Here is a 227,504-nt window from a genome sequence, read left to right on the forward strand (position 1 = left end):
GTATTGAGGATCCTCTGTGTTAGCACTGAAGCTCTCTTTTAATGCAATTCGGGATTGAAATTCAGATGAATGATACAAAAAAGATAATTCAGTGATAAATTAAAATCAGCTATGGCTGTAATACCAGTTGTTTCTAAGTGAGATTGAGGTGTTTGTGTATATACAAGCAGTGTGTTGCCTATGAGTTGTAAAGACTAACAGTTCCTTATGCTTGGAGGGTGTTGGAGGGAATTTTTGATTTGAAATGTAGATCCTGTTTTTATATATGTATATGTCCCACATGGACTACCAGAAATCTGCAGGGAGAACAGTGAAATAATATTGACTTCCATTATGTCTGTTATAACTGCAGAAAGCAAATCTACAACGTGTCACACATCATCTGTGAAGGTGATCCAGTGGGTCTGCAGAAGTTTTGAAAAATACTAAATACACCAAAGCAAATATAAATTATAGATCCAATAATAATGTGTTTCCACATTCCTTTTTATTTTTGCAGTAGTACATAGAAAGGAGAGAAACAGCTGATAACCAATAGCTCTTAAAAATATTTTATGAAAAAAAAACCAATATTTATCTTAAGATAAAGTTAAATGAAGTCATGGGATGACACGTTCAGCAATGCACACTGAATCCATTTATTAACCCTGACGAAGGAAGCCGCTGCAGAAGGAAGTTAACACAACTCACACTGGAGGGCAGTGTTGGCTGCCAGAATTACCGTCAATTCCTGTTAACCCAGAAGGGTTTGTGCAGCCTGCATTTTGGAAAGGCTGGGTGTCCCATTAGGGGCTTCTCTGTTTTGGAAAGTTAAAGATACAGGCATCTGCCTCACATACTTAGACATCATATGTAAATTTTTTTTTTTTCCTTTCAGGAGGAACTTTGGTGTAAGTATTGTCTTTAGCCATGGCAGTATGTGAAAGATTTTTGTGAAATGTGGCATAAGCCACTATCTTGTAGCTTCAGTCATGGACTTCAACCTATGTTTAACACAGCTGATGTATGGAAAAAATAGCTGCCAGATGCAAATGATTTGAAGGAGCACTTTGATACAGGAGAAGAACAACACAGATCGTAACAACAGGACCCTGGTAAAATGGATAACCCTTATTTGTTCTAGCTGAAACAAGTTGTTCTGCTAAACATCACATGTCTGCAAAACAGCTGAAGGTAAGTATCTTGGTATATAACCTCATATTTAAAGGGCAATGTCAGTTTTTAGAAAAGGAAATAAAAATTCAATAATATAAATGTCTTTATTAGAGAAAAATGTGCAGCTAAGAAGCAAATTGGTTTATTAAGCAAACATTATTGTTACAAAAGTAGTAACTCTCCTACTTAATAAAAAAAAAAGAAACCAGTAACCAAAGAAACCAAAATGGGAGTAAACATCTTGTTCTGTGGCTTTATCAGCTGATGACTGATGGTTGATTTCCTCCTTCCTAGACATGTCACACATGATTTGTACTTCTCAGCCTGCAAGTCAGAGGCAGGTGAAATTCTCTGCTGAACATGTTGTACTTAGATATTTGTCAGAAGCTCTCTTGCCTACCTCTAGCAAAGAACAGAAATTGGCATTTCCAGGAAATGGGCCAGCAGAGTTTTGCAGTATTTTTATTACTTGTGTAAAGAGGTTGAGAAGGATATTCTCAGGAGCAATAACACTTTTTCCTTCAAACATTTTGCATCACGGTGATACAGGAATGCACACATTTACATATCAACCTGGCAGCCAGTGCTACTTACACCTTCCCACAGCTGTGATGTTGATGGTTCATTTTCACCCTTGGTAGCATTTTGTGAAGGTGTCAGTACCAATATCAATTTCCCTTAGCAGCAGGATCCTCTGTAAATAGAAGCAAGCAGAATCTGTCATAAATCAGGGGGGGTTTGGGGTTTTTTTAGAAACAATTTGTGAGATCATGACTTTTCTACCCTTTACCCAGTCAAGAGCACTTCAAGACCTATCAAATGAGCCATGGAAAAATACAGTGAAGGCTTTCTAAGTAGCACTTCATATTCTGTTAATACACAGGATTTTTGGCGGCAGTTATCATGATAAAGAGGCTTTTGAAATAGCTGTTTATATATATAACAGAGCTCAAGAGATTACCTTTCATGTTTCCATGTTCTTGTTGCTTTTGATGGGCGTTGTAGTGTAAGACCTTAAAGATCTGTGTCCATCAGGAATGGACAGAGTGCACTGGTAGGTTATTCACTGGTTTAGATGGAGATTCTCTCTTCCCTAAACTTAGAAGAGGTGGTCTCTGTCCTCCATGTATTAAACTGCACTTCAGGTGGCTGCTTATGCTCATTTGGAAGTCCTTTCTATCACCTTCACACAGACCTTGGTCCTAGCCTCAGACTGGATCTCTGATTTCTCTCTTCTCTGATCTTAATTCTTCAAATGCTTTTGCCATTGGAAAGCCCACTTTGAATTCTTTTCTTACCAAAAGAAACTTGTGCTCACAACAGGACCCCACATGTGAATCTCCTTACCAAGTTCATCCTTATCTCAGCTCTGACCAAGCTCTGCCCCCTCCCCTGGGGCAGAAGGGACAGGTTCTCTTGGTCTTGGTGTAACCCAACCCTGCTGACATCTTGCTGATCTCTTTCCCAAGGCCACTGACTTGGGAATAATACACCTTTGATCCTGGGGTCTGATCAGGAAATATAAGCTTCTCTCACTAAATTAGTCTCTCACAAAATAGGTCTGAATTGCTTTAAAACAGGTTAATCAACTGCCTTAAACTTGCTCTTGTTTCAGTCTTGGCTTTAGTTCATCTGAGCAGATACTCATCCATCAGAAACAGGACTCACCATTCCTAGTCTGCTACTCTCTCTTGGGTTCTTCCATGTGGGATCCAAATGCCCTTTTCTCAACAGTGGACATTCTGGGCTTAGCTGCTTGTATATCCTGCTGCTTTGTGTTGATGTGCCTTTGAAAACAACAAAATATAGTAAGGATTATTAGAAGACCTTTTAGGGGAATTCTCCATTTCTATACACTAAAACATTCACTTCAGATCCTAAGAGCATGTCATTCCAATGGAGTTAATTCAAATGGAGAACTAAGCTGAAAATATTTTCAATCTGTTTTACTCTGCTGTGTCTTAGTGCCCCATTTGGATAATTAGGTACAGCTTCCTGAAGGAAATCAGGTGCAGTCATTAGTGGCAATCTGGGTGTCTGCGGATTTCCAGAACAGGTGTAAAAGAGTAAGAATAAACTGAAGTTTTCAGTAAAGAGAGAACTTTGGTTTTAGATGAAATCAAGCTTTCTGGCTTGTACATACAGAAGTTTTTTTCCATATTGAAAAAGCTCTCCACTCCCTGTCCCTCTTGTATGAAACAATCTGTAGTTTGCTTTAATTACAGTGTAATTTATTCCTAAAGATAATACCTCCTTTATGGTCACTGCCTCTGCTACAAGTCAAAAAGAAGCCTTTACACTAAGCTCGTCCTCCAAAAATCTTTTTGATCCTTCTCAAGTCTAGCTGTAAACAATGAAAGAATCAAATATTCTCAGACTTCAAATGGTCTATGACAACCTTCCCTTCCTTCATTATCTGGAGACAAGGCTTTCATTTTGTAGCCAAATAAGCATCAAAGCATCACAAAACTTGGAAACAGCAAGTTATGGAGGATTATGTGGAATGATTGTAATGAACCCTTTTATTATTATTATGAGAGTCAGTGCAATACTCCTTTGGCAGCTCCCAGTTCAGCATTTGTAAGAGACACTGGTGAGTGAAACATTATGGGATTCATTAAGTGTAATTTTATAGGTTGTAACTAAAACCATTGACACTCAATAGAAATTTTTAATACAATGCCTTTTGTTGTACGTTATATTGAAAAATGTATGTATATCCAAGAGAGTTTGGTCATGGTTATGTTTCTGTTAACAATGATTAAGGGCAAAATAACATTTCTTTTACCACATAGTTCAACAAATTAACTGCACAGAGAGACTGAATTCTAATCCAAGAACTAATTCCACGTAAGCAAGGAACAATTGCTAAATGCTGCTGAGCCAGCCAACAGAGAAGGAGTGTGTGCCAGAAAAGCAACAAATGAAACCACTGCTGTATGAAGCATTGGGAACATCACGACTCTGGGTGTTCCTAATGGGGTGCCAGAAATCCTTCTTCTTTCCTGGTGGTCAGGGGAAGACGCAGAGCACTGCCGTGTTGGTCTGTACAACTGAATGAAAATGTAATTTTTGTCCTTTAGATAAACTGGAGAACACATGTTTTGCTGAGGCAAGAAGAGGAGGAAGAAAATCAGCCAGGGAGTAGACAGAATCTTGATTTATGTAGCTCCCTTTTGAAGAAGAGGAACCCTTTAGGTTCAGTCAGGGCCTTGAAGTAATTTCTTATGCAAACCAACCTGAGCTCAAAGCCAATAGAAAATATTTCTCTTAAAAAGCCCTCTAGCTTTTTTAGTAGGATCATGACATTTGCAGGAACAGGTGAGTTGATGTGAGAGAAATCAGCTCGGTATCAACTGCTTCGGGGCTTGTCTCTCCCAGTGCAACGTGGCTGAGAAGCTGGGAAAAGCATCCTGGCATCTGCAGGGAGAACATTTCATTCCTCTCTAGAAATTTGTGATATTTTAGCAAAGCACAGTGCAGAACTGAGGAACCTCTATACTGTGGTCTGAGACTATTAGTGAGGATAACCTGGATTAAAACTTTCCTTTCCCAGTTAAGCCAAGCAAAATCTAATCAGTTGCCCTACCACAGTGCTTCTTATCTGTAAGAGCTGGCATTTGTTGGACCTGAACTGAAATGGTTTGTCTGCTTAACAAGATGGCAATGTCTGTAGTTCCTAAGCTTTTAAAACCAATAATGATCACAGCGTCAAGTCCTGGTGAAATGCTCAAGACTGCATCTCAAAAAAGAGAAAGGAAAGATTAGCACTACACAGCAGAGCCTTTGCAGAAATACCATAAATAAACCCCTGATGGCACCTGGAGGATGAAACAAAGTCAGCCTGCCTGGGAGAGACAGTACTCCCCTCCTGACCATGAGCTATTGCTGATAATCCACCTACAGTGTACCCTGGTGAGCCAAGTTCTGTTTCACACACTTGGGCACAGATTAATCCAGAGATTCCCTACAGCCAAGGAAGGGGACACCTGGCAGTACAAGAAACTGTCCACACCTGCTCCTAAGCCTAGGTGAGCCAACAATACCTCCTCATCCATGGGGCTGGGGGTGGTATTTACTCAAATTCTGACCCCTAAGGTGCAGACCTCAGGAAAAGAGACATGGGAAACTCCAGCAGCTTCTCTTCCAAAGACTCTCCCCTGTTTTTTTTACAGTTCTGTATTTACCCAAACTGATTTCTGTATCCCTTTGTTGGACTTATTTGATTCCTCTTCTTTCTGCCTTTCTTCATCAAGCCCCAGGCAAACAACAGCTCTAATGGAACATGGAAGCTGCTTGGAAAAGTTAAACCTTAGGTACCCTCCTTTATGAGCTTCCCTTCCTTCCAATGCTGCTGTCACTAACATTGAAATTATTATGGGCAGAACTTGATGTCTTTGCACACATTTAATTATTTGAAGAGATACCTCAATGTACAGTCACAGAAAACATTGGATTATTAAAATTGAAAATTATAATAAATCAACAGCTTTGGCTTCACTTCTGCAATTTTGGTTTTTCCATCCTCCCCTGGATTCACTTGGCTGTGACAGCTCAGCTGTACGATCAGCTGAGTCTGGAGTCAGGAATTACCTCACTCAGGGTGAGCTCCCTGTCCCAGCAGCTCTCACCTCACACCCCTTGTGCAGACAAGGCTCCCCTCTGCTCAGCCTCTCCCAGCAGCTCTAGCCTTACCTGCCATTTCTCTGGAGGGAGGACTTCTTACTCTCAGCTTGCAGAGGCAGTGGTAAGAATTGGGATTTGAAGCTGTTCCTGTTGATCTACAAGGGAAGGAAGGGAGAGAAGACATCAGTGCCTGTCCTTTCCCTGCCTTTCAGACAAGCAGAGAATTACCTTGCACAGAGAGGCTTTCTGGCAAGGAATATCACCTAACCCCTGCTCCCTGCCTAGCAGCTGAGAAGGAGCCACTCAGGGAGCCCTCAGGTACCATGGCCAGAACGTGCAGCTGCTTTGTCCAAAGGCCCCAGCTCAGGCATTAAATGAAAAAAGGTAGCAAGAAATTCAATTCTGTGACTTGCGCATTTTGAGCGGTGATGGAAACTCAGGGAGGCTCTTTACCAGTCCAGACAGGAGAACTCCTGGAGCAGGGCCTCTGCAACAAGAATTTCACAGGTAAATTATTAGTTAATGGGATGAGAAAAGCAAATTGACATTGGAGCGCTGTAGCAGCCCAACTCATCTCTATGATTCACAGATTCTTTACATTTCCTTCCGAGTACAGCTGATTCCTGAAAGAATTCATGTAAGAAAAGGCTTCTGCCCATCAGATGGTGAATGAATGTGGTATGAAATCATCTCAGTCAAAGAGACACAACCTTAAAAAAAAAAATCAAAACAACACATCACTGACAAGGTACAAACCATCAATTTCAAGAATTCCTAATTTGATGAACAAATCAAGGAGATTATTTGTTCACCTCGATGGTGAAAAATAATCTCCAGATGATTTTTTCTCATGAGAGCAAATTCCTGCAGCACTGTTGCTCTGACTACCTGTCAGCTGCAAAATTTTCTTTCACATTTGATTGCTACACTGCAACTCTATGTCCTAAAATTTTCTGTGAAAAGAGGTAATCCCTTATTAGATTTCTGTTTAGCAGAATCTCAATCACAACAGTAACAGCACATTTTGCTGCCCACCCTAATCCAAAACACAAGAGCTGGGCAGCTTCCTTCCACCTAACCTAGTTTCCCAAACCTGAACTTCTACTATCACTGGAAATAAAACCAGAGGTTTAATTTCATTTCACATATTTTTAGTTTTATAATAGAATTTTCTACTTCCTCACCTTTAAACGTACTTTTGTGTTTTAAAGGATGTAAGCTCTTGTGTCCCATTTTCCCATGCTTACTGCTGGATTTATTAGGAGAATTAATTTTTAAAAAAATATTAAAAAAAAAACATTCCACATTTATTTCTTTACCAATATTCTTGCAAGCAAGTTTGCCATTTTCCAGTTGCCATCAGTCATTGCACTCTTGTGGTGTATGGTCTGTCCCACTCACACAGTGCCAAGGAGTCACTGGAGAGGAACAGGGATGCACCGAGACTGTGTCTGAACTGTGCTGTGCCAGCTACCAAATTGTAGTGTGGGATTTTCAGTTTTCCAGGGCAACTCTTGCCCTTACACAAAATAACAGCAGGGGGAAGTAATGCCTCTGTCTGGAGTGATTCTTCTCCTCCACTGGCTACAGAAATACAATCAACCTTTTGCCTCTTGTTTAATAATCATCACAGAAAACCCACTGGCTGTCAAGAGACAGGTTTAGGGTGCTAAAATAAATGCTGTGCCTGTGATCTGCAGATTTCTCTTCCCCTTCTACCTCAGCCAGACTGTTTATTCTAATCTACTACCCTCACTCAGCTTACTATTCCACTGAGCACTGAATATAATCAAAATAAAAGGCTCATTTCTCCCAGCTGTGTGGGACAAAAATCTTAGAAAATATTTTGTGCATTGACTGCAAGATTTACAGCCCTAATGCCCCCCAAGTTCTGACCTGCCTGCCATATCCTGGGCTGCAGCCCAGCTACCTTTTGCCCACAACCTCCCTGGTCCAAAAGATTCCAACTTCTCCCAAGACACTACATTGTCTAAGTAATTGCTCCTTTACCGTTGTTAAGATGACAGGATTTTCTGATTCTTTCAAATGAAAATTTAAACACAGACTTGAATTTACCACACCTTCCAAGTGAAAAGGTACAGCAGGCATCTGGGAAAACCCCACATGGAACAAGTGAAAAACAGATGCAAACTGAAAAAAAAATAAATCTGAACTCTTTTTTCCATTTACAAGTATTTCTTCATATGGAACTGGGAACTGGCCAGCAGTAAAATCAAGATTTCACTAAACAATCCACAAGTTTTGCAGATGCCTCTGACAGTGTAAAACATGACCTTAATGCTGCAACATGAAGGGCTAGACCCCAAAAAAAACCTCAACAATACTGAGCAGGAGAGGAGGAAAACCCAGCAGGAATTCTGGGAACCCCACACCTTGACTGAAGACATCACAAAGCAGCAGTGAGTGCACGCTGCTCCTGCAGCATGCACAAGTTTCAGGAACACAAAGGTTATGGAAACACATTCAGAAAGGTTGATGATAGCCAAGGAACAGAGTTGGTTTTTTGTGACAGGGGTTGCTGAAACTGCAATTAATGTAAAGAAAGCACAAGCTGCCAAGGGGCTATTTTAGTGTTTGGAGAGCAGCACAGGGCTGAGAAAGTGCAACTGACTTTAACTCAGGTGATTTGCCAAAAATGACATTTGTTTTTGAAAGGATAAGCCAAGCCAAAGGCAGAACACAAGTTCATCTATAATCAATAAAAAAAATCTCAAATCAAACAGGATTGCAAAATTAGGTTTGGGCAATAAATACTCGATAATTAAAGAAATGACAATGTATTTCTTTAGTATTATCGGAAAAATATTTTTGGCTGTGTTAGCCCGGGGGGGCCACTACCCTGGGCAGAAAGCCAAGCTGGGCAGCCAACACTTGCTACAGCCCCACATCCTGCCTGGCTTTTGAATGGCCCCCCTGCTGGCATGTTCAACCCCATCTCCATCCCACCCCCAAAATTAACGCTCCCTGCTTTGCCCCAGTCCTGCACCGACCACAATCCAAGAGTGCATTTCTATGCACAGCACCTGGACCAGCAGCATTCCCAGTGGGCATTGCCCAGGTGTCAGCATCCCTACAATCCACACAGTGCACGAGACCACATCCATTATTAGCAAACATCCTGGGTGCAATGCCTGCTGCAGAACAGAATCACAAATTGTATCCCAAAAGTGCACAGAGATGCCAAAACCATTCTTCCAAGGAACAACTTGGAAAACAAAAAGTGGGAAAAGCTTCCAATGAAAAGTACAAGGCCATGGAAGAGATCCCCTTGCACAACCAATGAGACACTGCTACCACAGGGCATTAAATCCTGTGGGATTCCCTGAGGGAAATCCTCCTCACAGCCTTTCAGAAACCAATCCATAAACTGAGCCCTTCAACACCTTTGTGGCAAACACAGAGCAGGACCCTCCAGCCACCACTTCTGTGCCTTGTCTCCTGGCTTTCTAATGTCCCTCGTTGGACTGGCTGAAACCAACCTGTGGCTGCTCCTGCCAGGAAGGGCTCAGAGCCAGGCTCTGCTGGCTGCAGCAGCTGGCCCAGCACAGCCTTCCCTGCATCGGATTTGGGAGGGTAGGAAGAACACTTCCCAAGTCATGATGCTCCTGCCACTCTGAGCATCTACATTTGCACCACTTTTGGTCATAAAGGAAAGGGCAAGGGGTGACAAACAGAGCAGCAAAGGGAACAAGAGACTTCTTGTACAGAAATTCATACCTAAATCTCATTCAGAAGGGAAACACTCGAGTCCTTTCAGAGAAAAGCTACACTAGAATTTCTCTGCAAGAAGCTGAGAACACAAGGACTCTTGAAACACCTCATAACAAACATTCATTTATTGTTTATTTCCCCCATATGAATCAATCATCTCAGAAATTCCATCACACACAGGGCAGAAAAAGGTTATATACAATAGGGACATACATCCCCAAAATAAGATGCACAGATTTATCGTGAAAACCAAGAGGGAGGGGAGAGGACAAAACCAAAAACAACGACATTGCAGTCAGACTTTGACTTTCAGTTACACAAGAGATCTCTATCTCCATGTAAGTGGGGTTTTCAACTATTAAATAAATGGCATCTTAAAAATAGAATATTTGACAATTTCAACGCATGTATTATTATTTCTTTTAAATAAATATTGCGTGGAAATGATGCTGCTTTGCCACCATAGCTGCCTCCATTCTTTCTGGGATTAAACAATCACCCCTGGTTTTCCTTGGATTAATGGTTTGCTTCTGAATGGCAAATGCTATTTCCTCCACTGCTACATTTTGATTTGTTTCTATTTAATTTCTGTTTGTTTTTTTTAAAGGCCTGAATAGGCCCAGGTGAAAATTATAAGCTTCCTTCCAAACCCTCTGCAGGCCTCTGACCTGGCTCAAGGTTGAAATATGATGGCTTTTTTTAAATTTTCCTATTATTTGAACAGTCTTTCTCTGTGTCCTGAAACAAAACCTAACTTCCTGCTGTGGAGCTTGGGAGTGATGCTCCCACAGACTGCTTTCCAACTGAGAGCCCCCAAAGAGTCCCCCCATGCCTGTGACACAAACTGCCTGTGATGTTCTTTCCCTCAAAGCCCAGGGGAGCTGGTCCTGGGAATGGGGGCAGCCCTCACACAACCACTTCTGCACAGCAGCAAGCAGCTCTCCTGGCAGCAGGGAGGGACATGGATGCACAGAGAAGGAAAGTACCAGGACACTCCTGCCTCTGGTGCCCCTTATGCTTTCCCCTCACACTCTGCTATGGTTCCTGCAGGCTCCCACAGTGGTTTCCAAGTTCAATAAAGCTTTCATCTTTCCTCCTCCTCCTCAGCTGATGATCCTAGAAATAGCTTTGTCTGAAGACAAAGTCCAAAGGTGGCATCGATCCACCAGCCTGGGATCAAGTTCCAAAGTGCACATCAGACTCCAGGCTGGCTGCCCATCCCCACGCTTCCTGAGAACAAAACAGTTAATGCTGAGCCCTTCTCTGACCCTGCTCCAGGGGAGAGGAGTGCAAGCAAAGCTTGATAGGTAAAATGGGGAGGAGGGCCATGGATCTTCCTTCCACTTGTCAGGACAGCTCATCCCTGAATTGCTCTGAGGTTTTAACAAAGTGAATGAAAAAGGCCAATCCCTTCAAGTTGCAAAAGGCGCAGCCATGATCCTGGTGTTCCTGTGCTGCCAGGAACACCAGGAAGGTGACAGGAGAGCTCCCCTGTGCTCGGGACCAGCACGCTCCCATCATCTCCTCCCAGAGTCAAGAAGAGCCCAGGCTTCCCCGTGGCAGGAGCCACTTCTACTTTTGGAAATGCAAAACTTTTGCTGGTATTTATTCACTGTCCATTTTCATGAGCCTCAAACCCATGATCAGGTATTCTACAAAGTGGGTACTTCTGCACATCTGCAGAACTGCTCCTCCCTAATTGTGAAATTATGTGGAAAAGGGAGCTAATTCTTTCTGCTAAACACAATTATTTTGGGATACCATCCTTCTCTTCTCCAGTCCCAGGGGTCTGTGATAGAGAGGCCGAGGGATGTGACAGGGGACCAGCGGGCTAAGGCACACTATTGCGTATGAGGATGGCAGGATGCTGCTGTCACACCACAAGGAATTTTTGGGTAGAGATGGGTGTCATCTCATTGAATACACAAATGCCATGGGTGCTGCCTTCACTGATACTGTGATGAGGAAAATAATGCTTAGAAACAGCTCATTATTCCCTTTCTTGTCCCCTTGACAGGTTTCTAAGTCACTGGGCCCATCCTATAGCACAGCTGAGAGAACAGAGGAGTTGTCTCCCAAATGAAGAAGATCCTACTTTCGTACAAATCCTGCTCTTAGATATTCACCAAGACCCTCAATGGTTTCAGGCAAATATCCAAATGCAAAATTTATCTTATGTTCCACATTCAGCCACTTAATTCCTCCTTTACCAGAAGCAATTTCCTCTCATGGAAGCTCTTAGAACAATGTCCAAGAAATCACAGTGAACCAGTGCAGCTTTCCACCCCCACCCACAAGAATGACAAAACATCAGCCCCACAAAGAATCCTGATGGTGACATCTCTCAGCAAGGAGGCAGAGCTATTTCAAACACACCACGTCGTTTTGCCACCCCAACTATGTTTGACTTTCAAGGCTAGAGCTGAGCCAGCCCTTCAGTAACACAGCTGGAGTGCCAGGGGCATGGATGTGCATGGCAGCACAGCAAGGAGGACCAAAGCAGTGACGACTTGAAAAGAAAACTTGCAGCACTGAAGGCAGTGGCTTCCTCAGTTTTGTCAGCTGGCTGACAAAAGCAGGAGGGTGAGGTTGGAAAGCAGGCAGAGCAGATCCTTTTGCTGCTTTTCCTGTAACATAACGCTGTTCGGTGCTTGATGAAGTTGCTACTTGCTCTCTGAGGAACAAAGACACCAATGATTGCATCTGTGCTTGCAGAAGCAGCTCCTCTAGCATGTTGTCTGGGCACACAACTGCTGCAGACTGTGGGATGTTGCATAACCACCTCTGGAGGCAGATTTCCTTCTTGTCAGCATCGTGTGCAATTATTGTCCTGCTGGTTATTTGTAAAAGAAATGTTTATAGACCATCAATACATCGGGCCATTCAGACAATTCATTGCACTTCATCATTTTAAAGGAAGGTGCCATCCTCTGTCTCTTCTTTTTCAAGGTAGCAAAGTGCTACCCTAGAAAAACACAGTTCAAGGGTTTTCCAGTGTAGCCAGATAACTTCCAACTTTATTTAAAATATTTTCCCTTGCAGGTGCTTTGTATTGAACAATTAAAACAAAAATTAAACTGTTTCTGAGGCTTCAAAAGTGCAAAAAAACTTCAAGGTATTTAACGACCTGGAGAACCAGTTAAGGCATATTTGCTTCCAGTCTCAGCCACTGTAATCCCTGTCTGATGTAGTGTACCAGGTCTGTCAGGCTACTGGTCAGTGCCAGAGCACTCGTCGCTCTGCTGAGCTCAGCAAAAAACTCTGGGGAAAAAAGGGAGAGAGAGAGAAAACATTTGGTTGGTTTCATACAGCAGGCACACCTGATAGGTGAGGAGTGACAGCAGCAGCACAGTCAGGTGGCCAGTCCTGTTAAGCAGTGCTACAGCTCAGCAGTGTCACAGGGCTGGGAAGGGTGACATGCACAGCATGCATTGCAGGCAACAGGAAAACATTTACACACACTGAGACATCTCCTCATGTCCTGACTTTAAAGGACACAGAGACTCTGTGGGAGGGCAGCAAAAGTTTGGGTGTTTGCACCACAGTCCCTGCTTCAAGTTTCTCCCAAGTTCTAAATGGGACAAATTTGAGTGTCTTCCTGAGCAGCACCCAGAAGCACACACAGCTATATCCCTTTCCTTCATCCATCCTCAAGCCTTGGAGATATCAGGATTTCTCTATTTGTGTAGCTTGCCGGGCTATATACAGCTCTGGTTTGGATTGCTTATAGCCGAACATGTCAGACAGATCTCACATTCCTCCCAACCCACCACCAGCTCCAGGCATCCCACTCCTCCTCCTGCACAGGAGGTGGCTCTTGCAGCACATCTGACCCTGCTGTGAGGGGCTGGCAGGCGCAAGCCCTGCTCTGTGCTGGCAATCATCTGCGCAGGTGACCATGAGCTGTGGGAAATTCTCACATCTGTTCCTTTGCAGTCACCTTTCCAAGGCATTCCTGCATGGCCTGCCTCCCACTGACACAGGCCCAATCTCTCACTCTTCAGCTCAAACATGTTGCTAAATACCTTTTCAGAAACTGGCCATTCTCAGCTCTCCTTTTTGATATCCAAAGATTGAAGCTAGAGGTGGAAAAATTCTGCTTGGCTGTGCAAGGAGCTCCTCAGAAGCAGAGTGCAGAACACTTCCTTTCTAATGCTTGCCTATGCAGAAGGAGAGAACACATTCCCTCCGACTTTCCTGCTTTTGTTTACAGAATCCATGCCCTCCATGGGGAATACAAGGAATTCAAAGGCCCTGTCTGAGCAAACAGAAGATGACCTGATCTGTCAGCACAGCATCATGTGAAAGGAGAGGGACTTCACGTCCATGCCTGCAGCCTGAGCCTGTCCTTGCAGGGGGGAGATCAGAGCACGAAGACAACCTGTTACAGCCTCGTGATCCACAGTGCTGCTCTGAATTCCAGTGAGGAGCTGGCACGTGTCAGGGGACCCTCCAGATGGCACTTCAGCTCTGCACCAGTGACTTGGACAGCAGTTACAGCTGACTGCTTTCCAATAGCTTAGGACTTCCCAGCTTATAAGATCTTGATAACTAAAGGCTGCTGCTCTTTCTTCCTCTTCTTATGCCCTATGAATTGCATAAAAGAATCAAGGATGTGGCCTTTTTTATTAATTTTGTGTTTTCATTCTCTGTACTTCTTTGTACATTACACTGATTATCAGTGAGTTCCAGGTCTGAAATGCTTCCAACTGTCCTGAACAGTGACACCACCACCAAGCCCTCATGAGTATTTAGGGGTCTCCTGCACAGATCCTCTCCCTACAGAGTATTTAGTACCCCAGTCATCATCTCCCTACGTCAGGACCAGCCAACAGAGCACATTTTGAATTTAGTCTTGACTGATGCAAGGCTGTACTCAGGCTGCCCTCCCACACATTTTCCTCCATGACTCACTCCTCTGGCTTATTAGCACCATCCACTGCTTCTATGTGACAGTCTTTTATCAGCCTTTTGAGGACAGAATCGAAAATGCCACACATGAACTACTGCTGCAGGCATGGATTTGCTCAGAGGACAGCCAACAACCAGTTTTTTATTCAAAGGTGACTTGGAAAGCCTTTTGATTTTCAGCAACTGCCTCATTAGTGTGAGGATTTTTACAGCCTTCCAACAATCCAGCCAGGCACACTGTGCTTATTTTCTTTTGCAAGTTTGCCAATAGGTCATGGCAATGCATCTCTTCACCCACACTGGCTCACAAATCTTTGTGTTGTATGGAAAATGACATTGCTGAGGCCATGTGGGATGACAAGGTCACAGGCTGGACTGCACCCACCCTGTGGCTTTTGTGTACTCACCACTGCTTGAACCAAAGGACAATACAACATTTTAAACAACAAAACTGTAAAATAAAAAAGTTGCAGCAATTCTATTAATTGCTGCTGGCAAATACTGGGCACATGCCCAGCAAGGACTCAAATTCAAGTGCTGCTCAGCTTCTCTGTTAGGCAGAAAAGCCAGATTCACCATTTTCAAGACAAAATGACCTGGAAATTTAACAAAAGCTAAAACACAAGGCTACAGGCCAAAATGATACTCTTAAACAAAATGAACCAACTCAGAAAAGCTCAGTGCCCCAAAGGGAGACACAGAAAAAACCCAAACCCTTTACATTTCTTGTGTTACCACGAAGCAAGTTGGCTGGTTTCCTGCACTCCACACCCTCACCCCTTAGCTCTTGGACATTTGAGGATGCCATGAAAACCTTTTAATGGGAACACTCATCAGTATATCACCATCAAGTATCTGTGCCAATGTGCCCTGGCAGAGACAGTCAACATATTTCACGCTTTGAAATTTAGGTATGGTGCTTGCTGCACTGAGTGTCGGGATTGAAGCAAATACACAAATAACCATGACACGAGACAGAAAAGACAAAGGGGAAAAACTTACCTTTATTCTTTCTGGCCAGTGCATCAGCCTTTTCCCAAATTTCATATGCATGGAGGATATAGGAGGTGATGTTGACATAGGAAGAGGTGACACTGGAGATATGGGAGGAGACAGTGACAGTAGAGCCAGTGCTGTTGCCAATGCTGCTGTGGCCAACGCCATTGCTATCATTTGATCCCAGCTGAGAACTCACAGATCCAGCAGGAGAGGGTATTGGAGAAAGAGGAGAAGGCAAGCCTGTGCTTCTGCAGAAGAAAAGAAACACCATCATGAACATTCAGCTTCAGAGCTAAACATCTTTCCACAAGGCTGCCTCATGCCAGGAACTATCCGGTGTCACCCGGGCCTGCAGCATGGAATGAACTGCAGAAAACTGAGATGTGCTTACCTACAGCACAAGCAGTTGTACTTTGAGGGCAAGACCAAGTTTTTGGAAGTGATTTAAAAGGACTCTACTCAACAAGAGAAAATGTGGGACCAGACACTGAAAAGGGCCACTCATCTGTCCTCCAAAATCTACACTACTTGTGAAAGTCTTCACCAGATTACCCAAGTGTTTTCCCTAATGCCTTCCAAATCAGGCACACTGAAGCTCCCCTCCTGAGGAGGCTGGAGCTTTTGGCAGCTCCTTAGAGCACCCAGGTCAGCCTACACACATTTATTTATAGCCCCAGGGCAGATAAATGTGGTCAGCCGGCTGCCTTCCAGACACAGCCTGGCTCATCACACCCCCACCACTTCAACCAACCTAATTTTAGTCACTGGTATGACAGGGCTTCCACCACTGCTCTCAAGAGGAGACTTACTTCTCAATGAACTACCCTGTGCAAGGTGGCCAAAAAAATGTAACTGGAATCAGCACCACTGTCTAAGTCCAAACAACCTTCTCTCGGCCACAGATTTTGAAAGACAAAAGAATCTTTCATTTCCTGTCTGCCACATGAAATGACCACAGAACAGCTCTTACTCATTGTCATTGAAACACAGACACATGACAAGAAATTTTTAAATCTTACCTTGCAACACCTGGAGAAGGTGCTCTGAAATTACTCTGCAGCAAGGAATAAAAGTCTAGTTAGTTTTGGATTGTTCAGCTGACATCAGTAACTACCACAGCCATCCAGCTGGCACCTTAGTGATACCTGTGCCCTACCTTGAAGTGGTCATTCAGGAGTCTGGAATACCTCATTGCAGTGTCCTTTTTGTAACCAAACATTGCCATGTGCAGAATGGACTGGCAGCGCATGCTGTGGACAGAAACACACCCGAATGTCAGTGTTTGTGCCCAGCCCCCATCAGCCTTGAGGGATGGAGGCAGGCACACTCAACTCTACTGGAAGGTCAGGAAAGCTCAAAACTTCTCCTCCTTCTGATCATGATAAAAAGAGACTTTGTGAAAAAAAAAATCACAAGGGAAAGAAACAAACAAGGAAGGACCTTCTCTGGTCTTTCATACAAACAGGTGCCCAGGCTCTCAGAAGTGCCAAAGGCTGAGTAAGTCCCCATCCAGAAGTGCCTCATCCATGTTCAGCTACAGTTTCACTTACACAGCTCAAACATGGGCAGTCAAATCACATTCTTTCACCTTAGGTGAAAGCCCTTATGTGCTCTCAAGTTACCAGATCAAATTTTAAAGCCTGTGCCTTCTACATGTGGTCCCTTGTGATCTCCCAGCTTATTTTAGAGATGTTTCAATTCATTCTGGTTTTTATATTGTGGTTTTTTTCTGTTCCTTTATATTGTTTTTTTTTTTTCCCTTGCATAACTGTAACTCCCATTTAGCTCATTCCTTCCCCCCTTGAAGCAATGAACCTTTCCCTCAGTTTCAAAGCAATGCACAAAGGAACAGAAGCACAGTTGCTCACCGTAACACAGCAAAGATTTTTCCGTGTGAAGAGACTGAGGAGTCTGCAAATGGTTTCAAAGTCATAATGAATCTAGGGAAACAAAATAAACAGGACCTTGTCAGCCACCAGAGCACTCTGAAGCCCCCAATTAATGAAATGCATGCCATTATCTTAAAAACAGCTGGAAAGTCAGGAAACCTGCCCCAAGTCCTTAGTCCTGGCACAAGGAACGTTGTAAGATCTTGAGCAGAGGACGGTGTGTCAAAATACCCTCCCCTCCAAACATGCCAAACTGTCACCCTCTGAATGTCACTTACTTGATGAGAACTATGGTGTCACTGAATATGCTGTAAGCTGATTTGGGTTCCGGCACATCTGATTCCAAGGCAATCCCGTATTCAATGAATAGAAGGGCAGCCTCCAGGTACTGAAAGGCCTTTCCAGTCTTGTCAGTCTATTAGGAAGAAAATTCTCACTTTTTAACTAAGATCAAACACACTTCTCTCAAGCATACTTGAATTCTCTTTTCTTCCTAGTTAAGCAGCATTTGAAGAAAGAAAAAGACTTCAGTCTGGCCTCTGGGTGAAACTCAAAGGGTTCTCAGCAGAACCCTTAATGTGATCCCAGTCTTCAGCTTTGTCTGCTCCATTTGTCTCTCTTTCCTCAATGGTGTCCTTGAGTAATTTATTATCTTCACTTATTTTTTTGATACTGTTGTCTGGTCTTGGAGGCTTGCCTCACAGGGGGATTTCCCACTGCAGCATTCCCTCACTTCATTTTCACAGGTAAACAGAAAGTAGCAAACGGACATGATCTGAGATAATTATCTGCCATAATTAGCAAACCAATATGTTCACTTGTGCACACTGTTAAACTGCACAGAGCAGAAAAAATCAGATCTGTCAAGGCCACTTCCAAGTCTTGGTCACCAGCAACTCAATAACTGCCAGGATCCTGACTTTTTAAACTGTTTTAAAACTAACTGTTCCATCTGTTTTCCAAGGATGCTTTCATAGCTCTTAGCAAAGCCCTTGACAATGCCAGTTCTGAATCCCATTTTCTAGATGTGTTTGCATCCAAGAGAAACATCTGAACATCTGGCAAATAAAGACAGCCTCCCAACACATGACTGAACACACTCCATGTATGGAGTATGGAAGCCATGGTAGCCAGTGAACCTCATTCCCACACACACAGGTACCAGGGCTGAGTGCAGGAGCTGGTCAGCATTCCCAGCACAAGGTCAAGACTTACCATTGCATCGGCTTTGTGCTTCAGCCTCTGGGCCTGTTCAATGTAGTATTCCTTTGAATGTTGCCTAAATTGGGGACATAGAGGAAAAACAGATGAAAAAGGGTAGGATAATTATGAGTTTTACTTTCTTATCTAGAGGATGCTACAGGTTGATTGATTTCTTAAAAAAACATATGTTGGAATAATATTGAAAATTTACATTTAGAAATAAAAAAACCACCAGAGGTTGCGCTTCTATGGGAACAAGTTAAATTCCTCATTTCCAAGGAAAGACAGTAGTTATGTCATCTATCATTCCTGAACTACAGATCCATAAATAAATGTTAATTGAAACAAAGTAAATTTGGCAGCAACCATACACTTATCTGAGACCAAAACTTGTATTCAAGTTACTTGCTTACAAGAGAGGTCCCTAGTTTCCAGTGTAGCTTCCCTCAAACCAAAACTGTCATAAAACTTTGCTTTCTTGTAAACCTTTACTTTGCAGTTGGTGGCATGAGAAGGCAGTACAGGGCAGATCTCACACATCTCTCCCCCCACTCTTTCCTCCCAAAGAAGTGCTCATGAAAAAGCAGAAGCCAGGGTGGCCTCATGGCCAGCCCTGCCTCATGCCTTCAGAAAGTAAAGATGAGGGGTGTCAAACAAAAACTTACTTTTCAAACTTGAGCAGAGGTCTCCTTGGCTTAGAGGTACCATTTGGCATAGAAGGCACTGGGAAAGGCTTTGTGACATCACCTGCAGATCCCTGAAAATGGGCAGAGATAAAGCTGGTTAGAGAAATATGCCTAAACCAATTCCAAAGCGAAAATGTTTATTTGCCCCAGGCATAGTCTATTCTCCAGGCTCTCTTCCCCAGCAACCCCTGCTTGCTTCTCACCTGACTGCTTGTCATGCCTAACACCACTCAAACGTCTCTCAAGCTCAGAGAAATTCAGCAGCAGAATTTCCTTGCACAATGACTAAGAGAGCAGTGAGGCTGCAAGCAGCACAGTTTTCATGTCCTCTAGCCAAGGCAGAATGATAAGATCTATTCACACTTATTTCCACCTTAACCACACAACAACTGCTGATTCCCCATTACTAACTACAGGGAAAAGGAAAAAGCAAGCAGTTAGAGCCAGCTAATAGAGTGTCCACAGTCTGGCTTAACACACACAGAGCAACATCCCTGACCACACGCCCGAGCCTCCAGTAAACAGCCACGTAATCAAATTTTGTAACCCAGAAATGCAAATAATCAGCTGCAAGAATCATGAACCATTTTGTAAACAAACTATAAAAGCTTACACCTGGGTTGTAGTCAACGTCACAGGTTGCTTGTTTTCTTATTTTTAAGCAATCCCCTCTTTCTTTTTGTAAGCACACTTATTTTAACACCAATACACCAGTATTGTATTAGCAGTTGCCTACAATCTGAAATGGTAATTAGCATAAACATGACTGTCATGCCTTTGGAGTTTACAGAGTATGTTTCTGAAGAGAACCACATAGCACCCATATTGGAGCAAACATCCCACCAGTTATCCTGGATACCTACTTTGATACCCTTTGACAGTTCCATATGATTTCCCTCCACTCTCCTGTGCTTGGCAAACAAAGGATCCTTGTGGTTGCTCTTGTTCTTGGCAGGGTTGTCCATGGCCTGCAGCTCATCAGTCTCATTTCTGGGTCTCTTTTGGGACATCTTGGCTGACTTTGGGGCAGGTTGTGCAGCAGACATGGATGGCAGTGGTGGGAGCACATCTTTCTTCTGGGTTTCAGATGAAGCTTTTGATGCTCTGGAGATGGGAAGCAAATTCATGAACATGGTGTACATGCATTGTGGGGATTTTTTACAAACTTAGTTACATCATGTGCCAATTCTGTTTAAACTCCCCTTTAAGTGTGAGATGACTTGTTAATACAAAGAATTCACCAAAAGTGAAAGGAAACTTCAGGAGCATTGTGATTTAGACAGCAAACCTTCACCTACTATCAACATACAAGTAAGCTGCTTTTCAAGTAGGAATAAGTCTCAGAACTTGTCCTTGGAGCAAACACTTGTAATCAGAACATCAGGACGTTGCAAAAAAAGCATGCATCCAGTACAACCCCTTTTCACTCAGTGAAGGAGGTGATTATAGCGATTAAAATCCCTGGGACAAATCACCCAACAAGGCAAATGAACTGCAGCATTGCCTGCCTCTCCCCCTTTTAGTAGATGGTATTTTTTGTGGTCAGAGATACTCATCCTGACCCTTGATCCTCTATGTGCTTTGATAGTATTAAGCTGAGCTCCTCCTTTAAGACTTGCTAGATCAACTAGACAACACTCACAAAGCTGAGAGAGACTTAAATGCTATGCTTTTAAATGGCAGAGATTATCACATTTACTAACATTAGATTTCTGGTCATTTGAAGTTAGGATGAGCAGCCCTAAGTAGCACCAAATAGTTCTAAACTTCGTTTCACCACTGCTCATTTACATATTTTTATTCAGTTTCTCAAAGTTTTCAAGAAAACACTGAGCAGGGAATCCCAGCTTGTGGACTGCAACATCAGAAGAGGAAGAAACAAAAGTTTAACCCAGTGAGGAGACTGAGGTGTGACGGTGCACATCCTGCCTCATTCTATTGTGCGTGGGACAATCCTCTCCCCTCTTCCACCACACACTTTTCCCATGGTTTGGTCCCCACTCACATCACACACATGCTCCCAAGCTTCTCCACCTTGGCACAGCTGATGTTTTTTTAGAGCACAGAACCATCACCTGACCCGCCTAAGTGCACTCTCTTCCCAAAAACGCATCCTATTCTTCCCAGTCCAAAAGCCAGAACATGACTAAAACAGGTGCCCATTTTCACTGAGAAAAAGGGAGGAATGAGCCCCAGAATTAAAGCTCTTCCATGACTACCACAGTTCAAATATCCCTTCACCCAACTAAATGGTAGTCCCAATTCCTCAGTGCTTCCAGAGTGTGTTAGTGTTTTCTCTCCAGAAAAGCAGTTTACCCCTATTGTCAGGACACAAACCTCAACACTACATACCAATCCAAGCCAGCACCTCAAATTCAAGCCACGAGCAAGCAGGAATTGAATGCAGTAGCCCATGACTGAGGCATGAGTCTCCCCTCTTGGGAACACTGCCCAGTTGGAAACATGCTCTTGGAAGCACTCACTGGAGCAAAGGGCTAGCCAGAATGCTGGCAGTGCTCTGGTATGTAAATTACAGGGGAAGCTCCAGCAGAGCTACCAGAGGCACTGCAAATGCTGCACTGGAAAAAGGAGGAATTCCTGGTCACAAAGACCACCTGAAATTCCAGACAGTCAGGACTCAAAAGGCACATTGGTTTTGTGTCCATTGGATCATTTATGAAAACAAGACAAAGACAACAGGATGACTTTAGTGGAGAAGGGAAATGCTCACTGCCCTAACCCACCCACACCTACAGAGGTGCTTTCTGGACTGGTTGCTTCCAGGATGTAAAGGCAAATCTGCTGTAGATTAGGTTTCAGAAGGAACATTATGTAAGAAGCAAACTCATGAGTATAAGGACAGAGACACAGTTCCTTGATCTTAGCTGTTTAGGAAAGACTTGGATTTATACATCCTTCTGCCATTCCACCACTGCGTACTCACTTCAATTTACTGGAGTCTTCTTTAGCTGAAGACTGCAATGATTTGGGTTTTTTTTCAGATTTCATTTTCTTCTTATCAGTCTCCTCCTTCTCTCCCCTCTAATAGGAAGACAAAAAAAAAAAAAAAAGGAAACATAAAATCACTGAGCTTTTCAAAGTTCACATAAAACACAGACCAACACAGCTAAGTTTGATTGAGTCTGGTTAAAAAAAGAAGAAAAGATACCTTATCAGAACCAACTAATTGCAAACCCACAGCACAGAAGATACAGACTGAAAGCTCATAGACCAGTAACCTAAAATGATATTTTATCTAATTTTGCTTGGATAGATTAATTGTTTTGCAGTGGCAGGGATGGAACTGTTAAGCCTGTTGCTACGAACAATAATCAAAAGCAAGGCACTTTCATGTGAGATACTCCACACAGGTACTCCAGATGTGCAGGGGGTTTGGTTTTTATCACCAACATGCTGATACAGGTGAAATTTTAAAGCACTGGTAACCTGGGGACCCCAGAGCTGATGCAGCACTGCAGGTGGGGCGTCACCGGAGAGGAGGAGAGGGGTACATTACCCTTCCTCAGCCTCCTGATCACACATCTTTGGATGCAGCCCAGGACATGTTTGGCTTTTGGGTTGCAAGCACACACTGCTGGGTCGTGTCCAGCCTCTCATCCAGCAGAACCTCCCGGTCCTTCTCTGCCGGCATGCTCCCAGTGAGTTCTTCTCCCAGCCTGGGAGAAGAGTTCTTCTCACGCCTGGGACACAGCCAGCTTTGTGCCACTCACAGGGGTGTGCTGTGACACAGAGACTGTCTCTGGCAGGGTGCTCAGAACAAGGCTCCAGCACTGAGATCACATCCTTACACTGTGTTCCAGGTTCCACACTGCCACCAAAGAATGTCTGACAGCTGTACCTGACCCAGCTGGCTGCCGTGAGACCTGAGCCCCCGATGCACTGACAGAACTGACTGTGAGGCTCTCAGGGGGGTTTCCCTGCAGTCAGGCACTGAGATTGCAAGAGAAGATATTTCTAACATCAAATAGCTCCTCTCCTGTGTCTCTTAGACTGACTGCCTGTCTCCCTTTGTCCCATTGCTCTGTAAGAGCAGGAATTTCTGAGGTCTCACACGTTTCTTCATGATTTTCCTGCTCTTCTCAATTCTCCCTCACAACTGTAGGAAATTCATAAAATTAAATGAAAACCAAGCCAAGGTTATTCACCCATCCATGCTGAGCCATCTGCTCTGTGAGGACCAAAAGGGGACCCAGGGACTGAAACATCCAGAGGGAATACTCATTCCCCACAAGGTCTGCAGCCAACTCTTTGTGCAGTTGACCCAGCTGGCTGGAGGTATATTCATAGTCTCCTTTGGGAGTCAACTTTTCAAAAAACACTTATGAGCAACAATCACCTCAGTTAAATAAAGGGCTGTCTTGTAATTCAAGGGAAAGCCACCTTTACAACTGGTTTTATTGTCTGAGAAAACCAGGATTTCAAGAAAACAGAGCAAAAATATATTCTAAAATACTAAAACACATTAGACAGCTTACAGGGCTTTTCATTTGCTCAGGAGGGGATTTGTGACCAACAAGAAACATCTGCAGACAGTTTTGATTCACATTCTCCTTGGCAATAGCTTTACAGAAGGATAACGGCTCTAATCCCAACCTATAAAATGGCAAGTCTACATAGGCTTTTCAAACATCACATTAGTCCGTGTACAAACCCACCTCCCACTCTACCTCTCACCTTCTTCTTTGCAAGGGAGTCCTCAGGAGTACCCGTGGCTTTCCTCTTCAAGTCTTGCTTCCTCACATCAGGAAGGTCCTTGGTCTCTGCTTTCCTCTGGTGCCCATTTTTCCTGGGGGGCTGAGGGACTTTTTCCAGGTGACAGAGATCTATTTTCACCACGAGGTGCTCACGGGTTGGGGGATCCCTCACTGGTGAGAGCAACTTCTCTCCGAGAGGCAAGGGCAATTTCTCCTTGTGCAAATCCTGAGGCCTGTGGCTGCTGGTCCTGATGGGAGCTGTGCCCTGGCCATCGCGTGCCTGGGCATCTCCCATGAGCCTGGGCTCCAAGAAAGGTTTGGCCTTGGCCTGGTAGGAGCCCTTGTCCTTTTTTTTCTCAGAGGGCTCTTGAAGTCCTGGTTTTGGGTCTTTTCTGTCATTGGATTTTGTCTTCACAGTTTTTTTGACTTTTGGCTTGTCCCTGAAAGACTGATCTGCGACCTCCAAAGGACCAGGCTCACTCTCCATCTTCAGGCCACTCCTGGGCCCCTCGTGCACCAGGGGCTTGCTGGGCCTTTTGATGCCCACAGTCTGCCTGGGCGAGGGCTGCTCAGCGTGCGCAGGAGCCCTCTGGAAGCTGCGTTTGGTCGGAGGAGCCTCCTGGGGAGCCCTGGCCACCTGGCTCTTGTGAGGAGGCTCCCTCAGCTCAGCGTGCTGCTGGGAGGAATTGCTGCTGATGCCCTGCTCCTGCTTCTTGACCTCCTCACATCCACCCCCTTGGGCAATGTCACTGGGGCTCTCTGTTGGCACTGCTGGTGGGTTCACCTTGGTCAGCCAGTTGTCCAGCTGCCACTTATTAGAAGTTGGTGGCTCGGGCTGCAGACAAAAAGAGAAAGGGAGGATTCAAACCTGATGCCTTTATGGGCTGTTTTCATCCTAGCACAGCTTACCAGAGCCCAGGGACTGTTGCCTAGAAGTCTCACAGCGTTAGCTTTTGCATGTGGAGAACTGATTATAAACAAACAGGTCATGTGCGCTAACTTACTCCAGAGCATCATGCATGAACAGTTGGCTGAATAAAAAAAAGGACAAAAAGGTCAATGTCAAGTAGCTAGGACTTCATTAGTATTTCCAGGATAAACCAGGCAGAATTTAGTAAAAGAGGAGATGTATAACATCTTCCTTCAAAGACACCACATTGCAGTGGGCACAGTTTGTAACTGAACTGCTGCAGGGCAAAAAGCATAAGAGTGAGATAGAAAGATAGGCTGTCTGAAAGCTTGTTTTTGGCTTCTCCCTGTTCATGCACTTCTAAGGTGAAAAGAAAGAGAGCCAGAGCTGAGGGTAGGAAAATTGAATTACAAGGGGCTTTGTAAGAGGACCTCAAACTGCCAGTGGATTGTTTTGCATCAGCTGTGGTCTGCAGACACAGCCATCTACTTCCCAGTGGCCTGAGAATGTTTTGCAAGCTGAAGAACTGTTTGAAAGCATGGGACATGAGCACTTCTGCAACAGATTTTTTTAAAAATGCACGGTCTCACAATTATGAAAGCTTAAGGCACCAAGTTCTGTTTGTCTGCTTTCTCCAATAAAAGCCTCAGAAATGCCAGTGCAGCATTATCCAAGCCAAATTCAACAGCAGAAAGACTAAGCATATTCCAGCCCTTCCTGCAGGTCTGATCCCTTCAGCTGCAACCTGGGAGAAGCTGAATCTGTCACTCAGACACAGGAGCTGCAGGGAGGCAGCTGCTCCTCTTAAATTATCAGGAAACTGGTCTCACCCTGACACTGCCCATAAAGGCACCCAGAAATCCTGCACAGGCAGAGGTGGGCACAACACAGCCCAGCTGTGCTTTCCCTCTGTGCCTTCTCTTGTCTCCCCAGTGAAGGCACAGCTTCCTCCAGGAGAGCTAGACAACTGTGCCAAAGGACATTGCAGAGCACTTCCAGGTTGGGTATCTGAAAGTCTAATTAGCCTGGTAGTAAGGGTAACTAAGGTTGACAAACTCCAGAATGGAAGCAAAGGGCAAGAAAAGTTGAATGATGCAGCAAAGCTGTCAAGGGGACACCTGATCAATGAGAGTGTTCCAGTCTCCTGCCCTGACGCATTGAGACAGCGGAGTGAGGCAAGGGGCTGTGTAAGCAGCCTCTGCCTTTCCTGTGCATTCACCTCAGGTGCTGGTGCTCTGGGAGGGTCGCTGGTGTCACTGTCACTCGAGTGGCTCTCTGTCTCCGAGTCTGAGGAGCTGTCTGAGTCACTGGTGCTCCCTGACTCTGAGCTGCTGGAATGTGCTGATGCCACGCTCTTGGGCTGGGACTGTAAGGAACTGCAAGGCCACCATGAGATAAAATTAGAAAGCAGCATGGTTGAAGGTTACTTACTTATTACATTGACAGTTTTATTCAAAAAAAAACCAAAACTGAAACCCCATTATTTTGGCACGGAGGTGAGAAGGCCAGAGAAATACATTGGCATACTCAAAAAATAATGCACCACAATACAAAATTGCTGGAAATAATAAAACCTTCAACTCCAACCCAGTCAAATATGTAGCAGGATGCCACTGCTACAATGTGGAGCTGCGTTTTGCAAACCAAAGTTTAAAAAGTACTGAAACTGCCCAGTACTTTTCTGAAAAACGGTGTTTTTCTTTTTGAAATAGGCTTACAAAATTAAAATGTAGATATTTTAATTTATTTTTTCTACTTTGATTTCCCACATCAGTATCAACACATTTGTATGAGTCGGAGGCAAGCTCCTTGCTGATCCAAGACCAGTATCATGAGAACACTCCTATTTTAAGAGTTTGCAGAGACACAGATCATGCCAAGTATTGGTGTGCTCCTCTGCAAGGCTGATTTTGTAGACCACTCTTCTGCTTGAAGAATATACATATCAAGCCAAAAAAATCTATGTCAGTGCTCTCATATACGAAAAATTTTGAGCTTTTCCATCTTTCTTCCTCAAATGCTGGCATATGGCTCTTCAGTCTACCTTGAATATTGCCTCTGACTAACAATACATGGCAGGAACTGCTTACAATCAGCTTCCTTATCAAGAGGAGCTGAAACAGCCTCAATGAGTCTTCCTAACCCTTTCCTGTTCTTAACCCACTTGGCTGTTCTGGGCTTCCTTCTGAGCTAAAACTGGACTCACATCTCACCCATGGCCACTACAGCTGAAAATCCCATTAGCTGCAGTGTGATCTACAGACACACTGGTGGAGGGGAGGAGGAGAAGAGAAAGAAGCAGTTGAGGAAATACAGCTCTGGTTCATGGGCAAGGTCCAGCATTTCTAAGTGGAGCTTTCCGGAAAACTCCACACAGCTAAAGCTGACTTTCAAGAGCAGCCAGAAACCAAAGTCTGTAGCTACAAGAGAAACCAGGAACCCTTACCCTCCTACCCCACATATAAAAATCAGCTTTGTTTTTCTCCTTATGTGGTCTAGCTAGTATTTGGGAACAAACCTGTACCTTGGAGGAGCAAGTGAAGAAGGTGACTTTTCAACAACCTGTTTTGTTCACAAAGACAAAGAGGAGAGGGGGAGGAAAGGTTAGCTCAGAACTCAGAACAATGCAACAAGTGGTGATGTTTAAAGGGAAGTCTGTGTGCCTAGTGTAAAAAACAGCTAAAACCGACTTGATCGTCACCACTCTCTTCACTATCACTGAGCTGCAGGTCGTCCTGGAGCATTCTGAAAGACAACCAGAAGATAAATATCAGCCAAGGCAGACACATTTTGAAGCAGCAGGCAGCGATAAAGATTTGGTTTGTATTTGCCAAAGCAAGACAACCTCCCAACCTCCCCCATCCTTTCTGAACATCTGGCATGCTCAATCTACTAAACCTATCATTACCTGAAATGAATGGTTAAAATGTTTTAGGGGTTTTTTTGGGTTTTGTTTTTGTTTTTTTTTTACTGGTACAGTAAGAGACTCTCATGCTGTCAGCCTGCATTAAGCTCCCCAAGGGACAGAAAGCATCAGGAGCACCAGGAGATGTGCATGTTCACAAACTCTGCTCTCAGAGGCTGCAAATATTTCTTCTGTCCAGGGGTTCTCATTTTGCTGCTCAAGTCTCCTATCACACATGTGTAAGTCAGTGCCAAGGTCAAGCCTATCTCCCTTCTCTACTCAAGGAACTCCATTCTCCTGCACATCTTCAGCAGTACTGTCAAGCAGTTCAGGTACCCAGAGCAGTTTACAAGTGGAGAGGCACAAGCTCTGTTTCACTATTGCTAGAGAAGAGAGCTGGCTGCCCACAAACATTTCCAAAAGCATCATTTATTCCTGTGGCTGCAGGTGGTAACTACTGCTTGCAATTTTTAATTCAAATGCTGGAAGGGAAGGAGTGGGACCCAAAGTTCTCCCAGATCGTTATCCCCCTCTCTGGCAATTGTGCAGGCATCCCAAAGGAGTTGAAAAAATAGGCAGATAAAACCTGGCTATTCAAAAGTACAGTTATTCAAATCTTGAACTAGCTGGCAACTGACTCCTCAACCCAGATGATTATTCAAGTGTCCTTCCAAAAATGGGATCAAAAGCTTGGGAGCTGAGACAGAGATTTTAATCAATCATGAAAAAAAAACTCTGCTTATTTCAAGCTCATTTCAAGCCAAGGGCTTTCTGTGAGAAATGTTTTTTGCAGCCAAAAAAGAAAAATAGGACTCTGACCCCTCATGACAACATGTTTTATAGCAAGAAAACAACTATAAACGATCCCCAGTGAACCACATCACCCTGGAAAAGGGGGAGAAATTAGGAAAAAGTCAGTGCTTTCTTTGTTCATTTTGACTGTCATTCCCCTGTGATCTACCTTCCACTGCCTCATTTCCTCACACAGCTTCTCGCTGGAAATCACCTCTTGCCTCTTCATTTAGAGTAAACACTGAAGGGAAGCACTATGAGACACCACCTTGGAAAAGGAGAGCTCCAAATTTCCTACGGAAGGCAAAGAGCCTGCAGCAATTCTACAAGAGCCAGCTCTGCCTGGGGGCCAGAGCCCAAGCTCACTGCCAGACAGATGCGGCACAGAAATGAAAAAAGAACAGTGACAGTACAGGCACTCTCCACACTTCTGGGCAGTCTGGCTAAGCATCTACTGGTATTTCAATGAATCCTTTTTATTTTCTTTTACAACTCCTAAGGGGAAGGAGTCCCCTCAAAGATGGTAGTGAAGAAACTTTCAGGGATGCTAAAACATGCTGAAAGGTTTTAAGTTTGGTTTTGGGGTGTTGTTTGGTTTTTTGGTTCGGTTTTGTTCTGCTTTAAGAATTGTGGACTAAAGACTTATTTCATTTGGAGGTAAGAGGATAATCACAGAATCACAGAATGGTTTGGGTTGGAAGAGACCTTAGAGATCATTTAGTTTCAAACCCCTGCTGTGGACAGGGACATGCAAAGACACTACCTAGATCTCTTTAAATCTGATTTAACTGTTTGTAATAAAAAGGACTACCTTTTCCACCTGAGCTGCTGGTAAATAAAATACATCAGCATAAAAGAACACTGCAACGACTTATATGGGTTCAAGGAAGACCACTAAAACTTCAAGTCATACTTCAGCAAGGGTAGACAAAGCCAGTTTCCCCAAAACAAGGTTTTGACAAATTGTTAAATAGCCTAGTTAAAGAAAATAAAATCTGCCTTAATAATTTTAATGCTCCAGTTAGCTCAGGAATAATAGATGCCAAGGTTTCATTTGCAGGACCTGTTCATTGGCAGCTTATGTACATACCATTAATCTCCCTAAAGCTATTTAAAAAGAGTTCTTTCAGTGAGAGGAGCAGCACTAAAATTATTATCACTTGCCAAACAACCTCACTGAAAGCACAGGCTGGTCCCTCTCTGCTAGCCAGGTTAAAGATGCATCACCAAGAATGAGCTGGCATGTCTTGTTTTCAAAGAAGGGCTGCTTCCATTCCAGCACTGCCAGGTGCAAACTTCAGGGCTGCATTCAAGAATGAAATCCATCTGGGAAATCCCTGCATGCTCTGAAAAGCTGAATGCTTAATTTGGGCACACAGATGCCCTGGGATTTCATCTTCTAATTAACCAGCACAATCACTGTTTGTTTTCAGCCAGCTACACTTTGCAACACAAGCTACTCCAGGCAGCTGAATTTTCAGACAGTCACGTGCGCTTTGAACAGCACAGAAAGGCAGGCCTGTTGTACCAGAGAAAACAAACACAGAAAAGAAGGGATGTGTCACTTCAAGGGAAAGATGTAGAACAAGTCCTCAGGCAAACTTCACTCAGACACAAACCCAGGCCACCCTGCTCCTCCTGCTTCCAATGCCTTTGCTGACCATGGGCTCACACATCCCTTGCAGATGAACAGTGGCTCTGAAGTGCCCAGCAAGGACACTGAGCAGAGAGGGGATCATACCTATGGACAGAGCTCCATACTGTGCCAAATTTACAATTCTAGCCTCGTGGGCTAAGGAAAGAGTCTCTTCCAATTCCTGTCTGCAGGAAAAGTCTCTTCTCTCTCTGCTGCCTTGAAAACTGACTAAAGGGCTAAAGGATTTTTACAAGCGCTGTGAACTGAAATAATGATGATGGTCATAGGGAGCTGGGGAGGAAGGCACAGCCTGGAGTAGTTGGAACTACTAGTTTCAGTAGTGCAATGAAAATTTTCAGATGTCATTAAGGAGGAACAAACTGGGGTGGTTGAAAGTGAAGCAAAATAAGGAAGAGATTAAGGGAGCAGTTGACTGCACAGCAAGACACTATTCCACACTCCCCGTGAGGGCTCCTCTGCATTATGCTGGAACAGCAGGAAAAGGGATGTTTAACAGACCCTACAGAGCCTGAGTGAAAAATTATACAACCTCAACCAAGATGGAGACGTGGTTTTGCTCTTACTTGTGACTAGCCCAGTTTTCTTTGGTTTTTAATTAAATGATTTGTGATAAGGAAAAGGCAAACAAGTGGAGTAAGCATTGTAGTCTGTACTTTGCAGCCTTCCATGGAAGAACATATCATGAAGTAACAAGATCTTTATGTATCAAATGAACTGACAGACATTTAAATTTAATGGTTCAGCAAGTGCCTTGCACATGGACCCCAGAACCTTCCAGACATGGAAAGATTTCTGTTTGTTACTGAGGGCTCAGAACCTAGCAATGCTGCATTTGGCCAATTAATCCTTAAAGATTAATGTCAGCCCACACAAAACTGCTTTCAAGCAACTTCTGTAATTAACCTAATTAACAGATAACCACTTTCACCTACAAGGACAGCACCAAGTTATTTTATCTACCTTTTTTTTTTTTTTTTTTTTTTTTTTTTTTTTTAAAATTTCCCCCCTTTTTTTTTTTTTTTTTTTTTTTCAGCCCTGTTTTTTATAGTTCTTGTAGGTGTAGCTTTACTAGCCCTCCCAGGCTTCAAAACAATATCCAGGATCAGTCACATTCAGTTTGGACCTTTTTTAATTTATGTCAGTTGGATGCAGGTTGAAGAGCACAAATCTGTGATGTTAAATAGCCACAGATGAAAAGAACAAAATACTTTTTATCTGGTGCATTAATAGTTGGGATTTTTCTTCAGTTTTGGTTTTAACACAGTCATTGTAATCATGACAAGTACACTTGGCATTGTCAGGTTAAGAGTTGGACTGGATGATCTTAAAAGTCTTTTCCAACCTAAATGATTCTATGGTTCCATCATGAAACAATAATGTTTCTGTTGGTGAAAATTCCCTGCATTGGAAGTTTTCTAAGAAAAATCAGACTGATAAAACCTTAATCTTCAGAACATCGAGTAACCCAACATTTAGTTCTTTCCTGGTTCTTTAATTAACTGCACAGTAGAGATGTGAACAGGGTCTGGTTACTTACGATGTTCTTGACTGAGAACCTGGCAACATTTCTGAAGGCGGTCCATAGTGCTCTGGAAATCAAAAATGAATAGGTTTGGTTTATTTGCTTCTTTTGTAGCCTATTATATCCTATGTTCTCTGAGCACCAGATTACACTTATCACTTTCTTCTAGAACATAATTGTCAGCAGATTATTCATCATTCCAAATGGGGTTTCCTCATGAAATACCATGATGAAATACTCTGATGAACAGCTGCCTTAATGTCTACGTAATGAACATACACCATCTCTTATGCCATTTCTAAATTCATCACTGTTCAACAAAGCACAGGAAATCACACCTCTTCATCAATGTCAATCAATTGACATGTCATGTATAACACACAACACACAAAACTATCTGTCAATAAACATATTGTGTGTGTTTCCTTTGGCTATCTACTTACTCTGATCCTTTGCTACAGATCCTTCAGGTTGCAATTCCTAGAAAAAAAGGACAAAGTGCAAATTGAGAATAAGATAAATGAGCTCTCTCTTAAGAACTGCGTACTGACAATTTGTTTTCCATGTGTCACTTTACTGTAATAAACATTTCAACTAGCTTGTCAAAGCGTCCAATAGTCCAAGCTGGCCAGACATAGCATGGACAGAAATGTGCTACTGTCACCAAGAACTGGTTGTTACCACATTAGGGGTATGTGCATTCTTGAAGAAATATTGTTTAAATTTAAGATCTGCCAAACATGTCTGTTTAACACAGTCAGCAAATATTTCTGTTGACAAAAAGATAAAACATACTTTGTGCTTCAGCAGAGATACTTAAAATGTCTAAGAAAAGTAGCTGTATTTGAAGACCACAATTACAACAAATGTTGATGAAGCCCTTTTTATTCACCACCATCGTGCTTTAATTTATCTGACTATTTCTAAAGGTAATACCCCCTAACAGCCCTTATTTATAGAAGGGGGACAAAATCAGACGGAAACACATACAAGACCAGAAAGCTGTCTTCTAGTTTATCAAAAGTCCTGGCAGAAAGAGGGCATCCTACCTTTGCTGGGAATGGAAATTTGGAAGGTTCTGCTTTAGTAGGTGTATTAAGAGCTGTCAGGGGAGGTGGCCAAGAGCGGGTCATTTCCTGGAAAGAGATTGAGAGAAGCAGCTATCAGGAGTTCTGCTGATAGGCACAGAGATTCATTTGGATCTACCTCTTCATGCATTTGGGCATGTTTCCCCATGTTTGCTACAAAATGCATGGTATGCTACAAATGCATAGTGATATGCATTACAGGCAAGAACACAGGATATGCCTGGTGAAACACAGAAAGATGCCAGACTTCTAGGAGGAATCCTTGTGCTGCAACCCCAACCAGCACAACCAGAGTACCCAGTGGGCACCTGTGTGTAGCTCTCCTCCAGCTAAAACACTGCCCCAAAAGCAGCTTCTGGAGAGCTATTGAGGCATCAGGATTTTGTAACCTCAAGCAACAGCAAGGGAAGTGAGTTGCAGAAACCAAACTGTTCCACCAGGACTTCAGCATCTCAGAATAGCATTTGACATCAAGGAACCCGCTCCTCAAGATCAGCACCACTGGCTTGGGAATCCCAGGGCATTTTCCACACTGTGCACAGGAAAGGGATAACAGGGACTCAGCCACAGCCACTTGGAGCCTGTGCTGCTCACAGAAGCAGTTCTGGCACAAGGTTACAGCATCAGACACGGCTTTGGTCTGCACGAGCAGCCTGGAATTACAGTGAGGGAGCAGCAGCCCAGCAGCAGTGCTGTGCACAGGCAGGTGGGAAGGACACAGGTGTCTTCCTGCTCAGGGCCACGCTGCTGGGGCTGGCAGCACAGACACGAGGCAGCTTGTCCAGAGCCTTTGGATGAAGGGCACATGGGAATGGCAAACCCCTGACTTGATGCAGAAGTAGTTCTGGCTGTCTTGGATGACTTGTCAGTCTTAAATTGCACCAGACTGTATTATACTTATGTTCTGATAGAAAGACTGATCTTACAACTCCAGCTGTATTTGAGGCTGACTCTTATCTTTACTTCTCCTCAGCACATCCCAAAACTAGTGACAGCTACATCTGCTGAGTGAACAGAAGCAGAGAGGTATTTTTCCCCCAACCATTACCTTAAGGCATGCAAAATCTAAGCAAAGACAGAGATCTACTATTTAAGAGTACCTACCCTCAAAATTTCTTCAATGGACTGCACATCAATGGGGTTGGTTTGCTGTAAAAAGAAAGAGAGAAGCAGCATGAGTTAGTTTGGGATTTTTTCCAACTGACATGAGAAAGGCATGCACTCAGTGAACATTTGCTTACCAACAGCTCAATAATTTTCATGGAAGCCCACTAGTAACAAAATGCTAGTAAGGATTAAAATTCCCATCAGAAGGGTAGTTAATAATGCACTTCGAAAATGCCTCTTTCTTTCAAGTCCTGGGCAGAGGTGACTGGAGATTCCACCAGGATGCTCTGCCTGGAATGGGGTAAAACTACTCAATGCCACCAGTGGCAAATGGTATTTGCAAAGCTACTGGTGATAAATGGAAAAGGGAGCATCGCCAGGCTTTTGGTGTTGAATAAAGCTGAAACCAGTCTGACTCATCAATCCCAAAGTTAAACATCCTGATAGTGAGATAAAGATGTGGTAGACCTGGTAAAGCACCTGATAAAGGAACAAACATTCTACTGATACTACCAATAACTTATCTAAAGCTGCTGAGATGACACAGCTGGCCTGAAGAGATCTGACAATCAATCACTTGATACTATAAAAGCCCAGTCCCAAATTTTAATGGCAAGGGTCTTCTAACGTCTTCCTTTTCAGAGTGTATGTGTGCATACACTGATGTGCCCCAGCCATGGGGAACACCACTTCTCTTCCACAAATCAGCTCCTCATCTACTAACAAGGCACATGCTTTAAAAGTATCTGTCATTTACATGTCCTTTCTTAAGTGATATCATTAAAGGAGGCTGAAACAGAAAGCAACCAAAGAACTGAGTAGTTGTAAAGAGCAAAATGGTCAGTTTCTTGTCTATAAACAAGAAATTCTATGGAAGTGTTCAGTCATCAGAATAATTGCTGAAAGGGAAAGGCCAGGAAGAATTTATTCACATTCACTAAGTGGACAGTGAGCTACAGTGCCCAACCAGAAGGATCTTCCCCAGAAAAAAGTAAAGTAAAGAGCAGTGCAAGCAAACACTTCAATAAAGTCCAAAACTGCATCCTTGGCCCTTTCACAGGAAGTCCACTCATCTGTTTTCCACATGCTGCACTATTTACATTGGAAGGAGAAGACGAGGAATGCCTTTCCCTTGCAACCTCATTTGTCTGAGTCTACATAAAGCTCTCATTGAAGCAGTGCTCATTTGACAAAGCCTTGAATTTCTTCAAAAAATCACACAGGGAGAGCTGCTTCTGACCTTACACACCCAAGCAAATGAAAGCTGAGGCATGGCCAGATTAGTCACACAAATGAAAGCAAGGCCTGCAGATGTGTCCCATAGCAGACAGGAGGAGGGGACAGGGACGGCAAACTGCAAGGAACTACCACATGGCAAGAGAATGGAATGCTTCATAACTCATGGTGCCAAAAAAGGCACCCCTCTTCCTCTTTTTATTCTCAGCAGCTTAACCTAGTATCTCAGCCTAATTTACTTCTTAATTCAGTAAGTGGTGAGCAGCAGACACATTCACTTGCATCCTCCTGTGCAAAATGCTTCAGAAACTCCTGACATATCCCATAATAACACCACAGAAATAAACTTCCCACGAAACTGGTAAGAAATTAAGATCCTGCCTGGACAAAGTATTTCAAAACTCTCTCTAGAATGGATTGAATGCAACCAACCAAAGTCAGTCTACTTCACCCATTTCAGAAACTTAAGTTTTATGAGGTGGTAAGTGATGACAAAAGTGGAATGCAATTAACCTGAAAATAAGAGAATATCTGTAACAGCCAGTCTGGACCTCTCCTATCCTTGCCAAACAACCCACATCCCCCTTCCTGGAGTTCTTTCAGATAAGCCTAAAAAGACTTTGACATTGATACAGGTTTACATTCACAAAGTATTTCTAGTTCAATTGTCAGGAGGATTTATCATAACCCCCAAGGGTTCAGTGACTGGTTCTTCACAGGTCCAGGGGCTCACCAGAAACTACTTTCTTCCTCATGGCACAAAATTTAAAGGAAAACAAACACACAACACTGAACAAGCACCACACAAATCTGCATCGGCAGCATAAGGACCTCTGTTTTTGCTGGGTTTTTTAGGACACCGTTATCAAATACATGGTGAAATGATTGCTCTAGAGATTACAATCACAGATTGTTTGGAACAAGCACAGGGTCCAAAACACACCAAAACTGTCAGAGTCAGCTGACTGCACAGGGGTTCTGCTCTCAGGTAGGACTGTGACTGTCCCTGTGCCCCAAACCACCTTTCCCTCCATCTCAGCTCCAGTGACTGAGGACATTTCATCTTTTACAAAGCCATCCAGTGCCTGAAGGAGCTGGGCTTTACTGCATCCTGAGTATTTTTGCCCCTTTTGTTTAGTTGTTTTTTTTTTTTTTCCTTCAAGTCACAGCTTGGCTGTGTTTCATCTTGTTAAACCACTAAACCACCATTAAACCACAACTACCACCCAGCAGCAAGGGATGTCCTTGTCAGCTTTAAGAGAAGAGTATAAGGGAAAGGAGAAATACAATGCTGCTGCAGGAAGAGCTACAAAGCTATAAAGCCAAAGAAATTCCTGAAAGGAGCTCAGCTCCACTGAGGACTGTGGGTGTGGGAGACCAAATATTCCACATTGCTGTCTATCCCTGCTAGCTCTTTTACAGCCTTTCCTGGGAACACTGTAACGTGCAGACAGACAACTCCAGTTAAGCCTGGTGCATATTTGCTTTCTGACACTGACATCTGTACAACCTCCAGCTTGGATTTCCTTATGCCACGTTCACACTCTTTCAGTTTGGGAATAACACAGGCCCCTCCAAACATCGCTTACAAAATGCGATGGTCATGGTCAAGCACAATCATGGGACATCCAGAAATTCTGGCTTGCTGGGTTTGGTATGGTGTTTTAGAGCCAGTGTTCCCATCCAAACTGATGCTGTGCTTCTCTAACAGCTAGTTCCCGCAGCAATAATACTAATTTAATTACTAATAATATTAATAAGAATACTGATTTAAAAGTAAAAAAAGGAAAACAGCCTCTGAAGGATTCATTACTACTTTGATCATGAACGGTAAAGGACTTCAGGCCAAAATAATGTCAAGCATCTACACAAACATAAGAAGCCATAGAAGTTACTTGAGGAATTAAGTCTGTCTTTACTACAACAGGCATGCAGAAATGCACAGGTGCACATACCCACAAAAGAAGAGAGGGAGCTCTTAATTTAGAAAACAATTTAAAATCTGTGCAGGCACTCAATTCACACTGCATAGCAAGTGTGTGAGGAAACTCTCAGAAATACTTCCATGTCCTCTCCTCATGAGCAATTCCAAAATCCACACACTGTCATGAACACATAGCTCTGCTCACACCCTGAGCCTCACACTGCTCCGTTAGGGAATGAATGGGGAAATCAGGATAATAAACTAAGAACCAAACCCAAACTAAGCTGCCTAAGGAACCACCAGGCACACAAAAGAAACACCCCACTGGCTGTGATCTATGTGGGCCATAGATACTACAAAGAATAAGCAGTGGTTGTTTTGAGGGGTTTTTTTTTCATAATGAAGATGGGGTTAGAGAGCTTCTAAGGTTGTTTCTTTTTTTAAAAGATATTCCATTAAAAATTACAGCACACATTTTCATCCCACTCTGTCACATGTGCCAAGTGGAGCTGAAGGACCGTATGGCTCTCATGTGTGCAAGAAGGGGGCTGGAGCTTTCTCCCTGGTCTTTAAATAGCTTGCCTCATCAGGAGGCTGTGCCAGAGTAGTTTCAAGCAAGATGTCAAAAAAATCGCCTCTCAGAGAGGGATTGCCATGCATTATTTCAGAAGCCACCGTGTGACACTGCTGAGATGTGTGGGCTCAGACAAGGCCAGGGGCAGTCAGAGCACACAGAGTGTGCACTCAGAGCACACAGAGTGTGCAAGGGCGAGGACCGGAGGTCTGGAGCAGGCATTAATTGGAACGGATACAGGCTGCCTCTCAGGCAAGCGTTAAGGTGTCACAGACCTTTCTGTTCCTTCTCATCTCAGTAATTTCCACCCCACTGCTTATCCTTGCTATTTGCAAGCCTCTGCTGTCACAGCCCATTTGGAGATGCCCCCTGACATCCTGCGCACAAACAAGGCCCTTGTTTCTCCATCTTAAGTGAAATTGGTGCTGCAGGTACCCAGGCAGTGTAGGAGAGGGACAGCTACAGCACGAGTGCATTGCCTGATATCTCCTCCTAATTAAAACTGAAATGTGCGTGTGTACAGCTCAAGCAAGCCAGCTATTGCTCTTTGCCTGATCTCAGACTGAGTTTTTAGCACCAACAAAACCCAAGCAAGTGGTGCAGCAACAACGAGAAAAGCCAATTATGAGTTCCATGCCCTTCATTCTCCTGTCAGGTTTTCTTTGTTTCCTAATGAGAGCTTTGCCCCTACACTATCAGCAGAGAAGGTTGCCAGCTCTCAAAACTCAAACAAACAAACCAATCACATTTTCAGCTGCTTCCCACTTAACACTATGCTTTAATATATTTGAATAGGAATATGTAGTTTTAAATTAATTTTCTCATGTCAACTGCACAGTCATTGCCACTTGAATGCAATGAAGACCACAAAACTGCATACTTCATTGCGTGAAGGCTTAATTTGAAACAACAGGCAGGACAAAAATCAGACTGCAATCTACCACCCTGTCCTCACTTCACCCATCTGTGCTCAGCCAGTCAGAGCAGGAGGAGATCTTGCATATTAGATGCCTTCTCCTTGCACACAAGTCACGCTAGCGATAGCAAGCCAATTTACTCTCCAAAGCAACTTCCCACCTGTATTTTTGTGCAGTTAAAAGTCCATCCTCTCTGTGCTACAGACAGATGCAAGATGGACACACACAGGGCACGTTTCCAAAATGACCCAGCCAACAAGAGACAAGGCATATTTTAACCAAGCCTCTACTAATCCTGATGATGGATGCAATAATGTTCTGCCATGTATTGAAAGAGGCTGCCAAAGCTTGAAGCTCAAACCATATTGTTGACTGACACAAATACATAAACATGAAAATTCATAAAGGCTTTCACACACTATCTTGAGGAACACCAGACACCAAGCAGATTCTCTGCCAAGGCTATTTAAGTGTTCCATATCACAGAACATAAGTCCTACAACTATTTTCATTTTACAAATCTGTAATGCCTCTTATATTGTACCCAATATTTGCTAGAAAATAACAGCTAAATAACCCATAACTAGAAAATAATAATTTATAAATCTTTATGAAGTGGGTATTTTAGATTATTTTAGAAAAAGACAAAGAAAACCTGTCATGCAATCAATGTATGCTTTGCTACCAGCAAATTTTCCATTCCCTAGAAAGCACACAAATCCATGTACAACGTGGTATTTTCCCATGTGCACTAACCTAGTCCATGGCCTTGTATTCCCTGAGCTATAAGTCAGGGATATTTTAATTGCTTGTAGCTAAATGGATTGGAAACAACAGAAAACAACTTGGTTTTGAGACACATCCTGGTGAAACTAATAACCACAACAGCTCCCTGAGGCATAAAACCACACTTTCATTTCCAGCCCAAAGATTCCATCAGCACACTACTCTTCTACCAAAACACAACTTTCTCAGTTCTGGCATCAACAGCCTCTTGGGTGGACCTGGGATGACATCACTGTTGCAGCTGCTGCAATCAAAAAAACCCTGCAAACCACTGGAGAAGAGACTACACAGGGGAAACAAGGATGAAAAGCTAACAAAATTATCAAAATTGTGTCAAGTAAAGAAGATGCAGGCAGGTAGTCAACATAAGATTTTTCTTCTGATTTCTTTCACGTTAAGAAATTGTAAGGATTTGGGGTTTTGCTCATTTCCTTTTTAAAGTTCATGCAAAAAGTATTAGTGATTTTAAAAGGGAAAAGGTGGAGTCTGAGCTAAAGCTTACAAGTGTAAGTCTTTGCACTGTTGCCTGTAAGCTTTGAATTAAATCAATAACAAATCAGGCTAAAGTGTGTGCAAACACTTCAAAGCAAACTGTATTTTAGGGATGAAACCATCCCTTCCTTGACTTCACATTTCTCTCACATGCAAGTGTGGGAATACTTGCATATATTTAGGTTTTCCTTAGTGCTATTTTTCTATTAAGCTCAAAAACATTTCAGAAATATACAACAAAAAGGGACTTACATAACTGTAATGAAACCTTTATAGACATAATTTGTATAAAATCTCAAATCCTATGGAGCTTAGTATGACTTAATGACTGACTTCATAAACTATAGCTGCAGATTTTAAAGGCCATTTTATTACAGGGAATATTGTCTGAGGTTTCATTACTACTGTAAAATAACATATTTGGCAGCAGAGTCCCTTTAACAGCAGCTTAAGCTGTTCCAGAAAATTCAGGAAGCTGCTGTCACAGAACAACAAATCTGTGAGAAGTGAAGGCAATTTTCTCAGCAGGTTGCCCAAGACTAGGATTAATTTTCACAGGAGAAATTACTGCAAGACACGTCATTTTTGGCACAGAAGAAGAAATCTTACTCCATTTCAACAGAAACATGACTACCACAACAACAACCCCCCCCCCCCCCCCCCCCCCAAACATAAGGTAGAATACAAAAGGACGAAAAGAGAAAATTAAACACAAATAAAACTGAAATAGCTGAAGTTTTATAAAAACCTTAGATTCTCTCTGTGGAAAGCAGTAACAAGGTAGCACACACAGCAGCAGCTGTAAGAAATACATCTTTGGAGATGCACTTGTTTGAGTTTTGTGCCAGCTTCAGGTAGCCAGATGGGTGGGTTAAGCTATGGAAAATGAGCAGCAACAAGCAACACATCCTGGGTCTCTCCCCTCTCACCAACCTAGTTCTTCAACCTAACGGAGTGAGACTGTAATAATTCCAGCAAATCAAAGCAAAGCTAGAGTAGATCTGCTTGATGTTGCTTCCAGTGTTAAGTCTCACTTCTGTAGTTTATGAAAAACAAAACCTATTTATGCTTTTTGCTGTATGCACACTAAAACAATGCTGAGGTATTACAGAAATGTACAGAAGGATTCTGTCTTATCCAGCCAGATAAAGTCTTTGAAATTACGCTATAAAAGCATTTGTTTTATCATTTGTGTTTATGCTGCTTGCTTGATGTCACAAGACTTCATTGTAGACTACAAATCCAATCTACCAGTCTCAGAGTCCACAGGAGCCTTCTATAATAATTTCTCTGGGTTCTATTTCAGGTCCTCTGCGGGCCCCAGGGTTTCACCAGCAGCTCGCCTGTAGCCAAGTTCCCTGTGGACAGTTCCACAAGCACACTTAACTCATTTGAGTCCACGCCTCTCTTTTCCAAGGCAACACCAAAGTTATTCCACTAAAAAAATGCCACACCACCTCTTCTGCTTCTGCCCACACCTCAACTCAGCAGCCCAGCTCCAAGTGAAGACAGCAGCTCCAGCCTGTCACTGCCTCCTCGCAGGTTTGAGAACAAATCAAACCATTCCCATGAGCTTTCTTAAGCTGACACTGAATGATCCTGGCAATTTAAGCATTTTACATCAAAATACTCAGCAAACAATGGTTGTACTGTCCTGCTCCTGCGTGGGTGCCTGCAGGAAATAAAACATTCTTTAAAGATTTTACACGCTTTTCTAACCCTGAGATGGATTATTTTGCTCAATCTAAAAATAAATACACGGGCCTTCTTGTGTTCAAACAGCGTAAGAAAAACAAATTGCTGTTTTGTCTTTCTTTGACTGAAGTAGCCAAGGGGGTTGTGTCCTGGGGGAACAGGCTGTTGATATGTTTTAATGAAGGATTCTTTACAAATCCTCAGCTGCTGACAAAAATTTGTGCATCTCTTGTTAGCCTCCATCTAATAATAATATAACTGAAAACCAAACAAAGTAAGCATGGAAGTTAAGTGCAGCATCACCTGTACACTGCCATGCAGACCAGGACTCCAGCCAAGGCTGATTATCTCTCTAGTAAATTGCTCTGCATAAAGAACCTCCACACAAGAGCACCTCTCCACTGCAATGACCATCTGTAGAGTAGCTCTCAAAAATCTAGCTCTGACCCCTTGATTCCAAAAAACTTTCTTACCTACTCTCCCCTTAAGGTCTCTCCAGTAAGTAATTTTTAATACTGCTTAATGTGAATCTGTAAGTATTGTGTCCATAAAAGGCTGAGGTGGTGTCCCCTTGCTCCCTGCAGAATGAATACACAATTTTCTTTCAATGTAAGCATTTGTGTGAGAGCAGCAAGCCACTGTTTCAGGTATTTTCTCATGTTCAGTACCACCTCATTGCAATTTATGCTCATAGATATAATTTACAGCATTTTAAGTAGCATGACTCTAGCCTACTCCAGAAAAAAAGCTGGTCACTGCAGCTGAAACAACAAAAGATAAGAAAATAATAACTGTGCTTGTTAAGACCATCAAGGAAACTGGAGCTTTTGGTGGCGAGAGGCATCCTGTGGCTCTGAGGATCACTTCAGATAATTAACTGCTCCTGTCTCTCAGAAATGCTTTCCATTTCCAAAGACCACTTTCCCCTTGGAAAACAAGCAGTGTTAGATTTATGATGGCAGTGGTGGCACTTGGTGCACCTCCCCTTAAAGACTCAGTAAACAAGACTTGGAGACCCAGGCTCTCCCAGCTGTTTGAAAACACCCTCAGCTCCTCCCTGCATTACCAACACTGCCAATAAAAGTTCGGGAAATAAAACAAATTGAAGAGGCAGGCTGGAGCCTGGAGCAACATCACCAGTCCCACACCAGCAGCCAGCACATTTCTGTGCTGCTGCTTGGGACAGACCACACAGCCTGGGGGAGCTAAAAGGCATCATTCACCAGGACCAGTGCATCAAAGCAGAAGGCAAGTGGGAGGAACATGAATAAAGGGATGCTTGTTAGTATATCTAAGGATGGCATTCCCAAAGGAAAAAAAAGAAGAAAACACATGTGTTGAAAGGATAGGAATTGTATCTCTCTCCCTAAGAAAATGAAGTTCGTAACTCAGAAAGAGCCTACATGCTATTTTTAAACTTTCATGGAAATGGAAGAAATATCTTTAAATGCTTCCAATCCGAGGAACTTAACTTGCAAGGGAAAAAATAGCAGGATATCCTTTTGCTTGCAAAGGCAACTATCACTATTGTTTTATAACTGAACTAAATGTAAAAAAATCTATTTCTAGATTTTATGTTTTGTGGTTGGAACATCAAGGTGCCTTGTTACTATCACTACTATCATGTCTACACAGATGAAAGTTATCCTCAAGACAAATATTGGACAAGTCTCTTGGAAGCTCCCTGTCTTGCTAAAGACAATGGGAAACCAGAGCAAGTCCTGTCCACCAAATACCTGGTCACTCTTCAATTTTGTATGCTCAACAGAGTGACCAGGTAACTAAAAGTAGTCACTTGAAAGCAACTTAACTTATACTTTCAGCTGTAAAAGCAGCATCCGAGGTTGACACTGTCTGCTCCCAGGAGATGTTTGTTATTACTCAGCTGAGCACGCACAGACACTTTCATCCTCTCCTAAGAAAACAGCTTTGTGCACTCAGCAAAAAACTCACAGCACCCAGAGCTTGTTTGCCAGGTGGGAACAGAGGCCAGGGCTGGACAGAGCCTTCTAGAACCTTCTTTGCTTAAGCTGTGCCTAGAACAACCAGTCCACAATATTTTAAATCTGTATATAGAACTCGCTTGCCTTTGTCATGATTCAAAATGCAAGGTTCCTTAAAAGACATTTTTATCATTCCCTAAACTCTGCACCGGCTGCAGATGGTGTTCCCCAAGTCCCAGAAATTCTTTATGGCCAGGTTTACACACTGCAGAGCTGTCACACACAATTTTTACCTGCAGCCAAGCGAAGCAGGAGGTGCTGAGCTAATGCACCTGGCTGGCATTTGAGAAGTGATCCTTGTCACTCAGGTGTAATAGGAAGGCTCCAGGCCATCAGTCTCCTAGGATCAAAAGGCTATCAGAAAACAAAGCAGTGCTGAGAGGATGGGAGAGGATCAGTTCACTGTTTCTCTCCTTGTTTGTACAATCTGGATGGAATAAATGGCTTTTTTGCTTATTTAACATACTGAATGGCTTGGAATTAAAATCCAAACAAGGAGAGATGGTTACAAGAAGTACCAAGACTCCAATGAACCTCTGCCTAAGGAAAAGCTTTCTCCATCTTTCCTGATGCATCCTAGGGACAGCAAACTGGAGAAGACTACAGACATTTCCAGATTTTCTGTATCACCTTTTCACTGCCCATAATTTCCTTCCTACATAATTGCTCAAATGATGCCAATGTTTGTGAAAAGTTCCCATGAACCAATGGCAAAATACTCAAATAATTTAAAATACCTCAGGGATGTGAGCAGGCAGGTTCATAATTTGTAGCCATGATGGATCGGGCTCACCACCTTTGTGTACTGTGACTTTTTAATGTCCTCTCAGGCAATGTCTCTACATTGTAATAGTTTCACATGCAATCCTTAGACTCCTGAAAGCTGGACAAGCATTTCCCTACATGTGCACCACAGAAGGCTCTGAGGAAATGTCTAAGAGAAGGGTAGGACATACCCAAGGGGTTACAGCTACCATAGCAAACAGAAAAATAAATACCACACTGCTTCTCCTCTTGCTTTCATTATGGAAAAAAGTGCAATATTATTGTGGTAACATCAATACTGTATTGGCAAAGAGGAGCAGGAATGGAGCTGACCTGCACCAAGGAGGCAAGGGATGTCCTTTGCACTGGTAACGCACAGATGACATTCCTTCAGCACACCCAGCCAATGATTAACAAAGCAAAAATGCAAAGAGACAAGCAACATGACAGCCCTAGGGCACCTTCAGTAAAACGCCTACTTCTAGTGAAAACATTCAGGCTGAATACACCACACCTTTCACCTTTAGAGAACAGATGGTGTCCAGCCAAGTCTGATTTACAACTTGGTCTGAACAGCAGTGAGCTGACAGGCTGATGAAAGAAACTAGAGTATTCCTTGTCTGAGTAGAAATAGGTTGAATCTAACATTACTTTGTCTCCTGTTGCATGAATTCACCCTGTATCTTCCCAAACCTCTAGCATTCTTCATAAGCCACTGCTATTCAAAACACAACACGCATAAATTGTGTTTAAAAAAACTAATATTCTTAAACCAAGTTAAAAAAAACATAAGCTTTAGAAGAAATAGATACCACAGAGTTAATAAGGAATCGTTCCACACACTGTTTATTTTACAACAAACTTGTAAAATGCTCACTCACTCTGACAGTGTGCTCATTCTACAGAAACATACTCGTAAACACATACAGCAGTTAACCTTAAAAAGCATGGGGAAGTGCTCACTCACTTCTCCCCTTGGAGGTGCTTTCAATTCAATAGTGTGTTAAAACAAATACTTGCATTTAGGCTCTAATTCAAGACAAATTCTCTTAAAACTATGCTAACACAGAAACTGAATTCTCTCATCTCCCAAGAAAAGGAAAAAAAATAAATATTGCTATGTTCTTTCTAACTTTGAGCAGTGAAAATGTTTAGAAAACTAAGGTTTTTTTTTTGGAGTTTTTTTAATGGTCAATTTTTTGTTTTCACTTAGTGAACTTAGATAACATTTCTGACTGTGGCATAACCTAAGCTACATGGCAATCTCTTGAATAGCAAAAGTTACTATTTGTCTTCAAAGGAAAGTGCACATTTGAACAAGTCACCTAAACTGAAGTTTCTGTAAGTAATGAGAGTTTAGGTCAAGTTTCGTAACCAGTTAAAAATTAGTCTACAAGCCAAGTACTATTGAGCTCTATTTCCTTAGCAGTCAAAGCAAACATCACCCTTGTTACTTCCTCCTTTGATTCCAGAAAAGCTCCATCTGAAGAATAGACAGAAAGGCCAAAGTAGCTGAAATCAGTCCTGGAAAAGAGGGACTCACAGAAGGCCACAGTGTCTTTTATTAGATGAAGAAGGCTGTGGGGAAAGGAGGGGACAGAGGACACTTTCCAGCATCCAGCCCTTGCTGGGTCTGAAATGAGCACAAAGTGATGTCAGCTGCAGTTTGTCTCCCTGTGGTTGGGTACATGCAAAGGAAGCTGGGCTGATGGCAGGGAATGCACCCAGACTTTTTGCCTGGAGTACAATGGACTGCCAAGATACCCCTGACTGCATGCAAAAAGAGCATCTCAATATCTAATGACATTTATGAACCATTTGATCAACAGAACAAATTGGCAAGAAAATGCAACACTGCTAAAGCAGTTTGGAGGAGAAATTGGTGTGTCGAAAAGCAGGAGATCAAAAAATTATCACCTTTTCCAACAGGGAATTAAAATATTCTGCTGACTTGAAAAAATACAGCACTATTTTGTTGTCTAAGTAATAAATGCTTATCATTATGAAGATAAAAACTGGCATCTAAAGCTTGGGAGGGAGAAGGATGTTAAAGATAATTCAGACAGCAACATTGTTAGACATCAGAGAAAATGAAAAACGAGACCTGAAACTTCAAAGCACAGAATAACAACACAAGGAAACAAATAAGAGAGGCATAACTCACATAAAAACAGACTGCACTGAGTAGTGTGCCAGGGCAGGAACACTACTACTTGCTGACTTCATTTCAAAAACTGCCATACTGCTGTAGTCAAGCTTTGGTGAGCTCTGTCAATCTCATGCCCTACCCAGAGCAATTGGGAAGCCCTTTTCCATGCAGGACTGCACCAGCTCGTACAAACAGCAGGGAAACTCCTCTGCCCTTGATGCTGGTGCACACTGAAAACCACAGAGCTGACCAATACCTCGGTGAGACACCTTCCTGCTGCAGCAGCCACTGGTGCAAGAGCACTGTGATCAGTGCCCAAGAAGTAAAAGCAGTACCACCAATTTGTCATCACTGTGCTGATCCATTATTCCTATGGAGCATCCTTAAGCTGCAAAATGCCACTTCCACTGAGGCTCACTGAGGTAGCTAGTAAAAAAAAGTCCTGCAAAGTAAGAAACACAACGCACATGCTAAACATCTTTCTATACTCAAACAAAGCAAAGAATCTGATCAAAGTCCAGTAGGTGCTCAAAGTAGCATTAGGAGAGTGCTAATGTGATGACCAATGTAGGAAGATAAACCTTGTGTTTCATTCCTGAAAACACATCTCTTGAACCAGGAGTCTACAGCCAAAATAATTCAGGGGCTTGAAACAGGCAGATTCATTCTCTGAGGAAACATCTCCAGTAGCATTTGTGACCACCAAAGACCTCCAGGCTGGCACTTACCTATGAAGTACTGCTTGGCGAGGGAGAAGCACAACCACACACAGCTGTTTTAAGACTTGCCCCGTTTATAAGCTTTTTCATCCTTCAGTAACTGGAGAAGTTAACTCCATTTACATGAGGCAACCTGGAATTATTACAAGACTCACTAAAAACACTCCCCTCTCCCTGCCAGCCCATCCTTCAGTGACCTGCTCCCAGTCAGATGTGAAAGGCAGACCCAGACACGACCTCCACAGGACTTCACAGGGCTGGGTGCCTGCCTGGGTTTCACCTGGTCCCGCTGAAGCCAACTGCTGACCCCACCCTGGCACCGGCTGGGTGCTGCACTTACCTCTCTGAACATGTCTTACTGCCTTCCCACATGGCAGGGCAGATTTCCTGTTTTCATACATTGCCTTGTCAGCCCTAATCAGTGTCAATAGGTTATGGTGTCTTTTGTGCTGGCAGGAAAGAACTTTTAATCTCTTCCCTCACACCGAGCGATGAGAAGCTGCAGGCACTCCCAGACATAACTCCCTTGGCTCCTCTCCGAAAAATTCTCTCAAGCACTCGGTTGCTTAGCAATATTTGCCTTCCCCCTGTACGGTTCAAATTGGCAACATCTGTCCCTTTGGCACTTTCCACTTGTGCAAGAAACAGTGTGGAGAGTTTCAGAAATCTACAGAGAGGTTGATGGAGCATGATTCGAGTGAGCCATCAGAGCTGCTTTGGCATTTTATTGCTGGTTTATTTCCAGCCTGGATAGAAAATGTGGCTTCTTCCAAAGGAGATGCACACAAGGGAAAATCCTCTTTTGCATCCGGTGGGACTGACCTATTAAATCAAATACAAGTAGCTTTTTCTGTTTACATAACTACACCCGCATGCTCTGGCTTGGTTTAGCTGAAAAACCCAAACAAAACACAGCACTGACATACAATTCTTTCCTGTCAACTGGGACTGACTGTGACTTCTCCTAAGATATTGCATGCTCATCAAGGGAGAGAAAAACAAGAGAAGCCAAAATGTGTTTATGCATTTAAAAATGCAAAAGCTGTGTGCGATCCTGACCTCATAACCACTAGTCAAACCCCTAAACTGCCTGTGGTCCATGCAACCATCCCAAGAGGCAGTGATCAAGGTCATTGCCTCTGGATGTACCTGCAACCCAGCGAATGAGGGGAACAAGAAATTAAAATAATTTAAGAGCATAAAAAGTACCAACTGCTTTCACTTCTGAGAGCCAAAAGGGAACATGGAGAAGACCCAAGTGAAAGGATTTGCCTTTGGGCACTTGGTATGACAAGGAGCAGCACAGAATCCCACAATAAACCTTCCTCTGGCTGCAATTCATTTCTGCTCACACCACAATGCCCAAGGGTTGTGAGAAAGGCCTTGGCTGGCACAGCTTTGGATATTTACATGGAAGTTGTTAGGGAAGCCTACCAAAATGACAGTTTCAGCTCTTATGGTGAGGTTGAGGTTAACTTTTTTTGCATTTAAAACTTTTCTTATCCAAAACAGTCAGAAAAAGTAACAATTCTCATTCATGTTTGATCTGCTTCTTTAGCAGTCACACACAGCAGCAACAAGACAAATTAATACAATGCCTGTGAGGAAGGTTGGAAACCCTCCAATCACCTAAGGCACTTCTGATTATAAAAAGGGCAGCAGGGGTAACACCTTGTTACCTGTCTTGGTGCAAAGCAAGGAAAAAAAATAGTCAAAAAAGGAATACAAGGAGCAAAGGGAAAAAAGCCCCAAACAAAACACAATCTCCCTTCTATTCAGTAAATGAGAAATACATAAAAGATTGGTAGAAAGATGACAGTAGCTTAATGCTGACTACTGTGTTTCATTACATAAGACCAACAGTGCTACGTACATCTTTAAAGATTTTCATTTTGAAAGGATGCAGAATTAAAACAATATATTGATTTCTACTTTACAGGGTTCACCTGTCTGACAGATTCTGCCAGTAGAAAAACTCAGGTGCCATGAAGAGAAGTCCAGTGAAAAATTATCTACCTAGAGCAGACTTTTTGTATATTTTCCATCCAAACATCTTAGTAGGTATTTAGTAATTCCTATTTACTATATAACAACCACATTTTAATTGGTGAACATTGATAAGTGTTTACTGAGGAAAACAAAGCTCAATGACAGCAACTTGAACACAAGGATAATACAGCATTACCAAAAAGACTTAACACATCTGGGCTGCTTCATTGTTGCTTAGGGGTTCTAAATTGACTGCTTTCCTATTTGCTTCTCACAGGCAGGAGAGTCTGGTGAGGCCCCATTACACAAGGTAGAAGAAACTATGCCCTCATACCCCCAAAATTTTTGAGAAAACAAAGCCAAACCTTCAATGAGCATCAAGGGCCATACATTCCTCCATACACTATGCCCTTAATAATGCTTGAGGATTTATAAACATTCTCCCTCAAAACAGCCTGAATGCTTCTTCCCCTGCTGTCAAACAGATTCCCTTTCACACATCATAGTCTGTGTCAATGGAGGCAATACAAGGGTCTTTGTTGGTGCTGCAGCCCTCCTAGAGACAGGGAGAGGGAGAATGGCTTTAAAAGCATCTTTGTTTAGGTGTTGAAGAAGAGGAAAAACCTGGCACATGAAGAGAAGGGACATGCTTCATGTGTGCTACGTTTTTAAGCCTTCTCACAACAAATTTGGGAAGATGCCTTAAAGGGACAGTGATGACATTTGAAAGTGAAGGCTTTGATTTGGGGAAAAGGGGGAAGAGCTGTTCAGTGTCTCTGTGAATGCAAAGTGAGTCACTGCGCTGTTATCCACTCTGCAGTCAAACTGTGTGCCTGTTTGGCCTGGAAGGCTGAACTTTTCAGTGTTCCCATGAGCAGGAGCTGTCAATAATGAATTCACAGCTGCAGGTGAAACACGCCTTAGAAATCAATTAACCAGAACACATGTTGAGGAAATGGCTTCCCTAAGTCATGTCAAGGGAGATTACAGGAAAAACTATATTTGGCATGTGGCTGTTCAGTAAACTGGGGCCAAACAGCTCAGGGAAGAGGAGGGAAGAACAGCAGAGTTTCTGCTAGTCTAGAACTATTCACTGTCAGGGTCGTTGCAGGGCAGGAACCTCCCCACAGTTCCTGTTTCACCAAGAAATAAAGAGGGGGACAAGCTTCCAGCCAACAGACCCTCAAGCAGCCTCCCTTGTACAGGACACCTAGCACACAGGCCATATATCCAGGGGTGCCACCTCACTGTTTCTCCCTCTTCTCCCTCCAGGCTTCAGCCCTGGAGGGTTCTATTATCAAATAGATGTTCATCACTGAGATCAAACAGAAGTAAGCAAATGTGACAATGACAAGACTGATAAAAACAGAAATCAAAATAATGTGTTTTTCACTAGAGCTTACAGAGCCATTATCCAAAATGCCTGTATTTCTCCGTGCCTATGCACAGAAAACAATCAGGGGACACAGCCTAAAGATCCCTCCTGCAAAGCAGGATAATTCAGCATATTTACAGAAAAGGTTCTTCTGTCAGCTTCAAAATGGACTAAGCATATAATTAAAACCAGGGTCCTGGCTTGTGCAAAACCATATTTTATTATCTTCAATTCCCTTTTTACTGTGTTCTTACTTTGCCACAGATCAAACAGGAGGAGCATGAGCAATGGTACTCCTGCACTGGCAGCTGTAGGATTTTCATGGGCATTTGGACTCAGACTCACATGTTCAACAGGAAGTGAGAAAAAGGTCTCATTCAGCACACAGCATCATATCTAATGCTGCCCTATCAAAATTCATATTAAACCAGAGTTACATGAGATGACAGAAGAAACATGGGAGTGGGAAAAGAGATAAGACAATAATGCAGATGAGACAACAAGATAATGTAGAAGGTGATGCCCTGCACTGCTGTCTTTCTCTCCCAGGAGTAAAATCTGGTTAAGCAAATAAGGTAATGTGGACCTCAGTGAACTTCCTGTTTTCAGGTGTGATGTGCAATGCCAAACCTACTTGGTAGCAAATAAAGTCTCTCAGCATGAAAGTATTTTCACAACTTCTCAGCAATGTCATTTTGACAGTTTCCTCTCATTTCCCACAAGATACTGCCTACAGCCATTTGCAGCTGATCCACACCCTTTTCCATGAAAAACAGACTGCACCCACTCTCTTCCTTTTCATTCCAGAGGCAGCAAAATACAATTTGAAACAATCTCCATGGCTCTCCTTGCCCAGCTGTCTTAGGACCATGGAATCCTACATCCCATAGGGCACAGCAATCACATCAGGACTGACGGATGAGCACAGTAATTCTCCAAAATGTACCAGGGGACCAAGTGCCTTTGAGCCCACAGGAGGCCAAGCCACGAGTCAGGCAGAGCCAGTGTGCAGGTCCCTTGGGACAGCTGAAACTGGGTTTCAAAGAGCACAGGAAAAGGAGCTGCATTTGCTGAACACCACACGTACAATGCTGCTGCTCCTCCTCCAGTGCTTTACCTGCTTTCTGCCTCCATCCCACATGACAAATCAGAGAGGTGGTCTTGGGTCAGCAAAAACAGATGGAGTACTGCAAGGAAACTTGCAATATCAAGTCATACTTTCCTGTGGGTCTACAGTGAGATTTTAGCACCTTACAGAGGAGAATCCTGTGCTGTTCACAGTCACAAAGCCCAGGTGACCACAAAATCCACTTTACTGCTGGCTGTCCATATTCAGTGAGGATTTCACCACCACTCAGAGTCCTGACACTCTGCATCAACACTTGATCTTCTCACCGTATCATTTCCCCCTTCTTTTCAACAAGTCTTAGTGGAAAACAAAAATTATGGGCACGAAGGCAGGTTCAAACTATAAAACCTGCTGCAGCCTCACTGAGAAAATAACAGAAAAATCACAGGAAGTGTCACATTTTCAGCATTCAAACAGGTATCTCGCACCCAGGTCAATCTCAAAATGCACCTTCCAAACACACAGTCATCACTGCTTCTGGAAGTCACTGCTGTTTGATGAGCTGTTCTCCCACAGCCAAACTTACCCTGATCCAACAGACATCCCAAAAATTGCACTCACCTCTATGGGCTCAGAAGGGGTTTCGAATTTGGACAGTTCTGCTTTGGCTTTTGCCTTCAAATCTGAGAGATCATCATCAGTCTCTTCCTTGGGCTCAGAAGGGGTTTCCAACTTGGACAGTTCAGCTTTAACTTTTGCCTTCAAATCCGAGACATCTTCATTGGGTCCTTCATGGTATTCCTCCAGGAGAGGTTTGAGCTCCAGGGATTCAAATGATGCCTGATCTTGGCCATCCATGGGTCTGACATAGGCAGTTGGTTTCTGCTGCATTGCACTGGCTTTTGATGTCAAAGAAGGGGGAAAAGTCTGAGAGGAAGGCTGAGTGGTGCTGGTCAAGGTAACGGCTGGGCTGTCCCGACTTTCCTTCTCCTGTGATCCTGTCACTAAGTCCTGTAATGATTTGGTTTGACTGTAGGTTGACCCATGACTTCTGCTGCTGTTCTGTGACCTGGAATTGACATGCTGGCTGGAATGTAGAGGTGACAGGGGTGCCACGGGAGAAGACAACAAACACGGCAGGAACGGGGAAAGTGCCAGAGGGGAGGCCTGCAGACCATGAGCACGACCTTCCCCGCTCCCAGGCTTGCCTTTGTGGCTGTGGGGAAAACCTGCCTGAGTGTCCCGGCCACCACGGCCGTGCTCCTGACCGTGGCTGCGAGCGCTGGGTAAGCTGCGGCCCTTGCTGTGCAAACCTGAAGCTGGTTCTGCTCCTGACTGTGCCTTTTGGTAATGACTGGAGTGGCTTGGAGGACGAGAGGGTACAAGCATGGGTCCCACGGGCGGACAGCGGGTCAGGTGCTGGAATGAAGATGGCAATGTACGGATGGCCTTCTCAGGGAAGTACGGGCGATCAGGCTGTCCGGGGGGAAACTGAGGGGCAACGCTCTTTGGAATCCCTATAAGGTTTTGACAAGATTTGTTGCTCATGAACTCCTTGACCTCCTCATAATTGCCCAACATGTTCTGAATTCGGCTTGACAACTCATCTCCTTTATTAGTCTGCAACAGAAGAACAAAGAGGTGGACATTTCAAAAGCTGCCCAAGAGATCCAGCTGAGGAAGAGACATTCTTCAGGATCTTAAGTTAATCACCACACATCACCATGAGTGAAGTTAGGCAAGCTCATCTTGATCCTGCAAATCTCTCCAAACCAGATGGGACTGCTTGAGCCACTATCAAGCCAAGCTTGGTGCACCTGCAGCCTCCAGGAGTGCTAACACCAGATTCATTTGTTACACCCATAGCTGCAGGCAGACAGGCAGCCAAGCTACTCCTGAGCACCCTCCCTCAAACTACAGGAGGCCAGCCCGAAGTCCATACTGCTCTTGCACAACCAACAGAGATTCAACCACATAACTCTGAGGAATTGAAATTAAAACAAATGGGAAGATGCTGTGTTTGTATTTATCATGCTCAAGTCTGCTACACCCTCGGCAAAGCACAGCTCTCCTCTTCCATCCCAACCCTCTTTGCTCCTCTCTTCCCCTCCCAACCCCCCGTAACATTACCTTGTAGGGTTCTGCAAAGAGGGGAGTTTTCTCAGAGAACTGTTTTTTGTCTTCCAGAACCTCCTGACTCCGTCTCTCTTTCTCTCGAATCCGCAGCAAGTTTCTGTCCTCATTGCACAAGCTTTAGGAAGGAGAGAAAGGAAGGATGATTAACATGGTACACCAGTGTTATCAACAAGTATCTACTCTGTACAGAAACCCTGGCTTCAGACAATGGCATACAACCAGAATGAAAGTAACTTTGAAATCCATGGGATAGTTACAGCTGACAAATCAGTTACATCAAGAATTTGCTGCATAACACAGTAATGTGGCACACAAGGTATATGCATCCTTCTCAGTGACTTCTACTCCTGACACCACCCTTCAGTAACAGTGGGAAGAAAAAGCTATCCATCCATTTCATTGTGAAACAAATTGAGGAGCAGTCAGTGGGGGTGACAAGCACACCAGCTGGCAAGTCCATTTGCAACAATAACTGTGAAAAACCAACATTCTTATTCCTCAGACTTCCACCCCAACTCTTCACCCAGGAGTAAAAGAGAATCCATTATGTTGAAGATATTGTCACTTTCAAAGAAGGAACTTTGCCTACTTGACAAAAAACAAGGCAATGCTACTTGGCAATAAACAGGCTTGAAAGCTGCTCACCAGGAAACCCATGCAGTTGCATTTAAAGCAATGCAAACATGTTTAGAAAGGTCTCAGAAACTCAGAAAACAGCAGGTCAAATCCCCTGTTCCTCCTCAATGACATCTGCATGCACTCAACTCCAGCAGCCCCACAACAAAGTACCAATAAACCTGCGTCACATGCACAGCAGAAAGATTTCATGGAAAGCCAGATCCTTTAAACTGCACCTTGCCTGTGAAATTCTACTGCAAAACAAGGGAATCTCTTGCTCTAATCTTTATAGACACTGGGGATGGAAAAGCATGCAGGCATTTCTCTCCTGCCCTATTTCTACTCTACTGCACAGTCTACTGTATACATACAATTCCTATATTGCTCTTCATACTTGCAAATTCTCAAGTGCCCACTTTGCAAGGGAAGAGCCTTGTCCTCCCTACCAGTGAAATCTTCCGAAATGTTACACCAATAGCCACCTACTGAAAGTTTAATCATCAACAGAGGAGAGGCAGAGGACTGGCTTTGCTGTAGCAGCTAACCAAGAGGTCTGACTGCTGCAGAGGGGGTTTCCTAATGCAATGGGAGCTCTGGAAAATGATGCTGACAGATGGCAAATTTCTATATACGGAACTGAAGTAAGGATGTACTTGTACCACTAAGGCAGAAAAACATATTCAGGGGTTACACTGTGCACGTTTAGCATAGTTTCCAACTTTGCTAGTGTCAAACTGTTTCCAAATATAGCAAAACAGAAGAGTCCAGTAATAGCTATGTACCCTACTCCTGCAAACAACTTTAAACGTTCATAAAAGAAAAAAGAAGAAAGCAGGAATCACTGACTCTGCTTCAGTAAATAGATACAATCCTTCTGTAATAAACTGTATAATGGAACATTTCCCCTGTACATATGATGTAATTTTTGCATGTCAGCAATTTCCTATCTATAAGCAGATAGTTGGGGAGTTGCACTGTGTGTGCCAGAAAAGCTTTGTGCAGTCAGGTGTGGGAAACACCAGCTGCAGAACACAAAAACTTAGGAAAAATTATAAGGTAAACTAGAAGCAATATTGGCTAGATTTACTATCTAAAATGGTATGCTTGCAAATGTGTTTTTTTTTTTTTAGTGAATGTGTTTTTTCACAAAAAGGCAGGCCATATATTATGACCCTGAAAATGACTTTTTACCAAAACACTGTGCTTGCATCCATGTGGACTATGGATGTCCTTCTATTTCTAGGCTGGCAAGCACCCAAACTCAGAGTAACCAAGTTGTTTTGCTCAGAGGTTCTGATCACATTCAAACAAAAGGAAAACCCTAAACCACTTGAGTCTCTCACAACAATAATATTTATGATGAGAAGTAGCTATGTTTCCTGTATGTACCCTGACATTGAATGTAAAACAACTTGCGTGCTGCTTGCTGCAAAGACAGCAGCTGTAATACCTCTGAAGGCCTTTTCTTTCCCTGAACCTTCCTTGACCCCAAGCTCTCTTCCCAGCAATAAATTCTTTCTAAAGAGTGTGCAGGGGGGAAGGGGGGCGGGGGTAGAGGGGAAGGGCAGGGACACTGCCTGTCTGCCATAGTGCCAGTTCCTGAAGGTTTAAGAGGAGACAAAGGTGCCTGCTCAGGAACCTCACAGCACACACGGGTGCTCACACACGTACGGGAGCACCGGGCACTGCTCAATCTTCAACACCCTCATGGGGTACAGTGGCTCGGGCTGCTGGCCGTGCACAGCCAACCGGCCCTGCAGCCAGGCCAGGGGTCACTCCCCTCCCCTTTGCCGCTCGGGATCACCATCCACCCTCTGCCTCCCGGTCTGAATCGGGTCAATGTAATTTTCATTCCGAGTTTTCCTCCAACTTCATTGAACAGAAGGAGCTACAGTTTCAAAAGCAGAAGTCTAAGGGGCAAAAACATTAAGTAGCTACTTATTTAACAAAGCAGTCGAGAGCAGCAGCCTTCCCTTCTCTAAGCTGCAGACACGACCTTTAACTGCCTGAAGACAAGAGCTAAAAACACTTCCAATTCTATTTTATCATATAGATGTCATGAAAACTTTCTGAAAACCTGGGCTATGCTGTAACTCACATGGCAGCTCCCTAAGGTCAAGTGTCAGGAAGCTAAGCAGAAAGCTCAGGCCCTGCGTGGCCCCGTGCCAAGAGGAGAGGAGGTCTCCATGTCCTGCCAGGCGCCAGCACGGAAACCCATGCGGAGACACCGTCTGCCAGGCTCCGGCAAGGCGGCCCTCGTGCACGCACAGCCCCAGCCCCGCTGCTGCCAAAGCTGCGGGGAGAACCCCAACTCCTGCTCTTCATGAACCTCTTCAGACTCCCGGCTTTGATACTCCGATTTTCCTAGAATGAGAACTCAAGAAAAAGCTCAAAACCACCCCAAGTTGTTCCTTACTGGTTTGCAGAAATGCTTTGGGAAATTGGACCTCGAGGCTTGGCACCAACGCACCAAGCACAGGGGAGGCTGGGACTTAGGGGATATATGCACAAATCACCCCCACCCCAAAAAAACCCAAATAGTGCTTTGATACAGACTGAAACAGTAGAATTCTGCTGGGCTCAAAGCAGCCCAAGGTGAAGGCACTACACTGGCTCCCATAATAAGGATTTGGTTCAGGAAGCTCAGCAAAGCACACACCCTGACTCACAACATCATCCAGACTTGGGTCTGTAACAGAAGCCATAAAATACCGACGTGCTCTGAGGCTGCTCTCAGTGACATGCCAGCCCTTACTACATAGGTTCAAATGCTGATATGTGACAATCCAGACCATGACAACATTTTCAAAAAATAGGCTGGAGCAGGAAGAAATTCTGCCTCTTCTGTCCCGTGTGTTCTCCAAGTGAAAATGAAATGAAAATAAAAATCTGCTTTAATTGTAATAAGATCTAGTACTGGCTCCCAAAAGGAATTATCCAGAAGCAAGGAAGGAAGGCAGAAAAACGTTAAAAAGCAAACACACAGAAAACACTCACTTCCCTCTTAACATGCAGAACCTCTTCCTCTGAAACACTGAGACACAACATTTCATTTTAGTACAACTGCAGGAAAACACAAATTTATTGAAGCTGTTTTGTCATTAACATTGATTCTTTTTTTAATGTGAGAAAATGCTGATCATGACTGAGAGATGTATTTTTGCTTAAGGTAAGACACATCATCCCCGAGAAAACAATTAAACAGAGATCACAAGGATGCATCACAACAGTCTTGCTGCAGCACCCCTGCTTGTTTCCTATTAAAATCTCCACAGAATAATTGCCACAATTTATAGAGCCAAGATCACATCTGCAAAGATTAAATATGCAGTTTCATTCATCAGGCCATCAGCCTGAAAAGAAACGTGGATAAAGTCATGGCATAGAAAGCTATTGAGCATCACAGCTGTGCTCAGCTCTCACACTGGTATCACCTACACAGCCTGACAGTAACTGCAAAACAAGCAGATGGAAGGACAACACTACAGCTAATACCAAACAGCACCAAAAACTCCCTGTCCCAACCTTTGCTTCCTTTCCTTTATGGAGATATTGACAAGTTGTAACTTGCTGAATCTTTTGTGTTCTGTTTCACATCAAACACTTTCTCAGAAAAATACACAGTTTGAACAAGAGAAAAACATAGGGTAGAAGTACAACAGATGGTACATTTAGTCAGTAATTTTCTGCACCATCATCATCAATCAGCTTTGGCACATGCTTCCCAAAAATACATATCTTCACACTGAAGTGACATGAATTGGAATTAGCTTTTCAAGACTTTGCTTCCTCTAGCTCCTTCAACTCATCACATCTATCCAGACCTGTTCACTGACTATATGACAGGAGCATCAGACCCACTGAGCAAGAGATCAAGGCCTCACAGCCCACCTGTTTATCTACAATGACTATAAGAAACCTCCTGTCAAATATTTTTGGACAAAAAAAGCATTCCAAGAAAATGCGGCACTGCTGCAACCCTTCCTTCAAAGCATATGGAAAAATGATTCTGAATACACCTCTTTTTATGTTTTAAACACAGAGTCCTCTAGGTTACAAAAAAAAAAAAAAAAAAATTGAAGCAGAGAAGGCTGGGATGTTGTGGCAGGCAGAAGGGAGCTGCCACTTTGCTTAAGTAGAAGCTAAGTTGGCCTTTGCCAGAAAAAAAAAAAAAAAAAAAAACCAAAAAAACAGTTCTACTTTTGTAACATTAATCATCTTCTCACTCAGCCTCTCCTATGGTAATCTTTGGGTTCAAATTCTTACTTATTTGTTTCCTCCCACTGTTGCCAAGTTAAAAATTATATTCATTACTCAGCCATTAAAAGCTTTTGCTTCCTTTCAGCATCAATAGGCCTTTGATCATCAAGCAGTTCCCAGGGGTAAGCCTGATCTTTTCCTAAGAACTGAGCCCCTGCAGCGCCCAGGACTTTTTCAGGAACTGGGAACTCTCAGATGTTCTTCAAACATGACAGATCCTTCATAGACTGAACTTAAACCCCAGTGCAAATGGCTATGCACTTAAAAACACACCAAGATTTCTCAACCTGTGGTCCACGATCCACTGAAGTCTCAAAAGAGAAAAAAGCAGATTTGTCAAAAGATGCAAATAACTGACAGTAACAACCTTTTTTTGTGCCTATTCAAGAAAGGTAAACAAGTAAAAAGTTTATGACTTGGACTTTCCCCCACACCCTGAAATGTTTAAAATCTATTATTTAGTCATAAACTGCCATGTACAACAGCAGCTTAGGAAATCTGAAAAACATGTGACAATTACACAGCACATAACTATGGTGCCATAGCCGAAGACCTGAACAAACCAAGAGGCAGCATCTGCACTTGTGATGCTGCAGAATATGCAGTCTCTAAAGTAACCCAGTCTTTCAGCCTCTCCCCATGTAGGTGACGTTAATAGAACAGTCAGAAAACGTGTTAATTATAAGTTAGACGGGGAACACGAAAGCTGTCATTCTCCATTTAAATGCAAATATATTAGAAGAGCTTTTTAAGAAGGTGTGATTGTGTGAAGTGTAATTACAAGGAAAGCAGACAAGGAGTTGATGAATTTAAGGCTTTGTTTGTTCTGGATGTGGCAGGCAAAGCAGGAAATGTGAAAAATTTAAATCACCGGGTATGTGCAATGAAAAATCCTGACCGCTTCGCCTCTGCAAGGCGTTCTGTACGCGGCAGGCTCAGGCACACATCGCAGGATTTCCTCAAGCCACGTGAGTGGTCCGACTGCCATTCAGCCCCGAAGGCATGCGTGTCTTTGTGGGTAGGTGAGTAAAGATCTGCAACTCCCGTGCTATTTCAGGGATCGGGTATGCAAGAAAGAATCCAAGCTGCTGGCGCCTTGGCTGCAGCTGATGGAGCAGCTCTGGAAGTGCAGCCTCGGATGGGACCTGAGTCCGGGACGAGTTCCCCAGATTTTAAGAGCCCTCTCATAGCTGCACACCAGGCAGCCTTGATTGCGGTGACCCAACCGTGACAAGACTGAACTTGAGCAGCATTTGCAGACAAGAGGAGCCCATCCATGTCTCTTCTCACCTCATCAGCAAGGATCAAAAAAGTTACCTTTGTCAGGATACAGATAAAACAGCTGCTCCAATGGGTTTATTTTGCAGAGGCGACAGTGAAAAGTAAGTTATTCTAAACTTTACTCTCTGTATCAAAAGGGGAAGCATCAATTTGCCTCTAACTCATCTACACTACTCTGTTGCACAGCTGAGCAAACATTTTCACCCAGCCCCAAGTGCCTCCTCGCAGAGAGGACCCAGGGCTGGTCAGGCTCAGCTGGTACGCCCAGATCCCTCTGACAGCGTGCTACATCCTGCCTTTGTCTGAGAATTCGCTTCCATGGAGAATCGGCATTCCCTGCTGAGCAGATCCTGCTCCAACCGAGAGGGGACTTTGACTCACCCACGATTTTCTCAGAAGTGACCTTTTCCCATTTTTATGGATTTAAAAGTCAACTGCAGTCACGGAGTCTCTCATCCACAAAATGCAAGCTGGCATTATTCCCGACTTGCCACAGGGCAAGCACAGGGATGCTGGCACAGCAGGGTCACCAGCCTGTGCCCCAGCCGCTGTTGCACAACTGCTCCAGCGGCACCTTCCCTGCCTCTGCAGCACCTGAGGCTTGCTGCCAGCTGGATTTTTCCCTTAATGAAAACAGAGCTAAAGCACTTGGCAACTGCCGTGAACTGAGCGTGTAGACTTGAACTCACACGTGGCCATGCCAGAGCAGCACAGTGGCAATTTGGGTTAAGTCAGTGTTCAGGTAGTAGGCAGGCAGCAAGAAAAATTAAGGTGAGTAGACCTATTAGAGACTCAGCTTGACACGCTCTGCTCTCCACCAGGATTAACAGCACCTGGAACACCTCTCACTACTTGGGAATGGACTGCCCTGCAGCATTACTCCCTCCCACAGTGCTTCTTCCTCTTGATTATCTTTATTACAATAAAAAACATCATGCATTTCTCCTGATTGTTTAAGGCAGCCTGACACAGGTAAACAAATTTAACTCACTGTCTTACAAACCCCAGCTCAGGAAAATTATGTGACTGAAGTAAAATCGGTGGAAGAGTGCCAAATCTCAAGTTCTATTAAGCCTGGCCAGATCCTCCAGCACTCTGCACTTCAGTGCCCGGCTTCAGCTGTTACCTCTAAGCCAAATCTTTCTGGCAGGGCTCTTTGAATCAGCTGCATGAGCACAGGAGCAGGGTGAGCAGCAATCCTTTCAGAGCATGAATATTTGTGCACAACTGCCCAGCACGGGGAGAAGGTGTTCCCCAGTGGAAACAGAGGCAGGATGGTGATATTTTATTAACTCACCCACCACTAGCAAAATATCAGTGTCTCTAACGCTGACAAGGCATACTTGAATATTCAGAAGTGGTTATCAGCTGCTGCCCGAGCAGTCTGAAGGCTTTCTTCAGTGAAGTGGTGCATGAAATCTCCCACTGTACCCATCTGCCTCTGAATTCCTCATCTCAATGGCAGAAATCCAACACCTGGGATGAACTTTTGTAGGCTTGCCTGGGAAAATGCATAGGGTACAACCTACATTCTACCTTATATAAAACCTATCCTACCTGTTCATTTGCTTTTGCCTTGAAATACACCTTTTGCTGTTCTTGCTGTTCAATAACATCAATACGTTTAAAGGCAGCAAGAGAACTGTGCGTTTGCAGTAGTAATGCACAAAAAGCAAAATGTAAAAATGAAATCAGGTTTCTATTTCTTTAAAGTATGCTCTAAAACAATGTTCTTTACTGGTAAACCATGAGAGATCAGGTAAAAAGGCTGTTGCAAACTAGTACTATCTGAAAAGGAACCAAATAATTAAGGGATCAAGAAAAAGCATTTTTACCTTACATATTAATTTCCCAGACCTATTTTAATTCATTTTTCCACACAATTGCAACATTTCCACCTTAGTGGTTATAGGAAATTAAGCCATGCTTGCTTAGACATACTGTTTCTTCCCACCCGATATCCAAATATTTTATTCCTCATGTAGCACAAAAGTCAAACAAAGCCCGATGGTTTCTCTCCAACCCACTTACAGTTTCTCCAGTGTCCTCATAAAAATGATAAAGCTTTGAAAGAACTCTCAGCTAAAAGGTCTTAAGATAAAAAGCAAGTTACAGCAATGTAAAAGAAGAAAAATAACAATCCAGGTGATATCAGCTGTTAAATTTCAGAAAACTAATGTTTAATTTTCTATGTGAAATAATTTTTCAAGTTAAATCAAAGATTCAAATCTTACAATCTATTTTACTACCTTAGTTCTTTGTGAGGCTACTGAAATGCTTACTGCATGTGCAGAAAGTTAAATGCAGTAAATTTTCTATTTTAGGACTACATTAAAATTATTCAAGTGGAATTGAATAATCCCTCTTTTGTTCATTGATTTTATAGAATTTCCTAAATGCCACTAAAAAACCCCAAACATTACTGTTTTCCACCACAGTAAAAAAGGAATTTCAACAAGATACACAGTTCATAGAAGAAAACCCGAAATGTTTAGTGACCAGCTGCTTGACGGGTGTGCATTTGAAACCCCTTCTCACACAACACTTCTTCTCACACAGCTACCATCCCTGCACATCTGGCCAAGTGAATATATCACTGGTTTTTCCCCAGGAGCCTGCTATCAGCTGACCTTGTCCCTGCTCTGACAAGCAGCTCCTATTCCATCAGTCACTCTGCCATGTGGTCCACAGGTGCCACAACGTACACGTACTGCCACATTCTCACTTCACACACAGCTCAGCTTAGCTTGGTTCCCTTCAGCCATCCCCAAACCCCCGTTTCTTAAAGACTTGACTTCATCCAGCTTGTAAATGCTGTCAGCTTGAGAGGGCTGGCAGTGAGACTTCTGCAGAGCCCAAGAGTCTTTCACCTCAGATTTCCTGCACAGTCCTCCTTTCCTCCCTCTGTGACCATCCCAGCTGAGGGCCAACACAGGCTCCTGGAGCTGACAGCTCAATGCAGCTCAAAGCCCAGCGTGTAAAATGTAACATCAGCCTGAGAATTGCTCCTTTCCCGACTGCAAACCTGAAGCTGTTCAAAGAATTAACCCCACATCAAATGCTATCAGTGGTTTAATTTGCTGTGAAGCATATCAAAAGCAAAACCTGCAAATATGAGCATTTGAAACTGCCTCAGAAATATAGATATGTGCAACTCTGCCACCTGAATCTTTAATTCCCTGCAACCTATTGAACACAAGAGCAACTTGGTAACATTTCTTGTGAAACATTCTTACTGTAAATCCATCCCAAACAACTGAGTGAATCAAATCTAACATGCTAAGAACAGGATAGTACTGTAACTAAATTGAGATTCAGAAAAGTTAAAAAACATGAAAGAGATTAATTCTTTCATACTTTCATAGGAATTAGCAGCAAACACATAATGCATGAAAGAAAGGTTTCCTATCCTTTTGAGTTTTTCACTTACATAACAGCATTTACTAAGAAACAGGTTGGACAAGTCTTATCTGCATAGCAAGGACTACGTAGAAGCATAGCAAGATTAGCAATGTTTGTTGAAAAGATCTGTTTATATGCTGAAAAGCCTATTTAAAAACCTTTCCTGCATTCTCTGCCAGATTCTAATTATTCCAGAAGTATTTTCTAGTTTTTTTCATCTATACACAGAAGGGCCTGCTAGCTTTCCTATGGTTTCTGTTTTTCCATTTTATTAAGAGGTGCACATGCTCTGTAGCCAACTACCTCTCTGTGCTGGAGTTTCAAACTGCAATCGAATCATCAGCCTGAACAAAGCAGCTCATTGTCATTCTGAAAGAACTTGGCAAGTGTTCAATCTAAGCAAGAGCAATAATCCATGACAGGGTGCATTAGGCAGGTACTGATGCATGCCTAATGCACACTGCAAAGCATATACTTCTCCAAAATACACTCTGAAGTATCTTATCTTTCATTTTTCCTGCTTTTAAAGAACGTTTACATAAGCTGTTGCTTTTAGCAACTGCAAAAAGCTATCCCTTTAAAGAATAATAATAAACTGGCTACAAATAATTTCCCATTTCAATTCTGTACACAATTATTCAACATACTTCTGTTTTTCCAATTCAAAACCAAAAATACAAACCAAAACAACAACAATTAAAAAACCCACACCAAAACAAACACAAGCCATGTTTTCACCACATCACCTGCACCTCTGTTTAAAAAGCACCTATTTTCCCTTGGTACTGGAAGCAGGCTGAGAAACCAGCAAGTGCTCAGCTCCACCATCATTAGCCACACTTGCGTGCAGGCAGTGGGAACTTCACCCTCTGGCTCGCACCAAACCAACAGCCAGCTCCCGTTCCCACGGGACAGCAGCACGGCTTTGGCACTGCCGAGGCCACTGCAAACACTGGCAATCTCGGAGCTGCCTGCTGCAAGCCTGGTGCTGGGTGTGCATCTGTGTGTGCCTGGCAGAGCCCAGCAGGCACCGGGCACGTCCCAGACGTGCCAGGAAAGGCTTGAGCGGCACAGGGGCTTCTGCAGGAAGGTGAAGTCAGGCATCCTTGCCTAAGGCAGCACCGGGAATCCAGGAACTACATCTTGGGAAAGGGGAGTGCTGCTGGGAGCCAGCAAGGCCAATTCCAAAACACTTACCTGGCCTCCCTGAGCAGTACCTGAGTGCTCCTGGAGAACGTGTTCCCTGCTTACCATGCCCTATTCTGGAAAGCACACAGCTGTACACCAAATCAACAGCCAGCTCAATACCCAGCTAACAGTTGTTCCACCTGCTGCTGCCTAACCCAGGTGAGATATTCGAAGGATGGACACAGTTTCTCTAAGGACTAATGTATCTTGAAAGGCATTATCATTGACATGATAACGTCAACGTGCCTCTGAGCACATCTCCTTGGCTGCCTGAAAACATGAGGTATTTTTTGTGAATCACGTAACACAGCAATCCCATGATTTTTACAGGGAGGCAGAGGGACAATGTATTTTCTAGCTGAAGTAGCAAACTACTACATACCAGGAGTTATCTGCCAATAATTGGGCAATGTGCTGATTAATACTTTTTCTGGGTTGCCTAAGGACACTGCATGCATGAGTATCTCGCCACTATTAATTAATCAGTCTTTGTGCTCTTATCCTGGTAGAATTTACATGTTGCACACAGTGAATCCCCTGAATGAGGCAATTTCTACCTCCAAAAGCACTTACTATTGTCAGTTTATTTGCCCTGCTTAGCCCAATGCTCAGATTGGCAATAAATCATCATTCTTAGCAGCTGAAGTGTTTAGTGTCTTTCATTCAATATTCTTTCCTCCTCGCTGTTCCCCCTGGAAGTACAGTAATCATGTGCTGAATAGTCATTTACAGCACTGCAATTAAGAGATTATTCCATTAGGCTTTGTATTTCTATCCGGTTTTATGTTTCCATTAAAAGCACTTTGTTAAACAATTGAGCAAACAACTTCATGCAACAGCAAGAGCCTTATGAGCTGATGCCTGTCAGTCAGAGCCCTGTGAAGCAGCCCAGGATGGGCAGAGGTGCTCATGGGTCCACAGAGACCCTCCTCTTAGGTAGTATCCCAAAACCAGGGACAGGACAGGCGGCACAACTGCAGATGGGCCAGTGTGGCGTAAGCAATTAGAGGAGTGACTCCTGCCAAGAGATCGGGTGGAACTGGGGAAGAGTACCTGGCAGGACACCTGGGAGTGGTGCATTCCTCTGTAAACACAGCATCATTTCTTGTGCCTCTAAGAGCAGAGCAAAAATTGTCAAGGCAGCTCTGCTTCCATAAAAACTGACCACCTCTTCAAGGAGCAAAACCTGACAGCCAAAGGAAGTCACATCTGCCCAGGCAATGACTGTGGCGATTTCACACCAAGCTTGTGACCAAGGCTGGAAAATCACACTTAAGCGTCTCAGAAATACACATAAGGAGTTTCACCAGGCACATCCAGCATTCTGTCCACTCAGGTGACTCAGGGCACCTTCCAGGGAATACACCACCTTCTCTGATAACGCTCTTCCAGGCCTCTGGCCTTACGAGTATTTTCATGGCAACAGCCAATGAGTTCCTGTCCTCAACACCATGGCAGCAACAGACTTGGGAGGAGAACGAATCAGCACTGCCTCTCCCCGGGGTTCCTCAACCCTTCCCTCCCACGCATGTTCCCAACAACAGTCACTCCCTGCCCTCAGGATGAGGCAGGAGGTGTGTGCTCTGCTCACCGAGGAACAGGGCGGATGCCCTACAGGAACCACTGCACCAAACCCCTGGAGAAGGTTTTACATTTTTACATGCAGGCTGCTGGACTTTTCCTCACCCCCTGACTGCCTGCCCAGAGCTACACTCAGTGCCAAGCACAGAAAGCCCCTTGAACAACCCGTATCCAAGCAGACAGCTTCCTGCATCGTCACAGGGATGCGCTGACTCAGGATTGCTTCATCTCTCTATACTCTCTTGCTGGCCCCGAAATTCACTGAATGAAACATCCACAAACAGAATGAATAACACCCCCAACAGCAGCTGGCACCTCACATAACCCAGGTAACATCCAGCCAAGCCATCTATAGAAAGCTAGGTATTTTCAAGAAAATGCCAGTTGATCATAGTAATTTGGAACCACGGGATAACATTCTCCACACACACTTTTTAACACATTCAGTAACTTTTCCATCTTGCCCAATTTCTTGATTACCACAGTGACTAAACACGGGCTGAAAAAAAGAAAAAAATTCTGCAAAGTAAAACTTGCCATAAATATTTCTGGAAGCCAGTTGAAAAAAGGGAGTAAGGAAAGAGTCTCACTATTTACACATTTTTCTATTCTTATTGAAACTTCCATTAATCCTCAGAACAGCTCTTAGTATCCTTCCCAACTAGCAAATTGTGCCTTAACTCCCCATTTTTTTCACTTAACAGCCCTGCTTAGAAATGTGGTTCTTGTAGTAATGCATACAACAGAGAAAGAACACAGGAAATTGTATGGTTAACATCCCTCCCTTTTCTACATCTCTTTTTCTGTCACTCCTCAGTTTCAAGCTGTGAATCAGGAATCCATTTTGAGCACTTGTTTATACACATGCAAAACCCATTCTCTGTGTAAAAGCTCCAGGTCGAGAATTCTTTTTGAGCACAAGCTCAAGCAGAGCTCTTTATCAGGAACATCCTTTTCAAGTGGACTTGAAAACTTAAAAGCCAAAAGAAACTAGAAAATTAGATACTAGCATAAATTCCTCTTTTCACTAAAGTACAACATTGCCTTATAATACACAGTTTAAGTGTCTCAAATGATATGGAAGGAGTAGACCAGCTGGAACCCAGTGTACAAGCTGAAGGCTACAATTTGGCCCCAAATGAGGACAGCACAGAAAAACCCAGAGGAACCAATAAAATTTGGAGCAGCAGCTGTAACAACACCTTGTGTGTTCACCCTGCTGAGCCCTGGCACATCAATTCTCACCACTGCCTCAGCTTTCAGCACACCCTTGGCCAGCTGAACTCACACAAACCATTTCAATTCTCCTCTGGTTTCCTACTTTCCATTGAGACTCTGCTGTGTGTAAGCTGGATCCTAGATCTGTATCTAGTAAGTGCCTGCACCTCCCTTGCACTCCCATCTTATTTGCACTCACCCACGTGAAACAGAAGAGGAAGGGGTGAAAGAATAGTTCAAGGGCCTTCTAAGAAAACTGCATGGCTTAATTAAAGACCTTTTAAATGCATCTTATTAACCTCAGCAACTGCTACTGGTTGTTCAGACCTCCCCCTCTCCAGGGGAAAGAAAGAAATATTGAACAAGTAAAATCAAACCATTATTCACTTGGCAGATTACTGTACACAAACAGCCTTTCAAGTTGTTACATTAAAGTAAACACAGCTTATATCAATATCATCTGTACTTTTCAGTAATTAGGCTGCGAGGGAGGAGATGGCCCATTTTCAAGGAAGCAATTTTTACAAAAGGAAACCATTAACTTGATGCTTAATCGATAAACAAAGGAACAGGGAAGTGAAGAAGAAATTGCCCAGCAGATGGGGTTGGGACACAGAAGAGAGCTTTCTTCATAATACCATCTTTTATATGGCATTTCTATCAGACTTTTTCATGGGGACAGGATTTCAAACAGGATTTCAATGTTTTCTCCTGCTATAGCTGAAAATAGGACATTTTCTCCTACTTTCTACTGTTTTGACTAGCACAAATGATGGCCAAATCAGAAAGATACAGGAATAAGCACTCTTAAGGGAGCTGAGTGGAAACAGTACTGAAAACAGGACCCTTGGCTGAGACACCGTGAGCTCCATACGTGTCTCTTTACAACTAAGTACAGCACAGACACCAAAGTCAGTTCTAGCTAAGAACTGAAACCATTGTATTTGGTCAATGTTCAGCCTAAACAGAATGTCAACTGAATGTTCATTAGATTTAAAAATTAACCCAGACTGCGTCGGGCTTTATAAGCATTACAGGATGGGGAGTTCTGTGTGTGTATGGTTACCATCTTTGATTTGGGGTGTTTTGGTAGGGTTTGTTTAATATGCACAGCTCCTCAGTTTTCACAATAAATTCTCTCAGAAGTTGTTCAAATTGCAAAACATCAACACACACCAATACAGTTGCCAAACCAGATCCCAGGAAGGTTTTGGTTGCAATTACCAGATTGTGCAATAATTACAAACTGCTTTCATTTATTCAAGAATTACAGAAAGGAGGTTCTGGCTGTGAAACACAGTGCTACACTACATCAGCTGTCTATACTGCAAGAGGAAGAAACAGCAATAGGTTGGTTCCCTGCACATAAATTCTCTCTGTCACTCCAAACATGCAGCAAGAAGGGATGTGTAATGCAAGAAACCTATTTACTGTTGGTCAGTTCATCCAGTTTACTTAACTGAGTTGAAAAGAAAACACCCTCTCCAAATCATTAAGAACCAGACCAATTCACATTTTTAAGTAATGGAAGAACCAGCTTGGGAGCCAAGTTTTAATGTTATCAATTTCTGCAGACTGGCAATTTCATCCATCTGTTTTTCTCCACTGTGGTCCTACACGTGCAGAGCTGCACTGTCAGTGCACCATGCCACCAAACAACAGCAATACTCATCAGTGACATGCTCAGGTAGGTACAGAAACTCCACTTGGGGGCTTGCTTACTTGGAACCAAAACCAAGGCTGAAGTCATCTCACCAGCCCACTAAGAGTTTGGAACTGGTTTGGAAGGAGGAGGGAACAACAGCAAATAGTTAAAGGCATCTTCAGAGGGAAATTCTACACGGAAGCTGCTAATGTTTTTTCTTCTCCCATCCTTGGCTAAACTCTTCATTTTTATTACAAGTAAATAGAGAGCAAGGGAAAGCTTTGTGCCACTTAATTCACTAAATGACCAAGCCTTTTTTCATATGTAAAACACTGAGTTACTGAATTTTCCCAGCCAATTTAGGAAGTTATTTAGGTCTATTGTTCTCAATTCCTCATCATACAAATCAACTTCTGCAATGGCAGAAGTACCCCAGGTCTCTGAATAATAGATCTCATTATTACAGTGCTTCTAAAAGCAGATTAGACCTTCTCAAAGAACAGCACATGATTTTACCTATTTTTCTCTCTCCCCAATATGGGTGGTTACAGAGAATTTTCCTATGCTCTAGGACTAGTAGGTTTTTTTACCCCTGTAGTGCATTACACAGAACTAGGCATTCCCTCTATGAAGGACCACAAACACAGCTAAGCAAAGAGAGCCTATTATTAGCTTGCTGAAGCCAGTCCATGTAAAATGGATAGGGGTTTGCAAACAGATAAAGATCACCTACGGTGTTCCAAAACCTCAGCAAAGTGATCACATTCCCTTTAAATATTAAGGCACTTGTTCATCTTGCTTCCAGAATGAAAGTTCCAGAATATCACGCATTAAATCAGAAACCCAAAATCAAGCCAATGACCAATTAAAAGTTAACTGCTGGATAAACCTGGCCACTCTGCTGCAAGGGAGCTGCAGATCTCAGCAAAGAAGGGAGACGCTGGCCCAAAAGAGCTCTTTGGCTAACACAGCTTGCACCCACCATCCCATAGCCATCCTCCCAGAAGCCATATGCCAGAAAAAGCAGCCTTCTTCACCAGTATCACAGAGCTCACACTTGGGCCAACACAGTTATCTCACCTCTGCAGTGCATTTGCTGCCTTTCAGCTGTGCCAGCACTTTCACAGTAAAGAAGGCCTGCAGTGACAGACAGACAGACACACATGGCAGCTTCCAGGTAGTGGCTAAGAATTCTAAGGGAGTCTTCTAAAAATCCAAGCAAAGCTCCCTGCTCTGCAGCACAGAGGGACAGGCCAGGCTCTTTTTCTGTTAGCATGTGTTATTTTAGTAAAGCTAAGAAGAAATAGGTCTCTAGACTGACAGCCTGTTCTCAGCAGAGCCACAGGTTTACTGACATCAAGAAAACAATTTTTCCTAGAACAGCTCGTTCTTTTGAGGGCTGTGGGGACAGGGAAAAGAGAAGCACGTCACCAAAGCATTTCCAAACTGCCAGAATATTCTCTGCCTTCAGATTAGGATGATTTTTCCAAAATAGCCTACAGGGGCAGGGGGGGAGAGGAGTATTGAGAAATAGCTGCATACCAGTTACGAGGGAGAGTTTCTGAGCTGTGCTTGAAAAGATTAATTATGCCAGTAATATCTTTTTAAGCAAAACCTTACAAACTGCAGAAGAACAAAAAACCAAAAGCAATTTCTTATCACGTCTCCAGTTCTCCAGAGAAGTAAATACCCCTTTACTGCTCCACATTTTAATAATTCCTTTCCATTTCAGATGCAAGCAGACACCTGCATTGCAAAATGCAGCGCCCACAGCTCAGCTCAGGGAGGAGGCACGTGCACTGGAGCTTCTCACACACCCCACATGCACACACCACCTGCTAAACACCGTGCCATGAAGGAGCTGATCACACACTGCTGAATACATCACTTGCTGCTTACAGCTTATACACTATCCTAAGAAGCAAAGATATATGGAATAAAAATACTAGCATATGCTCAAGAATTTCCTCTTTTGTTTCTTTTTAAAATACTTCTTACTCAGGTTTTGGTTGAACTAGAGGTGTTTTTGTTATTTGTTATTCTTTTATGTGTTTTGGGGGTTGGTTTTTGTTGCTTCTTTTTTTTTTTTTTATTTGCATGTACAAAATGAAACCCACAGTTCTTGCAGTTCTGAAAATTAGTTTTGCTGTTGTCTCTGAGGTTAACCATTAACAATTTGCTTGTTGAACTTTCTCTAAAAATTACAGCAGGGACATTATTTCTCTTAACCTGATGTAACATTGCAAAAACAACAGTAAAGGAAAACTTTAGTTTGCTAGTACAATAAACACTCAGAACAACTGAAAATGACAATTCTACAAACAATATCTAAGCCTAAACTAATCCAGAAGACAAACATATTCCTGAAGCATTTGTGACGAAGACTGCCTAATCAAGTGTGCCTAGATACCTCAGCTTGACAATTCTGAAGCATTAACAGGAACAGAGCACTTCTCAAATGCAGTTTTGTGCCCACACACCTGCTCTTTCTCCCCGCTTGCCACCTCCCCCTTCCTATACAAGGATAAGGCACCAAAAGAAATGCACTTTTTACAATGCCATGCAGTTCAATAAGGTGATCAACAACTTCTGCACCTCAGCAGCAGAAGAGCTGAGCTGGGGGCTGGCTCTGCACACAGCAGGCACCACAGCTAGAGGGAAGATGGGCTACAAGAATTCTACCTCTCACCACTTTCCACAGCTGCTTGATTCTGTACTGATAGAGAATTCAACTTCACTTCCCTGAATTGTCTATGAATAGGCAACTGTGGAAAATCTTCTCCTAGCACACGCAGCAGCTCCTGTCTGTTCCCCACAAAAGCATTCTGCTGGAGAGGCAGCTCTATCTTAATCTACTATGGGAACACCTCACTCGGGAGTGATAATTGCCCCAGCCAGTCCCACACTCTTCTCTTTTTTATCATGGACACAGATGAACTGCAGCAGCCAAAATTGCAAAACATAAAATAGCCAGTACATTTTCCACTATAACATACCACGGGGGAAAAAAAGCTCCAGGCTGCGTTCAAGACTGAACAGAAAAAGTACTTTATCTATTTTTTTTTTGAGGCTCATGCATCTCTACAGTAAGTCTTTTGTCATATCAGGTAAGCAAACTCTGCACTTCCAACCACTCAGCACCAAAGCCAGTCCCCAGGATGACACCCTGCACTCTGTGGAGAGCTCTTCCTCACTCCACTGCCCTCCACCTCATGGAAAACAATGTCATTGTAGCAATCCCACATAACTTTAAGGAGATACCTTTTCTATTATATTTTAAAGGCATTTAAAAGCTTCATGTATCATTCACTATGGTTCCTCTCAAAAGAAAAGTGCTGAGGAGAATTATGCACCTCATTAAAAGCTTGTTTCCTGCTCTTCATGCTGCATCTTGCAGTTATACTAGCAAATGATTTTCTCATAAAAAGCTGTGAGAAGAGGCCTCTCTTTGTAACACAGACTCAGACACAGGAAAATAACATGACCTAAGGAAACATTCCCTTGTATACCAGCTCAAGTATACCATGACAAATATATGTCAAAGTTTTCAATGGCCTATTGCAAATTGGAATACTCACTGCTGAAAAAACCAAACCAACCTGAAAAATCCACTTCCCTGTGAGCATCTCTGTCTTCTGTGTGGGAGCATTTCAGCTGCAGGTCTGCCTCAGAGCAACTCCACACTCAGAAAGTCCAGGCAATAAGGAACTGCAAACTGAAAATCCTCAGCAGCCCACAGAACATGCCATAGATCATCCAGACATCTGGTTCTGGAGAAAACAGGTCTGTATTTCTAGGCAGGGCTAGTAGCAAGCAAAACCAACAGGGTTTCATGGGATGTTTTAGCTTTCAATAGACTAGTAAACTCCAACAACATATTGTTTCAGCCCTTCTTGATCTCCATCCTTGACTGGACCCCAGAATAACCAACATTTGCCTGTATCAACAGGACCCATGAAACAAACAAGTTATGAAAAGTATCTTTACATCTGGCCTGGAAAGCTGTGAAATTACAAGGAATAAACTAAAGCTGCATCACTCAACATAGCTTCTCCTCAGGGAAAAGCCTCAGCACTACTCCCCTCAAAATGTACTGTGTTTTAAATATAGATAAAGCCACATTTTATTTCTGCAAAGGATCACCTTTTTTTTCTACCAGAATAGGCAGTACAGTCTTCTCTCAAGACTCTTCTGGGTTTAGCTGGTACAACTTGGCTTTAGGGGGTGGAAACAGAGGGTTTCCCAGGCTGCTGTCCATCATTACCCTTCCCTGCAGGGCTGGCTCAGGAGAAAGAGCAGTATAAGCCCAGCAGGGATGACAGCACAACACTCAGGTTTCATGTTGCTCTGACTGTGTACTGTATTCACCTATGTACAAAGATTTGGAAAATGCATTCATTCTGCACACCAGAAATGATGCTAACCATGACCACACTGAAAAACAAGTGTTTTTCAAACACTTAGCAAAACTCTTAGCATCCAAAACAACAAAGTATTTTGTTTATCCTCTTACTGTAAACAAGTGTGACTGACAGCTTCTACAGACAATTTAAAATGACCACAAGCAGCCTGAGAAAAGCAGCCTGCATCTTAAAAAAAAAAAAAAGGCAGATATTCATCTAAAGACCCTTAGCTTGCAATTGCTGCAGCACAGCAGATATTTTAATGAAGAAAGAAGCAGAAATGAGATGAGCTCTGTCAGTCTGTCCCACACTCCTCCCAAGAGCCCTGCCGTATTCCCAGAGCAGCTGAATGGCACATGATGAACATCACACCACAGTCGACAAGACACTAAATTTGTCCTTATTCAGATCAGTTCTGCTCCTGCTCGCAAGCTGCTGAACATATCATAAAAACCTGACACAAGCCCTGTTGCCTGGGGACACCACAGGCATCAGATCATCTGTGCACTCCAGAAGCGAGCACATAGAAAGCTACAACTGCAAACCAACGGCTCAGCGAGCAACTTAAAAAAACCCCATAACGGCACATTATACACAAAAAAAAAGCTAACTGGAGGATGGTTTCTCCACCAAATATATCCAGATGTAAGCTACTTGCAGCAGCTAGTGGGAGAAGCTGATCATTCTCAAAGAGCTGAAACCAAACCATGCCCAACTCGCCCGGCAAGCATTTCTTAAGATCAGGATTTTAAAGAATGCTGTGGCATCCATTAGCACATCAGTTCCTCAGTTATCACCACTACAGTTTTTAAAATGCTAAGGAGCAGCAACAGGTAGGTTTCATCCCCTCGTTTTCCCTACCTTTCCACCCTTCAAAACTGTGAAGCCCAAATGCCAGGTGAGCTGCTGAGAATCACAGCGCTGAAGGTGAAGAAAGGATGCTGAATTTTTTTGTTTCCAAACAAGCATCTTCCCCTATGTCACATCACTTTCACTAGCTAAAGCAAACAGCATGTGAGAAATAGAAAACGTGAGCAGATGGAGGAGCACCTGAAGGCCTCGTACAGAGTGATACACAAACCACTACTGAGCTCAATATCACAACACCTCATCAGTAATTTACTGAGCTTGCAAAAATTGCCTGTATTTTTTTTGCAAAGCACAAATAAACACAGAAAGCTCAGTCATTTCTTTTGTCAGCTACCTTGCAGAGTAAACCCTCTGATATGTTTTGGCAAAACGAATTCTGGAGACATGTGGCTTCTCAGTCCCATGCAGCAGAGTTCTAATTATTTACTGTGAATATCAACTTATCCTTTACTACTGAATAAAAGCTTCTACACACCCACAAAGCACATATTTTTAAAATGGGATGAATACCTCTGCAGATCTATGCTACTGAAAGGGAAACATGACAGGCCTTCTGGCAAATGCAACCTCTCCTACAGACTCATTTCCGCTGCTCATATGCACTCCTATTTTCTTTAAATGTCTTAAAACAAGTAATAATCAGAGATCTTAACACTGATCTTCAGGCGTACAGAGTAACCTCTGTACTCGCTGTGCTGAAATGCTCTGACACAGTTTTACAGCTTGAGCACCTCACAGTATCCTGACAAAAGCAAAAGCCAACACACAGGATGGAGAAGGAAGGAGGGTACAGAATGGCAGGTGCATGTCTTGTCCCCATGTCTGTCTCAAATAGCAGGTGTAGGGCACAGTCCCTCCACCTGCCCTGAAGAATTCAGCCCCACGGTCCCAGCCCTTGGACCATTTTCCTGCCTTCAGTCTGGGCCTCTCAGCCTGAAACACCTGATTCTGTGCGCCGTTCACCCTTCGGGTCAGGGATGTGGGCTCACTGGCCCCAGCACCACTCTGCCCTTTCTTGGCCGGCCGGCTGCAGCTGGGGGCTAGTGCTGGGACCCGGCTCCCACGTGGCCTCCTGCCACCCAGCAGAATGGCTGTGCGACCTCTGAGACACCAGGCATGTCCCTGGCCTTGGAGCCAAGCCAAGCTCCAGGGCCAGCCAGCATCCCTAGGATTTATGCTGCATCCAGCATGTGGTCCTATTACAGCAGCGCTGATAATGCAGGCCAGTAAATCATGCAAAGGGATGATACAAAGGGAGGAAAAAAAAGATGTTAGGAACTCAGTCTTTACCTTTTTGTTAAGTACTCTTTATGCAAAATGCTCCCAGTATTGGGAGAGTAGGCCATGGAAGCTGGAGAAGAGCTCAGCTGTTAACCAAGCAATCAATCTTCCCCTGCTTCCCCAAACCGCAGGGCTCTGTCCTTCTCCAGTTTGTAATTTAAAGCCAGCTCTTGGCTTCAAACCTGCAGAAAAGCACCACTGTGAAAATGCACCTTGAGTGCCAAACTTATGTGTAGGATACATCACCGTTTTTGGTTTTTTTTTCCTGCCTGCAGGAAAGGGGAGCAGGGTGGCTGTTTGGTGTGGGACTAAAGAGCAAAAGGGAATTTCTCTCTTTGGCATTTCTGAAATGCCCATTAAGGCATCGTAAACGCTAAAAGGCACTTAACAGGTACCTTAAATAGCACTGCTCCATCAAGTACTACTGCTTAAGAAAAGCTGCCACCCCCATGCTGAGTGTGAAATTAACTTCAGGCAGGACGCTCCCCAACTCCCCCGAGAGCGGGCAAAACGCTGCTTCTTTAAAACCACAGCTGAAAAGTATTTACCCAAGATCGGTGTTTTCGCTTGAATTTTGCTCACCGACAGCAACTAAGTAACTAATTTCCGTACTCTTCCCTGCTGTAACCATTTCCTATGCTCGCAGCTACCCAGCAGACACAACCTGCTGCCCCAGCCCTGCAGCCCGGCCGAGCAGAGCCCCTGCCCGCCTCTGGAAGCGGGGCTGTAAGCCGGGACACAGACCCGCTCACGCCCGGCTGGCACGGGCCAACGGAGACAAACAAACGCCACACAAGGCTGGAGGGGAGAAGAGAATCAAAGAGCTTTCAAACAGACAAGCCCACGGGGGAGAAAAAGGAAATCAGTTTCAAGGCGCTTTTAACTTGTTGGACTGGGAAAGATTTGACGGGGAGCAATTAAGACTTTGTTTTTCCTGCTGGAAGAAAGTTTACGCTGGGAAGAGGGAACGGGCACGGCGGTGAACAAAACGCAAGGACAAAACCCTCCGGGGGCTCGGGGTAAAACCCCACAGCCAACCGAGCCCGGGCAGGAGCCAGGGCATCACAAACCCAGCTCTAAGCGAGATGCACCGGGCGCGACCAAAGTTATTTAGTGCCGTACCTCGACTGGGCAGCCATCGCGGGGTTATCCTGCCAAACGTCCTCTATCCATGAGCTCCGTCCGCAGCTGTCCAGGCTCTACCCCGCTGCCAAAGCCCGCGGGCCCATGTGCCGGCCGCCTCCCCGCCGGAGCCCGGTGCCGCCGCGCTGCGGCTCCCCCCGCCCGGGCGGCCAGCGCAGGGCTGGGGCTCGCTCATTTTGATCGACATCCGGGCGCCCGGCCCTCCCCCGGCCGCCGGCAGGGAGGGGGGCCCGCCCCGCCCCGCCGCCTCCCCCTGCCCGGCCGAGCGCTCGTGGTACGGCCCGGCCTCTGCCCGGGCGGGCGGCGGGAGGGCCGGGCCCGGCCCGGACCCCTCGTGAGGCGCTGCCTGCGGCGAGCGGGGCGAAAGGGCAGGGGCCGGCTGAGGAGCAGCCCCGGCCCGGCCCGGCCCGGCCCGGCCCGGCCCGGCCCGTGCCCTCCGCCACCGCCCCACGGGTGCTCCTGCGGGTCTGCTTCAGTTACCTGCTGGTTTGTTTAGGGTTTATTTATTATTATTATTATTATTATAATTATCATTATTAGTATGGCGGGGTTTTGGTTTTAGAAGGACAGAATAAAACGACACGAATTTTTCAACATGTCGGGGGTTTCCAAATCTTCGAAAGGAGCGCACGGCCAGCTGCAGGCACGCATCCCAGGTGCCCGCGCGGATGCGGCAAGGGAAGTCCTGAGCGCGCTGCTGAAGCCAGAGCTGGAATTGCAGGCTAGGAAACCTTTGGGGAAAGGTTTGTTGTGCGCAGATGGAGCTGGTTATGCAGCTTCTGCTGGGCTCTGGTCCTGGCCGCGGTTTGCAGACGCGCTCGGAAAGCAGCAATACCTGTCCTTTGCTCTGGGTGTTTCTTGGCACAATTATAGACACAAACTACTCCTGCAGCTGCTCTTAACTAGGAATTAACTAAGCATTCAGCAGGCAAAAAACATTCATCCAAGATCCCTTCAACTTTTCTCCACAACTGTGTGTGGCTGAGGTTTCTACGGACACTGCAACAACATTACGTTCCTCCTACTTTTCTGGTTTAAAACACAACTTGTGTCAAAGTACTTGGCAGATACCAGAAGGAGGGTTTGTACTTGATTGTTTTCCTATTCCAGATAACCTTTATGGGACTCTCGAGTCTGAGCGATCTCCTCGAAGATTAAATAAAATTCATATCAGCTCTTTCAGGCAGAACAAAATAATTCAGGCAGAAAAAAAAAATTCTCTAGATTTTCCACAACAGCTGAGCTTTCTCCAGGAAGAAAAAATTGCTTGCTTTCACCCAAAGTTTCTAGCAGTCTTCTACCTGCCCTCCTTCAAAAGCACTTGTACTTCTGACAAATCAGCGTTTCTCCAAAGAAAGCTTTCTGTCACAGTATGTCCTGTCACCTGTTGACTCCTCCCTCATGTTTGTTTCCAAAATCACCTTTTCTCACCTGGTTCTATTCACTAATCAGGGATGCAAGTGTCCTCTTTTATTACATTGTCTTTGTAAGATGTATTGCAAATGAAGGAAAATGTCTCCCTTAAGTAAAATGCAAACAAAAAAAATCAATAAAATAAGCTCTTTGTGCTCTTCAGCTCATCATAAGCTCAGAATGCACCATTGAGCTGTCTGTCTTAAAAACCTATCCAGAAAGGCTTCCTACAGGTGATTATCATTCCACAGGGTATTTAAGCTGTATATAATATTTGAAGATCCATTCATGTCTACCTATGCTTTGGATGAGAATGGAGTTCTCCAGAGATGAAACTTGTGATTTAAACACTTCACAGAAATGCAAATCCAACAAAAAAAAAAAAAAAAAAAAAAAAAAAAAAAAAAAAAAAAAAAAAAAACAAAAAAAAAACAAAAAAAAAACCAAAAACAAACTAAGGCGTGCAGGCAGCCTGGATGCCATTGTTACTTAATTCTGAACTCCTGAAAAGGCCAGCTACCAGCCTCAGGCATCAGTGGTAAAGCACAGGCTGTGGGTACATTATGTTTCTTTTAAGTCCCCTCTCACCTGCTTATAGACCTACTTGTATCTGGACATGTCGACCAGAAGGATATTTCAACAGGAAAAAAAAAAAAAAAAAAAAAAAGGAAGGAAAAAAAAAAAAAAAAAAAAAAAGGAAGGAAAAAAAAAAAAAAAAAAAAAAAGAAAGGAAAAAAAAAGAAAAAAGAAAGAAAAAAAGACCCAGAAGTTTCAAGCATGAAGCAACATTATTTCTGGATAAGGTGCAGATACTGATACATTGCCACAAAAATTACCTACAGCATCTACAGCAGGGCCTGTAGAAGGAAGATGGGTATCTCTTTGATCACCACTAACAGTGCTGGCCGTACCTAGGTATTGGTTCAGGAAGGGAATGCGGCATCCCTTAACTCCAGAAAAAAACAGAACATGACATTATCCTAACAAAGGTATGATAATTCATTAAGTTTGTGGGACAAATGCCAAAAGCTCGTGGCATTGTGAAACAATTAATCAAGCATGGAGTACCAATGAAGAAGGAACACATGCCAAGCAATAGTAAAATCATTAGAATAAAGACATGGTCAGTGAGCTTTCCTGAAATACATTTGCTGTAGAGTAAAGCATGTTATTTGTTATACACAGAAATAGGTCAAATTCATGCCCTTACCACACTGTTCAAAACACCTCATAGCACTGCACTGCATCAGGTTTTTAAACAGACACACCCCTTTACCTTCGCTCTTCAAGAGTCGCTGCTGTCCTTAATTTACCATGTGCTCTCCCAGCTCTGCTGACAAGAAATCCATCTTACTGCTGCCATTTATTGCCACTGAGGGGGAGAAAAGGGTCCAGTGGATATTGTGTTTCCCAGCCCGAGGGAGCCGTGGGTGGCCTTTCATTTGCAAAGGACACTTCTGCGCCGGGTCGGGAGGCAAGGACTGTGTTCCACAAAGGCTCGGCTGCCCCAGCCGGGTAGAACAATCCCTGACCCCTGAGCCCCTCTGGCTGTCAGCGCCCTTCTGCCTTGCATCTCCCGGCTGCCTCCACAGAGAGCCAGAGGCTGCACACCTGCGGAGCTGCTCGTGTTCTGGCAATCCCAAACCCTACACAAACCTGCCAAGGGCTTGATTCTCTTGTGTCTTTCCCCAGCAGTAGGCAAGGAGCCAGCCACACCACAGATGTGTGTGTTGGTGCTGTAAAGCAAGGGCTACAACCCTAATGCACAGGGTTTCAAGAGTTCCACATATTTGGAGGAGTTTGTTAATCTCATCCTCAAGCTCCTGCCTCCAAAGCTGAGTTGGAAAGTGAGCAAAACTCAGAAACCCATCCAGGCAAGCACACACAAAAACCAGTTCAACAAGGTAAATGGAGCTGTGAGAAATTATGAGTCTGAAGAAGGCTGAGGCAGCAAAACTCTCTGTTAACCCTGATTCAGCAAAGCACTTCCCTCTAGACTTGTTTTATTGCACCTCCTTAACCTTAGCACTTTCCAGAACCAAATCTGACTGCCAGGAGCACATCCTTGCTGGGCAAATCCTGGAAAGCACTTGCATTTCACTGGGTCTGACCCACGCGGTACAGCTACACTGAGGTTTGAGGAGCTGCAGGGCAAAGGAAAGAAACACTGTACAACACTGAAAAAGGGGCAGGGAAGAACACAACCAAAAGGATATGTTGGCTTTAAGAAAGAAGACTAACTTGGGTACAGTCTGTTATGCAAGTAATTGCTCTACAGATGTTAGGAATCAAACTTTTCTTGGAAGAGAGGAAAATAAGCCTTCATCTTTCAATATCTAAATTGAAGAAAACAGATTTTAAAAATAAACCACCTTCTTGCAGGCACCAGACTGTATTAGAGGCTACGCCCTACTAGCTTTTGGCAGCCAACAGGAGCAATTTCCATCATCTTACTTGGCATTACTCACTTATCACTCAGAATGCCTTAAAATGTTCCATAACGCCTATGAACTTTGACAAGTTAAGGTTCATTCCCTGCAGATGTATTGCCAAAAAAAAAAAAAAAAAGATAGATGTACTTTGGAGAGATAGCAGGTGGTATAAGTGTAGAGCATGCTGGCAGCTGTTAAGATCTAAATGAGAAACAAATGGAAACTGCATAAAAAATTATCCTTGGGAGGGTTGGGTAGGGACAGAATAATAAATTTTGCAAGTTATATGTGTGTAAAACCCTCATTGTCCAAACTTCCAAAGAATTGTTCCTGCAAGCTCTGTACCCTAAGCACTACATCTGCATGAGGGTCCCACTGAGACCCAGTGTCCAGCACTGATAATTTCTCAACAGATTCAAGTTACAAACGGCATCATTGTTTGAAGGGGTGTTTTATTTTGTTTAAACAATCTCAACATTCGTCACAGCACCTGGGAAGCCAAGATTTCAACAAATTAATTCCTAGTTATTGCCACTGTTCTGCATGTCTGTAAATTCCATTACAAAGGCTCAATTTGGGTCAGCTTCTCTAGAAGAGGAAAAGCAGATATTCAACATCTCTTTTACAAAAGAGCAGCATTGTACACCATAGATGCCACCTAAGCTTTGCTTCAGCAGTCAGAAAGGCCAATGCAAAACGCTTTCTTGGAGTCAACAGTGGGAAAAAAACATAAGTCAAACAAGCAAACATGAAAAATCTTCAGTTTCCAAAGCAGCAAGTAATTCCAGTAATTGCTACAGTGAACAAAAAATTATATCCAAACATTTATTTCCTCCTTCAATGTGTCCCTGTGTGTGCACACTCTGCATTTAGGTTTGAGTGTGTTACACCTGAAATCTCCATTTAAAATTAACTCTCCAAAACAATTTTGTACTGCAAAATTAAAATACAGAATACTCGCCCCCAACACTCCCACAGAGATTTTCAGAGTTGTGTGAATCCCTAGATTCTCCCTAGCATTCTAAATCATCATGCAGGTATGATTATGTTTAGTGAAATACTACACAACAGGAAGGTTAGATGGAACCTAAAGAACAGATTGCTTACCTGAGGCAGCCTATAATTTGAATTTTTGATGTGTATTATGTTGACAGCTTTTTCCACACACAATTCCCAATACTGATAGGCTGAGGCACAACCTCTGCATCAAACACAGAGCTCCAGAAGCTGAGTTCAGGAAAAGCTTGCAAATGCTGGGAATTCTCCTGTAAACACTCCTTTTGGTGTCAGAGAGACCTCTTAGAGCCACACACACTCATCAGTAGATCATAATGAAGGTTTTTGCAGAAGGTTAATTGCCTTAACCGTCAAGAAACAACACAACAGATTTAGTAATCGCCTGTCTAGAACTGCAAGGCAGTGGAAGCTGCCATGTGATGTTGGCTCTTATGGCAGGTTTTTCAAAGGACCAGCAGCTGCAAAGCCAGCATCACTGCTGAGCTCTTCAGCATTCCCCACAGGGAACCCAACTGCAACTGGATGAGGGACACTGGCTCGAAATCTTCAGGGATATGCTCCACAGAGAGCCTGGAATGTCCACCTGGCAGTCACTGACACTGCTCCTAAACATACAAGACAAACATGTGGGTCTTATGTAGAAAAGAAAGAGATCCATTTTTCCCTTCTCCCAGCAGTGATACTGCATTTCAGGTCAGCTCCTAAAGAGAACTTCAGGCTTGGCCAAGAGCACGACAAACAAGGCTGCTGCTACTGGCTCCAGGATGTTTTGCTCAACTTTAAGAATAAATGTGCTGTTAGGGGCCCTCCCTTTAGACAACCAAATAGGCCTCCAATGAATGTCAACATTCATGAAAAGGGGAGAAGAGAAAAAACAAACATTAAAAAGACAGCTATGGATTAAAAGCACTGGATAAAAATTCAAAGCAATATTCAGGAAGCAAGGAGGAAAGAGAAGGGGAAGGATCTTGTGGCAGGTAAGCTACTCATGTCACTGTAGGGGCAGTTCCACCTTGTAGGGTCCTCAGACACAGCTAAATTTCAGCCACTACACAGTTGGCACCATTTTGGCTCATCACAGTAAATCTTAAAAAAAAAATTCCCCTTGCTTTGGTCCATGCAAAGGGGCTGAACTCACTCCTACAATGCTGTTCACTCCCAATGTCCACCACCTATTTCTCACCATCCTGTCTGCCCCAAACTTGTCTTTGGTTCACAGGAGAGAAGAACGGATGGCATTAACATAATTGTCACAAGGTCTGGCCTGGCCCATGGGTGTGCTGTGCAGCTGTGTTCTACAATGACTTTGGAAGAAGCGAATCCTGCCTGGAAACATGTTAAAGAAGCCTTGATTAATTAAGTGCAAGATCACCTCAGCAGAAGCAAAGTCTCCAACAAGAAGAAATAGGACAGAAAATGTTTACATTTCATTTTGTGACATTCATTTGCAGCATGCCATGCTCCTGATTGAGCAAAATTACTTCTGGCAGGGGTTCAGGCTACGGGAGCTTTATGTGAAGCCTTGTGAACCAACCCACTTAGAGCAACTGATATGAAACAGGAGCACAGGTGCTTTGGTGATTAGGTGAAGCAGCTGAGCTCCAGGTCATGGCTTTAACACCAGGTGAGGGACCATCAGACAACCATTCTGCAAGCCACAGAAGGAGGGGTTTCCTCAGCTGAAGCACAGACCTCACATTGTAACAACATGGGCAGATGGAAATGCACGCACACGTGACTGAACAGGGTGTGGGGAAAGCCTGCTCTGCTGCCAACTCATCTTAACACAGCTTGAAAGCATGTGAGCAGCCAGCAGTGAAATCTAGATTTCACTGAACAATCTACAAGTTTGGTAAATGCCTTTGACAGAGTCAAGCACACTGATGCCCCATGGATTTGTGGTTTTGTGGGCATTACCAACCTGACATATTTCTCCAAGTTACAAATGCTTTTACCACCAAGTTATGTTTCAGTTCCTGGGAGAGTTACTGAAGAAATCCTCTTGAGGCTACCACAAGAAAAGTTAAGCAGGTGATGGGGAAAAGCCAGGATGGATTCACCAAGGGGAAGTTGTGCTTGACAGAGCTGATCACCTTCTGTGGCAGAGGAACTGCTGGGTCCCAGTGGGGCAGGCAGTGGACATTGTTTACCTGGATTTCTGCAGGGATTTCCATATGGTTTCCCACAGCCTCCTCCTGGACAAACAGACACATTATGGTCTAGACAAGTGGTCCTTGCAGCGGGTGGGGAACTGGCTGGCAGGAATCACCCAGGAGGTGCTGGTAAACAGCTCCTCTTCAGGCTGGTGACCTGTCACATGTGGGGTCCAGCAGGGATTGATACTGGGCCCAAAACTGTTTAATATCCTCACAAGTGATCGGTGTGATGGGACCAAGTGCACCCTGGTGAGGTTTGCCAAATGGGGAAACAGGCACTTGAAACAGACTCACCCTGCAGGAAGACCTGGACAGGCTGGAAGAGTGGGTACTATGGTAACTTGGGCTAACATGAACCCTATGAAGTTCAACAAGGACAAGTGTAAGGTCACAGAACCTGCTGGAAAGACCAAGGTAAGAGCTAGACAGAGGATGTTTTTAAATAAACATTTCACTTTGACTAGACCTTCGTAAGGGCTTTGTTAGAATTATGATTGCTCGGCACAATTCGCTTTTGGATTCCTCTCCTGGATGAGCTGATTCATACACAGTGAGTGAGGCAACTTTATATTCCAGAGGAAGGGGAACATTTTGAAATGCCCTTTGTGGAAGTCACCTCTTTCCATTCACCTCTTTCAGCTATGCTGAGCTCCTTTGGACTCTAAGGTGAATTTTTAGAAAAACTAACTGGAATGTAGCATCATCTCCCTCTCCACATACATAATATGAACAATTTCTCATGTCAGGTACTGATTTATGTTCTTACCTAGGGCCAAGAACACTGGCAAGCCTCAAAAAATTAAGTGAATGAGACAACTGGACAACGTGACACAGTCAGACTGCACAATAAATTGTGTGAGAGAAGCCAGGAGGTCTTGAATGATACAGTACCTATGTGTTTTCCTTGGTTGCACTTGTTTTCTGCCCAGTTCCATAACCCTGGAGTGCAGAAGGTTATTGTATCTCTAGGAGCCTCTGATACCATGCCCAAATTCAGAAATCAAGTTCTGAAAACTGCATTATCCCTGTGTGCTATAAACCATCAAGTCACTGGTCACCCAAGAGACATATAAATAATGTCTCTCTCATAAGAGAGTAATAAAAAGAGAAAGAAAAAAGATAAAGTGATTTGGGGGTGAAGAAGGTAAGTGTTCTTGAGATGAATAAGGCAACCCTCCCTAGTAGTACATCCATGTGGTTGGACACACATATCCCACTTAGGCAAATATTTCTGTTGAATCCTGTGCTGAGTAAATGCTGATTTCTGAAGCATCCATCAACATGCCAGGGCTACACATCACTAGACAAGGAGTTTATGTCCAAAGTCCCAGACCAAAAGGCCCAAGACAAGGAGCCTGAGCTGCTGAGAACACAAAGCAGTCATGGTAAGGACTTATCACAGCAGACAGAATTGCTGAATGCTACAGCAATACAGGGATTTGAAACAAACAAAACAAAATTTAAGCTCTGCTGGGAAGAAAATGCAGCTGTGCATAAAAAAGCAGGTTACAAAAAGGGGATGAATGCAGAATAATTATCATATGAATGGACAACCTTGCAGGGCTCACATAACGCCTGCCTAAATCTAACCTTGTTTGCTAGGGCTTTATGATTCTCTGAGAAAAGCAGAGCAGGTAGCTGTGCTTCAGGGAATTATTTCCATTATGGGACTGGGTAGCATAAGTTGATGGGAAGACTGGCAGTGCTCTAGGAACACTAGCATTGAGGAAATGCCTCCTGATAACCTCTTTTCTGCAGCATCAGCACGATTACCTTTTCATAGAAGAACTGGGAATGTGGCCTTTGTGCCATTATACCAAAACCCAGCTTTAGGAGCCAGGCAGTGTCAGAGCATTCAGCACCTGTTGAACACATTGAGAGGATAAATGGACTTGACCTTACTTTATCATTTAATTTAGTGTAAATGAACATTTTTTTCCTGGGTGCATCAAGATGACCCAGACCAGTTATTTTAATTACCAGGTCAGAGATCACTGTTCCTTGAGACATTACTATTCCTTGTTAGAAGAACTAACTTTAAAAAAGCCTTGTCACATATTAGGACTGTACTGAACACTGCAGAATCTCAAGACAGATTTGAACACATGAAACCCACAACTGTGGGGACCATGCCTTCTGGGATGTCTTTATTTTCTATCCAGCAGGAAGCTACACACAGGAGATACAAGGGAATGCAAGGAAAGTTCTGCTGCATTACCCAGCACATTACCACTCAAGGCCAGGGTATTTTTAAACTCACAAATGTTTGACAAGTGAAAATTTATTTCCTTGACAAGTGCTAAAGGAGCTGTGGAGAAAGTGACCCCATTCTACAGTGCATGGCCAAGAACTCTCCAGCTTTATTTTCTAACCCTATCCAGCTTCCAAAAGGCTACTGCAGACTTGCTCAGCACATTAAATTTGGCTTACCCACCTCAAGGAGACAGAGAGTTGTTACACACCAAATGCTCAGCACACTCCAGTTTCAGTGGGCTTGGTCTGAAAGCCCAGCAATGTTAGAGGTGGAACCAAAATCAAGTTCCTTTACTGAAGCTTTGAGTTCTACCTCTGACAAGGCTTCAAGGAAAGGGGGTTTTAATGGGATATCCCAGTGTATCTGTTTTTGAGGACAGTGCAGGAATACCCAATCTGGCTTTAAAGAGAGCTGAGAAGGCAAAACAGACCATACAAAGCTCCTCATTACTGAATACCAGGCTACATCTGTGACCAAGTAAACTTGTTTAGAGATAATAATTTGTTTGGGAGTCTGGCTATTGTACTCAAGATACAATCAGAGTCCTACCAGAGAAAATTTTTGACTATGGAGGTCATCAAAGTACAAGGAAGATGAAATTCATTTCCTAGAACCCACTTGAGGAAATTAGCAATTAAATCTGCTCCCAGCCCAGTGATTTATCCTTCAAGTCACGTTCTCATAGCTGGCAAGAGCCAGCACTTCAATAAAACAAAACCAACCACCCTTTTCCTAACATCTCATTAAGAAGCAAAGTTCCCTGCAGAGCCCACTGGGCTGGCCAACACAAAACACTAGGCATTAAGCCCAAGAAGTGATGCTCAAACTGAGGTCTGAATGTCAGCCACAGGACATGGTGTTCTGCCCTTTTTTTTTTGCTTGTTTGTTTGTTTACCCAAAGCAGCAGTGGAAATTCAGTCATCATGTCCACAGCAATACACGATTTTCTTTCCACGATGGCTATTATCAATTTTATCAGAAGCTGACACGAACTGGATGGACCAAGAAGTGTATCTGCAAGAGATCTATATAGGCCAAAATTTCAGATACAAATGGTCATTTTCATCCTCACTCGCTCATGGGAGAGGCTGGTGTGAAATATCCCACTCCACAAATTATCCCATGCCCAGAAGATGTGATAGATTCACCACTGTCAAATAAAACACATTAATCAATCAGCATTCCACTGGACAGGTCACTAGAAATTGAATAGGAACTCCAGAAGGAATTTTCCAAAAGACAGAATCCAGAAATTTAGTTTATCTCCAATTCCAACCCCATGGCTGTGCTCCAGTTTGCAGCAAACACTACTCAGAACCACGTGCCATGGGAGCTTGTTTTCTCATCATGTATAAGTCTGCTCTTCATTGTCTTCTCAGTATATCCAACAAAGCATTTATTTGTATCAGCCACTTTTTGTCAGCATTTTCTTTCCCAGTGTTGAGTTGGCCTTTTCTTCTCTGCTGCATCGTTCATTCATTTATTTTGCCACTTTGCCCAGCCAGGAGAATGTCATTCTTTGAATGAATATTTGGTGAATGAACGCTCTCAATATTCAGAGCCCTTGCTACACGGCCCTCTCAAAGCTGCTTAAATGCTGAGTAACATTTCCCTGAGTTTACCCCTGAGATAACTGCACTGAGAAGGCAGCACAGGACAGGTTCTCCACTTCAGCTGTGCCAATATCCACAAGCCACTTGATGTTTGCCCCAGGTCATTGCCCCAATGACTTGTCTATCAGTGGATGTCACAAATTCAAACTTCCCCCCAGATGATGGTTCTTTTTTCCCCCCACACAAGTACATTTAGAAGGACTTCAGTTGTAGGGAAAGCAGCTGCTCAGAAGCATTCAAGTAACAACAGTAATGAACCCTCAAAACAGTTTCCAAGGAGCAACTGGAATCCCTCCTTTGTTGCCCTGCTCTTGCAGGTAAAGACCAGCAAGGAAAACTAAGATATGATAAATTACTAATGGCACAGGGCTGCTTATGTGGCAAAGCATTTGTGCTTCTGTCAGCTAATTCTGGCTGGAAAAACAAAAGGATCCTTTCTCTCTTGGGTTAACACACAGGGTCAATTCTTTAATTAGAACTATAATGGATTATATGTCGGTTTTTTCCCTAGTCTGGTACACTTCCTGCTAAAAATCAGATACCTATATAAAGGAAAATCCCTTCCAGCTGGAGCATGTCCTGGATGCTTACTCAGCAAGGCATCCCAATTCTAAATTAAAAAAAGCCTCTCAACATTTTTTGCCCCTGCAAATCATACAGTCAGCATAGTGAGAAAGCACACAGCAATTTTCCTTTCAAGGAACTAGGCTGGTTAATACTTTTACTTCTCATTTCTTCAAAGGGGGCATAAGGATTTTAAATAATCTAATCCTTTGAAGAATAAGATGAGCATATTTCCAACCAGATTTTCCACAGAAACCAAGTTTAAGCCATCCCACTGCATAGGCACAATCATTTTTTATAAGGAGTTTTGAGCTGTGGGGTCTGTTTCAACCAAAGTGAACATGTAAGTTGCCACAGAGGAGAAGTTCCACCTGCTTACCAGAAAATAGATAACCTTCCAGCGTCCTCAGCAAGTGTCAGACTAGAGAGCATTCAATCTTTATTCAATACTCTATTCCTCAGCATTGAGACAAAAACCCAAAGAAATTCAGAGCACTTCTCAAAAGAGGCCAATGCCACCTTTCACCATACATGCATGATTTTTCAGCAACACCTGAATGCTTTGTGTGTGCACGTGTTTCTTTTTCTTTTTTCCTTTTTCTGAGGAAGGGGAGGTTAGGTCAAGTTAGTTATCCTCTGTATTTTTGTGTGTCCACCATTAAAAGGAAACTGAGTATAACACACCATACCACAGATCACCATCGTATCTGTGAGGACAAGCAGCAAAATCTGGAGTTGTTTACTGATCTGTGTTTCCCATAAACTGTAATCTGATGCAAGCTCTACTAGCAGCACGCTATACAAAATCTGTTCCTGTTTCTACATTGTTTGGCATGTACCTGAAAACATTTGAAAGAAGAATTTAACTGCCTTAACCGTGCTGTCTGGTTACCATAACACTTTGTTTTGTTTCTAAAACCCAGACAAGCCCAAACCCTCTGAACTCACTATTTATGTTAAAGCAGCTGCAGTGTATTAACTAGGTGTGTTTACTTTGCCTGTATGCAACTGTTGTCTTGAAAAATCTTCTATCTTCAATCTACAGCTCCTTCACACAGGTATAGTGCCAACATGGCTAATCAATTTACCTCTGCTTCTATCTACACAGAACTGATTTTCCTTCCTCAAACTGTGGTGCTCTGTAAAATGCACAATTTTGCTGTTATGCTGGAGGGAATAAAATACACAGTATTACTGAAAAGTGAAAAAGGCTCTTTCCTTTTTTTAAAACATGCTCTTGCAAGGCAGCCACCTCAGTTTTGGGACACTGGAACACTGCAGACTACTATGTTGAAGAGTCAAAACCTTGAATAATAATAACCAATAACCAGCCTCTGAACTTACTTCCACCACTTCAATGCAGAATACTGTTAAATCAGCACTCTTACACCCTTCCTGACTGTGCAAAAGTTCTGTCAAGGATTGCTGGGACAGGAATATTGCCCAAGCCTTCAAATGACCACTCGAGGCTGATGGCATTTATTCACCATCCAAGGCTCCCACAGAGCTTAAAATTAAAATTTTCTATCACAACAGTTTTGACTGTTTACAGTATCACTAAACCACGGAGCTACTTAGAATCCAATATCATGCCTCCAACCTCAAGCCTGGTTGCCCTAAGCAGAGTAGGTTACATTGTTGTCAGAACACTGCTGTAGCAGTGCAAAGACACCCCTAAAAAAGTGATACGGTCTCAGTGCCCAGGTGTGCTGAAAAACAAGGAGGGAGGGAAAAGAAACTCTTCACCATAGTGTGGATACTCTCCAGAAAGGAGCCCACAGTCTGCCAGATTTTTCAAACAGATACTGAAGAACAGAAGGACACTGAAAACTTAAAATGTGCACAGCCTTTATGTCTGAGGGGCAGCAACCACAAGGAATGATGCCATGGAAGGCCAAGAAAAATCAGTCACGAGGACAAAAAACCACCCAGACCCAGTGATCAGTGTACATTAGGTATCTTTTTATTTACAGAGTAGAGATGCCTAATCAATTATAAGGTTAGACACCAAATAATTCAGCTTTTTTTTTTTTTTTTTGTGTAAAAGTATATAAATATATACATAAAATTCTATGAAGTAAACATTATTAACTTACAGTTAACATTCACTACTGTCCTTATGCTAACAGGCATCTCTTAAAGCTTAAATGCTGATTTCAAGATGCCCTCTATAAAATAGCTCTAATTGGACTAGAAGAGCAAAAATTCGGTGCCATGAACAAGCTTTCAAAAGAGACTAGTAAAAGGTCTTTGTAATAAAGTTTACAAGATAAAAATACTGCTTCATCCCTCCCACTTCCCCACCCTGAAAGAAACAAATACCCCAAAACAGTTGCAGAACTGCAGGAAGTAGTATAGGATTACTTTTTTTCTTCTTCTTTACTTTTCTTTTTAAATTAAAATATTTTTATTTCTGTGTTTTATGACATATTAAGGAAACTGCAAAAAAATGCAGCTTTATTAAATATTGTTATACAAAAATCTCACATGTGCATCCGTGGGGCTGAAGATAATAGTGGTATTGTATGAGCTATCCATTTCCCTTAAAACTATATACTTTATTTGGAATGATGGAGAGACTTCATAGAAAAGGCATTGGACAGCAACTGAAAAAAGGGATTAGAAAACTATTGGCAAGACAAATAAAATGTTCCAAAGTCTCTCAACCTCCTTGCTTCCTTTTTTTAAATGCACTTTTGCTTCAGTATTTTATTTGTCTCTATGTTTTTCTTCATCCTGGAGTTGGTTCAGGACATAAAGGACAACTTGATAGCAGAAAATGTACTGATCCTGTAAGGAAAAGGAAATTACAGAACATGGGAAAAATGCCTGCACACCTAAGTGCTCTCACTTGCACTTCACAGTTGTACAGCACTTTCAATACTAATTATATTATTAAATAAAACCACCATTACCAAATCCCAAAGAAAACAAAAGACCCCAAACAACAACAACAACAAAATCCCCAACAAACAAAAAGGCCACAGTGGAAAAATATGCAACCTCAACTTAAAGCAAATACAGACACTCTTCTGTCACTAAAGATAATATTTCATATGGGACATTTATCTTTCTTTCACACCAAAACCACCAAAAGGAGTCTAGGCACTTTATGTACGTAGAAATGAAGACAGCAAGTGAATTTCAAGGACTTGGATCAACGCCAACTAATACAGAACTCAGAGGACAGTGGAATTTCTTACCTTAATCTGAGTGATAGAGGTGTGGGGGCTGATAGATGGTTTGGGCTGTGAGGTGGGGATGGGGCTGACAGTTTACTTATTTGATTTCAGGGTTTTTTAAACTATGATTTCACAATTCCTTCCCATTCAAAGAAGAAGTGCAGATTTTAACTAGACCTTGTGATGACCATCTCTAATGTTAATTAGCATTAGATCCAGATTATTTCTAAAAGATTGAACTTCTGGATGAATATATTACCAAAAGAGATCTCAAGACATATCATTGATTCACAGCAGCTACAGTTAAGGCCTTCTCTTCAGTTTATAATGCAACTTTAAACCAAAAAAGCTTAGCTGACCTCCTCTATAAACACACACTTTTGAAGATGAAAACTCACATTTTTTTTTTTAAACACAGATCAAAACAATACAGCATGTTAAAAACAGCCTGTGTTTATAAATGTTAAATACATCCTGCTACTCATCTGATTTAATTATTGTGACACAAGTGTCACATTACAGTGCACAAAGACAGTTGCTGTATGCATCACGAAGCTCTCTGGTGCTTCAGATGGTTCAGTGAATGCCTGGGGAATCCAGACTCACCTCTGTCTGAACCATTCCGTGTCTCTGCAGACGCATGGTGCGCACCAGGTCCGAGATGTCGAACTGCCAAAACAAACAGCAAGTTAAACATGCAAACAAGACAGACATGCAGAACAAAGGAACATCCCCAGCATCAAACCAGGGAACAGAATTAGTTACATTAGTAATGAAACAAATAATTCACTACAGCCTATGTTTGGCTGGTAGGTAAACCAGCGTGTGCTGTCTCTGGGCAATCTGGCTGTGGTCCTACATCAGATACTCCCCCCTTTTCTTGTGTTCTTTCTGGACACTGGCTCTCTTGCTTACTGTAAGCTAAGCATGCAGAAAAGAGAGTTTCAGACATTCAGAAGGAGCTTAGAAACTCCACAGAGCGAAGCATGACATAGATCATCTTCCTTAGAAATCCACCACAGTTTTGCTACCCCAGGCCGCTGAAGGACATAAACATAAGGAAGCTAGCACCCTCCTGTGGATCACCCTGGAAAGCCATCCCTGGTCGGGCTGGAAAAGTCAATTCACGCACTCCTTCCGCCAACTGCCCAAGCCATCATGGCAACACCATTTTTCCCATGCCATGTGCCAGAAGTCCCCTACGGTAGAAGATGACCTTGCAACATACTTCAAGTGGTACCTGGCTGCTGAGGTTCCCTGAGTAACCCAAGAGCCACTGGATAGTAGAGCTCTCCCCATCTGGGATCACCAGCAAAGAAACATAGTACTGCCAACAGCACGGCACACTCTTTAAAAGATTGCATGGATGCAGTGGAACACACTTCCTTCAGATCAGGAGTACCCCTGGGCCATCCCCTGGGATACTCACATCGAGGTCTCTGCTGATCAGCCCCAGGACCACATCTATGCAGATGAGAGTGCCCGACCTCCCGATGCCTGCACTGCAGTGGGTGATGATGGGTCCCGCCCTGTGGACGTGCCTCATGTAGGAGATGAAGGTGAGCAGCTCATCCGGCTGCGAGGGGGTGTCGTGGTCAGGCCAGGCAATGAAGTTTAGGTGGGAAATGTGCCGCACTTCACCCGTCTGAGGTTCCAAAACAACACCACCATTTGGCATGTGGCAAAAATAAAAAGACAGAAATGGAGTTCCCAAAGAAAAGTCTCAGAACACAGGGATTTCCCCAGTGAAGGTGCTTTGTAATTCAAGACAACAAGAGATAAATTGGAATAACTAGTAAGTAATTTAAAAGTGTAAGGTTCACTGTGCAGACTGAGCTGATCACACAGAGGAGTAACCAGCCAGGATGAATTATTAGTGAATTCATATCCCTACATATGTTTCTGTGGCCAATGGGAGACAAAATTTAGAGTCTCATTAGTGTAATGAAATCATAGCCTGGCCCAAATGCTTTCTCCTATAAAGGTCACAAAGCAGCACAAGCTGCCACAAGGAATAGCTGCCCAGTAATGATCACTGGGCAAAGAGGAGAAGCCCTGGGTTGCCTCTTGATGTAGACAATGCAAGTGAAAGCAGGAAAGGCAGAAGTATAAGGATAAATATGGCAACACTCAGAAAAAACTCTAAGCATGCAGAATTAGATTCACTGACCTGAATCTCTTCGAGCTCCAGCACCCTGATGATGAAGCCCTTCAGCTGCTGAAGTCTCACAAGAGCAAGGCGTAGTCTGTCATTGATCATGGTGGTTTTATTGAGCACATCTGGCCAGTAGCGCTGACACTTTATCTTTTCTCCTTCCACCTCCTGAGTCATCATGGCAATCACAGTACAGTTTTGTTCCCAAACCATTTGCCAGAAATCTGCTACAGTAGTAGGAAGAGGTCCTTGGCACGCAATGTAAACGAACTCCTCGTTCCCCACGGGCATGCGAATGAAGCTGGCATTGATGTATCCCCCTTCGACCCCGAGAGGGACTCTGGTGGTGTCATCTGTCACCCCCACACAACAGAAAGGCCTCATGTTAGGTGTGCACATCATCAGACCTTCACACAATACAGGCGCTGAGCCTTACACACTCACACAGCACTTCTCTCCACTGATGCTTCCACAGCTTGCTTTAGAAGAGATAAATCACTTAAATAATTTAGGACACTAATCAGTACTTTCAATAAAGAAAAAGATGTCTGCAGGAGAAATATAAACCAGCAGATAGGAGGGACACGTGATTTGAACTGCAGCAACTCTGAAAAACAAGAGGTTGAGTTTTTCTCACATAGAACTAACCTCTGTCAGTTCTTACTTCTCAACACCTAACAAGCAGAATTTTGTGGCAGGAAATATACTGACAATAGTACACATGTCTGTTTTCCCAATTCTGCATGGGTAAAACTGAAAAAAACCTTGTCTGGTTTTTATATGTATACATCATTTAAGACATGGGATCTGCTAAAACAACTGAAAAATCTGTGAACATCCATCCCCACCTCCCACAGCATAGTAGTATATTGTTCACTGATCTTAAACTGCTTCATAAATGCTTGATTCATTTTCATCCATACTAGGATTAGGAATCAAACCATCCCACCTGTGATCCAATCCATCTGACCATACAGGTGGAGACAGAATGTCAACTGTGAATTTCAAATGAGTTAGGACTTACAAGGAAGTATGTTTTTATATCTGTTCTTTCTCCTGTTCTCCTTTGCTTGTCCAATCAAACACTGATCCAGAGGTTTTAACTCCTGAAGGGTCTGAAAATAAACAATTATGTGTGCATTAGGAAACACTGATTGGAAATAATAGCAAGAGTGGTTATGTTATCAAGTCATTAACAAACAGAATAATTAAAAATCAAATTCTAATGTGGATGTGCAAAATAATGCAGTCACAGGAAGGAATCTTTTACACAGCCAAGAAAATGAAATTAATAAAAAACCCCAAATCAAACCCTACACACTATCAGTAAATATTTTATCTCATTCTCTCAAAAAAGAGATCACGTAACTTGGCTGACTTAAGACTTTGAAAAAAGTGATTTCACATTCAGCAGCTGGACTTTACAGCCTTTGTCTATGCCTGTTTACATTAAATTCACTTGGTAATTACCCAGAAGCAAGCAAAAAGCACTTATGAACTGAATTCAAACTGATCTCATCTCTCAGCAGCTAGTGGGAGAAGGGAGAGAAGTCTCTGGTGTCAAGTCTTTTCATCTCTTTTGAGCTTCCAATTAAAGAGCTGTGGTACTAAAAGCAGTGATGATCCAGCCATTCTATTTTTGTTTCATACTGGGAAAAAGGACTTTAAAGGACAAATAGTTACTCACTTCAATCTCTTTAGAAGGGACTCCCTGTTCCAGCAATCCACGCAACATCCTGATCACTGACTTCAATTTGGCTCCCGAATATTTGCCTCCAGGGAGCACATTCACAGTAGGGAGTGCAGAGATCTCTTCATTTGTCACTAGGGGGAAATCTAGCAGAAGATATAAATATAAATAAATATCTAAATCCAGGGAAACATAAACAGTAGCTCACAGTTGGATTTGCATGTTGCTGTTCACTACTGCACTGTCTGTTTACTCCCGAACGCCCCCATACACACAGCTCTCCTCTTAGCTTGACAGGCAAAAGCAAATTAACTAGCAAAACCAATAAGACACAAAATCAGCTCTGATGAATCCAGTAAAGGGAGTATTTTCCTGTACTTCCAATAAATACATTGAAACAATTTTAAGTACATTTTAAATCTAAGTTCTTCACACAGTAACTTATAAAATGGATGGAGGCACATAGGGATAATTCAGAACTGTCCACATTACAGCCTGTGACATGTTTTTAGCACTAATACTCAACATGTAAATAGCACATCTTACAATTATCACTTGGAAGGACATTTTTTTTCCAATACAGCTTGCCTCCCATCAGGTCTTCAGTGCTTCTCTGAAGCACAACAAAATTCATAAACCAAGAATCTTTCTGGAAATTAGAAATGTCTTAAACCTACTGACTTAGTCTGAAGTATCCTTTTTTCTTTAAATGAATGCAAAGGACTGCTGTATATGAACTTCAGGAACTAACATTTCTAATGCTAGCTCAAAAAAAAACAAAGACTAATTTCTGCCAAACACATCAAGCTGCACAGAGTTCCACTCTGCCACATCAAGCAGCACTGGAAGAATGAAGATAAAAGACAAAAGTAGTGCCTAATCTGAGCATGGGGTAGCTGGTATGTGAAACACATGAGACATTAATCTAATCACAGTCAAACATGTATGTTTTGTTACAGCTTTTGTGAGACAGATACTGAGGAAGGATCTCAGCTGATCCCAGCTTTCTACAACTACAGACATGACGTTGCCAAAACTTGTTCCTATTAACTCTCACACACTTACTACACAAAAATGTAGAGATCCTCCCCAGTGCATTGCTGAGCTGTTAGAATCCCCCTTATGCCTGCCATGACACCCACAAAACATATCCAAGATGTCTCAAAATTCACTTCTGTTTATATAAGGTGACCCTGAAGTTTTCCACTGATGATGTAAGATGTCCTTGCCTTTATTCACAGGCTCCTGGCTGACTGATTCAATCGGCAGCTCATCGCTTCCCCACGTGATCTCCTCCTCACCTGCCTGGCTCAAGGAAGGCTGTGGAGGGGATCTATAAGAGGACAAGGTATGGAAGTAAGAAATAACACCTAGAACACACACATTTGCAACCTAGTCCAAAAAAACCAACCAAAACCAAACCCCACCAGAAAGTAATTTATAGCTACAATTATTTCTGGACTGGAATACTACACCAGTGATCTCAAAAACATAACTTTTTTGTCCCCACGCCCCCCCCCCCCCCCTTTTTTTTTTACATCTCCACAGGGGATCTGAAAAAGGTAACAGTGGAAAAGAGCCTGGAATATACAAATCTAGTAATAACTACCACTGCAATTATTTTTCAAAGACTAAGAAATTAAATAGCATCCAATAATAGATTTGTACCACTCACACAATTCACTACACTTTAGTGTCTATTTTCAATTGCAAGTTTTCTAGCTTTGTTGAAGATACTGATGAATGTATTAAGTATTAGAGGACACATTCTCAAGCTATGTCAGGGAAGGTATTGGTTGGATATTAGGAAAAAATTTTTCACCAAAAGAAAGATAAAGTACTGGAATGCTCTTCCCAGGGAGGTGGTAGAATCACCATCTCCGGATGTGTTTAAAAAAAGGCTGAACATGGCACTTGGTGCTATACTCTATTTGAGGTGTTAGGGCAGGGGTTGGACTTGATGATCTTAGAGGTCTCTTCCAACCTCATTATTCTGTCATTCTGTGAAGTATTTTAAGTAATAATGTCACCAAGTCTCAAGCCCAAACTTCCCACAAGCTTAGCAACCATATAAAACCATATACGTTTTCATTGAAATTTCACTTGGACTGAAGTTATTTCACTAAGAAAAACAACCTTGGGAATATTTAAAGTTCAAAGTGGCTCAAAGGGACAACTAGCTAGTAACTTGGTCAGTCATATGCTTCATGCTCCATGGAAAAAACAGAAAGCCCCAGGCATCTAAATGGGAGCTGATGGAGCAGAGGAACTCTACATTTGAGTTGCAGTGGTCTAAAACAAGAAGATGTAACACTAATAAAGGTTGAACTGAACTGAAGACAGCATTGATTGAATGTTTTCTTCACATCCAAGTATCCAGTTGTTAGCACAATGCAAATTATGTTATTATTTGGAGACATCTGAACACAGTCCAGTTACTTGCTACAACCACATATGAAAGGAACAAATAAAAGTAGGGTGTAGTAAACCACATAAAACTGACTAGTATTCAGGAAAATTATAACTTTTAAAGTAAGGAATAGACCAAAAGAACAACAAGACATTGCACAGATACTTTATTTGGTTTGTTTTAGGGGTGGTTTCTTGTTTTTTGTTGTTGTTGTTTTTCCTCTCATTCCAACATGTTACACTTCAGACTTCCAGACTTCATGGGTTTGCTTTCAAGCAACACTAGAAAAGAAATTTTACCTTTCTGGCACAGCTTTTACTTCACAATAGTCTTCACAACCATTTACATGTGTTGCCTAGAAGAAGTATTTCAAAACACATTAAAAGACATAGTTACAATATTCACATACTGCAAATTTTAAACAATTAACAATTACAGCGACTATTTCTGAAGGGTACTAAGTTCAATGCAGCACATAATGGAAGACTTTCCTCTTTTAGACATCTCATTAACCCAAAATAACAGAGGACAAGAACACTGAGCACTTGGAAAGATACTCTACTGTAACAAGGCCAAAAAGCTATATTAAAATCACTCCTGACTCACAGCAGCAGTAGAGTCATGTAAGTTTTCCCCAGCTGGCTTTTTTTGTTTCTAATACTTAGAAACCCTTTATGAGATCAGCTTGATAGTGAAAACTTCTGCCTTCTGAAGCCACAGTTCCTATACTGTGGGTATGGAACACACCTCCAAATGACACACACTCCTATTCACACCTTTCTCAGCAGAAAATGAAGACTTTGCAGCACAGAGGAAGGCATTTCCATCTTTCTTTCAAGAAAAACTCTACAAAATCATTTATACTTTTTAGGCCAGCTTGCTTTTCCACTGCCATACTGGGACAATTTTACTTGTGCCTCTCCCTAGAGCACATTGACACAGAGCCAGATTCCTGATTTGATTTTCAGCTCTACTAACTGGACAGAAAGCTGCAAGAGCCAGGATGTGCTGGAGAGACAGAGTTCTGCTGATTTGAAACAAGAGACAAACCCCAGGCTTCCAGTGACTGATGTAAACCAGGACATAAAATAACACAGAGTAAACCACATATAAAAGTTATTCAAGCTAACGAACTTATCCTAGCAAAAAGCAGCAGAAGAAGAAATTTTAAATCCACATTTTGGACAGTAAGGTCTACATGGCATTCATTTTTACTGTGACTGCTTCCCTTCTGTGAGCAGGAATCACTGAAATCTTTCAGATTAAAAAGCTGAAGTAGCATTAACAAAGTAGTTTTATTACCACTCTTTTTGAGAAAAAAAAAGCTCATGGACTTCACACGATAGTGTAAAATAACTTCAAGCTTTGTTCTCTTACATAAGTAATTTATGATAACCATATGCTATTTAAAAATACATGCTTACACACCATTTAAAGCTACTACCTACACTGATGTTCTCATTTAAAGGACATGTAATATTATTTCCACCAATTCTATGCCAATAAGGAAAAAAACTGAAAGAGCACTTGCCAGCTTCTTGCCATCCTACCTCTGAAAAATCTTCAGGTAAAGATGACCCATCACAGTCTGTGTCCTCAGACTTATCTTCTGTCACCCTTCCATTCACCTCTATTGAACAGGAAAATCAGGAGATACAGCATAAACACACCAGAAAATGCCCAGGAGCCACCCTCTCACAGATGTGAATCCTGTTCCACCTGCCTGGCACTAGACAGGGAATACAGGTGCCAGAATAACCAAGAAACACTTCTTGAGGCCCTTTGCTACCAGAGTGTTGGAAAAGAGTTCTTACTGTATAGGATAATCAGACTTTAGGTTTGTTTATTTTATAACTGGAGCAATTGCCATGTTATGTGAGGTTGCTTGCACAGAATATCTGTGTCACAGCATAACTGATGGACAGGCTGCAGCTCCTGACTTACCACATTCCCCCTGCCAGTGTTTTTTCTGCAATTCAGTTAGATTTAGACCAGCAGTAGGTCCAAACCAGGATTCTGCTCACTCTTTGCATTAACAAAATGTAATTAGGACATGCCAGATAAAATCTGACTTGTATCTGTCTGCTGTGGAAGCACCCTGCTGCCATATCCTATGGATTCAATTCATCTTCAGCCATAAAGGACAGCCTACAAGAAACTGGAAGTACTGGAGCTCCAACGATATTCCTCAGCTGAGATCCTGGCACAGCCAGAACCTCTGTGATCCCTGGCTTCTAATGCAATGACCTGTGACAATAACCCAATGACCTTGTAGTCATGACCTGAAATAATTACAATTTTGAAAGGTGTGTCTTGAGTTTTAGAAGGAATCTCTACAGAAGCAGCAAGCATCTTACTTGAATTTTTGGAGCATGCATACAGAGTCTGACACCACAAAGGAACTACAAATCCTACTCCTCACTACATTTGAGTTAGTAACAAGTAAAACTGAGGAGATGGAATGAAGCAAGAAAAAGGTGTAGAGTCAGAAGGAGGTACTGAAAAAGAGCCAATCTTTCTAAGAGAGACAAAGCAGGTTGAAATTCTTTGGTTTTGAGAGATCTCAACACATTTCCAAGTTGTGCAATCTGAAGTCAATGAAATGCTTAAATGCTTCAGCACACCAATGTGACTGCAGCTGCAGGACCAGGTAGCCAAACAATAGGAATTTCACTCAAGAGACAACTCTAGAATAGGAATAATTTTTCCAGATTACTTAATGCAAAATTCAGATTTTTCAAACCAGAACCTCACTTATTACATTGCATCTCAAATTCATGGTAATCGGCAACTATTTGTCTGTGTTCAACTTGGGAAACTTCCAGTTTAGATATCAAATCAACGTCAATCAACTCCCAGTTGAAAGTCAACTGCTTGCTTGGCACCTTGTTTCAGTGTTTCGCTGTCAGTAATGTTCTTTTTTAATGGCTCACATTACCTGGCAGGTTGTTTTCTGATGCAGCCTTCTTCAGATGTAGAAGACTCTGAGCCTCTGAAGTTGCATTATTCTGATTTAAGAGGTTCTGAGCTTCCTCATCTACAACGTCCAACAGATACTGGACAACTTCATTGTGGTCATCATCATCATAATACTCATCATCTGGAACCTCTGCTCCTGAAGACAAATAGTGAAAAATGACAAGTTTTCCCAGTACAGAATGGTTTGCAAGAACTAATTTAAAGGGGAAGACACAAGGCACTATTTCTAGCTGTTACCTTGGCCTTCCTTTATTTCTCTCTAACACAAAATCCAATTTCTATAAATCTACTTTCAACATCAACTAACTCCCAAAAAACAAAGCACAAGACTTGGAAACGATCTTCTAAAAGAGACCGCCAGCCTAACATTTGCTTATTTCAGCAAATTTGACCATGCAGCTACAATAAAGACAGAATGATGCAGTCCCCATCTCACCTCCTCTTACCTGATTTGTCAATGTGTTTAGGAAAATCTGACATCTGATTGGTAAATCCAAGTGAAGGTGCATCTTCTGCCACTGAGAGATTCATTAGTGCTTTTGTGTGATGGATATTGTTTTCTGTATTTCCCTGAGATGGTCCCAGGATACCATTGCCGTTGACCTGAGGAAACAAAGAACAGTACAAATTAACTCTTGAAGAGACTGGTAGTTTGTTGAAACAGCAAACAACGACTAAAAAGTTTTCCCCTCTCCTCAGCAACAAATAAAAACCTCTATTCATATCATCTGAGATATCTGGGTGATGAGTGGGAAGTTTTACATGACAAGAGCAAATAAAAAGAAATTAAAGCAACTGAGAAAAAAAAACCCACATGTTGATGAAGCAGCAGCTTCTACAAGAGAACACATGGTAGTATTTAACATTATTTTAATCCCTAGAAAATGTATGCAAGCTTCAGTACTTTTGGTCCCACAACACATCATTTCTAAGGAAGAACTAATGGAAAAAAAAAAAGAAAGAAAATCACCTAGCAAATATAATATGAAAGCATCTGCAGAAACTGTGGGCTGAATGGAGTATTCTGGATGATAGCCTTACATCCTTCTCATAAGACAATTTGTCTTTCTACAAAGCCATGCCAAGAGCAGATCAGTTTAAAGACTTGCATATTTATTATGATCACTGCTTATTCATGTCAATTGATAATAGTGGGTTTGTATACTTTGATCACCAGATTGTTTCATTAATTTATTTAGTTTTAAAAGTGTTTGAAGTAGATCCTTTTGTCTGGTTAATGGTAACAGGCACAAGAGAAAAGCTTTTACCTTGGGCCTGTAAGGATCAGTTGACTTCTCTGTTTTATCACAGGGATCACCACAGGAGCAACCTAAACAAAAATGGGTAAAAACCAACAACTTTTTCTCTGAAATTAAATTAGCCCCCCCTGATTGTTTTTATAAAAGAAGCAAGGTATTTAATACTATATTATGACATGAGTAGCATTTCTGCCTGGTTTCTGTGCATTGCCAAACTTCTGTCTGAATGACTACACCTCATATAATGGCTTTTTGAATGTTCTATTTAATGGAATCAGAAAGCACAAATTCTTATGCAAGTAACCAACTCCAAGCAAAGAGAAATGTTGATAAACAGTTTAACAACTTACAGTGGAAATGTGCACCTTTGACAATAGTGTTGATTCCCTTTTCCTCAAAATATACAAGATACAACCCCACAAACACCTGTCATTGACTACTTTTTTTTTTCTTTAATATTATCTGACACTTGGGTCCTTTTTCAAAGGAACCCTTCTGCTTTATATAAGAGAGAATTTCTAAACTACAGAAGAAATGATATAATAAAAACACTATTGGTGAATCTCTTTTCATGGAGCTTTTAGAGGAAAGATCAAGCAAACTTCTGTTGGAGCTGGTCACAATAAGCTGGACTAGGATAGTATCTTATGGTGCATATCAGTTCCTTTATTTTTATAAACAGGTGAATTTCACTTGCTACGAGTAAGTACACAAACCATACCATTAGCTTTCATTGGCCACGGACTTGAGTTCTCAGGGCTTTTGGATTTTGGGAACACTGCATGACCATCTCTGTGAAAAGAAATATTTACAGGAATATTTATTAAAAAAATAAGTAAATCACGGTAATCAACAGATATCAAAGTAAACAGTACTACTGGCAAAACTGCTAATCATTCCCAAACAACTTGGTGCCATTTGCAAACTGAGTGAGGACACATCCAATCCCCTCTTCCAAATCAGCAATAAAGAAATGAAACTGGACGGGCCCCAATACTGAGCCTTGGGAAAACCCCACTAGCACCATTCACCATCACTCTCTCACTCCAGCCAGTTTTCAACCCAGTGAAGAGCATCTCTCCAAGGCATGGGCTGCCAGCTTTTCCAGGAGAATGCTATGGGAGACAGTATCACAGATTTCACTCAATCCAGCAGACACATCCACAGGCTTTCCCATATCCACCTGATGGGGAACCCAGTCATGAAAGTAGATCAGGTGGGCCAGGCAGGACCTGGCTTTCCTGGACCCCTCCTGGTTGGGCCTGATCCCCTTGTCCTGCACATGCTGTGTGGTCACACTCGAGGTGATCTGTTCTGTAACCTTCCCTAGCACTGAGGTTAGGCCGACAGCTCCCTGCATCCTCCTTCCAGCCCTTCTTGCAGATGGGTGTCACACTAGCCAACCTGCAGTCACCTGGGACCTCCCTAGTGAGCCAAGTCTGATGACAAATGATGGAGAGTGGCTTTGTGAGCTCTCCTGCCAGCTCCTTGCATATCCTTGGATGAATCCCATCCATCCTCACAGACCTGTGAGTCCAAGTGCCACAGCAGGTCTCTGACTAATTCTTCCTGGATTGCAAGGACAATTTGAACACTTGTAGTTCATAGCTGGACACAGCCTTGTGTTCCGAAGAAGCACAAAGCACAGCAAGTACCATGTACCCTTGTGCTCCACTGCAGCACAAAAGCTGTGAATTTACAGACCCTTTCTGTAGAGTCAGTCCTCAGTAACATGTGGTGAATTTCCTGTCACACCAGGAACAGGTTTCACTCATATACTTATTGATACACTCATACAATCATGCCAGAGAAACAAAAAGTATAGGGAAGCATTTGCTTCCAGAACACACCTGGTTGCTTTGAGCACCACTGTTGGAAGGCATGTTTCCAGCACTCTTTTGGCTTCTTTCAGAGTCATTCCTTGTGTGCTTACTCCATTAATGTAATGGATAATATCTAGTACATGGAGACTCTCCTCTCTGGCAGCAACCGATTTGGGGAGAATGTCACTAATATACACAACTTGATAAAGGCTGTCATGGCCTCCTGATAACGACAGACCTTCACAGGGAAAGAAGGGGAAAACAATAAAAATCAAGGTTTCTTTGTAACTGAAGGGGAAGATGTTTCTTTAGGGCAAAAAGCAGATTGATTCCACGTTACCTAGCTCCTCCTTATGGCACATCAGTGTAATGTCAGGCAGCAAATGAGGCAACACTGGCATCTTTGGTAACTCCAGAACGCGCCCTAGCACTAATCTGACGGTCCTTGGGGCAGCTCGCAGAAAGTTGACTGCATCAGTATGGCTCATGTTAGTGACATCAATGTCATTCACCTGCAACAATAAAAGCAATACAGGTGTCCTTGTCAGGTCCCAAGTAAGACAGCATTACTGAGGAAGCACTTGTTGCTGTTCTCAAGTGCTATTGAATCATGCCTCTCAGAAGGTGCTTATCTTTGTCCTTTAATCAGATTTGACTTGGCCTACAACACAGCTCACTTTTTTTTTTTTTTTGACTCAAAGCTGTCCTTTTTGTGCAATCCCTGTATAAGAAACCATGAATTCTCTCACTTTTATGAGTCGGTCTCCAGGCCGTAGTCTCCCATCGCTTTTGGCAGGATCCTGAACAATGTCATGAACGTAGCAGCCCACACTATCGTTACCTTTGGTCACTGTGAAACCCAGACTGCCCTTTTCTGACTTTGTCAGGGTCACTCGGAGCTCCACTTCCTAGGGGGACAAACAGCACTTTACAAACAGGCAATCAGAAGTAATAAGAACATTTTACTGAATTTAGGACAACTGATTTACCTACTGATTTTAGTGCGACACAAGCCCGAAACAAGACATACTTCTTATCAGCCTCAGCTTAGTTGCTTCAAATAAGCATCACTAATGAGTTCTAGACAGAACCAAATAATGTTTTACATGGAAATAACATGGGGCCAAAAGTCTATGAATTTAATAAAATTTTGAAGGCACACATCAGAACCACCTTATTTACCCAAATCTAGCTGCCATATATAAGAATGGCTCTGTATTTTTAAATATCTGAACCATCCATAATTATTCAGAACAAAATAAGTGAGCATATTTTGCTACAGTACCATATACCACAGAAACACAATACCATAGAGCTTATCTGGAAACTGAACACATGCATGTGTTTTGCCCATTTTAATTTGCATTAATTTTGATTTGAAAGATATGGATCTGTCTCATCTGCATTAAAAAAATCACAGAGCACCACGAAGAACGAAGAAAAACTTCTGAAGAGGGGACTAAGAAAAATACAGTTTCTTGTCAAAATGGAGTATTGGCTACTTATAACATGGAAGACCCTCACAACTGGGACGTATCAAGAATCCATTTCAATTTTTTCCAATCTTTTAACAGATTATGTGAGGATATGGAAGTCCCTTCTGACACACAAGACATTTCTGTGGTGTCAAGAAGCTTTCTCAGAAGAACCTCAAAAATAGGCTCCATCTTGCAGCAGAACAGGAAGTCTTTGTTATTCATAGTTATAAATGCAGCAAAGAACAGGGTCTCTTGATGCCTCAGTTTATACTCTGACCTCTGAACAACCACCTAAAACTAAAAGAGCACAAGCAAGATATCTGCCATTTAAGCTTCCTCTGAGTACATGGGTGAGAGGTGGGTAAACATTTAAAGCCAAGGTTTCCAGGATTAAATGACCCATGAAATGGACATATACCCATCCACCTATGTACACATGGATGCCTCCACATCCACAGAGGGAACTGTATCAACTCTTCTAAAGCCCACACAGAAAATACCTGCAGACAGTGGTATGAGCAGCTGCCATTAATTACAAATGGCAATGTATGTGCCATTTACTAGGCACACACCCAGAGTAGTGCATGTATAACCTACAGCTATCCCATTTGTAAATTAATGTGCCTAATTTCTATCCACTCTCAAATCATAGCTAAAACAACCACAGCAGGACATTTATACTCCTGAAAGACAGAAATAGTGTATTACTGGCTCATATTCTTCAGCATTTTTTTCCAGCTGGGTGAGTAATGAATCTATTTCTCCCAGGTGTGAAGTCAGCTCAGAGACAGGAGTAGCATAACAGTCATTTATTAACATGGATGTGGTAACATCAGGTACGGTTCTACAGGTTGGGATCACTGGCAAATCCAAAGGCAGATCACTACAGATAAAGCAGAAAAAAAAAGAAAACCAGGAATAAGTGCAATGTGGCTCTCATTCATAAATTAATATATGAACCAAGGCTGACTTTATGCAGATCTAAAAAGCAAACCAAGAGAAGTATTTCCATGAATAGGTCCAATGAACTACTTCTATAAACATTTCTGCAGGATGATGAGGATCACTCTCAGCAGCATACCTGTCCTCCAGCTCTGCCCTGCCGGGAGCCTCCTGATCAGGATACAGGATGGTGCGAACAGCGTCCTGAGCAGGGTGTGCCTCGTACTGACTCTGTGCCTGTGCCTCAGCTTCACCTGAGCTCTGGTACAGCGCACAACTCCAGCCAGGGCCCACCTGGGCTGCTGACTCCATCACCTCCTCATCACCACTTCTGCTGCTGTCACTGTAGCTGTCTCTTCTGGAGGGAGATTTTAGCCTTTTCTTGCTCAGATCAGTAGTTTCATTTTCATCTGAGCTGTCACCTTGTTCTCTGTTTGATGGACCAGAAATGTCTCTGCTGACCTCTGGAAAAACTTGTTGGGGCGAATGGATGGGGGTCTACAAGAGCAAAAGCATTTAATTCATAATAATCCAGTTCTGATGATAAAAGAAAGTTTCAAAGACTGCACAAAATTACCAAAAACCAGGGAGTCAGTGGCTACTGACTGAACTGTTGAAATATATCATAGCACAGTTTCAATAAGTTCAATGCAACTTGGCCAAGACAAAGTGTGCAAAACTCTGAAACTTAGGCTGGTAAAAACCTTTAAATTCATTTAAGGAAAACAAAAATACTTTAGCTTCAGAAAGCCTACTGACAGATGCTTTTAAACTATCCCAGCAGTCTTCTATGCAAGTACCATGACATCCCTTCCAACCAGAAGCTGAGGCTCACAGAGCTACTGAAGTCAAACCAGTCTCACAGAGGAGGGAAACAGAGAAGCTGTCAGCCAAAAAGCAACAGTAACAGACTACAAAAACTAAGATAATTTATGCCAAATGGTGACTGTTAACCAAGTTATTAACAACCACCAGACTGAATAACAATTTTGCCAATTGTCACATATTCCCAAGAATTATGTCAGCCAGCAGACAGAAAAGATTTAAAAGCTTCATTTATGCTTTCATGGTCAGATTCTTGTCTACATGAACATACCAATCTGTGATAATGTCAAGAAAAATTTTGGTTTTCCTCTTCTTTTAATATGTGCACTGTTTTATTAAAGTTCCTGTTAAAGTTTGATCAAGTTCTATAAAAGTTCCTGTTATTCCACATCACAAACTGGTCTATTATAGGAGTAGTTATTTGTATTATTAGTTTGCTCCATTGCTTATCTCTCACTCCAATCCTAACTTCACTTAAATTTGTATTTGTCTATTTAAACTTCTCTCATTAGACTGGAATGATTTTATTGTTTGAAAATAATGTTAAAGTAACTCAGAATCACAGAGTATCCTGAGATGGAAGAGACCCACAAGGATCATCCAAGCCCAATTCCTGGCCCTGCACAGGACAGCCTCAGGAATCACACCTTGTGCCAGAGAGCCATGTCCAAATGCTTCTTGAACCCTGTCAGGCTTAGTGCTGTGATGAATTCCCTGGGGAGCTTAAATTGAAGACTTGTCTCCATTAGTTTTACACTTTTCTGTATTATGGAAAGTCTAATTTTCAGGCAATTTTTCCTCTACATTCTCTATTGCTGAAACACATTTCAATTCCACTTCTTCAAGTATCCTAAAATGGCCTTCTGTTCTTTCAATTTATTTACTGAAGCCTTTTGAAAATATTCTTTGGGATACCTCTAATTTCCAGGTGGTAAATATGACAACATTTTCCCTGTTTTTACAGACATCAACACCAAATTGGTGTTTTGCAGAATATCCTTCACAGAAATATCCAATTTCTATCTGATACCAACTTCAAAACATTGGGCTGCAAAGAAATCTCTGCTCCAGAAACATTGTATTAAACCAATTTCTCATGCCTTAGGTCAGAAAATGGAGGAAAAAAGCTTTTGAAGCTATCCATTTGTTTAACATCTACACAAAACAGTGCACTCCTAAGGGATTCCTTCCAAGAACCACATTTCTGTGAGCACTCTCCCCATCATTCCATCTGCATCTTGCATTTATTTAACCCACCCACCCACCAGATCAAACAAATGAGCCTTAAATAGCAAATAATGTTTAAAAAAATCCCATGTCAGACACCTTACCAGCAATGAAGGGTCGATGTCTGGTAGTATTCCAGATGGTGGCCGGCAAAGGAGAAGAGAGACCTCTGGAGATGTTCCCCTCAGAGCAGAGATGACTTCCTGTGGCCACAGAGGGATTCACTGTCAGATGCTCACTTGCAGGACTACCACAGTATCAGTTTCACTACTATGGGTACAAACCTGCTGGGACAAACCCTTCAGCGATGCCCCGTTCACTTTCAGGATGACGTCCCCGATCTCGATCTGCCCACTCTCTGCAGCTGGCTGCCCAGGGAAGAGCTTCTTCACCCTCACAATCGTTGATCCCAGCTGCTCTGGGGTCAGGTTATCCTCACGGCAGAAACTGAACCCGAGGCCTGAGCTGTTCTTCAGGAGTTTTACCTCAAATGTGTTCTCTGTAAAAGAAACATTAACTTATTATTTCCTATAGCACATGGCCATGGAAAGAGTGTCTGCTGCTCTTATTCCAGATGTGACAATGTGCACTTTCCCCCTCACATGGCTCTTTCACTGAATTGAATGGAAGGGTTACCCAAAAGATCCCTCCAGGTTAAAGAGGACAAAAAGCTGATCATGACTTCTCAGTCAGCTTGCTTGGCCTGACAACATCAATATGCAGGAAGGCAGAGTGTCTCCAAAGGACATTCCCTAGGAAGTCTGTTAAGGAACTTTTCAAAGCACAGAATTGTGGCCACATTTCTCTTCACAGAGAAAAGCAAGGCACAACTTCCCAAGGATATTTTCTGGGAATCGCAGTGAGGAACCTCAGAGAAAGAAAAAACAATTCTTATCTCATTTGCTGTGCCTGTGTTTGTGCCAAAGTAGAATGCAATATGGAGATTGTTTACCCAAAGTGATGATGTTTTGTTTCCTTGGCCTATCAGGGCCAAGTGTGTGTGTGTGTGTGTCGGGGCTGTCAGCTGAGAGACACGAGATGAGTGCAGTGGAGTGCAGTTGTGTGCAGAGCTGAGTGCTTGGTAAATTCAGTTTATATGTAATGTAATATAGTGTAATAGAATACAGAATTATGTAGTATAATAAACTAATTAATTAGCCTTCTGATATCAATGGAGTTCTCCTCATCATTCCTCTCCTTCAGGGGCAAAAATATCAACAATACAGAGTGACACAACCTTTCCAGCCACTGATCAGGCATTAGTGAGAGCAGGAACTGGAGCTCCTGGCAGACAGGACAGTGCCCACACAAGAAGACCCAAAGGTATCTGCAGGGGTTCTGGCATCTGGGTAGGCTTCCCTTCACTTGCACAAGCCATGAGCAAGAGAGGCTGAATTATGTCAGCCTCCAGTCAGGGGCACAAATCCTTCTCTCTTCATCTAGGTCTTGATGTCTTCTTTCTTTTAAGACAGGAGCTGCAGGACCCACAGAAGTACTTATTTATATATAAATATCTAAATTCCCCTTGGCACCCCTTAGCAGCACCAGATACAGCAGCACTCCCTTAACTTCAGCCTTGGCATCCAAGGCTGGTGAAACTGGGAAAGAACGTGAAGCAGTGTGAGAAAAAACCAGTTAACAGCAGTTAAACAAAGTAACCAAGATGTGAAAGGAAGTCCTAAAAAGAAACACAACAGCACAAAAAGAAAGAGAGTGCAAGGGCTTGGTATAGATTCTTACCCACTCCATTCCCATCCTAAGAATTGAAGAAAATGTTATGAAATTACAAGATGCTTTGACAGTTAAGACAATTGCTCTGTGGGACCTGACCTGCAGTGACAAAGCTGTAATCTTTGGCATTTGAAGAGTCTGTCACTGGCTTCTCTTGTGGCTCACACTGCCCCACCTGATTTGGGAGGGTGCACTGTGGTGTCACTGGAGCATGAGCCTTGGCCCCTGAAAGCTGACCTTTTTCCAACAGCAGGTGCACCACCTAAAGAGATGAAACATTCTCCAGTTAATTGGAAACAGAGATAGCACAGTCTAGAGTATGTGTTTTCTTCTAGCTTCTCAGGGTCCAAACTTCTACAGCAGCAAGTGTTATAGACACTTCCCTCCCCATATATATCTTCCAATGCTTCCTTGTTTTTTAAGGGCTGTTAAATTATAACCTCCAAAATACAGTAATGGACTTGCAAGACACTTGCCAATAGAGTAAGAAAGGGTTTTCTTACTATAAAGTTGTGAGGGTGTTAAGAGGTGTCAAAGACAGTGTCACTTGCACATTTGTACAGGGAATTCAGTTAAAAACATTTTATAAAGTGAACACAAATAGTAGTTCTCAGCAGTTCTGAATGTGTACACTCACTGGCTATTTTCAGGTGTGCCAGGAAGCCAAGGAGTCCTAGAAAGCAAATCTAAAGTAACCACGACAACACTGGGGAGAATTCCAGTCTTCAGGTTCCTTCACCTCTTTTCACTGATAGAGAACTGGTTTACCACAGACAGGAGTAGAACCAGCAGCCACTCACCTGGCCTGTGTTTCTCAGTGTTTCAACAGCTTGCTTATGGGTAGCTCCTTCCAAACTAATCCCATTGACAGAGAGCACGCGGTCACCTGCGTTAATAATTTAAGAAAAAGTAGGCAGAGCATCACCTATAAAATATCTATGATGCACAGAAACTTTCAAGTGTGAGCTAACAAGGACAGTTATTTAAGGAAATTGTCCCTCCCTTCCATGCTCTGAGTCAGTAAGAGAACTTTGCAAATAAACTATATGGTTCAAATCAAAGGTGCTTTCCAATCTAATGATTCTGGGGGATAATCCCATGTCAAAACCAGTGTTAACCATCAGAGTGACAGCCTGCCAGAAAGCTCAGACTCTTTATTCAAAACAAATCTTAGACCACAGTGGGAATGCTCACTTCAGTGAAGAATGTGGCCTGGCTTACTAACAAGAAGAGCCATAACAATTACAGCATTTTCTGTATTGAGTTGCCAGGCGTGCCAAGCAAGAAGGCCACAAATAACACAAAGCCCTCTCTCTCCGTGCCTGGAACAGAGAAGCATTCTCCATTAACATAGGCTGCTTTAGAGAACAAAAATCCCACAAGCTATCTCGTATTTTTCCCCTCCACAGCCTCAGCATTGCTGGTTCTGCAGTTGTTCTACATTAGTTTTTTTAATCTTCATCTGCAGAATTAGCTGTCAAGGCAATATTTAAAATGACAACTGCAACAGCTCTTCTTCCCAGTGAAAAAGGTGCAAGGACAGGAGGCAAACAGAGTGCTAGTTTCTAGGTCACAGGATATTTTCAAGTCCCCCATAGACAGTCCTCTGCCCTTTTTTCACATTAGGAGTCCCCACTGAAAGAATGGAAATCCTACCTTTTTCTATTCTGCCATCTGCTTCAGCTGCTCCCTTGGGAATAATTGCTTTCACATAAATACCACCATGCCTTATGCTAGTATTTACACCACCCTAAACAGAGAACAAAAATAGGATTGTTAGTCTTTTAGCAGTTAGAATACTTAGTAATTAAACACAGTGTCACACAAGGAAAACTGTTCTTAGGAAGCATTTGGGCTACTGGCATGTAGAAAAAACAGAGAAACTATCAAAACCAAAATATTACATCAAGCATGTTCTGTGCAGTCATGCAATTTGCTATGAATGAAGTTGGGGTGGGAAGATTGTAAAACCACAATGCATTGCAATGCAAATGAACAAAACACAAACAAATGTCCTTCAGCAGAAACATGTCTGCATTTTGTGGGACTTTCATGCTTGCATGCACACCAAAGCTCAGAGATGTGCAAGAGCACAGCATGCCAAAGCAGGAGATGCACAACCATGCAGTGTCCTACTCCAACACAACTTCTCTGATGTAACAGGAGATTAAGGAGCGCTGCTTTCTCTCAGCTCAGACAAGTTTGAAGGTCTAAGCTGCTCAAACTGAATTGACATTGTTTTTGGAGGGCCTTGGCCTTTCTGCTGATTGCAGAAGGGGTAGGACTAGATGGTCTTTAATTGTCCCTTCCATCCTAAATCACTGTGTGATTCTGGCTCACTGTGCTCCACAGACTTGGAGGGAAGAGGAGGACCAACAGCGTGGTAATGTTCACTCTCAAAACACCCAGATAACCCACAGGTAACTGCACACCTCTCCTCATCACCACTGCACAGCAAAATAATGAAAGGGCAGAATGGATACTGGAAAAGCAAAGGGCAGTGAAGACACCACCTGGTCACCCCTCAAGGGAAATCTCTGCATTGGCTGGCTCTTCTAACATCTCTGCAAAGCCAGTGCATGCACACAGCAGGTCTGTGCTACTCAGTAACCAACTCCTGCTCAAGCACTGTTCCTCCAACTCTCTCAAGCAATGGAACTTGACTTTGAATAGACTACGATGAAAATAACAGAGTTTCCTTCTGTTTTTCTTCAATCCTAGCCATATATATGGAAACAGCACTAGGCTTGCAAATCATTCCTCCACCGAAAATAGCTGAATATTAAAATACATTAAAATGTATGTTTTAATACAGGAACGGACAGCAAAATGTACGTAATTATTCTGTTCTTCCCTGAAGTGCCACTCTGCAGTATGACAGGCCCTAAACATAAAACTACCTTCAAAATATTATAGCCTGAAGAGAAATCAGTCTTAAAAAATATGGTTTTGCCTCATATCACAAGAAAGCAGTGTCAGCCAGGTCTCATTTGGGTTTATGTAGTTTTTTGCTTTCTGCCTTTTCTCCAGCAGAGGGAGAAGACTGAACATGGTCAATGTGACTGAGCGTGCACAGATACCCTTAAATAACACTACTGCTTCCACTGCCTGTAGTGCCAGTCTGGGAGGGTCTCCCTTCCTTCCTTGCGAATTTGCCACAAGATTAGGTAGCAAGGGACAAAGACCATCTTGCCTTTTGTACTCACAAAGCAGCATCTGTGGTAAGAGTCTATTTTAGGACTTTGGGGCTCCACCATAAAACAAAAAACAAGAATTACTTAAAGGGCAAATGACAAGAAAATTAATACATATTAATAGGATTACTTTTCAGCTTTGGTAAGATTAACCACACATAAATAAATCTATAAATTTAAGTGATTCCAGAAAATATTTTGCTTCCTTGTAATGTACAATTTAATGGGTTGCTGGGAGTAGAGAAAAAAGAGAAAACATCTAAAAACCTTGTCAAACAGTACCGTGACACTTATTCCCAAGCCGTTATCTTTTTTTGCTAGTCCAACCTCAAAGATATCTCCAGGTTTAAGAAGCGTTGTAGAAACCCTTTTAGAATTCACTTTGTTTGCTGAACTTGATGAGGAAGAATCCTTTATTTACAAAAAAAAAAAAAAAATAAAAAGAGAGAGAGAGAGAGAAAAAAGAAACAAACAAAACAAAAAGAGACAATTATTTGCCTTTTGCCTTTGGAACAGATGCTTACAGCTAAGACCCTAAAGGGTGGGGTTTTGAGTCACACACAGCCAGGAGTCCACCTGGCAAAGTACCAATTAGTACGACTCAAGGCTCATTGCTTCAACTCTTCCACTGCTGCCATTGAACAGGTTTAGCACAGAAATATGCTTGGCCTATAGCAGCCAAGTCTTTACTGTCCAGTGAGCTGGTTACAGAACACTGAAACTGCAGCACTTCAGCAGCATAGCAGCCTAGAGTCTGTTGGATTAATTAGCAGGAGCTGCTACAATTTAATTGAATAACTTCCATCAGATGAACAGAGGAATCACTGCAAGTTGGAAACAAATTTGAAGTACTTGTGAAGGTGCCCTTTTGGAAAGGTGAAGCAGCAAGCTCTGTCTGCTCAAGAGCATGACTCACTGCTGAATTTTAATGCACAAGAGCAGTTTTTCAAGGATTAGATCAATCCCAGAAGACAATGACTTCTGCTGCTACCCGCTCCAGATGTATCACTCCTACTCCTTGAGGAAAAACTTAATTTATCTGCCAAGTGAATAAACTTACCTCTAGGGGTGGTCACTAGGTTATGAACATATTGGACAAACACACAGAATTGAAAGGAGGTTTCCTACAGCCTCAGGAAGTGCACTGTAGGTTCATCCCAAAGCACAATCTGCCTCTAGTAAAACACATCTTGTGACATTGGAAAGCTGGAAAGTTGTTTCAAGTTACAGAAGTGATTTTCTCCATTTATTTTGAACAAAATCACCATGCTATTAAAAATCAGCTATATGGGATTTACATTCTCTGAACTTGGGAGAAGCAGAGAAAAGAATGATCAAAACAATTCTTATCTCATTTGCTATGCTTGCGCTGTGTTAAAGTAGAATGCAATATGGAGATTTTTTATCCAGAGTGATGGTGTTTTGTTTCCTTGGCCTATCAGGGCCAAGTGTGTGTGTGTGTCAGGACTGTCAGCTGACAGTCACAAGAAGTTGTACAGTTGAGTGCTTGTGCAAATTCAGTTTATATGTAATGTAATATAGATGTAATATAATATAGAATAATATAGGATAATAAAGTAATTAACTTTCTAATATTTATAGAGCTAGATGCATCCTTTCTCTTCCTCGTCGGGGACTGCTTTGATTATAATACAGCTACTAGCATCAGCTGCAGGCTGGGCCAGGCTGCTCTCCCCTCCCATCCTGGCACCCAGAGACAGCCTCTCAACACCACCATCACACTGATGGGAAATACTCATATGAAATCCACTATGCCTTTTTAGCTGGCTGCTGCTCCTGACTGCCGGAGTAAGTTGCTTCATCCATGTCGGAATCCCCTCGGTCAGAATATTCCACAGGCTCCACTACCCCAGGCCTTTTATTTTTCGCTCGAGTGCTGTCCGATGAGGATCTTCTCTTCTCGATGGCTTTCGAGGCCCCAGCCTGGGACTCGCTGTAATGCTGAGCATCCTGCTGGGCTCTGCCACTGGCACGTTTGCCCAGGAAGCCAGCTGGCTGGCCCTGCGACAGGCTGGCGCTCTCGGTCCTGGAATCCTGGGAGCTCACGCTTCCATCCCGCTTGCCTCCTGACAATCCGGAGCGGCTCCCCGAAACAGGCCTCTGGTGGCCACGGCACTGGCTGTGCTCTTCGGAAGAGGACTCTGCCTCGTTGTCCTGTACTGAGGAGGGCCTCCTCAAGTAACCCCTGGCTCCATTACTGATATGAGCAGTGTTAGACGATGCTGCAAAGCAGGAGACAAGACAGCCATCAGCAGCTGGCAACAGCTTATCTGCAGCACGACAGCCTTTTCTCAGCTTACAACCCAGGAAGGTTTCACCCGCCTGGAAATTCCACAGGAAGCTCTCCGCTCACACTGTACCCCCTCCAGTAGTTACCCTCACACTCCTCCTCTTCATCCCGTCTCTGAACACCATCCCAAGCTGGTTCACAGGGGAGACTGCAGATCCCTACCTTTGGACAGCTTGTCCTTGGGCTGGGAGATGACCAGTGTCACGTCCTCAGGAGCATTCTCCAGGATTTCCAAAGCTGCGTGCTGGCTGACGCCTTCCAAACTCGTGCTGTTTATGGATATGAGGCGGTGCCCTGCACAGAAGGGTCTGTTCAGACACAGTCTAACACACTTTTACCCATCAGTGACAGCATGGAGTACAGGTCTGACAACCTCTACACAAGGCACGGATTAAAAATTACTAAACTTCAAGTGATGTTGGAATAGGGAACTCTAATCATGAAAAAAGTCAAACCCCAAACCACACCACAAAAACTGGTTATATTTCCTCTTTTTAAACCTACCAAATCTTTACATATTCTGATTTCTACCTTCTCTTTTGTTGTAAAAGAAAAAAGAAAAAGCAGAAATCAGAAGTTAAATGAGCAATACGTAGCTCCGTTCAAGACACAGGCTAAGATGAGAAGGAAAAAAAATACATTTTTCTCCTTCCCCCCACTACAGTTACGGTTATAGTATATGGTTCCATTTAATTTTTAAAAAAATTGAAGTAGGGATATTGAGTTTTAAAAACTTTAAATGACAATTCAACTGCAAGACAGACAATGGAAAATAAAGTCCTTATCTTTATATATAATTTCAATTTTCTGCTACTTCAAGCTTTATTATTTTTACATTTATTTGTAAGATTGTTGTTTTTGTATAGTCTAAGAAAGAAGCATCACTAGTATTCAGAAATTGTCTGGAACGTAACTGAAGGTCACCATGGTAAGGAACCAGAGCCATAGATGGAATTTTATGCTATTCACCTGGTTTTAGAGTCCCTTCCAAATCAGCTGGCCCTCCGGGAATAACTGAATGAATAAAAATTCCCAGATCAAGTTTCCCTGTCTTCTCTCCACCGACTATTTGAAAGCCTACAAAGAAAAGGCCCAAAGAAGGCAAAAATATCAGTGAACACCGTGTCACCTAACACAAGTCCATCTTTTAGAACAAACAAAAACTTAGTCATTCTAATAAATGTAAAGTAAAAAAACCCCAGACACCTAAAACTTAAATCTGCATGGAAACAGACAGCAAAGCTTTTTGATTAAGCTTTATTGTATATTCTTGTTTTAAGCAACTGATTGAGACTTTGTCTGTTCAGAACACTCCAGCAAAGGCTACAGAAGAAAACTCTGGCAAGAGAAACAGACAAACAGGTGACATGAAATATACATTTGCTGAGCAGAAAAAATTTGTTTTCTACCACATAAAATGTTCTGGTTTTCTCCATTGTCTGATGTTTCACAGAGAAGTTTGACCCTGGTCTTAAAATCCGAGTTTTCAATGTCCCTGTTTTATTTTGAGGCTTCTAACTTACTTCTGTTCATTCTACCATGTAAACCTGGGACAAATGTTCCGGAGGGAAAAAAAAGAAAAAGTAGAAGATATCAGGTCTTCTGTATTCTAGCTTAAACAACAAACTAGCATAAATTGCTTGGGAAAGAAAGAGGAGAAATAGTACATTTCTTTGATTTTTTTTTTCCTTTTTGCTCAACTTGTACATTACTGTGCAGTGTAAACACTGAGTATTACTGTCTTGTAGGCTTTTTTCCCTCTCCAATTTACACCACAATCTGATTTTGAATGACAGAACAATGTCCTTAAGGACACTTTAGAGAGTCTTCCTAAAGCACAACACTGGTATCAAATTTTTCATTACTCATACAGGGAAAAATTATGTGGATTTATGAAAAAATCTCAGTGGCAGAGAAAGGAATGTAATGCTAATATCTCATCTCCCAGGCTCCTTAAACATCAAATCAGTGTTCCATCTGATATTACAGGAATAAGGAAAACACTCCACAATTAGCACATAATGCTTTTATTGTGTCTTTAAAAAAAAAAAAAAAAAAAAAAAGAAGAAAACAGCATTCATTTAAAGCATTTGTCACAGCGCTCAAAGCTGTGAGGTTCAACAGAGACAAAATGCAACACTGAGCATGGAGATCAACTTAAAAGGTCAGCTTCTAGGATGACTAGTTCACAATATTAATATTATCCTACATTTATAATATGGAAAAACTGAAAAACAGACTTGCTTAACATCACAGAAAGTGCATTTTAAATGCCTTCAAAATTCAGCTATTGCCTGCACTGCTTTGCTCAGTTCTACAATAAATGCTTAAATACAGACCAGAAAACTTTATTTTGCTTCTGGCTTCTATAAATACATGTCAACAGCAATTTTAAAGCCACTTACCTAAGCCAAACTTTTCATCCTTTTTCAAGTTCACCAAAGTGATCTCTCTCTCTGGTGTGGCAACTCTGTTTTGTGTTGTTTGAAGAGAGTCAACTGTAAAGCCAACATTTCATGATCAGACATCATCTCAACACTTCCATTCAGGTTTACTTTAAAGTTCTTTTCCATTAAAAAATATTACTTCTCTGATAACTTGAAAAGCTGTTTTGATCTAGTGGGTCCAACTTTCACCTTTTAAGTTATAGCCAAAGACAGAAAAAAACCCCCACAACCCTTCTAACCCGCTTCCATCTTCAGCAGTTAAAAATCTTTTACTCCTCCTAAGAAGAGAAGCTAGCACAGTCTCATGGAAGGACAACATAATTGACTCCTAGAATCTTCAGCTTCATTAGTCTCAAGTCAGGAAAATATCTAGATCTGTGTTTATGTGCTCTGCTCATAGGTAGGGAGAATGCAAACACATTGGTGAAGTAGAAATGCAGGGTCATTATATGGAATTACTCAAAGGTTACTCAATGAGTTCTCTTAATGGTGTCTCTTCATTAAAAAGCAACCAAAATTAGAAACATTTACTAAAACTTCTCTTGCTTCAATTTATTTCCTCATTTGCAACTCCACAAGCTGCTGATTCCACCTCTTCTAAAATTTGAGCATCCTCACAATACAACTCTGACTCCTGAGATTTCCCATTAGGCTGAAGTAGACCCAGGCATTTAAGAGACCCAAGGAGAATAATTTGTGAAGAAAAAAACTCCCACTAACAAACACCAACCAAAAAACCCCACCCCACTAGCAAACAAAACAAAATACAAACAAATAAACAAGCCCAATCTCCTGAAACTTCAGGAAACACCAACATACTGCAAGTCTGAACTCATGGTCTTGCTTCCTAGACAAGATATTCATTTGGTCCAGGAGTGCCTGGGATACTTTTGCCCTAAGTGGAAGAGGCAATCCACAGCTGCAGAAACTTAATGAGCTCCACACACTGGTACTACCACAGAACAACTGATGCAGTAGAGTGCAGCAGACTGTACATCACCCAGAAAAGGAGTTTTTTCTCCTTCAAAACCACATCAAGTCTAAAGAGTGAAGGAACTAAAAAGAAAACACAGAAGCAGTAACCTCCTAAGTAAGGGAAATGAGCTTTCAAGAGCATGATTCTGGCAGGTAAGAGCACCCTTCAAGTTCCAAACTAAACAGACACCATTCATATTTCAAAAATATTACACACAGGTGTCTAAACCTCCCCCAAGAAGCACTCCAAAATAAATACTAGGAAAGAAATACTAGGCAAAAGTCCTATCTTTATAACTGGCAGAGGCACTTAAGAATACCAAAGGCACAGGACAGGTGGAACAGTGAAGCATTTGCAAATGACAAACTGACTGAATTAATAACTTATCAACTTACCACTCTCTTTTAATGCTGCTGATGATAGATGATTTTCTGAAGTATTCATGCTAACACCTGTGACATGCATGGAAGTATTAGACACTGTTATCAATTTTTTTTTTTTAATACAAAAGCTACCAAGAATTACTTCAGTCTTTACACAGTTCACGAGCTCATTCACAATATCAAGCTACTTCTTTTAAAAATGAATAAACATAAATCTAGCTTGTATTAGCAAATCCAAATTACTCATATGCTCTAGCTGTAGTTTAAGGTTCAGATGGATGGTAGCTCATGCAAAGGCAATGAATTAAAGGAAGGACAGAGGTTTGGCCTTTATGACCTTGGTTAACTTCAGATAAAAGTAATGGATCTTGAGCAATGAAGTCAAAGACTAAATTGTCTAACAGTAATGGATATTGAATATGCTGAACCTTATAAACCAATACAACAGGTCTCTTGTAATATTTTGTAAAGGAACTAATAAGCTGCTGCAGTAACAAGCAATTTGAACTACTTCTATGTAAGTTCATTTGCATATAGAATCATATTTTCTTTGAAATTATCTCAGGCAAGCAAATGTGGCTCTACTTTCAAGAGGATAAAATAATAAATGTACCAATATATGAAAGTACATGAGGGAAGATAATGCTTAAGAAAGCAGCCCTGGCCTTCTCCAAACCTATGAACCCAAAAGTTTCATCTGATGTGTTTCACCATGCAAAGAACCTTGTCCCTCAGCACAGGCAGTGTGATTCAGCAGGACTTTGACATGTGCCTAAGACCCTCACCAGAACTGCTGCCCAGAAGATTATAGGCAAGCACATGATCATGTTAAACACAAAACTAAAGGCACAGAGTAAATGGCTGCAATCAGTCACTACAGAACCTGCACACCTCATCTCACTCCTCAGCATTTATGCTCTCAGCACTGAAAATGCATAATTCCCAAGTCAGTCCTGGCTCCAAGTGCACTGGAGGCAGATGTGGGATGTCACATGCTGCTTTGTTTACCTTTTTTCAGTTTGTTTATAATGACCCCATCCCCAGAAACTTAACCATCTTCCACTTTTTCTGATGTCCTCTAACTACAGGAAAGCCAACCAGCAGCTAAGGCTGCAAATAGTTCAGTTGTTGTAGTTTCTATTGTTATAATAGGGAACCTTCTAGAACCAGAAACTGGTAACACACAGATACCAAACATTCATGTTTAATAACCCAGTGTTAGTTTAAGTCTATTTAGCTGCTCCAAATGGCTTTTGTTTTTTTTTTTTTTTGTTTTTTTTTTTCTGTGAACTCTCTCTTTTAGTTAATTGTAAGACTACTTGTGCGCACTCCAATCCTTGCCAAGAAAATGGAGTAAGTGCATCTGGCTTACCTCACTAGAAAAGTGTTTTTGTAAAACACCCAGTATACTGCAAAAAAAATTTAACTAATTTATTACATCTGAAAAAACCCCCCAAAAACAGAAGAAAAAACTCCGAAGTGTGGAGCTACTACTCAGAGGCACTGGCCAATACCCAGCTGATGCCAAACAGTCATTTCCAAAAACCACTCCCTACATCCTTTCCACAGAAAACGCAAAAAAAAATTCAGCCTTCACAAACAGACTGTGAAGACTAGCAAATTATTAGAAGATCCATACAACCAAATTGCACCCTGAAGTGATAAACTTAAAGCTTATTTTCTGCTACAGCTTTTACTTTACACCCTGTGCACAGAATGGTGCTGACCAAAGGAGGATTTTTTTGGATTCACTGCAATAATGGCCTGGATTGCTTTAACATGTGATACTCTGCTCCCACTTTCAAATCAGAATATTACCATCAGTTAATAAATATACCAAAGCATTACACCCAAAGCAATGTTAGAAGTTTGTTAGTAAATACAGTAATATTATTTTTTGCATGCTGACCTACAACATAGGCTTGACCGGTATCTTCAATGGATGATGAGTCTGATTCATTTTTCTTTCTTTCAGGGCTTCTACTTAAACCTGCATGAGATTTTGAACTTAAAGGGGAGAAGGAGAGAAGGGGAACCAGACAGAGGGAAGAGGAAGTTGGGAGAGGGAAGGATCAATGTAATAAAATGGCATGAATAATAAATCAAAACTGATGCAAAATGTACATTGACTGTACACAAAGATACTGCAGGGTGGTCAGAGAGACTCTTACTTGTTCAGTTTTAATGCTCCCGTTGCTGATCCACTATCAAATTTTGGCATTTGCTGAAAGACCCTTCCCATTATATCTTCTATTTTTTGGGGGGAAGAGTCCAAAGCAGTGATAACATTTTTCCTCGGGGGGTAAACAGAGATGTGACTCTGACTCAGATCATGAAACGACTTGCTCATAACTCTGGGTCTTTCCTCCCATGGACTTTTCTCATTCTTGTCCCTAGCAGAGCCAGCAAGTGGCTGGAAGAGCGAGAGCTCAGAGCAGGACAGTCTCTTCAGGATCTCTGCTTGAACAGACAGGGGTCGGACAGCGAGTCTGTTCAGAGTGCTGCTGGCCAGGCTGCCAGTGCTGATGGCTCGGCCCATGTTGAAGCCTTTGACAGAGTCTGCATGAAGGTTCAAGCTCCTAAATGAAGCTCTTTCTGTGGAAATTAAAAAAACAACAAACCAACAAAACCCAAACAATTAAAGTTATTCAGTAGAGCTAGTGTGACCACCTTGTGTAAAGCATGCTTTTCAAACAACCAGCTCACAAAAAATGCATTTTCTCGAGATGCTTAGCAGAGATATACAAACATCCACCATGGGGTTTGCTCAGGAAGCAGTTTGGAGTTCATGACACTACACTAACCTGAAGTCCAAAACCACTGAATATTTATCCTCTTATTAGCATGAAGATTCATATTCCCTGTCAGGCTGCTGTGCCTTTTACAAAGACACATCATCTCCTTCTGCAAAACCAATAATATCCTCAAGCCAAGTGACCTGGAAGACTACACTTCCTTTAATCTGCTCATAAAATTCTTTTCCAGGATTTGAACAAATAGGGCTCCCCCATCTTCACACTATCAGATGCTACCAAATTTCCATCCATCCATTGCTCTGTTTTCTTTGCATGACCCCCTCCACATTTACAATAATGCTGCAAGGCCATGAGGGCTTGGAGGCATCTCTGCCCAGCTACAGAGCACCAGTGCACTCAGGGTCACTTAAGGACCTCCCCTGCCACAAACATCCTAGCACGAAACAGAAAGTGTTGACTGGGGTTTGCCAGACTTTTTGACTCATTAGCAAGGATTCCCTTAAGCAGTGAGAAACAGGTCTTGGTCTGTAATTAAATTACTGTCAGCTGAGTTGTGGGAACTGTCTGGGTGGATGTTCTTAGCTGAAAGCAAATTCATGATAATACATCTTAGCCTAAACTCCTCTTAATTCAGAGCAAAGCTGAGCAGGGCTCCTTTCTATTACCCTAACTGCCTCCTAAGACTAGCAGGCTGTGGCTTGGCTCTCACACAGGAACTTGGTAAGTTGTGATAACTTGTTAGCTGGTTAGAGACTTTAAAGGAAATCAGGCCACCTGGACCCTTCATAAACTTCACTGATGTCATGGAGTCAGTTCACAGGGAAGTCTCAGGAAAAGCAGTCCTCGACTGCCATATATATTTCTGATTTAGAGTTAACCAGTGGGGGGTTTTTAAACCTATATACATGGGGGAAACAACCTGCTTTAGGAAGCTGCACTGTTAAGTCAAAGGGAAAATTCCACTTTTTGGTACACATCACCCATTAGATTTAATGGTAAATACTGTGGCATTTAGAAAAGAGTGTATTTGACAAATGCAGCCTCAGTCCAGCCATTCCAAAAGACTTTACTGCCTCCAAAACCTCAGGCAGGAATTAACTGCCACAGTAACTCAAGATCCCTCTGTAACAGGCATAGAGATGGTGAAGATTTAGTTGTGGAAGGTATGTTTTTCTGTCCTTTCACCAGGTGAATTAGCATACAACTACCACTTCCTTACCCACACCAAACACTTCTTCGAGCCACAGCCACCAGACTAGAAAAGCTACAGATGAATAATTTTGCCCAATCAGAACAGAAACCCACAAATCCAAATTTCCTGACTCTGACAGACGGCATCAATGACAGCTGCACTTGCTGTGTTGCCATCATGGGAAGAGTACCCTAATACAATGTGCTGAGATCTCTCCTCTTGACATCTTATTTACCCTCTGAGAACACCAAACAGAATTTCTATGGACTTCAGATGAATACTTTCACACCATTAACTACATTATATAGGCATTAGGCTTTTCAAACCTTCTGCCAATCCCGTAACTGAAAATCTTCATGTGCTCAAAACTAATCATCTGTAAGGCTGACTTAAACCTCTTTTTTTTTTTTTTTGGGGGGGGGCGTTTGGGGTTTTTTTTTGTTTGTTTTTTGTTTTGTTTTGTTTTTTGTTTTTCCATGTGCCCTTTCTGGAATCCAGAATGTCCATTTCTTTACTGTTATATATGTCCTTTATTATTTTGCTGAGTGTTTCCAACTACCAGTTTTTACTGACATATTAAGGGTTCAATTTAGATTTAGTAAAGTTATAGCAACAGCAATTTTTTTGTTTTAATTGCTTTTATTTTTAATAATCAGTGTGCTGGAGTTAACCATAATGCTGATTTGTTTGCTTCTGATTTCAAGTGATTGGTGGAATCTGGGACCTCCGATTTCCAAGTAATCTGCATTGTACAGAAGCAAACAATTGTTTTCCAGACTCCCATTGCACAACACATACTTCATCTGTTAAGAGCAACCAAGTTAGCCTAGCCAAGAAAGCCCTTCCTGTATTGCTTTTCTCTGCAATTCAGGACAAGCAAACTCTAAATCAGAGAACGGTAAAAAGGCTTTAAGTCACTTAGTCTTATTTCTTTGCCTGAAGTTGGCTGAGCCCAACAGAACAGAAAAAAGGCTGGAGAGTTGCCACATGCCTTTTCCCACTCCCACCCCTCCTCTTTTCTCTTTATTTTGAATTAGAGATCACAATATCCACAGCAATGTGGTCAAACTTCATCCAGCTGCACTGGTGGAAGTCTGGATTAACAGCAACTGGAATGCAGACAGATAACAGGGAACAAAGAGTGTGAGCAGGCAGACTGACCAAAACAGCACTTCCAGACCACAGTGAAGGCCAGCCAGCCCAGTGAGCTCTGCTCCAAACAGTGAAGAAATTAATACAGAGGGTTTTTTTTCACTGATTACATTATCCAATTAATATTTTCTATCTAAAAAGAACGCCTTTACATTTTTCTGTTATGCACACAAGTTATGAAGGAAATGGGAATTATGAAGAAAATATTAGTATCCATGTTGTTCCTTACCAGGTCCACCCAACATTAAGCAAAATAAAGACAGCTGTACCCACAGCTTAGAGACAGAGCATCATGCAATGTCCCCTATTTTACTTGCACTCCCATGGATCACACCATTAATTCCACATTATCAAACCAATTCCTTTCGCATTAAGCAAAAGGTAAAAGTCCTGTTATTGAAATATCTTCAACATACTTCTGAAAGAAAAGGCAAAAGCCTTTAATTAAAGAGGGAAGTACTATTAGTGACCTGGTTTTAGATTCCTTTTAGTTTAGAGGAGCTGCTGTGTGCCAGCTTTTCTATCTTCTCCCAACTCCTTTCCCACCCCTCAAACAAAATCTAAACAAGCTTAGACAAAAAACAAAATCTAAACTAGTTTCTTCATAGTATAAACCCTCCAAATGTAGATCTACACATACACAGCACTCAGCACAATTACTGAAGCTCCAATTCAGTTTTCCTCCTTACAAAAATACATATAGATTGCTAATAAAAACTAACACAGCATCACAGTCCTTACCAATGTCCTGAGTGTCTTGGTTGCTCTGTCTGGTTCTCATCTGTAGCTGGAACTTATGCTGGGAAGAGCAGAGGTGCAACAGGTACTGGCAAGTCTTACTATTGTCAGTCTGAAAGGCATGCTTGATGCCATCTGATGTGTTCTGCAAAGTTATTTTCTTCTTCTACACAATGGAGAAAGAAAAAAAGTCTAAGACAAATTCTTTATTTTAGCTTACAAAGAATTCTGTGTTTGCTTGTGCACAGTTACAGCATTCAAACTTTCCTGAAGCAAAATGCACTGATGAGAGAGATTTCTATTAAAATAGGAGTCAAAGGTAATGTGAGATTTATAAAGTAGCTCTTTAAAGCTACTCCTGGGCTAGATGAGAAGGTGCTTTATTACTATTTAATCTGTCTCTGTTACTGTTAGTGCTGAGTAATGACAACCAGAACTATTACATTTTGCAAGATGGGGTTTCCAAACACCCCAAGGAAGTCACAAGGGTTGCTGCCATTTAAGAGAAAAATAACTAAATGCTGATCTAATTACCAAATCTCTCAGTTAATGTTCCAAGTCTTGAACTTATATTTTCAGTAATTTTTGAACTTGAATTTATCCATTCTAGTTAAAACCATCTCACGGATGAAATAGGCTGTAGCTTTTCAGTAGGGTATCAGACAGAATTAGAAGTGCTGTTTTCAATACCTATAAAAAGGTAAGCATTTGAAGCTCAATGCTTCATTAAAAACTGACACATGATCACCAGATTATGGTGTACCCACTCAAGTTGGCTGGTGTTGTCCAGATCAAGTGTCAGCCTGTTATCTTTTATCATTTAACTTAATTACTCTTGGAAATATAACTTGAAAGCAACAGAGGTGCATCTCCTAATTATACTGAGTACTGGCATTTGCCTGTACCCAGTCCTAATGCAGGATTCTCAGTCTGGTGCTCCTTCACTATGCTTGTCCATGCAAGCTAAGGAAAAAAAGAAAACCTTTAAAACATGAAAACTCCAATTTCAATCCCATAATATGACAGCCACACAAAACACACTCAGACAATGCTGTAAAGCAGAAGCTTAATCTGCAAAAATAAACAACAAAAAACTCACAGTAACTGGAGACACAAATATAGATGTGTACACACAGAGGAAAAGAGACCAACTCACACTAAAGGATATTTTCTTGGTCTCTCTCCATGGGAAGCGCAGCACAGGAGTACGAGCACCATTGTGAACTTCAAAAATGACAACTCCTTTGCAGCACACTCCCAGAAGGATTCCTGTTTGGGATCTCTTCTCAGGCAGCACGTGATGAAGGTGAATCCCATATTCTGTGAGCCTCTGACATAACTGCACAGATCAACACAATGAGACTTCTATGAGTATGAATTTATGGCCATTACAAGTTTCCATACCATTATATGAACATTATATATCTCCCTATAAATGTTTCCACATGTGCATATAAATGTACAGATCTTAGCAAAATAATCCTCTCTGCCTGGTGATTCCACTTACTTATAGTTTACAGCTATTACTACAGACACGCATCAGCTGGGGGTTTTAAGACTTGGTGGTACCTCTTGACCTGCCAGACTACAGCAAATGAATCCAATGTTTATTAAAATCAAACAGGGAAAGCACAAACAGAGAACACACGTGAGTAAATAAAACTTGCACAAAGCAGTTGCTAGCAAGGAACTGTAACTAGGCAGACGCACTTGTTCTTCACACATTTTTTAAAAGCAGAATTAACCTAACACTGCAATTCTGTGATCATATTAAGGTATCCTATGCAGTGTCACTCACTTTGCACTCCCAGTTATTCACCCCTGTTGTCTCTTCAGTACTAGTGGTAAGGGACTGACGGAATGAATCAAACAAGGGAAGCTAACTCCCCCCACCACACCCCCAGCCAGGCTAGGTCTTAGCTAGGATCATGTCCCCTACTTTGTTCTCTGTGGCTAAGTTACAAGAACATTTCTGTAAAATGAGCAACAGACTTGGAATGGACAAAGTCAGCTGAGTGCCTCTTCCATCACATACTCAGAGATGGTGGAACTGTAGTGGAATTACAGTGTAATGATTATTTGGTGTTTTAACAGCAATCCTTCACTCCCTGAACTCATTTTGATCAAGGGAGAACCTGATTATTATCCCACGAGCAAACACCATAATTAGATTTCTCAATGAGTCCTTTTAGAATAATCCAAATACATCTGTGGATAATGGCTTTCCTATAATTTTACATAGAACCTGCACAAAAAATTCTCCTTGGCAATACTTCTGGCTTGCTTCATACCAAGCATCACACAAAGTACTAGCTGTAACAAATCTTTTTGTAATTTATGAGATTTTTCCCCTCTACAGAAAGCACAAAAGACATGGGGAATACAGGGTGTGCTGTCTCATAAACTTCCTTTAGAGCTCCATGTGCCCCATGCTTCCTTTAGAGCAAACATAGGATCAGTAGTTGCTTTTAGCTGGCTTGAGCTAAGACTACTGATTGGAAAAAAGTGAGAGAACTTCCCACCTGTTACAATTTCTTTCAGCTTGTTATGTGTCCTTTGGACAAAATCTTTTCAGCTTTCTTCCTTTCAGTGTTATTCAGAGCCTAAGTTGTTTTACTGTGCTTTCACTTGAAGTCATGCACCCATATTCCAACAAGGGAATTTTTAAGCCACAGATGAAGGAAGCCAACTGCTGCCCACTTACCTTCAGAAATTCTAACTCTGTCTCTTTTTCAGAGGCACCCACGTAAGTGCTGTGCAGTTTTGGCAGCTCCTCCTTGATGTAGGATAGATCCAGTTTCTCCAACACTCTTGCTGGGACATAGTGTTCTAGTCTGAAATAGGACAAGCCATGCACCTGCAACACAAAACGTTGTGATGGCACCTCCATACACTGCCCTATGAGCACAACTGAAGCACAAACATTCATTTTTACAAACAACAATACATTGTGACTCAGAGAATCATAAGATTCTGAGTAAGGGGAGGGAACCACAATCTACATCTTGACCCTTGAAACAGCTTATTTCATATCAGTTTCTCCATATTCAAGCCTGGATCTACTTCCACTGAAAAAAAACAAAAAAAGGTTTTAACGCCCAGATCTTGAACTGAATTCTGCAAATAACTGTGTTAGACTTTAGGAACACCTGCTCACAGTAAAACCTGCCAAGAGCATATCAGCTGAGCTTCTAGTCTGGGGCAGAGCTGCAGAGCACGTGTGGCAGAGCACAGTCCAGTCTTTAATGAAGCAGCAAGATCACAGCTCAACAAGATCAAAGGTGAAATTGATGATGTACCTCTGCCTGGTAATCTCCATACTCAGCCTGGAGAGCTAGGGATGCTAATAATAAGGCTGTCTCATCATCACAGTGCATCCTGTCTTCTAGGATGTCCTTCCTCAACTGCAGGTAGTACTGGTGACATGTCAGCGTGTGCCTAGAACAGGAATATAAAACAAAACCATGAAAAAAACCCTCACACCACCTTTGGTACTCCAGTACAGATTAATGCTCAATTTCTGTCCATAAATTTAGGGTTTAAGGGACTATAAAAATTTCATACACTCACTGTATGAGACTGACATCATCCACAAAAAACTTTATGCGAAAAAACAGAGTGAAGTTGACAGGAGGCTTGTTCTTCTTCTTTGGTTCTTCTTTCCATCCTTCTGGAGCTACTTTACTTAGCTTTATGTCAGGATCCACGAAGAAAAACTCATTGTCTGCCACAAACATCAAAGAGAAGCACAAGGGTAAAAGCATGAAAACCAAGTATTTGCACCAGATGGAGGATAAAGACCAGATTTGTAAGTCTCAAACTGGGCATTGAACAGCAAAGACTTCCACTAACTAACAACGACTTAATAAGCATAATGTCTCTTAAAGGGAATACTGTATAAGGGCAGAAGAAATAATTTAGCAGTTATTCTTACCTCTTAAAGTAGCCAATCCAAAGAAGTGATGCTCCACCAAGCCAATATGTGCAACAACCATATCAAAGACATCTTTGCATATCGTTTTGGTATCACAGGTCAGCTCCAGCTTCTGCCCACTCAGAAGCATCACATTTACTTTTCTTCTGGTGTCATCACTCTTGCCTTTCTTAGTCTGCATTTTGTAAAATGAAATATCTCAACATCCACACTTGTGATAAAAACACATTTGTTGGTTTAACATGCTTCCCCTGTCACAGATGGTTCAGCAGCCCCTTTCTTACCAAAATAGACTTCGGTAGATCCAAGGAGATGAATGGCTCAATCGTCATTTTCACAAACTCTGGGCCAAAGAAATTCTGCAAATCACAAAAGAGTGTGAATGAACACTGTGCTGCTGGGACAACAGGCTGGGGCACAGTTAACTCTTGCTCTGCAAATGTAAAAGAGGGACCAAAGGCTAAAACCTGGCAACTACCTGCTACCTAGTCTGTATTATATGCAAAACATCTTCACAAAAACCTCTTAAGGCTTGGGGGACAGAGGGGAACAAACATGGTTAGTTAAAGCCTACATGAACTAACTCATCTTAATGTGATTGACTGGAGACAGATATAGGAATTATTAACCTGCACTAGGGCAACCAGTTCCTGAGTCTTGCTTCAAGTTTTCTCATCCTTACTTAAAAAAAAAAAATTAAAAATATCTAGTTCATGAAAAGCAGCAGCAGAGGGCATCAAGCCATCATCTATTCCACACATCAGACATTCTGTTTACCTCTGCAAAGATACCTATATACCTCTGTCTCTCTCTTTGTGTGTAATTCCCTATTTCATCCACAGCCAAGACAGCTGGGAAAGCAAAGGGGATTTGCACAGCGTGAACTTATGAGCCAAATGAATGCTCTCTCTCTTTACCTTCCCAACTTGTTAATTTAATAACCTCTGAGGCTGGCGGGGCACATCCACATTCCATGAAGAGAAATGCAAATGAAGTGGCTGAAAACACCACAGAACAGCAGAGAAAACCTATGCCTTGCCTTTGTTAGGATGCTATACTGTTTAATTGATGCAATTGTCGAACCTTGCTGCCTGTTTTAGCATCTCTTGATACCACTTTAGCCTCTGTAGCCACTAATGCCACAAAATCTCAGAAGTTTTACCCTGTGAAAGTAGGCCAACACCACACACCTGGTATTTCATCTCCTGATGACTGCTTATTACAGGACTCGGTTTATGAATCCCACATAGGAGAGTTTCAGTCAAGACACCGCTGTGTTTCAATGAAAACAAGAGTTCACCTGAGCTCAGGGCATTACCCTCAGTTTCCTTTGTGTCATGGCTGTTTCCAGGGCTATTTCCCTCAGTGGGTCTCTGGTGATGTCAAGCATTGAGGATCTAATTGCATCCCCTGGGTAGAGGTTGGGCCGGGACTGCCTCAGAGCCATCCTCGCTTGCAGCTGCATCATTTCTTCTTCCTGCCGCTTCAGCATCACCTCTTGACTGATTAGCTTGCCTCCAAATGGTGCTTCATGCTGCCTGTAGGACAGTCAGGGGGGATGACACATTAGCAGACATTCTGCTGCTTTAAGCACATCCCCAAGTGGAAACATGGAGCACAAACACCAGCCGTCAAATGCTACACGAAACACATTTATTCGGCAGCCAGGAGGTTACCTCTGTGCAGCAATCCATCACTGTGGAAAATAAGCAAACACAACGGGTTTCTGCAGCTGCCTGCAGAGCTGCCTCATTTATTCATATGAAAATAAAGGCTCAGCTGCAGTCTGAAGAAATACTCAACACTGCAAACCCAGTGAATCAGTGCAAAATTAGTAGATGTACAAGAAGAAGAGAAGTATTAATGCTTTGCAAATATCTTAATTTCTGTGTTCATGTGGGGACTGTGAAAAAGGCATGCTCAAAAACATGTCATTAAATAAAATACTGGCATAATAGTGTACTTTCTCCAAAATATTGCTTCAACACTTTCTTCTTGCATGGGCCTGATATTTATTCCCTGCTTTCTCCTGAGAAGTAGTACAGCTTGAAATATTTACATTACAATGTTTATGTAATAACATCCTATATACTAAAGTATTCTAAATATCATACACTAATGTTTCCATAATCTTAGTTTGCTGAAAATAGTTCCTTTTTTTTTAAATTCCCAAGAATGGCCTGGCTGATATACAGCTCCCCAATGACTAAATTAGAGTCTAAATTCATAATCTGAAGGAACAAATCCGAAGAAACAAACAAAAATTACATCAGTATTTCAAAAAAACACAGCAACATATCTGAAATTTCTTTTCTGCAACTATTGATCCCAAACATCCTATCAGTCTCATTCTTTACATAAGGAAAGAAATTCACATCTTGTTTGGGTAAACAAAAGCCATTTTTTATTTGAAAAATAAAATGGCTGGTTAGGAAATGTGAACAACTGAGAAATCAAAAAACAAACAAAAAAAAAACCCAACTTTCACTCCCCTTCTTTCTGTCCCACGCTTACAGGAAAACACCTTCAAACCCCAAACTAAACAAAAACCAATTGAGCCTTCTGTAGCAATCCTAAACCAAGAAAAAGCAACGTTCTCCCTTTGTTAACATAACTGTACAGAGGCAATTCTTAAACAAAAATGGACAGGAGAAACTAAGGTGGCTTTCATTAAAAAAAGCCCATTTTTTTGGAAATTCTAAACTGAGTGTTAATCATGCCACCCAAACTGAGTAATGAAAAACAGGAAAAAGCAAAGAAAATGTTTAGAAGACTGTGTATCATTGCAGTCACGTTTAGAAATAAACATAAACAGAGAGTAATCATGCACTGAGTGGCACAGGGCCCTTTGTAGTAAGGTGACATACAGACTTCTTAAAACTACATTACATTTATATGCCTACTTCCTAGGAGAACCTAAAGATATATCTGATGAGTGACAAATCTTGTTAATAAGCTAAGAGAAAAATGCACCTGTCCAAGACAGTACACTTGCCTACACTTGCTAAACTGGATGTGCTTTCAAATTTTATTTTTATCTTTTTACAACATTACTAGCTAATACCAATACTTTTTATACTAAAGTGTCATTGGTTAGCATACAAAACCAGCCTTAAAATAAGAAGAGTAAATATAAGAGAACAATGTTAACATTCCTCAAAGAGAATTTCAGGGAAGATACAGAGTAGTTATGGAACAAATGTATTAATGTAAGCCCGTTATCCTTTCCCCTGTGCAGGGCTTTCCACAGCATTTATTTCCCTTCTCCCTCCTCTGTTTTGTTTTTTTTTTTTTTTTTTCCCCTACAAAAGACTGAATAACATGCACCTAAAGGGACAAAGAAACGAGAAAAGGCCTCAGACCTGCCAGCACATGTGCACATGCTTAGCTTTTCACTGTGAGGAAACTTGTAAGGATGGACATATATGGGAATATTGACAAAACCCTAAGCTAAATACACCCACAAGCACCCTTCAGATCAAGGTCTAAGGATGGGCTCTGAAATAAAACAAAAACAAACACTTTCTGAACATAAATATCTATGAATTATCAAAGACATTTTAAAAAGACATGTTGCAACTGGCTCTATCTAAAAACTTGCTACTGTGAAAACATCTACTGCAGAAAAATATCTTGTCTTTTTAAAAACAGCAATGAGCAGTTTTTATCACTAGGTTGGTTTTACCATCTCTGTTGACATTAATTTCTTTGAATATTGGGTGGGTATGGGGTGTCCCTGGAGGAAGCTCAAAAACCTAAGGTTTTACAAATTTTCCTATCTTAGTACATAAGTACTACCACCAAACATAAATCTGCACGTTTCGGCATCCTGGGTCAGTAAAATGAACTCTGGCTTGGTCAGACTGCCAGTTTTCATGGGGAGGGAACAACATGATTCAGTCTTTAGGTTCCAAGACAAGGAATGCATCTCTCCTACAGAAAAGGAAATATGTTGAAATGAGGAGAGCTCATTCGTGAAGTTCTGAATATGCAAGTGTTATTACTAGAAGAAAGAAAAAAAAAAAGTCTACATTCCTAACAGATAGCATCACAGAAGTGTGTTTTGTGTGGTGCTTCATCAGACAAGTACTTGGCTGCTACTCTGTATTTTCATCAGTGTCTGACTGCAAACCAGAACCTCACAGCTGCTTATTAACCTGCAGATGGTAGGGGAGCACAAACCTGGAAGGCTGACACTCGAAAAAATAAGGGAAGTGAATTCCCTCTTCACCTGGTGTACTTACCAAGAAATTAGCAGGTATTGGATCAGAGAAGGAAGTTGGAAGAAGGGAAGCAGGTAGGCATTCCCTAATGATTAGTGCAGTGGGAAAGTCAGGAATAGACTGAGAAAGATGGATGTCTTTTGGTAAGGCAGGAAGGGTATGAAAATGTAATCTACTGGAAGGAAAAGGCAACAGAAGGAAGAGATCCATGTCAGCTGCTGCTCCTAGAGAGAAAAAGGAAGAAATAGTAAAGGAGGAAAAAGAAAACAGAAGTAAAAAAGGAAAAAAACCCAAGGAATATAAGAAGCAGAGAGGAAACAAGACACAAGCCATTGCCACAAGGAAAGCATTCCAAGAAGCTTAAAGGATAACAACAGTCACAGACCACAAGAAGGGTAATACTGAATGTCTATGGCTTCTGCTAATTTAACATCAGCACATGCCCACCCAAACAGCACAAGCTGCACCTTCTGATAACTCTGAACATCTCTGCTGCTTCTTTTAAAAGAAACCCCCCTCAAATCCAAATCCTCCTTTTTGATGTACAACCCAATTTTATCAGGATAATTCTGTGGATAATTAAGCACACTGTCTCCAAGACTATGCCACAGAAGCAGTAAAATTAATATGTACTGAGGTATTGATGGTGTCTCTTGAATGCAAGAGAGTGCTCCCAAGTGCACTGAATGAGCACTTGAATGCTCCCAAGTGCTAATGGAATTTAAGTGAAAGATTAAGTGGCATATGCTTCCCCAAACTGTGGAATCAAATGGCCAGCCAAAGCATGTAAACTCTGAGATCCTGCTCCTTGGAACTACTTGTTATCACCAGTTTTACTCTGAGACCTGAGGTTTCTGAATCTATAAAAGCCATGGTGTGTTGCAACACAGGACATCTTAAAGCAGCAACATGCAATGTCAAGTTATTTTCTTAGAAATCCCCCATTTAACTAACTACCATATTGGATGGAATTTCTTTTACACTTGTTAGCACTGGAGTATTTTAGGAGCTGCTGTAGTAAGAGAGAGAGCACACTGTTTTCTATTCAGCTCATATTAGTATTAGGTATAATATAAGTATTAGAACAGGACTGAATTCTGCTTATGGCTGCTGTCCTGTTTCTCAGTAGGTCTGCAAAAAAAAAAATCTGATAAAACTAGCTGGAAGTCTCATTTTTTTCATCTTGGATATACATACTCTCTGGTAGCTAGATTAAGAAAAAAACCCAAACTTGTTCACCTATAAAAATGGGTGAACAATTATGAAAATCAGTAAATAACTACCTGTGGTACTCTACCATAATATTTTTGTGCAAGTGCAGTGGTATCAGAGTGGAGGTCAAGGATACAGGAGATTAAAAAAGACTAAAAAATACTGTATAGTTACATAGAAGTAAAACTCATTCTGTTGCTAAGTACAACAGGTAAGTCTATGCTGTGCTTGCAAAATATATTTTACTTCTAGATTTCACACATATACAAATTACATCCATTAAAAGTACCAGTCTTAACAGAGTAATGTAAAATAATGCGAAACAAACCATGAGAAACTACGTGCTGCTTCACCTCAGCATTTTCACTTGCATAATAGGTCTGATTCATTTACAACAATGACTCACTTACAATGTGACTCATTTACATACCACATACTACTTTCTGTTTCTGAAATACTTTGTAAATAGAAACAAAAGTTCTCTAACAGCATCTGCAAATTACTGCTGGTTTAGTTGGAAGCATAACTACGGGTGCTGAATGGGCAATTTCCTGGGTTCCAGGCAAAGCAGAAGGAAGGTTGACTTAGCAGTTTTCACCAAAGTAAAAAAAAAAAAAAAAAGGCAAATTACTTAAGAGATCTATATATTGTTTCTGTACATACAGTGGCAATAATCTGATTTGCCTTTTTAGTGAGGTGCTAAAACAGCATGAAATGAAACACAATGTAAAAATATACAGTTCTTTATCAGGGTTACATGGAATATAAACCAGTAACCCTTAGAAGTCTGCCATAAAAGCACCTATATTATGTGAAGACAGGCTGGACTCCCGTGACTGCTTGGACACCATTAACACATACAGCATTACACAGATACCATGTTCCTGACAACAAAACTGTGTGGACTCAGTTAAGCTGCACTCAAATACTTCTTCCCTGCCAGAAATGCCAATATATAGGTTTTTAGATGACTCTGCATTTCTCAGGCAAAGTGCAGGTAGTAAGGAAACCCATTCATCAAACAAGGTAACCAAAAGCTGTACGACCTCCAAGGAGCTCTTCTCGTGCTCACCTCCCTGATACGCAGTTCATTTGAGACCCTGCCTTACCCAGATCCACTTCTGGCACACAATATAGTGCATGGAGCAGACACTCATTTTCATCTCCATGTTCAAAGCATGCCTCTAAGCCCTATTTACTCTTTGCTTTAAGTGAACATGGAGGACACATTCACCAGCAGTGCCACATCACCCGAGACAGGCCAAATCTTTACACGTTTCCAAGTTTTTTTAATAGGATAGAGCAAGATTCTCCTCCAACATATGCCAAAAACATATAAATGTCCCAGAATATTGAGTACAGCAGCAATATATTGCTCCTGTTCTACAGCATACAAAGTAAAAAGCTGCCAAAGGAAGGCTTTGTTGCTGTGATGTGATGAGGGAAGAGGGCAAGAAGATGTGCCTTTATTTTTTACCCCTTGCTACAAAAATTATCTGTATAATTTTGATAAAATATTCCAAGGTGACTAGGTATCTGGCAGAGACCAGAAGAAACTTTTAAATCCAAAAGGTCAATGTCATTAAAATTTTTCAAACCTTTAGAGTGGAACCATTCTCAAAACATAACCGATATTGCAAGATATATTTCTGCTGTATTAAAAAGATGCTGTATCAAAGGTGATGTTCAAAGCTTCGAAGAACCTACTCTTTAAAGCTGCATTGATGAATGGAATTTGGAAAAATGAAACTCACACAGGTGCTATATTTGAATACACTACACAGCAAAGTAATTTTCAAAAAGCATAAACTGTTACTGAATTGTCCTGCTTAATAAGTGCTGAGGTATTAAAAAAAAAAATCCAAACATAAAAACATGAACTAAAGATTTTGCCAAAACAACCAAACCAAATGTATGTCTTTTTACTTATTTCAAGGAAATAAGCATGCCTCCATTTCCTTATTAAATGGAAAAAAACCCCACAAATAAATATGTATTAATATCAGCAATTTCAAAAATTTTGATCTGAAAAAGTATGATTTAAAAAATAATTAAATAGTTCCAAGCAGAACATAGCCTCTGACCTTCTGACAGTTACAACAACCTGAGTTCAACCCAGACTCTATTAAACATGGGAACTGAATGTGGGCACCCAACTTACCTCTACATTACAGTGCATCATGAGACTTTTACTTCAAAATGCAATAAATAATTCCAAAATGCTATTTTCATTCAAGTATTACATGCTTTGTTTTTTTAGTCTTAACCAGAACTAAGGATGGGAGTGAAAAACTTCACCTGCAGATTTAGAATACATTCTTTGATAAAGAAAAAGCTATATTGTTTTCAAAGGGTTTACCTTGTTCTCTGAGAATTAGCTTGACTTGATGTAGAGATATCATCAGCACCTGATAACACACCACTGGCATCATCTCTCTTGAAAGCTTCATTTCTTCTCACTAGCAAAACAAAAGACAAATTAATACCTGGGCAACAAAGCACACAGAGTAATCCCATCTAAACCTCAAGGATTTATCAGTCACATGAGATTACTCAGAAGGAATCAAATTTATGTGTTCTGCACAATGGCACTACAGTATTAAACAAATTAACATTATGAAGTTGATTTCAGTTTTCAGAGCTATCTTACAGTTTTACCCCAACAAAAATAGCTGATAGTTCTTTGAAGAAGAATACTAAGAAAGGCTTAAAAGAAATCAAACTCCTCAAAATTTCATAGACCCATTCCCAAGGTAACATATCTTTTTTGTCAGCCATGAGTTGAGACAAACATGGCAGAGACATCACACAAAACTACTCCGGACCAGAAAGAGAGCAGCTAATTAACCATGCACCCAGTACACAAAATAATGAGTTAAGAAAGCAGTATCTGAACTTCTTACCACTATCCCTGGAATAGGACTCCTCATTATAATTTATAGGGGTTTTTTTCCCTTCTGGCAATATATTAACCTATGATTCTCTTTTTTTTTTATTACAGCTTTTGCTGGGAGATCTTCCTGTAGCAGCACCCAAGATGCTTCACTTCGAGCTTGATTTTGCACAGTATTTCACTTCCCCCTCTTACTGTACCCTCAGCAAACAGAGCTGGCAGGAGAGCTCTTGCAGAATACACTAAAACCACATTGATTTAGGGGGTTTTTACAGTCATTTCACTGAGCCCAGATACACTACTGCTTGAAGGCAGCAGAAGGCAGCTCTGTCTTGCCTGTACAAACTTGGGAGCTGTTGACTTTGGACTGGAACACATAAACAGCCTGTTCCAAATTGCAAGCAAGCAAAGGGAAATTACAGGAGCCTCAGTATTTGTTACTGCTCCTCAGGCTGCTGGCTCAGTAAGCACAAGGACAGACAATGACAAAGAAGGTTGAGAGAGCAGTGAGGACATGGAGGCTGGGCTGGAATTCTGTGCATACAGAATATATATATACTGCAGCTATACTCCAGCTTCCTAACTATTGTTTTCTTTCTTAATTTTCACCAAATGATTCGTCTCCATTTTTTATAATGATTCTGCAAAGATTATTCTTCCTGCCATACATCAGGAAACAATCTTTCATATCATCTCCTGCTTTTTCAAGAGATGGATTTAATAGAAACTACTTAAATTTATCTTATTAACACCCTGTACTATGTAGTACTTTAGCATTACACTGAAATCCTTGGCATATAAATTTTAAACCACTTAACCCTCCTAGTAAAACCCACCAATATAATTATACCATGGAGCTCCCATATAAAGCTTTTGTAATTCACTGTTATTGTGCACTAACAACAACTCCATCATTTTTCTGCAGCATTTCCTGTTATTTAAAAAAGAACACTTCTACAAAAAAGTTAACTATTTCCAGCTTTTCCTACCAAGTTCCCTCCCACAGTGCTAAATGTCAAATTCATTTCTGAACAGACTGCACATTACGCTGATCTGTACATGATGTTGTAATTTCATCATCTTAGAACTTTGTATCAGGACAATTATCAAGACTCCTACTAAAGGTTTTTATGGTCTGGTTTTCCTCTCAAACTTTTTTCTTTAGGCTTTTTTGTTTCTTTGGGTTTTTGGTTGATTTTTAAACATAGGTCTTACCTTGCCTGAAATCTGGTTCTGAAGAAATAACAGATGGACTTTCACTCGAAGTACTATAAACATCGCTGTGATAAGATTTGTACCTTCTCAAAGGCTCTGAAAGTTTAAACCAAGGTATCAGAAGTAGAAAGCAACAGTCATAATGTAAAAATCAAACACAAACATTTGAAAATTTAAAAAAAATATTTTCAAACCATTTTAAAATGCCTGTGGCTATGGAGTCTAAAAGCAAACACCCAGGGGATGCTGGGCAGTTCCATTCTGTTCCCATGGCCTGAGGTTCTGTGGTCAGCCTGGCCTCTCTTGACTATCCCAATGCAGCCACCTCCTCTGAACTTCCCTCAGCATCACTTCCAAGTTAAAACTGGTATTAAAAAAAACCCCACTGAGGCCCAAGACAAAAACAGAACCCTCCTGCAAACAAACCAGGTGCAAACTCTTGGTGTTCACCTCTTGCATGTAAAAAGCAATCACCAGAACTCAGTCCCTGACTCCTTTATGACATAAAAAGAAAAAAACATCCAGAGAGATAAAGCAAGCACTGGAAAATTATAATTCAGCTCATCTTTGACATCCACAAAATATGATTAACAATCAATTAGTAAGCCCCTAGAGGATATTTAATTAACCAGAACAGCTAAACTGATGTGATGAGAAATCAATACAGGAGTCTCAGTTCCTACTCTCAGGGGATTACATAAATAACATACTGGAGCAATGGACTCCACAGAAGGGGGTATGTACTTGACATTTGCTACCATCTCCCAGAACTTTCCTAAGCACAAGCCAACAACCACACACAGAATGTGCATAAAAGCAGAACACACACAAAAAAGTGTCTCTACATCTTGGGAATACCAATGCTTCTCTGTCAAAATGAGACAAAAAAACCTCAGGTGTCCTTATTTGCAGAAGGCTGTTTCTGGTCTGACTAGAGTTAATGTTTTTGAAAACAAAGCAGTGATATAGAAAAAACACATGTAACTGCTGTGAAAACAAGTGCCAGTCACTACAGCAAGGAATACGCAATGCAAGAATACAAAATGGGGAACAAATGAGCAGATGTTTCTGGAGGCTGCAACAAGGAAATCGGAAGTTCCAACTTTTCACACCCAGAAAACAAAACGTGGTGAAAAATTCTGAGGGACCAATAAACCTGCTGCAAAACTTCTGTCGGGTCAGATGACAGAATTCCTACTCATTCCTACTACTCATACAGAATTCCTACAGAAGTAGGGAAAATTCCAAATAGGAAAGAAGCATGAAAAGAAGTAAGATAATGCAGTACTCCAAGAACTAAAGACTAGTCCATGTTCACTTTGGACTATCCATTTCCAAAGCCTTCCTCTTTAAAAGCCAGTATTTCCCCCATTTTTACCCAGCTCACTTGGGCTGTGTAGGGAATCTTTAAGAAAACTGGGAAAGGTAAGCAAAGCTACAAATGAACTCATGAAACCAACAAGTCTCACCAGCCCACTGCAGTTGCACAGTTTAGCGGGACAAAACCCAATTTATCCAAAGAACATTTTACCTTTTAACCCTCAGAAAGGAATAGTATGGACCTACAGCAAGATGAAAAGAATCCACTGGGGCTGTGTGGGAGAAGTGAGGTTGCTTCAATCTTCCACAATGGCTACTTTCAACGTTGTGGACTTTACAACAAAGAAATCTGCCCCCAGTCTAGCAATTACTTGCCTACCATGGGAAATGAAAACCAAATTCAGTGGGCAGCTTTTGGAGACGTGTTTCCAAAATGCTCCTAGCCCTTAAGTGAGGCATCAATCCACATACAACACTGGAGCTACAGTACTGAAATGCTTAACTAAAACCAGAACTCTTGTTTCCCAGTAGTTTTATTAGCTGTAGGTTTTTCAAGTCTGCTGAAGTGACTTTAAAGCAAGATGATGGAGAGGGAACAATAAAAAATGATGTGAGATTTTAAACAGATGTATTTTTTTCCACTTAGTCAGCAGCCAGGGCTTCTCAAATTGCACACAAATTATGGCTCCACTCTGGTTCTTTGAGACATTAAATTTTGGAAAAAAACCAAACCCGTGGTAAAACAGAAATATGCAGTTAAACCACGAGACAAGTGTTTGTAGGGGGTGGCATGCAATGGGACTCTGCAGGGTGCTTGATTTCTCCTGACTCATCCTGTTAGCAGGAGCTGGTGCCATGCTGTAGGCCAAGAAGTCCAGGAACCAAGAAACAAAAAGCAAAATTTCCACACACTGTTTATCTCAGTGTTGCCACAGACCCCCACAGAAGGCCCAACAAGGCTCAGATCTATTCACAAGTAGAGCTGGAGACAGGACCACACTCCTGTCTTGTCACATCTTCTCCCTAATCAAGACCACACAACTTAACCCAAGAACACAAGCAAAGGTATTCTTCTCATCGGCCTGGAAGCATTCAACAACCTTTCCATGCTGGGCTACCAGGCAAAGTTTCAAGGCAATTAAGAAGCTACATCCTGAAATTTCATGTAAATCCTCTAGATTTATATCCATTTTGCTCAGTTTAGAGAAAACACATACAGATGTGGAACTGTTTGCTGCTGGGGCATCTTCCTTCCAGTTCTCTGCTGGCCTACACAACAAACATCTGTGTACACCCACTACACATCCCCTCAGCACTGCACCCCCTCTTAACCAAGTGCCTTCCTTCCAGGGCACAGACAGAATATGCACTGCAGACCTGCAAATACTCCATTAAAATGTAAATATTGAGAATATTCTATCTATAATGCTTGCACAGTCATCCAAATAATTTATGCTCTCTCGTCTCCTCCAGCAAGTTCTCCTCAATTCTAATGTATCATATTAGGATTTAACTTCAAAGAAGGCACTTGGATCATGTCCAAGCTAAGCTTCTAATTAAGAATTGGCTTCCAAAGGTCACAAAGTCCCAGTTCTGGGATCAAATTAAAGTTTAGCTTTTCATACAGAAGTTCCAAAAGTAAGGACAAACTTCTATACAAACTGGCTGGGAAGGAGCTGAAAAATGACAACAAAAGCTAAAACTACAATAAAACCACTTATCTCCTATATTTACAATTTTCCCTGGGGATTGTGAATGGCCTTGGTTTTCTGTCTTAGTTTCTGGGGTTTTTTTGGTTTGTTTTTTAAAAAAATTATAGTGACTGAAGAGAGACTTCAGAACTGATTTAACGTCTACAAACACGAAGTACATTGTAGCAAAAATAATAGTATCAGTTACCTTCCTTAACATTTCACTGTTTAGATTATATCTTTTACCAGAACACTTTGAACAATTTCATACCTTAACAGAAAAAAACCCATGAGTTTAAGCATGTTTTAAGAGTTTGCAAGTAAAATTAATATATAAAATTTGTACTAATAAGCATGATACAAAGGTAGACGATGCATAACAAGTTGGAGAGTCTGTCTTTTTGCTGCTTAGTGCTCCAGTGGTGCTTTTCCAAGTTCCCTATCAAACCCAGCAGAGCACAACCTCCCAGGCACCTCACGCAGCACAAAATAACAAAACACGCTATTTACGCAAGGCGAGACCTGCAAGCCCGGACAAGTCACTCACAGAGAGCCTCGCCTCAGCCAACTTCAACAGAAATCAGAGAACTGCATTCAGCTTGGAATTTCATTATCCTGAACACCAGTCACATCAGATACACAAGTTTTCAAATACACATCATTACAGAATTATTTCTGGCTGCACAGAGAAGGCGGCAGAATTAAACCGACAGTTTCGTGACAGGGAGAGAGCTCTCGTTTGCCCTTTGAAGTTTACTGGTGGGTGCCTATTACAGGAGAGTAACACCACTTAAAACACATTAACTGTCCTTCAGGAGAAGCTGGGACTCACTTCTTTCCCATGAGTTAAATCAATAGATTAGATTCATATTTGCTTTTCCTTTTCCTCTTTTCATCTAAGGAAACTTGAACTATCTTATGCAAGCCAGTATAGGTTTAACAGGAAGGACATTGAGATCCAGTTCAAATTCCTGGTAGGGATTCACATCCAAAAACTGACATAGGAAGCCATCCCATTCAGACTTCCAGGGGAGCAGGCTCATTCTAACTTGCAAGATTTCCACCACTCACATTCCACATGAGAAAACATGCAGTCCAAATCATCAGCTATCCAGGCAACCCCCTAAGGAGCCCCATCTGATGCAGAGGGCCTGGAAGGATCTAATCTACCTTAGATTAGATGTAGTCTAATGTAGAAAAATGTAGCCTTGGAAAACTGCAGAGAGCACACATCTCTAGTGCTAGGCTGGAAAGGAAAACAGAGAGATTAACAATAACAACGCCAGGGTCTGGTAGGAAGTCAAGAGTCCTGTAGCTAGAAAGACACCTTTGCTTTCTGGATCTGCATCATGCCATCCGGGATAAGGTATGTAAACTAACACAGGCCCAGAGAGAGTTCGTCTAACAAAGTTGTTTGCCTGTTTTAATTTAAATGTTTTATCCGACTGAGAATGTAATGTATTGACCAGAAATTGACAATCTCGGATTGTGTGAGCTGCTGAAAGCTCAATAGATGAGATAAAGCAGATGCCATTCTGCTGTGCAATTATGCAATTGTAAGAGCTAGTTTACTACCTAACGTTAAGCTGTGAAACTCAGCACAAAGCAATAGTTGCTGATGCCACAGTACTTGTATTTTACAGATATCCCACAAATACCTTCTTCCTTGAAAAGCCAGTATCTCTTGTCTCAGTAAAATCAACAGCTGGAGTTCTGTAACCAAAATAGCATCAGTCCATTATCCTACCTGTCAGATTCATTAAAATTATTTCTGAATATTGTTTTACTGGACAGACCAACCACATGAGAATCTATTTTGCCACAAATGAATTTAAATCACACTGCAGCACCACAGAGACATGTGCAAACTGCCCCTTCCTTTGCTTTCACATGCAAACAGATGTGCCATTGTACATGACTCCAATGGCCCACAGTGAACTCAGAAACCCAGAACACAGAACTCAAGAGAAAAAGGAAGTATGTGCACTTCAATGAATTCACAGTGTTAAGTTTGTAAAGTAACTATTCATTTCCCCCCCCCCCCCCCCCAAATCCTGTCTCCCATTTAAACCACTTCTACAGAAGCTCCCAAATTCAAATCTCTGGGGCTTAATCTGCTGGGATAAATTTGCTACCAACAGCTGCCTGATTACCTGCAGAAATTTTCCCTTATTCAAAAATACACCTTCAAACTAAGAGAGCATCTAAAATACAGGCAATTAGAGTATCCCTAACTGTAACCTTTAACTGCAACCTTCCCAGCTAAACACAGGCTGTCACAACATGGAAATTTTATAAATGGGGTCCAAATGAGTCTTCAAGGTAGCTAACGAGAAGTTTCATGAGATAAACACATGGAAGAAGACTTAGGAGGAAATACTCTTTCTAGAAATATAGACTATTACTGCCTCCTCCTGCTGGCTCTATGAAGCAAGAGCAATAATTGGACAAATAGTATAAAATCCGAGGACTTAATAATCTGGGTTTTCTGTTGCAAAAAAAATAAAGGTAGAAATAGAGAGGAATAAACACAACCTGTGGGTCTGGAATTTACATGGTTGCCAATTGCAAAAACATTTAACAAAGGCTTGAGAATATTCACAAATCACCCCCATTTCCCCACCCCTGGATTAAGCATTCCAGAGCTTCAGCAAGATCAACTTTTTCAGTAGCCTCCCATCTTTGTTTGCCCTGTCTGCTATTTCAACCCACAGCCAGCTATATTACTACTCTCACAACTGGTTTTGTCCTCCTGTATTCCACAAGGACATGGGCAAACTTTATGCTCCCTCATGCATGTCACTTACAACATCCTCATAAACAACACTGCATTTAAAAAAACGTTTTCAAAAGGATACTCATTCACTCAAGTAACACATAAACCCTTTCACTTTGAATTATGCATTCACTCAAAACAAACAGTGGGGGGAGGAGCTGCCTAAGCAAAAGGAGAGGTTCAGACAAGGCTACCATTACCATCTACTGAGCCATTAGAAGGCAGGCCTAGGATAGGAAAACTTGAGTGTGTGTGTACACTTCACAAGGGTCAGGAGATACAATCAGTTTGGTGGGAGAGAAGGCAAAAAAAACTGGAGCATGGGAGAACAGACAACACCTTCACAATCTTGAGCTGCAATGCAAGCTTGCAAAATGTAAAAGAATATTATTTTCTCTCTGAAAGAAATGGGCCACTATCAGCAGGTGCCCAGGCAGCAATTTCCAAATTTCAAAAGAACACCGAAAACAAAACCTGCTCTGTGGGTACAGGTAAGATGTTTGGGTTTAACACCTAACAACTTCTTAACTCTAACAAATTCTAAGGTCACAAAACCTCCATAACAAAACAAGAATGAAGAAAAGGGCAAAAATGAAGAACTTACTGTCTTGGTAAAATTAACACATACTTTTGGAGTCTCTTATTAGTGATCAGAATAGGCTACACCGTAAGTCAAATAGCAGACTCTTGGCCGTGCCCCCATCTGGCTAAATGGCAACTAGCCATAAACAATCATCTTCAGTATAGAAGAGATAAACAACCTCAACCCTGAAACTGTACAGCAGATTAACACAAGCCAGCAAGTTCAAGAGCAAGTCAGTCATGGTCCTTGGAAGCCTTTTGAGGCTAAATCTGAGATGCTCTAACAGTACATTATAGTGCAATTTAGATGGTCTGCAGCTCACTGCAAAGTACTACAGCACAGCTGTAATTAAAGCTGTCATTCTTTCCACTATAAACTCTGTTTTTCATGAGTTTATAATTTAGATTGTAAAAATCTGTTCTGAGTGAAAGCTTGGCAAACCAGAGTCTGTGCATAAGAACAATTTCTTTTTCCAAGGCAGTCAGCTCCTTAAGTTTTAAGAACAACAGAAAAGTTTTCCAGCTTAACCCAAAGCAAGTTAAAGAAAAATAAGCCATATGTCACTTAAATTCCTTTGTAGTTTGAGAAGAGAAGTTTTATCTCGCCAAGTTCAACTCACAGAGAGTCCAATGTCACTTCACAATTCAAAAATGGAAAAACAATGTATACAGCCAAAAGCAGAGGCTTAATACAATTTACACAGGCTTAGCTGTAACCTAGACCTGGGCTCAACTGAACTGAAAATATCCCCAGACCTACCAAAGAGAAGGCAGATTGTCTCTCCTCTGCTACCCAACTATGACCCTCTTTCCTGTGACTCCTCACCCGTTTCTCCCCCTCCAGACTGAACTGAACCCTGATTCCAAACTGCATGAACTTTTGAAGTAAGTTATTCTTCTTTGTTTTTCACTCATGCCTCTCAGCTGCACTGGTCAGAGTAAGAGTAATTCCACACACACTTGACACTTGATAGTGTTGGATGTGGAAATATCTGTCTACCCACTAAGTACTTCAAAATTACATACAACAGTAACACACAAAGACTCAAGACTGTATTTTTCATTTCTTTGACAGATGAAACTGGCAATAGACTTTTTATGGAAGATCTCAAGGGACATGTCTTGTGTAAAGAAATATAAGATGGGTATGGAACAAAAAAAGGAAAAGGGAAAGAAGTCTTAACAGACTAGCAGACTTTATGTATTAAGACTTTTGTGAATCTACTCACTAGGGCAGAATAGATACTTCCAGACAGGTTTCTCAAGCCCTATAAGACATAACAGCAACTAACTCCTATGTGAAAAAGCATTCATCATCCATCTTACTAGAATACTTCTTTAAACTGGCTCATTAAAAATTCATATTCACAACTAGTTTCTGGTCCAAAAGATTTTCTTTAAGTAGTTAATTGACTGAAGAAATTGAACAATTGAGAGCTAAAATATAACAGTAAAGCACACACTCCCACCTTCAAGAGTGAAACACCTTCCTTGAAAATAGAAAACTCTGAAACTCAGCTACCTGTTGAGAAAGTGTCTTTACTTTTTTCCTAGCAAGTAATTCAGAAGGATGGGCAGTGAGTCATTGGCTATTGCCTCAGTCTTCCCTGTAAATGTTTGTCACTCAGCTTCTGTGACTCCTGAGGCCCCAGTCCCCAGTTTACTTTGACTGCACTTTCACCCATTCCCCTTTACTAATCGAGTAGTTTCACACATCTGTCGATCTCGGTTTGCAAAGCATGGGCATGTTTTGTTTTCTGCCATCTCCCAATCTGCTGAATGAGAATGATAAACCCATTGCTCATCAATGGGTTTGGCCATGCTTTTGGTTTTGCTCTTATGCAACACCAACCTGCACAAAGCTGCACTCCTGAACAACAGGGCTATTGAGCTTTCCCAATGCTGGGAGTGGCCTCCTCCTAAACTCTGTCAGCTGTCTATCTCCAGAGATCCCAGTTGACTCATAAACTTGAGATGGACCCTGTTGATTTCAGACTCTTAAACCAAAAGCCAACCAAGCTTCCCTGTAGCTCATCAGACATCCTGGTGGATAACAACAGATAGTAAACTTCCATATAGATAAACAATGGTAACTCCACAGGGCTGCTTTCATCTATGTTCATTTCTTCACACGATAACCTGACCCTCATCCCCTCATCGGGAGATGCTGATCCGATAGCACAAGAGAACTCCAGCTGTACAGAAATCACAGCAGATTGTAACCTGCCTATGCCATTTCAGTAACACTCCTCCTTTGTGGAACAAAAGGCTCACATACACAGGAAAGGATCTGGCTTCCATGCTAATTCCAATACAAGCATCTCCCAAGATGACTACAAAGGGCATGAGCAGGCATTTTCAGAAATTCAACCTTGACAAAAAGCTTTATCATCTCTCCTTACTATGGAGGTGTTTATCTCAGGCAGAAGAAGGAGGCCAAGGTGGGGTGTGTTTTCACAGTTACTTCTGTCACACAACAGGCAGGCTAACTCACGAGTCTTTGAGTGCACCTGAGTAAATGCCTGAGCCAGCTCTGTACATACAGCTCTTGTACCATACACCTTGGATGACCAGGTGATGTTTTCTGACCCAGCACAAGCAGGATCCAGCTCTGCTCTCAGTTTCTATCCAACTATCTCAAACTTACAGCCCCTGAAAATCACCCCACAAAACCAAAGAAAATAAAACATGCAGTTCTAGTTACAGGGTTCTGCATCAAGGTAATTTTATAACTTTCCCATAACAATTACAATGACTTGTTTTTCCCCCATGCATTTTTTTAATGAACTGATGGAACTTGTGTGAAGTGTTCCCACTGAAGTGAAGATCTGAGTAGAAGGCCAAAAAAAAAAAAACATATTTAAGGGATAAAGTCCAGAGTTATACAGCAAAAAAACAGAGATCTGGACATTAAATTCTGCCTTTCCTCAGGGACATAAATCCATCTCTATCAGCTGGAGATGAGAATCTTCCTTTGAGAAAAATTGCTTGACAATTGGCTGTTACCAGCTTTTTTTTTTTTTTTTAATTGCAATTGATTAGCTTGATACTGGTTAGAGATCAACTATTCTGAGTGAGCAATCTGGACAACGACATTTATCTTCATTGGCAACAGATGCTCTTTACTTCACTTTATGCAAAAAAAAAAAAAAAAAAAAAAGATGAAGCGTAGACCTCAGCTGTTTCAAGAGCTGCTACAAGAGAACTCAAATTTATCATAATGAGAAATCTTTGTTTGACGACTGAAATACTGCAAAAATCAAAAAGCTTCACTAACCTTCTACATTCATAGCTTCCCTCAGAAGCTGCAACTTCTTCTGTCTCTCTCTTATCCTGTCAAAGGCACTTGATATTGCTGCAGAAGTTGATGTCTCAGGCATGTGGCACGTTTGGTCCAGTTTTTGCGGTCCGAAGACATCCAGTGCTATGCTCCCATCAGAGTATCTTGCTTCCTTGTTCCTGGCAGCAGTAGAAGTCCGTACTGTAAATGTTTCACACTGATGGCTGTGCCTGTGAGGGCCTCCAGCATGGTCCCTCTCAGCTGCCTTGTCAGTAGCACAAAGCAAATCTGTGGAAGAAGCCCATATTTTCCGTTTGGGAGGGACATCTGTGTGAAGGTGACCTTTTTTCTCAAGCTCATTGGTTTTACACCTATGAGGACAGAAAACATCTTCCTGACCCGAACTGTAATCTGCAGAAATGCCCTGGAAAAATTCTTCCTCATCTCGTGTTCCTCTAATGGACAGAAATCCCATAGACTTGCTAAGTCCTTTGTTAAGGGTGGTCTGTTGAGAGAAGTGAGCTCTGTGTCCATCAGGTGCATCACCCGTCAATGTTTTTCCTGGAATAAGGAGACATTTCATACATGTAATTTTCTACCTAATACACAGGAGTCCAACACAAATTAGTCAAAGTGTATGATGAACACACGCTTGGGCATTGGCTTTACCACGCAAAGCATTGAGAAGGCTGCTCCAAGGGCTCCCTCAGTCAACAAAGACAGAAATACAACTGCTTCATACATTATGACCATTTTATTTCTTTTATATCTAAAAAGCTCAAGGAAAAAAATAAGGTCTGCTATAATTCAGTATGAACATTAAAAACCCCCAAACTAACACATAATTGCTTAAAGCAGTTTTCTCATTAGTTTCATTTTCAAAATAGCCTGGACTATCACCAAAAATACTACTTAATAATCAATCTGAAATCAGTCATTCCTCTCACACCCAAATACACCGCCTACAGGTTTTAATAACAAGTCCAGGTTTGTTCTACAGATTTACAGATGCCCTGCAATAGAGTCAGCAGTAAGAAAAGAATGACTGTGTACTTAGGAATTATAAAAATCCTGGATCTCCCTCTAATGACTAATTTTGGTGACTATGGTCTCTCCAGGTAAAGAATACTCAAACAAAACCAACAAGGCTTCCAAGGTTAAAATGATTCTATGAGTCTGCACCCTTTGAGTTTCACTAATACATGGATCCACCAATACTTGGGAAGTTTCTCTTCTCCCTCTCCCTTCTCATCAAACTACTTCCAGAATAAAAGAAACTGCCAGAGGTCAAACCATATCAATGAAATATGTTGTCTCTGAAGAATATCATATCACAGTGACCAAGAAATTTTGACCCAGGTGGAGTCAGCACGGCATGTGACTGGCCTTCCTTAGAGCCAGCTCCATCTTCTTATTGTGGTATTCCCATGTACCTTCTTTAAGAAGGAGCAGCCTTGAAGACTTCACTGCAAAAGTAAGCAGTCATGAGTTCAAAGTAATCACTGTGCTGTATCTACTACTCTTAAAGAATGTTACATGATCCTGCCTGCATCGATTGAAATTTACTGCCCCATTTGCACAGCAGGCTCCTGATGATCTTTATCTAGTGTGTTATCCTTCCAAACAGAATTTCACAGAATGCTTTAGGGGTGTTTGGAAATGTAGTCACTAATGCTTTAAAAGCTTATGGCTTTTAAAGGTGTAAACACCTTTCAACTCCAATATTCTTCTTCAAGAAGGGCTGTGCTTTTAGTTTGTAGTTTTTACTTCTGTGATATTTAACTAACAATCAAAACCAGCAAGACTCAAGCCAAATGCAGCCAAGTAGCCCCTTGCTTCCTACCACCACGCAAATACATGATGATAAAATGTTAAGGTTTGGATTGTCTAAAAGGTGTCTTGTAAGAAATCACACACAATTCCCACATGCTCTAGCCAAGAAAATAAAAAACACTTTTGCCACTGAGAACAAACTAATTTTCTGAAAGGATCTGATGCCTCATTACGTGTTTTACAAAGATAGCTTTAATATTAAACTAAACATAATTAACTTTGTGGTCAAGTAAATATTACATTATTACCTTATTCTCAGACTGTACATCATGTTAAGGCTGGTAAACTACGTATAATATTCACACACAAAAAAACCTTTTAAAAATTAGTGTTCATTGTGAAATTCCCACTATCCATCTAAAGCAGTGGGATGATATCCACTCTGCAAACACATTCTTCACATTCATGTACATGCACCAAGGACAAACATTCCCGAACAGGATTTTAACTCAGTCATTTGTGAGACAAAAAACTAAACATTGCAGTTGGCTTTTTAAGATGGCCAACAGAAACACAAATCAAAAGGAGCTCTGAGAATCCTCCCCAGTAATGAGAGTTCCAGGATAATTTTAGGCCGGAAAAAACCAAACCAACCTCCTCTTACACACTGTAAAAAAACCCCAAACACCCACTTCTTTAACACTAAAAGCATTTACATGCAAGGTTCTTACTGAATAAAACAAAGGCAAACAAAGCAGAAAGATACCAAGAGAAGCAGGCAGCTGCAACTCCCATACACTACCACAGCTATGCACACAGGATTACTTGGTACAGTATCAGTCATGACTCAGAAGAACATTCTTGCTTCAAAAGATCATTTAGGTTTCTGCACACTGATCTTGTTACAGGATCACATGCATTGAAAAGAATCACAAGGTACATTTAGCACCTGCGGGTATCCTCACCACAGCACTCCAGAGACACAACCCTCTCTTGCTGTGTGTTGGTGAGAACTGCAGCTAAAGAGCCCTCCTGTCAGTGAAAAAGAGTGCTGGGGGCAAGGAGCATCCTCCTCACCAAAGCTGTGCTTCCCAGGGACTTGGATATGCCAGAAGTTATTTCCTGTCTGCACAGAAGCACTGAAGACCCAAGCTCCTCCGCCTCAGCACACAAGAGATGCTCTCTGCTCCCCACATCAGCCACCTACTGGGCCTCCCCTAACAAGCAAAGTGAAGGCCATGAGCACTGTCTCATGGGCAGTGGCTAGGGAAGTACTCATGGCTGCAGCTTTGCCACTCAGCCAGCCAAGGACATGATGAGACAGGAGATGAGCTGTCCTGCCAGGAAGCAGCGTAGGAGGTGTTCCACTTCCACGCTGCTCTTCCACTCCACAGGTGTAACTCAGATCCGCATTGACTTCAGCAGTCAGCAAGAGATTTCTACATAGTACCAAAATGAATCTACAGCTAGCCTCAGTATTCAGGCTTGAGATGGCAAAATTCTCTTGGAAGTCTTTCATCTGTCCTTTTTTACTCTCCCCATTCCCACTTCTGCTTTTCATTAGCCTTGCCAATTCTTCCCACCTCTGCAAAACCCATCCCTCTCTACGTGACATTATTTCAACAAGCTCTGCCCAAACTGACTGACAGTGCCAACATGAACTGGTTAAAAATCATCCTCAGACAAGTGGAAAAAATAAGACTTTGGGGCAAGGAGTGCACAGCCTGGGTATCTTGAGAGGGCAAACTGAAACAAAGCAGCAATAGAGAACTTTTGGACCTGCACTTTATTCCAGCCAAAACTGCATGCTGCTTTTAGCACCAGAGCATAGAGGCCAAGGATCAAGGGCAAGACTTCTCAATACAGAAGTAACTCAAGTGCAAATACCAGCTGTAAAATTGGATTCGGCAACCAGCAATCAGTCCAAGCCAATATATCTGTTTTTAATAAGGTAAACCTGTCCTCATCCCTTCTTCCTTTTTTGAAGTAGTATTATAGACTTTGTAAGTCACATGATCAACTGTTAAAGGTATTTTCACTTTTTTAATCCCGGACTTCCTCCACTACCTCAGCATTACTTGGATCAAGAGTCTTAAATAACTGCAGGAAGTCTCTTTCAGCACAAGGCTCATGTATCCAGACTCCAAAAAACAGTACACCTCCAAAACAGAGCAGACAGAAATAATACTCTTTCTTAAACACATGAATTTTCAGTTCAATTGCATGCTCAAGTCCAAACTGATTAAGTCAATATGTGGTTCATTCTTCAGCTTTTCCCTGCCAGCTTTTATAATGAAAAGTGTGAAAAAATGAAGGAAAGCACCACCACCAAAAATCTCTATATAAGGAATAAATATCTAACTAATGATCAAAAGGAACCTGCATAAGGGAACTTGTATGTCTTTATAATGTAAGACTCATGCTACAACTTTCCTCTTAAAAAAAAAAAAGTTTGTATTTGTAATGGGAACTCTGGAGACCTATCCCAAGTATCTTGGCTCGACTGAAGACATTAATTACACCACCTGAGACCACACGGAGCTACTCCAGGCTTCAGTTACCCAGGTGTGTAACAGGATAGAGCAGTGCCTCCCTGTTTGTCACTGAGGGTGACAGAACAAGCCATCAGCAATTAAGATGCAGCATGTAAGCAATTTCAAAAGCAATACTTTCCCCTTCCCCAGTTACTTTTTTGTTGCACTAAACTCTCCTCCTTGCTCATCTGAAGAGTGTATGGGTTCTTGATTCCTCATATTGCCCTTGGGTGTTTATCCTCCACTTGATGTTACATTAGTGCAATTATTTATAATTACTGTAAATAATTCAAATGCAATTATAGTAACTGTATGATTCCAGTGTATAATACATAGTGAGGGAATATATACAATAAAAATAGCAATTAATCACCAGGAGTTCACGATTAAATTCCCTTGTGGTGCTAAAACGAAACTCTACTTTTCCACACACACCTTCAACTGCCAGATGTTACATTTGCTCAATAACCATAGATCTGCTTCCTTCTTCCTTTGGTGTTTTCAGCTATGAATGCAACTACACCCTCTTACACCAGTGTCATTCACAGACCATCTTCCACTCAGGCTGACAGTAATCTGGTTGATTTTCCTCTGAGAGAGGGCTGTTGTCTAACTAAATCCAGTCTGTCTGCGATTACTTGTGTACCAGCTTGATCATACAGGCAATTAAGCCAATATTAAGTAAGCGCAAACACCGCTGGTACTATCACCTACTGTATCTGGTTTTGCTGCCTAAACTCAACTCAGTTTTCTTTAAAGTCTTTCTGCCTGCCCCTTCCTTTCGTTTGCACAAAACAGAACACCTTTTTCAACTCTATTGTGGATTTTGACTTGTGGATGTATGTAGATGCACACATATGGGAGTGGGGGGTGATTAGAAAGAGAGAGGGGCTGGGGGGAGCAGGGAAAGACTGCCCACATGTGCATGAGAACACACATGAGAACATCACTGCCAGACTGGAAGGTCTCAAGAGAGGAAATTATTATACAGGAGTTTAAAAAACATCTCCCACGCCATCTCTGTGCAGAAAACAAAGCAATAGAAAAAAACCTCTTTCTCCCCAGACAATGTGGTTAGTTTCTAAAATATGAGTGGGTAGCTGATGGAGGAGTTGGGTTTGCAATCCCTTTGGGGCAGGCTAAAAGCCAAACAGAAGACAACAGAGCCAGATGTAGCCTGTGGGTTGACTGCTAGGAATGGCTCCCCCTCTTTTCTTTTCCTTTCTAAATTACTGAGAAAAATCCAAGTTTCAGATGGAAATACTCCTAAACAATGTATTCTCTGTGAAGGAAGAATTGAACTGGACACAAGGACTGTTGAAAGCACTATATGTAATGGCCAAACTATAAATCCTTTATAACAATTTGCATTCTGCTTTGGACTGACAGCTCTTCTATCAAAAAACACCAAACAGCTCTAAAACCAGGCATCTTGTTCAGAACAGTGGCAGTGAGCCTTGCCAAGCAGCACTTCATATTTCATAAATGCAACATTTTTACCTCTTCCCTTCCTAGGCACCTCTGCAAGAAAAGGCAACCACTGCTCTTTCTCACTCAGCTTTATGGGGCAGGTTTTTTTGGTACATTTCTCAACCAAGTAGGCAAAAGATCCACCTAGCTACTCCCTTCCTGGATTTTTGTGTATCCCAGGAGGAGCTTGGTGATACAGCTGCTTTTCTGCACAGAGACAGCATTTGGCATCTCTAGATTGGTTTCCTCCCTGATCTTTGTGTCCACTCTTGTTTTGTCTTCAGAGTTCTGAGTTTGTCCTCAGCACTGCTCTGGAAGCATTTCCAATAGCACCACACTGGAAGCTCCTTACACCTGGAGAAATAATACCTAAATTTAAAAGATCTCTACCAATGCCAACTACCAGTACACTAGATGCAAACAGAAACACTTATTGGAAGAAAACAGGCATGGCTTTTGGAGTGAAAAAGAATAATTTTTTTTTTTTTTTCTTTCAACAAGAAATCTTCATCTGGCTTTCATTTGGTTTTGCTGAACTTTGGAAGTTATTCTCCACCTACTCAGTTCTTTTTTTTCTGGAACTGAGGAGCCAGGGGAAATAAAACAAAAAAAGTAAAAAGTATATTTAGCAGATTTACAGATGACAGACTTTCAAGCAAGTGGAAAGAAGTTTGTGCTGCAGTTTTTGATAATTTAAGTCTGTGTGTTGGCATTTATCAAGATAACGTTTAAGCTACTTCAGTTCACATATAGAGGTAATCACTATAAACCGTTTCTTTATAGACCAAAAGTGGTGTTTTCACCCAGATCAGGAAAGAAGACATAATGCACAGTCACCTTCACTGTAATCAAGAGCACCTTCACTGATCAAGAGGAAAAAGGATACATTTTCATTTATTTGAGTTTTTGTTGATATTATGGAGAGTGGTAATTAAACAGCAGAATATTGTTAAAATTAAAAGCAGCTGCACTTAGCCTTAGCATTTTTCATTCAGTTTACAACACCTACCATTTTTTGTTACACCTGATAGTGCATACAGTCTAATTAAACAGGGAGTTGACCAACATCCACAATTTTGATCACCATTTCCAAATATTTCCTATTGGGTACAGTTAAGGTAAATCTAAATGACCTTTTAAATTAATGTCAAGCCTTCATTAATGCGGCACACTGTAAAAGTCAAGTTAAAATCAGGGATCCTCATGGCAGGAAAGCCAAGACACCTGTTAGCTGCACCTCTTTAGGAGATGAAACATCTCCAGCAAAGGTCTGTCCTTGGTGGTCATGGATCATCAACTTCAATTGGAACTTTGCAAATAAACACACAAGGTGCAGGATTTCAGGTATGAGCATGTCTCCAGGTAAGTACAAGGTAGGGAAATTTCAACTGAGCATTTAATAGCCTACATATCCTTTTCAAAGATAAATTGTGGCAAAGAGTAACAGAGTGGATTAATTCTTGCTTTATGTTTGGAAGAGTTTGACAGTTATTTAATCTTTTGTCACACCAAAAGAACTTTATGAAGCCAATTAAGTAACTTTCACATATAATTATTGATGTAAGAACTCTTTTAAGGTCTAAGGTGTTTTTAAGTACAAAAATTAAGTAACTCATTGGTTCAGATGACTCATGACAGGTCTTACTGCTTTTATTTCTGCTGGTTAAGTCAGTTCCTAAACACTGTGTTCCGAATATGACTTGACTAAAACCAAACATTCTGTAATATTAATTTACAATAAATTACTTCTGCAGCCAACCCTGCTGTAAAACTCATTCACCAAGACAGCCAGAGAAAGTGAGTCATGAAAGAGACAAAAAATAAATTTAACTGGGGAGAATATTAACACAAAGCTGTTTATTAATTTATTAATTATTTTGAAGACATAAAGATGGAAATGAATAGCTGAAAACATCGAAGCTGGTTACATAAGGTGAGAAAAATATTTGATTTAAACATGTGAGTTGGAAAAATTTCAAAACATTTATCCTAAGTCAACAATAAAGCCCTAGCAATTATAATTGTGGATTAACATAGGATGGAAAACTGATCTGAATAATAATGAAATTAAAATAAAGGAAAAATCATATCATTTTACAAAGACTGCAAGAATCTAAGGTATTAGTTGGCTACTCTCCAATTAGAAGCACATCTCTCTTACTGAACCATCTCTTGTATTCATGAAATTAGCATGATTTATCAGCACAATTTATTACATGCTCCAAGTAACTTTCCAATACAAGTTCACAATAAATGCCATACCCTTTATGCTGCTTTTTTCTCCATATGACAGCTATTTTATTCAACATGAATTCTAAGATTTTCACAACAATTCAGCAGGACTTCACCTCAGTGAACATCAGACAAGTCCTCTGTCCTTTCCAGCAAAGATTTCTGCTCACTGTATTTACTTTACTTATAATACACTGGGGAAGTAACTAGGAAAGTTATACACCTCCTTATGTACACTCACCTCGCCCCCTCCAATCATCCCACAGTGCTAAACCTGACGCAAAATGTGTTCTCAGAGGCAGCAAAACATGAGAAAAGGGTGAAAGATGACTCACAGAACTTCTAACTCATTAGAAAGATGAAGGTTCAAAATCATAAGTGTCTCTTAGTAGCTTACTGACCAAATAAATGTTTGCCAATTTGCAACTGGATTAAGAGGCCTTTATTTCAGCTACAAACAGCAGCAGAACAGCACAGTGACAAACCAGGGGAAAAGGACCTCGTGCCTTCCTGAGTTGTTTTGATTTTATTGGCTTTTTTTTTAAATTGTAACATTTTCCTTAAACCTTCATCTGGCCTTCTACTTGTGGCTCCTCAGTCTATGAGATTATCAACGACTATAATCAGCACTACATTCTATAGCTCACTTTCCCTGAAATTTACAGCTGTGCTCCCAGGGCATCTGATCTGTGCTATTATTGACTGAATTTGCACTGGCAAAACAGCATTGTAGGAAAAAAAAAAAAAAAAAAAAAAAAAAAAAAAAAAAAAAAAAACACAAAAAACCAAAAAACCAACCAAGCACTGAATTGCCCTGAATCAAATGCAAGCTGTTGCTCATTAGTATCAGACACCCATTTCACTGGGTCCTCACTGACTTCCAAATACATGACTCAGTGTATTTAACATCAGTGTAAAAAGAGAACTGAAAACAGCAAGAACTGCTTTGGTTATTTGAGGGGCTGTGTTTTGTATATTACAATTCCCTGAGGTCTCAGCAAAATGAAGATCAAGCAATGTATCTAAGATCAAAATAAAGAGAAGATGGTGCTATTAAGGTATACTAGGAAAACTGACTGATAACAGAAGCAGAATTGGGAAAGGTTTTGGAGAAACTAAGAAGGTTGTAAAACTTCTAAGGAAAAGGAGGAAAATGAGAAATGAGTTCCACAAATAAATAATGTGATACAGAGAAATTGAAAACGTTTGAGTGGAAGCAGGTCAGGCAACACATAAAACAAATGAATGAGTGATTTCCATTTTTTTAAAATGAAAATAGAGACTCAAATATCAGAGAACATGAAAAATATTTTCTGCTTCTAGGGATGGGGGGGAAGATGGGAAGACAGAACCATAATACCAAAATATCATAAACCCTACAAGGTAAGTGAAAAGCAGTTGTGCTCATTTACAGTTCATCTTGAAAAGAATAGAAAAGAAAATCAAGTATCCAAGAGCACATCATTAATAACTTGTACCTTTCAGACCAGGCTTGGAGTTATGCAGACAATATAATGTTTGCACTGGAAGAGTGAAGCACAAACATTTATTCCCTGGGCTGCCACACATTTTCTGTAACACTCTACACATGCAAGCACTTTCAATGAGCTTCACAGGAACAGGTGTTAAGGAATGAGAACTATTCAGCCAGCTTTGTAGCCTGGGGGTCAAGACATTGTCTCATTTCACAAATATTATTTGAGTAAAGATTCCATTAAATTAGAACTCTTCAGACAGTATGAAGTTCCCTAAAAAGAGAACTTTACTTTCAGAAAGTAATTTTGACCGAGGTTGCTTAAAACTCTCTGTTAAACTTACTGGTTGATAGCAGCTGAGCCAAGTGGACTCAGTCTCCAAGAATAAGAGGAAAAAACATTCTACCCATGACATTTTTTTCAAGTTAGAGAATACAGTAAAAAAACAGCAATTGGATCATCTAGTCTACTTCCTCTGAGTTAAAAGACAGAGTCCTCAGAGGAAGTTTCAGACATTACATGTTATTCACCCTGGTGCTGACCCAGAAACCCATGAAGATGTTGGCTGGAGCTAATATAGCAATCTCCAAAATTTAGTAGAACCTAAAACAAAAGGTTTTTTTTAAGATATAATGAAGACACTGGGGACAAGCATTACTTCAGGAGAAAGAAAAATCTGCTAAAAAGTTTAAATGAAGTTGTGGGTAGGAAAACAAATGGACAAAGAAACAAAACTCCTCACACCACAAACATTTAAAAAGAGTTAAAGATTTTCTAAGAAAATTAATAACAAAACAGCAAAAGACTGGTCAGTTGTATTACCGAACAGAAAACTAGAAACAGCAAAGAAAAGAATAATCAGAGTTTGCTAATGCAGTGAGAACAGACTTTAAAGACAACCCTGCTCTGTCCCCAAAACTTTACAAATATTTTGATCATTGCCGAAACACAGTTAACTATGGCTACAAAATAAAAAGCAGCATAGGGGATGGTAAGAGGGTATAGAAATTAAAAACTTGAGGTAGTAAAACATTATGCTTAAATAAAGTTCTTGAAAAAAATATTAAATAAGGTAGTACTGGCAAAAGAACGAAGGTGTATAAAGAAATAGTATTGTTTATTGGACAGCACTGGAGACTGGGAAGCACAGGGTTAAAGAATAAACAAATTAACAACCAGAAAAATAAGGCTGTGGTTCAAACCTTAAAATTAGTGGGAACCAGGGAAAGAATTCATTTAAGAAAGCTCTTAAGAAATTCAGAAAAGGCAGACATTACATAGTTTATGAATCCAGTCAACTAGATTGATCCTGTCCCAAATCCTGTATTTCTAAAAGATCTCCCTATTGCTACAGAAATATTCTGGAAAAAAAAGAAAAGAACCAGTAAGAAAACAAAGCCCCTGAGAAAGCAGTCAGAACAGTGAATTTGTGCCAGAAAATAAGAAACAGCTTGTACCAGAAACTGTTCCTAAACACATGCTGGAAGGGAAGAGCTGACAACCACTGCCGTAAGTGTTTTATATCAAACAGTAGTGTAATCTAGCCTCGTCTTAAAAAAACATATATATATATATATATATCAATAAATGAAGACCACCAATCCCTTGCCAGACTTGTGTCTGATTTCTGCAGTTCATATTGTCACTGACAACTTCATGGGTTATTTAAGTTCCTGCTTTTCACTGCATTGTTGCTTGACACAAAACCAAAGAACAGAGGAGCAATTTGAGCACATCAGCAACATATCTTTGTTGCAATGACTTAGACTGGTCCAAGCTGATGCCTTATAAAATGCTCAGCTCCACAATTCTTCCAGAAAAATTAGAGACCAGCCTTTTGGAGGAATACATTCTCTTGTCTGAAAAGCCTAGCACAGAGCTGAGGCTGCTGATGCTGCCAATGACCTTTAACAACATCTATGGTCTTAAACAACAAAAAATCATGGCAAACATCAGCACTCAACCTACATCACTTTATCCTTTTTCCTCCACAGTGGCAGCAGCAACCATCTGTGTCCTCCCAGTTTCCTCTTTCCTTCCCTGAAGTAAAGTACAACCACACCTCGCTTCCTTATCTACCTGACACTATCACAGCATAGCAGAACTGTGATAGAATATATACCACTTCTCTTCAGAAAAAAAGATAAAATAAGGCAGCAAAAGAGCTTTGTGTGCAGGGAAAAGAGTTCAGGGCTCCCTGGGATTCAGGGAGAAATGTTTTGTGCAAATAGAGGTATTTGAGCTATGAGAGAGCAGAGTCCACAGGAAAGAGGGAACAAGGAAAAGCTGCTTCCTGTTCCTCTAGCTGAAAATCTCCTTTCTCCAGAAATAAAACATTCGGCTGAGAGCCTTTAAAACCTGTTCCTACCATAAGGACCGAAATGAAAAAAGACAAATATTTTCTTGAAACCATCATCACCTGTCACCATCACCAACATTTAGCTTGACACTGAACCATCAGAGTTCTCTGAATGTAAGCAAGTCCTCCTCTATTTGATTTATTTGCTTGCAAAATCTACCCAAACTTGGTAATCCACAGGGTTGCAATGAAACACTTACCTGTGGGAAGCCCTTTTCCCCTCAGCCTCTCCCGAATAGCCTGGCTCCTGTCTGGCTGCAATTTTTTATCTCCATTACAAGACAGCTGATCCATCTGCAAAAAAGGCAGTAACATGAAGTCAAAATGTTGGAAGAGCTCATATTAGTATGAAACAAGCATTGTTTTCATGTAAATGCATAATATTAGTCAGTGTCAAAGTGTAGAATGGGAGTTCACCCTTTTTAATAAAGAACTGATTAATCAGTGAGAATATCCCCTCGAATTATCCATATTTGAACAGTGTGCACTTCATTTAACTACACATTTCGTCTACCTTTTTTCCACTAAGAATAAATTAAGTTCACAACTTAAACACATTCCACCCCTACAGCAAACTGAAGGGACAGCAGCACTCAAAACCACCTTCCATGATTACAACATGACTAGAACTTGCCTAGCTCTACTGAGGAGTTTTCTGCATAACAGGAAGAACTGTCTTGTACCCTCACAGGACTTACTGCATGTGTCAAACCACATGCACCCAGTTGTGAGCAGCCTCTTCAGCCCCTCAGGCACATTCCTTTCACGTGTCATTCCTTTTACTCCCACTAACTTTTCACTTAACCTTACTTTTTTAAAATCATTACTTCCCTAGGAAAATCTTTCACATATACAATCATTCAAAGAAGAGTTTATTTTCTACAACAACATATTCTTAGTGAGATCTTTCCATATGGTGGGAGTGTAACCCGGACAGCAGGAGAGAAGGAGAAATCAAGCAGACTTCACAGTTACAATACAACTCAGTTAACATGAAACAGACTGAATCAGCCTGGGGCTATATTGCCCTTCACAAAGCATATTAACATGGCAAATGCAAACATTCAAATGGGACCTCTCAGCTGTGCTTCAGACACCACCAAATGACCAGTTACAGAGATAAGACCCCTCGAGCCTTTGATGAGGCCCATCAAGATTAGAGCATGCCAACCTTGGAATAATAAGTTGTACTCTGCCTCTGAAAAAACAAAATTTATACATTTTTCTTGTTAACTTTAAAAATTCCAACACACATACGGAGCACTGAACATTAAAACCAGCAGGGCTGGCTGGCTAAGGTGCACAAAAACCTAGCAGCACAGCTATGCTGTCATTGCTCTGTTAACTCTTGGTTCTCTTCAGCTTGTTTTTTTTTTCTTGTTTTCTTGCAAAGCCAATGCAGTGACACATTCAGAATTAAAAAGGTCACTGGCAGAGGAAATGAGCAAAGCTTCAGTACTGGATAACTGCTAGTCCCACTCCTTCATTAACAACATGGACAGGAGATTGGGAGCACACTTGCTGGATTCAGCTCTCCACTGGATTTCAGAAAAAGTATCTGGGAGCACTGTTACTGTCTTTGGCAGGCTGGTCTAGATCAGTCTGCCACCCTAACCCCAGACTCCCTGAAAGCCTGCTGACAAGAACAAGAGGAGGGAAAACAGAAAACTTGCTATCCTGAAATGGCCATCAACAACTTGGAGAATAATGACTCTTTCCAGAGTGGCTGTTTCTATAGATTGTGGCCTGATTTAAAATTTGGGTCTTTATTTTAACATCACCACTGATGAAGGCCCTGTAGCCTTTTATTTCACTGAACCACAGACTAGTTCCACTTGGCAACTACAAAAGACTTCAGACACTACAGTGAGGAGCACTGGACTGACAGACATACCTCACAGACTAGACAATGTTTTGTGGAGTTCAGGTTCAGCACTATTTCTGGAGGGCTGGCATAATCAGCTGCTGTCAAATATTAGACAAATGCAGGGACCTCTCACTTTCTGCAAGCATTTCCAAACCAGATATATGAAGAAACTGTCTAACCATATTAGACCATACCTTTTTATTAAAAAAAAAAAAAAAAAAAAAAAAAGCATCAGCAAATTAAACATTTTTCATGCAATTTCAGTGCTGCCTCTCTAAACAGCAATTTTTAATTTACATGGACCTGCTGGAGCAAGTCCAGAGAAAGGATACCAAGCTGATTAGAGGGGTGGAGCACCTCTCCTACAAGGAAAGACTGAGAGAATTGGGGCTGTTCAGGCTGGAGAAGAAAAGGCTTGGGGTGACCTAATCGTGACCTTCCAGTACCTGAAGGGACCCGACAAGAAAGATGGAAAGGAACTATTTACACAGGCACGTAGTGACAGGACAAAGGAAAATGGCTTCAAACTGAGAGTAGATTTAGATTAGCTATTAGGAAGAAGTTCTTTACTGTGAGGGTGGTGAGGCACTGGCACAGGTTCCAGAGAAGTTGTGGATGTCCTCTCCCTGGAAGTGTTCAAGGCAGGCTGGATGGAGCTCTGAGCAATCTGGTCTTGCAAAAAGTATCCCTGACCATGGCAGGGAGGTTACATCTAGCTTTAAGGTCTCTTTTAACCCATACCATTCTATGATTCTATGACAATTTATGGTCTTCCTTGATTTACTTAAAATTATTTAACTATTCTGAAGTTATGCTGTAATGGTTTAGGTGAAGAGAGAAGTTGCACATCAGGAATAGTAACTTTGCAAGATGAGCTCATGTAATTTCTTCACTTCTAAAAACAGTTTGGTCATTATTAGACAATAAAATCCTCCACAAATCTCATATTCAAGAGCTGAGCAGAAGTGCAAGAGAACTGGCACACTGCCTAAAGAGTCCTTCTTTCTGTTAATAAGCAACTCTCCAAAAATCAAGCATAACTTCAAGTTAAAGTAAACTCACAGCAATCATTTCTGAAGCATTTCAAGTAGCAACAAGTCTAAGCCTTGCCCTGCAGTTCATCACCTTGTTCTCCTGGTTCTTCCTACTTTTTTTTTTTTTTTTTTCAATGAAGACAGTTCATGAAATGACCTCTTCAGAAACTCATGAACGCATGTTCCAGGAGGAACTGTCAAGTGCACAAACTGCTACATGGGGACAGAAGCTGTTCTCTCCTTTCAACACTCACCCTTGTCAAAATTGCAACATACCAAAACAAGAGGAAGAAAGACTGCAGAGTGACTGTGAATTAGCACTTTTGCTCTCTTCCTGCTCACCTCTATTGTTTCCTCAAACGCTGACACAGACTTACCCCAGACAGGCTTCCCAGAACCAGTCTGACCAACTGCTTCACATATGAGAAAGAAGGGGCACAGTTGCTGTTCCTTATGTGGGCACTGCAGGCATCCAGAACAGTCCGTACGGACACACGGGCGTAAATGACATCTTCACACATGCCCAGGAGTATGCTGTTGAGATGGTCTCCAAGCTTGATAGGCTAGGGACAAACAAGAACAGGGGACACAGGAGAATCAGTTTTAACCGTGACTTGGGGAACACTCAGAAACAAAAGACACTCAACAACGCACATTAACTATTCATGAGACTTACTGCCTACATTATCTGAGCGCCAGTTTGAAAGTCATCATCTAGGAGGTGAAAAAATAGTGGCTGTAGAACAGGAGAGATGCATTCAGCCTCTGGATTCATCCCCTACTCTACAACAATCTGGCCTAAACAAGCTGCCTGATCTGCAAGGTCAGGACACCAAAGACTTTCTCAAATATTTAATGAATAAATGAAAATAAAGTAAAAGGGAAAAGGTTCAGAGGAAGTTTTAATCCTTAATTTTGACCATTCTGCCACTCACAAATTTAAAATTCAAACCTCATCACAATAATTTTGTACAATCCTCTATGCTCATTTTCTGCACACCACCTCACCTCACCAATATTTTGTAGCAGATGTGTTAGCATTCCCAAATTCCAGTGATATCACCAAACAGTATCAACAAAAAAGGAAGGAATAAAATAACCAAGACACTGGTTAGCAAAGCAGAGTTTCCTAACTGCAGGACAACACCCATACAGCCTAAAAAAAATAAATCCAGATGTCTTTCTGCTCTCCCCATTCAGTGAATGCAGCACACTGAATATCCCTCCCCAGGGTATGCAGCAGTCAGTGATAACACTTGTTCTCAGGTGCCACAGGCACTTGGGACCTGAGCTTTCTGATCTGCAGCTCTCCCAAAGTGGGTGGTTACCCACAAAGTACAAACACTGTCAAGCTTTTTGCATCACAGAGTGCTTCAAACAATTGCAATCTTTCAATCTTCTCTGTGTGAGCACTCTTAAGGTAAGCCATAAAAAAGGCATTCTGGACCACCCTGATTTAATTAATATAGGCTTTTCCCATCTATCTGTTTATCACTACTAGCTAATAATAAAAATCATGTATGTGAATAAGATATGAATCTCCTGTTCAGCCACACTCCCAGCAGAGAAGCAGCTCATTAACCAATACAGGCAGACAAATACAGAAAACTTATTTTAAAAAAAGGGAAAATCTGCACATTCAAATTAACACACAAAAGTAATGCCATACATAAGATTGTCCTTTTGCCAACACTAACTCCACAGGACACAGGATCCACATGTTAACGTCCCAAAGGCAAATTCCTTCCAGGCTTACCCTCACCACATTGTCTTTGGGGAAATACTGTTTTATTAGCAGGTAGAGCATGCCTTCCCACTACATTATTGAGAAACTGTTGCCACACTCCTGACACCAAAGAAAGAAACAAAGAAAACAGGTACTAAAATTTATGCCTACACTCCTCTCAACACCCACCTTCTTTAAGTCACCCTTCTGCTACTGTTGAATACTGCTCCTTTCATCTCCTACAAGACAGGAGAGCAAAGAAAGAGAAAAGCCCTAGTATCTAAGAAAACTCTAGGGATTTTGGGACAGGCACAGTAGTCATTATGAACAGGTACCCCTAAATAGTCAGAGCTTCAAAGTTTTTTACCTCACTTGGCTGCATTAAGTGAGCTACTTCCAAACCAGTACAAGTGAGATCCCTACTACCACTGTGTTAAAGAAAATATTAGGAACTGAACGCCTAAAATGCTGAAGTCTTTCAAAATTTTCTTCCTTAGTCTTATATATAACATCTACTAGTAGGAACGAACCTAAATCTGAACCACAAACTGCTTCTCCCACAGCTTCAAATCCACCACTAAATGCTTTTTCAGAAGCATTTAATCTTATTTTCACTACTCTAGATATTTACTTCTTAAAATTTAATTGTGGGCAGGGAAGGAGCACTGAGGAAGATAATGAATCACATTTATCTTCAGTCAGTTTTGGCAGGACAGTCTAAGAGTTCTGCTGGGTGTGTAAAATAACCACATTGAGCAATAACACAGCTCTAAGCAGTCTGCAACTATGTCTGCAATGACTGACAAATCAATAGCAAGAATCTACTCCCTGTTCCAAACAATTCATACCCTTTCTTGGCCACTGTGAAAGGTAAGTATCTATATGTGCTAAATCCAGACTCACAGAAGCTATGGCAGCATGGAGAACAAGTTTATTATGTGTAAAACAACCATGGTTACTTCAATATTTATTTTTATATAAGCCTAAATGAAAACAAATTATTTTCTCCTTTGTCAGCAGCTTAAACCACTGTCTTTCAGCCTGTGGCATTACAGGATAGACCAGCCCAGATGTATCTTCATGGAAACTAACACAAATGTGCTATCAGCACCTTCTCCCTGCAAGACAACACCACACTTCACAAGAAAAAGCTCCAAGTATGGGAAAGGAAACTTCTGTACTGTGCAGTGACCGGAACAGACTGCCCAGAGAAGCTGAGAGCTCCCTCACTGAACCATCTGGATGCAATCCTGTGCCATGTGCTCTGGGATGACCCCGCTTGGGCAGGGAGGTTGGACCCACTGTGGTCCTTTCTAACCAGATCCATTCTGTAAAACTCTGGGAAAGGCATCTTACTCCTCAGTGTCTCAGTATGACATCCTGCCATGCAAACTCAAATGCAGAGTCAGTCAAACAACATCAAGTCTGAAGTTGCAATATTAAACAAAACCAAATCTAAACTTACCTGACTTTGAGGAACTTCATGGTCAGCTCCCCAAAAGAGTGCCATACCAAGAGAATAAATATGAACCTGCCATAAGACACAAGATATCTGTCAACTCATTGAACAAGACTGGAAATGCAAAGCAGACTTCTTAAAGGAGAGCAACTAACTTAACATCATTTTGCTTAGAAATACATTTCTAGTATTGAGGCTCAGCTGTCTTTTACATCCTACCTCTCCTTAACATGAGGTTCAGAGAAGCAAATCCTAGTGCTACTAAACATACAGCATCCAACCAGTGCCCCCTCTTCTTTGCTCAGTTTTAAGCTTTCATCTCACACTGAAGCCAGAAAGTCATGTAATCCATACAATCAGCCCAGTGTGGGGCAAAGACTGCATGCTTGTGTCCAAGGATCCTAAAAACCTGTGAAGTCTGAAGCAAGGCAGACCTTAGTACGACTCAAGCAGGGGGCTATCCTATGAGATCACAGAGACTGAGATCAAAGGAAAAAGAAGGAATCAACAAAAGAATATAAACATTGAAAGCAGTTCCTTAATCTATAACTGATATTTGAAGGTACAAATGCATTAACCATTACACATATAATTAACAATTAACATATCTTCAACATAATACACTCATCAGTACAAGGAATAAAACCTTTAAATACTGCAGAATTAAGAGGACAAGCACATGCTGGCTCTGTAGGTGACTGTCAAAACAGGTAAGTGAAAGAAAGCACAGTTTTTCTAAACTGTGTAAGTAATATACACTAGTCATGGCTCTTTATACCATGTTATTAGTAGTATTTATGGTACTTAAAGCAACAAATGTATTGAATAATTCTGAAGGCAATGAACAACAATTACAAGGACAGCAATAAATTAAAGCTCACATAAGTCAGCCTCCTCACCAATTAAAAGCAAAACATCTTACTTAAATTCTAGATATATAAATTGACAAAAATCTGAACAGGTTAGGACAGTAGTCAGAAAAATGCATCAAGAGTTCTAAGTCAATGCCACTGCCCTATCCAATCAGAAGCATTCTTTTACAAATACTGAGAAAATTGCTCTCTATCTGGTTTATCATCCATTACCCTTTCAATTGAAAAGCTACAAAGTCTTCCTTACATATCAAGATATACCACAGCTACAGAGAAAAAGGTGAATATGCTTTCATGGCAATAATGAATGCAAAAAAAACCTTTTCAGAAAAAGCTAACACAACACAAAAGACATGAAAACAATCCAGAAAAAGCCCCAACCAAACAAAAATGGAAGTTTCCCACCTCTTTCAGTCCCCCAATAATGCAAGAACAGCAATTACAAAAACTATTATAAAATTAGTTAATTCTAATTAGAGACACTGTCATAGTCCTAAGCCTGTCAGTGTTCAAGAAAAATTAGGACAATGGTCAGATACATTTCTGGGTTGCAGTCTTTGGAATCTGGGGTTGGACTTGATGATCCTTGAGAAGCCCTTTTAATTCAGGGTATTCCATCATTCTATGATTCTGAGCTTCAACATACCCAAAGACATTTCCGAAAATGAGATGTGCAATCAGACCTCTAAACTAAAACTTTCTACTCTACTAATCTATCTGAAAACATCTTTCAAAATAAAAGCATTTGTTCAAAAATTCTAATTAATGTTTGTATTATACTTAAAATATGTTCCACAATATATAAATCAACACGAAATTAATTTCCCAAATCAATCACCCTTCTAATTTGCAATGGTTTGGTTACTCTATTTCCAATAAGCTTGCAATTACCTCAGACATATTTCGGAATAAAATTGACTGTGTGTTTTGGAATCAAAGGGGTATTAATTTTATTTTTAGTATATCTCCTTGAATACACTGTTAATTTGTATTAGCAAGTACAATCATAACTGAAAAGACAAAGGCAACCCTGCCACTGTCTGACACAAGGCCTTAATAAACAAGGTATTTTTCTGCCTTCAGCAGCTTTTAGTAGAACAATCAAAAAGGAAAACACCAATGATTTCCAGTAAATGAATTCAGTGAACTACAGCCAGTTGTGACAGAGGAAAAAAAAAGTTTAAACGTGTCAAAAGTTACCACAATCAGCAAAGCAAGATCTGATTCTGTGATCTAAGAAACACGAAGTCAACATATTCCTTACAAAGAACCAGTGTACACCTGATACAGAGTTTAACAGGAGTGCACAGGGAAGCAGTCAAGACAAGAGGGATGCACATATAAGCTATTTATCTCCCTTACCACCTTCAACTAATAAAGCCATAAAAGGACACCAGTTTTGTACAAAGCTATGTTTCAGGGGGCTTCCTTTTTCCACATCATCAGCTAAGTGGATCACCTTCCACTCAGCAAGGAAGGTTATGCTGACACCAGGGCAGACATTCACACAGCCCCAGTCAGTGAGGATTAATCAGCCCTGCACAAGTACAGAGTGCCAGCATTTGGTCATGGCCTATTGACACGCTCTGTGTTGGCATTCACAGGCCACAGAGGCCCCTCTGAGTGCTTCCTTCCTAAAGATTAAGAAACATCACAGCATGGCTTTTCATAGTAACAGTCCTCCATTTATTTCAAAAAGACAAAAAGCAGCATATTGAATACTGGCACAGAACAAAGAATGCAATCAGCTCTGACAAAGATCACAAACTTGTCACTTCAGAACTATTTTTTCTGCCATTTTTAAAGGCCTGTTTTGTACATTTACTTCAGAGTTGGCACTAGAGGTAACATTACTGTCTTCAAAAGTGTTGTCCCTCTTGAAAGCAAATAAACAAATCCAACAGTATGACTACAGGATTTGGCAGCTGCATCCTACATAACTGAACCTGAGTCTTCACGGATATCAGTGTTATTTTTACTTCTCTGTTAAAATTTTCAGCCTAGGTTTCTAATTCTTTATAGTTTTGCCATAGACAAAACTGTGAACATATTTTATTATACCATTAATTTTGACAATATGCAGGGCAAGAAGGATGTCTAAAGGGCTTGGAAGTAACTGTGGATTTTCAGTAGATGTTTGGTGATATAGCCCTGAAGAAAACTGACTATACACAAAAAGCTGCTAAAACAAAATGTTCAACACAGAAACACATGTTTTAATAGTCCTTGTGCACACAACAGCAATTGATGCCAATACCACTTTCCTCTGAAGTAAGAGCTGTTTCTTCCTGGAGGAACACTGCCAAATGTCATAATTGTTCCCAGATTACAACACTGTCTGTGGCTAGCTTCTCTCTAAAGATTATTGATCCAGGGAAGCCAAGGAGATAGAAATAGCTCAACTTCCTTTTCACTCCCACTGCTAAGTATCTTTGGCTAAGCCAAGGGAATGGTTTTCTGAGTAAAGTGTTACCATTCACAACAAATTCGTGTCAAGAAGACAGCTGAGAAGATAATAATTTTTACTGTACCTGTCAGTGACCTAGAGGAGACCACATATACAAACCTTACCTGTGTGAACATTTACCCTTGTGAAAGAGTTAAAATGGAGAAGTGGAAATTCTGTGAAGCCATTGCCCAAGTATGTACATGGCCAGGGCTTGTACAGACTCTTCCTCACAACTGCATGCAACTATAATCACTATTCCACTTTAACCAGAAAAAACGAAGTAGGAGGATCCCTCTCCCACCTCACAAAAGAAATTACATGAATCACAAACCATGGGGAGACAAAAAGGATGGTTTAAAGCTATTTTGTGAAGGGATCAACAACAAAACAGCAGAGCTGTCTGCCAAGGAAGAGGCACTGTACCTTTTCAACATCTGACAGGGATGACAGCGAGTGGTTCTGCAGAACCTCTGGTGCTGTGAACGCTCGCAGGTCTTGTTGGGACACATTTTCATCAGTAAATGACACACTGCCAGATGGAAGCAACAGGAGAGACCACGGAGAAATGATGAATCCCAGAGCAGTAGGATCAGCTGTAATTGAAAAGGGAAAGAAAAACAAAAACCACCCTGAAAATGAAGCAATGTTGTTTGATGCCCTTGCTGGATGTTAGTTTATTATCAGCCTACATACTATTAGTGGAAGAGATTCATGCTTCCTTTTCCACCTGTGGTGTTTCATAACCACAACAACAACCTCAATTTTAATCACACTGGGGAGTAACACCTACCTTTTATGACTATTCTTCACTATTACTCATAACAGCAAACTCAGGAAGAGCCTGCTAAAATACTCACAAATTCCCTGTCCTGAAGTTATTTCATTTATGTTACAGGTGACATATAAAATGTTCCCTTTCTGCAGTGCACATGTCATTAAGGCTAATTCCTACAACAGGAATTCCATCCCAAACTCCATTCCTACAATGGAGTTTGCTCCTATCCTAACATAGCACTACTGCAGCAGCAATGCCTGGAAGAGAGTCGACAAAATTAGTGAAGAAGGAAAATACTCATTAGAGTGGCTAATAGAAGGGGACAAAACAAAAGAATTTTGGGGCACAGAAGTCTTTTTTAGTCTAAAGTGAAAAAACATTACAAATTTCAAAACAAGCACTGAAACTGCAGAACCAAAAGTAACCAAAATATGCAATTTGTCAGTTAGGTTTTTGATGTCTGATGATACTGCTGTCAAACTAACTTTAGAATAAAGAAGGCCACTTTTTAAGTCAAAACATTTTTTCTACACCTCAAACATGAATCAACCCAGTTTCACTGAAGGAGGCATGATGTTTTACTAAGTAAAACTAAAAGCTAACGTGTATTTTTTCATAGGCAAAAAGGCAATAGCTCTGCCTTCTGCTACACAATATATCAATGACCTGAGGAAACATGCATTTGAATAATATATCCTTTTCCCTTGACATAGTAAGCAAAACCAGCAGAATAATAATTTCCTCCATTAGCACCACCACTAACATTTTCCATTCTCCAGCTCAGGATATTCCTACAGTGCTGGTTCCTAGACTGATGAACTATCTGGTAATCTAGAATACTTCTAATCTCCTAGGAAATGTATTAAATTACTGCTGGCAGGTATCAGGTGTAAAAGGATCTCCCAAGTAAGTCCTTCCATTTTCTAACCCCACTTCCTCTGAAACAAACAGGACAAGTGCTGATTGCTGTTGTGGCATCAAGTTCAGATGCTAGAAAAAAAGAAACAAAGATGGACAAGCCATTCCTATTATATGTAACAAGAAAATACCACTTTATATAGCAAAGCCTCCAAAAACATTTTCAGGAAGACTACCTTAGTTGGCCTTTAACTTTCAAAAATTATCCTGTGGGTAACTACTGGATTCTGCACCACTTTTGTGTGTATTCACCACTGATATAAAAACCCTAAACAACCAACATCTTATAATATTTTAAGATTTCACCTTATGAGTCCCAACTCAGGAATCTTAAGAAATGTAGAGGCTTTAATCTTAATTTAACATTTTATATAACAAATACTTGAAAGACATAAAAACTATTCATATTCTGAAACATACTGAGACAAAAAATTGATTTAGTTTTGAGAATTAACCCCCCCAAATTAGTCTGATGTCTTCCCAATACTAATTTCAACAAACTTTGGAGCATTTGTCCTCTATAGAGTCTGAATTTATTGATCCACCCCCACCGAAGAATCTTCATGACCTGAAGCAATGTAAAACTAATGTGATATATAGGAAGTTTAGAAAAAGGACTGATTTTGCCAGGCTCGTTTTACTGATATTTTCTCAGCTTCCTCCTTCAGTAGCCTATAACTTATGTAGCAGATCATAGTGCCTACATCACAACTCCAGGGAATCTCATCTAGTGTTATGAAGGATGAGGATAAAACAATTAATTCTTCAGTTTCTTCCTTAAGGCATGCATCATGAGCCAAAATAACTATCTCAAAGCTCCAACCAGGTAGATATACCTAAGGAAATACTTTTTAGTAACACTACTCTAATGTGTTTGCACCATGGATAAAAAAGTAGCAAAGATGCAACGCATCAAACAGCCAGCAACTATAGGAAAACAAAAGAAACTACTTTCCAGTGATAATATTCATGTCATCTTCTGTTTAGGCTTTCAGAATAATTTACAAGAGCAGTAAGGGTAACATACTCCTGAAAATACTGAGGAAAATGACAAAAAACCATAAATAAACCAAAAAAACCAAACAGGTTTCAAGCCCCTTTTTTAAAGGCACTGGAATTCAGGTTATGGCTCCTGGTCAATTTTCTATCCATTGGGCTTTCAACTGTGCTAGAGCTGCCAGCCTTCTGAGTTAACTCCTGAGCTATGCAACTCGGTAACAAAACACTTGTGAGAGCACAGCATTTCAAGCAGTGCCAAGGCAGAGATAAATAGCGTGGTCTTACTTGAAGTGAGAGAGGGAACTGGCTTTAAACACAATAAAACCAGAAATAATCTTCAGCTACAGAGCATCTGCCAAACAAATGAGAGAGGGAAAAAATCCTTTATGTGCTTTAACAGCATACAAATAGTCTAAGATAAAAAAGACCCACCACATTCTAAGAAACATGAAGACAAATATTTGAAATAGATCTATTTTACATTATTGATGGCAGGTAATTTTGAATTCCCAAGCTACAGTCAAGTCAGTCCTTCAGGATCTTTTTCCCCCACTTCTCTCTTAAGCCACAGCCATTAGCACAGAGCACACAGACACACACACGTCTGAAAAGCACAGAACAACCCAAAAATATACACAAGGTTTTCAATACACATCTTTGTTTTCCTCTATAGCCCTCACTGAGACAAGTAATCTGAAAATTTGTATGCTCAGGCCAGGCTGGAGGCAGACAGACCACCGACTCCCCTGCAGCCTGGCCAGGAAGCCTGCAGGATGATGCCAGCACACGGGACCACTTCTGCTGGAAATCCTCTCATCCTTGGGCTGGCACAGCGTGTCCCTGCATGCCTGCTGTGCAGGGCAGGCAGCACTGCAGCATGTCTGCTCCCTCTCCCTTTGGCACCAAAGGATAGGAGAGCTCTCACGGGATACTGAACCCCTTGGAAAACTGAGATGTACTCTTTCCTGAGGATACTGGAGCAAGAAACAGGGTGAATAATTAGTTTCTGAGATCAGTTTCTGCGCCTGAGCTGCCCCACAATCACACAACACACTTCACTTCACAGTCGTGCTGACCACATCCAGCAGAGCTCTGCCAAGAGTGCAGAGTCACTAAGTCTCTTTGGTGTGAGTAGGGTGGGTGGAGGTGGAGGAAGGGATGAGGAATAGAAACTAAAAACTTTTTAAAACCCCAATAAAATTACAAAAGCCCAGTCTCTCTCCTTCTCAGCAACCAAAAGATCAAATGTCACCAGATGATGAAAAAAGAAAAATCATTCCCCAACAGTTACAGGCAAAGGGAAAAAGCAATCATTTATCACCTGCCAACAAGGATGAGCTAGGAAATGAGGATTTGGGTTTTTACCCCTACGTATTGTATTTTTCTTCTTGTCAACCAAACCAATGAATTTCCTACTCCATCCCAACTAGGTCTGTGATTACTTTGGACTCGCCACTAGTCCCCACCAACACATTTCACACTTTGCCTTCCTTCTTTTCATTACACTTACTCCAGCAAAGCAACTACAGTAGTTTGACTGTTAGCAAGATTTACAGGTCCCTGAAAACCATAATCTTCCTCCTTTACATCCACTGTCACATGATATAACTTTTCTTTACAAAAATAATTTCCCATATGCAAATTTGCAAGACATTCAACTTGCAAAGACTTTCTTTCTTTGCTCAACCTGTCTTTTTAATATCAGACTCACTTTCCCCCTTCTCTTACCCCTTCCTTTAGATACATGTCTCCAAACTTAAGGTCCAATTATTTTCAGAATCCTCAACGCACACTTTAGAACAGGAGTGGCCTAAGTGACATACAAAGGCTTTCCCAGTTTCCAGTTTAGATAAATCTTTTCCAGTTAAACCTAGCAAATTAGAGGGACGCCTGTTTTATAATTCTCAGCAGCAAGCGAGCACAGCATTCTCCTTATGCTTATACACTCACATTTGAGATTACTTCAAAGACTTGTTTCTTTGACCTCATGGAGTTCTGAGTGCAAGATACAGCACGTCTGAAACAGCTGATACACCCTTTCAACAACAAAATAGTTATTGCAGATAATTAAACAGATGTAAGAGAAGGGCAGGTCTGGTATCGGCCTTTTCAAATCTCCAGATTAATCTCAACATCACCAGTGCAACTGATGTCAGATCTGCAACTGAGTCCCAGATTGCCTTTCTCCTTCATTTAACAGCTTATAACGTGCTGACAACACAGCTACCAGAGCTGATCTTCTAAACTGGTGATTAGCAACTGGGCACTTCAATCTAAGCTTACATTTTTTTATAATGATAGAAATAAATGTGTGAAGTATTTTTAAGGAGTTCAACATCTCTTAGAACCGTAAATACAAAGAGGGATAAAAATATGCACATTTCTGTATCTGTTGCTGAATAAGGTGTGATGTGATACACAGTTAACCATGAAGACAATGGATCTCCATCCTGTGCTTCTCTTATTCAGTGCTTTGATGGCTAAGAAGATAGACTCACTAAAAGATATGCACAACTTCTATATATCGAGAAGTCCTCAAATCTGTAATAGAAGCTTGTTCTGGACATTTTTTCTAATTTCCAGAAACTAGCTTAAGTAAGAAATTAATTGAAGAACAGATTCTCAGTTGACTGAGTGATAGCAAGATTCCCAACTTGAAACAAACTACCAAAACTCTACCAGGAACACATACATAAATAATTACTTGGGCTGGTAATTCCTTTAGGTGTTTCTGGTTCCTGGGCTGGTGCGGGGAGGCTGCCAACAGATGGCAATTTAAGAGTTAGCTATTTCCACAGCCTTTTTTATCCCCCTCATTTCAAAACAGCTGGTGCACAGACCATTGAACAATATGCCTAATTTAATTTATTCTGAAGAAAAAATTTACAAAACATTCAGCAAAGCTTTATATTTTGTTACAAAACGGCATGTTCAGGGACTCCAGGACTCCATACAGGGAGGAAGAGCACTTTTGAGAGCTGGTCAAAGCTGAACATGCTGTCATCTTGCAGAAGCTAAAAGCATACCCTATCTCCCTTGGCCCAGGAGTGATCAGTCAGTTCTGAAGAATTTTGGAAACTCACCCTCTGCTGTAAAATAGCTCTTCCACACCAAATGCATGGAAGAAATGGGCCTGAAATTTGACCAAGGAAAACAAGATTTCTTCAGAATCCCCTGTTTGCTACAAGCCCTCCACAAATAAAAAGCAAAATTGAGTCAGACAAGCCTAGAGGAACCTCCACATTTTCTATTCCTGCACATCAACACCACCTTCATAAGCCAGCACAGAAACTGATATTCAAGATGACAAAAAAAGTTTCAAGATTGCTTCCTGAGTGAAGACAACCTTCATTAAAGACTGTCTGGTTATCCAACTCTTGCTGGGAGGAATTAGATTACCTTTATCAACCTTTGCTACCCAGAAAAGCTCTTTCATTTGAGTGTCTCTTGAAGTGCATTTTACCAAAGGCTATATCCCAGGTTAATTAACAGCATGCAACTGAAAACGGTTTGCTGAACTAGCAGAAAAATAACTCAATAAAACAGCTTCATCTCCAAAAAAGAGACAGATTCTTCTGGCACTGATTTTATCTGAATTTGTGTTTTGGTCTTCATGGATAGGAAGTAAGATCAGAAGCTTCTGCCACCTAGCCAGTCTTGGCTGGCAAACATTCCCCTGCCTTAAAAACACATATCAGAAGTCCTGGGGCAGATTTCTGTTTTGTGCTCTCATCTTTCAGTACTTGTTCTTCTGAAGGAGAGCTGACTGTGTTCTCATTGTTGATGCTTGCATGCAGTCTTCAAAAAGATTATGGTAACTTTTCTGCACTATTCTCAGGACAAGAAAGGATGAGTTCTTATTTTCAGTAGATACTCCCTTCTAGAACAAAATTTAGACCTAGGATAAAGTTTTAAGTGGAAAATTAGTAGTGAAACCACTACTATGTGCTCATACAACTGTGATCTTGCAGGTGGATTAGAAGATGGAGCTCCATGTGTCAATTCCTGCAAAGTTTACAAGAGTAAACCTTTAATCATCCAAGATCCCTCTTAAGTCAAGGTCTTAACAATCTGCCCTCTTAAAAGAAATAATTCTTCTGACTGTCTCTCAGAGACAACAAAGGGTGAAAGAGAGGAAAGCAGATGTCAGCTTTCCTTTTCTTGCAATATGAGAAGTAGCAGGACAGGTCAGTTGCTCAAACTGCAACAACAAACTCAGCATTCTTAATAGGGAAAGCTTTTTACTACACAAAGGCTGTGAGAACACTGTAAAGGGAAGAAGGTAAATTTGAATGGGATGTCAAAACTACCTACAATTCACCTGGCAAAAAATATGTTGGAGAAGTTGATAAAATTCATATTTGTAAAGCTAAGTCAAGTGTGATCAGAGATCAGGCACCATATAGCAGTTTCTGCCCACATCTGCCTTCTCTGGAGCCTGCCAATTATCGAACAGAAACCACTCTCAGAGACTGTGCAATACATAAGACAGAGCCAGTGTCTGACTCAACAGACTGTCTAAATCAAATCTTGAAAAAACCAGCCCAAAATAACCTAAATGTTGAATCTTGATAAAATTCTACATCAAATGTTTGCAAAACATACAAAATATTTTGCCCTAAATAACAAAGATGTGCCCCTTGCATAGTAATGTCGCAAAACAATGAGTATTTTCAAAGTGTGAGCCTTTGATTTTTAATTAATAAAACTGAATAAGCTTACATATGCATGCTCAGATATAAAGAGATGACACCCCATAAAGGTACTGAAATACTAGGATGAATCATGGGAATATATACGTCATCTGAGAACAAGTTAAAGATGCTACTGAAGTTCAATATTTGGGTTAAGCATTTATTGCTATTAAAAAAAATAGCAAGAAAGGGAGGGAAAGGCCTTAAGGACTTGCAGATTTTAAAGAAAAGAAAGGGAAACATAAGGAAGGGGAAAATTTCCATATTCAGACCTAGTGCTAAAATGTGTATTATTAGCAGTATTGCAGATGCTGAGCTTGGAGCCTACTGAGGTGGGAGGAAGAAGAAATACTTCTACTCCTTTGAAGTACAAGTCAACGCCACATTCCTTCAGTAGCTACGTAGGTGCTGCCACTTGCATTTTGGAGAATCATACCTAGCCCTCTGGTGAAGTTTTCTGTTTTTCACCTTTGAGACAAAATCTCTTCAGAGCACACTGGTCGTGACTGCACAGTACTGCACTCATTTCCGTGTGCCCTTCAATACCAAAATGCTCCAGTGGTCTCAGACTTATTTATCACTTTTTTCCTATGTTTCCATCTCACTCCAATGGGTCTAAAATAATTGAAGTTACCACCACAAGAACTGGGATGTGCCACAGGTTCTGGCAGAACATGAAGTGAAGGCTGAAAGCAACCTTTGGGCTGTGGTGCAGAGAGGCACTTACCTAGAGACAACCTAGGAGCAAGGTATTTTTTGGGTTTAGAGCCCAGGAAGGACAAGGCAGTTTACTTATATGGCACATTAATATAACTAAGATGTTTCCAGTTCTGTATTTATCAGTCTTAAAAAGTGCTTACCTTTTCTGAATAGTTCTTGAAGGCTCTCTGCACTTTGATTCAAAATAGCCCATATTTCCTCTTCTTGCAATGGTCCTCCCCGAACCTCCAGAGCCTCTGCTAGTGACACATGCATGTTACCTGGGAAATAAACAGACTGATGTAAGACTAAATGACATTTTCTTCTCCGTGCATGCAGTATTCAAGTAGTAATAACTCATGTTCAACCCTCAGTCACAAAAATTCTCAAGCATTAGCAGAACCCACCAAATATCGATAATACAAAATGTTCCCTATGGTAATAAAGAATTTTGAGCACCTACTGCAGAAAAACTCATGTTAAGAATATAATGATACATATTAATATTGTAGGCTCTACATCCATAAATTCAACAAGCTAGCATTAATTCACAAACTGTGGGCAAGAGCTTGCTCTGTTAATAAAGATAACAGATTGATCAGTAGTTACAGGTTTATTAAAATAAATCATCTATTGACACGACTTTGACAGGTTTAAGTCAGTGAAGCTGTTGTTAGAAAAGGAAGCTCTTCCTCCTTTCACAGAGTTGTTGATAGTATTTCATGGCCATATTATGAGAAGCACTGCCTGCAAATATGCACACAAGCAAAATAGCTATGGAACTGATAGATAGCTATGGAACAGCTTCTCCTTTCAGGTAAAACCCACAATAAAACTGTTAGCAGCACTCTGCATATTACATCCCCAGAAAACAAAGATTTCTTTGCCCAGATAAAAGAAGTTATGCTTCGCTATTTTTTGAAAGAGCTAAACCACCACACTACAATATAATATTCTGTTGTCCAAAACCATTTGAAAACCAAAGACTGCATCCCTAAATATTCTGGCAAAGCAAAGCTTCAACCGTTCAACAAGCTCAGGAGCAAATAAACCATGTGTCTGCTAATTACTCCAGCTTTCTATGGAATGTTCTCAGATTGAGCACTCATGCCAATTTCTATTTCTGATTAGGATGCAGCTGCAGTGGCTTCTCTCCATACTTCTCTCCAAAGCCCAGAGAATAAAATCTTGAGGTAGTGAGCTGTAGTAAGAGCCTAAGGTATACTGTGACTCACTGGTAAGTTTGTTATTTGTCTCAAAGGCTCCAAAGTTGTTGCTGGAAATGGAAAATACAATTCCAGAAGCAATACTTATGGTCTGGAGACCAGTAATTGATACCAACAGTTTCAGATGACCCAACGGTACTGCTGGAAGCTCCTGCCCCTTCCTGTAAATCACCTACCCAGAGCCTCCCCATCACACCATACAATCCTGGCTCAGGCGTAGGATACTAACCTAACAAATTTAAAGAGGAATAGGCTTACAGACTATATTTATTTTCCTAACTGTTTAGGCAGGTTTATGCCTTCCATGTGTTTTTAACTACAGATAACCCACCTAAACACATATAATGGCAACATAAAAGGCTGACTATCCTGCAGTTTCTAACTGAAAACATGGGGTTTGACAATACTTGCTAAAATACTAGCTTTTTCACCCAGAATTCCATACTACTACTCAAAAATTACATATTGCTGGCTGCTTCTCAGCACAGCTTATTTTTCCTTATCTCACAACTTGCCAGTCTGCAGCATTCAATTACTGTGCATATTTACTAAGCCAGATATATTTTCAACAATTAATGTTCAAAAGTCATCATTAAGAGAGAGTAGAAGGGAAAGCAGACTCAGATACATTTAAAAGAAAGATGAAATGTGAATTCCCAAAGAGAAAAATAAATAAACCATGAAAATGGCAAGGTAGGGACCAATGTAGACTTGCAATAAATGGAAGGAAAACCAGAGAAAATTGTGCTTTCAGTCAGCATGAGATTCACATACACCAGGCACAGAGTGAGTGTCTGGTCTCACTGTTCCAGAAAATTCTGTGATTTCATGCCACTGTGTCAAATTTCAGTAGGTAAATCTAGAATGAAGCTGTCTGGATTAAAATATCTCATCTTCTCCTAGGGACTAAAAATACATGAACTCCAAATGAAAACTTTCTGTGATAAATATTCTAAAGGAGAATGCCAAGCATAAGAACAACAATCCCCTCTCCATCACCCCAAATCCTTCTCTGCCACTTCCCTTTTCCCCATTCTGCAAAATGTTGCATCCTTTCAGGTGTGATTAAATAGTGTGGACTGTTCTGTAGCAGATACAAGCCAATTCCCTATTTAACAACACAACAGAGACCATAAGCATGTCTGCTCAAACTCCCAAACACATTATATCAACAGTAAAAGAATCCTACAGCAAACAATTTCTTGATCACAGTACGAAGCAATATGAATATACACACCCAGCCACCCAGGCCTCTGCTGTAGCAGTGCAAGCAACAAGATCTGCTTGCATTTTACAGATAGCAGGAGCTCGACAAATAAAAATCAAACACAACCCAACAAAACCAAACTATGATTTTGAAAGCCCAAGCAAAATCTATCACAAAACCAGTCATTACCAGCACAGCCACATGCAAAATGCCACAAGCTGGGATTTGAGTTGTACTCTCATTGAAGCAGATCTGTTTCACTAACTGTTTTGGTAACTTTCTCTGTGACTTTTCTTCCTCAAAGTTATCTTTAGGCTGCAGTGCTTGTCTGTCTCAGCAATGGGCAGAGCAACATGCTGGTTATGAGGATTAAAAAACCTCCCACAAAATGGTTCTCTAGCACCAAGGAACTGACTGAGGAAAGCTGGGGGGAAGTTGCTCGCAGGAAAATGCAAGGCCAGGTTTCTCCACCTGCCCAGCCTACCTGTCATCAGCCAGGCACCGATCTGGAGCTGACAGTGGAAGTGCCTGGCTCAACACATATTTCTCCCCCACCAGTTTGTCTGTCTTGGATGTTTTACACAAGAAGACATTTGTAGGAATGCTGACGTTTGCAATGCACAACTCCTCCAAATTCCCTGTCTCCTCAGATTCTGGGAACCCTCAATAGTGTGTGGTCCTATGTGAATACAGAAACCTCAAATGTTCAATTCATACAAAAGCTTTTGGTTCTATGCAATACCCAAACATTATGATAAATTGCAATATAAGGACTATATGGAGTAATTTTTCTAAGAGAAAAACATTTGAAGTTTTTGTAGAATACCGTATCAAAATGATGTTCCCGGCAGTCTCTGTGGTTTTCAGTGTTCCAGGTTGACCAGCAAAGAAATCTAGATGTAAAGTTCTCTATGGACTCATAGTTCATGTCAACCCATTTTTTTGCTACAAGTCCTTTCCCCGTCTCCTCTTTATCCAAGAAAAGCAAGATCTGGAATTCTGTGCCCTTGTAATAAGGATGGACAGACTAAAGAACATGGAAAGGTGCACCTTCCAAGGATGAGTTCACTTCCCCTTTTCTTGGGGCAGAATTATGATGGCTTCTTAATACAAGACAACAGGGAGATGGGATCAGAGTAGACAAGTCTCAGGGTTAGGTGGTATGAACTCCACAGGAACTGCTAGGGCATGGAGTACTCACACACCCAAAACTTACATGAGATCACAGCCACAGGACATCCCAACAGGGAGAGTCACACAGCAGAGAGCACAACACAGTGTAGGAAGGCAGTGGACAAATTAGAACACTGGAGGTGCATAGACATGAACCTGACAGACTGCTTGTTCTGGGGCAGAATTTACTCCCAGACCACACAGGAATACTATTTCCACAGGAAGGGAGTTGCATTGTATGGAGACAACTTTAATGCTCCAGGACAAGAGAGTAAATTCAGGTGTAAATCATTTGTATTAACAAGCTCTGGGTGCAAATTTCTTGGCACCATTCAGCCCTAAGCCATGCAGGCAGCACAGTCACGGGGAAAAATGTTGCCTAAGACAGAGGCCTCTCCCATATTTCACTTTTTGAAAAGAGCCTGTCTACCTCCTGAGCACCAGCTGCCAGCTCCTCCCTCTAGACAGACAGCTCACACACTCCCTGGTGAGTGGGATGGGGCTCTGGCTCTTGCCTGAAAGCAAGCTCAGTGACCTCCTGGCTTTAAAAAGTCTCATTGCAAAGTCCCGGCAACCCATGTTAAAAGCACACCACCTAAGGAACATCCAGACAGTGCCTACCCCACCAGGCAGCCTTCCACGTGCTCTGTCCCAAGGAGGACAGAAAGCACAACAGGAGCAGCCCTTGACAGAGTAATTCTGTCAAAATGACTGTTTGCAAGATATATACTTTTGTCCCTACCACTTACAAAGTCTTCACTTTTTAACTGCTTGTGTATGCAGAAGTTAAGTGCTTAGAATTCTCATTTCCCCCAACCACCACCATTTCTCCTCACACATTTTAAATTTTAAATTGAAGGTCTCCAACAGCAAAGAAGAATTTGGAAAATTTTAAAGGCCGTTCTTTCCAAATTTTATTGAACTGTCGCCAGCCAAAATATTAAGAAGCTTTTGCCATAACAGTGATTATTAAAGACTGTAATACAGTAATTTTTGTCAAAAAAGTTCCTAGAAACAATAAAAGTTAAAAGGCTAAATTGCTTCAACTTAACTGATGCCTGACACTTGGTGTTTTGGTTTTATTAACATATCCCTTGCTTTTTTTCCTTACCTTGTGCATCAACATTTTTCCCCAATGTTGTAATAACTTCAGAACAAAAACTTTTAGTCAAAAGCTGTACTTTAACATCAGCTAACTGAAATGCCTGCACTACCTTGCACTTGATATTTCATAGGAATATGATGCCAAGAAACATGAAAAGCAACTGCTCTGGCATACACTCTGCAGGTGTTTTTAGATGTGCAAGAAACAGTGAAAAAAATCTAGAATAACAAAAAGTGTTAGCATTTCTCAATGATCATATAAAATATCGTGATATTAAATTTTATCCTTTGACAAAATTTAAAACAAAGAGGAGAGAGCAAGAAGGCTCTATATGCATACAAAATACTTTCAGTGGAGAAAAAACCCACCTTATTTGTCCCATGTAAAACACTGTTAGCTGACCTTAACTGTCCTGAATATGAGCAATATTGCCCCCTTGCTCCACAGGGACACTTAGGCAAAAGGTGGCAGGTTCTGAAGAGACTTTTCTCTTAGCAGATGAGCCAAGAGCCCCTTCTTGGAGGGGGCTTCTTCCTCTGGAGATATAAATGCCTGGAGGCAGAAGTACATTTAACAAGACAATTCTATCCAAGAGAACCTCTTAAAATTCACCTTTTTCATGCCATGATTAGCTGCCTGAAAATAAAACACTGACACTTTCATTCAGCACTCACTGAAGCCAAAGTGCTTTCTAAAAGCACTAGAACAGGCACAAGTCTCTGACACTAAACTGGGGCTAGACCTGGACAGTTTCCAAAGTCTGGTCTCTCCCATTTCAGAACCTGAGCACCTTAAGCCATTACCATGCCCTGTAATTTCAGAATTCTAGCATCTATCCTCTTTATTTACATTGGCCCACATCTTACACCCACAAACAAGATCCGGACTACATATACCAATTATTTTATCCCCAATAATACTGTTGCTGAAACTGGGCTGAAGTGCAAAACCCTGGAGCCAAGATAGAAAGCTTGCACTTCAGTAGCCTTTGAAACCTTATTTTCAAATCCACACCTAAAAAGTGGTTTTCCTATAGCTGCAGGTCCAATTTGCATAGACTATCCAGAAAATAAGGCATTATTTGCAAATAGTCAAGTCAAGCATGCAATCAAGTCAACCACACAAGCTAATCAAGTCAACTGTGCTTAAAGAGATTTTTTCTTTTAGAGTCCTGCTCTCATGTTAATTACTGCACATTATTCTCAATTATTGTCTTGAAGGATAAGGAAAGAAACCCTTGTGTCATATCCACTTTTTTCATTTCTCCTATAGATACAAAGAGAGGGGACACAGCCCCACAAGATCCAGCTACCATTTCCCCCCTCTTTTCTAAAGTATTTAAAGAACTGCGAGAAATCAGGTGAACCAAAGTTTTTGGGAAAAAATCCCACAGTCCCATGGTGCTTTTCATTCAACCTGAGACCATATAATAATATTACCTTAGCACTATTTTTTCTCTTTCATCTTAGAGAGACCAGCAGAGATTGTATTACCACCCAAGTGTTTCTCCCCTCTTCCTGTTATGGAATAGATTAGCTTCTTGCACTCACATATTTTCTTTCCATGTTCTCCTCTTTCTCCCCCACAGCAGACAGGATGAAATGTCAGCAAAACAAAAATCCCATGCTCCTGGGCAAGTCCTCAACCTATACCAAGTTTCTCTGAAACTGCATTTCCTCTTCAAACTGACAGCTTGCTGCTTGAGCTCAGATCTCCTAAGTAAGGAACAGAAACTAGCTCCAGTTTGTGAGAAAACACAATATGGAAACACTCCCAGAAGTATAAATCTTGGCTTTTATCTCAGCATACACAGATTAACAGATGAGATGCTAGCATTTCTCCTCCCAAAGCCTTAAATCAGTACTATATTCCCAGATCTGGAAGACAGAAAAATGTGACACACTGAGAATCTTGGCTTGCAGCTCCAGGACAAGCAGTGTTTATTTTACTCAAAAAGCGCTTTCTTTCTTTCTTTCCTGGAAGGTGGAAAGAAATCAGCTTTTGGCATTGGCCTGAACACACAATGGAAGACAAGCTAGGGTTAGTGTTGACTCCCTCCTTTGCTCTTCTGTCTCCATCACCAGAACCAGATAAACTTGTTTATCTGAAGCTTCGTGTTAGGCAAACTAGTAAAGCCAGTCCAAATTGCATATAATGATCATGAAAGTCATGTTTTCTAGGCAACTGCAGAATGCTTTTTCATACATGAGGGTAGCTGATGTTTCACATTTGATATTAAAATTTTATTCAGAAGAGCATATAATTATCACTACAAAGTAAGCTTAATCCACATAAATCGCAGCATGATTCTTGTATCCCTCTCTTTGTTTAATTGTCAGTGTAAGATTCTTGGGCAACTCCCTTATTTTGCTGTTGATCTGCTCCACCTCAGAGAGGGCACGTCTCCTTGATGCATTTCTCATACTTGCAACTTTCATTTTAATTGCTAAGTAGCAGCAGAAGACCTGTGACTAAGGTAAGCTTTAGGAAAAAAAAAAAAAAAAAATCAGGACTACAAAGCAGCTTGGCTATAGTGACACTTTTTAAACACCCTCATTCACACATAACAAATTAAACCCTTCTGATGACCTGAAATAACCAGAAGCAAAAAGGCATCTTGCTACAGGATGGAGTGATGACGTGCTGTCTATCAGACAAAAGGCAACAAAAATGGCACCTCCAGCTTTAGTCCAGCAGTTATTCCATTGTTGCATTGGAGAGCCACGCATTCCTCACATACTGTGAAAAGGTCATGACTGAAGTCTGTCCTTACTCACTCAGCTCTCAGCACAGCTGAAGAGGGAATGAAAGCTTTTGTCAGGGGAGCAGAAATAGTAGCAGGCACCTGATTTAAATGTCATGGAGCCACTGGAAAGCATTATTCTAAGTCCGTAAGTACTGCTTCCCACCATCTGTGCCATTCTAAAGCTGTCTACAAATGAAACACGGGCCCTGGTGAGCAAATGAAGGAAGTAGTGATAATTACTTAGTACAGTAACTGCTTTTTCATTCAGTACATTATTTTATAACTATATTATGGTATTATTCATAACCAGTTCCCAATGTTTGAGAAGAGTAATGCTCAAATATTTAACACCAAAATATAAATTGCCACAGACAAGAAATTCAGGGACTCTACCAATAAGTTTCACTAATGGATCAACTTACTTTAGAGTAGATTTTTAAAAGCTTAGCTTAGGGCCTCTCCATGATAATGAAGTGATAACTTTTACTACATCAATCAAATTCGCTAGTTCCAAAGGGCTCAGATTCTGTCAGAATCCTTTCAGTCTCAGTAACAGAGAATGATATCTTCCTTTAAACATGCCTCTTCTTGGGAAGGCAGTCCCCTTGCAGTAATGTAATAATCAGTGTCATGAAGGCAGCGCAACTGGATCAGCAAAAAATTAAGCCAAGTGACTAAGAGTTCTCTGTTTTCTTGGATGTGGCACTTGAAAGCCCTTCAGATAGGTATAAAAACAGTAAGTTAATGTGCTACAATACTGGGGGGGAAGAGAAGCAGTAGCACCCACCAACCTTAGTCATAAAGAAAAGTGTTAAGTTTGCAGTATATTTGTAAATAATGTAGAAGTCAACATACTCTTAAGAAGTGTAAAGACTGACCCTACCATATGTTATTTCAAAGCCTGACTTTAATTCTATATATCCACATCCAATCCTTCCACAAATGGCTTTTTAGGCTGTTGATTAAACTGCATGGTTCACTTGGGTTTTGAGATTTCTTCCTTTAATGGGAGAAAGGTGGATCTGAGCAAAACAATCTTTGTCAGCCTCATATATTTGACTATCAGACATTTTGAAAAAAGACATTAGCATAAAATATGGCACTATGGCATACCTAAGCAGTTTTTCCATAGTTAAAAATGACCTCATGTATGGTACTAGTAAAGAATGCAATGGATTCAGGAATAAGGTTTGTGTTCTTCATTTGAAAGCAGCATCCTTACACACTCACAAGAAGAAAGAGAGCTGCTGACTTGTGTACTCAACCAGAAAAAAACCTCTGGTATTCAGAGGACAGTTCATACTAAAAGCCACCTCATGTCCTGCCTGGAAAGGAAATAATATTCGATAATGCAGATAAAACTGTGTGAATAACAGAATGAAGTTTGAATGACACCTACCTGCACCTGATTCCTCCAGCAGTGCTTCTCCTCAGGTGCATACAGGTAAAGAAGCTGCACTCCTACAACACCAGGATTTTTTTGTTTAAGCACACATTCAGTCTGAGAGCTGACAAACTTCCACATGGATCACCCCACTTACCATATTTCTACTAAACTGCACTTGCATGTTTGTGTGGGTTTTGCCATGAAAATTTAAAAAAAAATCCCAACCAATTTAAAAGTTACTACCCAGCCAGCATCCTCTCCAGCTACTCGGTTCTTACTAATACTCCAATATTTTTAATGGCTCCCAATGACTTTCTTACCCAATGCCCTAAGCTGAACTACATCCTCACACACTTTTTTTCTGCCTGTAACTTGGTGGAAATAGTTGATGAGTCCAAATAATTACTGATGGAGAAAGATCATCTGGAGAGTCTACTATGCACTAAGTCTTCAGTCTTTGATGCTCAAAGAAGTAATATTCCCAGCTCCTGGAAAATTTAGATTTCCTAAAGCAATTATATATGCTCTACAACACAGAAGTTGCAGCAGAAAAAAAAAAAAAAAAAAGTGTTGCCTTCTCAGACAGTTATGATTTCTCAGGTTCATTTCTGGGAAAAAAAATTTAAAAAAGATATGGCATAAGGAACAGAACATTACAAGGTCTGCAGATAGATAACACCATGGATATCTTATCTGTGAACTCACCTGTCTGAGACTAAAGCTATTATTCACACAAGTGATGACTAATTATTATTGTGAAAGTCTGAATTTGTAGCCTGAAAAACAGACAAGATGGAACAAAGGCCTACATTTCAGCTGTCAAGAACAGTACGCACAAGAAAATCTGTGTCTCTAGGACCAAAGCATAAGCTGAGAGATTCTTGCTCTGCTTTCCTGTAAGTTGAAATAAATGCTAATTCAAGCACAATAGCAAATATCAAGTCTCATTCAAAGAGTACTGCTCTGTAACAGAAGAAAAAAAAGTAATTTTGCTCTCAGAGAGCCTCTCTATTCAGACATGGTAGTACAAGGTGTGAGATTTACACTTTTTATATGCATGAAAATACAATTTAAAATGTCTGTGATATGCTATCCTCCTATTAGGTGTGAAAACATTTACAAAGATTTAAGCAGGGGGAATCAGTGACTAATCTTACAAAAGCAACTTCATACACTTCCAACTGAGAAGCATAACTGACAATACCCTGGTGCCTCATCAGGAAATACAAACTCTCCAAGGGAATTGCAGAGATGTGAACAGGCAGCTGGCTGGATTTGACTTGTCCATGCTGCTTCAAATGAAGGAAAGATGATCCTAAGGAAATGAGAAGCACTGGCAAATGCCACTACATATCTGGCTCGCTGCACTTTGTCAGCCTTCAGGAAGGATGTGCTTTTGACAGTGCCCACTCATGTTGAGAAGAGTGTGTGCATGTCCCCACATTGGCATGTGTGTTTATCTATATAAAATGTGTGGGTGCATGCATATGCTTCATAGAGGCCAAATATTTCACTTTTGTATTAAGTTTCTGCTGAAGGACAAGAGAAAAGACCTGAAGGACAAAGAGAGTTACAAATGGGCAGGAACACTGATCTATTTTGAGAAGCCAACATGAACTACCTGAAAGCCTTGTTAGAGGGTCCCTAAAGCCTATTAAAGGTTTTGGCCAAGGAAGATTTAAATAAGATTCTGTAAGCATTTGGAAAAACAGATTTGATACCAGCAGATGGGCTGCAACTCTAGTAAGAGACCTCCATCTGTCCAGAAACTAGCTCTTCACTCTACACACACACACAGTATTGCAAGTGCAGCACCAGAGAGTCTTACAGGTAGAATAATTTCCTGCAAAGAACTTCATAAGCATCCATCATCTATAAAAACCCCTGTCCTCATAAGAGACTTCACAGCACTTCCTTTTCTTCATAAACAAGTCATTTTCTGGAAAAAAAAAAAAATCCAGTCAACTGCTATTTCTTGAAAGCACTTAATTGCTGTTCAAGTGATAGGAAAGATATTTGCCTTTCAGTGATGCTGAGCTGAAGAGCAGACTGCTGGAAATTGTCCTTGAACAGGATATAGGTCAGTTTTTCCCCCAGTAGCTGAGAATCTGTCTGTGTAATGTAATTCAGGTGACCTACCAATAAGGTCCAACATGTCCTATATGAAACAGTATGTGGTTAAACCATAATACAGAAGATACCAGACCTCTGAGTTAAATGCACACTGTGCAAACATGGAGATCTCTTCTTGCTTGTCCCACAGGAACTGTTTCCACCCTCAGAAGGTGATAATTTCTCCTCTCAGACTGCAGATCCCTTCTTTCTCCACTTCCTTCCATACTCAAGCATACAGAAATGAATTTAAGACTAAAGCTGTGCTTAGTCTCTGCATATACACTCCCAATCAGTAACCAATTTACATGGCACTTAGAAGTCTGAGAGTGAGCAGAAAATATGCTGTATACTCTTCCATGCTGGGAAACAGACCCACTGCCCAGAAAATGGAAGACAAGCTTTACATGAAGGATATTATTCCCTACAGGCTCATTATAGGATTTCCTTAAATTCTCAATTTCCTGCTGCTGGTGATTTCATATTTCAGTACTTCCAAAGTTCTTTGACTGCTCTGTTAAATATATTATTATCAGGGTCTTTAAGCATATTACCCACAGCCATCTTGCAAATACTGAAAAAAATTGACTTTAAAGGCAGATTTGCTTTATCCAACCATCCATAGCTGATCCATTTCCTGCAACTAATAGTGTACATCAAAATTTACCTATTTTTCACCCACTCAACTCTTTAGATGTGGTATACACCAAGTACTGAGAACAGTATGGTTTGTGTGACACCTACTTAGCAGCATGTCTAGAGACAGCCATCAGTTCAAAGATTCCACATAAAACATGAAGATTTTTGGTCATGGAAACTTGCTTTTCAAATGAGCTCTTTATGGAGGCCAAAACCTTCCCGAGCAGCTTATACTGTCTAGTTTAAATCCTGCAATTAGGAGCTTTTAGCTCCAGATTAATTAGTAGACAAAGCCACTTCAAGATTTGGAATGACTATGGTTAGGAAATCATGATCTTCCTTCAAAACATGAGTTGACACAGCACATATGCCTTTGTGCCAAAATCATATGAGTTAATCAGAACCTGACCAGTTAACTCGAGTCCCTCAGCCTTCCACTCTGCTACCCACACTTAAGAAAAATATATAATTATATACTGCATGATTCAGTACGTGTTTACAACTGAACAATTGTTAAATTGACTATACTGCCCCTTGAACAAATTTCTAACACACACCCAATTTATGATTCATCTTAAATTCAGTGGTTATGCATGATTTATTCAGTCCTACAGACACGATATTCTCCATGGCTTAGCTGCCCTCAAAGGTGGTGTGATTATTAGCCCTTTTCCTGTTAGGTGGGAAAACTTGGCATTTCTCTTTCACAAGAGATTCACCTACTTGCTATTTCTGCCCAGCTTCAAATGCTTACCAAGTTTATGGTTTCTGAGCCAACAAAGTGAACAGGATTTGGAGTGTAGAGAAAGATTCTCACCACAAAGAACAAAAGTCTCAATATCATTTGACAGCAGCATGAAAAACCTGCAAGAGTGATTTCTACAACTCCTCAGCAGACCTTCCAGACAAAACAGACTGCCTGATCTATAGCAAAGACAGCTAGTCAGTGATGTAACAGATTTGACTGAGCTTCATACACCAGAATGGACAAAGAACACTATCTGCACTCCATAATGTTTTGGTACTTGGACAGATTGCAGGACAAAACAAGCTACAGAAGATGGCATTGCCAAAGAAACAGGAAAAACAAGGCAGCAGCACCTCCTCCCATGACATAATACCAAGCCTGCTATCACCAAAAAAACCCCAGAGTTCTGGGAAGTTTTGCTTTGTCTGGATGATAAACATTCCTATTAGAAGGACAAAAATCCATATTACAGCCTTGGGCTGCATAACAAAGTCAAACTAGGAGAAACTTTTCCTCTACAGGCCTAGAAACTGAGAAGGAAGTGATTCACAGCATCATCCTTCTTTTCTTTTCTTTGAAGAACATTCCTACAAATAGCAATGGAAAGTTAGTGAGATTGAGGACATACACAGGTACTGCCCATGTACAAATGATATTTGCTGTATTGGAACAGAACCAAGCAGAAGGTCACATTAATCTCTGAAGCCATTGCCCAGAGAAGGATTAAGTGAAAGGAGAATAGAAGGATAATATAACAGCAATCCTTGAATCTTTAATTCATACAACTGGCCCAAAGGGAGTTAGACCAGTTAAAGAATGCATCAAACCTTGCGCCTTCACAATCAGTTTGATGTTACTGTGTACCACAGTTTAACTCTGTAACTGTTACTGCATGGAGACCCAAGAAAACAGTAACTACAACTGCCTAAAGTAAACAGAAAAACCTGATACCAAAAAAAAAAAAAAATCCTCCTTTCAAAACATTAAAGCTCAAGCCTTACATAATCTAGTCTGCATACAATATACCAATTTTCATCCTTTCCATGCATGTCTAGAACTTTGACAACAATCCAAATTTTATTCCAGTCCTGAATTTAGTATTTCCATTTTATTCTTGCAAAATTAAAAAAATTAGTATATTATTTAAAAAGTATTATTTACATTTTCGGTATACAAATGGAATTAACTCCTAGGAGAAAATTCAGCTTCTATGAAAAAATTTTCACAAATGTGTGAAAAAACATGTGCTGAACCTCTTCAACTCCCATTTCTATCTTTCATTGCCAACTAAACACTTTGCAGATTATTCATTGATACATTCCATAGAAAATTCATAAATGCAACACTTAAAAAACACCACTTGGACAGTAGTCTGAAACAGATTTCAAAACTTTGAAATGTTTTACCAATAGTTTCAAAACATCCTCCCATAAACTTTGCTTACAAAATACTGAATTTGAATGAGAGTTTATCAAACTGGACCAGTTGTACTGGTTTACCTCAAGTTGCATACACACTTAACCTGAGAAAAAGCAGTAGCAGCAATCAATGAGAAGCATCAAGTGTTCACTGCTTACAGAAACACCCAATTTGGTATTAGTGTAAAGAGGCAAGGAGGAAATAAAAAAAGGAGGGGTGGAACAAAATTTACAGTCTTGAGATGGAAATCTTAGAGACGGGAAAATGTATTATCTCAGTCTGCAGTGGGAAGTTATCCATGGATTCCTCACTGTGCACAAAAGCTGGAACCAAGACTTCATCAGAGAGCTGAGAGAGAAGAACAGACAGGCTGCTTTAGTCAACGAAGAAATACCCAGCTTAAGACAAAGGGGCAGTCAGGAACATTAGAAGCTTTCACACAAGAAAAACAAATTGAAAAATCATTATAGATACCAAGCCTTGCTGGAAAAATTAAGGGATTCAGTGGACCATTACTAATCAATTACAGAGGAAATGTAATTTTTCCTCAAAAAATTGCTTTACCACTTGGTTTTACACTACAGATCCTTTTTCATCCATGTATCTAGACAGTGAATATTAACCCAGTTATTCAGGGGGAAACAAATGTATAGAACCATTCACAGCCTGCTTTTTAAAAGGTATAGATTAAAATTTTGAGCTTCGGCAAAAAAAATTAACTGAAGACAGCTGGCATTAACCCAGATTTTGCTTCCTACCATGCTGATGAGTGACTTCTCCCATTTTCTAAGGATCTTTTACAATAATTACTTGTATAGATGTTGCTGTCAAGTTTCACCCTTGATTTTACACCATCAGTCTACAAAAAGGTAATAAAAAACCCCAATTTCTCCCATTGGCAGATGGGAGTGGGGAAAAAAGGAAGGTGAAGGAAACCCAAACTTTCCTGACCCAGAAGTCACACACAATTTACAGCTGCTCTATATACCCAGGTGCCTGCTGGTGACTAAGTAGAGCTTTTTTCACACAGCAAAATCTGAATTCCACAAATTCTTTGAAAAAAAGTTGGAAGACTTTATACTCTGAGGTTCCAAAAAGCAATTGCTCTTTTTAGATGCATATTTACTTCTTGGCACAAACTTTGTCTTGTTTGTTGCTAGTTTTTTTCTAACTGGCATTTATAGCCTATCACTGAAAATACATCATAAGACTTGAAATTAATGTTGTCTACATAAATATATATATATATAAACCTATTAAAGTCTAGACAGGCAATAGTTTCTCTTCCATTTCTCCAAAACCACTGAAGAGGGAAGCAGAACAAACAGATTTTGCATCAGCAGCAGACTTCCCAACCAGCAGTTCATATTACATTGAAAAGTTAAATTCTGTGATCTTCAGCTCTTTAATATTCTCAAAGCAAAGACAATGGGTGGGACAGAATCGGTGATAATTAATATGTATACCAAAGAGTTCAGTTAATGTGAAAGTACAAAAATATTTCCTAAAACATTGCAAACTATATTCTGCACTGTGCAAGCACCAGGGAAATTTCCACATATCACATTAAATTCAATTTGCTGATTCTATTCTGCTCACTAATACTGAGCAGTTGAAGACACAAATTCCTTCAGTGTCTGACAACATCACAAAACTATGGGCTTTGTACTGAAAAATGCTCTGTTCAACTACTCTGTGCAAGGCCCAAGAGCACACACAGCACACATGGTAATATCAACAGAGCACAAGAATCTGATGTTGAGGGAATCAAGAACAAAAAAATGCCTCTTACACAGCATGTCCTTCCCTTCTTAAATAATATGTTTCTCATCTGTAAAAGGAATCCAATTATTTATGTCTCCACAAGTTGGTTTTTGTTGCACTTTTCATGTGATGTCATTTAAAATGACAGTTTACTTACATATTTTACCATTTTACCTAGCAGTATATTTCACTTGCCTAAAACTTTTGTTTTAGTTCAACAACTAAAACTACAACCTAAACTGTGATATCACCGAAGAGTTGCTGTCTTTTTCTCCTCTCTTCCTGAGCAGCTATTTTTACTCTAGAGTCACATGCATGAAAATTAATTCCCCTGATAACTTGACCATCCATCATTTAAACCCTCCTTAAGCAATCTGAACAAAAGGGAATACAGATTCCAAGAGACAAAGGATGAAACAGCCAGGAAGGAACTGCAGCTGGAACCAGACAGCTGTTCTCTGAACATCAAGTCAAGCCCATGTGGACACACAAGAGCTTCAGAGGCAGATCACAAAAGGTTTCTTATTAAGCTTTTGGCCTTTTTTTTTTTTTTTTTTTAAGAGTTTAAATAAGTTCTCAGTTTGGAAGAGCTTCCCATTTCTGTGGTTTCAGAAACTTCAGCAATGTTTAATACAAGAAGTACTAAACTGGATCAGGCCAGCTCTCCCATCCCCTTTCCTGGCAATCACCAGTTTATTGAGTTCCTGAGCTCAAGCTTCACAGTCAAATCTAATAGTCACTAATGGTCTCTGTTCTGTTAACTTCTCTAATCCCCTTCGGAGCACATTTACACTTTCTCTCCACATGACATTTTGTTCCAGTAACACAGCTGCAATTAAGTGGTTCACAAAGAGTATTTTCTTTTGTTTGCTGTAAGACAGAAACTTGCTTCTCAAATTTCACTAGAAAAGAACATGCTAAAGGTCTTGAAGGGCCCAGTCACGCCTCAAAGTTGCCTGACTTTTACTAAGTACCAGTAAATGTCTGCAGCTATCAAAAAGAACAGAAAATGGTTTCTTCTAACAAAAGCAATAAATCTTCCAGCATACTAAATATTTTCTCTTCTTAAGGTATTGCATGGATATAAAATTTCAAAACTATTATAAAACAATTTTTAAGATTTTCTTTAGTATTTTGTGAAAAAACAACAAAAACCCAGCTTAAAGTTTTCTTCCTTTACACACCATATTCCTCAAATACACAGAGGATACAGCTGAATCAGAGACCAAGGAAAAACAGAAAAATTATTCTTACCAAATTAATTCTTACCAAAACTGTTTGCCAACAGATTGAAACAAACTAATGTGCTACAATAGTATCAGAAAACCTCTAAAAACAAGAGTAGTTTAAAAAAAAAAAAGACAATTTTTATAATGCAACACCCAAGTCTTGTGCCAGTCATGGTGAGCACACACATTTTAAATTGACATAAAGGAGCTTTACCCAGCTATTTCAGTAATTCAGTTCTACGCGTTAGCCCATGTGCTTAAAGCTCCAGGCTGATTTGGCTGTTCCACACATGTGATAACCTAACTGCAAAGCCACTCAATAAATGAGTCTATATTTCTGATGAAACAAACTTTCAGCACTGCCAGCTAGCAAATCTTTTATAATCAAATAATATTTAAATTCTTTATTAAGGTCATTCAAGGGATTCAATGACAGGGCACACTGAAAAAGAAGCTGTTCAAAATTTAAGGTTCTTTACTATTAGCTTGATTGCTAAGCATTGTCAGATTATAGCATCAGAAGAAACCTCTTTCAGGAAATCTGAGTCTAAAGTTGTGGGGTTCCTCAAAAACTTATAGTGTGTATTTCTTGCAAATCTTATTAAATAGATCACTGTAGCAAGACTTCCCAGACAAACTTCTGATTTTCAGAGTCTGAACAACCCTACAAATAAAAAGGAGTAAGAAGATAAATAGTTCTAAAAAACCTAAAAAAAAAGAAAAAACCAAGAAAACAGACAAATAAAAAAACACAAGATAGAAATCAGGTAATTATTAACCCTTGAAGACCTTAAAAATAACCAGTAAGCTGGGAACATCAAAAAGTACAGGCAGCTACGAAGGTCTGAAAACTCATCCCAATCTTTATGAGGAAGAAACCTCAGCTCACAGAAGCCTCCACCACCAGCACATAAGGACATTCTTGCAAAGCCCATAAATCTGAACTAGAGGGAACTGAAGGTGTCCCATCACATCTTGAATGAGCCCAACCCTTTATTTCTGCCCCCATTTCTTTACCCCACCTTCCTTTTGTTCCAGCCTGTGTGTTCCTCCAAAAGATAATGGTTTTCTAACAGTTTTCCCAAGCTAGACCTTCTAGGTCAAAATTTTCCAGATGCTTTACAGGTACTCGTGCTACCTTGTAAAATAATTTCTTCCTTTTTCAGACACAAGCCATTTGACAGCCCACAACTGCTCCTCTTGTACAGAGCACTGGTAATTTATTGACATACAGACATATGCTGCATGGTCTACTGCTATGTTATGTATCAATAAGGATGTCAATGGCATTTGCACTCCACTTTCATCCCACTCAAATTTCCAGTGAAGTTAGTAGTGGGAGCCTCATCATTCTTCAGGGTGTATCAATTCAGATGCCCACCATAAATGTCAAAGTTATTTTCAGGGAAAAATATAATCAAAATTTAAGTTTTCCCTAGACTGCAACATTTTTTTCCTAATATTTCAGTGGATTCATTAGCTGTGCTATTATTTTTTTTACAGTTTTCTAACACTAATTAATAAGCTGAATGTTTGTTCAGGTGTTTCTGAAGCTCTGTCTCTAATGGTTAAGAGGAAGGCCCTTCAGGTAGGTGCAAGGCACTGGTCTAAGAAGACAAAAGATGATTGAAGATACATGAAAATTCTAAAATACAGAGTCTATGAAGGCTGGACAGAATCTCTTTCCTCCTAGAAACCTACCCAAGATAAATCCTTGATTAAAAAGTGCACAGGGAGCTTATTAATAAATAAATCTCTGCATAATGCATGCATACAGGCAGTACTCTCTTATGTCCTAAATGTCAAATTAATGTGAAGAAGTCCAATTAAGAGACTTACAGAAATTTAAAGCAAACTGGCTTCAGAAGAACAAACAGAAAATGCACCTCAATCACTGAAAAACAGTTAAAACACACTAGGGCACTTGAAAGACGTACCATAACAAATCCTCTGAAGGATAAACCAGTACTTGTCACCTGTTGAAGTATCCCATTTAAGGAAGTTCCACACAGTCTTTAATTAGGCTGCTGGAAGCAGCCTAATTAAACTTAACCACACAATTGTCCAGTCAGTGACACATACTACAGAGATGTCTCTGGAAGCTCCATGTGTGCTGTTCCTCACTGATGTTAAAAAGCAAAGCATAAAAGCAGCACTTGGACCATCCTATCGACCATTTGCTTGCCTGGGATTCAAACTCCCAAGTTAATTCATTGAAGGCAAATACAGCTTTTGCACTTGGCTTGAGAAAAGAGAGCTATTATTCCACTGGTCATAATCCTAAGCACTAGGAGGGGATTTTCTGACTTTACAGTAAAGGTACTAAAAGGCAAAACTGCTCCATTTCCCTTCTCTAACTTTTCTCTGTTGAAACACTAAAATCTGTGAAGAGAGAAATGGGTAAAATCAGTAATAACATAATGCTGGCTCTTGATAAATACTCAGCAAGATATTTTACAGCACTGATACCCTGATAAGCAAACTAGGTAGAAAAGTTAAACTATCTATGTATGACATGGTTAAATATCCACATGCTTCATTTTTTCACCCCTCTATTGCTTAAGGCAATATCCAAGTCCAAATCTATCACCATTTAAACCAAGTATGACTTTGCCAGGAAGTATAACTATTTCTAACAACTGCAGTTTCAGACTTTAATTTAGCTCTGTCTTTAGTAATTTATTTCATTTCTTAAAATAACAATATATAGAAGTGGTTAGCAGAAAAAAATCAACAGTCCCAACAAGAAAGATGGAACACATTTCAACACTAAATAAGGTTGTTTACAAGTTTGAAATTTTGTAGTTAATATTTCAACAACAATGTTCTACAGGGAGAAACAGACAAGGTTTTATGAGTCAAGTCCCATTACCTTTCCCTGGTGACCCTAAGAAAGCCCTGGAACCACGTGTGTCACAGGTTTACTGGGCTGGGTTTTTATGCCCTCCATTGAGCCATTCATGTCTACCTGAAAACTGGAAAAAACACAGTGCAATATGCCTATGCTAATGAAATGCTGAAGAAATTAATATTAGACGGGAAAAATCCTTATCTGAAGCATAAAATTAATCACTGGGAACCAATTCCCCTGTGCAAACAAGGAGCTACAACCTAGAGTGTCTATACCCCTAGAGATTATGAGATAAACCCTGTTCTGTCTGTACTCAGCAATAACTTAGAAAACCTTTGCACTCAGTTCCTTGGAGTATTTTTCTCTAACCTTCTAACAGGTTTTCTAAACCTTCTCTTTCTTTCTAAACCTTCTCTAACAGGTTATGAGATTCTGCCCACTACATGACTAGAACACTTGCTGCAACAGGAATAAAAGTAAAGACAGACTATAGAATGGACATGAGATTCAGAGAAGCTTCCACTTCCAAGCATGCAATTTTACCACAAAAATTATTTACATTAACGAATCTTTATGCCTTTCAATGCAAATTCTGAAACAGCATTTAAGTCAACAAAAAAATGCAACAATTTCAACAACAGTGGCATAATTGTGCTACTGCAAGAACTAGTATTTATTGTCAGTTTCATACAGCACACAGCATGGTGCTAAGATTCCAAAACACAAGGATATCCTGGAGAGTGCCTGGAAGATTACTGTCATCTGCCTGCCAGAAGACATCAGCTGCACCTGTATGCATATACAGATGTAGCCAAAAAAGCTTTAACAGCTGCTGTCAAACTGTATGTGAAACACACTTATGTGAAACACACAAGAACCTGGTATTTCCATTGATTTATCCAGCTTTCACTACAACGAAAAGCACATCAAAAAATCAGGAATTTGTATGCTCTAACAGCCTCAAGAAAAGTCACCCATAAAGACTTCCAGCTCCAGATCTAAATAAACCAGACTTCAGATACACAATTTCCAATGTACCTCTCTGCACATGCCTGAAGCCAAGTATCCACACTACATACAATTACTCAGAGAAGATGTCAACACCACATGAAAGCCATTTTCAGATTCACTTTCAAAAATTTCAGCCAGCTCTATAGAATGCTCCTGCCCATATTTCTCCCACAGATACAGACAAATGCTCTTCAGGAAGACAACCTCCAAGAAACACATGCACACAAAAAAATGTAGCCAGAGTTGGATTAAAAAAACCCCATGATATCCCAGAAAACCATGTCCTTCTGCTGACAAGGCAGAAGCACACAGAAATTGAAAGTCTGCTAAAAAAGCAATGTTTTTGAGAGCATCAGATTAGTTCATGAAGAAGTTTGTGTTCAGTTCAAACTTGTGCACTTAAATTTTCATCATTTTTAGGTCAGTCAGTTCTTCTCCCTGAGCTTTAATTTCAGCTGCAAAACAGGAGATAAAGCTTTTGTCTCTTTTCCAAGTGCCCCATTTCACCAAATTTAATGACCAGTTGTTTGAAGCAGAAACCAGGAGCTAACACAGCAGCTAGTCCTAAATCTGACATTAATTACCTTACCACCTGCAAATCCTTAATAGTACTCAACATCCTGTAAAACTACAGTATTCCCTATAAACACCACCAATCAAAAATCAGCAGTTTTAATACCAGGTCTCCCTTAATTCTTGACACAATACTTGCAGACATTTCTGTGGCATATTAAATTTACACATAAAAGATAAAGGACAGATGAAACCCTGAGAACAAAGCCTTCCCACGTCTGTTATTCTTTCTACAGTGTCACAACTGGAGCAGATCTCTATCCTAACCAATTGGATTTCAAATTCACAGGGCATATCATTGTCCCAAGGCAACCTACCCAATTAATTACCTTTTATGAAAGCATTTTAATAGATAATGATGCACAAAGAATATGCCTGGTTCCTGACCAGGTATTTAAGTGGCAGAGGAGAAAGAGAAGCCCAGATGAAATAAAAACGGCACCAAAGAGTCGCCTTGTGCCCTTCCCATCTGTAAATGCCAGCTTCCTTCTCTGTCCTTGAGGAGGAGGTGGGGCTGGGAAACACTTCTTTCAGAAGTTCCACCCTTCTTTACAGATGCACAGATTTCATTAATAGTTAACTGGCGACATACAACATTAACTTACCCTGGTATTCACAGCTTTCCATCCATGCTTATCCCATGGGAAGCGACAGCTTGGGACAACTGCTTACCAATATTTTCTGCACCATGACACCCTACACCAGGACTTGCTTTCCAATCTTTTACTCTCACTGACTAGCTCATTTTGAAACAGTAAAATTCCAGTCAAATTTTTCTGTAAGCAAAGGGAAAAAAAGTGACAGACTGTTGAGCTGATAACCAACACTCCTTCCAAAAATGCAGCAATATTTAATGTTCTTAGGTTTAACAAACTACTTGCAAAATCACTTTGAGTTTCACCATCGATGGACTAAAGGTTCTAGGCCTGTCACGCAAGTAAACTGGAAAGCCCTTCCAAAGAAAATAATTCCTCCTAAAGAGCGGACCTTACTCTTGTCCAGGTTCATAAGTCTTCACAGGTGTTCTGGAACAACCACTACAGAGGCTCTTGAGTGCAACGTGTCCTTCACTGTGAAGAGCTTTGAACAAGAGCATGTCAATATTAACAAGGCCCTCTGGGCCATAATGTCGTGTATTTCAACATATAAATATCTGAAGCCCTTTAAGTATGGCAGCATTCAGAGACCTCAGTGATAAAGAAGAGCTTTGTGAAACTGACAGGCACTTCAACAATAAACTCCATTTAAGAGTCTGCCCAGTCTCATTTTATCTAATTACTTACCTCCCTTGCAGGAATAGCATGCTATTAAGGTTTGCTGATTAAGATTTGAAGCCACTTTGAAGATTTATTGTACCATACAACCACTAATTATTATTGTTCATACCTACATTTGGTTGGGAGAAAAATAGCTATGTGCTAAATAATTCCTGTTTCAGATGTAAAAATAAAAATATTTGCCCTGCTGTGCTCTTTAAGAAGTGAACAGCTGAAAGACTGCATTTTTATTTTCAGGCCGTCTCTGTGATAGTGAGTCTGTATGAACCATGTTGCTGAAAAAAATCCCACCATAAAGGAAAAAAAAAGCAAAGACACTACAACTTCCTGCCACCAGAACAGGTAACATTTATGCCCTGGTAGCTTCCCAGTCTCAGGAATGCAATCTCCTCCCTTTCCTAGACTTCTTCACTGCTTCCCTTCAAGGCACTGAAAATGCCAATGCTTCTCACAAGTTACAATGCTATGCACAAGGTATCACTGGTCATGACCAGTCACAGTGGTTATTTGCCACTCATCCACACAGTCCATTTTTACTTTCAAAGGCCTCTGAAGCTGTAAACAGACTATTGGGTCACATCCTTTCACCAGGCTCTGTTATCCTGCTGAAAATACACGCACTGTACTCACTTATGCTTTAACATTCTGCCCAATCTTTTCATCCACTCAAATGTCCTTGAGCCTGGGGTTCTCACAGCCTTCAATTCCACTCAACAACAGTCGTGGAATTAAGAGGGTTTTTTTTTTTTAAATTAAGCTGTCAGAACAACATCTTGTGATACAGACTGTCTCCTTTTACATCTGGTATATTTCAAAGTGTTTACCTTCAACTTAAAAAAAACCCCAAACAACCACACTCTGATTAGGAAAAAATCAATATAAAAACCCAGATCTAAATGAGGTTCTTTTTTTTACCATGCACAGCAAAAGAAAAAAAAAAGTCCCATTATGGAAGGAATACATTATGTGCCTTTCCACTCACCAAACAGGGTTGTTAGGTTAAAAATTAGTAATAAAGTACCTTTAAAGGTTATAGTGTATATTTTTCTCTTTCTTGTTATAATTTTCTTCTTTCCTTAAATTACTGCTTAAATTCTAGAACTGTTCATGGAAAGAACAGCAGATGTGTTTCACTTGGAGTGTCTTTTTTTTACCTGCTACATGTGAAAGCTGAACAGATATGTCCAATTGATAGCACTAGGAGTGGTAGCAAATTCTGTTGTAATTGCACCACCAAAAGATCCTCTGACTAGATTTACTCTTTCCTCATCAGTATTTCTTGCACAAGACCCAAACTGTTTGTTTTCTCATTTGTACCTCTATGGTGGCTGATTCTAACTCTTGCAGAAATGTCTTTAGATCCTGTTTCTGGCCATCCAAAGACAGACTTGCACAGGCGACAGTCAGTCAGCGGCCTGATGCTCTGATGTGAACAGCGACAACAGTCCTGCTCTGGAATGGGCACTAAATGTCATCATTTCACCAACCTGAGCCCAAACTAATGACCCTGGAGTCATGACACCTTGGAATACATATATATATATATATATATATATATATATAATATTCAATGACAGCTTTCTCACATGAGGTTCTACCCTCAGGAAAACGTCTGTGCATTCTGACCCAGTTTCACTGCACAGTTTCACAAAACACGTCCTCTTCCCTGAAAAGGTTTCAGGAACTGATCACGGTTACTGCCCCAGCTAGTTCCACATGCAAAGACTTTCATATTCCCTTCTCCAAAACTCACACCTTAATAAGATGGCTAGACACAGATTACCTGCAACCAACCTTACAGTTTCCATGTCCTACATTTACTTCTGATCCTACCTACAAAACCAAACCGGTTCCCAAATGTTTCCCCAGTAAACAGGAGGGGTACGGAACAGCTCCTGGCGGTTCCATATGAAGTCACTGCCTTTGTTGTTTTAAACATGCAATTTAAAGAGAATGACACAATCTAGAATATGAGAGAGATTATCCTGCGGTCTGCGGAGGTGTCGATTGCTAGCAGATAAAAAGCCAATGAAACCTACGCTATTTCTCATCACCGGCCAACAGATTTATCCTTCATTTCTGCTCCTCCAAAAACGTTAATGAGGAAGAAGTTTCCTCTCTGTTAACAAGTCCGAGGGCCGCGGGGGCTGCTTTGTTTGGTTGGCGCAGGCAAACCCAAGCCCATCTCGGCCGGCAGAGCGTGTCCCGCTGCTGCCGAGCGCCCAGCCCGACCCCACGGGACCCGGGCTGCAAGTCCCGGTGGGAGCACCACCATCCCCCGCCGCCGCGTGCGGCCTTTCTTCACCTCTCCCACACCCCGACGGCCCCGCCGCGATCCGAGAACCAAAGCCCACCGGCTCGCACGCCCACCGGCGGCCATCCCTCCGGGAGAGCCCGGCTCGGCGGAGGCGGCCGGGATGGCTGCCCCGCTCGGAGCGGCAGCCGCGCACCTACCGCCGCTCTAGAGCCGCCGTCCGCGCTCGCAGGGCGGCGACGGAGCCGAGCAGCGCGGAGCTTCGCCCGGAGCGGCCGCGCAGGGCTGCGCTGCGAGCGCGGAGCAGCATCTCCGCCCTGCCGGCCGCCAGACCCGGCACGGAGAGGGCGGGAGCGGCGGCGCTCCCCGCCCCGCGGCTCCCTCCTTCCCTCCGCATTCCCTCGCTCCCGCTGTGCGCGGCCGGCCCGCAGCCGCCCCTGCCGGAGCCCCGGTACCTGCGGGTACGCACCGCGGCCGCCCGGCCCCGCCGGCCCGGCGCTCCCGCTGCCCGCTCCGCTCCTCCGGTCGCTGCCCCTCGGGGCCGCCAGCAGCGCGGCGAGGCGGGCGAGCACCGCCCCCCGCCCCCGAGCGCCGCGCCTTCCTCCCCTCCCTCCCTCTGTCTCCCTGCTCCGCGCTCTCTCTCCCTTTCCCTCCCGCCCCCGGGGCGGCGGGGAAGATGCTGACACACGCCCGGCCCCGCCCGCTCCCTCCGCGCCCCGACCGGCCCCGGCCCCGGCCCCTTCCCGCCCTCAGGGTCCGGCCGGGGCTCCACAGCGGCATGAGGATTGACTCGGGACTTGGCTCTCCTGGGGGCGAACTTCAGCCCTGCTCTTGGCCCCAAAGACGGTTTTTTTTTTGTTTTGTTTTCTTCTTTTTTTTCCTCGGTGATGATCTGGCTGCTCCCAGGCCTTTCAGCTGAAAGTCTTGGTCCGCAAACTTGAACAAAAGCCTTAATGCCGAAGCTTTCAAACACGGCCGATTGTTCATAGTTGTCTGAGAAACTTTGGTGAGGGAAAGGTCCACTTAATGAGGTGAAAAGTTTGGGTGGGTTGCCCTTTTTTTTTTTTTTTTAAGACTTATTTTTCCACTTAGAATGTGAAATGCACTGTGGGAACCCACTGCCCACTTGTGCAGTGGGGTTGGAGCTTCCCCCGTGGGATCCTCTGGAGTTTCTGTAGTAGCTCCCTCCTCTGTGGAGCCAGACTGTGGAAGAAAACAGTCACGAAATAGCACTTTTAGTCGCAAAGAATAATGTCACCAGAGATGTGGCCCCAAATTCGGGCTGTGTGAAAATGAACTTTCAGAATGATAGTCTGGAAGAGCAATTTCTGTTTGAAAAAAAAATAAAATTAAAAAATTGTGAAAAGAGTTGCTTTAGAGTAAATAAAAATATTTGACTGTAACTGTTTCCTAGTGAAATACCAATTGCTTTGTATTAACTAAAGTATTAAGGACTCAGCATAAAAGTCAGTCTGCCATAACTAATAGTGTCAGTGACTTTGTGTAAGTCATAACAAAAATAAAGATGAGTAGTAAAACTAATTTACTAATTTACATAGTAAGAGGCTACAGTAATCTGAGAGGCTGTTAGTTATGTAATTTGAATGTAGTTTTCTTGTAATACAAGTTCTTTAAGTTGATAAGTATCTACTTACGTTTTAAGGTGAACTGACTGTATTGGTATCCACATTTCCAAAAGGAGCTCGTTTTGGTCCCTGTACATTTGTACATTCTATGGCACCTTCTCTTGCTACAGGTCACTGTCTCACTGAAAGAGAATTTTTAATAGGTGTTAATGATCTGTAATAGATTTTATCCTAAAACTCTGCTTCCACACTTCAGACCAATTCATGGTGGCCCTAACCCACACCACTATATATTCTGTCTTCACTGTGTTTGAAAGTAGGCCACAGAAAGAATTCTTTGTAGGAATATGATTTTTTGCAAAGGTGCATTATTAACTCAAGGGAACAGAATGAATGAAGCAGGACTTGGGGATTTGTTAAAACCCAACCTACATAACCAGGCAATATTGGATACTTGTACTGGAATACACCTCTGAGTATAGAAGTCTCCTCCCCTGAGAGTCATCTCTCTTAAAAGACCGTAAATTTGATTGTAATTTACTTTCCTCAAAAGATTTATTTCCTTGTTCTTCATTCTTCTAATGAGCATCTGTTTGGGACAGCATTCTCCTTGGCCTTGTCAAATGTATGTGAATGCCTTAACAATTATCTCATTAGACTATTTGATTATATGTTTAATTAAACATCTTCAACAAGGAAACTTGGAGCTTAGGATCAATGAAAAATATAATTACCATCTTCACCTACTGTGCATTTTACAGGGATGCAAATACATGGAAAACATTGCCATAACTTTAGAGACTTCTTAGATCACTAACTAAAAGAAAGACATAGCATGTTGTGCACAAAGACTGATGCCTTGTAATGCCTCCAGTGTGGGAAAATGAAATGGCTTTTGTCAGTGTGGTGCTTCTGGATTTGTTGTGAACACAACACATTTATTGCAAAGATTGACATTCCAGCACTTAAGAGATTCCTGAGTGTGACTTTTTCCTTAGCTGTTCCAAGGAAGTTTCCATGCTAACCAGAGTTGCAAACATTGTTTTCCTCTGAAGAGATTGTCTGGCAAATAAATGTCCTCCAATTACTCCACCATCAAAATCTTGCATCATTTACGTACAGCTTATGTTTAATGTAGTGCAACTTTGCTTAAGAAAAGAAAAAAAAGAAGCTAATTTATATTATCTACTGTTCATGTTGAAACTTCCTTAATAAAAAGCTAGGTCTCTATCTATGCCTAAACTGGGAGGTTCAAGAGCACCTCCAAGTTCCTGGTTTGGGATGCATGTCTGGCCACACCTTGACTGTGTACTAGGACAAAATCTGTACATAAACTGGACAGGATCATCCCTTAAGCCCAAGAGTGTGGGCAACTGAGAACAAAAAATTGTGTGGCCTGCTGCAGTGTACATGTAAAGGTCAGTTTAGAGGGAAACTAAGTCTGACAATTCACGCTTTGTAACTAAGGAAAGGCATTAAAAAAAAAAAAAAAAGAAAGAAAAAAAAAAAGAGCCCAACATAGGTGGATAGGTGCATCTTACACACTTGGCCCAGAAAGCACCTTCTGTTTGTCTGTATTAGCTGTTGTCATATTATCAAAAGGTCCTAAGCAAATTACGTGAGTGGCTCAGAAAGAAGCAGCAGAAGGAAATAGCTACCACAAAGATTAAATCTCTGGGAAATATTAAGACAGTATGGTGACTGTCTGGGATTTTCAAAAGCGACAATTAATTTTGGGTGTTTCCCTGTTTTGGTGCACAAATGGGGAACTCATTTTCAAAAAGTACAGAACAAGTGGTATCTGAACTTTGGCAGCTTGATTCACAGATCCCTTTAGAACTACTGGCCATTTTATGTTCTTTGGCTAAATGGCAGTCAAGGGATAGGGAAAACACTGCCTACAAACATTTGATGAGGCTCAATGCCAGTGAGAGGAAGTATTTTCAGTCCTCATCTGCAATGAAATCCATTTGTGGGCTAGTGCCAGTGAAGTCTGTAGTGTTGTGATAAGGCACGAAATGATGATACAGACACTGCTGCTCTCGAGGGGAACAAAAAAGAAAGAAGAAGCACCTTTATTTTCTGACTCTAACATTTATAGTTTTCTAAAGGTGACAGTGGATTGGAGGGTGACAGTGCCACCTCTCTAATGCCACTGGACAGACTAAGGGTCAATCAATTCTCTCCACCTCTATGAAAGAATGCAAAACATAGGTTATTTACAGAACTGTGTGTGAGAAAGTTTGTTGAAAGAATGTAAACATCAGAAGGCTTAACAAAGTCTTACAAAATCAGGGCGACAGTCTGTAGTGCTCCTGTTGGCCCTATATCAGTACTGTTGCAAAAAAAAAGAGGCCTAAGATATATTTGGGAGTATTGGTATCTTGTAAAAAAAAAAAAAAAAAAAAGGAAATTGACTAGGAAAGTTGTTCTTACACCAAGACTTATAGCTCTTGAGGATAATCTTCAAGAAAATCTAATTTACAGGAGCTAATTAGCTCTAGATACTTAAAACCAGACTGGTTGAAATAGTAGTAAATATACAGTAGACAACAACCTTGCCCAGACAGAAACTACTTGTTCAAACTGGTCCTCTCTGCATTTAACTTTGGAGTCTATCTTAATGAAGGTTTTGTTCAGGAATATTACAGTGAAGAGTTAAATCAGAGCAGCGGAAGAGAGACATTAAAATGTATAGGGAGAGTAGGAGAAAAGGACTTGTTTTCATCTGAGATTTGAAATGAGATGAAGGGTCACCAAGGCTGAGAAATACACAAAGGCTGTCCCAGACTGCAGCCTGTTTGGAAGAAAAGGCTCTCACATCAACAGTAGCTAGATTGTATGGAGGGACAGACCAAAGTCTAGACAAGTTGCCAGGGGCATAGGGGGGCACAGAGAAAAAAGATTTTTTTTTCCAAAATTGTAGTGTTTCTATTATTTCTATAATTCTATAATTGATGGCTCTCTGCTGGCCAAATTGTAAAGGCCAGGCATTGTGGATTTTGAATATTCTTCCGTTGCAGCTCTCCAGCATCTACAAGCATTGTGTTTGTCTTCATTCCTCTTGCTGCAATGCAACTTGGCATCATCCTGTGTGCAAGTGATAGCACAACTTCTGCTGAGAGCTCCACAGTTCCCTCAAACAGAGAAGGAGTGGCTTGTACCAATGACAGCTTTATATTTGGCCATGATCTTCAGTATCCACAGGTCAACAAGAAATGCTGCTTATCTAGTGGTGAATTCTGTGATCTGGGGGTCATCTGTTATTTTTTGCTTTGGTTTCATGCAAGGAAAGTTGCACAATGACAGCTTCAGTAGGTGGCTGTCTGCAGGCAAGCAATCCAACATTTGCAGCGTGTGCATGGCTTTATTACTCTTCCTGAACTGTTGGAATTCCTCAGGCTATGCACGTGAATTTTTTCTGCTTCATCAAACCCCACTTTGCTAAGGTGACAGAAATTACTGGAAACTAAGTTGCTCATATTCATCTTTAAGGATTGCATGATTTTGCTATTTTTGACTAGCAAATATGTGCATATTCAGATGGGTGATCTTAAACCTAACTGGAAGGGATGGGATCTGAATATAGTAATTGCAGTGCTTTTCTTTAAAAGGTAGTAAACTCAGGTAAAGTTGGGAAACCAAATTAACATAACTCAACCCTCTTTTTCCTAACTTTTTTACCACTGATTGTTGACATCTGTAAGATTTTTTTTTCTTTTCAGTTTCTGTCATGGATAGCATTCACTTATGGACACTGGTTGTAGCAACAGTCTCGAGTCCTGAAAATTGTGCTCAATATTTTCTTCATGATTTTTTTATATTTCCAGTGCCATTTTACAGAGGCAATACCAGGGTCCTTGCATTTCCTAGTAGCAGCCAAAGGTACATAAACAAATGTCTGACATTACAGGTGATGAAATATTTCAGTAAAGGTAAAAACATCTATGGATGAAGAGGTAATAATAAGATTGACTGATGCAAACATTTTGTTGAGTCATTAAATGCTTTGGAAAACCAGTAAAAAAGAGTTTGAAGATAGACTCCCAGAGAGCATAGCGAGAGAAGCGTAGAATTAAAAAAAGTAGAATCTCTGTATAAACTACTAAAGGAACTATCAAAGAGTCAGAAGAAAACAAAAATAAGAAAATATATCTGATGGCATAGAAATATTGTACTCACTGTAATGGTGCTTGAATTTATTTTCATACTCATAAAAATCTCTTCTGCCTGTCTGAAAATCACTTAAGGGTATCATTCTCCACAAGAGTTCTACCAGAATTATTCCAGAGTAATTATATTGAAATCTGTGGAATTAGTCCAGTTTTGCATTAAAGTTACAGTGACCATAATTTGACTGTAGGTGACAATTACAGTGACACCGACTTACTCTGTAAACCATTGTACTTTATATTTCTATTCACATTTGCCATAAAAAGCTGTGAACTAATTTGACCAAAAAGCTGTCTTGTGTCCTATGTAATAATGAATATTTTAATATTCTTCTTTAATGTTATTGTACAAAACTGTGCTTTTAAAAGCTATGTGCTGGGATATCTGAAGATAAGTTTGGTTTGAATAGGTAAAAAGCTATTTTCTTGTACTGAAGGGACTGAGTTCTGCCCTAGAAGTTAACCTTTCCTAACAGTTGCACCCACTGAAGTGGATTGCTTTAATTTGATTGGAATAATAAGCAATAAAAGTATGTGCTTTTGCATTTGTGCAAGCATTTTTTCAGGATTTTGCCTTGCTTTCTTAATTGCTTATTAACACCAAGCTTTCATGGTAATTTTACTTTTTTTTTTGCAAGTCATTATCAATTAGTTTTGCTCTCATGGATTTTAAATCACATGTCTTTCAAAAAGAAAGAGATACTTTTTGAAGAAGAGAACTCCTCCCACAGAGTGAGTGGCATCCCTTCATCCTGGTAAATTTTATCTCCAGTAACACATAGGCCAGCCACTCTAGCTGACTTCTGTGAGAGTTGCATATGAACATCTTGTGAAAGTTTCACACTTTGGTGATTTAAAAAAATATATTGATTGATGTAAATGTGTAATAGTTTTTGGACAATTCTTTCCAACTTCCATTTAGTTGTGTCACACTGCTTCTGTTAGTAATGTTTTACTGCTTTGTTAACTGGAAAGTATTTTTGAAGTGTGAAGCAGATGGAGCAGTGTGATGGACAATCTTCCTCATGCTTCTTTTCTACTATGTATTTCCACAACTTGAAACATAAACAGATTTTCTAAAAGTTATTAGCCCCAAAGAGAAATTTCTTTAGTATCTCCTGGCCATAAATTACTTTTAGAACAAGCAGAGACAGGAAACAATTTGTAGCAGAAACACACCCTTGGAAAAGTTTCTTACTTCTCAGAGACAGGTCATCCTTTAATCCCTGTGAAGGAAACACTTGACAATTGGGGTGAAGTGTTAATGAATTGTTTAATTTTCAATTCTGCCTTTATAGTCCTAATTATATATTTTTATGTATGCCTGATAATATTTTGGCATCTGTAACTTCTGCCTCTTGAAGCTTTCCAAGCAGGTAGCTATATGGGATTTGCTAAATCTCACCACACATGGAAGAGTAAAATTATCCACATTTCAACAAAGGAAAAGCTGAGGCATGGCTTGATATATTCAGAGTTATGCAGGAAACTTGGTGCAAAGTACTGACTTGGTGTAAGGCTTTGGCTCCCAGTCCCACATTCTTCCTAGAGAAGAGCTGGTATTCAGAAGGAATCAGACCCAGATCTTCTTGATGGTTTTCCTCTGGCTACATATAGCAGTAGTTAATAATCTATTTTCACTTTACTGCCTTCCATAGCGAGTCCTGTATTTTTTTTTTAATTTAAAATGTGGCCTTTTCTCCCTGCAACTGTGAAGATTTTTTGGTAGAAGACTATCTTATTTAAATTTCAAAGAGCATCTTTGTAAAGTACTTCCTTATGGTGGAACCACCACTTTATGTTTTTAAATAAAATCTTTCCTCAGCATGTTTAAAAATTACAGGGCATTGCAGACAAGGAGCATTTCAGGCCACATTTGCAAGCAAATTTAGTGTGTACAAATGCAGTCAGAGCATAAGAATGTTGTGATCTTTTGAGTAACCTCCACTGTTCTGAAGTTGCCACTCTTTGGCTCAACACTACCTAATGTGCATGAGGCACCTAAAAACCAAAGAAACTGTATCTCATTCTTTTTGTTTGGCAGCTTGTATTTTTAAGAACCCAAGCACAAAATGTATCCTTACTTACCACATGGCTAATTACAGTCCAGCTGCTTTACACTCAGGAATGCATCTTATGTCAATTACAATCAGGCATCATAAGATCCACACAGCTTTGGCTGCATCCATTAACAAGAGAAATGCAGGGTGAACTGAAGCAACAGCATGTGGTACCTGTCTCTTCATAGCACCATTAAACCCACAAGCACTTCCAACACCTTCTTTTCAAAGTTAACCCCAGCACTCCATGCCATCAGTGAACAGGGACAGAAGTGTACATCTGGCAAGAGGAAAGTCTGCTAATTCCAGTGCTTGCTCGGTGTCTGGAAGGGACAATCTATGGCGTATTTGGGTGATAAGAAAACACAGCCACCCATGAGATATTCTCTGTCTTTTATCACCACTAGTGTTAAGAATAATCTAAATCTAAAATAAAAGAAGCTTTTGAAAGTATGTAAGTAGGAAACAGGGAATTTTTTTCTGTTTCTTGAGCTAGGATTTGACTGTATTGTCCACATCTCGATGTATTTTATCCCATTACGTGGAAAGAGGAAATAATAGTGCTCTAGGGAAGGCATACTTACCATGAATGCAAAAAATTTGCAGGGATATGTCCAAATCATACAGCATGCCATGACAGCAAAGCATAACCACATTACCAATTTAAGATGAAGGGGAAAAAAAAAAGGAGTTGTCATCAACAGAGTGTTTTTATTACTTGGATTATGCTATTGCACAGCTGCAAATAACACTTAGTCCCCTGTGATACATATCATAGTCGGTCTACCTGAGGTCAGAATTGGGAAACTGCCATTATTCACAGAGAAAAATATAGGCATATGTTTGTCCACAGCATGTGGACCCTCATGTACCAAAAGTCCATCAAGATGTACCCTGACAACTTCAAGAACAGCAGACTAATAGAAAACAAAATAAAATTCAGGAGAATGCACTCAAATGCAGTGTGACCAAATCTATCTCTAAGTTACCTGGTTTGTATGAGAGTTTAAAAGGAAGCCTAAGGTAAGAGGGTACTGTTGGATCATACCCTTAGCTGAAAGTGACTGGGGAGAAGTCTCTCTTCTATTACAGGAAACCTTCTGGTGTCAATTGTTTCCTTTACAACTTTTAAATAGACACATTGTCTCTGAGGCTTATCAGGCAGAGATTTAAGCCAGCAAATTTAGACATATGTTCTGCACATTCAGGAAACAAAATATGAAAAGATACATTTTTCATTTCTTATTTTAATCATAGTGAAATTATCATTGCTAGATAATGGCAAGAATACACCAGAGAGGAAAAAAACCCATATTTTTTAAGCTGTATAGTAATGGAATAAAAACATAACTTATTGAAAATTATTTTTCTGAAGATCTCTGAAAATTTGCAGAATTTATCTGTTTCTGGAGAAAAATATTAGTATTTTTAAAAATAAGATTTATACGCCCTGCTGGTATGGCTGCCTTTTTCCAATATGAGCAGTGTATTTTCTCTAAGAAAGCTAGAGAGGTTCCAATATTGTAATTTTTCTTTATTCTTAAGAGAAGCTGACATGACATGACTCAATTTTAATATGAATCAAAGGTCTTCTTTTGGACAGTAGGCTGATCAGTGTCACAATATTCAACAAACTTACCTGGGTAGTGGAACAAGGCTGAGAATTGGAGCTGCATCAGCTCAAAAGTTTCTGAAGTGTTTAGCCAGAGAGGTCTGCCTTCTAATTTAAGACTTCTCTGCATGTAAACTGTGAAATTATTTTTTAAGTGGTCTGATCAGCAGTTGTGTAAATAAAAATGAGCCCGTATGCTTTGGGTATTCAGTCCTTGACATTATTCCAGCAGACCAAGTGACTGCAAGCCCAAACCAAATGCAGTGGTTGCTCTTCCATGAGCAGGCAACCCAAATTTGGGAGGTAAAAGTACGTGTAGATGGTAAGTAAGAAAAACCAAGATTTTCTTGCTTGTTGGGACTTAAATTGGAGTCCTTTGAGTGTCGCTATGCAGAAGATGTTACTGAGAAGAGAGGTACTTACCAAAAGAAAACCAGGGAGGACCAGAGCAGTCTGTGATATAGTTTGGAAAAGGCAAAAAAAGGAATCACTTTCAAAATTCCACTCTGTGGGCAGGTACTTTTTACTTCTCAAATCCTTTGTGGTTAAGAGCTATCCTTTCTCTTTCTTGAGCAAAAATTAAGAAACAAAGCAACCTCTAAGGGGATCTTAAGCACTAAATACATGATCCATCAGCAAATCAGCAGTCATTTGAGTTGTACACATTAACTTCCTCTCACCTCACTCCAGCCTACAGCAGGGGTTTCCTGTTACATCCCTGCACTTCAGCCTCCTTCCCTGGTGTAAATTGATATGGTGCAGGAGGCTTCACTGGAAAGAAAGGACTCCTCGTAGTGCCCCACATGCAACGTCCATGTGATCTGCTCTTGGAACTTAAACATTCCCAGATCCAGGGAGGTTACAGTTCTGTGGCTTGTCCACACTCTTTCTCCAGGAGTGCAGATGAGATGACTTCATTCTTGGATACCTTCTTTGCACAAGTAATGCCTGCTGCTCATGGGCTTGTAATTCTCTACAGACTTGTTTCATCTTTTGACTTGAAACATTCTGTATGTTTCCATCCACCAGCTCATCTCTTTCCATCTATTTTCTGTCCTGCTCAGGCTGGGAGGGTGCTTTCACCAATGGTGCAGCATCCACTTTATTTTATACAGAGAAAATACAATTTCAAAGCAGTTTTGTTTTTGCTTTTTGGTTTTGTTTTTTTTTTTTTTTTTGAAGTGCATTAGTCTACTCCAATGCCATTTGTCTTTCTATCTAATACTTCTGATGTTCAAATATGGTACAAAGCATAGGAAACATAATAAGAATTATTCTCCTTTAGAAGATGGAATTCAATGTGGATTTTCTCTGAAAGGAGATATTCCAAGTAAGTTAATTTACTGATACTGCCACAAATACACTGAAGGCAATGGAGTTGCACTGATTAACTGTGCCTGCTAAAACTCGGAATGACATCCTTGTTACCATTGGTTGTGTAATTATTACCCAAGAAGGGGCTCAGAGGATATTTTTTATGACACTGCTGGAAAGCTTTCTGTTGTGGAATGCTAGCAAAACAGATATCCAAAAGCAGGTATCAATGTACTTGCCCACTTGTAACTGCCTTAACACTGCAGGTACTCTTTTCTGCCTCAGAAACATGCTTTACTGCAAACCTGTTCCACAGACACTTCAAGTAGTTAAATGTTCAAAAAAAGAAATATGAAACTGCTGATTTTGTTCATTTTGTCTTGGGAATGCTGCAGACTGCAATATATTTCTTTACACAAAGGACTGTAGCATCTGAGGTGCATCTGTTCTGGTCTGAAGGAAACAAAGCAGGTCCCTTTTCACCCTGTTCATCTCTTTCATTGTTAAAGCAAATAATGAAAAAAAGCAGATAGTCTCACAAATGCATTTGAAATCAGTATGCTATTTAACCTTTCAGTCTAATATTTTGCTGTCTGCATGACTGGGTGTTAAGTCTGTGCTATATACTATGTCATCTGTTTCAGGTACTTACAGTGAAGCTGCACTTTCTTGGCACAGGTAGCACAGCATTAGCGTGAATGCTGTGACCAAACCTCAGTCTCCTTCCAGCTCCGGAACAGGCAGCTTTCAGCAATAACCCCATGGTCCTGTAATGCTGTTTAAATAAACAGAAGGGTGTGGCTGAAATTCCAGTACTATTAATACAAAATATTTTCATGGCTGTATTTCTTCTGTACTCTCTTTTGCTTTTGTTGTAGTTAAATTTACCTGCATTCTCTTGCTAGCTTCTGCGTGCTTTAGCATCCATAAATGAGTTAATAACAAATCCCTTACCTCTGTTTCTCCATTCTGTAGGCATGCAAGCTAACTTTTTATCATTTATAATGAGTTGATATACGACTTTACAGATTCTTAAATGCAAGGAGGTCCAAGCAAATTTATTTCATACTATGTGCAGGATAATAAAAAAATTATTTGCATCATCAGCATAACAAAACTACTTTAATGTACATCTTAGTGTTATTTGCAGCCCCTTGGACAATCTCTTATTTCTGATAAAAACAGGTAGGGAAGAGGGAGGTGATTGAATTCCTGCACATGATTTAGGTGAAGTTGTAGCTATCTCGGGAAGTTTAGCTCCAAATGTCAGAGACTGAATTTGCAACTTGTTTAAAATAATGTTCGCAGAAGGCCTGTTCTGATTTGTAGCACTTCTAACTAAGAGAAGTGGGGAATCACAGGGTGCTGTGGATAACAGAGCCATTATGCAAATGTACAGCCTTAAAGTTGTGCTGTTGGCACCAATAGTTTTGTAAAAATCTGATGTCAATACAGAATGACTTTCAGATTTCCCTCAATAAAACCTGGTTTAATATCCTGGTAGTGTTGAAACTTCAGCCAACTGTTGGAAATGCAAGACATTTCATTCATATCTAGTATCCTCACCAAAATTACAAGAAAACAAATGACCAAGATAAAATATAAAAATAATTTCTTTTTTTTTTTTTTTTTTTTTAATTGAGAGTACCTTCTATTTCCATCCTAATCAAATCTCTCATTGAATAAAGTCACAGCTTTGTGTAAAAAGTATTTATGAAGAATGTCTGGAGGAAAGACAAAGTGACTTCTGGTTGTAAATGGATTTCAGTAGCAAAAATAACCCAGCTGTAATCAAAGCACTGGAGTAAGTACAGGCAAAATTTTTATACCATTCCCCAATACCAAAGTATTTGAAAATAGAGTTAACCTTGGCAGTAAGTTGTTTTCTTCTTCAGTATATTATTCAATCTTCAATTATCTTGTAAAGGAAGTGGCTGAAAATGTGGTATCATGTCAAATGTTTACTACCACAAGCCAGAGTATTCCCAGAGCACAGAAATTGACTATATCCAGTATATCTACATTGGAAGACAAAGTATTTTTTATTTGCTTCATTGTTTTCCAGAGGACAATTGCCAAACATGGCTGCACTTCATTTGATTGTAATGATGCCTTTGCAAAACAGGGCTGGAGAGGAGAAAGTGCATGAAGGTCCCCACTATGACTCTGATTTAAAAGACTTGCTTTTATTTTAAGTCACATACAGAGTTATTCATACAGAAAAAAAAATTAAATCTCAAGCCCCTTTTTGGTTCTTTCTTCTAAAAAAAATATAATTAGTTCAGGATGAAAGCACATGTAGGTAATTTTCTGAAATTATTATACCTTTCTGAAAATCTGGTGGTGATTGTATTGAAGGGAGCAGAGAAAAAGATGGAGCTGTCAGACTCTTGCACCATACTACTGTAGAGAAACTGCATTTAACTCCTTCTCATACCAGAAAAAAATCAGTCACTATCAGTTAAAAACAAAAATGAGCCAAAACCATCTGAGCTGCTATTTATTTAGTTACATTACAGAAAATAATTACACTTAAGTCGCACCAGATAAGGAGTTTCTTTCTCAGCCTCCATCTCTCTATAAGGCTTGACCTTGATTTTGACCTTGTTCAGCCAAATCTCCTCTTAGGCAGTGAAGGAGGAGTTTTTGTTTGAAGAAGGGATCCTAAGTGAGTAGTGTTAGTGAAGGAGAATGTACACAGGAGGTCTGAGGTGCAGAAATGACTGCAGCAAGTACCTGAATTTCCCTTTCTCACTGAGGTTTTAGCTCTATTCTGCTGTGGCATCCGTGACTGAGATGAGGAGGAGACTGTAATGCATCTCACTAGTGAACTCTGCTCCTACAACATTTTGTCCTGAGAGGCCAAGACAAGATTTTAGTGTGTCAAGAACATGGAGTGAAAGAGTTAAACTTTAAAGGGTACTTTACAGGATGCACCTCCCATACTTTTTCACTGTCACATTAGTCCTTTTAATTGCTATTTTAAGTCCTGCTCAGTTAAATAATAGTAATTCTCTTTCCCAGCCTTAAGAGCTGCCTGACTTAGTCTTTTAATTTTGAAACTCTTTGAATGGGTAAGTCAGAACCATGTGAGTTTGTTAGAAGAGGCCTCCCACAGGCAAAGCATGGACTAGTTCTTAGTCTGTGTGACAATAAACATTCCAACTCCCACTACTGAACCTCAGGGAAAATATTATGTGCCAACTGAAGCAAAACCTACAAGTCAAATTATTTGGCATCAAAAGCCATAACCACCAAACCAGCAATTGTTCACAGAGCACCATAGAGAATCAAAGAACTCCTCCTGCCATGCAGAGGAATGGTGGGGAATCCACTGCCTCTCTGCAGTGCAAAACTACCACACCTGTATTCACACCGTGGGACAATGGGTTGGCCACTCCCAGCTCTCCCTTTTTCCTTACCCTGGTGTGCATTCCTGTGTGTAGGTGTCGTAGGGGTGATCTTACACATGGTTACAAAAGCTAAAGCTCCAAAAACACATGTGGCATTTAACCAACCTCTGACCTTGGCTGAAGGTGAAGTTCTGATTTGGTGTTATTAGCAGCCACTTGCCTACAGGGAGACTGTTTCCCATTAGCAGGTGCTGTTTTGTTCATTATGCTCATTAAACTTGGTATTTCCTAAAAGAGTGATGACTGAAACCAGCTGTCAGGTTGTCAGGTATTTATTCATCAGTACAAAATGCTGAACACAGCATCAACAATCTAATTGCCTGTAGTGTCAGAGCTGCTTCAACCAGCTCAACCAGTGTATCAGTTCATTTGGGTTGATTATTGACAAAAATATGCCACTGTGGTAGATGATTTTGTTAATGCTATTGAGACAATTGTGCTCCTCAGCAGTTAAAAAGAGTGGAGGAAAGAGAACATAAAGTATCCTCTGCACTGCTGTGACTTGGGGACAAGTATGCACCCTTATTTCAGTGTTGTGTTGTAAGGAAAAAGAAAGAAAAAGCTGTTGTGCCAAAATGTTTCCAGGGATATTTTCTCCAAACATCACACTAATTGCAATCAACTGCAATGTCGTTTACTTTTCTAACTTGCCTTTGAAAATACTAAGCACTGTGATACACACATAGCACAGATAAGAGGTAATTCCTGCTTAAAGAAACACCTGACAGAAACTCACTGCCTGAGACAGGCCTTGCTGGATTCTATTTTACAAAAAATTTGGTAAGGAAATATTTTGCATTTGGCTTGTCAAATGAATTGCACTTTTCCAGTTAGTAGCTATGTTGTTATTACTCTGACTGTTCCTCCTCTTAATGCTCTTCCGTGAAGAAAAAAAGAGAGTTCTCTTGTGTGCATTTGCTGTGTTATGTACCTGTTCCCTGCATATAAGCTCTAGACACCTCAAACATCAAATCAATGACAATATGAATTTCTTGCATGGACTTGTCAGTGAAAATCATTAGCTCCTCACAGCAAAACTGTAATGCTGATGCTGCAATATTTTTTTTCTTTACTTGTAATATACTTCTTGCAGGCAATGTAGCAGGAATTTGCATGTGATTATCATTTCAAATGGCTTCTCTGACATGGTGAAATGAGAGATGCGATAATTACTGAATGCTATTATCTTTAAGAGAACTCATTTCCTGAGCTGATGGAGTAGCCCCTAATAAATAAATGCACTACAGCATAAAACAGAAGATGAAAAGCTGTATCAGTTGGCAAGATGGGTGGTTTTTAAAATGTTTGCTCTATGTGGGAGCAGCACGTTCAATTGTACAGATTTAAATGAAAGTTAAGCCTATTACTAGTAGTCATTGGTTGTCTCCATTGCTAAAGAAGTTCTTATAGAGGTAAGGAATAATTATTAATTAATTAATATTAGGAAAAGGTTAATCTCTATAGTTTGGTGGTACTGGTAAGATCCCACCTGGAGTGCTGGGTCCAGCTTGGGAGTGCCCAGCACAGAACCTGTTGGAGTGAGTCCAGGGGAGGCCATGGATGTGATCAGAGAGCTGGAGCAGCCCTCCTATGGAGACAGGCTGAGGGAGCTGGGGCTGTTCAGCCTGGAGAAGAGAAGGCTCTGGGGAGACCTTAGAACCCTGCCAGTACCTAAAGAGGCCTACAAAAGAGTTGGAGGGGACTTTTTACAAGGTGGTACAGGGACAGGATAAGGGAGGGTGGCTTTAAACTGAAAAAAGGGTGGGTTTAGATTTGATATTGGGAAGAAATTCTTTACTGTCGGGGTGATGAGGCACGGACACAAATTGACCAGAAAATGCCTTTGAGTTAAACTGAACATAAAAACAAAAAAGAAAAAAAAAGAGCACAGATTTGAAAATAACTAATCGCAAAGGAATTTTCCAAAATGGCAGTGTTGTCCAGTTGTCCTGAGCTATCTAAAGGGAAGAGGAATATGCCAACATAAGTTGTCTATTTGGATGTAGCTTTGCATGCTCTGTTGGAAGAAGTTTCCACTACATAATTTCTAGTTGATCACAGACCAGAGAGTTAAAAATGCATAAAAGGAATTGTCTGAATTCTTTTTGGCCTCTTACTTTCAGGACTCCAAACAGTTTTGAAGCGACTGAGGGTGCCCAAATCTAACCTCACCCCCAACTGGTTTAAGCACCACTCTCTCCTACCCTTCAGTTCTGCTCACTTGACCATCTTTCATGTTACACCCTGTGCTACAGGAAGCCCTTTACACTCAACCGTACAGAAAAAAAACTATTGGAAAAGGAAGAAAAAATAACAAAAACATACTGAAAAAGTAGAATTATGCATTGCCCCTAAACCTGGAGCATCTAAGAAATGCTCCAGACCATTAAGTCCATGATGGACTGTCCAGGGTCCGTCTGGCTGGAGAAGAAACCCAATGAGCAGATGATTTATAAGCTAAAGACCTCACTGAAGTTTGCCCTTGCTGGCACCTTGAGCACATTTGTGCCTTTAGGTGTCACTGTTCACCTGCACCGTGAGTCCTTCTCGCTGAAGGGAGCTGCGTCTGTGTCACACCAGCCGAGTGAAGAAAAATTCCAAGGCTGCTCTGTTGCTACAGCTCTGCAATACCACATTCAGAGGGGCAAGATGAGTGCAACATTAACCTGAGGTGAGGGATATGATTTAACACAGAGCTGGGACAACCAAGCTTCCTTCTGTAACACTGCACATTCTGATTTTTTAATTTATTTCCCCCCTCCCCAGTTGCTGGATGCTCCTGCAAATTGGTTGCAACAGAGTACAAACTTGATGTACAGTCACAGTCCTGCTAGATTTAGTGTCACACAACAGTGGCAGTAAATTTTTTGCAGCACATGTGTGTGTGATAACTGCTTAGAATCCAACAATAAAAGTGATGGATGGCTTGGTGGTCCTGTCAATTTGCTCATGCTCATAATTATGGCCAAGAAGGGAAATTAAAACAGCCTTCATGTATTTAAGAAATCACGTGACAGCATTGGCAGATGAATTATTTTAGCAATGCATGCTGTAATTTGTTGTGTCCACTAACCCTCTCTTGTGCTTGTGACAAAATGTCAGAAAGCTAAAACTGATGAGTACAACTGTGCTGAAGCCTGACCAGCATCATCCCACTGACCCACCTGCAGTCAGCAGCATGGTAATTTGTTGCAGTGTTGTTCAAGATGTTACTTTTCTCCTTTCTGACTAAAAACATGGGAGTTCTGCACTTTGGCAAAAATTAGTTGTTTTCTTTGTGTAGAGAATGATAATAATCCTCCAAGTAACTGGCATTCCAGAAAGCCATGCACTAAAACCCTCAGAGTACTCCTGCTTTGAGAACGTAGGTGTACCTTCTGGTTTGTTACATGGCATTAGGATTTTGAAAACAAATTTGGACAACGTTATGACTGCTTGGAACTCTGAAATCAGAGATTCAGACATTAGGTTTGATTCCTGGACTGTTTCTCATAATGCTTTTTTATTTTAATACCAGAGCTTCATTCTTTAGTCCACCCAGTGACATGCTGGACCCTACAGTACTTCCAATTTTACTAAAGAGATCTTTTGCTCTTTTAATACTCTGAATTTATCTGTGTTCAAATCCTGTTAAGTCTGAATTGAGGCTGACGTTAAGAAAGAGTCTGCATTCCTCCTGAACACCCATATCCACAAATCTTTCCTTGAAAGGCAAACTGCTCTCTGGAAAACAAATGTGGGGTAGGCACATTTAACAGCACCATGTGGTGAGATACCTCCAGAATTTTCACTATTAGGGCACCTTGGATAATTATTCATATTAAAAAAAAATAAGAAAACAAAAATTTAACATTTATTCTAGCTGCGATTTAGCATTCTGATACACTTAAAACATATCCTTTTCCTTCTAAGATGATGCAACTGAACTGAAAAGATAAGATTATTCCAAGAGCAGGGATATCGTCTAGAGAATGCTGAGGACAAACCCATCAAAGCATAAGCATAAATGTATCTTCCAAGGCAAAAAAATCCAGAAGCAATCTTTCTGAACATTTGTTGATGGCAAATCAAGACTCAAAGACATTTTTATAGGATCTGCCATTAATTTGTTAATTACTCTCAGCTTAATCTGTTAATATCAGACATGTCTCTACCTAGCTGGCATTAACAGCAGAAAGGGGTCTTTGTTTTTTACCGCATCTACACCTTAAGCCATTACCTGTTCTAGAAAATAGAAAGGTTATTTTGTAGCATTGGCTGCTTCTTTGTAATTTCTTCCTCATGGGTTTGTAAGTATCAAAAATAATTTCCTTTATTTTCCACTGGCAGATGTGGAGAGTAGGGAATAACTTCACACATTTTAAATTTAGCCAGGAGGAACGTTAAATGCCCCCATTGTTAGTACCAGGCTTATGATGCAAGAAAGGCTAAAATCTTCCAGACAGCAACAATCAACCATTCCCCATAATGGGACCTACTTAACAAAAGCCCCAGTCAATCCATTATATAGACATATTCAGAAAGGGACCTATTTTATCCAGGACCCTAATTCCTGGATAATATTTTGCATGTAAGTGCTCCTGGAATGGGACAGAACATCATATGGAAGCATCAGGAGACAAACAACACTTCTTCCCAGCAGTCAATTTAAAAATAAGACAAATACATTAGGAAATTAGAATTAATTTACCAGCTAAACCTTCTCCCTGGCTTCTTCCTCTGTACAGGAAATCATGTTTTCTTGGAGGCCAAGGAGTTTTGCAATTCAGGCTCTAAGCTATGCCATTAACAGGGAGGCTGGGAGAGTGTTAGAGGCATACAGGAGTCTCTACCTGTACTCGAAGAGAGTCCCAGCCACAGAGCAGAGGATGGAGAACCATTGCTTTCCAAGAATCAGCACACAGGAACAATAAAAACTGAACAGCCTTCAGCAGAGGGCTCCACAGGAGAAGCAAACCTTCACCTCTGCCATCAAACCTGTGGCAAACATCAGGAAGTTTGCCACCTGCACACCACGCAGTCCCACTTACCGTGAGGGCGCCATGGGCTGGTCTCACTGCACCCAGAGGGGCCTCCCAGCCCCGAGCTAAACAAATGTCCATCAGCCGGAGCACAGGGCTGGTCACTGACCTTCATCCCCTTGGTTTGCCTCAAGCAGAGAGCTCGGGGGGTTTAACAGAGGCGCTTTGGTCTCCTTCCCCACAGAGGGCTCCATGGATGTGGCGCAGGCCCTGCCGCGGCCTCGCGGCGCCGCAGGGAGCTCGGGCCAGCACACGGGCTGTGGGGAGCTAATCACACCTACGGCTTCAGAGCGCCATCATGTATAAATCACTGAAATATGGCCATAAAAGCTGTGTCTCCTGAAAAGGGCAAACCTCTCAAAAAAAAAAAAAAAAACAAACCCTTCAGTTTTTTCAGAAAGTACCCAGTAAAACAAGAAAGACAGTCCCTATATAAAATAGGCCTCCCCATTTTGCAGCAAGAATCACAAAGCCAAAATTCCCCAGCCACTGCAAATAAGAGATTTCTATTACATTGTGTAGCTTGGCCAATCTTTGCACATAGGCACTGGGAGAAGAACAGCAAGTCAAAATTAGTACTACTGTGCATAGTAGGCTTGAAACAACATTCAAGTACCAACAGCTGTAAGAATTTCTTTCCTTACAGTTCTTGCAAGGAGCTTTAATTCATCCTTTTCTGCAGCTCCTGCCTTCAAATTGTTTTGGCAGAAAGCTGTTTGGGATTTTAATTTTCATCTCTATATGTGATAAATCCAAATATAAAAATGTTACTTGTGTATTATGGTCTGACTTGCTTGGAAATGTTCTGGACATAGCTAGCTTGTGCAAGAATTCAAAAATCAGCAATCTTTTCCAAATGATAGCATCTCTCCTATTTGTTTTTTGTTTATTTTTGTTTTTTTTTTTTTCATCTAGAATGAAGTGTGTTCAAATTTGTGAAAAATCAGTCTCCAAATAGTAACTCTGCAATAAGTGTGGGGGTTTGGGGATTGTTTTTTTGTGTTTTTCTTCTGGGCTTCTTGTTGTTGGCTTGATTTTTGTTTACATTTTTTAATTGGGGAAGAGCTGGGAGAGTGACTAGGTTTTACTTGGCAGATTTTCTTCATTCTGACCAGTCATGTCAGAACTACATTTCCCCCACCCCCTCCAATACTCCTAGGCAGTCAGCCAGAGGAATAGACTCCAAAGCTACTCAGAGAAAAAACGTCTGAGTCTCATGTGTGTTAAGATACCTTTACATTTCTGTAGTGCTGTAGATGCTTCTTAAATAAAGCCCACCCAAAGCAGCACTGAATTCAGTAATCCTGGTAACATCCATGTGTTTACTGCTTTATCTGTGTCCCCTAGAAAGGGCTGAAGGAAAAGAAACAAGAAGCCAGGAGAGCTGTAGGAGAATTCTTTCCACCTTCTTCATTGATACCCTTCATGCCATTCAAATAGACTCCGGAATACACTACTTTAATTAGCAAAGCTTGTTTTAAAGTAAACAACACAAACACTCCTTATAGGACAGTCACAGTCTCCCCTGCTAGATATACAGGCTTTTTGGCAAGATCACATTCAAACAGCATGAAATTCACCCATGGGCAAGGTCCCGAGAAGGCCCTTGCACCTCTTTAACTTCCATTTAGCTGCTCTGGATAGGAGTGAGTGGTTTGTGGGATAAGGACAGTTTTCCTCCAAAAAAAAAAGATGGTCCAAATCCACATCTGTAAGATCATCAGTTTTACCACTATAAGGTCATAAAGGTGTGATATAGGCGTCATGCATAGAGTACATACCATATTTCAGTTGAGTCCTGTCCCCGAGTGACTTTGAGTCCCCGTGAAAGTACAACGCACAACGCGTCCGCAATGGAACCCGTGGTGGCTGTCTCTGCTGCGTTGTGCTCTTTCCTGGGAACACTGCAAAGTCATTCAACAGACAGGAGTCAGGACAGCAGTGAGAAGAGTATCCTCATGAGGAAGCTCTGACAGGATTCCTTTTGACAAATGGGAGAACATGAGAGTTCCATCTTCAGTCAGTAATTGCTAAACAAACAGAAATTGGAAATCATTGATGCAACATTGACCCATAAAACACTGATCACTGAGGCCCTGTTCTCCCCTGTGTCACACAAAGGGAACAACAGATGCTCAAAGTAAACAGGGTAAAAACAAAACAGTATGGAAATAATGTGGTTCCTTAACAAATGTCTTACTGTAGTCCATTTATGCTGACTGACACCGGTTGTTCTTTTCAGTTATAACTGTGCAACAAAATCAGACATGTCTCATCTTCCAGTCTTGATACTGAGCTGTTGCTGATTTTCTTTTGTTGGTCAAGTTATTTAATTTTTCTGTTATTTTTTTTACCTTTTTCTTTTTTTTTTTTTTTTCTTGTTTACATCTACGTTTATCAACACTGATACATTACAGATCTTGTTAGTTATACTTTGAAGTCTGATCATGCAGAACTACAGGCAGGTGCAACTTAGATCTTATTACAGGATGGACATGGCAAGGTGAACAGTTGTTTTTGCTAGTTAAGATCTGGAGCTTTGTTACTCTTGTGGCTTAATGTATACTGGCCATAAGTCCCACTTACCCAATTTACTAAATATACATGATTCTATATGTACACTGAAAATTCCAGCATCCTCCTTTATCACCATGTGACTGACTCAGGAGAAGGTCAGAGGTCAACCATAATTAGGCAAACAGCAGCCTTATTGTAAAAGTTTTTAACAGAAATAGCGTGTTGGATTATTATATATTAGTTACAGAGGAAGGAAAAAAAAGAAGTCCATACAACTATTTACATTATAAATATCTTGCTTTCCAGAAGACAAGAATGGCCCTGTTCAGTGAAAATTAGCAAAAGAGACCTGTCTGAAATGATAAGCATGGTAAGGATACATTTATTTCCCAAATTGACTGTGTCTTCCTTCAATATGTGCTTTTCAGCTTTTCCCTCTCAGGTAAAAAGGCACCATTAGCCTCAGTTGAAGTTTTTCAACATTCTTTTGTCAAATCAAACCCTTTTAAAAACTCAAACTTGCCATAGGCCAACAAGCCTGAACATGCATAAAGTTAAACATTTCACTTCTTGCAATTAATTGTTGATTAAAAAAACCCCAAACCTACAACAAAAATGAAAGAACAATCAGGCCCCACTGGCAAGTTCCTAATACACTAAGAAGATTCCACTAAATTCCACTGGACAGGTCGGTTTTCCAGCTCATTGGTGAAGATGACACTTTCACCATTCCCCTGCATACCTCAAGCATCTTACTAATTAAGACAATTACATATTCATGTAGTATTCAAACCTACTGCACAATGATTTTCTTTTTGTGTGTGTGTGTTTGTGTGTGAAAAAGATCACCTTGCAATTAGTTAACGGTGTCCTTTGTAAAGTGGTGGAAGTTCAAATAAGCACAGCCATCAGATTCTTGAAGATGTGTGATTATGTTACAATTCCTCTCTTTATCCACACTGACAACTGGGATCAAGCACAAGTGGAACAGAGGTTCTAAAAATCCATATGAACACCCTCTCTTCCCTACACACACATACAGAAGTAAAGGAAAAGAAAAGCCTAAACATAAACTGAATGACTAGCTCAGACTTTAAAATGAAAACTAATTGATTCCTGCAGGTTTTCTTTCACATTGCTCTCCCTGGAAGCACAGTGTTTGTTGCAAAATGCCTTTTTTGTTTGTTTGTTTTTGCATGTTTGAATTCACACAAAATTTTAAACTCTAAATAAGCATGAAGGAAGAAATATAAGTAGATAGAAATAAATAGATCTGAAACTCAAGTAGTTTTTGGTCCTTTGAAGCTTGCAATATATATAAGCTAGCATTGATTACTAGAAATTACTTTGAATTAAAATATTCCAATTCCATTTTACAATATTTCCAGCATATTCAAAATGCTTTTTTAATAAAAACATTTGGGAGATTTTCTAAAAATGACTCTCTCAGGCAGTTCTAAAAGTTACTATTAGCATGTTTTTCATGAGAAAATAAAGGAGGAAAAGAAATCACTGGTGCTCACTGACAAATATAGAATACAATCCAAATCAGTTAAGTAGTACTACTTTGGGAAATTCCCTAAAGGCACTGCATCAGGTCTAATTTCTTCAGCATTGTTATCCCAGAATTAGAAAGTAAAGCAATATCTATGAAGATAAAGGAATGTATATGACCCAAATTGCTTATAAATTTGGAAGAGTGACATAGTGACATGATCATCTGCCTCGTGTAACCTTCAGAAGCCAATGTGTGCAGGAACTGGTGATTTCCAGAGGAAAACCAGCAGTGCATTAGGGCTTAGAAAACCTGATCAGGCTTTCTGTAGCTTTGTTGTTTGGGTTTTTTTGTAGGGCTTCTAGTGGGTTTTTTGACACACTGCCATACTTGCACTCCAACTTCAGTCTGTTTTATGTAATGCAAACTTGCTATGATTCATGAATCTATTTGTGCCATGGAATCCTAGATAGGAGGGGGGAACACTAACCACAATACAAGTCGCATAAATCACAGTGATCAACTCAAATATCTGAACTCTCGGAAGATATATTGTAATGGAATACAGTCAAAGCTCACAAAATACTATTGCAGCTACCAAGTCAGTATCTGAAGACTGTTTTCAAAAATTACCAAAAAATTTTGGATTGAAAACATAATAAGCTTACATCAACTTGTAATAAATCAATGCCTCATCCTTGTTTAAACTCAGCAGTGAGAAAGAAAATGGTGGGATGGTCTTTTAAAAACTGTTCTGACTTCTTTTTTTCCCCTCATACTATCCCAAAGTTCTCCATCTGAAAAAAAAACAGGGATGTTTTGCAGCAATTTTCCTCTCTACCATCTCGATGCAGCTAGTGCTCTGAGCAGTCACTGACAGATAATGCTCGTGCCATTCTCGTCACCCTGCTGATGCCTATATACATGACTTAGGTGAGCCACTTGGGACAGAATTTCCTTGGGTATTGAGGCAATTATGACACCAAGAGGCTCTGTGGCATATTTTCAGAAATGCCAAGGTGTCCAGCTGCCATTCAGGATGATGTAAGTTATGGCACTTCTGGCACAGGCTCACTGATTGCCCCCTATGATGCCTAAATACCTTGGAACATCTGTCACAGATCTTTGTTTTCCCAATTTCCTTCACTTCTGCACTGGTGGCAATGATGCTTACAACGGCAAACCTCAGAGAATTAAGTGAAAATTGTTGCCAAAGTACTCTATTTAGTAACATGTTAAGCAGAAGTAGGTTTAAAAGATCAATGGCAAAATTAAGGAAACCATCTATCATTATCAAGCTGAATAAAATTTTGGAATAATGGGAAACAGACTTTAAGAGAATGATATCAAAACTTCTAGAATCAGAAAAAAAAAAGTGCTTTCCCTCAAAACATCCTCAGAACATCATCATTAGTATCCTTTATTCAAGACTACATTGTCACTGTCATATTTTCTGGAAAAATCCCTTGCCCAGGATTTCTCTCCTGGGAAACTGAGAAGCCTCAGAGAAAAAGGAAAACAATAATTATCTCATTTTCTTCTCCTGGGTTTTGCTCCTTTGGAATGTGATTTGGAGATTGTTTATCCAATATGTGAATTGTTTTTACTTATTGGCCAATCAGGGGCCAAGCTGTTTCAAACTCTGAAGAGAGAGTAATGAGTTTTTCAGTAGTATCTTTCAGCCTTCTGTCTGTATCCTTTCTGTATTATTTAGGAGAGTTTTCTATAGTTTTAGTATAGCATTCTTTAACATAATAATATAATAAAATAATAAATTAGCCTTCTAAGAACATGGAGTCAGATTCATAATTTCCTTCCTTCTTCGGGGTTCCAGAAAATACAAGAGTACATGTGTAAGGTATCAGCTGACAGCACCAAATTCTGGGCACAAAGCATAATGAAGGATGCTATTCCTGCTACTTGAGTTTGGACATGCAAGGACCAGAACTTTAAAGAACTAATGCTTTCCTTCATTGATGGCTTTCTTTTCTAGTGTCCAATGTGGACAGCTCCAAGTCTCCTCCCCCAGTCAGAGCTTCTCATGAAGGAGACTGATTTGAGGACAAAAAGAGATGCAGTAATTCTTTCAGGTCCCATTTCAGCGAGGCACTTAAGCACATGCTGATGTCGATCACTGCTGAGCAAAAGACAAAAGCACATGTTAGTTAATTTTTTGTAAGCATCCTACAGTATCCATGAGATGTCTGAACAAGCCCT

The 227,504-nt window shown here is 41.0% G+C and overlaps 2 protein-coding genes and 1 long non-coding RNA gene across 8 annotated transcripts; 1 reads left to right on the forward strand and 2 right to left on the reverse strand.

The window, feature by feature from the left end:
- Positions 1–450: 450 nt before the first annotated feature.
- On the reverse strand, positions 451–76,825 carry AFF1 (AF4/FMR2 family member 1). Of its 6 annotated transcripts, none has more exons than XM_041489209.1 (23): positions 76,596–76,825; positions 53,721–53,841; positions 52,212–53,210; positions 33,895–33,939; positions 32,752–32,838; positions 32,146–32,182; positions 31,718–31,769; positions 27,517–27,571; positions 27,351–27,388; positions 26,046–26,202; positions 23,897–24,751; positions 22,146–22,243; positions 20,065–20,305; positions 19,181–19,272; positions 18,528–18,591; positions 17,591–17,727; positions 17,292–17,363; positions 16,580–16,673; positions 16,443–16,477; positions 15,427–15,671; positions 5,851–5,936; positions 2,824–2,942; positions 451–1,849 (listed from the first exon to the last, which is right to left on the reverse strand). In XM_041489209.1, the coding sequence occupies exons 1-21, from the start codon at positions 76,610–76,612 to the stop codon at positions 5,884–5,886; spliced, it is 3,594 nt and encodes a 1,197-aa protein (XP_041345143.1). In that variant the 5' UTR covers positions 76,613–76,825; the 3' UTR covers positions 451–1,849; positions 2,824–2,942; positions 5,851–5,883. The 6 variants fall into 6 exon arrangements, with proteins under 6 accessions (XP_041345143.1, XP_041345141.1, XP_041345140.1 ...); XM_041489207.1 differs by adding an exon at positions 6,380–12,774 and having other exon boundaries at positions 2,824–6,268; positions 76,596–76,824; XM_041489206.1 differs by having other exon boundaries at positions 5,851–12,774; positions 76,596–76,824.
- On the forward strand, positions 68,827–70,882 carry LOC121365218. The gene is made up of 2 exons (XR_005956972.1): positions 68,827–68,961; positions 70,652–70,882. It is a non-coding gene; the product is annotated as an uncharacterized LOC121365218 (long non-coding RNA).
- A 13,206-nt stretch (positions 76,826–90,031) lies between the features above and the next one.
- On the reverse strand, positions 90,032–202,424 carry PTPN13 (protein tyrosine phosphatase non-receptor type 13). The gene is made up of 48 exons (XM_041489254.1): positions 202,298–202,424; positions 177,538–177,657; positions 169,715–169,884; positions 165,977–166,042; positions 163,163–163,348; positions 160,085–160,178; positions 148,039–148,602; positions 138,393–138,488; positions 136,644–136,743; positions 130,168–130,387; positions 129,134–129,208; positions 128,850–129,024; positions 128,486–128,639; positions 128,215–128,353; positions 127,620–127,772; positions 126,072–126,254; positions 124,919–125,081; positions 121,249–121,672; positions 120,987–121,084; positions 119,090–119,146; positions 117,677–117,769; positions 116,241–116,348; positions 115,434–115,565; positions 114,737–115,203; positions 113,243–113,371; positions 111,423–111,516; positions 110,567–110,652; positions 109,866–110,028; positions 108,320–108,534; positions 108,140–108,238; positions 106,123–106,481; positions 105,750–105,924; positions 104,313–104,471; positions 103,904–104,075; positions 103,591–103,801; positions 102,462–102,532; positions 101,750–101,811; positions 100,928–101,084; positions 100,441–100,617; positions 99,053–99,132; positions 97,802–97,857; positions 96,322–96,425; positions 95,090–95,238; positions 94,427–94,517; positions 93,418–93,755; positions 92,677–92,892; positions 91,854–91,916; positions 90,032–90,855 (listed from the first exon to the last, which is right to left on the reverse strand). The coding sequence occupies exons 2-48, from the start codon at positions 177,650–177,652 to the stop codon at positions 90,775–90,777; spliced, it is 7,539 nt and encodes a 2,512-aa protein (XP_041345188.1). The 5' UTR covers positions 177,653–177,657; positions 202,298–202,424; the 3' UTR covers positions 90,032–90,774.
- Between the last annotated feature and the right edge of the window lie 25,080 nt (positions 202,425–227,504).

Source organism: Pyrgilauda ruficollis, unplaced genomic scaffold, assembly GCF_017590135.1.
Source record: "Pyrgilauda ruficollis isolate IOZ18807 unplaced genomic scaffold, ASM1759013v1 scaffold91, whole genome shotgun sequence".
Classification (NCBI taxonomy): domain Eukaryota; kingdom Metazoa; phylum Chordata; class Aves; order Passeriformes; family Passeridae; genus Pyrgilauda; species Pyrgilauda ruficollis.

What these genes read in the sequence shown, in the direction of transcription:
- AFF1 (XM_041489207.1), bottom strand. An exon ending in AATTTCCATTCCCAGCAAAG is followed by an intron (nt 32,183 to 32,751) that starts GTAGGATGCCCT and finishes CTTTTTTTCTAG; the next exon opens with GAATTGCAACCTGAAGGATC. An exon ending in CCTTCTCCAGGTGTTGCAAG is followed by an intron (nt 15,672 to 16,442) that starts GTAAGATTTAAA and finishes TTTCTTCTGCAG; the next exon opens with AAGCACAGGCTTGCCTTCTC.
- PTPN13 (XM_041489254.1), bottom strand. Translation starts at nt 177,652, where the DNA reads ATGCATGTGTCACTAGCAGAGGCTCTGGAGGTTCGGGGAGGACCATTG. An exon ending in CCCTGTCAGATGTTGAAAAG is followed by an intron (nt 166,043 to 169,714) that starts GTACAGTGCCTC and finishes GTCTTATGGCAG; the next exon opens with GTTCATATTTATTCTCTTGG. An exon ending in AGCAGCATTAAAAGAGAGTG is followed by an intron (nt 117,770 to 119,089) that starts GTAAGTTGATAA and finishes TTGGCTTTACAG; the next exon opens with TTGACTCTCTTCAAACAACA.